Source organism: Oryctolagus cuniculus, chromosome 21 (assembly GCF_051225735.1).
Source record: "Oryctolagus cuniculus isolate XC-2025 breed Fujian yellow rabbit chromosome 21, ASM5122573v1, whole genome shotgun sequence".
Classification (NCBI taxonomy): Eukaryota; Metazoa; Chordata; class Mammalia; order Lagomorpha; family Leporidae; genus Oryctolagus; species Oryctolagus cuniculus.
The window spans coordinates 5619602-5863394 of NC_142887.1; the positions used below are offsets into that span (position 1 = coordinate 5619602).

A 243793-nucleotide genomic window follows, 5' to 3' on the forward strand; every position below is an offset into this window, starting at 1 on the left:
TCCCTGTGTCTCCCGCGGCACGCACTTAAGCGTGGTGAGCACAGATCCCCGAGCCGTCACTCAGCCGTGCACAATGACTAACTCTTCTCTGGCTAAATATAGTCTCTCTGGAGCCGCGCTCTGCCTAATGGCAGGAGACAATAGGCGCCTCCCAGCTGAGTTGGTTCAATGCGGAGGGCCAGACAACCCCCAGACCATTAAGGAGTCCTCCCTCCCTGAGGTCAGCCGCATATTACACCCCCACTCAGGGTCTGGTCCACTCCCTGCCTGGCGCCAGCTCTCCCAACCCAGGGTGGCTCGCTGGCTGCCACGTGCCCCGTGGGACTTGGGCTCACCACGGCCCTGCACGCAGTGGGAGGTGAGACCAAGAGTCTGTCCAGCAGCCCACCCCTGCCCTGCCCTCGCTCTGGCAGTGTGGGGTCTGCTCAGGGCTGCTGCCTCCAGGCCCCCGGGTGGGGTGGACCCGCATCCCACTCACAGTCAGCTGGCCTTTTGCAGTTGAGGGTTGAACTGGGGAGGGGTTGGGTGAAGGCCCTTCCGTAGACCCTCCCACGTCTGTCTCTTCTCAGATGGTTTCCTCTCCCCAACCCAGAGGTGACTCTTGGCTGCCCTGGGACTTGGGGAGCCTCGCTCAGGAAGCGTTCCCCCGAGTCTTCCCGCCCCGGGGTGCAGGGGTGTTCTGGAGACGAACAAGCACACATTCTGCGTGGAGCGAGGGGCCGGGGCAGAGACACGCTGTCCTGCTGTGCTGGCCACGGCTTTCCCCTGCAGGGGTCACCACCCCACCCTGCACCGCACTGCAGGCGGCTTGGCTCGATGAGGGGCGGAGCTGCCCTCTGTGCTCCCCAGCCCTGCTCAGGGTGTCCCCGAGTTCCCTGGGCTTCTGCCAGCCTGGGTTCCAGAGCAGACCCCGGAAGCACAGGGGTCAGGCCCTCCGTGGCTGACAGTGCACTGGTCAGGGCCTCGGCCAGTCTCCCACACATCGCCCAAGTGATGTGGGGGCTTTCACCATCTCTTAGCCGCTCGGACAAGTCAGAGACCACCCAGTCCCTGAGAACCTGCACACGAGGGGCGATCACGAGACCACCCGGGAGCCGTGGCTGAGCGCTCCGGGGCAGAGACCAGCGGCTGTTCTAGGGGACGCGATGGAAAAGAAGCAAACGCTGGACAGAGGCCCTCACCAGGTCTCTCTGCGTGACAGGCGCAGCGACAGGACAGCCCAGCTCGCAGCTGCCCCCTGCTCTCGGAGCCTTGGCTGCCACCGGGACTGCGGCTACCTCCCAGGCCCACCGCGAAGACCAGCGAGGCTGCTCCGGTGACGCGGCAGAGTGGCGCCTGCCTGGTCTCGCGGCGTGCTCTAGAGGCGCCCAGCGTGACTACCCGGTGAGTCACCTGGCACGGGAAAGAGGGAGAAGCTGGAAGAGAGGCAGGGGACCCCTTCTGTGACTACAGACACAAGGGCCAGGCCTCGCCAGCACCTCGGGTCGTCCCTGGGCCTTCCCTCTGCACCAGGGAGCAAACGGAACCTGTTCCCTGAGGACACAGGAGTCTACGCTGAGGACGCAGGGACAGGAAGGCTGTGCCTCACGGCGTGAGGGTTCAGCTGCACCAACAGGGACCTCCCGCAAGAGCAGCCTAGGTGAGGGGGGATTCCCTGTGTCGTCAGCAGTCCAGGGACACGGGTGGCCCCAGCCTCTCAGCATCACCACTCTAAGTCACTTCCTCTTGCAGCAGTGGCCAGAAGTCGGTCACGTGACCACACCCTCAGCAATGGAAGCCGGGAACTGTACTCTTTGTTCTGGGAAACCACGTGTTCCGCCAGCCAGGGGGCTCCAGTGCTCCAGCTCCACAGGAGGGGACGGACTCGGGGGGCAGCACTCACAGCCCCACGGGCAGGCCCAGGGGCTGCCCCTGCAGCTTTGATAGCCCTTCCTGCTTACTGCCGTAAACCAGCCGACAGGAGCCAGGCGGAGCTGGAGAGACTGATTTCAGCTGGGCGGACGTCACGGACAAGCCCGGGAAGGAAGCACACAGGAGGTGCCACCCAGGCTGGAGTTCAAGTGCACGAGAACTGCTGTCTGAGAAGGAGCTGGATTATACAGACTGAAACTTAAAGCTAAGACCATGAAGAGGAGACGCAGACACTGCTCCTGAATGCATTCCAGCCACGGCAGCCAGAGGAGCCCACAGGGGCCGCCTGATGCCATTTAGAAGTCGCTGTGTGCTGCCAGCGACATAGCAGGTGGGCAGCAAGCCTGAACCATGGGGCTGGAGCAGGCCTGGCCGCGTGGTGTGCGGCTCCTCACTCTGGATTCGGGCACACGCACCTGTGTGCACCTGGGCTTCCTGGGCCTCGGCAGACAGCCCCGGGGGCCTGGCTGTGCAGTCACGTGTGTGCAGAAGGCTGAGGAGGCCCCCGGGGGCTCACTTCCCAGGGCTGCGTCTATGGAAGGTTCTGTCTTTATCTGACGCTCGGGGGCAGGATTGGCCCCAGGAGTGAAAGGCAAGTTAGAGACCACCGTGTAGGAAAATCCCACTCAGGAGAGAGAGGCTGGCCCCCCACAGCTCAGACGTGGGCTTGGTGCCTCAGCCTGGGCTGTGTGTTCCAGTTCCCTCCTGAGGGTGATTTCCCGCATGGCGCCGGGACTGGTGTGCACGCACACAGAGAAGAGCCTGGCTCGCGCCTGGCTGGGGGGGGTCTCCCTGGGCAGAGGGAGGAGCTCCCCAGGAGCATCAGAGCCATGCAGGGGGAGGGCTGTTGCAGAGAAGGGTGGCTTTGGATTCCCGTGGCACAGGAAGAACAGCTGACACGTGGATCTTACGAAATGCATAAGTGGCTTGTCACGCTGATGACTGCTGGAGAGGCTGGCGGCCACTCCCCTGACCCAAGAAAAGCCCCCTGGAGGCCTTGCCTGGGGTGTTTCGGTGGAGCTGACATGAAGCCAGCAGGAAGAAGATGCCTCATGCTCTCTGCCACCTGGAGACGGCTGCTCTCCCTTGACGAGGACTCGAGCCAGTGCCTCACTGAGCAGAGGGGTGGGTTGGACCTCCCAGGTCCTGCTTCTCTGAGGGCCCCGGGTCCCTGGGTGCACAGCTGTGTCAGGGCTCCGCACAGGGCTACCTGGAGAGAGGCGGCGGCAGGGGCCAGCAGAGCAGACAAGGTGCAGCACCGCAGAGTGGAGCCACAGGGAGACCCGTGACCCCCTCAAGCCCTGCGGCAGGGCAGGGCCTTGTTATCAGAACGCAGGGGGACGGTCACCTGCCAGGTCACCCCTGGCAGGACCCACCACTCGGGAAGAACCACCACTGTCAAACTTGAGGCAAGAGGAGGCTGTCCTTCCTCCAGCCTCTCCGTCCTCCCACTGTTGAGCCTTCTGCTGGCGACCATCCCTGGCCAAGTCCGACCGAGTCCCGAGGTCGGAGCCCATGGTGCAGTGCGGGGGCCCAGCCCAGGCAGAGGTGGGTGCGGTCAGGGCAGGAGGGCAGGCGGAGAACAGCTCGGGCAGAAACAACTGTTCCTGCATTCCTCGACCCCATAAAACTCCCAACGTCCCTCGCAGTTTTTCCCGCTTGACTCCTCACGCCCTGGTTCCACAGCGGACTCCCCAGAGGGTAAGTTTCTCAAGCCAGTTACTAAATCAAGCCCAGGGACCAGTGAAGCTCGGTAGTGCTCGCTGATGACCGTGAAAAGCGAGAGAGCAGGCAGGACCGTCAGCACGCCAGACACACCGGCCCGCCCTGGCCGCCGGTCGCCCACCCTCAGGCGGCGTCCTCAGGGCACCTTGTGACGTCAGGGACCTAGCTGCAGCTGGAGGTGCTTGGCAGCTCTGTTGTCACGAGGGGTTAGGACTCTGCTGCCTAGTGCTGCCGCAGACTTAGTGGCCATCCAGCTCATGTAAGCAGGGATGGGTGGTGGGTGGTGGGTGGGGGGTGGGTGGGGGTACCGATGGATGTGGCTCCTTCCCTGTGAACCGGCCGAGCTTTCAGGAGGGCAGCCCCCTACAGCTCAGCCCCCACCCACCAGTACCTTGAGCCCAGGGATCTCGTTGGGACAAGCCCCGGACTGTCCATGGAGAGCTTCAGTTTGGGTAAATGCGCCCGAGTTTCCCAAACAGCCTCTGAGCTGAGCTGCTCCATAGGCTTTGGTCCGATTCCCTTTCGCTACCGGAACCCCTGCCGGCCTCCCCTGCTCACGCGCAGGTGTCTGTGGGGCGCCAGAGCTTGCTAACCGCGCAGTTAACCCCCGAGGAGGTGCACCGTTGGGTGTGTGCTATGCTGAGAGTGACCTGTGGGGTCACAGGGCCTGGGGCCTCCGTGTCCCTTAGCTCAGGTTCTGGTCTCCTTATTCGGACCCGTAGACCCCCGCCCAGGGCTCTCCTTGGGGACCTGAGGACCCCCGCCCGGGGCTCTCCTCGGGGACCTGTAGACCCCCGCCCGGGGCTCTCCTCGGGGACCTGTGGACCCCCGCCTGGGGCTCTCCTGGGGGACCTGTAGACCCCCGCCCGGGGCTCTCCTCATGGACCTGTAGACCCTGCCCGGGGCTCTCCTCGGGGACCTGTAGACCCCCGCCCGGGGCTCTCCTCGGGGACCTGTAGACCCCCGCCCGGGGCTCTCCTCGGGGACCTGTAGACCCCGCCCGGGGCTCTCCTCATGGACCTGTAGACCCCCCCGGGGCTCTCCTCGGGGACCTGTGGACCCCCGCCCGGGGCTCTCCTCGGGGACCTGTAGACTCCCGCCCAGGGTTTTCCGAGTCCTGCCTGCCCATGCTGTTCCCCTTCCTGTCCCCTGACTTCCGGCTTGTTCCCAGTCAGGTGTTGGCGATGGCCGGTGTCCTGGGAGCCTGGAGGGAGAGGAGGTGTGAAATGGCCATGGGCGCCTCCCCAGGGCGCTGCCAGGCCACAGCAGCATGGTGGCAGGGGCAGGCCCCGGGCTCTCGTGGCCCCGCTGTCCCCGCTGACTCCTCCCCTGGTTCCCGGACATGCGGGACTGTGTGAGGTGGGGGACGGGATTAGGACTGAGGCTGATGGTTGTCCACCCAGAGCGCTTTCTCCAAGTTGCCGGACTGTCCTGGAAAAGAGGGCACAGAGGCCACCGGTGTCCCCAGCACCTGCGGTGTTTGCTTGAGGGGCCCCTCCAGGTGGCTCGTATGGAGACAGCGGCCCCACTCCCTCCTGCTCCCTCCTGCTCCCTCCTGCTCCCGACGTCTCAGAGCTGCGTGGTCCCCACAAGACCCCTTCTCGGAATACTGGAACTGCCTAGGCGCGGGTTTTGTTTCCAGCAAAGAGTCTGGGCTTGGAACACCCAGACCTGAGCCCCATTTCTTGTGGTTCCTTCCCTGAGATTGCTGGGGACTGAGGGGACAAGGCAGTGGCGTCACTGGCTCTTCGGGCCGCACTTGCACTTCAAGGCGCGGTGAGTTCTCCACTCGGGCCTCTCATGGCAGCAGCTGGCATGAGCTTAGCCCGTTCCTGGAAGAGCAGCGTCTGCAGCATGTAACAGTCCGTCCTCCCACTGTTGGGCCTTCTGCTGGCGACCGTCCCTGGCCAAGTGCGACCGAGTCCCGAGGCAGGAGCCCATGGTGCAGTGCATGGAGGCCCAGCCCAGGCAGAGTTAGTGAGAGAGAGAAAGGGCTTCCTTCTGTGGGTTCACCCTCCAAATCGCTTCGTTGCTGCTGTTTGAGAAGAAATTGGTTTTCACAATTTAATTCCAAATGCTTCCCCCAAAAAACTATCCAGAAATAAATGGTGCATCAGAAACGAACGCCAGGACACTCTGTGGCTTTGCCTCTCGCATCACCTGGAGCTTGTTAGGAATTCCAGCGCCCAGGCCCCCCCAGGCCTAGCCAATCAGAACCCACGCTTTAACAAGCCCCGCCGGAGCGCCGTGCTCATTAAGCCTCAGAATCGCTGCTCTGCGGAAACACTTCTCACACCTGCTGCACACCAGGGCCTCCAGGGGACTTTAAAGAGTCTAGGCTGCCAGCCGCCGGAAATTCTGAGCTAATTGGCCTGGAGTGGGGGAGCAGGTGAAGTGCAGGCGGTCCTAACGCCCAGCAGAGTCTCAGAATCGCAGGATGGGGGACCAGGGGGACAGGAACCCAGAGAGCGGTCACTGCAGTAGCCCAGAAGGGCTGTGCCTGTGCTGTGAAACCGACAGGTGGCTGTGTTTCTCGTCACAGAACCATCTGGGCCGGGAAGAGAGCAGCCCGAGCCCAGAGCCTGGCTGGGGCTGGCCAGAGCCCACGTACTCTCGGCTGACTTTGTTTTGCCCTTCCTGATCACTTTTTGTTCCCAGGTAGCAAGAACGCGCTGGGAGTACACAGACAGCAGACCCTCGCCAGCGCCCCAGCGTGGGGGCAGACTTCTGTGCTCAACCCCAGCCCAGGGTATGGGCGCTGATGAGGGCCGTCCACAGTCTCCCTGAGAAAGGACCTGAACGGCTTCCCCAGCCCCATTTGCTGTGAGTGATCCTGTACTCCAGCACGCAGCCATCAGAAGGGCCTAGAATAGCAAGTGTGGTTAATGAGCCCGCGAATTAGAGTTTGTTTTGGCAGAAGAGTATTTCAAAGCAATGGTAGCATTAAAAAAATCCATTTGGGAGAACGTTACGGCAGGAAAACAAAATCAGCGTTGCTTCCTCTGCTAAATTCTCTGGAACGTCCCTGAGCTGCCCTTCTTGAAGATGTCCAAGTGGGGCATGGAGGCCGGTGGCCACTTCTCAGTCACTACCATCACCAATGATGCCTGCGGTGTCTAATGAGTGCTGGTGTATAACAAGTGCTATGCAATGTGTGATACTGCACCGAGAGGAGGTGCTGCATGTGTTTACTCAGTGCTACATCAACAGCTGCTTCCACTGCAGCTCCTCTCATCAAATCACCATCCTCATCACCACCACCACCACTACCATCACCACCATCACCACCACCATCACCACTACCACCACCATCACCACCATCACCACCATTGCCATCACCATTGCCATCACCACCGCCATCACCACCACCACCATCACCACCACCATCACCACAACCACCATCACCACCACCACCACCACCACCACCACCATCACCACCATCACCACCACCATCACCACCACCACTACCACCACCATCACCACCATCACCACCACTACCACCACCACCACCACCATCACCATCACCACCACCATCACCACCACCACTACCACCACCATCACCACCACCACCACCACCATCACCACAACCACCATCACCACAACCACCACAACCACCATCACCACCACCACCACCACTGTCGCTCCCCCTCTTCATGGAGGAACGACACTAAGCCCTGCCTAGGCTTCATATCCGAGTCACGGCACCATTATGTCGCTCCCCGTCTTTGTGGAGGAACGACACAGGACCCTGAGCTGTTCTTTTGTCTGCTCGGCCTTCCCCGGGTTTGCTGCTGGTTCTTCCCGGGTTGGCTACCGACCCTTCCACCTCCGTGGAAGGGCGGTTCCCCCTAGCCACTTTCCCCACTTCCGCGGGGGAGCGGCACACTGCCGGCCGGCTCTCTCAGGGGCTGCACAGGTGTTCCTTCAGATAGATGTTCCCCTTAGATGTTCCTGGTGCATGTTGTCTCTCTCCTCCTTTATAGTCCTCTTCCGCCAATCCCAACTCGGCTGCCCACACGCCGAGTACGCTGCTCTCCTCCAATCAGGAGCAGGATCAGCTCCTGGAGGTCATCACTCAAGTTGGCAAGAGGCAGCTGCGTAGAAGCTGTTTTCTCCTCTCCCAGCGCCATATTGTGGGAGAGCAGATGCATAGAATAAGTCTTAATTCCAGTAACTTAGTCTAGTCCGAGTTGCTCCCAGTTGCTCCCCACAACCACCATCACCGCAACCACCATCACCATCACCATCACCACCACCATCACCATAACCATCACCATCACCATCACCACCATCACCATCACCACCATAACCACCATCACCACCACCATCACCATAACCATCACCATCACCATCACCACCATCACCATCACCACCACCACCACCATAACCACCATCACCACCACCATCACCATAACCATCACCACACCACCACCATCACCATCACCACCACCAACACCACCACCACCACCACCATCACCACCATCACCACCATCACCACCATCACCACCATCACCACCATCACCACCCCTGCCTCCCAAACTGTCACATCACAGATTAGAAACTCAGAGTGAGCAGGGATCTGAACTCCCTCCTCTGGGCCAGCGTGCAGACCCGTGCGTGGCCCGTGCTGTGTGGACCATTACTTGCTGAGTGAGGGTAGGAATTGATTTTTTTTAAAGATGTATTTATTTATTTCAAAGTCAGAGTAATACAGAGAGAGAAGGAGAGGCAGAGAGAGAGAGTTTTCCATCCAATGGTTCACTTCCCAATTAGCTGCAACAACCGGAGCTGCGCCAATCCGAAGCCAGGAGCTTCCCCCAGGTCTCCCATGCAGGAGCAGAGGCCCAAGGCCCTGGGCCATCAGCCATCCTCCACTGCCCTCCCAGGCCATAGCAGAGAGCTGGATCAGAAGAGGAGCAGCTGGGCCTCGAACTGGCGCCCCCATGGGATGCCAGCACTTCAGGCCGGGGCATTAACCGGCTGTGCCACAGCGCTGGCCCTGAGGGTAGCACTTGTTATTCAGGGATACCCGGGCCACAGCTCTGGCTGCAGTGGAATCGGCTGCAGCGCCCACCTCACGTGGAGCTGGCTGCTCCTTGCTGGGGCCCAGGGGTGCAGGATCAACCATGAAAACCACCGTCTCCCTCCTCTGGCCGCTCGTCCAGCCTCAGCTCCACTCCCACACCCTCGGGGTCACACGGGGCCCACGCTGCCTCATTGACTGAGCGCCCAGGCCCGCTAAGTGATGGATTCTGCATCAATACCCACGTGCCCCGGGGGCAGGCTGGGCAGGAAAGCTCTCTAAATAAAGACGTCTACTGATGGGGGTGTGACCCGGGCAGGGAGGCGGGGAGGGAGCGTCCACTTCCTCAGCTGAGGCCAGGCAGGGCCAAGTGGGAGGAGGGGGCAGAGCTGGCTGCCTGGCTGAGTGGGAGGGGCCTGCTGGGTGTGTGGGGAGGGGTGTGGGAGCCGCCCGGGGGAGGGGAGCCCAAGGCACCCAGCTCCCAGGAGGCTGTGCAGCTCAGCGCTTGCCCTTCCCGCCCGCCTCCCTGGAGCTCACCCTGGGAAGGGGTGGCAGTAGATGGGGGCCAGGGACCGAGCCCGGCAGAGACACCGGGTGGTTTGGTGACGCGGCTGAGCAGGCTGGGCCGCCACAGGGGTTTCAGCTATGCAGCGGAGGACTGGTCTGCTGATCCCGATGGAGAAAATGCAAGAAGTGTCCACGGCGCCCACTGCTTAGTCACTTCTACATGTTTATTTGCTAAATTGTTACCTACAGACGCTCACCATACACACAAGCACCCAGCGTGAGCCTGGCTCCCTGCTGCTAAGGCACTGTGTGGGTCTTGCTCCTGGTGACTTCTCGGCCCTGGGGGCAGCACTGGAATGGAGTGATTGACAGGCTGAGCCTTCCTGGGCCCTGGGCATCAGCAGAGTTTGTGGTGCCCTCTCCCAAGGGAACCCAGCAAACACCGAGTCCCAGTCCCAGTCGTGCCTTGTCCCTGTCCCGCCTCACTGCAGCCAGCAGCATCCCAGGGCAGAGAGGGGAGGGGTTGCGGAGCCACCGGTCAGTCCCTGCAGCTCCAGGACTCCTGTCACTGCCCCGCCCCGCTGCAGCCACCCTTCCCTTCAGCTGCCCAGGGGTCTTGCAGAGCTGTCAGAAGTGAGGCCCATGAAGACGCTGGAATGAATGCCACCGCCTCCCTCCCCCTCAGCTCAGGAGTTCCATCAGTGCTGTCCATCCTGACCTGCCTAGGGGACAGCTGGATCCTGGGAATAATTGAGTCATGGATTTTGCCTCTGGCCTTGAGGGGTCCACATGACTGATGTGGGCGACTACTTGATTCTGCAAGCAGGTTGTAGCATCACCACAGTGGGTGACATTGGCCAGTCCGGGCCGTGGGAAGAGCAGTCTCCCAGCACAGAATCCCGGAGACAGAGCTGGAGCCTTAGGGTTCAGTCCCAAGTGGCCCAGCCCGCCAGGAGCCAAGTCGCCCTGAGAGGGAGCTGCAGGAGGAGCAGCCCCGAGCCGCTGGTCCCCACCAGGGAGTCTGCCCCGGCCAGAGGTTCCCAGACGCAGGAGGACACGGGGGCCCCGTGGAGACGGGAGCACCTGCACATGCTCTGCACCATAGCTGGACGAGGATCGAGGGCGAAGTTTGGGGAGCACAGCTCTGCCCGCCAAGCCCTCTCCTCCTCCCGCCCCTGCCTGTGCCAAGCTGTGTCTAACCCAGCACCCGCAAACTACGCGAGGTGGAGCATGTCTTGGTCTACGTCGCCCAGCCTGGACAGGTCCTGGGCCTCTCCTTCCTGGGACACAGGCGAGATCACAGGGCGGGCCCAGGGGAGGGCTCCCAGCCAGAGCCCTAGTCCCTGGGGGCATCCGAGCAGGAGGCGTCTCCTTGGTGATCTTTGTGTGGGGACGCCCAGAGACTGGGATGACCGCTGGTCCTGCACGCCTGCTGTCGCATCAGCTCCGCGCGTTGAAGCCTTGTAAAAGTCCCAGCTGTCCCCAGGGAGGACCACGTCCTGGCGCAAGGTGAGCGCGGCAGTCCAGCAGCGCTGGCTCCGGCCGAGGCGGCCTGTGCTCCCATGGCTCCCCAGTGTCCTGGCCTGACCCCGAGTCCAGGGCCGCCTCTAAATCCTGGCCGCGCTGGCCGCATGTAGTGGCCCTGCTGCTAAGCCGGTGTGGGCACTGACGTCACCGGGAGTTTGTGCAGAGCTGAGGGGAACAGCCCAGGGCCTCAGCCGATGCTGCAGGAGGCGGCGGGAGGACGTGTGGGCAGTGTGGAGCAGGGAGGCCCGAGGGCTCCTGGGCTCTTCCCAGCTCAGTTCCCTTCTTTCTGGGCTGAAGACGACAAGAGCAGCTGGCCACGGCGGAGGGGACAGCCGGCGTCCCCGCTGACTTACCAGGCTGGCTGCACCCGCGCTGCAGTCCTTGTCATCTTGCCGCCGCCCCAGGGTGTGGACAGGGAGCTTTTGACCTCTGACCTCCAGGCCCAGGTGGGGCCCTGCCCAGTGTCTGGCCCCCCAAGCCCGAGTGCTCCCTGCAGTTGAAGCTGGCAGGAGCGCCCCCAGGGCTGACTTGTGCCTCTTCTCAGCAGGACCGCGGAGCCCGAGCTTCCCGTCTCAGCTCGGACGCTGCGATATCGCGCTCCCTAGCAGGGGATCAGGAAGTGGCAAGCCCAGCCCGCCCAGCCCGCCTCCCTGCTGCCCACCTCCCTGGGCAGCCCGGTGACCCAGCCACCTGGGACCTCTAGCCCGGGTCCTGAAGTCAAGGAGCCTCTTCAGGGAGAAGCCTCCGCCTTCCTCCCGTCCTGCCTCCTCCCCCACAGCAGCCCCGCCCTCAGCCCACAGTATCTCCTCCCTCTCCCACAGCGGGCTTCAGGATAGTTTGGGTGTCTCTAGAGGCCCACCTATTGAAAGCACGGCCCAAAGTCTTAAGTTAGTACCCAACAGCTCAACGACTGACGTGGAGACTAGCCCTAACCTTGCGACTGGGAGGTGAGCCACGGGCAGTTGGCTCTCCCAAGAGGGTTGGCTGGGAAGTCGGGGTGGCCTCCTGTCTCCCTCTGCTTCCTGGCTCACCATGTGGTCCTCTGTCCCCGCGTGTCCACCACTACACCGGACTTCAGACCGGTGGGGGCCCGGCCTTGGACTGTGAACCTCCAGACTGTGAAACGAAGCAAAGCTTCCTCCTCCCAGGTGGCCCCTGGCTGACTTCAGCCTTGTGGGGCAGGCTTTGCTGGTCCCTCTTGGGCACTTGCTTGTCTGAGAGAGAGAGCGGGTGGACGTCAGAAGCCTTGGCCACTGAGCACCTGATCCCAGGGCTGTGTCCATGCATTTGTAGAGCTGAAAAGTGAGTGATGTTTGAAAACAAATAGAAGAATCTGTTAGCAAAGACGGTCGTGCAGAGTGTGGTCTGACCTCGAGGACGGCGCCGCCCGTCCCGTCCCGTGCCTCCCGTGCGCACGCATCCCGACCAGCTGCACGCCCGCCTCGCAGGCTGCCCCTCCTCCCAGCACCGCTGGCTGCACACCAGGGTGCCACTGCCTTCCTTGTCCTCCTCCTCCCCAACTCTGCAGTAGGAGAGGGGGTGTGTACTTTCATTCCAGGCTCTCGTCATGCACGGACAGGAATTCTTAGTGCTGATGCACAGAAGGCAAGTTTTAAAATCAGGTGAGAAAGTGAACATGTGAGCACGCGGGGTTACCGCACACAGAGAGATACCCACTGTGGGCCCAGGAGGAGGGAGAGGTGGGGGAGGGGAAGCAGAGAAAGCACCCAGCACCCCCTCAGTCATGGTCTGCAGTGGGGGAGAGCGAGAGCGAGCCTTCCAGTGTTGGTCTCTTCTATGAGGTGTGCGAGCGATGCCTCTACAGGCGTGAAGCCACCTGGGAGTTTTGTGATACCTCCATGGTGGAGTTATACATATGTTCACGGCCTCTCACCCCCAGGTCCCAGATGAAGCAGGTGCACCCTGGGAAAGCTGGTGTTTCGATTGGCAAGTAGGAGGTAGAGTCACACATGGGGCAGTGGCCTGCAGTACTTCCAGCTCAGTGCATCCCAGCCCTTGGGCGTGGGAGTCACCCACCTTCCCACCAAAGAGGGGTCTGGGGGAACAGGAGAGGCGGGGAGGGGGAGCCGTGGCCGCAGCCGCCCCCGGCACTGCACCCTTGTGTGGGGCAGGGTGGGGCGTGACCGGCCCTCCCCTGGGACCACACAACCCCTCCTGCAGGGTGTCAGGATGACCCGAGTTTCAGCCTTTAATGGAAGTTCAGTTTCTGAGTGGTTTCCACAGTGAGGACTCATGCCCCTCCCACGACGACCCCCTCCTCTGAGATCCAGAGGTGGCATGTGTCCCCGCAGAGACACGAGGATATGCGGGGGACTCCCAGGGGGCTTCCAGTCTCACAACCCACCCCCAACTCCACCCCGCCCCCCGGCCCGGCCGGCCCTCCTCTGCCTGAGGTTGTTTTCGGTTTTGGCTTTATTTGCTTCGTTTTCTGTCCCCTTCCTTTATTCATGAGAAACCCATCCACTGGAAAAACCAATTAGAAACACAAAAAGGGATTAGCGAGGGCTCTCCTGACGGCAGCCCTGTTGCCATGCGAACATTTTAAGCAGCGCTGGGAACACACAGCTGCGCATCCACTCGCCTTAAAATTAAGCACATATTTCCCATCCGGCCTCCTTTCCTGGGTCAGGCTTTGTGTGGTTCCTATGGAAACGCGCGCCGACCCTGCTGGTGCGAGGGTCTTCATGCCGGGGGCTTCCTCAGGGAGGCTCGGCCCGGGCTGTGGCCCGGGGGCTGTGCGCCGTGTCTCCGAGCGCTGGTCCCTGATTCCTTCTGGCGCTGTGTGGTCGTCCCAGAGAACGAGGGAATCAGGGCTGCATCCCAGCGAGATGCCGGATTCCAGGGACAGTGAGAGGAGGACAGAGAAGTCGGTCATCAGAGACTGGAAGGGAAAACCCAAATGCCATTTCCGTGCAGGTTAGCCGGGTGAACCCCTCTGAACGCTGTCACCTGAAATGAGCGTGGCAGATGTGAGGAGAGGCAGATGTGAGGAGAAGGGCTCTAGCAGGGGTCCCCCAGAGGGTGTGCAGATGGCCCCGAGCTGCTATGGTCTTGAGGGAGGCAGACAGTGGCCTCCAGAGCTCCCCCGGGGGGCTGTGGCCACGGAGCCCCATCCTACATCTGTCATGCTGGGTGTGAGTGCACTGGGAGTGGGGGCTGCCTCCTGTGGCCCCGGCCCCTCTGCTGGCCGTGGCAGACACTGGTGGCTGGTCCGTGGAATTGCCACGTGGCATGGACTCCACCGCACCGGGGCCCCTGAGCCTCACCGCGGATCCTGGTGAGCTCTGCCACTCACAGTAACAACAAGGGCAGAAACGGGCACATACGAAGACAGCGGGCATGTGACTCTGCTGCCCAGAGGCCTCGCAGGCACACAGGAAGTGAATCCTGTCCCTGTCCTCTCGTGTCCCTGAGAAATTCACTCCTCTGCTCCCCAGTGCCCGGGGTCCAGGCAGCTCCAGCCAGCGGGACCCTCAGCCGGCCTCGGGCAGCCCCGCCTGTCTCCTGGCTGCCCCTCCAGCCTGGCTGCCCTGGGAGCTGTCAGGATGAGGGAGGGGAGATGGATTCCTGCTGCCATGCAACTGGGGGCCTCTGGGCCCTTGCCCACATGGTCACGTGGCTTCTGTGTTCTTCCGCCACCGTGCGCTGTGGTGGCTGTCCTCCATGTGACGTCTGGAGTCGGTCGGTCATTTCATGGACACCATGTGAAATATGGCTTGTGCTGAGCTACGTGGTGCGTCCGGGAGACGCACACGTGAGTGGTTTTACCTGAGCCTGGTCAGCATGCGGCCAGCCCCTGGGCCTGCAGGCATCAGCGGAACCCCCTCAGCACCCCGTGGGGCGCGGCCACGACTGTACTCACTCTGACAGAGACACTGGACAAAGAGCAAAGGGTTTGAAAAGCTCTCAGCGCCCGAGGGACCCTCTGCCGTCCCGGGGAGCGGAGGCTCCAGCCCAGCCACTGGGAGCGGCCCGTCATAAAGGAGACGTGACTGTCTCCACGGGTGAAGGACGAATCTGTGGCGATGAAGGCGGCCGACGCACAGCACATCCGGTGCGGTCCTGCTGAGTCTGCAGAGGCCGGCCCGGGATCCCTCCCCCCGCAGTGAAGCCTGCCCAGACCAGAGCCCCCACTGCAAGGGTAAGGGTCTCTGCAGGACCCCCTTGTCCGGGAAGCGGGCTCCTTTGTGAGGGTCCCTGCACTTGCGTCTACTGTGGGACCCCAGGTTGGCTGAGGTGCAGGGGCTCTGTGGATGTCAGTGCTGGTTTTGTGGGATGAGCCAGGCAGCAGGGGAGGCCTGGGCTGGAGAGGGTTCCAGCATCCCTGCCTGCCCCACACAGACCTGGAGACCCAGCCACACCTGTGTCCACACCGGGAATGAGATTGACAAGGCCGGTGATAACCCAGGGGTGTTGGGTGCACGCTGGCCTCACCGTGGCCTGGGCTGGTTGCCTGACATCCCCGCGTGCACTCAGGTTCAAGGGAGGCAGGGGCTGAAGAGGCCGCAATTTGCATTTCTCCAAATCGACTCATTAGCCTGATGACCTCGGATGCTGATTAAATTAAAACACGCTGTGGCGCGGATGATAGGAAATCTGTGCGATGTGCTGGGCCTGCTGGGTGCAAGCCCTGTTCGGGCGTCTGCAGACTCTCTAAATTAGAGTGCAGCCTGTGGTTGCATCTGGCCCAGCACTCGGCCCGGGAGAGCACCGGGAGTGGGCGTCCGGCCACTTCGCCCGTCAGGCCTGGGGGAAGGTGGGGGCAAACATTCAGGAGTGGCCGCGCTGGCTTCATCCGGGCATCAAGTGACCCTGTGGGCCTGTTTGTCACTTTTGTGTGTCTGACCTGGGGTGTGTGCACTGAGGAGATGGGGACAGTGCAGCCAGCGAGCAATCTGGGGGTCCCTGGCCGGTGCCGGCTGAGCTGGGATTCGGGGTCTGCTAGGTTCTGCCTCTGGGCCCTGATCCTTCTAGAAGCTCAGGCCGTCCAGGGGAAAGGCCAAGACAGGTGCTTGCCTCTCACAGAGACATGGGGGCAGGAGGGAGGGCAGCCACAGCACAGCCATGCAGGGACCCTGCCCAGGGTGGGCACAGGACACAGGAGCCGGCTCTGGACCCCAGCTCCCCCTGCCCACCCGCCCCTCTGGACTGTGTACCTCAGGCTCCCGAGACGACCACGGCTCGCCGCCCCCTCCCCAGTGGGGTCCACTTGCAGAGGCCACTCCTGACGGCCTCCTCCTCATCCCTGGAGAACTTCTGTGTCCCAGGATCTGTGTCCGAGCCTGGGCCGTTGGAGGAAGAGTGGCGCTGTCTGGCCTGGGAAGAGTGCGAGAGGAGAGGATGGGCTGGCAGCAGTGGGCGGCAGGACCCTGGCTGACCCTGGCTGAGTGTGGGAGGGGCCCTTTCCTGGCCGTTGTGGGGAGGGGCGGCTTTCCCACCTCAGCAGGCCTGGGGACACCTTCTCCACCAGGTCCCACTGTGCCGTCTGGTCAGTGACCGCGTCCTGTTGTCAGTGCTGCACATGGACTCTGGGTTTTTGTCCAGCTCCTGAGCCATGACAGGGTCCCCTGGATTATGGGGGTCCTCCCTGACCACCCCCTGTTGGGGGCCAGACCCCCACCCCCAGCCCTGGGGAGCGGCCAGACCCCAGACTGGAGACTTTTCAAAATGGAGTTCCTCTCGCCGGCCAGCAGTTCCTGCAATGGTTCATTTTGGGGTTGGCGTGTCCCTGCCAGGAGCCCGTGGGTGCAGCGTGCGCAGAGCAGGAGCGACACTGGTGTTTCCGTGCGCCTTTGCCGAAGGCGCCGAGCGCTGCTTCTTCTTAGTTTTCTCCGGCAGATTTATTTTCACTTTGCACCGTGTTAGTGGGCTCAGCGGGGGCAGGGCCGTAGGAGGGGAGAGTGGCCCTGAGTTCCCTCTGAGCTGTGCCCTCCCTCAGCGTTGTGCAAACAGCTGGGGCCCGGCTGACAGCTGCAGGCGAGGGAGCCCAGGTGGGGCTGCGGGGCTGGAGCTGGGATCCGGCTGACCCCGGCCACGCGGGTGGGACGTTGCCGGTGCTGTGCAGGGGCGTCGTCCAGTCCTGAAGAGAGGCGCAGTCTCTGTGCTGGCCGCTGCTGCCCTCCGGCCCACCCCCACGTCCCCAGGGTGACCACACAGGGCCCCTGCTTCACCCCGGCTGTGCGGAACACCCCTGGGTGGGAACACACTTCCTGCCAGATGCTGGCGGGCACAGTGTTGGACTGAAGTGGACAGGAAATAAAGGCGTGCGGACCCCTCCCCCCCCTCCCCATCCATGTGCAAGAGCTCACCCTCCTCCAGCACTGCCCTGGCCCCCGCGGGAGCTGTGCTCAGGGGAGGCGGCCCCACCTCTCAGCCCAGCACTTACCCAGCACAGTGGGGGTGTAGGGGCGAGGACCTGAGGGGGATGGACACGCCCTGGAGGCCCCAGCCGCCTCCCTCTCCCCGTTTGCTTCTAGGCCCTGGAGAGGGCAGAAGCAGCCGCTTGGTGAGAGGCCAGGCGGCTGCGGGGATGCTTGGCTTGTGGTGCCCCTGTGGAGGGCAGGGCTGGGGGCCGCGGGAGCCCCAGGCGCACAGCACGTCTGCCCCAAGGTACCTGGCATGCGCCGATTCCTGCCCTGGCCTAGGAGAAAGGCCGGCGGTCAGCAGGGGCCAGGGCTTGTTGCTCGCACACAGAACCAGCCCCGCATGGCTGCCGGGGGCAGTGGCCTGTGCTTCTCGTCAGAGAGGACTGAAGACGCCAAGGCACACGGCACAGACGGGCGTGCTGCCTCCGCGTCTGTTCTTGGTGTTTGCACACACTGATGTGTGCGTGGGTTTCAAAACGAAATTGAGTCACAATGCACAAGAAGTCCTGTTTGAATGATTGAGTGTTACACCATGGGCGTTTTCCTGATGAACGCAGGCCTGTCCATCCTTGAATTGGGGGCACAGAGTTTTGTGGGGTGCACACTCCCTCTTTGTGACCCCGGGGGGTCTCTTACTTGGCCTGACCATGCCCTGCGAACTTGTACCCGAGCGACTTCATCCACGGGGCAGCGTCAGTGAGGCTGGACCCACTGCCCCCAGGACGGCCGTGCCCCCTCCCGGGCTGTGAGGAGACCCCCTGCCCCTCGCCCCAGGCGTGGGCGGTTAGTTTTAGTCTTCGCCAACCAAGCAACCCATAAAGCCTTCTTCTCTCCTTATTTGCGCCTCTCTGCTGGCCGGAGGCGCCGGCTCTGCGGGAATTTCGTGTTCACGCCATCTTCCTCCTCACGAGCCGAGCGTGCTGTTAGCATATTCAGGATGCCACGTACCATCACACTTTCTCAAAATGCTTTCTCCAGCTCACTGGGCTCGGGTTCCGCAGCATGTAACTTCAGCATCTGCGACTTAAAACTTGCATTAAATCAAACTCTCTTGGTACCGTTTTCCGTTGACAATGCTTAAAAACAATCCCTCTTGACCCTCAAGATTTCAGCTTGTTTTCCTTGAAAGTGTGCCAAGCTGCCAGATTTATTTCAAGTTGCAAATTCATCCTCGTCGAATTTCCAGAGCGCTGGCGAAGCCCACAGTTTTGAGGATCTGCTGTGTTCCGGGCCCTGCGCTTAGCGCTGGGGACGGCGTGGACAATTCTGCTTGCCTGGGGCTCACGTCTGGAACACCTTCCTCCCAGAGTGAGTCCCACAGGTGACCGTGGGGAGAGTGACCCAGGACAGGTCAGCCGGGAGCCTGAAGGACATTAGGGCTAAGTGTCCTCGTCAAGGAAGCCCCTGTGCCCCTTCCCCGGGGAGGGGCTGAGCAGCTGTGAGCCGGGAGGGTGCGTCAGCCCCGCGCCCCGGTCCCTGGGGCTTTTCTGTGGCAGCAGGACAGGACAGAGACGCCCTGTCCCACTGCAGTCCCCTATTTGTCTGAAAATGGGATTTCCGCACGTGGTTCCTTTGCATCGGATTCCAGTGGCTGCTGCCGTCGGCGCCCCCAAAACCTCCTCCAGCCTGGCGTCTCCTGGCCCCCGTCCCGAGCTTCCCGGCTCCTCCAGCCTGGCGTCTCCTGGCCCCCGTCCCGAGCTTCCCGGCTCCTCCAGCCTGGCGTCTCCTGGCCCCCGTCCCGAGCTTCCCGGCTCCTCCAGCCTGGCGTCTCCTGGCCCCCGTCCCGAGCTTCCCGGCTCCTCCAGCCTGGCGTCTCCTGGTCCCCGTCCCGAGCTTCCCGGCTCCCACTGGCTCTGGCCACGTGGTTTCAGCAGAGGCTTTGGTGGCTGCTGTCCAACAGCTCCCTGTTTCTGACCGCGCTGCCGCAGGCTTGCCGGTCAAGCCCAAGGCCGAGGAGACCCAGGTCTGCTGGTGAGGCTGCTGCTTTGCTGTCCATATGTCCAGAGGCTCATGTGGCTGACACATGTGACTGGCAGTTCGGAGGGTGGCAGTCTGATGCTGGCAGGGTGACCTCCCCCTTCAGCTCCGTCTGGGAAGACGCCATGGCCACGTGAGTGCTCCTGAGGAGGTGGGGACGCCCCTCCTCCTCCCGCTCCTGTGGAGGGACCCTGGACTCACGTGAAACACAGAACGTTCCAGAAGGCAGGACCTCACCGAGCCTCCTCTCTTCATCGGCTCCGGGAACGCCCAGGGCTTCTCACATGGTCTGTTTCTTTCTTTCTTTCTTTTTTTATTTTTATTTTTTTTGACAGGCAGAGTTAGACAGTGAGAGAGAGAGAGAGAGAGAGAGAGAGAAAGGTCTTCCTTTTTGTGTTGGTTCACCCCCTAAATGGCCACTGTGGCCAGTGCACTGCGCTGATCCGAAGGCAGGAGCCAGGTGCTTCTCCTGGTCTCCCATGGGGTGCAGGGCCCAAGCACTTGGGCCATCCTCCACTGCACTCCCAGGCCACAGCAGAGAGCTGGCCTGGAAGAGGGGCAACTGGGACAGGATCCAGCGCCCCAACTGGGACTAGAACCTGGTGTGCCGGCACCACAGGCGGAGGATTTGCAAAGTGAGCCGCGGCGCCGGCCTCACATGGTCTGTTTGTTCACACCCCTCACACATTTACTTTACTCATCTTCTTTTTACTGAGGTGGATTTCACGTAACATTGACTTCTCCGTTTGAAAGGGGACATCCACTCCGTCTTCCAGTCCCCAGACATTTCACCGCCCCCACCTCCCCAGCGCAGCCCAGGACAGCTCTGCGCCTGCCTTCTGTCTCAAGGGTTTGCCAGTCTTGGTATTCAGTGCAGGGGGCGTCGTGCAATATCTGGTTTTTGTTTGTTCTCTTACTGGCAACGTGCTGGAAGCTCACCGCAGAGACAGCACACGCCACTGCCTCAGGCCTTTGTCTGGGTGAAGACCGCCCCCCGGTGGGCTCGGCACCCGGCACCTGTGCTGCCAACGCTTGGCTGTGAAGAACAGCGCTGCCTTCCCAGGTAGGGAACTGAGTCGGAAGTGTGGCAGCCGGGACTTGAATTGGCGCGCACGCGGGATGCCAGTGTTGCAGGCAGCAGCTTTGCCTGCTGGGCCACGGTGTGGGCTCTGTGTGGGTCCCTCCTGGTGCCTGCTGGGCCACAGGGCGGGCTCTGCGTGGTCTCTCCTGGTGTCTGGTGCCTGCTGGGCCACAGGGCGGGCTCTGCGTGGTCTCTCCTGGTGTCTGGTGCCTGCTGGGCCACGGTGCGGGCTCTGCGTGGTCCCTCCTGGTGCCTGCTGGGCCACGGGGCGGGCTCTGAGTGGGTCCCTCCTGGTGCCTGCTGGGCCACGGTGCGGGCTCTGTGTGGGTCTTCTGGTGCCTGCTGGGCCACGGTGCGGGCTCTGCGTGGTCCCTCCTGGTGTCTGGTGCCTGCTGGGCCATGGGGCGGGCTCTGCGTGGTCCCTCCTGGTGCCTGCTGGGCCACGGGGCGGGCTCTGCGTGGGTCCCTCCTGGTGCCTGCTGGGCCATGGGGCGGGCTCTGCGTGGTCTCTCCTGGTGCCTGCTGGGCCACGGGGCGGGCTCTGCGTGGGTCCCTCCTGGTGCCTGCTGGGCTATGGGGCGGGCTCTGCGTGGTCTCTCCTGGTGCCTGCTGGGCCACGGGGCGGGCTCTGCGTGGTCTCTCCTGGTGCCTGGTGCCTGCTGGGCCACGGGGCGGGCTCTGCGTGGGTCCCTCCTGGTGCCTGGTGCCTGCTGGGCCACGGGGCGGGCTCTGCGTGGGTCCCTCCTGGTGCCTGGTGCCTGCTGGGCCACGGGGCGGGCTCTGCGTGGGTCCCTCCTGGTGCCTGGTGCCTGCTGGGCCACGGGGCAGGCTCTGCGTGGGTCCCTCCTGGTGCCTGCTGGGCCACGGGGCGGGCTCTGTGTGGGTCCCTCCTGGTGCCTGCACCGCACGGTTTGGACGCCCGCTTCCTGAGGTGTCACAGAGCTGCAGGCCCAGCGGCAGTGTTTCCTCCCCCGAACCTGGAATCCGAGAGCTCGGCTCGAGTCTCCCACACAGTGGCAGGAACCCAGGTGCTGAAGTCATGGGCTGCTGCCCCCCAGGGTGCCTGCTAGCAAGAAGCTTCAGGACCCGCCAGGCCTGGACCCTGTGTGCTGCCAGTCCCTCTGAGCCCGTCTTGGTCCAGGTCACACTTCCTCTTCAGGTCTCCCAGGAGACGCCACCTCCTTGGTGGCACTTCAGGGTCTGAGCCGCCGATGAGGATGGTCCGGGCTTGGGGCTCTCGGGGGAGGGGGAGTGCCGCGTGGAGCCTCACCAGGCAGGGCTGCGGCAGGCGGGGCCGTGGGCTGGCGTGTGGGGTTCCAGGCGCCAGGCCTTGTCAGTGACACAAGCCAAAGAACCAATGGTAGAACAGCTTTCGCTTCAGCTGGCAAAACTAAAAACAGGTTTTCGTCCCTGGCAACCCAAAGTCCTAACATCAAGTATCTTCTCCAAATGTTTAGAATTTGATCCCTTCCACCGTTGCCATGACAACCCACCCCCGTATCGCCCTGAGCTGGTTTCGTGAGCACGGAGGTGGGGGGGGGGGGGTTGGGAGTGGTGTGGGCCTCCTGACTTCGTCTTCCCTCGTGTTTCCAGGGAATTCCCACCCTGCCCAGCAAGGGGTTGCAACCCTCCCCACTCCCACCCCGTCCAAACCACAAGTCCGCCGGCCCGGTCCCTGTGAGCGGGTACTGATGCTTTGTTCCTACTTCCAGGCAGGGATGCAGCAGTGGCCTGATGGGTTAGGCGGTGCGCAGGGTGCGAGACGGGCAGTGAGCGCCACGGTGTCCCCCACAGACGCCGGCTCAGAAGGAGGAACGTGCGTTCCATCCGGGCGCCTGGTGTCCCCTACTCTCCCCTGCGCTTCTGCAAATTCAAAAGGAAGGTTCGTTTCTTTGCTGAAGGAAGAGATACCGAGCGAGGGCTCTTCACAGGACCCTGTGGACGTCCACAGACTTGACAGCGGGCCCCACCGCCCTGCCCGAGGGACCCAGCGAGGCTGCTGCTCCACGGCCTCCGCATCCTGAAAGCCCCAGGCCTCCTCCCCACCCGGTGGTGCTGGAGAGCAAACCTCGGCCAGGAAGAGGCTCTGGGCGGCTCCCGGGCGAGGCCGCTGCTCTCTGCGAGCCAGTCACTGGCCTCCAGACCTGGCTGTGTGGACCCCAGAAAGTGGATGCTGGATCTGCACCCCGCTTGGCCCCCACTCGGCTCCGCTGTGGCCCCCGCTGTGGCCCAGGGAGGAGATGGGGGGTTCCTGGCATGGGAGGAGCCGAGGGCAGGGAGGAAGCAGTCAGCTCGGTGAGCAGGTGCCCTTGGCTGGGGGTGCTGAGGGTGTGGGAAGGGGACACCTGGCCTGCTCTGCCTGGGGCCCGAGGGGTCGCACAGACCAACTTAACGTTACAAGTACACGCACACACCCGTGTGCAGTCACACATGCGCACACACACACAAGCAAATTGGGAAGGAGGTGCCCACCCGGGCTTCTCCACCTGCCCCAGCTGCTGGCTGCCGTGGTCCTCTGGCTGTCGCCTCTGGCCCCTCCACAGGGGGCTCCCGTCAAACACCTGGACAGCTGTGGAGGTCACCTTCTGGGCTCCCCTGCTCCGTGGACGACTGGACCTTGTGAAATCGTGTCTCCGAGACAGCAGGAGCCCGTTTCCCACACTGGAAGGTTTGTAGCCACAGCCAGCGGCCCGTCTGGTCGGAAACCCAGGTCCCTGCCCGGGCAACAGCTCAGGACGTAGAGGGAGGAGCTGATGGGGAGTGAATCAGTGGAAGGGGCGGGCGTGAGAGGAATGACCTCTGGGGACACGGGCCGAGCTCACAGCACTTCTGCGTGTGTCCCTTCTCAGCAGCCGTGCCGACGGCTCATGCAGCCCCTCCCTGTTCACAGTCTCAGTGCAACACCGCCAGCAATGAGCAGTGGTCCCCTCAGCCAGCTGGGAGGAGGCGGGGCCGGGCCCTCTGCAGCCTCTGGTGCTCCTGCACACCTGGCCACCATAGCCCTGGGCAGGGCGGGCGCGTGGACAGTGGTGGACTCCTGCAGGGCCTTCCCACTGGTCTCCTCCACCCTAGGGTCCCTGGGCCAGGCCGGCCCCTCCCCACTTGGAGCTCAGGCCCTTGTGTCAGGGAGGGGCTACTCTGGGCTCTGCCTCTCCCCCCGCCGGCTGTCTGCTCCCCTTCCTGCCTGACCCGAGGTGCAGGGCCCAGGGACGGGGCGGGGGAGGCAGGGCCGCAGCTGGGCCGTCTGGGGAGGGTGGGCGCTTGTGAGAGGGCTGGGAGAGCACACAGGGCGGCCTTGTCTGGGGAGCAGGAAGGGGCGGGGCCTCGGTCAGCGGCTGTGCCCTGTGCAGGGCAGGGGTCACTAAGGCTCTATTTCTAGCTCAGCCTCGGCCCGCAGGCTCCAGGGGGCACTGAGAGAGGCTGCAGTGCCAGGCTCTGCCCCTGGCCCTTCCTGCAGCTGTGGCCTCCCTCAGGGCAAAGGTCAGAGTTCCCAGGGCAGGAGGGGGCTGAGGGCCCAGCACCAGCCAGGAGGCTCCCTGGGGACAGAGCGAGCTGCTCTGCACCCCTCCATGGCTCCCCACTGCTGCGGGGGAGCGTCCACGCCCCTCTTTCACGGGGCCACCCTGACCTCTGACCTCTCCCCACTCCAGGCTTCAGCCTCTCCCACCCACTGTGTCCTGGATGAGACCAGCAGCCCCACCCGGGCCCAGGAAAAGCAGTGGAGGGTGGCCCAAGTCCTCGGGCCACTGCCTGGCTCAGCCCCAGCCATTGTGGCCATCAGTGGATGAAAGAATTCGCGCACACACTCTCTCTCCCTCACACTGACTTTCAAATAAATAAATAAATCAGCTCTCTCTGCACACACACATACTGGAAACTTAGCTAACAAAAGAATTCTCCTGAAAGGGCTCCAGGTGCTAGAATGTTCTGGATTCAGTTCTAATCCCATCACTGGGGCAGACAATTTCTCAGTGTAACTTCTAAATATAGATATGACGTATACATAAATATGCTGGGTGCCGTATTGGGTGCTATATCTTTCATAGAATATACTTTGCAGAATGTAAATTATATCTTAATATCTGGCATCTTAAATATTTAAATTTCTAAATTCATAAAGAAAATGCAGCCTTAAGGAAGTGGATTGGGGGGAACTCCTGAAACCCCCATTGGAGGAATCGCCTGCCGCCTTGTGGTGAGCTGGGGTCTTTGTTACCACGCGGGACAAAGGCCCGGGGTTTCAGGGTGCGGAGGGGTCCCGACGTCCTGGGGAGGAAACAGGGAGTGGCCCCAGGCTCTGCCCAGGCAGACTCCCTTCCTGCAAGTGCTGACCCCTCCCGCTGGTCGCAGCCAGGGTGAGGAGCGCATCTGCCTGGCGGGACCCCGCCCAGACGCTCCGGGCCACCCCAGGGGTTTCCCTGCCCGGCTTCCCATCAGGGCAGGGCTGACGGGACACAGGTGTCTTACCCACTCGGCCAAACGCCTGGAAGTGGCTTGTCTATGTGGTACCCCGGGGTGTGGCCAGGTGGTGCTGAGAAGGACTTGAGGGAAAGACAGCGACTCATGCCCGCCTGTCTCCTACGGGAGTGGCAGCGACTGAACTGCTTGAGCCATAACCAGTGCCTGCCAGGAAGCTGGAGTCAGGAGCGGAGCCAGGATTCGAACCCAGGTACTGGCAGGAGGGACGCGGGCATCTGCACCGCTGGGCCAACGCCTGCCACGGGAGATGCTGTCTGCCCCAGTCACCCACGGGACCTGCTCGCTTCCCCCTGCTCCCGGCTGTGTGGGATCGTGGTCCACAGCCCGTGTGGACACTGCGTGGGGCCCACACTGCTGGCCCAGGCGGGCACAGGACCCGGCTGGCTCGTGCTGGGATGCATGTGCCCCGTCCGCTGGGGTCGATCCACGCCAGTGGCTCAGCGGGGACGTGTGCGGCTGCCGGAACACCCGAGGTCCCTGGGAACTGGACCGGCCCAGGAGTGTAAGGCAAATTGCCATTTATGTGAGTGGCCGTCTGTCTCCGAGGACAGCTGTCTGGGAGCCAGCCGTGACACTGGGTCACTGCTCCTGGCAAACAGACACCGCGCTCTGCAGCCTCAGTGAAACAGGCACAGGCGGCAATGGCAGGCGCCACCCGGGAGCTGCGCCTGCGCCAAGCCCAGGCCCGCCCCTGAGGGCAGGCAGGAAGGACGGCTGGGTGCACGCCACACCTGCCCTCGGGGCTGGAGCCATCATCGGCCACAGGAGGCAAGGGACTCGATGCAAGGGCACTCGGCAGGGCAGGGCACGGTCACCCGGGCAGGCTCCGCCCTCGGGTCACTGCACGCTGCGGCCTCCACCACAGCAACGGGAGTTACTCACAGGGCTCCTCACCTGTCAGGTGCACCTGCGAGGGGCCGGCGCCTCTGTGAGGGGCAGGGGGTGGACAGGCGGCACAGCGAGGGTGTGACCCCAGAGGGAGAGGGGAGGGATGCGGGCTCCCCGTCCCCGGGGCCCCTCCCCTGACAGCCACGCCGCCTCCACAGGACCCCTGACTCAGGACTCCCCGTCCCCGGGGCCCCTCCCCTGACAGCCACGCTTCTCCATCAGGACCCCTGACTCAGGACTCCCCATCCCTGGGGCCCCTCCCCTGACAGCCACACCGCCTCCACAGGACCCCTGACTCAGGACTCCCCGTCCCCGGGGCCCCTCCCCTGACAGCCACGCTTCTCCATCAGGACCCCTGACTCAGGACTCCCCATCCCTGGGGCCCCTCCCCTGACAGCCACACCGCCTCCACAGGACCCCTGACTCAGGACTCCCCGTCCCTGGGGGGCCCCTCCCCTGACAGCCGCACCGCCTCCACAGGACCCCTGACTCAGGACTCCCCATCCCTGGGGCCCCTCCCCTGACAGCCACACCGCCTCCACAGGACCCCTGACTCAGGACTCCCCGTCCCCGGGGCCCCTCCCCTGACAGCCACGCTGCCTCCACAGGACCCCTGACTCAGGACTCCCCGTCCCCGGGGCCCCTCCCCTGACAGCCACGCTGCCTCCACAGGACCCCTGACTCAGGACGAGGGGTGGACTGGGAGAGGCCATCTCACTTCTGGAGAGCCACCAAGGACCAAAGCAGGCAGGGCTGTCCTGGGCTGGGGGAGGAGCAGTTGTCCACGGAGCAGTGACAGCCACGGAACAAGGCGGAGCTCTGGAGACTAAAACCCACAACAACCAGTTTTCTCAATGGCTGGGCAGAGCCCTCACGCCTCACCAGGGCCCGGGGCTCCCAGCTTGTCCACGGGTGGGTCTGCTCTGCCACCAGTCCTGGTGCACGGGCTGTGAGCTGTGGGGACGGGAGGGGCTCCTTGGGCTGGGTCAGGCACTGTCTCTCCGTGATATCCCCACACGTGGAGGCGGACACAGCCCCAGTTCCAGTTCCGGCGTCCCGCGGCACAGGTCTCGGGGGCCCCCATCTCTCTCCACTCAGCAGAACTGACCAGGAAGTGGACAGAGAGGCAGCCACAGCCCCAGTCCCGCTTAATTGGATTTCGGCTCTGGATCCCGGTCCGTGTCCTCAGGGCTTCCTGGTGAATTGGATGTGAGGAGCTCCTGATAACAGCAGAGAGGGTGGTGCGAGGCGGTGGCTCAGGTGCAGGGCTGCTGCCTGTGTTCCCCGAGATAAGGGCGGAGGGCAGAGGAGGATGGGAGCAGGGGCTGGGGAGGACGGGAGCAGGAGCCGGGGAGGATGGGCGCAGGGGCTGGGGAGGACAGGCGCAGGGGCCGGGGAGGACGGGCGGAGGGACAGAGGAGGACGGGCGCAGGGGCCGGGGAGGACGGGAGCAGGGGCCGGGAACGACAGGCCGAGGGACAGAGGAGGACGGGAGCACGGGCCGGGGAGGATGGGAGTAGGAATCGGGGAGGACGGCCGTGGGCTGGGGGACGGGCGCTGGGCCGAGAGAGGCGGCACTGTCACTGCAGCAGGGCTGCGCCCGAGGGCGGTCAGGTGGCAGGTGCAGCCCAGGCGGCCTGGAGTGAAGGGAAGGAGGCCGGGCAGCTGAGGGGCTGCAGGAGGGTCCCCAAAGCAGAGCACACAGGACAGGAAGTAGAACCACCTCTCGGGAAGGCATCGCGGGGCTGTGGTGGGGCCACCCTGCTCCCTCCCCTCTGCCCCCGGCTGTTCCTTCCAGACTCAGGACCTGGGTGGACCTGCAGATCCTCGGCCCCCACCCTGGGGTGGGAGGGAGCTGCCCCAGACTGACGGCTCCCGGGGCCCAAGGGAAGGGCTGGCATCATCCCAAGGACCTGCGGGGTGGGGGAGAGGCCGTACTCCTGTGTCCTCAGCAGCAGCTGCCCAGGCAACTGACCAGGCCCTGGACCTTGCTGACCGGCACGTTCAGGTGGTGGGTCAGACCCGCTTCTCAAAGCTCCCCGGGAAGGGGCCGGCCCCCGCCAGGCCTGGATCAGGAGTGTCCCAGGTCTGAATCCCAGCTGCGGGTGAGAGAGCCCAGTGAGCTGCAGGACCTTGTGAGGTGCCGCCCCCTGCAGGTCGCCCCCACGCCGCCCCAGCGGAGGACCCCGCTGCCTCCCCACACCGGGAGCCTGCCCTTGTGTGGCCGCCTTCCCCCATTCTAACCCACACACAGTGCAGCACCCACCAAAGTCTCCGCACAGGGTTAGGGACCTTGACGAATGGATTCTACATTCACCGTGAAGAGGAAGTGCAAGAATACCGCGGAGAAGATTAAGAAGAAAGGGAGGAGGAGGGGGAGAAAGTGGGGATTCTCTCCCCGTTTTCAGCGCCAACAGGTGTGCAGGGCGCGGGGCAGAGTGGAGCAGGCAGAGGGGCGGAGCAGGATGGAACGCGCAGAAGTGGCGCGTGTGGACCCCGGGGCAACGCAGCACTTCCCCTCTGCAGGAGCTGGGGGTGAGACGCGGTGTGGGACACTGCCTGTTCTCCTACAGGAAGGAAGGAAACTAACCTCCCACCTCCCACCATTCCCTCAGAGGATTTCAGATGGACCTGAAACCTGACTGTGGAACCAAACCATGAGAAGCTTCGGACGAAAATGGGAGACGCTCTAACCTGGAGAGACAGACCCCTTCACAAGAGGAAAATATGCAGAAAGTAAGGAACACGCAGGTCTGACTGCGCCGGAATTTAGTTTTCTGAAGCCTGGAGAGCCCGCGAGGGAGGAGATGAGCACGAGGTGGAGAAGACGCGTCTGCCTCCCTCCCTGTCAGGTTGTCTTTAAAGGGGCACAGGGAGATCAACAACTCGAGCCAAGTTGTAAACAACCAATTCGCAGGAAATAAATTACAAGCAGCCGGCAAACCCAAGCGAAATGCTCGGCGTGGTAGGACGGAGGAGAGGCGAGCTCCGGCGAGCAGGGACGTATTCCTGTCTGGGGGCGGCGGCGAGGAGCCCCGGCGATGCCAGGTCACCGGCGCGGTGCAGACAGGAGCCCTGAGCTGTGCTTGGGGGACGTGCACTTGAATGTCCTCGCGCAGACCACAGCAGGCGTATGTGTGAGGACAAAATGTGGCTCCCAATCCTGTTCTCAGACCCCACCCCAGGGACGGAGTCACGCGGGCAGAGCAGGGATGAGATCCCGGTGCCGTGGGCGGGCCGGCGGGACCGGAGGTGAGGGCGCGGGCGGTGGCTTCCCGGGGAGCCTGGGCGCCAGAATCGTTGTGAACGGAAGCACTTACGTCCCCCTGTTCTTCCTGCCCCAGGGTGCGGCTCCCAAACCTGGGTGCTCCCGAATCCTCGCTCCCCCTCCAGTCTCACCTTCCCGGTGGGGGAAGTCAGCACCATGCCCAGGGCAGACTTCCATTCTCCTGACGTCGGGGGTGCCTCCCTCCCTGTGAGAGGGTCCTTGGGGTCTCCACCTTCTCTGCTCCTTTGGGTACCCGCTCATTTCTGTGGGGTCCCCCTCAGTAAAGATAAGGCTTCGTGTCTGCACTTCGGCCCCCGCCACTCTGTCTGGTTTAATTCACAGGCCTCAGTCCCTGAACTTAAGTGGGTAGAAGAAAGCTTTTCCTCCCCCACAGGTCCCAAAAGCAGTTTTCTCACCCGAGTCTCCACTCTGCCCTCCCCAGCGACCAAGGGCGTTCCCCACTCGCAGAGCCGCACCCGGGCAGAGCCCACGCACCCGGTTTTCTTGCAGGGTTGCCGTCTTCGTGCCTTTCCCGGGGAGGTGATTGTAGCTGGTGGCGTTTTCTGTTGGCCGGTGCCCAGGGGGTCCCCGCTGGGGTCCTTGGAGCCCTTCCCAGGGCAAGGCCGGGGACAGAGGTGACGTTTAGGGGGACGTCCAGAAGACCCCGCAGCTCCGAGAGGGGAGCCCATCGCCAGAGCCCTGCTCCAGGCGGGGATTACAGCTCTGAGCTTCCCCTCCGCTGAGCCCGCTGCGGCAGGTCCGGCTGTGCAGGGCAGCCCCACACCCGGGGCTGGAGGGGGGAGCTGGGCTGGGGGTTTTCTCTGCCCTCCTGCCCCGGGCAGCTGTGGGCCCTTGGAGGTGGAGGCGGGAGAGCCTTTGGAGCGCATGGAGGAGAGGGGGGGCTGTGGCCATGCCAGTCTAGGCGGCCGCCCACCGCCGCCCAGGGCCCAGGACTGCAGACTCGGGGCGGCTCTCTCCTGACCAGCTCGCCCAGGGGAGCCAGCGCGCCTCACCTTGTCATTTTGTTGCTTTCCCCTGGAAGGTCAATGCTTAACCTTCATGCTGATGAAAGTGTTAATATTATTCACCCAGAGTGACGGTAGCAACACAAACAGCAGGGCCTGGGGAGAGACGGGGAAGCGGGAGGAAGCTTCAGGTTCCGGGCTCTAACAGCAGCTGCCCTCTGCTTCCTGAGCTTGGGCGCAAGTTTCGCTCTACACTGGGCCCTGAGAGTCACACCTGGGTGCCCAGACGGTGGAGCTGGGCCCGGCCTGAGAGCCTCGCGCAGCCCCATCTGGATTCCCTCCCAGGGCCCAGCCTGTGCCCCTGCAGTTGTGTCCTGGAGACCCTGTGCTCTGGGCCCACTTCCACCGGGCAGGGCTCCTTCCCAGGGCTGGGGACACTCAGGGATGCCTGGGGCTGGGGACACTCAGGGATGCCTGGGGCTGGGGACACTCAGGGATGCCTGGGGCTGGGGACACTCAGGGCCCTCCAGCCCCCCTGAGGCTTCTGGGGGCCGCAGCGCGGCAAGGCCCTGGCAGGAAGTTCCTGCAGGAGGCTGCCCCTCCCACTGCTGCCCGAGGGCCAAGTTCCGTCTCCTTCCTGGGTGCCAGGTGAGCAGAGAATCGGCCCCCCAGCCCCTGCGGCCCCTTCCCTCCCTACGCCGGCCTGCAGGACAGGTGCCGGGACCATCCCGCACTTCGCTCTCAGGCAGTGAGCCTTCCCTTGCCAATTACACGCTCTGTGCGAACAAATTCACAAATTAAAACATTTTGGCAGGCTGAGGAGTGAGCACATGGTGCCTGATGAATTAAAGAAGAAACCTGAAAAATTGATGTCCATCCGGTTCCGTGTCCTGGAAATGAATGTGTTGAGCTTCGTCAATTTTTCAAAAGGAATCTTCTAAATAAATCGCAAACTTCAGGGGCCGGCGCCGTGGCTCACGTGGTTAATCCTCTGCCTGCAGCGCCGGCATCCCCTATGGGCGCCGGGTTCTAGTCCCGACTGCTCCTCTTCCAGGCCAGCTCTCTGCTGTGGCCCGGGAGGGCAGTGGAGGATGGCCCAAGTGCTTGGGCCCTACACCCGCATGGGAGACCAGGAGAAGCACCTGGCTCCTGGCTTCCGATGGGCACAGCGCTGGCCGTGGCGGCCACTTGGGGAGTGAACCAACGGAAGGAAGACCTTTCTCTCTCTCTCTCTCTCTCTCTCACTGTCCACTCTACCTGTCAAATAAATTAAATAAAAAAATCGCAAACTTCAGAAATGTTCCTGCTTCCACGGTGGGCAAACAAACCTCTGCCTCTCCCCAGGAGAAAGCTGAGCGCTGCGCCCCACCCCCTGGCCGGGGCCCCCCAGGCCAGCTGTCCCCGCACACTGCACGCTCAAGCAAAGATTCTGCCACAGTGCAGTCCAGCGAGCCCTCGGGAGCCCTGCCCCCTCGTGGCCTCCTCTGTGTGCATACGGTGTGACAGGACACGGAGACTGCCCTGGACTGTGGTGGTGCCGGGACCTGTGACCTGCACACGACTTTACCCCACCAGCGGCCCGCAGGCATTCCCTGTGTCTCCCGCTCACCCGGGACGACAATCGGTGACCATGGATTCGAGAGAGGGAGCAGAGAGAACATCATCGTGGCAGCTGATACGTGGCACTGACTGCGGGAGCCGTGCGCACCGCGGCACTGCTAGGGCTCCTGGCTGCCACCTGGAGAAGCGTTCCCGAAGTCCCACCGGCCGTCCCGGCCCATTGACCGTGCGCTCCGGCCTGCTGCACAGGAGGCCCCTGGCTCCAGCGGCTCTGCCCCACGACTCGCCGCCCCTGTCTCCCAGTTACCTGCTGAGTCTCCTGCCTTGGGGGGGATTCTGACAAGGGTGCTAGCAGGCCCTGCCCCCCCCCCGCACCGTGCTGGCTCCATGGCAGCTGTGGATGTCTGGACATGGAGGTCCGCCACTCTCCGCAGGACTGGCAGGCTTCCTCTTCCACCCCAGGTCTCCCTCTCCTGCCCAGCCCCCTCCCAGCTACCCTGGCTGCCTCCTGTCCCCGAGGGCACCAGGGCCCTGCCTCGGGACCTCTGCATGTGCAGGCCCCTTTCCGGGGGCTCTCCCTGCCTGTGGTGGGCAGTGCCTCTCAGAGCCCCTGGTGAGTGCCCCTTGGCACACTGCCCCGACCCTCTGGACTGACCCCCCTCCTCGCGGAGTCCTGCCCAGGACGAGCGCTCTGGTGGGTGGAGGCAGAGCCCAGAGCAGCGCCCTGCAGTGCCACGCTCGTCTGCGGGGGAGCTCACTGGAGACCCAACGCCGGGTTTATTGGTCACCTGAGCACCCCTGCCTGGCAGGGGCTCGTGGTCCAGACAGCCGGAAGGAGCAGGCACTGGGCGGGCGTCGGCCGCGTGGCTGTCACAGGCCCCTGGATGCAGCAGGCCCCTCGGTGCTGGAGGGAGCTTCCTTCAGAGCGGGGACCCGCGGCACCCTACTGCCAGACCCGGCCAGGGCGCCTGCGGCCGTGCTGCTGCTGTGTCCTGGACACCTCCTCGTGGGGGTCCCCGGGCGGGATGGCCCGAGGTGACCCTGGCTGCCCTAAGGTTCAGGGAAGAGAGCAGGAGGCCCCGGACCTCGCTCCCCGCAGCAACGCCGGCTCCAAGGAGCCTTTGTGAGGCAGCCGGCCAGGGCTGGGGGTGGCGGCGGAGTGCAGAGACTGTGCACCGGGAACCGGGGATTAGAGTGTCTGTGTGCCACTGCGGTCGCCTTGTTACGGCCACACAAGGTGTTACGTAATCCCCACAGCAGCCAGAGGAAACAGCTATCGAAGACGCACAAAAGAACACGAAAGAGCAATCTTTTTTTTTTTCAAGCAAAAAAATCATCAAAACAGCAGGAGAGGGGAAGTGGGGGCAGGGATGGCCGCGGGGCCGCAGGGCCCCCCTCAGGGACCGCAGACGCGCGGCGTTGATCTCCACGTATTTGCGACTTTTCCAGTTTTGCCTCTGTTGTTGATTTCTGGTTTTATTCCATCGCTGTCAGAAAAGACAGCTGGCGAGCGTCTTTGCCGTGAGGTTGTTCTCCCAGGGCTGTGAGTGCGCGCGGGGGCTGGGCTGGGGTGGTTCTCAGTCCACCACCAACTGGTGCAGCCCTGGGCTTGGCTTGAGGTGGCCTCACTTTCAGATGTTTATTGAAAGTCAGAGTTAGAGAGAGGGAGAGAGGGAGAGAGAGGGAGAGAGGGAGAGAGGGAGAGGGGGAGAGAGGGAGAGAGGGAGAGAGAGGGAGAGGGAGAGAGAGGGAGAGAGGGAGAGAGGGAGAGAGGGAGAGAGAGGGAGAGAGGGAGAGAGGGAGAGAGGGAGAGAGGGAGAGAGGGAGAGAGGGAGAGAGAGGGAGAGAGGGAGAGAGGGGGGAGGGAGGGAGAGGGGGAGAGAGAGAGGGTGAGAGAGGGAGGGAGAGAGAGGGAGGGAGAGGGAGGGAGAGAGAGATAAAGGGAGGGAGGGAGAGGGAGAGAGAGAAGAGAGGGAGAGAGCGAAAGGGAGAGGGAGGGAGAGGGAGGGAGGGAGAGGGAGAGAGAGAGGGAGGGAGGGGAGAGAGAGAGGGAGGGGGAGGGAGGGAGAGAGAGAGGGAGGGGGAGGGTGAGGGAGGGAGGGAGAAAGAGAGGGAGGGAGGAGAGGGAGAGAGAGGGAGAGAGAGGGAGGGAGGGAGAGGGAGGGAGAGGGAGGGAGAGGGAGAGGGAGGGAGAGGGAGAGGGAGGGAGAGAGAGAGAGGGAGGGAGGGAGAGGGAGGGAGAGGGAGGGAGAGGGAGAGGGAGGGAGATAGAGGGACTTTGGAGCCCTTCCTCCTCCCTGTAGCCAGGGGTGGCCGCACGCCACGTCCTGGGCAGTGAGCCGTGAGGGGGAGATTCTTCATGGCAGAGCAAGGTCTTGGGGAAGCGACTTAACCTGGGACGTTAACCAGGGGGCCTCGTCTCCTCCTCTGGCCTGCTGGTACCGCAGGAATGTAGCAGCCGCCCTCAGCGACAGCGACAGGGTAGCCCAGGCTGGGGGTGGGGCCTTCCGCTCCCCTTAGCCGTGTCTATTTCTGATGCTCCCCGCTGGGACAGTCTTGTAGGAAATCAGCATTCCCGTCGACAGGCAGGTGATGTAACACTTTCTGATGAACCCGTGGGGGCAATCTGTTCTGGAACCGACTTTCTGCCCCACCACACCTGCCTTCGGAGAACACGGCAATAATAAGGAATGAGACGCAGACGTGAGAAGAAGATTCAACGATAAAAGGAGAGCGGAAATCGGGAGCTGGGAGAGGGGGTGGATAGAGGGGGCTTCAAACGCTTCATGGAAGTTGGAATTAAGAGTCAAGTTTAGGGTGTGTTTCCCCAAATCGAAACGCACGCATGGGGCCGGCGCTGTGGCGTAGCGGGTAAAGCCGCTGCCTGCAGAGCCAGCATCCCATATGGGCACCAGTTCGAGTCCCAGCTGCTCCACTTCCGGTCCAGCTCTCTGCTGTGGCCTGGGAAAGCAGTGGAGGATGGCCCAGGTCCTTGGGCCCCTGCACCCACATGGGAGACCCGGAAGAAGCTCTGGCCTCAGATTGGTGCAGCTCTGGCCGTTGTGGCCAATTGGGGAGTGAACCAGTGCATGGAAGACCTTTCTTTCTTTCTCTCCTCTCTGTTTGTAACTCTTTCAAATAAATAAATAAAAAAAAACCTTAAAAAAATTGCATGCATATGAGGGATCTTCAAAAAGTTTGTGAAAGATTCATACTAGAAACTCACCTTGCGTAGATTTCAATTGCTTTGCATCAAAAGACACTTACTTTTTAATTTTATTTTCCATGAATTTGTGAAGTCCCATTGTCAAACCACAGGGTTGCAGGCCGCAAGCCCTCCTCTGAAATGTCAGTGTGTGTGTGTGTGTGTGTGTGTGTGGAGGGGGGACACTGTCCCCACGTGGCCTCCAGATTTGCAGGAAGTCTGTGTCCCTGTCCCTGAAGCCACACGTGATACACGGGCTTCTCCTGGGGGCGGGGCTGACCCAATGACAGAAGGGCCCAGGAGCCGGAAGGGGAGGCTGAGAGCTGACTTCTGTGCCCTGCAAGACCAGCGGTGGCCCTGTGCGAGCCGGCGTGCAGTGCTCCTGGGTGTGCGCGTGAGAGCGCCTTTGCCCCTGCCACAGCCCCTTCCTCCCGGCCTTGCATTAGGAAATCACAGCAACCGTGTGCTTCGCTTCAGAAGTAAATATTCATTAAAACCACTCAGTGCGGATTTGTGGCTGCATTTGAGGGGAAATTAAAGGAATAAATAACCTGCAAGTCTCTGAAAGCGTTGTCCTCAGGCAGAAACGTCTTCCGATTTATTCTGTGGCCACCTACTGAATTATTTAAATTAGGTAAGCTCGGGTGATAAGAAATAGTCAAAGCGGTTCCAGGCCCGGCATCCTTTTCTTTTTCTTTCTTTCTTTCTTTTTTTTTTTTTTTTTTTTTTTTTTTTTTTTTTTTTTTTAACCAGGACCAGATGCTCAAGCAAAGCACGAGGGTTTCCTGCGTTGGGGAGGGCCCCGCAGACGCTGGGTGGAGAACTCGGGAGAGTCAGGTCTCCACCATCGCTCGGCTCTCAGATGCCTGTGCCCATTTCCCCGCTGCCCACGGCTGGCATCTCAGGACCCAGCCCAGGACAACGCGGCCTCTGGCTGCTGCCTGTGGGGACCTCGCTCACAGGCTGGCAGGAGGGGTGGGGACAGTCTGGCTGGAGTGGAGACCTGCCTTCAGCACGGCCCCTTGTCAGCTCCCAAAAGACAGAGTCAGCCATAGAGCCCTAAGGCCATTGCTCAGCTGCCGAGACAGCCCTCACCGCCCAGGGCACCAGGCAAGGCCCAGGGGTAGATTCTAGCAAAGGGCCTCGGATCGGGGGATGCACCCCTAGGCCACTCACATCCTCGGGGCCTTGGGGAGGGCCAGGGTGACCCTGACCACTGCCTGTCAGGCTAAACACAGTGCCCTGTGCTACCCCGGCCTCAGGGTGTGCGGAGGCAGGGGCAGCTCTGCCTTCTGGAAACCTGGGAGCTGCTGTGCGCGGGGAGCCTGGTCATCCCCGCCTCATGGCCACTGCTCCTCCCTCCCCCCTCTCCAAGCCCCACAAGCAGAGGCAGGGCCTGGACACAGGGGCTGAAGGGCACCTGGGGTGGGAGCGGGGCACTCACAGCCACACTTGGGGCCCGGACCTGTGTGGGTACAAAGCTGACACCCACCTGCAGCTCCTGAGTCCCTGGGCACAGAGGACTTGGGGGGCCGTGGGGACACAGGCATCTCTCTGTGCTCTGGACACAGGCAGGCAGAGCAGGCGGCCTGAGAGCAAGCAGGGACAGATCCGCCTCCCTCGCAGACACCTGAGACTGTCTTGTGCCCCACACAGGTGCTGCCCACTGTCCCCCGGACCCTCCTCTGCACTGTGCTGTGTGGGAAGCATGGCCTCGTCTCCTCTGCTGATGCTTCACCTCTGTCCACCCACACACCTCCCCTGTGTGCAGCCCTCCGCCCGCCTCCTCTGCCTTTAGTCCTCGGAGCCCTGATGATGGACAGAGGGAGGACATTTACCTCCCCATCTCCAGCAGGGTCCTGGGGTAGGACCAAACTCTGCATATTCTCTCTCGATCTTGTCCTGTCCCCATGGACATACTCAGCCCTGCCTGTGGCCCGGGGCTGCATGGAGGTCTCCTGTCACCTGCGCTCCATGCTGAGCGCCCGCCTCTGCCTGCACCTTGCTGATGGCTCGTCTGTGACACTGCCCCTCCCTGTGTCCTGTGGCCATCTGGTCCTGACTGGATGGGACAGCTGCCATCTCTCCCAGGCCTGCTCCCAGCCCTCCCTGGGGGTTCATCTCTCATCACGCTGGGTGTGCATCTGCATGAACACGTGTATGCATGGGTTGGAGTCCTGCATGTGTGCGAATGCACTGATCGTGTGTAGCATGTGCACGTGTGTGCTGTGTGCATGATGTGTAGTGTCTGAATACGGATGTGGTGTGTGTTTTGTGCATGCAATCTGTGTGATTGTGGTATGTGTGACTATGCCCATGTGTGAGCATATCCATGCTGTGTGTGCATGTGTGACAGTTGTGTGCATGCGTGTAGTGTGGCATATGTGTGTAAATGTATGAGAGTGGGTGATACTAGCGTGTGCACGTGTATGAGGTTCACACACATTTTCTTTGAGTCTTCATCGTTCCTTTTTTATTTTTTTTTTATTTGAGAGGCAGAGTTATAGGCAGTGAGAGAGACAGAGAGAAAGGTCTTCCTTCCATTGGTTCATCCCCCAAATGGCCGCCACGGCCGCACTGCGCTGATCCGAAGTCAGGAGCCAGGTGCTTCTCCTGGTCTCCCATGGGGTGCAGGGCCCAAGCACTTGGGCCATCCTCCACTGCACTCCTGGGCCACAGCAGAGAGCTGGTCTGGAAGAGGGGCAACCGGGACAGAATCCAGCACCCACATGGGATGCCGGCGCTGGCCCTCGCATTGTTCCTTCACTCCAGCCCAGCATCCTGGGCTCCCTGGGGAGCAGAGGCAGGGGTCTCAGTCATCTGCAGCCACACAGGGCAGCAGGAGCTCCTCCCAGGCTGTGTTCACAGGACAGAGCTGGCCGGCCCTGCCCTGGGATTCTCAGGACCTGCAGAGCTTCAAGACCGCTGGGGGCTGGAGGAAGGCCAGGATGTTGGGGTGTCACTGGGCGGACACCTGCTTTTCCCATTGCTGTGGGAAACTGCCCCTAGCCATCTTCAGCCCAGAAAGAAGGGAACTGGGCTGGGAAGAGCCCTGAAGCCCTCGGGCCTCCCTGCTCCACACTGCCCACACGTCCTCCCACCGCCTCCTGCAGCATCGGCTGAGGCCCTGGGCTGTTCCCCTCAGCTCTGCACAAACTCCCCGTGACGTCAGTGCCCACACCGGCTTAGCAGCAGGGCCACTGCATGCGGCCAGCGCGGCCAGGATTCAGAGGCGGCCCTGGACGCGGGGTCAGGCCAGGACACTGGGGAGCCATGGGAGCACAGGCCGCCTCGGCCGGAGCCAGCGCTGCCGGACTGCCGCGCTCACCTGTGCGCCAGGACGTGGTCCTCCCTGGGGACAGCTGGGACTTTTACAAGGCTTCAACGCACGGAGCTGATGCGACAGCAGGCGTGCAGGACCAGCGGTCATCGCAGTCTCTGGGCGTCCCCACACAAAGATCACCAAGGAGACTCCTCCTGCTCGGATGCCCCCAGGGACAAGGGCTCTGGCTGGGAGCCCTCCCCTGGGCCCACCCTGCGATCTCGCCTCTGTCCCAGGAAGGAGAGGCCCAGCACCTGTCCAGGCTGGGCAGCGAGAACAAGACACGCTCTGCCTCGCGTAGTTTGCGGGTGCTGGGTTAGACACAGCTTGGCAGAGGCAGGGGCGGGAGGAGGAGAGGGCTTGGCGGGCAGAGCTGTGCTCCCCAAACTTCGCCCTCGATCCTCGTCCAGCTGTGGTGCAGAGCATGTGCAGGTGCTCCCGTCTCCACGGGGCCCCCGTGTCCTCCTGCGTCTGGGGACCTCTGGCCGGGGCAGACTCCCTGGTGGGGACCAGTGGCTCGGGGCTGCTCCTCCTGCAGCTCCCTCTCAGGGCGACTTGGCTCCTGGCGGGCTGGGCCACTTGGGACTGAACCCTAAGGCTCCAGCTCTGTCTCCGGGAATCTGTGCTGGGAGACTGCTCTTCCCACGGCCCGGACTGGCCAATGTCACCCACTGTGGTGATGCTATAACCTGCTTGCAGAATCAAGTAGTCGCCCTCATCAGTCATGTGGACCCCTCAAGGCCAGAGGCAAAATCCATGACTCAATTATTCCCAGGATCCAGCTGTCCCCTAGGCAGGTCTGGATCGACAGCACTGATGGAACTCCTGAGCTGAGGGGGAGGGAGGCGGTGGCATTCATTCCAGCGTCTTCACGGGCCTCACTTCTGACAGCTCTGCAAGGCCACCGGGCAGCTGAAGGGAAGGGTGGCTGGGGCGGGGCGGTGACAGGAGTCCTGGAGCTGCAGGGACTGACCGGTGGCCCCGCAACCCCTCCCCTCTCTGCCCTGGGATGCTGCTGGCTGCAGTGAGGCGGGACAGGGACAAGGCACGACTGGGACTGGGACTCGGTGTTTGCTGGGTTCCCTTGGGAGAGGGCACCACAAACTCTGCTGATGCCCAGGGCCCAGGAAGGCTCAGCCTGTCAATCACTCCATTCCAGTGCTGCCCCCAGGGCCGAGAAGTCACCAGGAGCAAGACCCACACAGTGCCTTAGCAGCAGGGAGCCAGGCTCACGCTGGGTGCTTGTGTGTATGGTGAGCGTCTGTAGGTAACGATTTAGCAAATAAACATGTAGAAGTGACTAAGCAGTGGGCGCCGTGGACACTTCTTGCATTTTCTCCATCGGGATCAGCAGACCAGTCCTCCGCTGCATAGCTGAAACCCCTGTGGCGGCCCAGCCTGCTCAGCCGCGTCACGAAACCACCCGGTGTCTCTGCCGGGCTCTCCCTGGCCCCCATCTACTGCCACCCCTTCCCAGGGTGAGCTCCAGGGAGGCGGGCAGGAAGGGCAAGCGCTGAGCTGCACAGCCTCCTGGGAGCTGGGTGCCTTGGGCTCCCCTCCCCGGGGCGGCTCCCACACCCCTCCCCACACACCCAGCAGGCCCCTCCCACTCGGCCGGGCAGCCAGCTCTGCCCCCTCCTCCCACTTGGCCCTGCCTGGCCTCAGCTGAGGCAATGGACGCTCCCTCCCCGCCTCCCTGCCCGGGTCACACTCCCATCAGTAGACGTCTTTATTTAGAGAGCTTTCCTGCCCAGCCTGCCCCTGGGGCACGTGGGTATTGATGCAGAATCCATCACTTAGCGGGCCTGGGCGCTCAGTCAATGAGGCAGCGTGGGCCCCGTGTGACCCCGAGGGTGTGGGAGTGGAGCTGAGGCTGGACGAGCGGCCAGAGGAGGGAGACGGTGGTTTTCATGGTTGATCCTGCATCCCTGGGCCCCAGCAAGGAGCAGCCAGCTCCACGTGAGGTGGGCGCTGCAGCCGATTCCACTGCAGCCAGAGCTGTGGCCCGGGTATCCCTGAATAACAAGTGCTGCCCTCGGGGCCAGTAATGGTCCACAGAGCACGGGCCACGCACGGGCCTGCAAGCTGGCCCAGGGAGGGAGTTCAGATCTGCTAAGAGTTGCAGTCTGTGGTGTGACGGTTGGAAGGCAGGGGTGGTGATGCCGATGCTGATGGTGGTGGTGGTGGTGATGGTGGTCATGACGGTGATGGTTACCGTCAGAGCTTTACCCGCTATGCCTCAGCACCGGCCCCGCTAGATCTTTTTCAAGAAGAGTTCAAGGTTGGGCATTTCTAATATTTCATTTTGCTTGAACAAGTTTGACCCAGTTGATTTTTCTCATAAAAGTGACTTTGTTGTTGTTCTTGCCTGCAACGTTTTCTTTCTCTTTGAAGTCTGGTGAAATCAGGACACATCGTGGGGTTGACAAAGCCATATTGATTTCACCTGCTGTCCTGCACCCTTTGAAGTCAGCCCGTCTTTGATTTCTGGAAAGCTCACTTAATTGCGTCTCCGGATATTCTACTTCGCTGTTTCTTTTTGTCTCCTCAGACACACCTGTGCATCCGCAGCATCTCAGGCTCCTGTAACCGTCACTCTCCGGGGCTCAACGTCCGTTCACTCTGTCTCTCCCTGACGTGTCCTCCCTTGGCTGCTCCCACTGCACCCGTGGCTTCTCTCCGCTGTCACTACCAGGACGTGTTTCTGGAAGGCGTTTTTCTTCCTCTTCTTTCTGAGCACATCAAACTCACCTCTCATCTGTCGCCGGCTGAGTCTGTGCTTGGGTTTCGCGTGTCCGCCGCGAGACGCCGGGCCACGCACGGGGGCGGCCGGCTCTCCAGAGCGGGAGCCCAGACGCACGCGCGGTTTCCACAGCAGCTTCCCTGCCACGTGCTTGCCGCTGGCCTCGGCTGGTCCTGCGTCCTCCCCGCGTGTCGCACTCGTTCACGCTCCGAGCCACGTGGACAGCGCCCACGGGTCCGTTCCCAGCCCCACTGCCCCGTGCTGCGGCTGAGACGTGAACCCACTAATTCCACGCAGGGGCCCCGGCCGGCGCTAGGGCCACGATGCTCCCGACACACAGCCTCGCTCATCCTCCGTCCTTCCCTCCCGTCGCCTCCTGATCCGCGCACTCCACGTCCACCATCAGGTCCCCGCTTCTGATGTCGTGGGCGTCCTGCGTCATCTCTCACCCCTCACTCCCCTCACGTTAGCGCCTCACTTCCGTTACCGTCAGGCCTCCTGCCGGCGGCGTCCCGTGCGCCCACCTCTACGTCCTGGCCGGGATCCCAACCAGGCGGGTTCTGTGGGTCTGCCCCTCCCCTGCGGGTCTCGGCGATTCTCCTCGGGGACCTGTAGACCCCCGCCCGGGGCTCTCCTCGGGGACCTGTAGACCCCTGCCCGGGGCTCTCCTCGGGGACCTGCAGACCCCCCCGGGGCTCTCCTCGGGGACCTGCGGACCCCCGCCCGGGGCTCTCCTCGGGGACCTGTAGACCCCTGCCCGGGGCTCTCCTCGGGGACCTGCAGACCCCCCCGGGGCTCTCCTCGGGGACCTGCGGACCCCCGCCCGGGGCTCTCCCCGGGGACCTGCGGACCCCCGCCCGGGGTTCTCCTCGGGGACCTGTAGACCCCGCCCGGGGCTCTCCTCGGGGACCCGCGGACCCCCGCCCGGGGCTCTCCTCGGGGACACGTGGACCCCCGCCCGGGGCTCTCCTCGGGGACCTGTAGACCCCCGCCCGGGGCTCTCCTCACGGACCTGTAGACCCCCGCCCGGGGCTCTCCTCGGGGACTTGTAGACCCCCGCCCGGGGCTCTCCTCGGGGACCTGCAGACCCCCGCCCGGGGCTCTCCTCGGGGACTTGTAGACTCCCGCCCGGGGCTCTCCTCGGGGACCTGAGACTTCCCGCCCGGGGCTCTCCTCGGGGACCTGTACACCCCCGCCCGGGGCTCTCCTCGGGGACCTGTACACCCCCGCCCGGGGCTCTCCTCGGGGACTTGTAGACTCCCGCCCGGGGCTCTCCTCGGGGACCTGTAGACCCCCGCCCGGGGCTCTCCTCGGGGACCCGTGGACCCCCGCCCGGGGTTTTCCGAGTCCTGCCTGCCCATGCTGTTCCCCTTCCTGTCCCCTGACTTCCGGCTTGTTCCCAGTCAGGTGTTGTGATGGCCGGCGTCCTGGGAGCCTGGAGGGAGAGGAGGTGTGACGTAGCCATGGGCGCCTCCCCAGGGCGCTGCCAGGCCACAGCAGCATGGTGGCAGGGGCAGGCCCCGGGCTCTCGTGGCTCCGCTGTCCCCGCTGACTCCTCCCCTGGTTCCAGGACATGCGGGACTGTGTGAGGTGGGGGACGGGATTAGGACTGAGGCTTATGGTTGTCCACCCAGAGCGCTTTCTCCAAGCTGCCGGACTGTCCTGGAAAAGGGCACAGAGGCCACCAGTGTCCCCAGCACCTGCGGTGTTTTCTTGAGGGCCCCTCCAGGTGGCTCGTATGGAGGCAGCGGCCCCACTCCCTCCTGCTCCCTCCTGCTCCCTCCTGCTCCCGACGTCTCAGAGCTGCGTGTCCCCACAGGACCCCTCTCCTGGGAAGAGCTCTCCAGGGATGAGGGAGCCACGGAAAGTTCTACGTGTTGTCTCCAGTAAGCAGCCTGCGTTTCCTTCCTGGATGAGCCCCTGTGGTCGCCTGCGTTCCACTCGGTGTGGTCCTGGGCTCCCCTGCGCTGTGCACAGGCAGCTCGTGGGGAAGGCTCTGTGAGCCCAGCCTGCCTTAAGGGGAGGCGGAAGATTCCTCTGATGACTATGCTCCCGGGAGTCTCTGACTTCAGCGCCTGGACTCAGGCCTGTCCACTCGGAGGAGATTCTGAAAGGAACGTGTGTGCCGTGTCGGGAAGCTTGGGGACAACGGGGTTCTCAGGAGGTTACAAGTGATGAGCCCAGAGACTATGGATCTTTGTAGAACCCTCCCCATTGCAGAGACACTGGGAGACCTCTCCCTCAACTAATCTGCCCCACCTTTGTGGTCCCAGGACCCTTACCGGAGCTCTAGGCCTTGGACAGCTGAGGGGGTCTGTGGCTCCCCCATTCGTGGAGGAACGACACAGGACCCTGCGCTGTTCTTTTGTCTGCTCGGCCCTCCCCGGGTTTGCTGCTGGTTCTTCCCGGGTTGGCTGCCGATCCTCCACCTCCGTGGAAGGGCGGTTCCCCCTGCCACTTTCCCCACTTCCACGGGGGAGCGGCACACCGCTGGCCGGCTCTCTCGGGGGCTGCTCAGGTGTTCCTTCAGATAGATGTTCCTGGTGCATGGTGTCTCTCTCCTCCTTTATAGTCCTCTTCCGCCAATCCCAACTCTGCTACCCACACGCCGAGTACGCTGCTCTCCTCCAATCAGGAGCAGGATCAGCTCCTGCAGGTCATCACTCAAGTTGGCGAGAGGCAGCTGTGTAGAAGTTGTTTACTCCCTTCTCAGCGCCATATTGTGGGAGAGCAGATGCATAGAATAAGTCTTAATTCCAGTAACTTAGTCTAGTCCGAGTTGCTCCCCACAGGGGTCCAGCCGGAAGCGCCTCCACCCCTGCCTCGGGTATCTCTGTGTGCCTGTTGCAGCCTCTCCTGTTAGCGGAGATGAGTGCCGTAGGTTCCTGTCTTTGTGCGAGAGACATGAGACAGCAGTGGTAAGCTCGCTGGCAAGGTTTAATGGGGTCAGGCATCTCCAGACGGAATCTCCATTCTTAGGAGAGCAGAGGAAGAGCCACCACGCTGGTCCTTCCAGGCTCCCGCTGACAATGTGAGAGCAGCCAGAACAGAAATGTCCCTGTCAGGACGATGTGAAACACCGACAAATCAGAAAATCTCATTTGTGCATGCGGCACAGTTCCTCCTGAACCTCTGTTGCCACCCCAGGCTCAAATTAAATTGCTAACCAGATGTCTTTTTAAGAGTGTTTTAGAAGAGTCTTGGCTGGAAACCACTCATCAGGGGAGATGAGACAGGACAGGTGAGCGTGTCGGCTGCTGCGCGAGGTGGTGAGCCCTCAGCCAGTCCCCACCTGCCGTGCCGGAGGTGCTGCCCTTGTACAGGCATCCTGTCCAGCCAGAGTCTTGGGAAATGTGAGGGATGACCCCCGGCGGGCCAGGCGGTGGAGGCGCTCCACTGAGGATTAGTGGCCACACTTACGAGTGGCCCCGAGAGGTTCTTGATGGATGCTCTGTTCTCACCCAGGGGCCTTCTGGCCCGTGCCTGAGCTCCGGCACACTGGAGGCGTGTGACCGGGTCCCGGTGCCATCCTCACTGTGGCAGTGTTATCAACCGTCACATCTCCCCTGGTCTGAGACATTTAGGGGATCCCAGTGTAAACCAGAGTCCAGCACTCTCTTTAGTGTATGTGGCCAATTTCTGACCAGTGGTCTCACCTGTACACTCGACACACAACCAAGGAAAGAGTCAGTCATCGTGAGTGTAGGTCAGTGGACACTGAACTGGGACAGGAGGAGGGAAGCAGAAGTTTAAAAGTGCTCTTTTTTTCCCAAGGTGGGGCTCAGCAAACTCCAGATTGATAGCAGGAGTTTTCTGTGATTTTGTTGTGCTGTGTGGCATAGAACAGAGCGCTGAATTTAAAATAATTAGGGGGGCCGGCACCGTGGTGCAGTTCTATGGGCGCCTGTCCATATGGGCGCCGGTTCTAGTTCTGACTGCTCCTCTTCCAATCTGGCTCTCTGCTGTGGCCTGGGAAAGCAGTGTAAGATGGCCCAAACGCTTGGGGCCTTGCACCCGCGTGGGAGACGGGGAAGAAGCTCCTGGCTCCTGGCTTCGGATCGGCGCAGCTCCGGCCATTGCGGCTGTTTGGGGAGTGAACCAGTGGAGGGAAGACCTTTTTCTCTTCTCTTCCTCTCACTGTCTATAACTCTACCTGTCAACTAAATAAAATCTTTAAAAAATAAATAAAATAATTAGGGGTGAAGTAGGCAGGAAGGTAGAGCAAGGACTTCAGAGGTGGCCCATTTCTGATACAAAGCTGCCCCCGGTCACTTAGTAGCTGTGGGCCCAGTGGCTCACAGAAGCTCTCCGACCTGTGTTTACTGTATCTGTGAAATAGAGACAGCCTCAGGGGTGCTGGGAGAATCGAGTGGCAGCACGGTTGTACCTGGCCCAGTGTTGGGTGCACAGCAGGGCCTGAGATGCGGGGACGGTTACTTTTCTGCAGGCATCCCTCCCGTACCACCCTCTTTGTCTCTGCTCTGACTCGACTTTGTGATTGTAGCTGCTGTGGAAACCTTCCAGAGGAACTCTCCCGGGGAACACATGAATGTCTGGACAGTTTAGCAATTACAATGATGGCAAAGGTAGCTGAAATTCACCGCTACTCACCAATCTCCAGCCAGGCTCGGTGCTAAATTTTGTACACGTATTGGTTCATCCCATCTGCTGTGTGTGAAATGTCCCACAGTCATTCCAGGCTCGCAGAGAAGGAATGAGAACACGTGGCAGGGGAGGGTGGGGACGGACCCCAACCCCACTGTCTGACTCGGGCTCTGCAAAGCCAGCTGGGACACGGCCTTCCCTCCTGGGGAAGCACGGGGCAGTCGAGGAGCCGTGAGGCAGGCTGGCGTGGGGGCACGTGGGGAGCACGGGGGACTGAAATCCACGAGAAATTTGAGGGCTCGCGGGAGGCTGAAATGGAAGGAAACAGCTCCAGTCCTGATGACGATACGGCCACTTGAACCTGGCTCATCTCGACATCAGCCTCCCTGCAAGATCAAATTTCCCTGTAGAAAATCATCAAAAGAGGATTAAAGCGACTGGGGACGAGGCTGCATTCTGACATTTCTCAAGCGGCAAGCTTCGGGGAAGTTGAGGCAGCAATATATTAGGATTATACACAGGCAGCGGATGGACGCCCGTGCCCATCAGAATCCCCACAAATGCCATGATTTAAATGCAGCGACTCACTGTGTGGGTGTTTGTAAACAGCCTGGAATCAGGAGCCTGCTGAGCAGAGTGCGGTTGGAGATGAAATTGTTTTTACCAGCTGCCTTTAGGGATTCCGACCCGTGCTGAGCTGTGCTTGACCTAGTCGGCAAGCAGCACTCAAGCGAACAGTCTACAGCTCACTGTGTTCCTGGGGCACGTCCAGGGTCCCGTGTTCCCAAAGCCTGCCGAGGGCTGGGGCTGGGGTGGAAGCAATCTCACGGGCAGTGAGTGGACCAGCTGCGGTCATCACTCCCTTCCTGGGACTCTTGGGAGTTCGTGTCTCACTGCTGCTCTTCCACTGTGAGTTCCGCTTTTCCAGCACTTGGACAAACAACAGCATAAATTCACTCTTTTGCAGGCACTGAGGGGTAGCAGGCAAGTCTGCTAGGGGTGGAAATGTGCATGGACACACTCACTCTGGGCAGATGTCTGTGAGCTGCTGCAGCTGGCGACGGTGGGCTGTGCCTGGGGCCCCGTGACCAGGCTGGGAGCCACCTGCCCCCGGGTGCCTGCTGCAGCAAGTCTCACACCGACACCCACACCCGTCAGGCACAGACGTGCAGGTGTAGATGGCTAGACATCCCGGCCAGTGCCAGTGCTGATGCCGTGGGGATGCTCCTGCGTTCTGCGAGGAAACCGGGGGCGCTGGCTGGGAGGGAGATGGAACAGGAGTGGTCAGACAGGGTGGGTCACTGAGGGTGGGTGCTCACCATAGCACTGACGTCCCGAGTTGGGCCACAGGTCGCAGGTCACACAACCACAACTGTGGGGCCATCCATGGCCCCTCAGGCTGCTTCCTGGGATGGGAGCCATCAAGCCCTTTGCACAGCCCCCTCCTGCTGCTCCACTGCTGCCCGGGCCTTTGTGAGGCCTCTGAGGCCACTGGCCAGGCCGGGCGGCATCTGCAGAGCCGGGCAGGGAGCCTGTGGCTCAGGCAGATGACCAGCAACGCTTGCTTGGGCGTGAGGATGTGGGCACACACCTGCCCCTAACGTACACCTGAGAGAGACATGGCACGAGGGCTGGCGGCCTTCTGTCCTGCAGCCCATGTGGAAGTTTAAACCTTAGGCAATGGCAGCTTTCTGGTTCCTGTCACCTGCCCCCACAGTGTCCAGCACGGTGGCTGGAGGGCTATGTGCACAGGCTGACTGCTGTGACTGTGGGAGTGTCATTTCCCCCACACTCCCCTCCCCACGTTCTCCAGGGGAACAGAGGGGCCTGCCTGGCTTAGCCCTGCATAGAACGCTTGGGTCCGGAGGAATTAATGGCAAAGGTGTTGGAGGCCAAAGGAGGGAGGTTGTGGTTGCCCAAAGCAAAATCAGGTTTGTTTGTGCAGGTAGAGGGGAGGAGGGGCAGGAGGCCACAACAGGCCCCCAGTGGCCGCCCTGTGACCCAGGCTTCACACTGGCCTTGTCCCTGGTGTCCATGAACACGCCCCTGGGAATCCGCTCTGCTCACTGTCCCACCAGGGCCTTGGCTGGGGCCACTCCCTCGTGCACCTGCCATCACCGTCTTCAGCACCATGGAAAGCGCCCAGGCTAAGCCACCTGCAAGGTCTCAACCACGGAGACTTTTATCTCCAGGAGCCTGATTCAAAGGAACATGGCTGTCACACGTGGTCACAAGAGGGTCAGGTGACCAGCGCCCAGGACTGCACTGTCCTCGGGGGCCTGTTCCTGGCTGAGACTTGGCCGCCTCACACTGGGAGGAAGATGACGTCGCTCGTTCACAGAGGGCAGGGCAGGGCAGGCGGGCGTCAGCGCTGCCCTGCGGCCGCCGCGAGTGCAGATCCCGTCCTCAGCAGTGGGACACGGGAGGTGGCCACCGTGGGGAGAAGGCGGTGGAGACTCGCGCTGTGCGCTCAGAGCCCGCACCGGGGCCCAGCGCGAGGAAGGGCGCAGTGCGCGGTGCAGAGCCGGCGCCTGGGCTGAGGAACCCAGCGCGCAGAGGCGGCGGGGCACTCAGCGAAACAGGCGCTCCCGCAGGTTGCGGCGGGAATCACGCAGCGGAGCCAGGTCCACTCCAAGCGCAACAACAAACCAACAACGCGGTGCGGGCTCCCCACGTGCGGTACCCCCCCCCCCCGGGCGGACCCCGGCGCAGGGGGCGGCGCATCCCATCCCGGGCGTTCCCGGTGCAGCCTCGGCCGCGCCCCACTCCCGCCAGGGCCGCGGGACAGGCAGGGGCCGCGCGGGGTCTCAGGACTGGGGGAGCAGGGACTGCGAGGAGCCCACCGGCCCGGCCCACCTGGCACCTGCCTGGCTCCCTGCCCTGCCCGCCCTGCCCGCGAGCCCGCAGGCTGCTCCGAAGCAGAAAGGGCTGAGCGACGTCCCCGGGGGGGGATCATTTGTCCACAGCCTCCTCCTGTGGGGCCGCTGCGGTCAGGAGAGCCGAGTCCTTCACCCCACCCACCCCGCGGACTCCCCAGCGCGGAGCGCAGCGGCTGACTGGACTTTCCTCCCGCAGGGGCATGCCTCCGCAGTGCTGTTGGTGACGCCTGGCCTCTGCGGGAGGCAGCAGCCTAATGAGATGGCAGTGGTCAGGAGCCCAGGACCCTCCCCCTCTCCTCTCCTCTGCAGGAACCCGCACTGAGGCTGGGTGTCACCGCGGGGTCCTCGCTGCCAGGCCTTGGGCTCTGCTGGGAGCCCAGTGAGCCAGGAGGAGGGGCCGCCCCTGCCTGGGGGGTCTCACAGAGCTAGAGGCCAGAGGCTTCCAACCTCAGAGGAGGGGGAGCCTGGACAGGGCTTGGGGCAGGGCAGGGCAGGTGGACGGGGAGGGTGTGAGGGGCAGCAGCTCAGGCTCCCTGGAGCAGATGGGAGGGTCTGGGGGCTCCACGTGGGGAGGGGGCGGGCAGGGGTCCCAGGAGGCTGCTGAGGGCTTCAGTGGACTGGCATTTCCAGACCATCAGCCCTGCGCTGGAGGAGGGGCCTCCCAGCCTGGCTCCTCCCACCCCTCATGCTCCTCCCAAGTTCCCAGGCTCAGAAGTCGGGGTGGGAGGGACAGAGAAGGTCCCCAGCAGGATTGTGCTTGTCAGTGTGGGGAGCAACTCAGACTAGACTGTTACTGGAATTAAGACTTATTCTATGCATCTGCTCTCCCACAATATGGCGCTGGGAGAGGAGGAAACAGCTTCTACAAAGCTGCCTCCAGTTCAACCAATAAACTGCAGGACCTGCTCCTGATTGGAGGAGAGCAGCGTACTTGGCGTGTGGGTAGCAGAGTTGGGATTGGTGGAAGAGGACTATAAAGGAGGAGAGAGACACCATGCACCAGGAACATCTATCTGAAGGAACACCTGAGCAGCCCCCGAGAGAGCTGGCCGGCAGTGTGCCACTCCCCCGTGGAAGTGGGGAATGTGGCAGGGGGAACCGCCCTTCCACAGAGGTGGAAGGGCTGGTAGCCAACCCAGGAAGAACCAGCAGCCAACCCGGGGAGGGCCGAGCAGACGAAAGAACAGCGCAGGGTCCTGTGTCGTTCCTCCACGAAGACGGGGAGCGACATAATGGTGCCGTGACTCGGATAGGAAACCTAGGAGGGAAGAAACGGGAAGAAGTGGGAAAATACTGGAGAGAGAGACTAGCAAAGAGCTTAGGGGAAAGCCGGACGGAAAAGGTGCCGGAAGAAGCTATCGAAAGCCTAGGCATAGACTCGGATACGGACTGTGGGAAAGAAGTTAGGATTGGACGTTAGGATTGAAAGCGAAAGTGAAAGCTGGAGGAAACATAGACTCGGATGCGGACTATGGTGGGGAAGCTAGGAGATTAAAAGCGAAAGTGAAAGCTAGAACAAACAGTTGGATACGGACTGTGGGGAGAAGCCAGGAGAAATGAGAGGGGAATATTGTTGGAAGAAAAGTTAGGAAACATACCGGGTAGAGAAAAATGTTAGGGAAAATGAAGCCGCGGGGGCAGGCTGAGGCGGAGACGTAAGCTAGGTTTCGTCAAGTCAGCCCAGGGAGCAAAAGGCGAAAATCTAAAACCAGAGGTGGAGACGTAAGCCAGGTTGGAATCCGTCAGATTAGCCCGGGGAGCAAAAGACGGGAAGCCAAACCGTAAGGCGGAAACGTAGGCTAGGTTGGATTTCGCCAGGTTAGCCCGGGGAACTTAGACTGAAAACCAAGAAGCAGAAACGTGAGCTAGGCTGTGTGATTCGTGGAAGCCGCTGCGCGCAGAGAGAGTGTGCGGGGCATGAGTGGGGAGAGCGCACGGGGCACGAGTAGGAAACGCGGGGCTAGCGCGAAGGCCGTGGTGCAGGTGCAAAGGGCGCGGAGACCGTGGAGCGCGCGAAGCCGGGAAGCCGCGCAGAGCCGGGAAGCCGCCGCAGGGCGAGGCGCCGAGAAGCAGCCTCGGGGCGGGCGCCAGGAAGCCGCGGGGATAAGAGAAACAGAAGTATAGAAGTAAAATGAGAGAAATAGGAATGCTGGCAGATAGAAGTAAAATAGGAGAAATAGGAATGCCCGGAGGTAGAGTGTCGCTCCCCCTCTTCGTGGAGGAACGACACTGAATCCTGCCTAGGCTTCATATCCAAGTCACGGCACCATTATGTTGCTCCCCGTCTTCGTGGAGGAATGACACAGGACCCTGCACTGTTCTTTCGTCTGCTCGGCCCTCCCCGGGTTTGCTGCTGGTTCTTCCCGGGTTGGCTACCGACCCTTCCACCTCCGTGGAAGGGCGGTTCCCCCTGCCACCTTCCCCACTTCCGCGGGGGAGCGGCACACCGCCGGCTGGCTCTCTCGGGGGCTGCTCAGGTGTTCCTTTAGATGTTCCCCTTAGATGTTCCTGGTGCATGTTGTCTCTCTCCTCCTTTATAGTCCTCTTCCACCAATCCCAACTCGGCTGCCCACACGCCAAGTATGCTGCTCTCCTCCAATCAGGAGCAGGTCCTACAGTTTATTGGTTGAACTGGAGGCAGCTGTGTAGAAGCTGTTTTCTACTCTCCCAGCGCCATATTGTGGGAGAGCAGATGCATAGAATAAGTCTTAATTCCAGTAACTTAGTCTAGTCCGAGTTGCTCCCCACAGTAGAGAAATAGAGAAAAATAAGGGCTCCCCACAACACGGCAATGAGAGAGCTTGGATTTGGTCTGCCTGATTAGGCGATAAGCACCAGCAGGCAGCTCGACCAGAGTATGAGCTGCAGGTCACCGAAGAAAGGCACGTTATCAACACCAATAAGTCTCCCCACAATACGGCAATGAGAAGGCTTGGATTCGGTTTGCCTGATTGCTGGGGCTTGTAAGCACCTGCAGGCAGTTCTAGCAGAGCAGAGCATGTGCTGCAGGGCACCGAACACAGGCACGCATCAGCGCCTAAAAACCTCCTCACAACATGGCGAAGAGAGGACCCGGATTCGGTTTGCCTGATTGGTAGGGCTTGTAAGCACCTGTGGGCAACTCCAGCAAGCAGAGCAGAGTGTGTGCCGTGGGGCACCGAAGACAGGCGCGTATCAATGCCAAAAATAAAAAGAAAGGGGGGAATTGTGGGGAGCAACTCGGACTAGACTGTTACTGGAATTAAGACTTATTCTATGCATCTGCTCTCCCACAATATGGCGCTGTGAGAGGAGGAAACAGCTTCTACACAGCTGCTTCCAGTTCAACCAATAAACTGTAGGACCTGCTCCTGATTGGAGGAGAGCAGCATGCTCGGCGTGTGGGTAGCAGAGTTGGGATTGGTGGAAGAGGACTATAAAGGAGGAGAGAGACAACATGCACCAGGAACATCTATCTGAAGGAACACCTGTGCAGCCCCCGAGAGAGCCAGCCGGCGGTGTGCCGCTCCCCTGTGGAAGTGGGGAATGTGGCAGGGGGGAACCGCCCTTCCATGGAGGTGGAAGGGCCGGTAGCCAACCCGGGAAGAACCAGCAGCAAACCCGGGAAGGGCCGAGCAGACGAAAGAACAGCGCAGGGTCCTGTGTCATTCCTCCACGAAGACGGGGAGCGACAGCCAGGGACAGGACCAACTCCAACCCCACTCAGACAATGTGGGGGGTGGGGGGGAGGGGCTGGATCCAGGGGCTCCGGGGGCAGTGGGCAGCGTCTGCCTGCTCTGAGCTCTGCTTTCCTCCGTGTGCCTGCCTGGTCACCTGGCCTGGGCTCTAGGGGCTCCCCAAGCAGGGACAGGCGGCACTGGGGAGGGAGGCGAGCTTGGGCAGGAGCACAGTGCCCATCGTGGAGAGCTGGAGCGTGCCTAGGATGCAGCCAGCTGCATGGCGGACATAGGGTGCCACATGCAGACCACAGTCCCACCCCCTGTGGCTGTGAGGACCCCTGTCCCCTCACAATGTCTGTAGCAGGGACCTCCCCATCAGCTCCCTGGCAATGAGCCTAGCAGGCAACGCATGATGGCCAAGTACGTGGAACCTACTGCCCACGTGGGAGGCTGCAATGGAGCTTCTGGCTCCTGGCTGTGGCCTGGCTCAGGTCCAGCTATGGTGGGGACTTTGGAGTGAACCAGTGCCTGGAAGATCTCTCTTTCTCTCCCTCCCTCTTTCACTCTTCCATTTAAATATTAATACATGCATACATACTCTAAAAATCCCTGGGTCACGTGTTTCTCTGTGGCTGACTTAAAGGAGCCCCTGATTCTGGTGCCACCTGCAACACATCCTTCTCCACCACCACTGCCTGGTGAGTCAGGTGCCCCGCGCCTTCACCATCCTCATGTGTGTTTATTTTGAAAGGCAGAGAAATGGAGATAGAGAGAGGGAGAGGGACAGACAGGCAGGCGCTCCATCTGCTGGTTCAGTCTCCAAATGCCTGTAAAAGCCAGAGCTGACGCGGGCCAAGAACTCCTCTACCTGATGCGTCACTCTGCCTCCCAGGATGACTGAACTGGGAGCCAAGCTGAGACTTGAACCAGGGTGCGGAGGCCCCAGGCAGCATCTTAACCGCCCTGCAAAACACCCACCCCTTGTTTCGCCAGCGGTGGAAAATCAGTGGAACAGTTGTGTGGGTTTGTGGGTCTTTGTGCCACTGCCACGTGGTTTTGATTAAGTAGCTTTGTGGTTAGCTTGAAACTCAGAAATGCTCCAATTTCTTTCTTCCTTTTCAAGTGTTTTTGGGGCTGTTCTGGTCCCTTGAATTCCCGGAAGAATTTCAGACCATCCATATCTGCAAAAGAGGCAGCCAGAATTTTTGACGGGGATTTTACTTAATCTGTAGATATTTGGGGATGTCGCAGTACTGGCATTTTAGCAATATTGAGTGATCCAAAACAGGAGCCCGGATGTCTTTGCACTTATTTAGGTATCATTTAATTTCTTTCAAAAATGTTTTGTGGCTTTCAGTGTATAAAACTTAAATTTGTTTGCTTTAATTTGTTCCTGGATTCATTCTTTCTGATGCTGCAATACATGGAGTTGATTTCTAAATGTCAGTTTCAAAAATTTCAGGGCCAGTGTATGTAAATATTGCCGATTTTACATATTGATAATCCATGATAATATATCCTAAATCCTTGTTTAACTCATTTATTAACTGCAACATTTTGTGGGTTCTTTAGGATTTTTCTATGCATAATGCCATGTCACCACAAATAGAGCCGATGTTGCCTCTTCTTTAATTCCTTTGTTTAATTTTCTTTCCTGATTGCCCTTGGTGGGACCTCTACTGCAGTGCTGGGTGGAGGTGACAAATGCAGAATCCTGTGCTGGCCCCAGGAGATTCTTGTGTCTGCCATCTTTGCATCCAGGGTTAGCTATGGGGGTGTCTTGTGTCCTCTGTCTTTGCATCCAGGGTTAGCTATGGGGGGGTCTTGTGTCTGCCATCTTTGCGTCCAGGGTTAGCTATGGGGGTGTCTTGCGTCTTCCATCTTTATGTCCAGAGTTAGCTATGGGGGTGTCTTGCCTTTGCCATCTTTGAGTCTAGGATTAGCTACGGGGGGTCTTGTGTCTGCCATCTTTGTGTCCGACTTAGCTAGGGGGTGTCATGGGTGTCTGTTCTCAGGCTGATGAACCCCTCTTCCAACCCTAGTTTGTTGAGTGCTTTGGTTATGAAAGGTGTTGGATTCAACACATTCTCTTACTGCATCTAAGATAATGACCTTGCTGTTTTCTGTTCTAATCACGTGGTACGTACATTATACCGATTTTCATCTGTTGTGTCAGCTGTGCTTCTCTGGGAGACATCCCACTTGGCCATGGCCTGGGATTTTATTTTTTATATGCTCCTGAATTCAGCCTGCTAGTATTTTCCTGGGGAATCTTTTATCTGTGTCCACCCACGTTGTAGGTCGGCAGTTGTCCTTTCCTGGAATGTCTTTGTCTGGCTTTGGCCCTGAGTTGAGAAATGTTCCCTACTCGTAGACATTTTAGGAGCATTTGTGAAGAGTTGGTGGTCACCTGTGGTCACCTGGCTAACCTGTTGTTAACTCAGCTTCCTTACCTGCAAGCCTGCTCACATCCTCCCGTCTTGGCTTGGAGAGCTTCCATCTTTCTGGAACAGTGAGGTTTTCTAACCTGTAGGTTCACGTTGTTCACGTTTTGTGATCTTTTGAATTTTTCCCAGATCTGTGCAATGTCCGCTCGTCCATTTCTGAGTTTACTGATTTGGGGCTGTTGTTTCTTGCGTTTGCCTACACTAGGGTTTGCCAGTTCTGTACATCTTCCACCAACTGGAGTTTCGTTCGCTTCTGACCTCGTTCCCTGTTTACTTTTCGCTTGCCCCACCCGTGCGGTGCTCTTCTCCCAGTGTTGCTGCTGGGAATCAGGGAACTCGTCCGAGGTGTCCTTCTCTTACTGTGTGGACCTGTCAGCTATCAGTTTCCCCTGAGCACTGTTTTGGCTGCATCCTTTGTTATATATATATATTTTTGACAGAGTTAGTGAAAGAGACAGAGAGAAAGATCTTCCTTCTGTTGGTTCACCCCCAGATGGCTGCTATGGCCGGAGCTACACTGGTCCGCAGCCAGGAGCCAGGTGCTTCCTCCTGGTCTCCCATGCAGGTGCAGGGGCCCAAGCACTTGGGCCATCCTCCACTGCCCTCCTGGGCCACAGCAGAGAGCTGGCCTGGAAGAGGAGCAGTCAGGACTAGAACCCAGCGCCCATATGGGATGCCGGCGCTGCAGGCAGAGGATTAACCAAGTGAGCCACGGCGCCGGCTCTGTTGTGGTCTCAAAATATTCCCTAATCCCCATTATGATTTCTTCTTGACTCATTTAGTTGATAGGAATGTGTTGATTAATTTATACATATTGGGTCAATTGGCCAAATTTCCTTCCGTTATTAATGTCTAACTTCATTCCATTTCTGTTGGAGAAGATACTTTGCAGGATTTCGTTCCTTTTACGTTTCTGGGCACTTGCTCTGTGGCCTGACATGTGGTGCATCCCCGGCACTGTGCCACGTGCACTGGGCATGTGTGTTGTTGGCTGGAATGTTCTGTCCAGGCCCCGCCCCCACAGGAGAGCCAGCAGTGTGGCAGGGAGTGTGTGGCACCCTGTGTCCTGTGATCAGCGATCCCCTCAGTGTGGTGCGACGGTGACAGTGAGACAGAGACGCGGGCTTCTTCCCCAGAGTCAGGCCAGAGCTCCCTCCACCCGCACTGGGAAGAAGCAGGTTTCAGTGGCGAGCAAACCCTGCATCTCAGACCCCAGTGCAGCAGACGGCAGCTCTGTCCCAGCCCCACGCACACTTTCCGTCACTGGTTTCCAGCTGGGGTCGTTTTATGAAAAGACAAGGAAGTAGAGTGAGCTCCGTACACGCAAGCTTTGTGCTGTTATAGCAAAGTGAGCCAGTACAGAGCGAATGGAACACTCCTAGAACAATGCTCGTGTTAACGCAAACGCCTGCTGGTTCACACTTCAGTCACCTTTGAGAGACAAGCTATTGTCAAGATTGTTTTTTAAAGATTTATTTATTTATTTGAAAGATGGGGTAATAGAATGGCAGAGGCAGAGGCAGAGGCAGAGAAAGAAGTCTTCCATCGCTAATTCACTCCCCAGATGGCCACAGCAGCCGGAGCTGGGCCAGTCTGAAGCCAGGAGCCAGGAGCTTCCTCTAGGTCTCCCATGTGGGTGCAGGGGCCCAAGAACTTGAGCCATCTCCTGCTGTTTCAAAGCACATTGTCAGGGAGCTGGATTGGAAGTGGAGCAGTCGGGACTCTACCCGATGCCCACATGGGATGCTGGCACTGCAGATGGAGACTTTACCTGCTACACCACAGCGCCAGCCCCTCAAGCTTGTGAATGTATGTTTGTACCATGGTTTGCTGGTCAGGAAATGTTATACCTAAGAACAAATAATTCAGAAATCAAAGGAACCAGTAAATAGGAGGGAGGGAGAGAGGGAAAGAGGCCTTGTATTTGAAATTCTTGCTGAGGTCGGCGCCGCGGCTCACTAGACTAATCCTCCACCTTGCGGCACTGGCACACAGGGTTCTAGTCCCCGTCGGGCGCCGGATTCTGTCCCGGTTGCCCCTCTTCCAGGCCAGCTCTCTGCTGTGGCCAGGGAGTGCAGTGGAGGATGGCCCAAGTACTTGGGCCCTGCACCTGCATGGGAGACCAGGAGAAGCACCTGGCTCCTGCCATCAGATCAGCATGGTGCGCTGGCCGCAGCGCGCCGGCTGCGGCGGCCATTGGAGGGTGAACCAACGGCAAACGAAGACCTTTCTCTCTGTCTCTCTCTCACTGTCCACTCTGCCTGTAAAAAAAAAGAAAGAAAGAAATTCTTGCTGAAACAGAATGACGGGATGACTCTAGCTGGAAAGGAAAAGAAAGGACAGACTGCTGGAGCGTAAGGACGCTGTGGAAGGCTGGTGGGAGCCGAGTGCTGTGTGGTGGGGCATGCTGAGTTCAGAAGGAATCCGAGGTCCTGGGCGTGGGTTCCCGAGTCCCCAGGTGCAGAACATGGATCCTGGATCCCCTCTTGCTCTAGCCACTCCTCTAACATCGCTCGTCCCCGTCCTAACTCTCGGGCCTGCTCGTTCGAAGAAACTAATTCAGCTCAGCTCCTCCGGAACAGAGCAAGTCCATTTCCAGACGGTAAGGAGCCAGGATACCAGCACCCTCGGCTCCGAATTCCTCCAGATGAGGCCGTCCGATTCCCCTGGAGAATGGGGCAGATATTTCCTGGGGCTCCACCACCTGCCAGATTCCTGAGCCAGGACCCCACGGCACCCGGCACTCCTGGAGGACCAACAGCCTTAGGCAGGGCTGACTACACAGGCTCTCCAGCTCACAGCAGGTGTGGAGGATGGAAAAACGTCATGGAAACATCAACCGTTAGCCACTGTGGCTCCATCAGTGGGGCACGCGCAGGCTTGCCCCGGGCTCTTGGCAGAGTTCCCAAGCTAAGGGCTGTGCACACTCTCCAGCTCTACCGAGAAAGGCAGATAACCCGGCCGGCAACACCTGCTGGGTCCCTGGGGCGCTCACCCTAACGGGAAGGGACTGCTCTGAAGTGGACAGTCCACGCTGCAGCAGCCTCGCTGCCCTGCCTGCTCTCTGCTCCCTTGCAGGGCATCCAATAAATCTAACTCTGCTCACAACACATGCACGTCTTCGGAAGTGCAAGAAAACAGAGAAAACTATGGAGAGAACTTGCAAATTCACGGTGCGCGTGCTGGTTGATAAGAGAGGACATTCACTTAAAGTCGCGGCATTTTCATCCCAGTAAAAGGAGATTAAATTTAATTTTATGGCCATAAAGTTGTGAAACATTTAGCTACGAATTGGAGGAGAAATAAAGGACACGAGTGGAGAGAAAGCTGCTTGGGGAGTTTGAAGACGGGGACTTCGTGTGCGTACTTACAAGAGCTGGGCAGGAGACAGGAGCAGGGACTCCAGAGCCACAGAGGGCGGCGGGGGCGGTGGGAGAGACGGGACACAGGCCTGCGCCTGCTCTCAGTTGCTGCTCCCCAGACTGCTTTCTGTGCACCGCCGACAGCTCCCTGGCCCAGTGTCCCGGTCGTGAGAAAGGGAAGAGACTCCGAGGGTCAGCTTGCCCAGGCAGTAAAGGAGGTGCGGTCAGGTGAACGTCCCCACCTGGGGCCGAGCCGAGGCCAGGGCTGGAGGAGCCGGCGGAGCTGGGCCCTCGGCGTCTCACCTGTGAGGTCGGGGGGGCCGCGGGTGCAGCCGCCACGGCACTGCTGTGGTTTGCACCTGGTCTCGCCCTCGCCCACCGGAGCCGGCTCCTGCTACTGGCTGCGGAGGGGCAAAACTGCTTCATAAAATGAGCAGGCACCCAGCACACAGCTGGGGGACCCGAGGCCGTCCTCTCCAGGGTCGGCACCTGCCGAGTGTTGTTTGTCGAGTTTCTCCTGATGCCCAGGGCGATTTCTAACGCAGAAGAAATGAGCAGCAACTCCACGGAAACCAACTGGGAAAAGGTTGTGACAGGATGATTTATAGTGAGTTAATTTCAACAAGCAGAGACTCCAGGCTGCAGAGCCATTCAGAACCTCGTCCTCCAGGCCAGATGGCGCCACTTGTCACCTCGCGTCCTCCAGGCCAGCCACCTCCCAGATGCCTGCCCAGTCTACCTCCCTCCTGAAGGCTCAGCATCCCCAGGGCGAGCCCTGACGGTCAAGGGCAGACCATGATGTTGGAAGCTACAGCCATCTTGGAGCTGTGAAGAGGGAGCCTATCTAAGAATGGACCCGAGCCAGAAGAAGAAATGAGACGGAGACATGGACAGAGAGGGAACGTGGGCCCTGTGACACTGTCCAGCCTGGGTCCAGCCTGGGGAAGCCGGCTCCAGCCCTCAGCCTCCTTGAATCTGAAAACCACCATTTTGCCAAAAGCTGATTAGAGTTGGGTTTTCTGCCACTTGCGAGCAAATGAGTCCCAGCTGCCCAGAGCGCGCCGGGCGCCGCCTGGCTTCCCCAGAACACAGTCCCAGGTCACGGCCCCTGGCTCAGTTCTGGACGCAGACAGCCTGGGGTGAAATCCGGCTCCCGCCCCCTGTGCGGCCTCTTTCCCATTTCCTTTCCGTCTAACAGGACGGAGCAGAAAGTGCCTCCCAGGGCTGCGGTCGGCTGAGGGAATCGGAGCTCTGGTGCCTGCTGTGGTGAGTGCTCCAGGGACGCCCGCTGGGGCTGACCCAGTCCCCAGGGCCCAGCTCGGGGTGGGGGGGTCCTCAGAGACGGTGTGGGCAGGGTGATTCAGAGGCCGGAACCACAGGAGGGGAGCAGCTCAGGGGGCGGGGGCGGGAGGGGCCCTGGAGGATGTGGGTCAGAAGCCGGAGACCAGGAGACCGTGAGGTCTGGGTAGTGAGAGGGAGACTGGGGGTCCGCGGTGAGGACAGGTGGGGGCGCCCGGGGGCGTGCAGTGCTGTGACTTCCAGTGAGGATGCCGCTGTGGGACGCTGTGTGCTGCCTTCTGCTGTGTTTGGTGAAGAAATATTTGCATATCTTTGCATAAACATAATACTGGGAGGCGTGCTGTCAAAATACTGCTGGGGAAAATAAATAACCACTCCTCTCCTCTTGTTCCACAGTCATTTATTTTCAATTTCATGATACCTAAGTACATGCTCTTTGTATTTGAATAGTAATAGGTATTTTGAAAAGGTTTTTATGGAGAAACAAATTAAGCAAAATCTTGATGAAAAATGACCTCCCTTTCTCAAAGAAATCAATGGCATGTAAAAAGAAAGACACGCCTTGGAAAAAGGGAGAAACCGGGAATTACAATGATGATGACAATAGTGATGATTATGGAGAAGATAATGACAAGTATGATGACAACCCTAGTCCTTCACTCACTGTGTTGTGCTTTGGACAGGTGGATGAACCACTCCGTGCCTCAGTTTCCCCATCTGCAAAAGGAGCGTGAGATACCCCCCCACCTTAGGGTGAGGGCTGAGTGAGCAGTCCTGCGACTAAAGCGCGATGGATGTGGCCAGCACGGAGCAAGCACTGTGAAGAACAGGTCTTCTCCCTGAACATCAGCCCGGGGAGGTCTGGGGTCCACATCCTTGGGCTGGGATCCCTAAGGACCAGACAGAGTCCGCTCCTGCCAGAGTGCCCACGGAGGGGTCAGGCTTCCCAGGAGGCCGGCTCTGCCCCTTTCAGCTCTCGCTGGGAAGCACGGGCTGAGGCTTTAGTTTAAAAATATTGGGGCCAGCACTGTGGCATAGTGGGTAAAGCTGGCGCTAGCAGTGCCGACATCCCTTATAGGTGTTGGTTCAAGTCCCGGCTGCTCCGCTTGCAATCCAGCTTTCTGCTATGGCCTGGGAAGGCCATAGAAGATGGACCAAGTGCTTGGGCCCCTGCACCCACGTGGGAGACCTGGAAGAAGCTCCTGGCTTTGGATAAGTGCAGCTCTGGCCATTGCGGTCATCTGGAGAGTGAACCAGTATATGGAAGACCTCTCTCTCTTCTCTGCCTCTCAAAAACAATCAAAATATTTTAAAAATTTAAAAATTAAAGATATTTATTTATTCATTTGAAGTGCAGAGCTATAGAGACAGAATCCAAGACAGAGATCATCCCTTCCTTGGTTTACTCCCCAAATGGCTGCAACAGCCAGGGCTGGGCCAGGATGAAGTCAGGAGCCAGGAACTTCATCTGGGCCTCCCACATGGGTGTAGTAGCCAAGACTTGGGCCATCTCCCACTGCTTTCCCAGGTGCATTAGCAGGGAGCTGGATTGGAAGTGGAGCAGCCGGGACTGGACCCAGCGCTCACGTGGGATCCGGCATCACAGTGCAGGGCCTCAAGCTGAGTGTGTTAAATCAGCAGCTCTGAGAACATGTCCTGATCTTGCTGCAGCTGGAAAGCTCTCTTTTAGCTAGACAGATTTTCTGGGAGGAAAGATGAAGCTGTCGCCAGCAGACAGATCAAATCAAGGATGAGTTTCCTTTGTAAGAGCTGTCAACCTCGTTGTAGGCTCTCTCTGCTTCAGTCTTTTTTTTTTTTTTTTTTTTTACATTTCAAAACTCAGTATTATCACAACAGCTAAGCCATGTATAGTCTTTTCTTTTTTTTTTTTTAAACTTTTATTTAGTAGATATAAATTTCCAAAGTACAGTTTATGGGTTATAATGACTTTTTCCCCCCATAACTTCCCTCCCACCCGCAACCCTCCCATCTCCTGCTCCCTCTCCCATTCCATTCACATCAAGATTTATTTTCAATTATCTTTATATACAGAAGATCAATGTAGTATATATTAAGTAAAGATTTCATCAGTTTGCCCCCACACAGAACACAAAGTGCAAAATACTGTTTGAGCACTAGTCATAGCATTAATTCACATTGAACTACACATTAAGGACAGAGATCCTACATGAGGAGTGGGTACACAGTGTCTCCTGTTGTTGACTTAACAAATTGACACTCTTGTTTAAAGCGTCAGCAATCTCCCAGGCTCTAGTCATGAGTTGACAAGGCCATGGAAGCCCCCTGAGCTCGCTGACTCTGATCATATTTAGACAAGGTCATAGTCAAAGTGGAAGTTCTCTCCTCCCTTCAGAGAAAGGTAGCTCCTTCTCCTTCTTTGATGATTCTTTCCACTGGGATCTTACTCACAGAGATCTTTCATTTAGGTGTTTTTTTGTTTTTGTTTTTTTTTTTTTGCCAGAGTGTCTTGGCTTTCCATGCCTGAAATACTCTCATGGGCTCTTCAGCCAGATCCGCATGCCTTAACGGCTGATTCTGAGGCCAGAGTGCTGTTTAGGACATCTGCCATTCTATAAGTCTGCTGTGTATCCCACTTCCCATGTTGGATCATTCTCTCCCTTTTTTTATTCTATCAGTTAGTATTAGCAGACACTATTCTTGTTTATGTGATCCCTTTGGCTCTTAGTCCTATCATTATGATCAATTGTGACTTGAAATTGATCACTTGGACTAGTGAGATGGCATTGGTACATGCAACCTTGATGGGATTGAATTGGAGTCCCCTGGTATGTTTCTAACTCCACCACTTGGGGCAAGTCAGCTTGAGCATGTCCCAAACTGTACACCTCCTCCCTCTCTTATTCCCACTCTTATATTTAACAGGGATCACTTTTCAGTTAAGTTTCAACACTTAAGACTGTGTATTAATTACAGAATTCAACCAATAGTATTAAGTAGAACAACCAAAAAAAATACTAAAAGGGATAAAGTATTAAGTTGTTCATCAACAGTCAGGGCAAGGGCTGATCAAGTCACTGTTTCTCATAGTGTCCATTTCACTTCAACAGGTTTCCCTTTTGGTGCTCAGTTAGTTGTCGCCGATCAGGGAGACCATATGATATTTTTCCCTCTGGGATTGGCTTATTACACTCAGCATGATGTTTTCCAGATTCCTCCATTTTGTTGCAAATGATCACATTTCATTGTTTTTTACTGCTGTATAGTATTCTATAGAGTACATGTCCCATAATTTCTTTATCCAGTCTACTGTTGATGGGCATTTGGGTTGATTCCAGGTCTTAGCTATTGTGAATTGAGCTGCAATAAACATTAAGGTGCAGACCGCTTTTTTGTTTGCCAATTTAATTTCCTTTGGGTAAATTCCAAGGAGTGGGATGGCTGGGTCGAACGGTAGGGTTATATTCAGGTTTCTGAGGAATCTCCAGACTGACTTCCATAATGGCTTTACCAGTTTGCATTCCCACCAACAGTGGGTTAGTGTCCTTTTTCCCCACATCCTCTCCAGCATCTGTTTTTGGTAGATTTCTGAATGTGAGCCATTCTAACTGGGGTGAGGTGAAACCTCATTGTGGTTTTGATTTGCATTTCCCTGAGTGCTAGTGATCTTGAACATTTTTTCATGTGTCTGTTGGCCATTTGGATTTCCTCTTTTGAAAAATGTCTATTTCAGTCTGTTTTTTCTTAAGATTTATCTATTTTGAAAGAGAGAGAGAGGTGGGGGGAAGGAAGAGACACAGAGCTCTTCCGTCCACTGGTTCAATCCTCAAATGGCTTCAGTGAACAGGACTGGTCCATGCTGGAGCCAGGAGCCAGGAGCTTCATCCAGGTCCCCTACATGCATGACAGGGGCCTAAACACTTGAGACCTCTTCTGCCTTTCTCAGGCCGTTAGCAGGGAGCTGGATCAGAAGTGGAGCTGCTGGGACACTAACTGGTGCCATATGGGATGCCGGCTTCACAGGCAGCATTTAACCTGCTACCGCACATGACAATCCCTGGCTTCAGTCTTGTTTCACTCAAAGTCAGTATCCCTCTGTAGCCCACATCCCGTTCACAGCAGAGCCAGGGGCTCCCAAACAGGCAGGAGCGGCAGATGCATGTCCAAGCCGGCAGCTGTGCAGCTGTGAGGGTGTGAGGGGCCAGGTATTTCAGGTGACAGGCTCCTCCTCCTCCTCCCCTTCCTCCCCCCACCCCACCGGCCCTGGAGTCCACCATTACGGCCACTGCTGGACAACAACAAAGCTGTCTCTGGACCATCCTGGGAAGATGCCTGGGGCACTAGGCTGGGTGGTCTGCCCGATGGGAGGACAGCCTCCCGCACCCCTCAGGATGGTGCTGCGGTAGTGGGTGGCAGTGGGGAGCAGCAGCAGCGTGTGTGCCCCTGGAGCTGGGGAGATGGTTCCTGGGACAGGAGGGCTCAGTGAAGAGGGGGCTTCCACTGGGCCTGCCGCATGGGCATGTCTGATGCAGCCCTGGGGCACGTGGTGCATCTTCTGGGACAGCTGGGTGAGGTCAGGATCCCAGGGGTGGGGAGCAAAGCCTGTCCGTGCTGTCCCTAGAGCTGGGGCATTTGTGCAATGTAGTGGGTGTCTGCTGCATGGACGTGGGCCAGACTGGGCAGTCAGAGGAAGGCTGTGCCACTCGCCACCTGGACAAAGTCAGCTGAGTCTCTTGGCTGCCACGCTCAGTTTCTTCACCATTACAATGGGGATGGAGATGGCACCTGTATTCTAGGTTTGTGACGCCAACAGAGGAGACCAGATGGGACATGTTGAGAGCAGCTACGGGGACATGTTGAGAACTGCATTTAGTGATGGCTGTCCTGGTGGTGGTGGTGGTGATGGTATGAAGGTGACATTGATGGTGACGAAGGTCATGATGATGGTGGGATTACTTGATGATTTTGATACAGATTGTGGTGATGCTAATGAGGAATATGATTATAGAGAAGGTGATGACAGTGATATACGGTGATGGAGACGACAGTGATGATGGTGGTGATGGAGATGACAGTGATGGTGATGATGGTGATGACAGTGATGATGATGATGATGGAGACGACAGTGATGATGATGGAGACGACAGTGATGATAATGATGGAGATGACAGTGATGGTGATGGTGGAGATGACAGTGATGGTGATGGAGATGACAGTGATGATGATGGAGACGACAGTGATGATGGTGGAGATGACAGTGATGGTGATGATGGAGATGACAGTGATGATGATGGAGATGACAGTGATGGTGATGGAGACGACAGTGATGGTGATGGAGACGACAGTGATGATGGTGGTGATGGAGATGACAGTGATGGTGATGGAGATGACAGTGATGGTGATGGAGATGACAGTGATGATGGTGGTGATGGAGATGACAGTGATGGTGATGGAGACGACAGTGATGGTGATGATGGAGATGACAGTGATAATGATGGAGATGACAGTGATGGTGATGGAGATGACAGTGATGATGATGGAGACGACAGTGATGATGGTGGAGATGACAGTGATGGTGATGATGGAGATGACAGTGATGATGATGGAGATGACAGTGATGGTGATGGAGATGACAGTGATGGTGATGATGGAGATGACAGTGATGGTGATGGAGATGACAGTGATGGTGATGGAGATGACAGTGATGATGATGATGGAGACGACAGTGATGATGGTGGTGATGGAGACGACAGTGATGATGGTGATGGAGATGACAGTGATGATGATGATGGAGACGACAGTGATGATGATGGTGATGGAGATGACAGTGATGATGATGGAGACGACAGTAATGATGATGGTGGAGACGACAGTGATGATGATGGTGATGGTGATGACAGTGATGATGATGGAGACGACAGTAATGATGATGGTGGAGACGACAGTGATGGTGATGGAGACGACAGTAATGATGATGGTGGAGACGACAGTGATGATGATGATGGAGATGACAGTGATGGTGATGGAGATGACAGTGATGATGATGGAGATGACAGTGATGATGATGATGGAGATGACAGTGATGATGATGATGGAGATGACAGTGATGGTGATGGAGACGACAGTGATGATGGTGATGGAGACGACAGTGATGATGGTGATGGAGATGACAGTGATGGTGATGATGGAGACAACAGTGATGATGATGATGGAGATGACAGTGATGATGATGGAGACGACAGTGATGATGATGGAGACGACAGTGATGATGATGATGGAGATGACAGTGATGATGATGGAGACGACAGTGATGATGATGGAGACGATAGTGATGATGGTGGAGACGACAGTGATGATGATGGAGACGACAGTGATGGTGATGGAGATGATGATCCCAGCAGTTGAAATGGTATGATAATGAAGAAGTTGAGTACAATAATGACAATGATGGCGATGAGGATGATGATGGTGATGATAATGATGCTGAAGGTGATTAAGGTGATGATAATGAAGAAGGTTATGTTTTATTAAAGATTCATTCATTTATTTGTTTGAGAGGTGGAGTTATAGACAGAGGGAGAAAGAGAGAGGGAGAGGTCTTCCACCTGCTGGTTCACTCCCCAGTGGCAGCAATGGCTGGAGCTGGGTCAATGCAACGCCAGGAGCCAGGAGCTCCTTTCAGGTCTCCCAAACACGTGCAGGGGCCCAAGCACTTGGGCCATCTTCTGCTGCTTTTCCAGGCCATCGGCAGGGAGCTGGATCAGAAATGGAGCAGCTAGGACTCCAACGGGTGCCCATATGGGAGTCAGGCGCTGCAGGCAGAGGCTTCACCTACTACACCACAGTGCCGGCCCCAATGCAGAGGACTGATGCCATAGTGACGACGACAATGATAAGGATTGTGAGGAGCAACTTGGACTAGACTGTTACTGAATTAAGACTTATTCTATACATCTGCTCTCCCACAATATGGCGCTGGGAGAGGAGGAAACAGCTTCTACACAGCTGCCTCCAGTTCAACCAATAAGCTGCAGGAGCTGCTCCTGATTGGAGGAGAGCAGCATACTCGGCGTGTGGGTAGCAGAGTTGGGATTGGTGGAAGAGGACTATAAAGGAGGAGAGAGACAACATGCACCAGGAACATCTATCTGAAGGAACACCTGAGCAGCCCCCGAGAGAGCCGGCCGGCGGTGTGCCGTTCCCCTGCGGAAGTGGGGAAAGTGGCAGGGGGAACCGCCCTTCCACGGAGGTGGAATTGATGGTAGCCAACCTGGGAAGAACCAGCAGCAAACCCGGGGAGGGCCGAGCAGACGAAAGAACAACGCAGGGTTTAGTGTCGTTCCTCCGTGAAGAGGGGGAGCGACATAATGGTGCCGTGACTTGGATAGGAAACCTAGGAGGGAAGAAGTGGGAAGAAGTGGGAAAATATTGGAGAGAGATTAGAGAGAGCCTAGGGGAAAGCCGGATGGAAAAGGTGCCGGAAGAAGCTATCGAAAGTCTAGGCATAGACTCGGATACGGACTACGGGGGGAAGTTGGGAGAAATCTCTAAGGTTGAAAACGAAAGTGAAAGCTAGAACAAACAGACTTGGATACGGACTGTGGGGAGAAGCCAGGAGAAATGAGAGGGGAATATTGTTGGAAGAAAAGTTAGGAAACATACCGGGTAGAGAAAAATGTTAGGGAAAATGAAGCTGCGGGGGCAGGCTGAGGCGGAGATGTAAGCTAGCTTGGGATTCGTCAAGTCAGCCCGGGGAGCAAAAGGCGAAAAGCTAAAACCAGAGGCGGAGACGCATAAGCTAGGTTGGAATCCATCAGATTAGCCCGGGGAGCAAAAGACGGGAAGCCAAACCGAAGCGGAGACGTGAGCTAGGTTGAATTTGCCAGGTTAGCCTGGGGAACTTAGACTGAATACCGGTGGCGGAAACGTGAGCTAGGCTGTGTGACTCGCGGAAGCTGCCGCGCGCAGAGAGAGTGTGCGGGGCACGAATAGATAGGGAATGCAGGGCTAGCGCAGGGCTGTGGTGTGGGCATGAAGGGGCGCGGAGACCGCGGAGCATGCGCGAAGCCGGGGAAGCAGCGCAGATGAGAAGCACGGGCTGAAGTGGCACAGAGCCGGGAAGCCGCCGCGGGGCGAGGCGCCGAGAAGCAGCCTCCGGGCGGGCGCCGGGAAGCCGCGGGGATAAGAGAAACAGAAGTTTAGAAGTAAAATGAGAGAAGCTGGCGCCGCGGCTCACTAGGCTAATCCTCCGCCTAGCGGCGCCGGCACACCGGGTTCTAGTCCCGGTTGGGGCGCCGGATTCTGTCCCGGTTGCCCCTCTTCCAGGCCAGCCCTCTGCTGTGGCCAGGGAGTGCAGTGGAGGATGGCCCAGGTGCTTGGGCCCTGCACCCCATGGGAGACCAGGAAAAGCACCTGGCTCCTGGCTCCTGCCATCGGATCAGCGCGGTGCGCCGGCCGCGGCGGCCATTGGAGGGTGAACCAACAGCAAAGGAGGACCTTTCTCTCTGTCTCTCTCTCTCTCTCACTGTCCACTCTGCCTGTCAAAAAAAAAAAAAAAAAAAAAAAAAAAAAAAAAAGAAGTAAAATGAGAGAAATAGGAATGCTGGCAGATAGAAGTAAAATAGGAGAAATAGGAATGCCCGGAGATAGAGAAATAGAGAAAAATAAGGCCTCCCCACAACACGGCAATGAGAGAGCTTGGATTCAGTCTGCCTGATTAGTAAGACGATAAGCACCTGTGGGCGGCTGCAGGTCACCGAAGACAGGCACGTTATCAACACCAATAAGTCTCCCCACAAGACGGCAATGAGAGGGCTTGGATTCGGTTTGCCTGATTGCTAGGGCTTGTAAGCACCTGCAGGCAGTTCTAACAGAGCAGAGCATGCGCTGCAGGGCACCAAACACAGGCACACATCAGCGCCTAAAAACCTCCTCACAATATGGCGAAGAGAGGACCCGGATTCAGTTTGCCTGATTGATAGGGCTTGTAAGCACCTGTGGGCAACTCTAGCAAGCAGAGCAGAGTGTATGCTGTGGGGCACCGAAGACAAGTGCGTATCAACGCCAAAAATAAAAAGAAAGGGGGAATTGTGGGGAGCAACTCGGACTAGACTGTTACTGGAATTAAGACTTATTCTATGCATCTGCTCTCCCACAATATGGCCCTGGGAGAGGAGGAAACAGCTTCTACACAGCTGCCTCCAGTTCAACCAATAAACTGTAGGACCTGCTCCTGTTTGGAGGAGAGCAGCGTACTCAGCGTGTGGGTAGCAGAGTTGGGATTGGTGGAAGAGGACTATAAAGGAGGAGAGAGACAACATGCACCAGGAACATCTAAGGGGAACATCCAGATAACATCTGAGCAGCCCTCGAGAGAGCCGGCCGGCGGTGTGCCGCTCCCCCGTGGAAGTGGGGAAAGTGGCTAGGGGGAACCGCCCTTCCACGGAGGTGGAAGGGACGGTAGCCAACCCGGGAAGAACCAGCAGCTAACCCGGGAAGGGCCGAGCAGACGAAAAAACAGCGCAGGGTCCTGTGTCGTTCCTCCGCGAAGACAGGGAGCGACAAAGGATGGTGATGGTGGTGGTGGCGGCGCAGAGATGAGCTTGGTTTGTCCCCCCCAGCAGCTCGTTGGGCTCCTTCCTCCACTCTGTTCCCACGTACACAGACTTTCCTGTCCTTTCATTTTCCTGAGAAAGAAAATCGGGGCCTCGGCTTGCTAACCCCTACGCACTCAGGCAAACTGCTCAGTGGTAGAAACCAGTGAGGCCTGGGGGCCGTGCAGGGCTATTGTGCGGGACGCAGGCTTGGGTCAAACCAGTGCCCCTCAGCTGCTGGACTGCGTTCCCGCAGGGTGAGTATCATGTCTGGGCCACGGGGTTGCGAATAGCACATCCGCTGATGCATGAAACACTCAGCGTGGGGCAGTAGGGAGCACTAGAGGATGGAGCATGCCTGGCTGTCCTTCCCCCTGCCCGTGGCTCTTCCACTGTGGACGTGTCCCCGGGGAGCCAGCATGCGCCCTGGAGCAGGATCTGTGCCTGGAGCGTGTGTACAATGATTCCCTCTTGACTGGCTTGGTTTGAAAGTACTTTCAATTGGTCTCTGCTGGGACAGCACCTGCTGCCTCCATGACCACACCCTGGAGGAATGACCACTCCCTGAGGACAGCTCCTCCCTTCGGAGGCAGGGACCCTCCCCAGCCACCACAGGAAGCATCCCCTGTAGTCTGGAGCCTGAGAGCAACACGCAGCCCTCTGCCCCCAGTAGAACGCGCAGTCACCCACAGCCACGCCGGGTGCCCACCTCGCTGTGCTGGCCTGGGAGGGGCACGAGGGTGCAGGCTCTCTGCCAGTGACGTCCCGAGGTCTGCAGTAGCTGAGAGGCACTCTGCCTGCAGACAAATGGAGACTATTTCATTTTATTTCCATTTTAAAAATTAATGTTAATTACACAATGATTCACCAACACATTAAAAGGCAACATCCTTGGAAATTAATCTTTAGTTAGGCAGCCTGCGTGCACACACTGTCCTTGCAAAGCCAAAGCATAGCCAGCAAGGCTCTGAGAACCTCCCCCACCCACCCACCCACACCCTGCCGCCTGGGGCCCCTGTGCTGGGGCTTAGCCACTCTGTGCTGGCTTCTGGTGAACAGGCCAAGGCACACACAGAGACATCTGGCACGTGGTGGTGCACGGTGGAGGCCCATCTGCTGGACGTTTTGGCCAGGGCGGCCACTTTTTCCTCCTGGCAAGACCTCAGCGTTGGTTCTCCAGCTGTGATATCAGACCATGGTTTTGCCAGGTGTCAGTGTTGGGGAGCGAGGGGGAAGGGAGTGTGTGACCCCTGTGTACCTCCCCACACCAGCACATGAATCTACAATCACCTCTACATCAAATTTAGTTTTACCTACATCAGATCTACCTACGTGTAGCAGGTGCATGTACAGTCTTTCTTGTTCATACACATGTGTTTGACTTTGTTCAAACAGCGCCTTGGCTCCCAGGGCCCGTGTCTCCGGCACAGGCAACCAGCCTGCCACATCCTGCTGGCCACAATTGCAAGAGCATCAATGAGTGCGACCAGGACCATGGAGACAAGGAGACTAGATGTTGGTAATTTTGTTAGCACTACCAGAAAGGTGAAGTACCTCTGAGCCAGCAGAGCTCCTGGAGGCGAAGACACAAGTGTCACAATTTCTAGAAGATCTGTGGATGTCGCAATACATAAGAGCCCGGTGGGAAGGGAAGAGAGAATTCTGATCTGGTCGAGCCTTGCCTGCAGCCAGCGTGCCTACAGCTGCCACACTGAGGTGTAGATGCTTCCTTCCCACTCAGGCCAGTGTGCGCTGAGATGTCCGTCCCCTCCAAGTGAGTAGGCCCTGACCGCACAGCTTCTACCACGAGAACCGTCACACCAGGTGGCATCAGTGAACTCTGGTGCAAGACGTGCGAGAGAAAGGTGGACAACCTCTCATGCACTCCTCCCGTGCACCCAGGGGAGGACGGCCAGGGCTTGGGAAGACCCGGTAGATCCTGGCAGCAGGAGCCGAGGCCCTGGGCCTGACCTGGGGGAGGGGGGTGAGGGCAGAGAGCCGCGCACACGCGGGCGTCCTGGTGGGAAGCGTGGCTGTAACAGGTGCCACCCAAAACAGAACTCGCTGTGCTGCTGCTTCCCGGGGGGAGGGGCACTGCGGGGACCCACGTGGAGCAAAGACAAACCTGAACACAACCTGCCGCTGACCCCGGAGCCGATGGACGCGCAGGGAGGAGGGAAGTCCCTCAGCTGGGCCCAGAGAGGCCGTGGGCAGACACAGTGGCCGCCGAGGTGGCCAGGAAGAGAAGTGGTTCTCCTTTCTCCTCCCTGCTCCACTGTCTCCCGGGGCTAATCCAGCCAGGACCAGCCCAGTCAGGTCCTGGGACTTGCAGCCCACAGGGGTGGCCCTGCACGCAGGGGAAGGAATGCAGGGGTCGGGGCAGCACCGCATCCTTGAGACCAACCCTGAGGGTCCCAGACTCCAGGAGCCCTCCCACACTGCTCTTCCAGCTCCAGTCTCACGGAATAGGCGGTCGGCCACTGGAAAAGCAGCTCCCCACGGGCGACAGGAAGTGTGGTTAAATAAGCAAACCTCAGTGTCTTTCAGTCTAGACATCAATGAGGTTTCATGGAGCTGTAATTTCAAGTAGAAGGCACCAGGCGATTACTGTCTCTCAAATGGGATTTTCTTCCTTTGAAACGGATCAGTCGGACAGACTTGGCACGATTGTAAGCCAGTGTTGACAGTGGAATCATGGGCAGGAGCCGATGTCCCCGCGGCGTCTGTGACAAGTCCCTTGCTGCTACACAGATGACACACGCCATGTGGTTCCAGCCTGAGGTCTTGGCACGCGGCTTGCCTGCTCTGTCTGCCCTGTGGAGGACGAAGGAGCCCTTGATCAGCAAACGCGCTGCCCAGGGTCCTGGCGGTCACTCGCAGCCCAGCTGGAAGCCATCACATGTCAGCCGTACTGCGTGCAGCGTGAGGAGCTGAGCCCAGCCCCCTTCCCGGCAGAGGCGGCACCCTGGCGTTCCTTCTGGCCTGGAGCTGGGACTGCTCGGTGTGGGGTCCGTCTTCCTGCCCTCGGCTGCCGGGGGCCTGCGCTGTGGCTGTTCAGCGGCCGCTGCGAGGTCCAGTGCAGGGTGAGAGGCCACAGTCGGGCAGGCTTAGCTCCTGCCTGCAGTTTTAGGGACAGAAAGGAGACCTCTGGGCCAAGTCATCTCGCTTTGCACCTGACACTGTTCTCTGTGCTCAGTCCTCCTGTGTGTGTGGCAGTGACGCTGTTCTCTGTGTCCTGTGTGTGACAGTGACACTGTTCTCTGTGCCCCTGTGTGTGACAGTGACACTGTTCTCTGTGCTCTGTGTGACAGTGACGCTGTTCTCTGTGCTCCTGTGTGTGTGACAGTGACACTGTTCTCTGTGCTCTGTGTGTGTGACAGTGACACTGTTCTCTGTGCCCCTGTGTGTGTGACAGGGACACTGTTCTCTGTGCTCTGAGTGTGTGGCAGTGACACTGTTCTCTGTGCTCTGTGTGTGTGGCAGTGATGCTGTTCTCTGTGCCCCTGTGTGTGACAGTGACACTGTTCTCTGTGCTCTGTGTGTGTGACAATGACACTGTTCTCTGTGCTCTGAGTGTGTGGCAGTGACACTGTTCTCTGTGCTCTGTGTGTGTGGCAGTGACGCTGTTCTCTGTGCCCCTGTGTGTGACAGTGACGCTGTTCTCTGTGCCCCTGTGTGTGTGACAGTGACGCTGTTCTCTGTGCTCTGTGTGTGTGACAGTGACACTGTTCTCTGTGCTCTGTGTGTGTGACAGTGACGCTGTTCTCTGTGTGTGACAGTGACACTGTTCTCTGTGCTCTGTGTGTGTGACAGTGACACTGTTCTCTGTGCTCTGAGTGTGTGGCAGTGACACTGTTCTCTGTGCCCCTGTGTGTGTGGCAGTGACGCTGTTCTCTGTGCCCCTGTGTGTGACAGTGACGCTGTTCTCTGTGCTCTGTGTGTGTGGCAGTGACGCTGTTCTCTGTGCCCCTGTGTGTGTGACAGTGACGCTGTTCTCTGTGCTCTGTGTGTGACAGTGACACTGTTCTCTGTGCACTGTGTGTGTGACAGTGACACTGTTCTCTGTGCTCTGTGTGTGTGACAGTGACGCTGTTCTCTGTGCTCTGTGTGTGTGACAGTGACTGTTCTCTGTGCTCTGTGTGTGTGACAGTGACACTGTTCTCTGTGCCCCTGTGTGTGTGACAGTGACGCTGTTCTCTGTGCTCTGTGTGTGTGACAGTGACTGTTCTCTGTGCTCTGTATGTGTGACAGTGACACTGTTCTCTGTGCCCCTGTGTGTGTGACAGTGACGCTGTTCTCTGTGCTCTGTGTGTGTGACAGTGACGCTGTTCTCTGTGCTCTGTGTGTGTGGCAGTGACGCTGTTCTCTGTGCCCCTGTGTGTGACAGTGATGCTGTTCTCTGTGCCCCTGTGTGTGTGACAGTGACGCTGTTCTCTGTGCTCTGTGTGTGTGGCAGTGACGCTGTTCTCTGTGCCCCTGTGTGACAGTGACGCTGTTCTCTGTGCCCCTGTGTGTGTGGCAGTGACACTGTTCTCTGTGCTCTGTGTGTGTGACAGTGACGCTGTTCTCTGTGCTCTGTGTGTGTGGCAGTGACGCTGTTCTCTGTGTCCCTGTGTGTGTGACAGTGACACTGTTCTCTGTGCCCCTGTGTGTGTGACAGTGACACTGTTCTCTGTGCTCTGTGTGTGTGACAGTGACGCTGTTCTCTGTGCTCTGTGTGTGTGACAGTGACGCTGTTCTCTGTGCCCCTGTGTGTGACAGTAACACTGTTCTCTGTGCCCCTGTGTGTGTGACAGTGACGCTGTTCTCTGTGCCCGTGTGTGTGACAGTGACACTGTTCTCTGTGCTCTGTGTGTATGGCAGTGACGCTGTTCTCTGTGCCCCTGTGTGTGACAGTGACGTTGTTCTCTGTGTCCCTGTGTGTGTGGCAGTGACGCTGTTCTCTGTGCCCCTGTGTGTGACAGTGACGCTGTTCTCTGTGCCCCTGTGTGTGTGACAGTGACGCTGTTCTCTGTGTCCCTGTGTGTGTGGCAGTGACACTGTTCTCTGTGCTCTGAGTGTGTGGCAGTGACACTGTTCTCTGTGCTCTGTGTGTGTGACAGTGACACTGTTCTCTGTGCCCCTGTGTGTGACAGTGACGCTGTTCTCTGTGCTGTGTGTGTGACAGTGACACTGTTCTCTGTGTCCCTGTGTGTGTGACAGTGACGCTGTTCTCTGTGTCCCTGTGTGTGTGACAGTGACACTGTTCTCTGTGCCCCTGTGTGTGACAGTGACGCTGTTCTCTGTGCTCTGTGTGTGACAGTGACGCTGTTCTCTGTGTCCCTGTGTGTGTGACAGTGACACTGTTCTCTGTGCTCTGTGTGTGTGACAGTGACACTGTTCTCTGTGCTCTGTGTGTGTGACAGTGACTGTTCTCTGTGCTCTGTATGTGTGACAGTGACTGTTCTCTGTGCTCTGTGTGTGTGACAGTGACGCTGTTCTCTGTGCCCCTGTGTGTGTGACAGTGACGCTGTTCTCTGTGCTCTGTGTGTGTGACAGTGACTGTTCTCTGTGTCCCTGTGTGTGTGACGGTGACACTATTCTCTGTGCTCTGTGTGTGACAGTGACGCTGTTCTCTGTGCTGTGTGTGTGACAGTGACTGTTCTCTGTGTCCCTGTGTGTGTGACAGTGACGCTGTTCTCTGTGCCCCTGTGTGTGACAGTGACGCTGTTCTCTGTGCTCTTTGTGTGTGACAGTGACGCTGTTCTCTGTGCGCTGTGTGTGTGACAGTGACGCTGTTCTCTGTGCCCCTGTGTGTGACAGTGACACTGTTCTCTGTGCTCTGTGTGTGTGACAGTGACGCTGTTCTCTGTGCTATGTGTGTGTGACAGTGACGCTGTTCTCTGTGCTCTTTGTGTGTGACAGTGACGCTGTTCTCTGTGCGCTGTGTGTGTGACAGTGACGCTGTTCTCTGTGCCCCTGTGTGTGACAGTGACGCTGTTCTCTGTGCTCTGTGTGTGTGACAGTGACGCTGTTCTCTGTGTGTGACAGTGACACTGTTCTCTGTGCCCCTGTGTGTGTGACAGTGATGCTGTTTCTGTGCCCGTGTGTGTGTGGCAGAGTTCTCTGGATTTTCTTGTATACGTAAGTGCCCAAGTTTCTTCCCTGGTGTGTGCTTGGGACTTTTCTCAGGGCCCAAGTGTGTCTGTATGTTGTGTACAAAGTATATTTCCGCTGGACTATGCTGGCCTCCTGTCCTGGCCTCCAGCAGCGAGATCATCTGGAAGGATAAACCAGATCATCCCACTCCCTGGACAAATTCTTCTTAGGGTTCTGCATAGTCAGGTTCTTTCTTTCTTTTATCTGAAAGGCAGAGATACAGAGAGAGACAGAGAGGGGGAGACAGAGAGGGGGAGACAGAGAGAGAAAGGTCTTCTATCTGCGGGTTCACTTCCCAAGTGGCCACAGCTGGGGCTGGGGTAGGCAGAAGTCAGAAGCTTCCTCCGGGTCTCCCACGTGGGTGCAGGGGCCCAAGCACTTGGGCCGTCCTCTGCTGCTTTCCCAGGCCACAGCAGAGAGCTGGATCAGAAGTGAAGCCGGGACTTGAACAGGAGTCTGCGTGGGATGCTCACGTCGCAGGCTACAGCTTTACCACCTCTCAGGTTCTTAACTAGCAGAGAAACCTACTCCTCCAGCTCGATTAGGTAGAAAGCAGAGCCAGTACGGCCATGGCTCCCACACCCCAGTGTGCACATCACCGGCGTCTTGTGAAAGAAAACACAGGGCTGACCCTGCAGGTCTGGGTGGGGCCTGGGCCTGCATTTCCATCGCACCCGATGGAGCCGGTTCCCCAGGCGGCCAGTGTGGCCAGCAGGAAGCCCCTAGACCCTTCCTGGGTGCTGAGAACCTGGGGAACAAATGCCCGGACCACGCCAGTGCCTCCTGACAGAGGCTGGGGGCGGTGCTCATCGGGACCGCCGCTCGGACCCCGGTCCTGGGAGCTGGGCCTGAGTGCTCTTTCAAGGCTCCCCTGCAGCAGGCCTCTGGACCTCAGAGCTCACAAATGGATCCTACCCAGCTCCATCCTCCTCCTGGAGTGGGGGCTCAGGAGGGTTCTGATTGGTGAGCCAGGGTCACATGACAGCCTGGCTGCAAGTGATGCTGGGAAAGGCCGGATTTGGTTTCCGAGATGGCAGATGCCCAGGAGGGGACCCAGGGACGGGCAGAGGCTGCGGAAATCCTGGTCAGCTTCTCCCAGAGCCTGCACAGCTCACGAGAACAAGGTGCTTCCTGCTTCAGCAACAGTCACCCTTCGAACCTGCACACCGGGCGCACCCCTCCTGGGTTCCGGAACGTTCTCCCTCTTCCCTCCCCCTCGGAGAGGCTCTGACCGCCCCCGCCAGCCCAGAACACAGCCCCAGGCCAGGGCCTCACGTGAGCTCCTCGAACTCCGCTGCCCCGGCCCCGACTGCGGGAGCAGTGTGGCTGCTGGGCCTACGGTGCCGTCCGGGAAGGTGCTGGTGCGGCTGCGCGGGCGGGGCTGCTCTTCTGCGTGCGGGGTCTGTCCCTCCACCACCTCGGGTTGGGGTGATGCGGACACCGAGTGTGGGGAGGGGGCCCAGCACTGGGGTCTGCCCTGTCTGCGCAGTGGAGGGAAACGCCCCTCGCGTTCTCCCAGCAGCTCGGTCCCCATGCTGGGGAGGTGAGCCCAGCGGCTCAGGGAAGGCAGATGCGCGAGGCCCTGGGGCCACTCTCGGGAACGGCGCTGCTGCCTCTCACGTCCCCTGCGTGACCCCGGGGTATTCAGCCGATTGGTCCCCAGGAAGGACACGCGGCTGTGGCAGGTGGCGTCCGGTGCTTTGGAGACTGGGCAGAGTGGGCCCTGTGGATACCTGGGGATGCCTGAAGCCAAGGGGCGCCCCTCTGCTGAGTGCTTGCTCAGGCTGGGGACTGTTGATGCGGGCTGGGTCTGCGCTGAGCTGAGGGACGAAGTGGGAGTCCTTCACCCACACCTGTCACCTGCCCAGGAACGAGGGGCTGAGCCTGTGACAGGGAGTGTGTTTCAGGGTGGGGAGAGCGCAGAGAATGAACTTGAACTGGAGGCGTCGCAGCCCAGCTGTGTGGCCGACGTGAGCAGTGTCAGCAGAGCCTGAGAGAGAGAACCCGTGGCCCTCATCAGGCAGGTGTCTCCTGGTTCCCTGACCCAGGATGAACGAGGTGGGCAGTCGGGGAAACGCACCCATGCCTGGTGGAAACTGCAACACACAGGAAGGCAGTGGGCAATTCCCGCTGAGACTCCGAGGACAGCTTCGACATCTGGGGGTCTGTTCACTGTCGCTCACATGACCTACACTGATGTTATGTTCAAGAATTAGCGTAATATTTTACTTTTAATTTTTAAAGATTTTTATTTACCTGAAATGTAGAGTTACACAGAGAGATAAGGGGAGGCAGACAGAGAGAGAGAGAGAGAGAGAGAGAGAGAGGTCTTCCATCCTATGGTTCACTCCCCAATTGGCCGCAATGGCCAGAGCTGTGCTGATCCAAAGCCAGGAGCCAGGAGCCTCCTCCAGGTCTCCCACGCGGGTGCAGGGCCCAAGGACTTGGGCCATCTTCTACTGCTTTCCCAGGCCACAGCAGGGAGCTGGATCGGAAGTGGAGCAGCTAGGACTCGAACCGGTGCCCACATGGGACGCCGGCACTGCAGGCAGCGGCTTTACCTGCTACGCCACAGCACTGGCCTCTTACTTTTTGTTAAGAAAGAACCTGAAAATTTGAGTGCAAAACCTTCCAGGTTTGTACCGAATACGTTGACTGACCAACAATTAACTAATTCCATTTTTAACAACTCTGTTCAGTGATTGTAAAGCTTAGGTTTAGTTTTCACGCCAGGAACCTTCCCTGCCCTCCCATGGCCTGGGTACGAGGTTTGCCCAGAGCCCCTCCATTCAGAAACAGATGCAGCCGACGTAGGAAGGTTGCTAAGCAGTGGGCGCTTGCGGCCGTGGGAGCAGACCCGGCCAAGGACAGGAGAAGGCTGCCCAGCACTGGTCAGCGCCCGCTGGGCTGTGGTCCGCTTGTGCTCAGAGAACAGGAGGTCAGCGTGAGGGCGATAAGCCAGAGAACTAAGTCAGGGCGCAGAGTACAGCGGGATCCTCTCACACTCGCCTCGCTACTGCAGTCGATCTACACTCAGCGGCAGAGACCGCAGGGTTGTTGTTTTCATAAATATTTGTTTATTTACTTGAAATGCAGAGTTACACACACACATACACACACACACAGATCTTCCATTCTCTGGTTCACACCCGAAAGGGCCATAACGGCCAGGGCTGGGCCAGGTCGTAGTCAGGGTCTCTCTCCTGAGTGTCTGGGGCCCAAGCACTCAGGCCATCTTCTGGTGTCTTCCCAAATGCATTAGCAGGGAGCTGGATTGAGAGCGGAGCAGCCAGGACTTGAACCAGCATCCATATGGGATGCCAGTGCTGCAGGCCAGGGCTTTAACCCGCTGTGCCACAATGCTGGCCCCAAAGAGCAGTTTTTAAATCGCTTGAGGGGCCAGTGCTCTGGCATAGCAGGTTAACGCCCTGGCCTGCAGTGCCAGCTTCCCACATAGGTGCCAGTTTGAGACCCAGCTGCTCTACTTTCTATCCAGCTCTCTTCTATGGCCTGGGAAGGCAGTAGAAGGTGGCCCAAGTCCTTGGGCCCCTGCACCCACGTGGGAGACCCAGAAGAAGCTCCTGGCTCCTGGCTTCGGATCAGCATGGCTCTGGCCCTTGCAGCCATTTGGGGAGTGAACCAGCAGATGAAAGACCTTTCTCTCTTTCTCTATCTCACTTCTCTCTTATAACTCTGCCTTTCAAATAAATAAAATAAATCTTTTTAAAAAAATAATCACTTGGGTGATGTAAGTCAAAAGCCCAAACTCTGAGGAGCTGAGCGCATGGGGCTCTGAGTATCTTGCCCGCTGTGGATGAGCCCTGTGTATAAGATTTTATTTCTCATTCAATGAGATGCGCATTTCATCTGGTGCTCAATGGAAAACAAACCAAACCAAGCCCGACCCGATCCAGTCCTGGGCGGTGTCAGTGATTTTCTGAGCTGGACCTGAGCTGAAGCCTGCGCCCTGGTGCTGGTGTCTATCCCGGCTGGCGCCGTGCTTCAGCACACCGTGCCATGCCATGGCTGCCGAGGGCTGGGGCCGGAGTGGAGAGGGCGCTGGCTGGGTGCATGGCGGCTGTGCACCGTCTCGGAGCCCCAGCCTCCCATCAGCAGAGTGCTGGTGACAGTCCAGATCGGTGCCGCCTCACCCGGGGCACCGGAACAGAAGAGAAAGGGCGCAGAAGAGAGAGGAGACGGAACACGGACTCGCAGCCAGATGGAGTTATTCAGAGAAAATAGAGTCACAGAGGTTGAGGCAGAGGCCCCGAGCCCAGGGGCTGGGCAGGGGGGTGGTGGGGTCCCTGGCGGCCATGAGCTTCTCCACGCTGCTTCACACGTTTGGCCCCCCAAACCCGAGGAAGAATGCAGGGTGTGAGACGAACTGGCGTCTTGAGAGAAGCCAGGGGCGGCAAGAACCTAAAATGCCTGAGGCTTTTGTCCTTGTCCCATCAGTAGTGAGCACCTGCCTCCCCCGGGCCCTCAGGCCAAGGCCCGTGCCGCAGTAGGAGCTGTGGCGCTCATGTCACACGCACAAGCCGGCCTCAGCGTTAAGGGTGCAGGGGAGAGGGAAACCCGTCCGGCCCTGTTTGGGGCGCCGGCTGCTGGCGCCCGGGTTGGAAGGCTCTCATCAGGCACTTCCCCGCCCCTCCCCAGGAGGGCCCTGGGCTGAAATAACTCCGTCACTGTCCTTTTTCGTTCCTGAGGCCGTATTTCTTACCACTTCAGTCCTGATGTTTCAGCCTGCATTGTGGAAGATGAACAGGAACTGGAGCTGCTATTTATTATTTTTAAAGATTGAAATTGATTTTCGCGTTTCATAAATCTCGTCTTTCACACAGGCAACGGGTTATTAACGTCCGGTTGGCACACTCATCGCTCGCTCTTCACGTCTCATTTCTCCCGCTCACTGTCGGTGAGCAGCGTCTCCTTGAGGTTTGAGTTAACTCAGTGCAATTTACACCTGACAGAGAACAAAGTGTTCAGACTCACGGTGGTTTCCCATTTCCGCGGTCGCCTGTGCCAGCAGCTGCGATTTTTTCCCTGTGCTTTTTAAAGGTAAATGCATCACCTTAAGGCGAAGGGCTCAGTGGCATCAAGCATTCACGGTGTTGTGCCAGCACCACCTCCATCTAGTGCCGACATGTTTTCATCACCCCAAGAGGACAGCCTGGATCTGTCACTCACTCCACGGTACCTCTCCCTGCGTTGGCCACTGGCCATCTGCATTCTGTCCCCGTAGTTCTCCCTGTCCTGAACATCACATGTAAGTGGACCCATACACTAGGAAGCCTTCTATTTCCAGTTTATTTCACTTAGCAAAGCATTCTTTTTTTTTTTTAACAGGCAGAGTGGACAGTGAGAGAGAGAGACAGAGAGAAAGGTCTTCCTTTGCCGTTGGTTCACCCTCCAATGGCCGCCGCGGCCGGCGCACCGCGCTGATCCGATGGCAGGAGCCAGGAGCCAGGTGCTTCTCCTGGTCTCCCATGGGGTGCAGGGCCCAAGCACCTGGGCCATCCTCCACTGCACTCCCTGGCCACAGCAGAGGGCTGGCCTGGAAGAGGGGCAACCGGGACAGAATCCGGTGCCCCAACTGGGACTAGAACCCGGTGTGCCGGCGCCGCTAGGCGGAGGATTAGCCTAGTGAGCCGCGGCGCCGGCCGGCATTCTTGACTTTTGTCTCTGTAGTTTCGTCAGCACTCGGTTCCGTTCTGTGGATGAACGATATTCAACTGTGTGTGTTTATATGCTCATTCCTCCATGAGCGTTTGCCGCCTTTCCACATTCAGCTGTTGGAACACTCGTGCACACGTATTTCTTTAATACCTGTCTTGTTATTGGGGTAAGTACTGGCATGGAATTGCTGTGTTTAACTTTATTTTTTAGAGCAGATTTATTTTATTTAGTTGGAAGGCAGAATTATAGGTCAAGAGGAGATCTTTCATCCCCTGGTTCACTCCCCAAATGGCCACAGCAGCCAGGGCTGTGCCAGGCTGAAGCCAGAAGCCAGGAGCTTCTTCTGGTTCTCCCACATGGGTGCAGGGGCCCAAAGACTTGGGCCATCTTCTTGCTGCTTTCCCAGGTGCATTAGCAGGGAGCTGGACTGGAAGTGGGGCAGTCGGGACTTGAACTGGTGCCTGTATGAATGCCGGCATTGTAGGCTGTAGCTTAACTTGCAACGGCACAGCGCCAGCCCCTGTGTTTAACTCTGTGAGGAAGCCCCAGGCTTCTCCACGGTGGCCACATCCTTGTACATTCTCACCAGCATGGTACAACTATGCCGATTTCTCCACATCCTTGACCATATTTTTGTTTTTCGTTGTTATTTTTTGCTTATAGCCATCCTTGTGGATATGAACTGTAGTTTTGATATCCATTTCCCTAATGCTACTGTTCATTTTTCTTATGCTTGTCCTTTTATATATATTCTTTTGAGAAAATGTATTTGAGTCTCTGCCCATTTTAGAACTTGGGTTGTCTATTAGTCGTTGAGTTATAAGAGGTCTTTATACGTTCTGGGTTCTTGACCTTTCTTTATGAGATAAATGATTGGAAAATGCTTTCTCACTCGCAGGTTTCTTTTTACTTTAGTGCACTTTATGCACAAAAGATTTTATTTTTGAAGTATAATTCATCCCTTTGCAGTGTGTGCAAATACATACACCTAAGAATCCTCTCTCAAGTGCAGAGTCATGACAATTAATCACTGTTTTCTTCTAAGAATTTCATGTTTTTCACTCCTGTGTTTAGGCTGTGGACCTGTTTTGAGCTGATTATTTCACACGGTGTGGGTGGAAGTGGAACTTCGTAATTTCGCGTGGGGTGGTCTACTTTTCCCAACACTGCTGACGAGGCTGTTCTTCCCCAGTGAATGGTCTCGGCACATCTTTCAGACTGACCAAATTCAACTTGACCGTAAATGCAAGGGTTTCTTTAGGCGCTCTCTACTCCATCGGTCTAGGTCTGTCTTTATGCTAGTATTGTGCCATTTTGCTTACTATAACTTCGTCATAATTTTTGAAATCAGTAAGAATAGAAACTCCATCTTTGTTCTTTTCCAAGACTGTCTTGGCCATTCAGTTTCCTTGAGGTGCCACATGAATATGAGAAGGGATTCTTCTATATCTGAAAAACATACTCACTGGATTGTGGTAGGCATTGCATTGCATCTGTGGGCAGTTTGAGCAGCACTGCCACTTTAGCAATGCGAACTTCCAGTCTCATGAGGATGGATGTCTTTCTACTATTTGGAGATTCTGTATCTTTTCTCAGTAATATTTTACAGTTTTCAGTGTACAGGTCTCTCACTTCCTTGGTTAAATTTATTCCTTTATATGCTATGATGAACGTAATTATTACGTTCATTTCTTTTCCAGAGTGTTCTCTGCTATTGTATACAAACACAGCCTTTTTTATGTGTTGATCTTACACCTTGCAACTTCGCTTAATTCACTTAATTGTGTGTGTGTGTGTGTGTATTCTTTGCGATTTTTTAAATATATAGAATCATGTCTACATCTATGAATGGAGATAGCTGACTTCTTCCTTTCCAATTTGGATGCCTTTTGTCTTTTTCTTTGTATGTATCGCTCTGGCAAGAACTGCCCATGTAATGTTGAACAGCAGTGGTGTCAGTTAGCTTACCTGTTTTGTTCCTGATCTTAGAAGAGAGTTTCAGTTTCTCACTATCGAGTCTATTATTTGCTGTGATTTTTCATGAGTGTTTTATTATTATTCTAATATTATTCGTAATTTTTGATTCCTAGCGTCTGAGTGCTTCTGTCACGAGAAGCTGCTGGACTTTTGTCTGATGATTTTTCTGCATCAGTTGAGATGGTCCTGCGGCTCCCCCTCCCCTACTCCAGTGAAAGACATGTGGCACCCCTGTTTTCCTGTGTCCAACCACCGTTGCACACTTGGGACAAGCTGTTTGGCCGTAGTGTATAATATTCCTACTGTGCTTCTGTTCGCTAGGATTTTCATCTATGTTTGTGAGAGAAACTGTTGTGTAGTTTTCTTCTGGTGTGGTTTGTCTAGATTTGGTATCGCCACGATGCCGGTCTCCTAGAGTAAATCTGAAAGTGTTCCCTCTTCTATTTTGAAAGAAGCCTTAAAAGAATCAGTTAAATCTTTCCATGTTCGCTGCGCTTCACCGGCGAGGCTCTCTGGCCCTGGCGGTCCTTTGCTGGGAGTCTGCGTGGCTGACTGTCTCCCGGCTGCACGTGTGCTTAGATGTTCTATTCTCCCCTTCAGTTTGGTCATTTGTGTGTTTCTAGGATATTGCTCATTTCATCTTCTGCTATCTAAATTTTTGACAAAGTTGTTCATAGTAATCTCTTATAGTGATTTCCATTTCTGTAACAACAGTAGTAATACATATACAGTATTAAATACATATACAGTAGTAAAATACATATAATTTATATGTATTTTCTCTTATTTAATAAAATTTTGTCAAGGGGGTTGATTTTTTTTTAAAAATAGCTTTTCATTGATTCTATGAAGACCCTTAAAAAGTTGATGAAAAATGCATGTTATGAAAACATCTATGCATGGATTTTATTTTTTTGTACCAAGTTTTCCTTCCATTTTCTCACTCGCTTTCCCTGTAGATGTCCTGTGCGTCATGGAAGTAGGTTCCCCTCTCTTACCTTGTCTTTTTCATATGCACTCGTGGAAAGACACTTGGGTACCCGCATACAGTGGGACATCCTTTTGAAACTCTGTTTTTCAAAAAGATTGATTGATTTATTTGAAAGGCAGAGATGTGGGGTGGTGGGGGGCAGGTTTCTTCCATCTGCTGATTCACTTCCCAAATGACCACTCTGGCTGGAGCTGGGCCTGGCCGAAGCCAGGAGCCAGGAGCTTCTTCTGGGTCTCCCACATGGGTGCAGGGGCCCAGGCACTTAGGACATCTTCTGCCGCCTTCCTAGGTGCATCAGCAAGGAGCTGGATGGGAAGTGGAATAGCTGGGACTCAACTGGTGTCCATATGGGAAGCCGGCACTGCAGATGGTGGCTTTGACCACCAGGCCACAATCCACCCCCCCCCCCCCCCCGGCTTTGAAACTCTTGCGACAGCCTTACAGCTGGACATGTTCCCCGCCTCCATTCCCACCCGTACTTCCTGCTCCTGTCCCACCTGCCCCCACTCCCGGGCCTACTTCCTGCTCCTGTCCCACCTGCCCCCACTCCCGGGCCTACTTCCTGCTCCTGTCCCACCTGCCCCCACTCCCGGGCCTACTTCCTGCTCCTGTCCCACCTGCCCCCACTCCCGGGCCTACTTCCTGCTCCTGTCCCACCTGCCCCCATTCCCGCCCATACTTCCTGCTCCTGTCCCACCTGCCCCCACTCCTGGTCCTACTTCCTGCTCCTGTCCCACCTGCCCCGTCCCGCCCACCTGTGCTGTGCAACCACAGAGCTTGCAGGAGGGCCCGCCTTCTCCAGCCACAGGATGCTACTGGGGCTCTAGGCTGACGCCTCCTATACCCAAGGTGTAAGGCCACCACAGAACACACCAGACACTCGAGTCAGGGAGGGTTTATTGATAGGGGGAAACCTGACAGACCGGAGGGAAGGGGCGGAGAAGGAAAAGAGGGAGAGGAAAGCGCAAGAGAGAGATTGAGAGAGAGAACGAGAGACAGAGACAGAGATCAGGAGACTGGGAGAGAGCACACGTGTTCAGGAGCAGGTCCTTTTAAAACTTTGCAGGGGGGGGCGGGCAGGGAAGCAGAAGCAGCGAATCCCATTAGGGTGGGGGCGGAGCTTGACACTGGTGGTTGGGCCATGTGGCCACCTGGCTTCTAGCAATGGTGGGGAGGCTGGAGCCTAGGACGGTGTCTGGGGTGTAGACTGCACCATAGGTAAGACTGTGCCGTTTCACCAGCACAGGGATGCCAGGGTTGGCCCTGTCCCTGTGGTGCATCGTGGGCTTGCCTCGTTGGTAAGAATGCAGTGATTTTCTAGGATCTGATTCAAAATCAGGAAGTCAGAAAAGCTCCCTGCTGGGACTGAGGCTGTGCCAGCTTCTTTACCCTCCCCTCAGTGTCTCTGGGCCCCTGGGTGTCTGACCCAAGTGGGTGTGCAGGATTTGATCTTTGCTGAGCTGCTCAGCGCCTGGCCCACAACACAGTCAGCACAGAGGAGGTGGAGGAGTGAGCCCCGGGGAACTTGGGAGGCTAACAGCTCTGGTTCATTCAGCCAGGTCCTTGTCATGGACGTAAACTTGGACTTGGGCTTGAGTTCATCGTGACAACTCAATGTGGGCTCTTTTCAAAAAGATGTATTTTATTTATTTGAAAGGCAGAGTGACAGGGTAGGGGGGATCTTCCATTCTCTGGTTCACTCTCCAAATGCCCACAACGGGCCAGGCTGAGACCAGGAGCTTGGAACTCTATCTAGGCCCTCTACACAGTGGCGGGGCCCAAGTATTCGGGTCACCCTAGACTGCTGTCCCAGGTCCATTGACAGGGAGCTGCATGAGAAGCAGAGCAGCCGGGACTGGAACTGGCCCTCTGGTGTGGGCTGGCATTGCACGTGCTGGCTTAACCGCTGTGCCAGTGTGTGCTCCAGACCAATCTGCACCTGCACGGATCACAGACAAGGTTTTGGGGCCCACGCCTGAGCTGGCACACACCTGGTGGTTTCGAGAGAAGCTGAGAGAATTCCCCAGCTACTGCAGAGCTAAAGGTGTGCAGTTCCGACCTCCCTGGGAACGAGACCCCTCCCCGGGAGCCTGTAGGAAGCGTGGAAGCCCAGCCCCTGGGAGCACTGTTCCTCCCAGGGTCGCTGCACCGCGTCCGCCGCTAGGACACAAAGGCACAGACGCGGCAGCCTTGATGGACAGAATAAACACCGGGGCTCACATGTGTTCTCCCCCAGCCGTGAGGACGCCGGCCGCGGCTGCTCCGCAGGTCTGCTACGCAGATGCCAGCGGGGGCTCCGGGGCGGGCAGGGAACTCGCAGGGTCCCGGTTCCGGCGGTGGCGGTGCTTGGGGCCGACCCACCTCTCCCCGCCAGGACGCCGGAGTCACTGCTGACTCACCTGCTGCCACTCCTGTTCTCTGTCCCAAGGTCAGCCCTGCCCCCCCCCCCAACCTCGTTCACACACCTGGCCGCAGGTGGGTGGCCACTGCTGCCCTCACAAGTGACCGCAAACCCGGTGGCTTAGAAAACCCAAGACCGAGCCGGCGCCGCGGCTCACTAGGCTAATCCTCCGCCTGCGGCGCCGGCACACCAGGTTCTAGTCCCCGTTGGGGCGCCGGATTCTGTCCCGGTTGCCCCTCTTCCAGGCCAGCTCTCTGCTGTGGCCAGGGAGTGCAGTGGAGGATGGCCCAAGTGCTTGGGCCCTGCACCCCATGGGAGACCAGGTTAAGTACCTGGCTCCTGGCTCCTGCCATCGGATCAGTGCAGTGTGCCGGTTGCAGTGCGCCGGCCGCTGCGGCCATTGGAGGGTGAACCAATGGCAAAGGAAGACCTTCCTCTCTGTTTCTCTCTCACACTGTCCACTCTGCCTGTCAAAAAATTAAAAAAAAAAAAGAAAGAAAGAAAAAGAAAACCCAAGAGCGTTTTCTCAGAGCCAGCAGGTCAGAGGTCAGGCACGGATGTCACCGGGCTTCCCGGACATCTGCTCTAAATTAGAAAGTGTGGAACACGCACGCCTTTCCTTATTTACACACTCATACCCACAGACGTGCACTCACACACGGGCACACACACAGACACACCCTGCCCCAGAGACTCGTCACCTCTGAGTCACCACGTCCATGGTGGTGCCTGTGTCCTGCGGTGTCTTCCACCACAGCATCTGCTCTGTAGGGCAGCAGTCTTGCCGGACTGCTCAGTGTTCCATGCAGTTTCCAGAACTTTCTCTGCTTGTGGAGAAACCAGGAGTCAACCAGGTCTGGGGTCTGCAGCTGTGGCCCCACACCTTGGTGATGCGTCACACCCTTCAGCAGCATGCTCACTGTCCCCACCGTGGGGACCCCACCCCTTCTCCAGCTCTGTGCACCTGCAAGTGTCCTTGTGATGTGCATTAGTGGAGTCTCAGCCTGTCTCCCCCAAGGGCAAGACCATGGCCAGCTGAGGGACTCGGCTGCCATCTGCACACGGTCACCGTCACAGCTGCCCACAGGCTGGGGCGAGGACTCACAGAGCCCGGGCGGGCGAGCACCTGCTGCGCCCCACACGCATCTCACCGACGCTGCTCATCCCCACACATCGGCCGAGGCCGGCTCCCGGGGCCCTGTGGGGCAGCTTCTCACGTGGGCCTCCAGGCGGGGAGCGTCTCCAGCCCCGTGACCGATGGAAACCAACAGTTCATGTAAAACGTGGACGCTGACCAGCGGTCCTCTGTAAAGTCCGAATGTGACTCCAAATGTTTATTTGATCCTGAATGTTTCTGCATGTGTCCTCTTTGAATGTCCTCTTTTATAAAATATTTATGTATTTGATAGAGAGAGAGAGAGAGAGAGAGAGAGAGAGAAATCTTCCATCTGCTGGTTACTTCCCAAATGGCTGCAATGGCTGGGGCTGGGCCAGGCAGTGCCAGGAGCTTCTTCCAGGTCTCCCACGTGGGTGCAGGGGCCCAAGCCTGGGTCCTTCCTTTGCTGCTTTCCCAGGTGCATTGGCAGGGAGCTGGATTGGAAGTGGAGCAGCAGGACACAAACTGGTGCCCAAAAGGGATGCCTGTGTTGCAGGTGGCGGCCTTACCTGCTGTGCCTCAATGCTGGCCCCCAACGAATGTTTCAACATTTGTTTTCCTGAGCAATTAGTTTAATCAGTAGTTGTGTAGCCCAACACCCAGTCTTGCTAACCTAGGCACCAGCAGTGTTGACTATCACGAGCTGAGTCCTAGACTCTGTGTGTAAACTGTGAACTCTGCCCCACACCCCACCAGAGGCCACGGCACTCAGCAGAAACGCTCAAAGCCTTGTTCCTGAGTCTTGCAAACCATCCCATAGCCCGCGGGAGATCACTTCAACAAAAGTGGGATGAAATACCAGTCTTATGACATAAAGAGGGGACACGGGAGCAAGAGTTGAAGATGTGGTTTCTAGATAAGGGTATTCACATTAGGACTCGCGAAACAGATGTGGACACAAATAAACAAACTTAACCCTTGCAGGAAATGAAGGTTACAGCACCGGGCCCAGAATGCAGACAGCAACTGTGTGGCCAATCTGGTTCTGCCTGCTGCCCCCGCCCCCCCTCACGACACGAGCTGCCTGCGGTCAGCACAGGCCAAGCGAAGATTCGCAGCGATCGCATCTTGGAACCTCCAGGGCTTAAAAAGCCACCGTGTGGGCTTTGTGCGGCAAGCGAAGCCGCCGCTTACGAGGCCGGCTTTGAGCGCCGGCTGCTCTGCTTCCGCTCCAGCTCCTGCTGATGCACCTGGGGGAGCAGTGGTGATGGCCCAAGTGCTTGGGCCCTGCACCCGCATGGGGGACCTGGATGGAGTTCCAGGTTCCTGGCTTCACCTGGCCCAGCCCCGGCCATTGTGGCCACGTGGCTGGTGAACCAGTGAATGGAAGACCCGTCTCTCCACTGTTAAAATAAGGAATCTTTCCTAAAAGCCACAGTTCGCTTCCCACGCATGCCATGTGCCCAGCACTGCTGTCTGCAGAGCGCAGGCTGCTGGCGGCTCAGCACTCCCGGAGCAGGGGCTTCTGCAGGTGCCCTCCTGGGATGAGGGACCCCTGCTGCCTCCACTCAGCAAGCCCGTGTTTCCAGGTGCAGAAGGGAACGCCGTAATACCGGGATGAAATCATGCCTGTGGGCCACGGATGGGGGGTGGGCTCGGGGCGAGGACCCCGAAGGTGAGGAGCAGCTCCGGGGGGGCCCAGCCGCAGGCGTCTCTGCCTGTCAGCGCCAGCCACTGGGCACCGTCCCCAGCACTGAGAGTGGACGCCAGGGCCGTTGGCCTTCCGCCCTGAGGACAGGCCTATCAGCACAGGCGCCGCTGCCCTGGACACGGGCCTGCGGGGCCTCGCTCCTTGGAGCCGAAAGCTCCCAGCAATCCCCCCAGGGGCGTGCAGGCTGCAGTTCCCAGGGCTGGAACTCCCGGGCACACACGGCGTCGGCAGCGCGCTCAAAGCTGGGCCGTCGGCGTATCAGGACCTGTCCAGGGCCAGTGGGGAAGGCGCTAGGCTTTCCGTAGCCTGCGTCCTGGCTTCATGACGGGCACAAAGTGGTCACCTGGTCACAATCAGTCCAATCAGCATCAAGACTCGGTCCAGAGCCAATGGGAAAGGCTGTTACACTTCCCACTGGCTTTGTCCTGGTTCTGGCGATTGGGGCAGGAGTGATCACGTGGCCTCAGCCAGTCCAATCAGAGCGAGTGTCAGCACCTGGCAACAGGGCCGATGGGCGCTCCTTGGATTTGAGGAGTGCGGGCGCTGCCGCCATTTTCTCCATGTGCGGGGTTGGGACTCGGGGTCCGTGAGCGACGCCACAGCGGCGGAAGTGAGAGACTGGACGTGGAAGAAAACAGCCTCCGTTCTCGTGACCTCCCCGGAGCCCCGCCAGCGGCACCCGGGTTCCTCGCCCAGCCGCGTCCCGCCCGCTCTCCCGGGCAGCTCCGAGGTGGGTGGCGCGGCTCGGCGTGGGCGTCCTCGTGGTTCAGAAGCGGGTCCGGGGAGGCCGTGGGCTCGCCCCCTTCGCCTCGCTGCCTCCGGGCCTCCGGGACGTGGGGAGGATGGGGCGCTGAGCGGAGGCGCCCCGGGCTGGGCTCCGTCCGCGCCTCTGCATCTGCCCGTGGGACCGAGGGCGTGGGGTCAGCGGGGCGCACCCGGGCCTGGCCCCCAGCTGGCCCCTGACGCGGGGTGCGCTGAGGCGCAGGCTGCGCCCACGTGGGGGTGGGGGTGGGCGGTCAGCGGGGCTCGGTGAAGCCGGCGCAGCTCAGGCTGGACCAGGCCCCGCATCCCATCCAGACGTTGAAGTCGGATGACCTTCCTGCGCAGTCGCTTTTCTCTGGCCTCACGGGTGCAATAAATACTTTGCGGCGAGACCTTTATTTCTTAGATTAAAAGGAAAAAAAGCGGACACAGTCTTCCCTCATTGACTGGCTTCGCGCATCTTGCTGGGTTATGGCCTGCTGCCACAGCCTGCCCAGGCGCCGCTCGTATATATTTATATTTAAAGGTTTTGTTTATTTCGGAGCCAGGGTTAACACACACAGATCTTTATCGGTGGTTCACTCCCCACATGGCCTCAAGGCTGGAGCTGGGTGGATCTGGAGCCAGGAGCTTCTTCCAGGTCTCCCACGTGGGTGCGGGGGCCCAGGCACTGGGGCCGTCCTCCACGGCTTTCCCAGGTGCATCGGCAGGGGCTGCGCTGGAAGTGCGGTAGCCAGGGCTTGAGCTGGTGCCCACGTGGGGTGCTAGGCGGCAGCTCTGCTCTGCCACCTGCCGCTGCATGAACCGGGGCATTGCGGAGCTGGGAGGGGCGAGCCTCGGACTGGGAGGGGCGAGCCTCGGACTGCGAGGGGCTGCGGGAACCTCACAGGGAAGCTGGTGGGAGGTGACGGACGTGGCGTCTCCAGGGTATTGCGGAGCTGGGAGGGGCGAGCCTTGGACTGCGAGGGGCTGCAGGAACCTCACAGTGGAGCTGGTGGGAGGTGAGGGACGTGGCGTCTCCAGGGTATTGCGGAGCTGGGAGGGGCGAGCCTTGGACTGCGAGGGGCTGCAGGAACCTCCCAGTGGAGCTGGTGGGAGGTGATGGACGTGGCGTCTCCAGGGTATTGCGGAGCTGGGAGGGGCGAGCCTCGGACTGCTAGGGGCTGCGGGAACCTCACAGTGGAGCTGGTGGGAGGTGAGGGACGTGGCGTCTCCAGGGTATTGCGGAGCTGGGAGGGGCGAGCCTTGGACTGCGAGGGGCTGCAGGAACCTCCCAGTGGAGCTGGTGGGAGGTGACGGACGTGGGGCCTCCACAGCCACCCTGAGGCTCAGGGGCTGACGGGTGCTGCCCTGGTCTTCCCGTCCAGGGAGCCGTCGCAGACTCTACCTGCAGTGAGACCTGTCCTCTCACAGCGCCCAGGAAGCTGCACACTCACAAGTCCTTGAGCAGGCGCCCGGGGCGCTGAGGGAGGCCGCCGCCCTGGAAGGTGGTCCTGGGTCCAGGAGGGGCACTCGTGCCGGGGTGGGGTGCGGGTGCTGTTCCACAGAGGTGTGCCGTGAGGCTGCTCCTGCTCTGGGCCCCTCCTCCCTCCTGCGTGTGGTGTGCCGGAAGGCTCTCGGGGTCAGGCGGGAGTGCGTTGAATTGTAGGTGCTTACAAGCTGCTGTTGGGCTCCGTGCAGATAAGCACAGAGTCTCTGATCTGCTGCGCGTGCAGTCGCTTTTAATTGAAACTAAGGCGGCTCCTCAGAACCAGCTCCTTAAAGCTCAGGCCACGTGTCTTATCTACAAGATGGGAGCTGTCATCTCTGCCGCCTCCTGTTGCTCCGAGCTGGCCGGCGTCCCTGCTGGGACCGCAGCCGGTGGGCACAGCACAGCCCTAGACTTGTGCTCCTGCGGAAGTGAAAAGCCCTTTGAACTTACCTACAGTCATGGCTCAGCCGCTGCAGCGCCGGCACCCCTCACCCTTTGCACACAGACTCCAGAGGTCCCCTGCCAGCCCACCTGACAGCTCTGTCCAGGCTCAGCCTCCGACTGCTGCGCCCAGTGCTCTTGGTAGAGCGTAAAGAAAAGAGGCTCTGTGTGAACGAAAAATGCTTGAAGACTCTCCAAAGACATCAAAGTTAATTTCAGTTTTCAAGATCAAAACGCGTTTCCTTTCGAAAGGCATTGCAATTACCTTGCGTTACAGCCACCCAGCCTTTCAGCATCGTCTCCGTCCCTCATTTGTCATGCATGATCTCCGTGCAGAATGACTCCCGCCTTGGTCTAATTAAAGGCTCATTATGTACAAATGTATTTAGAAGGGAAGAGGACACCGATCCTCTTGGAGGATAATTCTGTGGTTGTTCCAGCTCATTTCTTGTGTCATGGTGTGTACAGCTCACCCTGGGTGCCCAGGAGGGACCTTGCTGGAGCTTGGTCACATGTCACTCAGCATGCAGTGTCTGAGTTCCCACCACGAGCCAGCCCTGGGTTACTGAGGGTATAGAGCCAGCCATGGCCCCCAAGGAGCTTCCCACCTGAGGAGGAGTGCAGAGGACTGAGACTCAGCAATGTAGAGCCTGGACTACTGGTGTCAGAGGAGACTCACTGTGTGTGAGGACGTAGAGCCTGGACTAGTGATGTCACAGGAGACGCACCGTGTGTGAGGACGTAGAGCCTGGACTAGTGGTGTCACAGGAGACGCACCGTGTGTGAGGACGTAGAGCCTGGACTAGTGGTGTCACAGGAGACGCACCGTGTGTGAGGACGTAGAGCCTGGACTAGTGATGTCACAGGAGACGCACCGTGTGTGAGGACGTAGAGCCTGGACTAGTGATGTCACAGGAGACGCACCGTGTGTGAGGACGTAGAGCCTGGACTAGTGGTGTCACAGGAGATGCACCGTGTGTGAGGACGTAGAGCCTGGACTAGTGGTGTCACAGGAGACGCACCGTGTGTGAGGACGTAGAGCTGGACTAGTGATGTCACAGGAGACGCACCGTGTCTGAGGTCGTAGAGCCTGGACTAGTGGTGTCACAGGAGACGCACCGTGTGTGAGGACGTAGAGCCTGGACTAGTGATGTCACAGGAGACGCACCGTGTGTGAGGACGTAGAGCCTGGACTAGTGGTGTCACAGGAGACGCACCGTGTGTGAGGACGTAGAGCCTGGACTAGTGGTGTCACAGGAGACGCACAGTGTGTGAGGACGTAGAGCCTGGACTAGAGGTGTCACAGGAGACGCACCGTGTGTGAGGACGTAGAGCCTGGACTAGTGGTGTCACAGGAGACGCACCGTGTGTGAGGACGTAGAGCCTGGACTAGTGGTGTCACAGGAGACGCACCGTGTGTGAGGACGTAGAGCTGGACTAGTGGTGTCACAGGAGACGTACCGTGTGTGAGGACGTAGAGCTGGACTAGTGGTGTCACAGGAGACGCACCGTGTGTGAGGACGTAGAGCTGGACTAGTGATGTCACAGGAGACGCACCGTGTGTGAGGACGTAGAGCCTGGACTAGTGGTGTCACAGGAGACGCACCGTGTGTGAGGACGTAGAGCCTGGACTAGTGGTGTCACAGGAGACGCACCGTGTGTGAGGACGTAGAGCCTGGACTAGTGGTGTCACAGGAGACGCACCGTGTGTGAGGACGTAGAGCCTGGACTAGTGATGTCACAGGAGACGCACCGTGTGTGAGGACGTAGAGCTGAGAGGCTCCAGAGGAGGTCCCACGCAGGGGCTGTTGGAGCTGAGCTGTCTGAACCAGGCAGGTGCATGGCTGAGCCGGGTGTCTGCCCTGAGGTCACCCAGCTCGCCAGTGGTGGACATGGTGTCCCCAAGCATTCGCCCCGGTCGTCTGTCTCCAGAGACTGATCCATCCCACCTGAGTAGCTCATGGGCTCCTGGGCCTGTGGGAGGGAGAAGAGTTGGGTCCTTACTTTGTGGGGCACCCAGCAGTCCCTGCGGCTGTGATCAGATGCCACAGTGTTCTCGACGGGAGCCTGCGGGGGACACAGCTTTGGTTGAGAAAGGCCACGAGGGTCTGTGAGGATGCTTTGTCGGGAGGTTTTGAAGACAAAGTGCAGGGCTGTGAAAGGGCCCCCGATGGCTTTCTGCCACTCCCAGATGGACCCCTGCCCCCGTCTCTACGTAAGGAAGCTGAGTGCAGCTAGGACTTGGCCTCAGACCTCTGTTCTGCCTGCCTGGGGACCCCCCTGACCCACCACTGTTGTCACAGAGAGCATCTGCGAGCAAGTCCTGGGAGCCCCATAGCCTCAGGGTAGGGCTGCAGCTCAGACCTCGCCCTGTGGAGGACAGGTGGCTGACTTGGGCTGTCACCAGCCCCCAGGTGGACTCGTGTAGGAACCTGCCTCAATCCATTTGTGCTGCTGTCGCAGGTTACCACAGACTGGGCAATCAGTAAACAGTAGAAATGTGTTTTGTCAAGTTCTGGAACCTGGGAGAGTGCCAGACAAGGGCTGCATCAGAACCACAGGGGGAAGGGGGAAGAGACGGTGAGACAGGAGAAGGGGGCCAGCCCAGACCATGATGACAGCATTCGTCCATTCACTTCACCCACAAGGCCTCTTCGCCTCCCATTACCCGCACCCCCAGCAGTGTTAATTCAATGTTCAGCACGTGCTTGGCGGGGGGCACATTCAAATCAGAGCAGGGACAGCCTGCCCTCGTCCCCCGTGCAGGAGCTTCTGTGTCTTTAGGTTGAGTGTGACAGGAGTCCCATGCCCAGCTAGAAATGTCTGAAGAGTAGTTATTTATTTAACCTTTGACCGTCGTAGTGCTGAGTGTGTCCCTGCAGTGGAAGGCACAGAACCCGCAGTTCCTGACCGCCAGTCCTAGACTGGAGCCATGGCGCTCTGCCTCGGCTCCCTGCAGTGGCATCGGCTGGGTAGGCCAGGAAAATACCAAGTTCTGTAGGTCGACTCTCACAGGAAAATGGATCTTGGCAGCAGATTGACAGAGAACCGGGAAGGGGCCTGGTGGGTGTGTAGCTCCCTCCTTCATGAGGCCCCGCGTGCCCCCACGTGCTTCAGGGAAGTACACACAGAGTCCCTGGGTTGGAGGTCCCCAAGGCACCCTCAGATACGATGGTTTACTCGGGCTCACAGGACTCATTGTTAGGATTTATGACTGTGAACGCCTGCAGATTAAAATCACAGAGAGAACTGCATGGGTCAGTCTAGAAGAAAGTTCTTTCAAGCTTTTGGGTTTGGTTAGTGAAATCACACGGACAGACTGGATTCTCCCAGCAGCACTGTGTGGCAGACGAACATGGACTCTCCCAACCAGGGAAGTCCCCAAGGCTTGTGGCAGGGTTTTGTTGGGATTAGACATGTGCACTCCGATACAGTTGACCTGAGCTTCTTGGACCCCGGTCCCTCAAAGTTCTGCTGGTTGAGGATGGCCTGAGTGTGCAGGCCTGCATCAGTAACGCAAGGTAGACCGTACCCTTGGTGTTGGCTCTGGGTGGCCTAGGGCCTGGGCGTTGTCAGGCAGGGCACACGCTTGCTCAAGAGGGCATCTCTCAGATCCTGGGAAACTGCAGGGTGTAGACAGCCCAGGCCTAGTAAGCGAGTCCCGCTCTCCAGGCTGTTCAAACTGGTTTCTGTTCCTTGTACCCAAAATCCCTCATACGGAAATGGTCACATACTTTCAGTGCAAGGTGAAAATGCAGAGCCCCTTCATTTATTTATGTATTTATTTTTAAATATTTATTTGAAAGAGTTAGAGAAGGAGAGGTCTTCATCCGCTGATTCACTCCCCAGTTGGCTGCAATGGCCAGAGCTGCGCCAATCCGAGGCCAGGTGCTTCTTCTGGGTCCCCCACGTGGGTGTAGGGGCCCAAGGACTTGAGCCATCCTCTACTGCTTTCTCAGGCCATAGCAGAGAGCTGGATCAGAAGTGGAGCAGCTGGGACTTGAACCAGTGCCCATATGGGATGCTGGCACTGCAGGTGGAGGCTTTACCTGCTACGCCACAGTGCTGAGGCCCCCTTCATTTAATACTGAAAGGCTGTAGAGCATTCGACCAAGTGTGACTCCCCTCTGAGTGCTGGCATCTACATGGGTGTGTGGGCTGCAGGCCAGCAAGCAGGCCCTGGCCGTGTGCACATGGCAGTGCTGGCCCTTGTGTGGTGCGGCGAATGTGGGAATAGACAGCTCTTGGAGATCCGGATTCCATTTCTTTGGGGCTGTAGAATCAGAAATGAGATTGCTGGGGCGTGTGGTAGTGGTTTCCCCATTTTCTAGACACCTCCCTAGTGACTTCAGTTAACAATCCTGTATTGTGCACTTGAGGCTTGCGAAGAGGGTGGATCTTAGGTGTTGTTATCAAAAGAAAGGGAAGAGAATGGTACCTGCCGTAGGTGAGGGATCTGTTAACTGCCTTGGTTTTGGGGATCATCTCACAGCACAGAATATTGAGTCATGCACCTTGTGTACATGCAGCGCCTGGTTTCACTTACACCTCAGTGCTGGGGGAAAGTCAGTCACCAGTGAGGTGTAGCCTGAGCATATTTTAATGAAGACAGATCGCCTGTCGCAGACGCGTAATCCGACAGGCCATGAGAGTTCCCACCGTTCTCAGCAGTCACAGGTGACTTTCCCTCACACTCTGCTTTATGTAATGAACATACTTTCCTCCATGAGTATGTAGTTTTATTACAAAAAAAAATTGCATCTAATCTTTCCAACAGTTGTTAATACTTGGGTACTTGGGAATGCATATACTAATAATGATACTGCCTCAACTCATAGGAGCGACTTCATAGATTGAGGGAAACTGTTGCTAATTAGAAGGGAATATTAATAAATTGGATAGTTCAAGCTGGTGCCGCGGCTCACTAGGCTAATCCTCTGCCTTGCGGCGCCGGCACACCAGGTTCTAGTCCCGGTTGGGGTGCTGGATTCTGTCCCGGTTGCCCCTCTTCCAGGCCAGCTCTCTGCTGTGGCCAGGGAGTGCAGTGGAGGATGGCCCAAGTGCTTGGGCCCTGCACCCCATGGGAGACCAGGAGAAGCACCTGGCTCCTGCCATCGGATCAGCATGGTGCGGCGGCCATTGGAGGGTGAACCAACGGCAAAGGAAGACCTTTCTCTCTGTCTCTCTCTCTCACTGTCCACTCTGCCTGTCAAAAAAAAAAAATTGGATAGTTCAGTCCAACATTCACTGGCTAATTTTTTTTTTTCTGGTAAAGTTGCTCAAGAAACTGTTTTTGAAAAATTAAATGCAGACTTAAATAGATTAGTTCCTGGAATCAAGGCTAACACTTGATTCATTGTTCAAAAAAATGCTGAGTAGAGCTGTTTGTGGTGGAGCCAGGAAAACTTCACAGGAGCAGGGAAGGCCTGGCATCCGCCACAGGGACCCGTGATGTCCCGGCCACTTGAGGACTGTCGGCCAAGGGGCCCCAGAGAGAGACCTGGCTGACAGGCTTTCCCGGCTGGCCTGGGTGTGCGCCTTCATCACCCCCGCTGGCAGAGTGTGTAGGAGTCAGGAGGACACCACGCAAGGTGGAGAGGGGCCTGATTTCACTCAGGTCCGAGGTCTGGAAGGAAGTTACCTGCCTTAGGTAAAACTGGGATTCCTGGTCACCAGCGTCCAACTCATCAACTTTCAGAAGAGAGCACATCTTTTTTAAGGTTTATTGAGTTTTTAAAAAGTTTCTCATTTATTTGAGAGAGATACAGAGGAGGAGACAGAAATCTTCTGTCTGCTGGGTCACTGCCCAGATGGCTACAATAGCCAGGGCTGGGCTGGGCTGGGCTGGGCTGGGCCGGGCCGGGCCGGGCCGAAGCCAGAGATTCTTCTGGGTCTCTCAGGTGGGTGCAGGGGCCCAAGCGTTTGGGCCATCTTCTACTGCTTTCCCAGCACATTAGCAGGGAGCTGGAGCGAAAGTGGAGCAGCCGGGACCCAAACCAGTGCCTGTATGGGATGCTGATGTTGCAGGCGGAGGCTTAACCTCTACACCACAGCACCAGCCCCAAGAGCTAATATTGAAACCCAACAAGTGGCTCATAAAACACACTTCATAGATTAATGAGAGCATGAACAGAAAGCATTCACTTATGCTTGCATCCACTCTGGGCCTCTGCATATTGCAGTGCCCCACTTCCTGCTGTGGAACGAAGCTCACGGGGCTGGGTGGGGGAGGGGGAGTCAGGTGAGGACAGGAGAAACAGACCCTGTCGCTCAGGCCTGAAGAGCGTCCCTGTGAAATTCTGTTGGCTGCTTTGCTTTCCTCGGAGGCCGCTCCTGCGGGCAGGGGCGGGGCAGGGTGAGAAAACCTGGGCGTGACCTCACAGGGCAGGTGAGTTCCGAGATCTCACTGCCCAGTGAAAGCTGCGCCCTGCAGCACAGGCGTCCTGAGGGAGTGGCTCAGAACTGCAGGAGTGGAGGCCCCAGTCCAGGCCTGGGAATCCACATCCCAGTTCAGCTAGCAGCTTACTTGTGTCCTGAAGGGTGTGGGGCTGGTTACTGCTAGGAGGAAAGCTGCTTGGCTCCAGACAGCACCAAGCAGGTGGGTTAGGAAACACTCCTGGTGGGGCCACATGGGTTAGTGTGGGAGTCAGCCAAGAGCGACTGGAAACCACGAACCACAGTCCCTTAGACAGACAGAAGCTTTTCCCCTCCCAGAAACAGCGCAGAGAGGCGGAGTCCAGGGCTGTGGTCATTGTTCACTGCTCTTCCACCCTGTTTCCAGGATGTCCTGTTTGTGATTCTTTGGGGTGCTCCAAGATGGCTGCTTGAGCTGCAGTCCCTGTGTCTGCATTTCTTATCTTGGACAGGAGCGCCACTGTCCTCTGATCAGCTTTCTGCTTCTCTGGCCATCTCCAGGCTTGGAGACCAACTTCATAGAAGATGGTGGCAGGTGCAGCCTGAACCCCCCCAAGGTGAGCACCAGGAAAGACCCTGTGATTCTCCCAGCAGGGCCAGGCAGGAGGGTTCCATGTGCCTAGTGTCCCCGCCCCTTGTAGGGAGGGTCTGACCCGTGTCCAGCAATGGGGCTCACCAAACAGAGGACAGTGTCTCTCTAGTGAGGAAAAGTCTTGAAGCCCAGGAGACTGGTGAAGCCAGGGTCAGAGCAGAGGGAGGGCACCATTCACCACGGCCCCGACAGACGTGGCTTGTTAGCCTAATAAAAGCAGAGGGGCCCCCAGACTATGCAGTTATGGGAACAGGCTGAGCTGCGCAGGAGCCGGGCCATTATCTCATTTCTCTGGACAGACTCCATTAGGCCCATCACTCTCCTGTCTGCCAGCAAGCATGAGGGCGCCAGTGGTGAGCCCCAGGCCACGCCCTCATAGCTCGCCCTCTCCCTCAGGCAGGCAGTACAGGGGAGCCCTCCCTTCCCTGTTGGGCATTTGGGCCCCAGCTGGACCAACAGGAGACGCTGCTTGCCTGGAGGGAACGAGGAAGCTCTCTTCTCCCAGGGGCCCTAGGGCATAAGGTAGCTCCATGCACTCTCAGAGTCCCTGGCTTTCTGAACCTCATTGCAGCCGTCCTTTGCGTGGTCAGCTTAGCCTGGCCAAATCCTGTGTCACGTGATGGTTCCCAGCTTCTGGAGTGAACATCACCATGCACAGGCGAGGGGCACAGGGCTCCTCCCCCAATGTCAAGGGCTCCTCCCCCAACATGTCTTTGTCTAAACCAGTCCTTGGAAAGGACTTGGGGCTGGGGTGAGTCCCAGGTGGGGCATCTAGAACACTTGGCACGAGGGGCCAGGGCTGGTGAATGGTGACACCAGTGTCAGCTGCGTGAGCTCTTCACTGCCATGTGCAGAATATGGCTGCCCTGCATCTTATGGACCAAGACTTCAGATATCGATTCCCCAGGGATAGGAGGTAGCATTTAACTGTGAATGACTTGGGGGTTCTGCACCCCCATTGTCATCCTTTTTCTACAGCTAGGTCAATGTTCTGGGGTACTTATGTACCAGAGTCTGGAGGAGCGGGTCAGATCTCTGGGTTCTGCCCCCTGCTGGGTTCCTCCCTCGACTCGTTCTCAAGTCCCCAGAGGCAGGAGTGGGGAAGAGAAACCCTTTTCGGTGTAGCTGGAGTGCACCAAGGTGACATGGCAGGAGAGCTGGGAGCCACAGCTTTTGTCCCCCTACCGTGTTAGCAGCAACCACCTACGCTCAGGTGAAGGGTTGTACCAAAGCCTGCCCCGTCTCTTCCTGCCTGTGGCCTGGATCTTCAGTCTCCCCTAAGAAGGCAAAATTCTTTGTCACTGGAGAACCTCTGGTGAAGGTCACCATCCTGGACTCAGACCCAGGGTGTGCAACACATCCCCTGTCCCACACCTGACCATGACAAGGGCACAGCGGAACAGTGCATGGGCACAGCTGAGAGCACTGCAGGTGGACACTGAGGCGTACAGAAGGTCTTCAGGTGATTCATGGAAAAAGCATACTAAAAAGTTTGTGCACCAAAATAAACATCTTTTAATTCCATTCTTCAAATTTTGTGAAGCATTTTTGTAGATCGGCAAAGTCCAATATGAAGACTACAGATAAAAAGAAGTCTCTGGCCATTGGAGGGTGAACCAACGGCAAAGGAAGACCTTTCTCTCTCTCTCTCTCTCTCTCTCTCACTCTCTCACTTTCTCACTCTCTCACTGTCCACTCTGCCTGTCAAAAAAAAAAAAAAAAAGAAGTCTCTGTCACCTACAGTCAAAGCAGACATTAAACATACAGCCCGCATTCTAACCAAGTTAGTACCAGTCTTCACCCTAAACCCTCATTTACTTCAGTTCCTGATACTCAGTACAAAAATGTTTACTAGCTTTTAACAAAAACAGTTTTTTAAAAAAGCAAACCAAAAGGCAAGAAGAAATCTAACAAACATCAAAACCATATTTACATATGACACAGATGTTGCAATTGGGAAATTTAAAATGATGACTAATATGCTAAGAGCTATAATGGACAAAGTACACAATATGCCAGACAGATGGGTAATGTAAGTAGAGAGATGGGAAATCAGAGAATCAAAATGAGATGCTAGAAACCAAAACCCTTCAACAGAAATGGAAAATGCCCTGACAGGCTGGTCAGTGGAGTAAACAGAGTGGAAGGAATATTCAGTGAGCTTGAGGATAGGTTGATAGGAGCTTCCCAAAAATAAATGCAAAGCGGAAGAAAAGGGAAAAAGAAAAAAGGACATAAAGACCCGCGAGACAACTATGAAAGATGCTGTGTGCGTGTGATTGGGATATCAGAAAAAGAATAAAGGTAGAAGAAATACTTGAAATAATCATGACTGAGAATTTTCCAAATTAAGACACCAAACTGCAGACCCAGGAACTCGGAGAATGCTGTGCAGGATGCCCTATGTTAAAATGGTGATTCTGAAATGAGGAAAAAAATAACATCTTGCCTATAGACGAGCAAAAATAGGAATTAAAATGGACTTTGAGCCAGAAGCTGTGCAAGCAAAAAGGAGTGAAATGTTAAAATTTTTGAAAGAAAAAAAATGCACAAGGTATGACAGCAAGATTCTCCTTTAAAAGGGACGGGGAATTCAGACTGTCTCAAACCAAACCTGAGGGAAGTCGTCGGCCAGCAGACCCTGCTTTCCAGGAAAGTGGTGCAGTCGGGACATGGATTGACATGACATGAAGGATGGAGGAGGATCAGAGGAGAAATGGAAGTGCAACCTTTTTAAATTCTTGGTCCAAAAATAACTTTATAATAGCGGTGCACTGTGTGATCAAACCAGATAGGCAAGTGAAATGAGGGACAGCAAGGTCGTAGGGTCAGAAGGGAGGACGGAGGGGGCAGTGTTACAGGTCCCTGCAGAATCTCTGGTAAATTCTACCTGGAGCGGGGTTTAGAGTCTTTAAAATCTATATTGCAAACCCTAGGGCAATCACTGAAGATGAGTTAAAGATTTTACATTGGGATCTGAATGTCAGTCTGAAATCTACCAAATATTTAAAGAAGAAATCATTCTAATTCTAACATCCAAACAGATGGAGGACCACTGCATATTCATGGATTGAAAGACTCAATATTATTAAGAAATCAACTAGATAAGATTGGCCTACAGATTCATTTCAGTCCCAGTCAACATTCCAGCAAGATCTTTTATAGATATTGACAAACTGGTGTGGAAGGCACCAGACCTAGGGAATGTAGTCTGGGAACTCAAACCTCCTTATTTCAAGAATAACTAGGAAGTGATGATAATGAAGACTGTGGTTGTTGGAAGGAAGAAACAGACCCAAAGATCTGTAGGACCACTCTTTGACAACGGAGCCGAGACAATTCAAGAGTGGAGAGACCTCTGAACAGAGGAGGCTGCTGTTGTTGGATGTTCATCAGGGAGTCTACACGCAATGAGTCTTGACCTAAACCCCGCACCTTATACAAAACTTAATTTTTAAAAATTTTAAGAAGATTTTTATTTACTGGGGCCACTGCTGTGGTGTAGCAGGTAAAGCCTTTGCCTGCAGTGCTGGCCTCCCCTGTGGGCGCTGGGTCAAGACCTGGCTGTTCCACTTCTGATCCAGCTCTCTGCTATGGCCTAGGAACGCAGTGGAAAATACCCCAAGTCCTTGGACCCCTGTACCTGTGTGAGAGACCCGGAAGGTGCTCCCAGCTTCGGATCGGCATAGCTCCAGCCATTTGGGAAGTGAACCAGTGGATGGAAAACCTTTCTCTCTGCCTCTAACTCTGCCCTTCAAATAAATATTTTTAAAAATTTATTTATTTGAGAGGTAGAGTTACAGAGAGAGAGAGAGAGAAAGGTCTTCCACCCACTGGTTCACTCCTCAAGTGGCCACAGTGGCAGGAGATGAGCTGATCTGAAGCCAGGAGGTTCTTCCAGGCCTCCCACACAGGTGCAGGGGCCCAAGCACTTGGGCCTTTGACTGCTGCTTTCCCAGGCTATAGTAGTGAACTGGAAAGGAAGAAGATCAGCTGCAACACGAACCAGTGCCCATGTAGGATGCTGGTGCTGCAGGTGGAGGCTTACCCTACTACACCATAGCACTGGCCCCCAAAACTCAATTTTAAAAGGATTATATCTAGATTCAAGCTAAAACTATAACATGGTTAGAAGAAAACATAGGAGGGGCCAGTGCTGTGGCACAGTGGGTTAAAGCGCCAGCCTGCAGCACTGGCATCCCATATGGGCGTCAGTTTGAGTCCCAACTGCTGCTCTTCTGATCCAGCTCTCTGCTGTGGCCTGAAAAAGCAGAAGATGATGGCTCAACTCCTTGGGCCCCTGCACCTGCGTAGGAGACCTGGAAGAAGCTCCTGGCTTTGGATCAGCAAAGCTCTGGCCGTTGTGGTCGTTTGGGGAGTGAACCAACAGAATGGAAGACCGACCTCTCTCTCTGCCTCTCCTCTCTCTCTCTGTAACTCTGACTTTCAAATAAATAAAATAATTCTTAAAAAAAAAAAAACATAGAAAATCTTGGGTCAAGGGTGTGTTGAAGAATCCTTGGACAAGATGCCAAAAGTAATAGTCAACAAAAGATAAGACCAATCAATTGAAATTCACCAAAATAAAACTTTCTCTGTGAAGGATTATGTAAAGAGAATGAAAAGCCAAGTCACACACTGGGGTGCAATATTTGCCAAACATGTGTCTATTAAAGGAAGTGCTCAGAGCACCCACACACATGCTGACAAAACAGGGGTGCTTTAAGAGCTTCATGGAAAGATGTAATTCAGAGATGTTTGGTTTGGTTTTTGTAACATATTCTGGTCTTCATTCTATGTCCACAAATTTGTTGAAGTCTCCTTGCATGGCAAAGGGACACAGAGGCAACAAAAGCTCCCAGTGGCCAGTGCTGGAGTCACGGGTGACAAACTATATTGGTGGTGCCCAGCAAACAAGCATCCACGAGCCCATGCTGGTGCAGGGGAGTGGCTGCATCTGGGGAGGACCGCCTGCTCCCGTGTCATAACAGGTGGCTCCTCCTCCCTCTGACTGCCCACTCCTTAGTGGCTTCCTTGCAGAGTGTGATATGGCGTGGAGAGGGTGGCCCCACAGGGACGAATCCTGGCACACAGCAGCTCAGCCTTGCTCAGGGACACCGCCTTACTCCTCAGAGTGGAGGAAGCTGGGAGTGAGTTACAGGGAGACTTTGTGTACTTTCTAAGTGGTTTTCTAAAATTGAAAGCTTATTTTACAAAAATGAGACAAGAATTGAGCAGAGGGTTCAGATTCTGGGTTCTGTGTAGAGACAACGAGCTGTCAGGTCAGTAATGGAACCAGCATGCAGCCGGCCTCAGCTCTGTCTTCATATCAGACTGGCTCTGACTGCTCCTGTGAGAGGGTCCCAACTTCTGCTTGCAAAAATACTGGCACAGCCCGCCCGCCCCTCCGCCCTCCCTCCCGCACACTGCATGTTTGATATTCATCCGTTGAAAATGCCCAAGGTCAGTCTGCAGCTGTGGGATGCTTTTCAAGTGAGCTCATTAGTGGCTGCAGGGCCCACATTCAGGAAGACGAGAGGTGGGAGATGCATTTTTTGCAGTCTAAAGACTGATTGGATGCATGTTGCTTGGTAGAGAACTTAATTAACACTTTGTGGTCCACCATAACCTGGAAATAACGATTACTCTCTGGCGGTCAGAGCCACACCCTAGCCATGGGAAAAGCATTTAGGATTTGGAAAATAATCCTGATCTCCAAAATAAACTCACAAATGAGGAAAAAGACACCAGTATATCTGGCACTGTGAAAGATTTGCAACACACGCAACACCATAAAGAGAGGAAAATGTTCCTCCTGGAGAAGACTTGCAGTCGAAGGAAGTAGAATTCACAGTGCGGCTGTTTGCTTTTTCCAGTGAGATAAAAGGACACATGGCAAAGCATAAAGAAGAGCCCATATGGGTAGAATGTGCTGTGCAATAAAATGAAATCCACAGCTGACTAAATAAAACCTTTGTTGAAAACAGGAAATAGAGAACTGACCCCGAAAAAATGTAACTTTGGTAAGTGCCAGTCCCTTTGTAAAATGTATCCACAACATTGAAGAGCTGCACTGAGAAGTAACAGGACATAAAAGAAAGCATAAGTAGGATTGCAAATGTTCAGAAGTTATAAATGTCACATGAGTACAAAGATCCCAGTTCCCCATCAAAAGCAGAAAGCCTCAGACTCAATTTGCAGATGTGTCTAATAACATGCCTTTCAGAAGTAAAGAACTCTAGCACACACTGACAAAGGCTAAAAATAGAGGACGGCTGAAGACAAACCAAACCTGATTAAGAAAGCAGGAATTGGCCACAGTGCAAACTGTCCACATCTTTGTCCCACTCAAACCATCTGAACATGGGGAAAATAGTTTTACAGTCCAGTCTGCATGGGAAGCAGAAGCCTCTGTGTGCGAGGCTTGGGAAGCTCCGTGGAGGTCACCCCTGCCCCTTCCACGCCCACTCAGGCTTGGGGGTCCTTAAGGAGGAGGCATCATCCCCAGGCTGGGACATGGGTGGGTTGTGGGCATGGGAGGGCAGGATCGGGGCAGCCCCAGTGTTGGGGGAGGACAGGGCTTGCTACCTGAGTGCATGGCCACTCCTCCAGTGGCACAGGACGCAGTGGACAGAGAAATGCCCAAGACTGAGCAGAGCCCAGACCCACTCACTGAGGAGATGGAAGTAGCCGAAGTCATCATAGGCTGGGCTGAGAATCTGGGAGCGGAGGCCATTGGTTCCCCATCTTGGTGCAGGTCACCTAGGACGTTGTCCCAGTGCTCATCAAAATCCATTCACATCAGCATGGGAGAGACCAGACAGACTGGAAGCACTGTGAGAAAACACAGTGGATGAGACGTCGCCTCAGCACGGGTGGGATTTCAGCCACCACAGTGAAGACGTGGGGAACTGTTCACCCTCACAGTAACCAAATCAGTGCAAACTAGGGAGTCACACAGGCCAAACCAGAGGAAATGCCGCTGCCACCCGTGCCGGGAAGACTGAGCTGATCCAGTGTCCGTTTTGGCAAGCGATTTGGCAACAGACCTCAAGAGCCACAGGAATACTGGCTCCTTTTGTTGCAGAAGCGCAGTTTTACCCCGGGAAGTAATCCGTGTAGGGGAAATACAAGAAAAGCTGCCATATGAGCAAGGACATCACTATCCATCCACCTGTCGTATGTGTAAAATAAATACAGATAAAATACAACAAATACATACACTATTATGAAACGTAAGCTGATACTAGCATGGCAAAGTCTTCAGTAAAATATCTATAGTTGAATGTGTTCCATACATTACACTTACAATTATGAAAAAAGTATATGAAAAGTACTTCAGAAAGTTACTGGAAATGGAAAAGGTTATTTGGGTGAAAAATTTTTGAAATCCATGAAGAGAAGGAATCTTCGTAACATTTATGAAAAATGGGTATTAGGAAAAAACGTTGGATTTCCAAATCTTTTGCTCCCAAATAAGCATCTTTTAATAACATTTTTTCCACAAATTGAAGTGCCTCCTACAGTAACATGTAAAATGGTTCATGTGAGCAGTTTTATTTCTTTCTTTTTTTTTAAGATTGATTTATTTTAAAGTCAGAGCTCCATGGAGGGAGGAGAGGTAGAGGAAGAGAGGGAAAGAGAAGTCTTTGATCTGCTGGTTCACTCCCCAGATGGCCACAACGGCTGGGGCTGTGCTGATTGGGAGCCAGGAGATTCTTCTGGGTCTCCCAGTGGGTGCAGGAGCCCAACGACTTGGGCCATCTTCCACTGCTTTCCCAGACCACAGTAGAGAGCTGGATCAGAAGTGGAGCAGCCGGGACTTAGAACGGTGTCCATATGGGATGCCGGTACTGCAGGAGGCAGCCTTACATGCTACGCCACAATGCCGGCCCATGAGCAGTTCTGTTTCTTATATTTATTATTATTTATTTGAAAGGGAAAGCAACAGAGCACACAAGTACACTGCCATCCACTGGTTCACTCCCCAAATGCCCACTGAAGCCTGGGACCAGGAACTACATCCAGGCCTCCTGTGTGGGTGGTGGGGACCCAAGGATTGGGCCATCTCGTGCTACCGTCCAGGGGCATCAGCAGGAAGCTGGGTCAGCAGCAGAGGTGCCAGGACGCAGTCCTAGGCACCACGGTGTGGGATGTGGACTCCCAAGCAGCAGTGCCACACGGCCTGCCCCAGCATGGTGAGTTTAAAAGTAGAGGTTGAGGCAGGGCCATGGGAGTCACGTCTGCTAACAGGGCGGAGACCCCCAAGCTGAAGCAGATGGAGTGTCCCTGAGACTGGTGGCCCCACTCGTTGCCCATGAGAAGCAGCAGGAGGGTGCTTTGCAGAGATGTGGGGGTAAAAAGGGGCTGTGGGGCCAGCACTGTGGCAGAGCAGGTAACGCTGCCACCTGCTACGCTGGGTTCAGTTCAACACTCGGCTGCTCTGCTCCCAGTCCAGCTCTGCTGTGGCCTGGGAAAGATGGCCCAAGTGCTTGGGCCCCTGCACCTGCATGGGAGACCTGGAAGAAGCTCCTGGCTTCAGATCGGCCCAGCTCCAGCCATTGTGGCCATTTGGGGAATGAGCCAGCGGATGGAAGACCTGTCCCTCTGTGTCTCTAATTCTGCCTTTCAAATCTTTAAGGGGGGGGTGCACACGTTCCTCTCTTCGTCCCCCCTTCCCCATCCCCCTGCCCGCTGGCTGGCTCTGGTGTGTGCACCTCTAGGACCAGCTGAAGTGCATGCACAGGCCAGAGGTGCTGAGTGAATCCCGACGGGCTCTTCCTCCCGTTTTCCTCTGTCCCTGTTAGAAGGCTCAGTCCGCCTCACATTCCACCAGCAACATTTCACAGCACACTTTATTTAAGGACATTAAGGTTTTATTTCATAAAAATCACAACATATTTTCACTACTTAGTGGCATTCATCATCATTCCTGTGCTATAAACTACCTCGAACACACGATTCTCTCCAATTTCATATCTTTGGCCAAATTATGTGTAGATAAAGTATGAGCAGAAGCTGAAATATGTAGCCTATAAATAAAGTGCACTACTTTCACTCATTGGAAATAAAAAGTTTAGACAGGTTTTTGTTACTTCTCTTGATATATTAAAACTATATAGTGTCTATGCCAAGTTAGAATAATTCCACCCCAAACAGAAGACAGTTGCTTACTGGATATGCTTCCCCAGAAACCACGTAAGGAAAAAGCAAAAACCCAAGTGTCAAGCTTAGGAAGACAGCATCCTCAGTGGCACCACGGGGCTCTAACCCACGTGGCCAGTGGTCGCATTTCGGGAGTGACAGCGAGGCTGGGGTCGTGCCTCTGCAGGCTATTCACTAAGCACAGGGCGACTGTGCGGTCTGGGCCTGTCAGCCAGGTCTGCCGCAGCTGGCCACAGGGACGCCAGGAAGGCAGATGACTTCGCCCAGATGTGGAAGAACAAAGGTTGCCTGCCCCACCCCCACCCCCACCCCCTGGGCAGGCTGCTCCCCTTGGCAGAGAAGCCTGTTAAGTGATGGATGCGCTCCAGTGGTGGGGGACAGGGAGGGATCAATGCTGTCATGGTCACAGTGTTAAAGGAAGATTTTCCAGTATCAGAAACAGGCCTGTCTCAGCACACACGTAGTGAGCTTGTGCCCACTCTGCAGGATCTCACAGCCTGGTGCCAAGTGTCCCACAGGTGTTTGGATTCACATGTGTGATCCCAGACTTGGGTCCCACAGATATCTCGCTCATGGAGTCGTCACAGTTACTACATTTCCTGCAGGGCTGAGCCCAAGTCCAGAAATTAATGTCCACGTGGAAGGCCCAGCTACGGTCAGCTCTGTGCCAGGGAGGGCAGTCAGGTTCGGCTGGGGTCTGCCACGTGGAAAGCAGGCGGCCTGGGCGGTGGTGGGCTCTGCCGGTGCAGGAATGTGGAACAGTGTGCTGTGCTCTGCTCAGGAGCAGGGAGGGGAAGCCTAAGTGATGAGGAATCTCGGGTGGGGTCAGGTCTGAAACGGAGGGATCCAGACCCAGGAGAGTGCAGGAGGCAGGCAGCTCTGGGGGCCCGTGAGCAAAACGTGGCTCTCGTGCGAGGGAAGGGGCTGTTCTAAGGCTGGCCTTGGGTCCAGGGACTCGCACAGAACAGTCTGAGAAGCTCCCCTGGGCAGGGCACGGTCAGGCTGGGAGGCTGGGACTCTGCCAGGCTCCGGACAAGGGCAGAGGCATCCGCTCTGCGGACAGAACCAGAGTGGGACAGCCAGGACCTACAGCCCAAAGCCCTTCATGTGGACAGAGGGACCAGGATCGACCACTCATAAACACGAGCCGGGTCCCTCTGGCATCACATCCAGAAAGAAGCATGTGTCGGTCAGTACTGGCTTCAGGGAGCTCATGGGATCGACTCAGCAGGTTAGACACGCTCCCTACCTGACCCTCAGCCACCACATAGGACCCACCTGTCAGGTGCCATGTCCCCGTCAAAGCAGAGGACACACTTCCCCTTGCGCTGCTGCAGCCTTCCTGGGCCCAGTGCTCTGTGCACTCCAAGTGGGGAGGGGAGGCTCACATGCAGCAGCAGCCACTGCCTGTCCTGGGTACCTGCAGAGGGCAGCTGGTGCACAGACCAGGAGCCCCTGCCGTCACCAAGCACGCCCTCCGGGGCACCATGCCGCTGTGGTGACCACAGGACTCAGTCGCAGGAGGGCTGTGACTCCCATGTCCAGACAGCAGTGAGGAGAGGGACCCACAGGTGAGGGCTGGGTGCTTGTTTTGTCATGCTTGGAGGGTGGCACATGTTCCTGGTGGCAGACTGGCCTGGACAGCAGCTTCTCCCATCACACGGCGGACAGGTCCACACGGGGAGCAGAATGGCTACTCTTGTCCCAAGGGCTGAGTTTGGTGGAGGCTGTGCCTGGCCGGGTTCCGTTCATCTGGAAAACAGGAGCGAGGCATGCACACCACTCTCTGGGGAACACCCAAAGCCCGGGTATTGCTGAGAGGAAGTTGGCAGCCCAGAAGAGGGACGAGGGCCCTCCTGGGCATGGGGCAGTGAGGAGGCCTCTGCTCCCCTGGGAAGGGAGGGGCTGAATGCTTGCAGGGGCTGGCTGAGCGTTCTCCCCCCGACCCTCTCCCCCGCCACCACCACCACCACCCTTCCCCAGCTTCGGGTGCACATCCATCCATCCATGCAAACATCTGCTCACACCGGGCCTTTGCTAAGCATAGGGTCTGGGGCTCCTGTAGAGTGTGGGGTTAGAGCGGTCACCAGCCAGTGGGGTCCTCGCTGCAATGGGGGAGGCCGGCTGGGACCAGGCAGTGATGATTGGGGTGGGGGGCACTTTCGTGTAGTGCCATTCAGGAAGGTGACAGTGAGGGCTACGTGACAGGAGGAGCATACTGGCTGCTCCGACTGCCTGGGAGTGTGGAGCACAGGAAGTGGTCACTTCCTACAGGAGGGGACCAGGCCCGTGCTGGACAATGAGATGCGTGGTGGGAGCACTGAGCACCAGACCTGGGGGGATCCAAGGCAGGGAACAGCTCCTGAGGCGGGGCTGTGCTAGACTGCCTCCATCAGACATGGTCGGCCTTGTCCAGCGGCTGCCCCGGCTCAGCTCCTCTTTGCATTTCCCTAAGCACAGGGAGAATTGACACTGGGAAGTGGGGCAGGGGAAAGGCTGTGGTGGACGCTGCAGGACCCAGGATCTGTGGGGGGGACACGAGCCTAGAGCAGGTGCCGCCCACAGGCTTGTCAGATGGGGGAGTGAGAACATCCGGCACCCCAGGCCTTGGGCACTGCTGAGGACGGAGCAGAGGTGCAGGGGGTGGGTGGCTGTGGATGCAGAGACGGGGCCTGTAGCGCATGTGGCTCAATGAGCCCAGAGAGCAGCCTGTGCTGCCAGGCCACTGACAGACTGCTGGGGTCCATGCAGGCCGGGGGTGGGAGGCATCACACAGGGTCAGCCCAAACAGGGGTGCTCCAGATGAGTCTGTGCCCCCCTGCCCCGCACTCACGATGTCAGAACTGAAGGGCTTGGCGTGGCCGCTGCGGCCGGAGCTTCCTGTCAGGGACCAGACCTTGGTTTTATGCTTGAAGGCAGCTCTCACCTTCAAAAGCAGGAGGAAGGGTTCGTTAGGTGCCATTTCAGGTTGGAACAGCAACACTCAGGGCGCTCTAAGCAGTCTCTAGGAATTTGTTCTGATGGGAGGCCTCAGGGCACCAAATACAACGTGGAGGGCACGGTTAGTCAATGTGAGATTGAAATGGAGTTGGCCATGGAAGCTGGGCTCATCACCAGCAACAGGGCCGACTCGGGATGCGACCCCAGACTGCAGTCTTGGAAGGAACACCGTTCCTGTGCTCTGTGCCCTCAGAAGGAGAAGCCGCAGGTGCTGGGAGGAGAGGGGCTTACCTCTGAGTTCAGGAGGCAGTGAAAGAGGAAGATGAACAGTCCCTGGGGAGAAAGGAGGGAAGTGCAGAGTTAGAGCCATTGAGTTCTGTTACAAGCACTGCTGAGATTCAGAGTCTCAGGATGGCATTGGCACAGCGCGCTGTCCAGGGCTTACGGCCACTGGACCCCCTGAAGTCCGTGAGGAGGGAGGGGCAGCCTGGATTCACCCCTGTAGTCTCCCCTTGATTCAGGTGGTTGTCCTGCAGAAGTGCAGGCAGGAGGATGAGGGAGAGGCAGGTACTGGGGGCGTGGCCATCGGCCTGACACTGAGCTGTGATGTGTGTGCTTGCAGGCCTGTAGTGTCACCAAGCATCTGAGGACTGCTGTGGTGGGTCAGGCACCAGGAAACACTTCACAGGCGTCAGCTCATCCCCCCCGCCCTGGAGGAGGAGACAGGAGAGGATACAGAGGACAGGCAGGCCTGGCCTGTGGATGGGCTACAGGTGGAAGCACCTGTCCACATTTCTACATCCAAGGCAGGAAAACCACACGTGGAAGCTTATCCCAGAGCAGCAGCCAGCACCACAGCAAGGTACCTTCCTTAAACACGAGGTGCAGTGAGGACAGCCTGGTGAGGCCTGAGGTGTGTTGTGGGGGCGGTAGACACCCGCTCCCCTTCCTTTGGGGCTGGGGGCTCAGAATCTGGTTCCCAGGCTGCCCCTTCCTACAGAGGAACAGAGCCTAAGCTACCTCCCGCCCTTCCACTCCACGCCTGGCTTCCTTCCAGGCACTGCTGCAGACTCTCCGGCCTGGAGGTGCCTCGCAGATACTGGCCAAGGCCCAAGGCGGCCTGAGGGGGTCTTGGTCCTGCAGGCCGTGTCTTCCCAAGGCCCCTGGTGTGCTCCACTGCTGCCTCTGTCCATGGGGACATGGCACACCACGGACTCGTGCGGAGGGTGGAGGATCAGCTTCCCTCCTGCCCTTTGTAGCAACTTTGTCCCACACATCTGCTGGTAAAAAGCCCAACACGGTCTCCGCAGCTCTTACCTGCAAGGAATTGAGTATGGCAAACATGTACTGGAAGACCACAGCCCGGTCATTGACAGCAAGCACTCCGAAGACCCAGGAGGTTCCCAGGATGGGCATCAGCACAGCCACAGCTTTTGCTGTCAGCCTGCAAGAGGAGCAGAGCTGGGCAGTGGGCAGTGGGCAGGCAGGAGCAGGCTGTGAGAGCCGGTATCGAGACGCGAGCCACCCACCTCTGCTGGGAGCAAGCCCTGGTCCTCTCCTGGGTAGCCTCAGGTGAGGCACTCACCTGTGTCAGGGCTGGGGAGCAGGTGGGAAGGCATGCAGACCCACACAGCACCGAGCCCCCCAGAGTTGCCCAGAACAGTGAGGGGAGGTCTGGCCAGGCCCAGGGGTTACGTTTGAGCTGTTTGCAAAGACAGAAAGAGGAACCAGGCAGAGGAGGTGATCCTGGGGAACCCAGTAGCAGAGAGCCTGTTTGCATTCACAGCCAGCACTTCCGGGAGCAGGGAAGGGGGTGCCCAGGGCCCAGGAACGAAGCTCTGCACCCAGACCACGAAAGCTGCTGTCCGGGGAGTCACAGCCCCTGGTGCATTTGCACACACCACCCCCGACAGCCAGCCCCGGGGCCATGGCAGCGCACCTGGCGCTGACCGGCCTTGCCCTGCCTCTGCCGCACCACACACGCCAGCCCGCCTGGCTGTTCCTTGGAGTGCCACAGGCCTGCCAGACACAGATGAGATGACCCCGTTTTATGGATATGGAAACAAAGTCCCCAGCGGTGGCCAGTGGCAGAACCTGCTGGGGTGCAGATTTGCCCACGGAAGGCCCGTGTTAGTGCCTGCTCTAACCCAGGAGTGAGCCTCCCCAGCTGTGGCACTGTGAATTCTGCCCTGCCTGGTGAGGTTAGGACGTGTGCGCTTCCCCTGCCTGCCCTGACGCCTTCCTCGCTCAGCTGTGTCCCGGGATGCTCTGGGGCTGCTCTCACTGGCTGCAGTCTCCCTACGACAGCGGGTCAGGTTGCTTCCTGGTCCCTGTGCCTGCAAAGTGACATGTGACTCAGGCTGCCCCATCAGAGCCAGCCTCGGGGTGCTGGGTTGGTCAGTGTCCCACAAGACTGCCGGCCATTTCCTCCCTCCGGGGCCTCCCCAGCTGCCCTGCTGGGACTTGGCTGGTGATTCTGTGAGCTCTTCTCTCCCTCCCAACCTCCCAAGACAGGTTTTCTGCTACAGCAGGGGATGTGGGAGCTGTGTGGGGGCCAGAGAACAGCCCTGGAGGGAGGCCCTGAGTGGGAAGGGGCCGGGCAGCCCGCCTGGGTCATAGGAGGCAGCTCTCCAGGCTGGCTGTGGCTGCCACATGGCGCTGTTTCTGGTCCCTGCCGCTTTCCTTGGGTGCTAGGAGCCGGCACACGCAGGGCTCACTGGGCTGACCACCAAGTCCAATCCATGGTAATGCCGGGTGGAAGTCCAGGCGGGTGCTACCGGGGACAGAACCAATGAGCCCAGCAGCCTGGGGACAACTTGAATCAGAAGTTCAGGGAACCAAGGGTCCACAGAGCCCTGGGGACAACTTGAATCAGAAGTTCAGGGAACCAAGGGTCCACAGAGCCCTGGGCACGACTTGAATCAGAAGTTCAGGGTCCACAGAGCCCTGGCAGAGCTGGCCCAGAAGCAACTCCAGAACACTGGCTGCGAAGACGAGCCAGGCCAGGCTGCTGAGTTCAAACCACTTACAACGCACTCTGTCCAGCTGACTTCTGAAATAAGCTGGGCTTTCCATGGTGTGGCCTTCTACACTGAGCTTCAGAGAAAGGTGTAGAGACAAATGGGGGCCTTGGTGCCCAGCTCAGCAACTGCCTCATGGCTCAGTTCACCCCCTCGTGTACAGTGGTGGCTGCACATTCTAAGGCCAGGACTCAATCCCATCATCTCTGCATCCAGCGCCAGGACCCGCTCTGAGGAGGGATCACCAAGGGAGCGGATGTGCACAGGAACAAAGGGATGAATGTGGGAAATGCTGCTCACAGGGCCCGGCGCCTCCTGGAAGGAGCTGGGACCCGGCCAGAGGAGCCTCCCTGACAGACACCCAGGACCAGGCGCCGGCAGCTCCTGGCAGCGAATCCTGGTGAAAGCCAGGCCAGTTCCAGCGCCTCAGCCCCCAGGAGGCCCTGGCCAGCACGCTCCGCAGTGTTCCTAAGTGAGGATAAACACCTGTCTCCCAGAAACGCAATCCTGTGCATTAGTAACCACAGCCTTAGATCCTGGAGAGACAGGATGTGGAAGGAATGGTCTCTGAGCCACAGGTATCCCACGTGCTACAGCTCCCATTCTGCCGCCAGGCCCGGGCAGGTGTCACGTGGCAGATTGGGGGAAAGTGTCCACAGGATTGGACATGGCCACTGAGAGGAAGGTGAGGACCCGCAGCATACACAGCAGAGAGCCTCCCCGGGAGGGCAGTGGTGCCTGGCTGTCACCTGCAGACTCGGCCCCTAGCAGCTGCAGAGACGGTGCCCTGGGCTTTGGCGGGGGCAGCAGGAGGAGCAGCGGGTTGGCCTGTCAGTGGTAGGCCTGGGACTGCACAGCTGTGCCCCGGGGGCAGGGGCTCAGGAGGGAGAGCCTGCACTAGGGACCATGGCTGGCCTTGCGTGCCAGGGCTGAGTGCGGAGGGGCGGGACCCCTGGTGGCCGGGCAGCCTCACAGGGTGGCACTTCTCCACTGATCCCTGAAGCACATTCTCTGCATGGACGCGGTCCCTAAGGACTCCAGAGGCTGAGAACGCCCTGGAGGGCCGGAGGGCCTGTCAAGTTAATCTACAGTGTTTGGAAATCGTTGTGGGATAATTATCTCATCGATTTGCTGCTGGCATATTTACTGTTTTTGCTTTCAGATTAGGACAGATAGACTGTAGCTCAAGTAACTTAGAGACGGCGAGTGCTGTCGCTCTCCGAGCCCCTGCATCCCTGAGCGGAGACCCCACCCCACCTCCGAGGATAGGGGGTGTGCACTGCACCCAGAGCCAGGTGGACTCGGAGACTCTGGTCCCGAGTCCTCACAGGCAAAGCCCTCTGCACCTTGACTGGTTTGGGCAGGAAGCCCCCAGGGCAGCAGGTGCTAGGGGTGGGGGTCCTGCAGACACACGGCACTGGGTCGGGGTGGGGTCCTCCCAGAGCGCCATCCCCGACCGTGGAGCGCACTGAGCCCGTCGGGCAGCTCTGGAGAAGCCGCCTTCACATGGCAGCCCTGTGGGGTGGGTCCCTTGTTCGTGCGCGTTCTGCAGGGGAGGGAAGCGTGGCACTGAGACTTAGGTCACTGGTGAGGGCCCAGTGGCTGTTGGGACAGGAGCAGGACTGGCCCAGGCTGTTGGGCTCGAGAATCTTCACCTTGGCCCCTGCCCGCTGCCTCCCAGGAGAACATCTGGCAACCTTGGTCCTTTGGGTGCGCAGCCCTGAGGTGACGTGAGGCCTTGTCCTGGGACAGTGGGACTGAAATGGGGTTAAGTGGGGAGGAGAAGCCAGGGCTGCCTCCAGAGGTCGTGAGGACACTGAGAGAGTCGGGATTTTGGTGACGCCATGGGAGGCGCATGTCCCCCCACCCCTGCAGCCCTCTGGCGAAGGCCGCAGCAGTGCTGACAGCGGGTATTAGCTTACTTGAAGGCACTGGGGTCTCCGTGTATCTTGTAGTTGTCGGCGCTGATCTGCGAGATGACCCTGGTCACCGCGATGAGGATGCCGATGTTGACCTGCACACGGGGGACAGCAGCAGAGGAGTGAGGGGGCGGGGCTGCCCTGCCCAACATTGCAGGTCACCCGGCTGCTGCCCAAGCCCACCTCTGCCCACCCCCTGGCCAGGACTCCTAGGCAAGCAGGTGACGCCACTGGGACAAGTCTGACCCAAGTCCACAAACCACGTGCCAGGCTTGCCCTGAGAGTAGAAGCCAACAGGGAGCACCTGGTCCTCTGAGCATGCCGAGGCAAGAGGGAGACAGACTCAGCATCGCCCACTGTGCACGGCCCTGGGCCCAAGCCCTCAGACCTCAGCCCCTGTGTGAGGATCAGAGAACAGTGGCAGCCACAGAGAAGACTGGTTGTTGGTGGAGGTGGAGTCGTGCTCGTGTGGCCCAGCACATTGCTGGCTCTCAGTTCCTACCCTCGCCCCGGCCCATGGCTGTGATCCAGAAACCATAGCAGCAGGGACTCTGGGACCTTGCTGGAAGGCTCCCCTTGGAACCCGTGGGGCTGAGAGGGCCTGGGGGGGCTCCTGGCCAACACTGCGATAGCACCTGACCCCTTTCCAGCATCCTGAATAGGAGCGGGTCAGGCAGGCACAGCGAGGTTAACAGCCCTCCCACCCCCATTTCCTTCTGTTGTGGAGTCCACTGCTGGTCACGTCTGTGCCTGGAGGTGCCCCGCTCAGTCACGTGCAGCCAGTGAGGAGTCAGGCACCAGCACATGCTCTCCCTCCGGGCCTGCTGGCGAGGCTGCCGTCCCCACATCAGCCTTGGTGCCCAGCCAGCCTGGCTGCAGTGAAGGCCCTGCCCCTGCCACTCAGAGATCTGTATTCAAGGGCTTTCCAAAGAGCCTCCATGGAGACTGTCTGCTGGGGTCCTTGAGGCCCCCTCTGTACCCGACCTGGCCAGCACTTCCTCTCCTCCCCAGCTCCTAACTTTGCTAATCCATCAGACACAAACAGGATAATGGATGCCTCAGGCACTGCTCCTTGTCCCGAGTGGCCCACTGCAGCAGCGAAGGCTTGGCTGGGGTTTTCCTTTCCGGGCCTCGCTTTGCCTGCCTTAAGCAGCCCAGCACCTGCCAGCTCAGATGGCCGCATCTGCCCCCACCTTGTTATCCTCATTTCCTCACCTGTCAGACAAGGTCAAGGGAAGAGCAAAGAGAGACCAGACACTGCCTCTACCTTCTGCCACCACTGGCGCGTGGCTACAGTGACAGGAAAGCCTCCATCAGCCATGGCAGGGGGAGCCCAGGGGACGGGGCCTGGCCCTCCCATGAGGGTCCAAGCCCTCCAACCTGGGCAGTGCTGACAGCAGGGTCACTAACTCAGCTGTGGCTTCCAGGAGTGCAGATTCTGGTTCCAGTTGATTGTAGGCGTCCACCTGCAGGGGGCGCTTCTCCCGTGGCAGCTGCTGTGTCAGTGGAGGGGAGGGGCGAGTCAAAGTGCCATGGCCCTTGCAGGTCTGAAGTTCAGGAGTGTCGAGGGGGCATGGAGCACCGTTCGGGCTGTGTGCTTTGCTTCCCTGCTGGTTCTGAACTGCTTCTGGGAACAATTCCCCCGCGGCTCCCTCGTTTAGGCGGCTTCCCAGGCCCTGCTGCACCGCGCGTCGGTGCCTGTCTGCGTCACGGCGGGAGCTCGTAGCCTCTCTTCCTCCCTGGCAGAAGCTGGAGTCTCGTTTGCAAGGACGGACCGAGGATGCAGCAGGCTGGAGAGCCGGCAGCAGACGGCAGGCGTGGGGCTGCCGCCCTGTCCATCCTGCCGAACGCTGTGTGCGTGGAGCACAGACAGGAACTGCTCCTGTGCCAAGACCAGCAAAGGCGGCCCACGCGCGGGCTCACACGCAGCCTCCATCTGTTGAAAGCCTGGGCCCGCAGGAAACGGCTGGATGATGCCATTGGAGGGAGTTGGAACAGGAAGTTGAGAAATAGATAGGGCAATCCCATTTCACATACGCACGCACACATGCACACATACATGCAGGTGTACACACATGCGTGTTTATATCGAGAAATACATATGGATATATACTAACATATCTTTAAGCTCAAGTTTTTGAACCGTGAGCATTAGTGATTCAAAAATGAAATTTTAAAGTTATAAATTAAAGGGAAGTAGCAAGCTGACTTCCTAGAACATGTCAGCAGGGCCTTGGGATCAGGAGGAAGGGAAATGTCACTCAAGGGTTCCAGTGGTCAGGGAGGGGCCCGGACCGGGAGGCAGCCCTGGTCCCCCAGGAGTGGGCAGGCGTCCCCGGGGAGCTCGTCCCTCCCACGCAGTAGTCCAGATGAGCCCAGGGGCCCTGGCACTCAGCAGCCCGGGCGTGCTCAGCTTCTCACGGCTGTTAATGGTCCTTTCCCGACCTCTCAGCTGCCAAGCCCCACAAGCTGCCTTCCCAGACTTCTCCAGTGGAGCCACGTGCAAAGCCTTTGGGGTCCTTTGTTCTTTCTTGGCCGCCGGATCAAAGAGCCGTGTGAAGTGTTTCCATAGCAGTCAAGCCGGTCATGTTGTTAGTGTTAGGATTCATCCCCACTCCTGTGTCTGTACCGGTTTTCCCGGGTCTTGGATCTTCCCCCTCCCTCCTCCAGCCATGGTCTGTGTGCTTTCATCCCCTTCTGATCAGGATAATCACATCTGCTGTGTCCTCCAGAGAGGCACTGTGCTCACCGTGACCTTGATCCCGCACCAGTGCAAGGACGGAGCAGCAGCTGCCAGTGCAGGAGCAAAACAAGCAGGCCTGGCCCCTCGCGCCGCTCCACGCATCCCCATTCCTGGCTGGCCGTGGGGCGCGATGTCTTCCTACAAAGTAGCGTGGTCCTGGGGGGTGAGGCGTGTCTCGCAAGTGTCACGGGGATTTCGTCAACAGCACCTCCTTGTTAGACATGAACAAGCCACTGGTGGCAGACTGCAGACAACGCACAGGCTGCACTTCAGAAGGAAAAATAATTGCAGTGCCCAGGACAGGCAGTGAAATGGCGAAGAAAGTCAAAGTGACGACCCTGGGGGCGAGATCACGGTGCCCTGTGCCGGGCAGGAGGGAGGGACGCTGGCTGTGGGGCTCCAGCGTTCCAGCTGCACTCCGCTCCCCCACACATCAGGGTCACCTGGGTGTTCAGCAGAAGTTACTGGGGGTGGGGGTGGGGGTGGCGCTACGGTGCAGTGGGCACAGCGCTTCACCACTCTCATGGGGTGTGAGATGCCCCCCACAACAGCCCAGGACAGTCTTGGCTGAAAGGCCCTCCTGGTACTAGGGAGAAACATCACCAACTGTGCTCACGACGGGGACGCCGAGGACAGGAGCCCCTCTGCCCCTCGGCCACTCAGCCCTGGGTGAATTCCTCCGTGGTGCTGACACGAGCAGAGACGATCACACAATGGAAGCACTGCTGGCCCGGGCTCACCATCCTCCACTTCCTGCCAAGCACATAGCCCCTCACTTGCTGCCAACTTCTAGTGAGCCCCTCCTCCCCACTCCCAGTCCACGTGGTTTGGGGGAGAGAGATCTTTAACTCTGGACCCAGGGTGAAAGCCACCCAAGCTGGCCAATCAGAGCATTCCTTCTCTCTGGCCATGTGAGGACTAGCCAATCAGAGAATTTCTCTCCTCTGGCCACCTGGAGGCTGGCCAGTCAGAGCACTCCTCCCCGAGACAGGTCCATGGTGGGCAGAAATCTAGGTCTGCTCTGCCCATCAGAAATGAGACTCGATTCCAAGGCTCATGGGAAATGTTAGAACCCAACGAGCCAAGGCACGTTCCTGACCCAGGAGCCTGGGGACCACCTTCACGGGGTCTCCTGTCACCACAGGAGTCCTGGCCATTGCGTGTAGGAAACCCAGGACCCCTCCTGGGCATTAAGAAAACGAGGCTGGGAGTCCCCCGCAGTACGGGACAGGAGACCCCTAGGTCATGGGGAGCCCTGTGTCATCACACAGCCCCTCTGCCCTCTCCCCACCCTGCCGCCCAGCTTGGTGCCCGTGGGCAGGGAACCTACCACAATGACCAGCAGGGCAGGAGCCACGAAGGCCCAGATGGCACCACTCCCCAGCGACAGCCAGCAGCTGTGGATAGAGGCAGAGCCATTACTGTATAGCCGGTCCTCCTGCCCCGGCTGCTGGCCCCGTGCCAGCCACGGCGTCACCCGGGGAACACGCCTGACCACATCCTCAAGCTCGGCACAAATCCCTCATCCACGGTCATCTCCGTCTCCCTGTCGGCGAGGATTCTCCAGGATTGCCCACGGTCTGCCACCTGTGGGGATTCTGGCCCAAATCTCAGGCTGGTTCCATTTCGTTATGGAAAACAACTCCGCCTTTACACGTCCGACCCTTTCAGAACATCTCAAAACACTGGCCTGGCCGGCAGTTCTCAGGGATCTGAGTCCCGAGCTCCCCGCCCCACCACGAGGCAGCCGACCACACCATGCCACAGCCAGCACTCACCACTCCCACCCTGCCGTGCCTGAACCCGGGGACGAGGCCCCAGCAGATCCCGGTGACAGCTCTGAAGCCCAGTAAGCAGGGTGCAGCCTGAAGATGCGAAATGCCTTTGGCCTCCGACTGTGACCCCCGCATCTCAGGAGAGCCAGCACCTTCGCCGACTGTGCTTCCTGGAGCAGGTGGCACCGGCAAGAGCCCAGAGTTCCCCAGGATGTGCCACTGCCGTCGCCTTTGCCTGGGCACCGGGCAAGTAGAGTCGGGTGTGGCCAGGCACATGGCACAGTCCTCACTGCCGCGGGACACAGATGCTTACATGGGGCTCCCTTGGAGCGTGTCTGCCCCAGGCCGCATCAGCCCCCGCAGCAGGTGCATCGTCTCTTCATCCCATGCTGCCCCCTGAACGAGGTGCGGTGTGCCCGCCTCTGGTCCCACGGATGAGGAACCGAAACACGCAAGGTCAGGAAAGCTGCATGACCGTGCACAGGCGCCTTGCCTCTGTGCCTCCAGTCCTACCCTGAGACCTCTTGGACCTGGAGACACACGACGCCCCAGACAGGCGCCAGCGCCTCAGGAGGCTCCTGCACCTGTGGTGCCCAGGGCAGGCCGAGGAGCGGCCTCCCGAGTGCAGAGGCCCCGTGGGGAGGGCGAGCGCCCCAGGGGTCTGAACGGTCCCTGCAAAGCTGCCACAGCCCCCTCGAGAGGGCACGGCTGCGTGGAGGAGTGGGTGAGGGGCTCCCCAGCCTGTCCTGCCCAGAAACCAGGAGCGCTTCCCGACCTCGGCTGGGTGGCCTGGCGCTCGGCAGAGGCTTCCTGAGGCGGAGATGCGGCCCGCAGGCGGCCGGCACCCGCAGGCTCCAGCTGGCTCCGACACAATGCACAGCGCTGAATCGCTGCTGAGAGGAGCACTCTGCCTTCATCAAGGCCGACTTCCAGAAGCCGGGCAGACGATGGGCTGCGCAGTCGTCCTGGGGCAGCACAGGTCCGCGGGGAAGCACCCTCAGCGAGGGCCCCCCTCCTGTCCCCTCCCGGCTGCCCCAGCCTGGCTGACGACGGTCCCAGCTTCCCCAGGACAGCGGAGCGAAAGCCCCTGTCCTTGAGAGGGCGGGCAAGCCTGTTCCCGAGCCACGGTGCCGGCCCAGCTGCGGCCCCACCAGCTGCGCGTTCAGTGTGGCGGCTCGGGCCTCGGGCGCTACGAGTTCCGGTCTTCTGGCGCTCAAGCAGCGGAGACTTCGGCCCGCCTTCCTGGGATACGCCTGACCGTGCTTCCTCCCACCTTCTACACCCACTCGCCTACCGGGTGCTGCCCTTGTGCTGCCTGCCCCGAGGAAAGGCTAGGGTCACAAATCGGGGCTCCGTGGGTGACAAGGACTCCGTGTCTGGGAGTATCACGTCGGTGAAGACTTCTAACAAGAAACATGTGCTGGCTGCTGCACCCTTCCTGGGGTTCCCGGCTCCGAGGGTGGAGGACGCCCAGAGCAAGGCTGGCGTCGGCTCCCGCTCTCCCTACCCCAGGCTTTTCCTTCTGCCAGCGCCTAGGGAAAGCCGGCCCTGCACGGCACCCTCACCCCTGGGCAACGAGAACAAAAGATCCAAGGCCATGGGGTCCCTCACTGTGAGCGTTTCCCACAGGAGGCCCGCCAATCGCCGGGGATGCCCAGAGCGCACGTGTCACTCACTTGTTACTCGTCCCATAACCGTCCATGGCAGACGACACGGAGATGACACAGATCAGAAGAGGAAACCCTGTGGAAGGCCAGAGAGCACTGGATTACTTCCTTTCAAATGTGAATTCATTTCATACCGGGTAGATGGACGGATGAACAGACGGGCGGAGAGCTGTGTGTGAAGTGCTGGTGGCAGGGGACAGCCACTGTCCCCGAGGAACTAGGGAGCAGATATGCCCGTGTGCACCCGCATGCACACACATTCTAGACCCGGAGGTACGGAATCCTTGTTGGAAAGGAACACTGGCAGGGCACGTGGCCCTGCAGGAACGGAGTGAAGCTGAGCTCCGTCTGTCTGGACCAGCAGTTCCCAGCCAGGGCTCAGCTGGCCCCACAGAAGGCGTGGCAATGGCTGAAGGCGATTTTGCTGTCATAACAATGGCGTGTGCCATTGGCAGGAGTAGTAGAGGCCAGAGATCTGTGCCCGGCCCGAGAGTCGGCTGTGTCGGTTGAGAAACCCCACCTGAGCGCTGTAGGGGAAGGCAGGAGGGAGCTGGAATGGGGGAGGGGTGCCGGGCAGGCCTGGGTGACTGTCCTGTGCTGGGTCCACAGGACCTGGTGTGTGAGCCCTTGACGCCTTGGGGGAGCCGAGGTGCCCTCACAGCCGGAAGGGGCACCAGCGTTCACGGACCTGTCCTGTGGGCCTGGGTGGCACTGGAGGTGCCCTGAGGGGTGGATTTCCCCTGTGGCCATGGAGGCCACAGCTGTGAGCCGGGGGCTGTATCCTGCTTCCCCCATCCTGGCCAAGGCAGAGGTTGGTGGGATTATTGCCCAAGGTCCAAAGGGAGCTGGGGGTTCTCCATCTGCTTTCAAACCCACAGTTTCTCACAGGACTCCGTACAGAAGGCTGGCACCCACATCACCCCGTGTCCAGCAGAGGCTGAGCCAGGGCAGTGCACTGTCTGCCTTCTCGGAGACGGGCAGCAGGCGTCATGGAGACTGGTGAGCAGGTGGGAGAGCGGGGGTGTGGGCAGCACTACCTGGCCTGCCCGAATGCCCGCCTCCCTGAAGCAAACGTGCAGCCCAGACGAAGGCGGGGCCCGCACGCACTGCAGTCCGACCCCGCGAGAGTGGGAGCTCACAGCCGAAGTGCAGCTGCAATGGAGAAAGACGCTGCACTTTGACGGCTGCACCTTCCGAGTCTGCGCTGGGGGACGCCTGTCTGCAGGGCTGACGACAAACTCAAGCGCTCATGGTGGAGCCCTTGCGAGGACTCCGTGGGCGTGAGGCGACAGCACCCAGCCCTTCCTCCGCACCTGCTCCCTGGTGGGTGTGGGTGCGGCAGCCAACGCACATCAAGGAGAGCTGCTGAGTTCCCCCCACAGCACAGTTCCTGCATCTCCGAAACACAAGTGCTGGGGCTGGAGCCGGGCCAGGGTGCAGCCCGCAGGGACTCTCCCCGCGGTGTGGCCTCGCCTCCAGCAACGCTAATTAACAGCTGGGGCAGAGTGCGCCCGCTGCCTGCACGCTGTCTCTACTTAGGCTCATGGCCAACTCCAGCGCCGTCAGAACGAAGGACACAGCCCACGGGCGGCTGGCGAAACTAATTAGGAAGAGCTGACAGGAAGACGGATGGAGGCTGCCCAGCACTCTGGGGCAGGGAGCTCCTAGAAGGGGCTGTGTTGGCGCCAGACACCATGCAGTTTCAGCCGACCTTGTCCATCAGGAAGACGGACTCAGGGTGCCCAAGCCACCGCAGTTTTCAAAGGAGCTTAGTAAGCTCATGTAAGAACCCAATTTAAAAATACTGGCAAATTCATTTTCTCCTACAACATTGTGCAGATCAAATAAGACGTCCTCTGGGCTAGACTGGAATGGATCATGACATGCACACATGCATACACGCTCACACACACATGCCCACACACATGTTCATGCTGACACACATGCACTTGCATGTTCACACACCTTCATACACACATGTACTCACATGCTCACGCACCCTGTCATACACATGTGCTCACACAATGCTCACATACATACATGCCTTCATACACATGTGCTCACACACATGCTCACATACATGCCTTCATACACACGTGCTCACACATGTTCACACACATACATGCATTCGTGCACGTGCTCACACACATGCTCACATGCATGCATGCCTTCATATGCACACGTGTTCACACTGACCTGCACTCGCCTGTTTATACCCATGCATACACACATGCTGACACACATGCACTCATACACACATGCTGACACATATGTATATACACATGCTGACATGAGCACTCATGCTCATACACACATGCCTTCATACACACACAAACACACATGCCCTCAGTCACATGCACACACATGCATGCCTTCCCACACACATGCTCACACATGTGCACTCATACATCATCCCCTGCCCCGGGCAGTCCCACTGGCCAGGCTCCCCTCACTCTGGGGACGGCCTCCACACTTATCACCCATTCCCGTGTGTGCTGTAAACTGCATGGCCCTGTCCAGAGGAAACTGGATCCTGTGTCATCCTCCGAGTCCCTTAAGTGACGTTGGAAATCACAGGGAGGAGACGCCGTCTTCTCCAGGGGGCAGGCAGGAGGGAAGGACCCTGCACTGGAGTCAGGTGCGCTGTGGGGTGGGCGCCAGGGATCCCAGCCCAGGGCTGTGAGGGCAGGAGGTGGAGGCCCTCGTGGAGAGCTGGCATGCCGGGGACACAGGTCATCTGTGGCAAGCACAGGGGTTCCCGGCACGGCTGGCAGCCATGCAGTGAGGGCTGCCCACATCCCCTCCATTCCCCTCTGGGGGTTGTGAGGGCACCTGATTTACTTCCACTTCATCCTCCAGTAAATTGTATTTGCAGAGATAAACATGCTTATACGCCCCATGCGTCATGAGGGCTGCAGAAACCAAACCCTAATGCCTGCTAGTGTGTTACACAGTTGTGAACTTGGCCCTGCACCAGGACGCAGGGTCTCCTCACCAGAATGAGCCCCACGGCATGGCACGTCAGTGGGAGGGGCCTGGGGGAGTAGTGGCATGAGCTGCTCCAGACTCACACCCTAGTGAGACAACAAGTGTGAAAAATTAATTTGGGAAACATTTTTTAATCTGCAAGTGTTCTTGAGGGAATACAGAAAAAATTCAGTAAAACTCAAGAAAGCCTACTAAATCTCGGTCAGATCTGTGTCACCTGAGCCAAACCTACTTCCCTGCACCTGCTGCCAGGCAGCGTGGAGGACACAGGGCTCCTGTGCCCCAGCTCCTGGTCCAGGGCACCGTGTCTCCCCGCGTCTCTCAGCCCCTTTACTCTACTTGTGGAGATTCCATTCCAGGGAAAAGCAGCTGAAATCGCCCTTCCTCCACCCAGCTGCGTCTCCCAGGTGTGCAGGGTCCGCCCACGTGTGGCAGGCCTTGCTGCCAGGCCTCACTGCCCTCCCTGCGGGTGACTCAAGGGGCAGAATCCACTGGGCGAGGTGAGCTCTGGAGACGCAGTGCCCTCTCCTGGGCACGGTGCCTGGTGGGGGAGGTGGCTTGTCCTTCCACAAGAGTGCCCCGTGCCCGGCTCTGCAGCCGCATCTCTGGGACTCTTCCCAGGGGAAATGTTATGGAATATAAAATGGTAAGTCTTCAGCAATATGAGAAACACAAAGAAACCAGAAAGCGTAACCTACACGGGTGAGAAGGCAGACAACAGAAACTGCCTGTGACAAGGCCCAGATGTCGGGTGAAACGGGAGGAGACTTCAAAGCAGCCGTTATCAATATCTTCAAAAAATGCAGCTGTCCTTCAGGAAGCACAGGATCGCAGAGACAGTGTCTCTTCACATAGAGAATGGCAACAAGGAGATAGAAATTTCAAAAAAGAAAAAAGAACCAAATAGAAATTCTAGAGTTGAAAAGCACAATAACTGGCATGAAAAATTCACTAGAAGGATTCAACAACACGGCCAAGCTGGCAGAATGTGGATCACTGAACTTGAAGGCAGATGAATAGAGATTACGGGATTCGGAGAGTAGAAAAAGGAGTGAGGAAAAATCATTAGAGCCTCAGAGAAATCCGGAACGCCGTCTAACCCACCAGTGTGTGTGTGAGAGTGTAAGAATGAGAGGAGAGAAAGGAAAGAGATTAAAAATATTTGAGGGGCTGATGCTGTGGCACAGCGGGTTAAAGCCCTGGCATCCCATATGGGCTCTGGTTCTAGTCCTGGCTGCTCCTCTCCCAATCCATCTCTCTGCTGTGGCCTGGGAAAGCAGTAGAGGATGGCCCAAGTCCTTGGGCCCCTGTACCTGCGTGGGAGACCTGGAAGAAGCTCCTGGCTCCTGGCTTCAGATCGGCACAGCACCAGGTGTTGCAGCCGATTGGGGAGTGAACCAGCAGATGGAAGACCTCTCTCTCTGTCTGCCTCTACCTCTCTCTGTAACTCTGTCTTTCAAATAAATAAAATAAATCTTTAAAAGATTTTTAAGAAATAATGGCTGAAAATTCCCGACATGTGGTGAAAAGCCCCATGAGTTCCATATAGGATGAATGTGAAGAGACACCACCCAGACACAGCAGAGTGAAAATACCGAAAGAGACAAGGAAAATCTTGAAAGAATCAAGAGGAAAACTCTTCAAGTACAAGGGACAGAGTCAGAGCCGATTCACCACTAGAAGCAAAGGAACCGCAAGTCTGTGAGCTGACGGAGGCAGCGCCGGGACAGGAAGCCCCGAGGAGACGCCTGTGCACGCAGCACCAGGCCCCCGACGGCCTGACCAAGGGAAGCACTTTCACTGGTGCTGGCCCTCATACCTCGCTTCCCGGAACAGAAGAGCCGGGCAAGGTCAACACGGACACAGAAGACTTGAACACTGTGGGCCACCGTAGGCCACCGCGGCTTAAAAGGTCCCTGAGGAACACAGCACCATAAAACACCACCAACATATTTAAAATGGACAGAAATTACACAAAATATGTTATCTTCACACAATGGAATGAAATCAGAAAAAAAAAATCTTTACACAATGGAATGAAATCAGAACTCAGTAATGAGGGGCCGGCACTGAGGCGCAGCAGGTGACGCCTCTGCCCACAGCGCTGCTGTCCCATATGGGTGCTGGCTGGAGTCCCGGCTGCTCCAGTGCCCATCCAGCTCCCTACTAATGCACCCGGGAAAGCAGTGGGAAAGGCCCAAGTGCTTGGACCCTGCACCTCATGGGAGACCTGGAAGAAGCTCCTGGTTGCTGGCCCAGCCCCAGGCATGTGGCCATTTGGGGAGTGAACCAGTGGATGGGAGATTTTCTCTCTCCCCGCCCCCCTTCTTTCTCTCTGTTTCTCTGACTTTCAAATAAATATGTAAATCTTTAAAAGAAGAAATCAGTAATGAAAACAATGTGAGAAATTCACAAATATGTGAAATCAGAACACAATGGGTCAAAAAATTATACAATACTTTGAGATGAATGAAAATGAAAATACAAAACAGGAAACATGGCTAAAACAGTACGTAGAAGAAACATGTCCTTACATGCCTCTATTTAAAAAGAGGAAAGATCTGGACCAGAAATACTCTCACCTTAAGATCCTGGAGCAAGGAGGGCAAACCAGAGCGAAAGCAAGCACGGGGGAAATACGACAGCTACAGCAGAAACCAGCGAGATGGGTTTATCAAAACTAAGAGAAAATCGATTAAATTGGCTCTTTGAAAAACAATCACCAAATTGACAAATCAGGCCTGGAGTGTTGGAATCGTTTCCAGATGATGTGAAACTGTGGCCGGGGGTGGTGGTGATGGTGGTGGTGGATGCTCCCCATCTTGGCCTCTAGGAGCCACCAAAGACAATACGAAGATGGAAACAGCCCTGGCCGCCTTCCCCAGCCCAGCCCCACCCAGCATCATCCACCCCCCCCATCACGTCCCCACCTGCCCCACCCTGTCCTGCCCCCACCCCACATCACCCACCCCACCCCAGCCCCGTCACACCCCCACCCCAGCCCCGTCGCGTCCACACCCCAGCCCTGTCTCATCCACACCCCACCCTGTCCTGCCCCCACCCCAGCCCCGTCGCGTCCACACCCCAGCCCCGTCGAGTCCCCACCCCAGCCCCGTCGAGTCCCCACCCCAGCCCCGTCGCGTCCACACCCCAGCCCCGTCGCGTCCACACCCCAGCCCCGTCGAGTCCCCACCCCAGCCCCGTCGAGTCCCCACCCCAGCCCCATCACGTCCCCACCCCAGCCCCGTCGCGTCCCCACCCCAGCCCCGTCACGTCCCCACCCCAGCCCCGTCGCGTCCGCACCCCAGCCCCGTCACGTCCGCACCTACCCCACCCTGTCCCGTAGTAGTAGAGGTGCTTGCTGTCCTCTGACCCGAAGACGGTGACCACCATGCTGTAGAGATGCAGCCCCTCCACCAGCATCCACGCGAAGACGCTCAGGAAGAAGTAGTGCAGGAGCACGGCCAGCACCCGGCAGGGGACCTGCGTCCACGCGGGCAGGGGCTGAGACTCGCAGCCATGGCACCCGAGCCGTTGCAGCAGTCTCACCCCTGCCTTCTGCAAGGTCTAAGACTTCTTTGGTCCCCAGAGACACCTCCCCCGGAGCAAAGGGCAGGAGAACACCAGCAGGTGGGGGAGGGGCAGGTGACATCAGAGGAGATGGGGAGGGGCAGGGTGACATCAGAGGAGATAGGGAGGGGCAGGGTGGCATCAGAGATGGGGGAGGGGCAGGGTGACAGCAGAGGAGGTGGGGAAGGGGCAGGTGACATCAGAGGAGATAGGAAGGGGCAGGGTGGCATCAGGTGGGGGAAGGGCAGGGTGACAGCAGAAGAGGTGGGGGAGGTGCAGGGTGGCATCAGAGGAGATGGGGAGGGGCAGGTGACATCAGAGGAGATGTGGGAGGGGCAGGTGACATCAGAGGAGATGTGGGAGGGGCAGGGTGGCGTCAGAGGACACAGGGGAGGGGCAGGGTGGCATCAGAGGAGATGGGGAGGTGCAGGGTGGCATCAGAGGAGATGGGGAGGGGCAGGTGACATCAGAGGAGATGTGGGAGGGGCAGGGTGGCGTCAGAGGACACAGGGGAGGGGCAGGGTGGCATCAGAGGAGATAGGGAGGGGCAGGGTGGCATCAGAGATGGGGGAGGGGCAGGGTGACAGCAGAGGAGGTGGGGAAGGGGCAGGGTGACATCAGAGGAGATAGGGAGGGGCAGGGTGGCATCAGAGATGGGGGAGGGGCAGGGTGACATCAGAGGAGATGGGGAGGGGCAGGGTGGCATCAGAGGACATGGGGGAGGGGCAGGGTGACATCAGAGATGGGGGAGGGGCAGGGTGACAGCAGAGGAGGTGGGGAAGGGGCAGGGTGACATCAGAGGAGATAGGAAGGGGCAGGGTGGCATCAGGTGGGGGAGGGGCAGGGTGACAGCAGAAGAGGTGGGGGAGGTGCAGGGTGGCATCAGAGGAGATGGGGAGGGGCAGGTGACATCAGAGGAGATGTGGGAGGGGCAGGTGACATCAGAGGAGATGTGGGAGGGGCAGGGTGGCGTCAGAGGACACAGGGGAGGGGCAGGGTGGCATCAGAGGAGATAGGGAGGGGCAGGGTGGCATCAGAGATGGGGGAGGGGCAGGGTGACAGCAGAGGAGGTGGGGAAGGGGCAGGGTGACATCAGAGGAGATAGGGAGGGGCAGGGTGGCATCAGAGGAGATAGGGAGGGGCAGGGTGACAGCAGAGGACACGGGGGAGGTGCAGGGTGACAGCAGAGGACACGGGGGAGGTGCAGGGTGGCATCAGAGGACACAGGGGAGGGGCAGGTGACATCAGAGGACACGGGGGAGGGGCAGGGTGGCGTCAGAGAGGGGGAGGGAGCCCCACATGGCCTCGGGTGCCGGTGCCTACTCACAGTGCCCGGCTCGAGGCGGAAGCTGACGAGCAGCAGGACCTGGGCCACCAGGACAGCAAAGGACAGGTTGGCGTGGATGTGGTAGCGCTGGTTCCAGATGGTGCTGACGGAGCTGAGCAGGGAGAGGCGGTGTGAGGCCTGGTGTGGCTCAGCCTCTGCTAGTTGGCCCCAGGCTGAGCTGCCCGTCCCCACCGGAGCCCATATTCCTCCCTCCATGAACGGCCAGGGGGAGCTTGAGAAAGCAAAGCAGCTGTGGAATTCCCCGCTGCTTCCGGATGCACCCCTGGCTCCCCCCCGTCTCTTCGAGAGGTCATTCCTTCCCTCTGGTCACTACGTCCTCCTCTGTTTCTCACCTGGACCTGAGCCAGTTCCACTCTCAGGGCCTGTGTGCCAGCAGCTCCCTGTGGCCACCTCCCCCTCTGCTCTGGCCCCAAGTCTCAGCATGCAATTCCTGGGCCTCCCCGGGGCAGGTGTCCCTGCCCACCTGCAAGAAGTGGCCAGTGCCCGCCTCTGGAGCCAGGCTGCCTGGGAGACCAGTGTGAGGACGCGGGCTCGTGCTGCCGGTCACTCGCTATCAGCCAGCCCCCAGCTGTCCCGGGCACAGTCGGGTGCCCGAAGCTGACTGTGCACCTGGGCACAGCAGGCCTGCGAGGGGCGGGGGAGCCAGAGACACTGTCCCAGCACCTGGCGGGGGCCCCTCCGGCACACGTTGTGCTCTTGCCTGAGACCCCCCCCTTAGAATCCCCCAGGGGGCCGGGCTGGGGGACTTTCCAGACCTTTCCAGGTTGGCTGAATCCCAGTGCCCCGACCCCACCGTCGTCCCGTTGTTCCTAAGCCACCAGCAACTTGTGGCCTGTCCCTGCTGTCCCGCTGTAGGGCAGGCAGTTGCCCCGTGGGGCTGAGGCCAGAGCCAGAGGGAGGTCGAGCTGGGGCAGGGGACACTGAGAGTTAACGCAGGATGGCCAGACCTCCCAGGACACGGGCAGAGGGTGACTCACGACAGCACGGCAAAGGTGACCAGCGTGGCGGCCAGGCAGAGCACGGACAGCGAGCAGCCCACGTAGCTGATGGACGACAGCGCCACCTGGTGTCCGTGCGCGAGCTGTGGGCGCAGAGAGAGGAGTGGGTGCTGCGTCGACCCCAGCCTGGGACTACGAAGGTCCCTGGTGGACGCACAGCAGAGACCCGCTGTGAGGTGGGGGCCCTCCCCAGACGGGTTGCTGCCACCAGCAGGGCCAGTGCCATGGCTGCGACCTGTGCCTCATGCATTTCAGGTGCCTCAGAACCCTGCTGCTGTCGCCCTGCCATCGCCTAGCCTGTTCCATCCGCACTGCAACACACAGCGCAGAGCTGGCAGCCGGAGTCTGATGAACAGCCTGGTCCTGCAGCCAGACCGCCCGGGTTCAAGGCCCGGCACGATCATGTCCTCGTGGGTGACCTGGGACCGGTGTCTCCATCAGCCGCGTGCTCGGTCACAGGTCGCCTCGGGACTCCAGGAGTGAGGCGCTCGGCGCTGGGGCCCTGCGTGCACTGGGGAGACTGCTGTGTCCCCTGCGGGGGCTGGCGCCCACTCCAGTCACAGGGAAGCCCTGTCGTGTGTACGCCAGCACTCGCGGCTCCAGGGCAGGCTCTCGGCGCTGATCCTGAAGTGTGTGTACTGACTACTGCCTGCTCCGATGTCTGCTACTATAAAAAATAATAGTTGAAAGGCAGAGCAACAGAGAGAGAAAGATCTTCCATCTGCTGGTTCACTCGCCAAATGCCCTCTGCAGCCTGCAGGCCAGACTGAAGCCAGGGGCTTGGAGCTCTGTCCGGGTCTCCCACGGGAATGGCAGGGGCCCAAAGCCTCGGGCCGTCTTCTGCTGTCTCCCAGGCATGTTAGGAGGACAGAGCAGCAGGGACCCGAACCAGGCACTCTGCTGCGCAACCCCCACCCCGCCTGTCAACTGAGCTGCACAGATACAAAGACAACAGCTGTGACGGGTGCTGCGGCTCTCCCCACTGCACCGCCCGGTCAGTGCTCCAACAGGCTCCAGGCCTGAATTCCCAGCTTCCTGGGCTGCTCCCACGGTCTGTGCCATGGCCCTGTGGCCCAGCGTGGCACCTGCACTGTTGACGTCCACACACAGAGACCACAGACCGAGGTCCATTCACCCACAGCCAGGACGCTGGGACTCTGCCCGTGACATGGGGGGAGGGGTTCAGACTCCTGTCCCCTGGTCCCTGGGACGGGGTCAGGAGAGGAGGAGGTGCCCTGAGCAGGTGAAGTTGTGGTGGCAGTGGTGCAGGCCCACTCCAGGTGGGGGCAGGCACGGGGCATGGGTCCCAGGGAGCACGTGGGGGCCAGGGCAACAGAGCTGGGGGGGCCTGTCAGCCCACTCCCCAGGGCTCGCACAACACTTGAGTCCCTGAGTTGGGGCAGCCGAGGCCCAGCTGCCCCCAACGCCCTCTCTCGGCCGAGGGCATCTCCAGCCAGCAGGGCCCCCGTGTGTGAGGCTGGGCAGGGACCCGGCTTGCGGAGCCCAGCACCTTGCTGCCCAGGGGGCTCCCGGTGTAGGGACACAGTGGATGCGTCCTGGGAGGCCCCGGGCGAGCAGAGCCAGTGTGCCACTCACTCGGGCAGCGGTGGGCACTGCACGGCCAGGCCAGGGGCTCGCAGGATTCCCTGCACCCGGCTCACCACAGGCAGAGGCGAGGGACAGCCGCAGGGTCCCACGGTGTCCCCGAGAACAGGGCCGGGCCGTGCCCTACTGTCCACCCCAGAAACGCCTTTCCTCCCCCACAGCCCAGCCCTTCCTCTCTTCCCCAAGAACACTTTTCGGGCTATCCCAGGGCAGTGACCGCTGCCCCCTGAAAGCCCTGGCACATCTCACGGGGGCGTCTCCTGAGGGCACGACGTTGCCGCCCAGAGCTCCTGGGCTCAGGGACCACCCTGGGTCGGTGCCCAGACTCCAGAGCCCGGCTCCGTGCACAGAGCACCCTGTCCCTCTCCAAGGTGAGGGCAGAGCTGCGACACCCACGCTCCCCCCGCCCCTGCCCCCCGCCCAGCAGGCAGCTCCGTCAGGGCAGGTGTTCATGGGCCACCTCCCGAGCCTGCTTAGAGACAAGCCCCTTACACGGTGGGGGCTGGGCTCTCAGCAGCACCCAGGCCCTCGCCCCAGACTCCTGCCCCTGCACCCTGCTCCCTGGGCTGTGTGCCGCGGCTGTTGGCAGGTCATGTGGGAAGCCGCCAGGACTCTGAGCTCGGGCACATGGTGGGGAAGTGCTGTCTTCTCTGTGGCCCTTGGAGACGTCTGGGGAACCCAAGCTGTTTAAGAGCTTGGAAAAAGCAGAGAGGCTGTGTGAGCACTGAACTCGACACCTACAGCCCCGGGAGGCAGCAAGCAGGCTACTGGCCACCACAGGAGGGTTTTAGGAGGGCGTGGTCGCTTCCTTACACTGCAGAGGGGCTGGGGCACACGGATGCAGGAACCCTGCCCTCAGTGCGCAGCCGCTCGTCTCAGGAGTTCACGGGGGGTGGGGGAGGGCATCCGACAGAGGTTAAGACACCTGCGCCCCGTATCTGAACACCGGATTCCATCGCCAGCTCGGCACCATGCCAGCTTCCTGCCAGCGCAGGGCTCGGAGGCCCAGGCAGCGGTGACGGCTCAAGCAGCGGGGTCCCTGCCTCCGTGAGGGAGACCTGGGTTGTGTCCCTGGCTTCCGGCTCTGGCCACAGTCCTCGTGGTCATTTAGGAAGTGACCCAGTGAGTGGGAGCATGCCCGATGTGTGTCTTTCTGCCTCTTAAATAAATTTTTTTAAAAATGGCTAAAAATACACAAATACAAGCGTTTGGGGACCTGGCATAGTATACTGTTCTTGGAAACCAAGGCCCAGTTCTGCAGCAGCCACTGAGCTGAAGTTAGCCCACAGAACTGATGGACAGGCCGCACGCGTGGCCCTGAGCCCCTGCACCCTCACGGTGCCCTGCCCACCCCCGTCCTCACTGCCCACGTCACCTCACGTTCCCCCACCCCGCCACGCAGTGGAGCCCCTCACTGAGCTGTTTCTGTCCCGTCCCCACAGCTGTGAGGGCAATGGTGGCACTGCTGGGGACGAAGCATGCAGAGGAAAGAGCCCTCGGTCTGCTCCCCTGACCGCCACCACGCAGACTCAGCCCGCGACACTGGTCCCGCGTCTCTGCGTGGTGACAGCGCCTCGCCTCCCCGCCTCGAGACTGCAGGAAGCACGGTGGGATAAGGCGAGAGGCCGCCGCACACAGCACACCTGCTCCTCAGAATGCTCGCTGCGACGTCGCCGCTTCCCTGCATCTCTGCTTGCTGACAGATGGGGACCTGGCCCTACCCTGAGGTCCAGGCCGACCCCGATCACCACCAACCTTCCCATCACCCAGCAGCATCGTTACCCGAACTTACCCTCAGCCAGTGCCCCCAGAGGCAAGCCTGCCGTCAACCGGCTATCGTGAATCACACCTCTCTGGAGCCAGCCTCAGCGTCGATCGCATTACTGTCAGTCCGTCTCCCCATGAACAAGCATCCTCAACCAACCCCACCCACCAACTTTATAACCAGTTCACCATCAGCAGCCCACACTGCACCAAATACAACCCATGTCACCATCAGCGGTCCTTCGTTGGTCATCAAAGGACCGTCAACCGACTCTGCGTCCGCCAGCTGTTCCTCACGTATTTTCCCAAGGCTGGCCTCACATGAGGCACGGGGGAGGATCCGGCCCTCCGCTGAGCAGGGCTGACAGCTGGCCGGGTAGCTTTGAAACGGTCGTGGTGACACAGGGCGAGACCAGGTGAGCCCGCGAAGTGAAGCCGACGGGCGATCAAAATGGCCTTGAAACCCAAGCCGCCTCCCGTCGACTGGGGTCTGTGATTTGCGCGGGAGTTTGGGTGACACCAAGGGGGACTTTGGGAGGGGCCGAGAGGAACCACATCAGGAGTCGGGGTCCTCAGCCTTCAGGACCTGAAAGCCCAGGACCTGGAGCCCCGCTCTCCTGGGGGGGGTTCGTTGCTTCCTCTCTTAGCACCCCTGCCCCGAGTGTCGAGGGAGCCTGCACCCCATGTTCCACACCCCTCCCCTGTAACTTGCAAAGCACCTCAGGATGTCGGCAGAGGGGAGACGAGTGCGGGGGCAGGGGCAAAGGCATACAAGAGGCGTCCTCGGGTCCTCGGGAGGCGGTGGGCTCTGCCCGGGCTCCAGCACTCGGGCAGGGGCTGACCGAGGACAGGGCAGGGCCACTCAGCGGCAGGCCCCGGGAGCACAGGATGGGGCTGGGGGATGGGGTCTGTTTTGCCTCTGAGTCTCCTGCCAGACGGGGACCCAGCAAACCCTAGGTGCTCAGTGAGGGGACCCAGCAAACCCTAGGTGCTCAGTAAGGGGACCCAGCAAACCCTAGGTGCTCAGTGAGGGAACCAGAGGTCGGGTGTGTGCGTGCGGGGAACGGGGCACCTGCAGGAGTGGACGGTGAAGACGGGCAGTAGCCATGGCCTTCCTGGTGCCTGCTGCACACAGGCACTGGTCCTGGGAGCCACCCTGCAGGGGAGTGGGCACCTGGCTGCCGTCCATGGGCCCCGCCCAGCAGAACCCCCCACTCAACACCCTGGGTCACTCTGGGCCCTGCTCAGCACCCCGGCTCACTCCAGGGCCCCCCACTTAGCACCCCTGACCAGGGCCCCTGCTCAGCACCCCGGCTCACTCCAGGGCCCCCCACTCAGCACCCCTGACCAGGGCCCCTGCTCAGCACCCCGGCTCACCCTGGGCCCCTGCTCAGCACCCCGGCTCACTCTGGGCCCCCTGCTCAGCACCCCTGACCAGAGCCCCCCGCTCAGCACCCCGGCTCACTCCAGGGCCCCCCACTCAGCACCCCGGCTCACTCTGGGCCCCTGCTCAGCACCCCAGCTCACTCCAGGGCCCCCCACTCAGCACCCCGGCTCACTCTGGGCCCCACTCAGCACCCCGGCTCACCCTGGGCCCCGCTTAGCACCCCGGCTCACCCTGGGCCCCGCTCAGCACCCCGGCTCACCCTGGGCCCCCTGTGCTTACAGGAGAGCCACGTCTCCCAGCCTCTGCCCCTCTGGGCTCCTGCTGTTCCCCACGTGCCTGCACCATCTTTACGGAGCAGCTGAAGGAATGCTCAGGTCCCGCGCACCCGGGGCGGGCCCTCAGCTCCGTGGGCCCCCACTTCCGGCCCCGGGCAGGGGCTCCCACGGGCCGACTCCCACGCCGGGGGCAAAGCATGAGGAGCTTGCAGGCGAGGGAGCCCCCGCCCCCGACCTCGGCGCTCCAGGCTGTGTGCCGGGGCCCACACCAGCCCTCGGCCTCGCTGCCCTGCAGGAGCCTGGAGCCGTGCCTCAGTCTCTGGGCCCTTGGGGATGGAGGTGTCCCTGCCCAGCCCGGCTCATCACCCTGTGACCCTGGTCCTGGCCCCACAGAGCCAGACCCCTCCTGAGAGAGGAGCCTCTGAGGTGGGGACGCCTCCCCGGGGCAGCTGACAGCTCCCCTCTGCAGAGTGGTTCACAGTCACAGAGCAGACCCTACTTCCCGAACATTCTAGAACAAATGACAGCTTGTCGGCCTTTCCTCCCACAGCAGAGCCCAGGACCAGCTCAGACTGCGGGGCTGGGCCGGGGTCAGGCTGGCAGCAGTACCAGGCTTGCCCTCCAGGGTGCGTCTCACACCAACACCTGCTCTCCCCACATGGGCCCACTTCGGATGTCCCAGAGAGCCTGGGGGACTCCAGGCAGGGGTGGGTGGCAGTGGGGCCCTACTGAGGGGGCTTGGTCAACAGCCCACCCCAGAGAGGTGGCCAGAGGGAGGCAGGGTGGGAGGGGAGAGGAAGGGGGCAGCAGCGGTGGGGGGGTGGGGTGGGGTGGGGGGCCTCTCCCCACAGGCTCTAGACACGAGCCAGACCACCCTGCCTGCCCCAGACCTGTGGCCACAGGACTCTCACCCCCACAAGTGCTCGGAGCTGGGTGCTCGGGGCTAAGTGCGTGGGGTCGGGTGCTCAGGGCAGTACCCTCCCTCCTCTGGCCCCCTCTGCAGCCCACGAGGAGAGGGACCTCACCCATGTTGCAGACGGGGAAACTGAGGTTCTTTATGCCCCTGCTGAAGCCCCCAGTGCACCAGAGCCCTGCTGGGGAGTGAGAGGGGGTGCTGCTGACCCCACCCCCAGACAGGCTGAATGCACAGGCAGGCACCTGCTGGAGGTCGTGTGGCTGAGGCTGAGACCCCATGGGGAGGGGCCGCTGTGACACGAGTCATGTGTGCCCTGGCACGGCAGGTGCGGCTCCCAGCAGCCTCCCTGGCCTAGCATGGCCACCCTGCCCTTCCTGCAGCCATGTGTTGGAACTGGGCCTCGCTCCACCTCCGTCGGTCCAGGGTGGAGACAGGCCCAGGTCATGGACGCCCTCCACCCACCGTGCCGCGGCCCTGGGAAGGTGTGGCGCACCCCGGCTGCGTCCTCCCCTTCACCCCGGGGCCAGATTTAGAAACGCCAAGAAAAGCCCGGACTTTGGGGACGTGGGTGCCTGACTCACAGACCACAAACTCTGAGGCCCCTGGGCAGGCCCTGGGGGAAGTGCACGAGGCCGCCTGGGGCTTGGCGTGGAATAAGCCAGGCAACCATCTGCCAAGGAGACCCAGAAACGCCACCGCCCGCCTCGGTGGAAGGAGGAGCAGCTCACTGCTTCCTGCCCTGCTGAGTGGCAGCTGTCACCCGCGTGCTCATCAGCAGGGCCCTGGGGTCAGCGCGGAGCCGGAGCCCAGGCCCCACCGTGCGGGCGGTGGCTGCTCAGTGCGGCCTGGTCTTCTGAGAAAGCAAAACCCAGGCATGTAAAATTTAAAATGACATTTCTATTTTTGGGTTTTGAAGTATTGACAACTATTTTTGTCTTGTTTTAATTCAAAGCCCTGCGAGCTAAATGCAGTCTGCTCTCTGGCCGCCAATGGCCTCGGCCCGCGGTTCTGGCGGTTGGGGAAGCGCTTGGCCCCGCCCAGGGGCACCTGCCCTGCATGGACTCCCTGCCCACCAGGTGCAGGGCAGGAGCCGCTCTCCCACCTGGGACAGGCACACCAGCCCCCTGCACCGAGCACCAGGGTGGGGAGCACAGCACCAGAGTCGGGCGTGGCCCAGGGGCTGCCAGTGTCCACCCCACCCCCGCACCCTCAGACACGGCCCGTCCCGTTCTGCCTCACGGCCATCCTGACACGGAGGCGCCCTGAGTGGCTGTGGCTGGTCAAGCCTGAGCCCCTCCTGTGGCCCTGGCCAGGTGGCCCCCGGCTGGGGTCTGGCTCCCTTGCACCCCCTGCCGATCGTCCTCACAGAGGACACAAGCCCCGCCCCTCTGAGGGGCCCTGGCCTGGGCTCAGCTGAAAAGGCTGACGGATCCAGCAGGCACCGGCTTCCAGCCCGGCTCCCAGGGAGGAGGCACTTCTACCCCCGCTGGCACGGACAGCTCATCCACGCTGCGAGGGGAACAGGACCTTGAGGGCTCTGCTGATTTTGTTTGTCCAATCCCCTCGTGGAACCCATGCCCTCGCGTGCACAGTATTCTCACAGGTCCTCTCTCTGCACGGCCTGGCATGGTCTTCTATACCTGCCTAACAGTCACAAACCAAGGCGGGAGCCGCCCGTGTGTACACGCGTGCACGAGCGCGTACTCATGTGTACACACACACACACTCACACACGGGACCGGCCTCACCCGGGGTTGTTCCCCCCGACCGGAGCCCAGATCCGCCCGTCTATCTAAGCTGCTGCTCAGGTAGATACCACTGTCTGCCAGGATGCTCGCCTGGAGGGAGGGGGTCTCCAGCCACAGCCCCCCGGGAGGAAGCTGGGTGCGGAGAGGCCGGGAGAGAGCTCAGAGAGGGGAGGGCCCGCTGGGACCCAGCGGGCAGCAGGTGCACCCAGCACCGCGTGAGGTGCGAGCTCCCTGTCCCGGAGCAGAGTCCTCACTGCCGAGGACTCTGCCTGTGCCGGCCCTGCCCTGGGTTGCGATCTGCCCGTGGGGGCCGCCTTCACGTCCCTGGTGCTCATGAGGTGTTCATTTTTAGCACGGATAATGTTAAGCCATTTTTAGATGAACCTTTTATGGCGATGAGTAGATGTGATTTGCTCCCACAGAGACGCCCACCACAGTCTAAATCGGTGTCACCTGTGCTGGTCGCGGGGACAGACTGCAGTGAGTTTCTGTGGTTCCAGTGCTCGTGTGGCTCTCTTTCTGCAAACCTACTGGATGGAGCTGCTTCCCCGCCCCCACACCACTGATGCCCGGTGCACGTCTGGCCGCCCCAGACCCCCGGGGGCACAGACAGGACAGGACCGCCCCTCTGCTCTCAGCATGCAGGGGCCCTGAGGAGGAGGCTCTGCCCACCGGCCAGCCCGACTCCTTCCTGTGCCCCAAGGCGACCGGGGATGGACCTGCTGCCTCCACCCCCCAGCCCAGCCCTTTCCTGCCCGCGGCCCCCGCACTTGCCAGGTGCTGGCCCAGGTACTCTCCGCCCTTCAGAGGCCGCTTCTCAGACACAGCTGTCCCGAGACAGGATGGAGAGACCACCCCTCCTGTCATCCTCGGCCACTCGCTCTCTGCACCTCCCTCCCGGCGCCCAGCTCTCTTGGAAATGGAGGATGCTTTGCTGGTGTCTTTGTTATCTCTGCCTTCCCCACTAGAACACGCTCCCCAGAGCAGCAATGTGCCGTTTGCCTCGTTCACAGCTGAGCCCCGGGGCCTGCACACATGGCATCAGTGTTTGCCAAATGCACCGTGGATGGAGGCCGGATCAGCCCTCGGGCAGCTCCCTGTGCATGCTGGGGCAGCTGTGCAGCCATGGACTCAGCAATGCCCTTGAAGCTGCCCAGTCAGTTCAGGGCTCTGGACCACAGGGCCGAGAGGGTGGGATCCACCGGGAAGACCACCCCCGTGGAGCCTGTGCGCCCGGAGCCTGCAGGCACCCACAGCCCCTCCTGCGGGCGCGGAGCCCCAAGGCCAGCTCTTACCTGCAGCGGGACCACCTGCATGAGGATGGCGAAGTTGGTGAGGTGCGTGCAGTGGCAGACAGAGTAGGTGAGGTTGCCCGCCGTGCGGGCGCAGCCCTGGTTGGACCAGACCCCTTCTCCGGAGCTGGGGACAGAGGAGATGCAGTCAGGGGAGGCGGCACTGTGCCCTTGGTTGGGGACCGGCATGCAGCTGTCCCCAGCTGCCCTGCAGGGTGGGGCTCCCCCTGCCCGCACCCCAGGGGAGGGCTCAGCAGAACACACCCGGGGCAGGAAGGGTCTGGGGCTGGCCAGGCCCGAGGAGGCCGGGGGAGGGGCTTCGGCACGGCCACCGTGGGAGACTGGGACAGCACCCGTACAGATGAAACTTGTGCGGCCATGAGCCCACCTCCGGCACAGCCGCTCAGCCAGGGCGTCCACAGGAGTCCGCGTGCGGCCAGAAAGCGTTTACACATGGGGCAACGCGAGCACGACACGGGGCGGGTGAAGGTGACTGAGCACCACCCCCACCCGCGACCCGCGTCTGTCGCGTGCAGAGAACACGGGAGCAGGCACAGCCTGCGGCAAGCAGCCCCCACGAAGCCTCCACGCGCTTCCTCCACACAGTGGAGGCGTCGGGATGACGTAGGCCGGGGCACGTTTGCTTTAATTTCAGTGTTTTATGGCTTAAATGAACTCCGTGTGGATATTCCACTCGCATAATTTCTTAGAGTATAGAACTAGACCCAGGGCCAGCGCTGTGGTGTAGCAGGCTAAGCCTCTACCTGCGGTGCCGGTTTGAGTCCCGGCTGCTCCATTTCCACCCTGCTCCCTGCTGATGCCCCTGGGAAAGCAGTGGAGGACGGCCCAAGTGCTTAGGTCCCTGCACCTGCGTGGGAGACCCAGAGGCTCCACAGCCCGGGGCTTTACTCACTATGCCACAGCACTGGCCCCTAAAATAAATCTTTAAAAAAAAATACATAGATGGGGCCAGTGCTGTGGCGTAGCGGGTAAAGCCGCTGCCTACAGTGCCCGCATCCCATATGGGCATCGGTTTGAGTCCCAGCCGCTCCACTTCCGATCCGGCTCTCTGCTATGGGAAAAGCAGCAGAAGGTGGCCCAAGTCCCTGGGCTCCTGTGCCCACTTCTTCTGGTGGGAGACAGGGAAGAAGTTCCTGGCTCTTGGCCTCGACCTATTCCCACCCCGAGCCCGAGAGATTGTGTGTGACCATTTGATTTGGGGAATGGACTGGTGGACAGAAGAGTTCTGTCTCCTCTACCCCCTGCTTTCAAGTTAAAAAAAAAATAATAAATCTTTTAAAAAGAGGGTGGTGGAGAGATGTGGCAGCCAGCCCCGCGGGCCTCCGGACAGGCCGGAACAGCGCCCGGACAGGAGGCAGCGCGTCGTGCCGGAGGGGCTGGGTTTCCTGACACAGCAACCTCGCTGTACGCACACCTAACCACAGAGCCTCCAAGCAGGCTAGAGGAAAACTCCTGGGCACAAGGAGAGAGACAGAGCCGCTGTGGTCAGCAGAGTGGACTCCGCTCTCTTCACACCCCCGGTCTCTGGGGGAGTCGGTTCCGGGACCCCTGTGGGCAGCTCAGATCCCGCATATAAAATGGCAGGGCGTTTGCACAGAACGAGTGCCAGGGTGGCAGCCGACGTGTCAGCCAAGAGCGAGCTGCTTCCCCAGCCCTCCCAGGGCTTGGCCAAGATGTCAGGACCCCGCCTCCCCTGCACATCCCCCCTGCCTGCCCCATGGCCGTCGGCTCTAAGAGGCTGTCCCCACCACGCGGGCGACAGCAGGTCATCTCTAACAGGTCCTGTCCCGCCTGGAGCCGTCCCAGCATTTACACGATGCAGCTGCCGGCTCCCAAGCCCCAGACAGAGACCCCAGGCACCGCCCTCCCTCGCAGGCCGTACCTGAAGTCCAGGAAGGCGCAGTACAGGAAGACATGGTTGCTCCCGTTGGTGGCCGCGCTGTACTGCTTACGAGTCTGAAACACAAGAAAACGGGCTTTGTGACGTGTGCAGAAGCCCACGCACGGCACAGATGTGGGAGTGGACCCCTCAGAGCCCGGGAGCCACGTCACAGCGGCCCACACACCCAGGTGCCCCCAGGGCCCAGGCACACGACGACCACCTGGCTCCCTCCCTCACCTGGCTCCGCCCCTTCTCGCTCAGTTCCCCGAGGGACGGTCAGTGCTCAGCTCCCTTCCTCCCTGTGCGCCCAGCAGCCCAGTGGACCTCAGCGGGCAGCCTGGCTCACAGCAGGCGCTCACTAGATGCCGGATGCCAGCTCAGGGTGCTCTGGCGTCGCAGCTCTGGCCTACAGAGGGGCACGGCCACCCCAGGAACCACGGCCCCAGGCTCAGGGAGTCAGCGACTCTGCTGGGAAACCATGGCGGCCCCGCAGCAGCGTGGGGCCTGGGATGAATGGCGGCTGACAGATTCCCAATCAACCTCGTCCGGCACCTCCTTCTCCACTGCCCAGCACTCGCTGTGCTCTGACCGTAGACGCCGCGGCTGGGAGCCTCGCTGCTGGGGAGGCCCTTCCCTCCCCCTGGGCTGACGGCCATCAGTCCAGTCGGCAGCACGGTTGGCATCTCCCTGCTTCTCCGGCCTGCTCTAAGCTCCCCAGCGCCTCCCGCGGGCGTCAGGCGGGGCCCCGGCAGGTGCCTCTGAACCCCGGCAGAGGCCTGGGCTCGCCGTGTCTGCCCTCATGCTCCCCTGTGCCTGGCAGCTCCTGTGAGCGCTCCAGTCACTGGTGTGTCTACAAACACGAGGCAGAACGCAAGGTGGGCGGGCAGATCGCTGATTTCCAAGGGGCACTTCCGGCGCTCAGCTTTAAACGCTGCCGTGCACCGCGCCATGGAGACACAGGGCTCAGAAGCAGGTGTGCCAGCCTCCGCTGGCACGCCTGGCCCTCGGGGAAGCCTCCTCCACCCTCCGTTTCTGCCGAGAAGCTGAGGGCCCAGAACAGGGTCCCTGGGTCCTGGCTGCACTTTGTAGGGGGCTGTGTCTGAGGCGCCCGCCTCACAGAGCAGCCCCCAGCACATGGCACAGCAGACCCAGGGCCCAGGGCAGGAGCAGAAGTCCGGGGCATGGAGCCAGCCGCCTGGGCTCCCCCCAGCCCCCGATGGCCCCCTCCCTACTTCCCAATGCAGAGCCACTGTGGAATCATGGCCACAGCACGACCGTGTCTACCTGCCGGCTCGTGCCAGAGGAGCAGGGGCTGCAGACCTGCAGCACCGAGCTCACATAACAGAAAACAGCCCAGCGTCTGCGAGGGGCGGCCTTGATGCTTCCTCACCCCAGGAGGCCTTGGGCCCAAACCCTCAGCCCACACAGCGTCCTGGGTCGTTTCTAGCAAGGAGGTGTGTCTGTGTTACTTGTGTCGTTTACAGGAAAATGCTACACATGCAGTGAGCCGAGGAGCCGGGACCAGGAGCCGGGACCAGGTTCTCACACGTCCGCCCCCAGTGCCGGCCTCCCGGGATGCAGAGCCAAGGCTGGGCTGGGGGCCTCTGCAGAGGGAGTTTGAAAACCAGCCAGCCTGGGACAAGCCCATGGTGTAGTCAGAAAGAGGTTGCTGGGCCCAGCCAAGGTCGCCCCAAGGACGTCAGTGGTTCCATCGCAGGTCCAGCTCCTGGGCTGGAAAGCAAAACCCTGCTCCGGAGTCAGCAGCGGCCGAGGGAATGCTCTCCACACGTCTGCAGAGGCGAGGCCCTGGGGTTCCGCAGCAGGACGGGGCAGGCGTGGTTTTAACACTTGGGGAGCAGGCAAGAGGGGGCGCTGGAGGAAGACAACTCCCACCGGGGCCTCTGAGACCCTGTGCGCAGGAACCCTGCTGGCCTTGCATGGGCAGAAGTGAAAGGCCCTGGGGGCAGGGGGCGTGCTGGGTTCTTGGGACAGCTGCACCCCACACGGTGCTGGGTTCGAGTCCCACCTCCACCCTCCACCCCAGTTTCCTGCTCATGCGCACCCTGGGTGGCTGCAGTGAGGGTTCCAGTACTTGGGTCTCTGCTGCGTTTGTGGGAAACCCGGGTGGAGCTCCTGGGGCCCAGCTTCTGCCTGGCCCAGCCCTGACTACTGAGAGCCTTGGGGGAGTGACCAGCAGGTGGGAGATCACTCCGTCTCGCTATCGGATTTGCTCTCTTTCAATAACTACAATTAAAATACACCTTTAAAAGAAAGGCAAAAAGCACCAGCAGAGGTGAAACCCCAGGGCTGTTCCAGTTTCCAGTGCCCCCTGCGCCTCCTCCAGGGGGACGCCCCACCCGTGAGCCTGAGGGGACCTCTGTGGGGACTGCGCACAGTGTCTGCACCCAGAGAGAAGCAGGCGGGGTTCCCCGTGGTCCCTAAGCACCCCCATGCACCCCACAGTCAGCTCACAGGAGCAAGGCGGAAGCGCACTCAGACCAGGGAGTCGTCCCCGTCGGGAGGGACAGGTGAGAACAGAGCAGCCTGCGTGTGCCATTGTGTCACAGTGTGCAGCCAGGCGGTCACGGCCACGTCGGGAAGGCCACTACAGCGTGACAGGGCTGGCCAGAGCAGCCGCCCCAGAACATCTGAGGTCCCGTTCTGAGCAAGGTCAGCCAAACAGGCCCACGGCGGGGAAGCAAGTCCAGGGCCTGCAGCGGGCAGTTAGGACTCCGACCACTGAGACCGCAGTGCTGGCCTCGGGCACTGGACACAGCACACACAGCAGACAAACCTGTCACCATCCGCTCCCATCTGTCCCAGCCCCGAGTTTCCACAGGGCTCTGGAACCAGCCCAGGATTGGTGATTGGGCTGTGGCTCCAGGAACGTGGCCTGGGCTGGAGGGCTTGGCAAGGCCTCCTGAGATGTCCCCTAGGTGCCAGCACACAGTGCCCAGGAGCGGGGACGAGGACTCTGCAGCCTCTGCTCAGACGCTGGACCTTGTGCCCAGAGGGGCCCCAGGGGGCCAGGCCACCTGCTCGGGGCCCCGACGATGCCCGGGCGTCACTCACTGTCCTGTTCTTTCTCACAGTGCAGCCACTTTCACTCCGGGTGGCAGCGTGCCCGGCAGAGACGTCCCCAGATCTGCACCTGGAGCTGGGCACGCTCCTGTGCACCGGGGCTCACGGGCCTGCCCCGGCTCCCCACAGGCCTGCCCCGGCTCCCCACCGGCACCACCATGGGCCTGCCCCGGCTCCCCATGGGCCTGCCCCGGCTCCCCACCTGCACCACCATGGGCCTCCCTACCTGTCAGTGGTCCTGGTCCTTCCATTTCCTGAATCCCAGTCCCGGCAACGCCCCACACAGCACCCATCACAAATCCGAGCACACGGCCAGAGCCCGGCCCCGCAGCCCACTGCCCCTGACGCCCGCCTCCTCACTGGCAGCCCCATCCACGCTGGTTCATCCCAGTCCAGCGGCACCAGGGCTGCTGACCCTCAGGGCCACTTTGCCCCTCGCTCAGACCCCCTGGAAGCTCCTCTCTCTCAGGACAGAGAGCACATGGCCTCCGGTCCCTGGGCCTCTCCGCCTCCTCGGCCTCCTGGCCACTCCTCGAGCCACAGGCAGGGGTCCCGAGGTGTGTGCTGCTTCTTCCGACATCCTTGGGACTTGTCCTTCATGCGTGCCCTGGCAGCAGAGGCCCGAGTCCCCAGGGAGCTGTTTCTGCCACTGTCACAGGGGCTACTGACTCAGGTGTGCCATGAGAAACGAAACTGCTGGGCCTGCACGGCCTGAGCTTCCTCTCCAACAGGTTTGCTTTCAATTTTCACTCTGTGGTTGGAAAAGTCAAACCCAGCACCCACAGCACCGAATCCAATCACTCCCCAAGCCACCCTGTGCTGATGTGTTTTCTCACCTCTGCTGAGCCACCCCGCCTGCACAGAATAGAAATCACCCCCAAATCCTGACACCGTTTAGGAACAGCAAGATCACAAAGTGGGTTGTTTACGGCATCAGCGTGGGCCGTGGGACATCCGCCTGGCTTCTCTAACAGCCGAGCGGAGAACGGCGTAGAAAAAGACCCCTGAGAGTGGAGGAGGCAGAAGTAAGTGCACAGAGACGGGCAGAGACACACGGAGGGAGGGAGGGACAGACATGGACGGACACACAGAGGAACAGGTATGGGTACATAGATAGTAGATGCACAGATGTGATGGACGGACAGGTGATGATAAATACACAGCAGGTGGATAGATGATGGAGATGACAGATACAGCTAGACAGATAACAGATGATGTATGGACGCATAGACAGGAGCAGATGATAAATAGGTGATGGTAACAAGCCAATAAGATGGATGATGTACGGATCGATAGACGATAGATGAAGGAACAGGTAGATGACGGAGGGAGGGGGTGGGCGGGCAGATAAACGCTGTGAGGAGGAACCAGCGCTGAGACGGCAGCCAGCCTAGCACTGCTCGTCCTGCCGGGAGGCCGGCTCGGCGGCTCCAGAGCTGGCTGTTGGGCGGAACTCACGATGTGCGTATGCGGGGAAACCCCTCCAGGCTGACGTGTCTGACAGGAGGCGTCTCAATCCCCGGTGCCCAGAAACTCCTGGCTGACCTTTGCCCTGACGTCAGGGCGGAGACGGCTCAAGTGGCAAATGTGTCCCTGAGTTCCTCAAGTCCCCTGCCGTGGGCACCGCACAAGCGAGCAGCTTGCAGTGGGGGAAGGAGACGCTCACAAACACGAGGCCGCCGGCCCGTCACGCTGGGCTACGGCTAACAGGAGGTGTGGAAGGGCCACTGTGATTCACCCTCCTATCAGGCAAAAGAAAACCTCATCACCCAACCAATCGATGCAGAAAACTCGCCAACAAAACCCAACATGTTTGTGACTGTCAGCCTAAAGAACCTGGAAACAGAAGAAAAAGTCTTCAGCGGCACCCGGAGCGCGCGTGGACGGCCACGGCCAGCTCCACGTCTACCCGGGAAGGACGCCTGCTCTCACCACAGTTACTCAAATGTGTGCACTCACAACCCCTCTGTGCAGGTCACATAATCCTCCATGTGGCTGACGTGGGTTCGGCCCGATCTCGGAGTCCAGGATCAAGCCACAGAAATCAGTTGTATTTCTACATACCAGCAATGAACACGTGGACATGGACGCTGAAATGTAATAACGTGAACACTCACTCAAAAGCCAAAATACCTCGTGTCAATTTCGCATAACGCGCACGGGCTCCTCTGTACACTGAGAAGCACAGAATGCGAGCGGAGGGATCAGAGGAGAACGAGTAAATGCAGAGACGGTCCCGGGGGGTAGAGCACCCGGCCCGGGGGTGTCAGGTCTCCCCAAACAGCGTGCGGGTTAACGTCACCCCTGATCACCCCAGGAGCTCTGGTAGACATAGGGCGTGTGAGGACAAAGGGACCACAGCTGACGACTGTGAAACACGAGCAGTGTGTCGAGAAACAACCCCCCCGCCCTGATTTCAGACTTGCTACAGTGACAGCGATCTGCCCGGCACAGCCCAGTGGCGCAAAGGTCAAATGCCGCCCAAGTAGCCGACGCCAGAGCTGCCGCTCGGTGACACTGGCTGATGTTTAAAAAACGTATTTTATTTACTTGAAGGCAGAGTTCCACAGAGAGAGGGAGAGACAGACACAGACATAAATGGAGATCTTCCAACCGCTGGTTCACTCCCCCGATGGCCGCAGCAGCCAGGGCTGGGCCAGGCTGAGGCCGGGAGCCGGGAGGCAGGGCATCCTCCGGGGCTCCTCCATGGGTGCAGGGGCCCACGGCTTTCCCAGGCGTTGGGGAACCCCATCGCAAGTGGAGCCGCCGGGACTCCGCCTGTGGGAGGCCAGCACTGCAGGTGGCGGCTTTGCCTGCTGCTCCACAGCGCTGGCCCCGGCCCTGACTTCTGACAGAGAGCAGCAGCAGCCCACAGAGGGAGGAGCGTTTGTCCCACAAGCAGCGAACACCACACAGCACACCCGAACCTCAAAGCGGAGCAGAGGTCAGATGGGAAACGAAGCCACGACTTCTACATGGACACACAGCAGAGGCTCTCGGGCCCGGCGCTCGCTGAAGCGCTCGCAAGGGTGACCTCAAAGGGACAGCCATGACATCAAAGGTCAGGAAGTCACACTTCCCCGGCAGTTATGTCCAGCTCTGTGAAAGACTCTGTCAGGAGGATAAAGAGGCAAGGGACAGACTGGGAGAAAAAATCTGCAAAACGCACAGTCGGGCCTGAGGGTGAAGCCACTGCCTGCGGGGCCAGCATCCCACGTGGGCACCAGTTTGAGTCCCGGCTGCTCCACTTCTGATCCAGCTCCCTGCTAACGGCCTGGGAAAGCAGTGGAAGATGGCCCAAGTGCCTGGGCCTTGCACCCACGTGGGAGACCTGGAAGAAGCTCCTGGCTCTTGGCTTTGGCCTGGCCCAGCCCTGGCCATTGTGGTCATTTGGGGAGTGAACCAGCAGATAGAAGACCTCTCTGAGGACAGTGCTGTGGCATAGTGGGCTAAGCCTCCGCCTGCAGCACCAGCATCCCATATGGGCGCCAGTTTGTGTCCCAGCTGCTCCTTTTCCATTCCAGCTGTCTGCTGATGGCGTGGGAGAGCAGTGGAAGATGGCCCAAGTGCCTGGGCCCTGCACCCGCACGGGAGACCTGGAAGAAGCTCCATGCTTCAGCCCGGCTGTTGCAGCCATTTGGGGAGTGAACCAGCAGACAGAAGTCTCTCTCTGCATGTGTCTCTGTAACTCTGACTTTCAGGCAAATCAATAAATCTTGGGGGGAAAAATCCACACTGCTGACAGAGAATTTGTTTCTGCAATAAATTATCAATTCTCAAAATACAATGGTTAAAAAAAACAAAAAACAAAAAAACAAAGAATCCAATTAGAACCCGGGCAAACCATGTGAAGAGACACTTCCCTGGAGAGGAAATGCAGACTGCAAATTAAGCATAAATTTTCAGAATCGCTAACCAAGTTATGACCTGATGAGAATGTCTGAAATAGAAGACCAAGCACAGCAAATGCCGGCACATGGGCCAGGACACGGCTCCCACGTCGCGGTGGGGCACGCGTCGGCACAGCCTCCGGGAAGACAGTGGGGACGCTCTGGGAGCATTCAGCACTCTTGCCCTGCGACCTGCGACACGCCCACAGCATGGAGCCCAGAGGAGGGCACATGTGCACCCGGGCTCGCGGCAGCTGCATTTTTAGTAGCCATAAAGACTGAAAGCAACCAGAATGCCCTTCGGTAGGCAAAGGTTCAACAGTGGTTTATCCGTGCCACGGGGGGCGGCTCAGTAATGAAGAGGAAGAACAAGGGACAGACAGAACGGCCTGGGAGACCCCAGTGATGTGACACTGAGGACAAAGAGCCCGCCACGCACGGCTGCCTGTTGTCGGACGCCCTCACATACGCTCTCGGAAGAGAACAGGATCTCCGAAAGGCGTACGAGACGGCATCTGGTTGCCGGGAACCAGGGATGCTGGGGAGGAGAAGCGGCGGGACAGAGACCTTGGGGTGCTCGCCGGCTCCGTGTCCTGACTTCAGCGGTTTCCATGGGCTGCGCCTGTGTGGAGGGGGCGCAGAGCCCCCCACGCTCGTGGGACCCCGTTGACTCCCTGGTCTGAGAGGGACAGAGCCGGGATTCTGCCGCCTTTAGCCGCTGGAAAGCCGCGTGTAACTCCCTTCGCGACCTCCTGTGAACCCACGGTGTGAGCTGAGTCAGCATCAGAGCGGGGTTCTCTCTGGAAGACGCAGTCTTGGGCAGCAGAGGAAAGGCCCTTGATTCGGCCAGAGATCTGAGTAGTTCCGCCCGGTTGCCGCCACTGAACTCCGGCCGGGAGCAGGGAGCTGGCAGGCGAGGGAGGCGACGGCAGGCAGCAGATCACGCCTACCGGGGCACACGGGGCAAGCGCTCTGAGTCCAGGCTGGACGCTGCCCGCCTTCCCTGCCTCCTGTTGGACCTCAGCCCAGCCTGAGTCACCAGGGGAGGGCAAGAGGAGGGTCCCGGGGGTGCTTGGGAGGTCACTGCCGTCGCCCTGGGAGCCGGGAGCGTCCCTGACCACAGGTCCTAACCCCATGAGCCCCACTGCGCTAGACGAGCGACCTGCAAGAGTCTGCAACAGGAGGAGGGGGAGCACGACACCCCCAGCAGACAACGCCGGGCACGCCACCGGGAACTCCCTGGGGGCCTCGCCAGCTCCCACAACCAAAGCAGCGTGTGGGGAGCCGCGATGCACAGAAGGCACTGGGAGGAGGGGAAGCCACGGCCAGCGGTCCTCAGGACTCGGGCCTGCTCTGCCCTCTGTCCGGTGAACGAGGCTCAGAGAGGCCAGGCTATGGGCCTGGCCCGGGGTCAAGGGGAAGGTCACGGGCAGGAGGTGGGGTCTGACGTGACCTTACGTGCAAAGCGGCCCAGGGCTGCTGCTCACGAGGCCAGCACCAGGGAGGCGGGAGCTGACCTCTTTGGGGAGCGCCACGTTTCTCCACCTCCTCGGCGGGGGCCCAGATCCAACCCCTCACGGCCAGCGGCCACAGCTGCTGGTGTGTCCAAGCGGCCACTGGCTCCAGCGAGCCTCTCTGACTGGCAGGCCCTGTCCTCGCGGCTGACCGAGGCCAATCTTCACAATCAACAGAGGCAGCCGCTCCGACCGAGCAGGCGCCACGCTCCGTCAGCTGCTAGCCGGTGTGCATACCCGCCCTGCTGCCACGGCCTGCCTGCAGTATCTCTCCTGGGCCACCTGACCTTCGAGGCCAGGGCCAGGAAAGGGGCAACGCAGACGGACAGAGGCGCCCACCCCAACGCCATGGGGAGAACCATAGGCCCACCTCCCCGGGCACCAGCGGAGGTTGAGGGTCTCTGGGCTGAGGCAGGGTGGTGTCCCAGAAGCCCAAGCGCTGAGTCACAGAGAGAAGTGACCGGGGAGCAGGCAGAGCTGGGGGACCCACAGCCTCCCACTCACCCCCTCCCGCTGTGGACCTCGGGCCCCTCCCCACCACCCCCACACCATGTCTCCTAACCAAGTGCCCAGACGGCTAAGGGCCTCTTGTACTGAGAACCAGGGAATGTCGACTTGGATGAGAAAGGTGACAGACACCAATGGGGAGCGACACAGGAAGTGGACACCCGACAGGATTTCCAAGGCAGCCACTGGGAAGACGCTTCCAGGAGCCCTCAGAGACACGCTTGAGACCAACACCAAACAGGAAGTCTCAGTGAAGACGCGGGAGACAGGCGATCAAACGGAAGTTAACCGTGAAAAGCACGATAACAAGATAAAAATGCCAGCGAACGGGCTCCAGGACAAAGACGGCCACCAGGAGGAAGAGCCATCAAGGGAGGACAGAAATCACCCAGCCTGGACCACAGCGGGACGACAGGAAGGGCAGAGGATCCGAATCCTGCTCACTGGGGCCGGGAAGAAGTGGAGGGAGCGGGGCGGAGAAAGCATTTCAAGAGACGACCGTGGATTCCCGGACCCTGGGGAAGACACGCCCAGAGACAAACAGCTGAGCGAGCTCCAGCCTGGGAAACGCAAGCAGGCCCGTGCCAGGCGCACTGCGATCGGACTGAGGACCGAAGAAGGGAAAAACCAGCCTGAGAGCCGGGGGGAACGGCATTTCACGTGGCGGTCACACACCAGCACGGAGGGCTGTCCTCAGGGAGCCGGGGGGCAACAAAGCGGCACTGCAGGGGCCGGAGGGAGAGCACCGTCCACCCTGGCTGCAGGGCGGGTGAAGGAGGAAGAGGGGCTTTCTTAGACCAAGGCGAGTGGGAAGAACCTGACCCCAGCAGGTCAGCCACAGACGACGCTGAAGTGCGCCTCTCGAGACAGAAAGGGAATGACTCTGCAGACGCCCGGGACCCAGCTCCGCACACCCCAGCCCTTCCTTCTTCCGGGGGCGGGCGCTGGGCTCCACACAGACCCCTGGAAGCCCAGGCAAGACCTGAGCCAGGACTGAGCCCCTCGGGGAGCCCCATGGCACCAGGACCTCCATGCCTCAGGTTCGAGAATGTACCGGGCGGTGCCAGGACCTCAGCACTCAGAAGCGAGGTCTGAAACTTTTTTCTGCTGTCCTTTATTTCTTGATAAAGTCACAAAGGTTAACATAATAGAAGCTCATTCCTGATGGTGCCCACAGTTGGAAACAGGTGAACAGGAACAAGGAGAGGCGGGCAGGGAGGGAGTCAGGGAACGGAGGTGTTCAGAGGACACTTGGGGCCACGGCTGGGGGTGGTGATGAGCTTGGGGCAGAGTGGACCCGTTTCTCTGCCTCATCCCAGCTCCTCCAGAGCCGTGGGTTCAGTCCCCGCAAAACTCACAGCACCCAGAACGCGAGCAAACTCGGAAGCAGGTTCCTTGCAGCCAGGACTAGGGGAAGGACCGAGGGCGCATCCTCCTGGGTTAGGGTGAGCCCTGCAGCTAGTCTGAGTGTCCTGCAGGGAAGGGCACAGCCACAAAGCTGGACTGTGCCGCCGCAGCCACGAGACCACCCAGGGCCACCAGGCTCTGGAGACGGGCAGGAGGCAGGGTCCCCGGAGCCTCCAGGAGGAAGCACCCCCGCTTCCTTGTGTTTGGGGTCATTTGCTGCGGCAGCCCTCAGATGCCCTTGCAACAGCAGGGAACTGGCCTCAGTGGCCGTCTGGCTGTCTGGCCCCTTCTCCACAGCACTGGCCCACAGGTGGCCAGCCCGCCCCAGTTTTCCGTGGTCCACAGCACTTCTCATCCACAGGAAAGCGATGGTGCCACCCAATCCAGCTTCAGCGGATGCAGCACTAAGTTCCTCTGAGACACCAGCAGCGCCCAGCCTGAGGGCACCGTCTGCAGGTCTTCAAACCCGGTCACTGTGGCAGGCCACGGCCACGGCCACCACCCCGACAACCTCACTCCCGTGTTGTCGGCACAGCTGTCTCTGTTCGGTTTATCTGGTTCAACATGGTGGACAACGTGACTGCGAGGAGCTGTGACCCTTCCCTACCTCCCAGCCTCTAAGGTGCAGCTCCCTGCCCGGGACTGCATGGGGGAGTCCCGAGCTCCCAGCCCAGCCGAAGCCCCCACCACCAGCTGCACTGCCGTCTGCAGTCCCCAGGGAGTGTGACTTCCTTCCGTGGCCTGGCCCTGGAGCTGCAGTAACATCTGCATTTGCATCCTGAGGTGTGTGTTGTTTTCAAGTTCAAGTGAAAGGATCTCTTGTGTGGTCTGGGCCTGGAACCAAGGAAGCGATCTTCCCGTGGCCTTCCGCTGTGCCGGGTCCCCCCGCCCACATCAAAGAGGTCAGCCTCGGCCAATGGGCCGCCTTTCAAATTCTCTTTTCTCCCCCAGATGCCTCTGGCCCATGGAATGTTTGTGTTGTATTTTTTCCCTGGACACCTGGTTAGTATGTTCCACAAAGTCCAATGTAACGCTACCTGTGCTGCGATGGAAGCAGCCGCTAGACTGAACGTCTGCCCCGTCTCTTCCCAGGAAAAGACTCTAATGCCTGCCTTCCTTCCTTCCTTCCTTCCTTCCTTCCTTCCTTCCTTCCCTAACGCCTGCCGCTGGGCAGAGCCAGGCTCCCGTGTGGCTGGGCCTCCGCTTCATCTAGCCAAAGCAGCGCACAGCGGCCCCTGGGCTGGCCGTCCCACCTACCCCCCGCTCCTGTGTCACTCCACAGTTCTGCTCCCTTGGCCAGCAAACCCTGATCCTGGGTTACGAACAAAGCAAAACTCCTACTGCGTGTAAGGGCACGGTTCACACCGCGATCCCAGCAGCAGACGCTGCCTCCGTGGGTTCCAGCAGCCCCCACTGACAGGGAAACCCGTCCTCACAATGCAGTCCACAAAACAGAGCTGTCCCCAACGTCTTCTAGGCTGGACAACCTGCAGGTGGTCAGGACATTTCAGCACGGCCCAGGGGCCCCATCAGAATCTCCCGGGAAGAGTGATGTTTTCACTGTGGAAATGTGACGGATTTAAAAGGCTGTGGAATTCTGACCCATCTGATAGCCTGGTTCTGTGGATAACAGAGCAGGTTGGTGGTCTCGAACCCTCTGCGGTCCCACAGTGGAAACGGTGAGGCCTTCCATGACAGTTGAAAAGCATTACTCAACAGGAAGGCGGGAATTGGGCTGCCCCCGGTTTGCGTTCTAGAACTGTCTGAGGGGAGGCTGGGCTGGCCGCAGAGGCTCTCCCGGCCCACAGAGGCACGGGTCTCCATTCGCCCATGTTTGCAGCTCTGGTTCACAAGTTTGTAAATAAAACCACGTAACCCGATTCTCCTGGGCCTTAAAGGCTCACACACACAAACGCGCTCTCCTCAAGTCAGGACCGAGCCTTCGCCTCGAGCCCCTGCTCCCTCCATCACAGGGGAGTCGCGGCTCCCGCGGGGCTGAAACAAACGCGCATCCATGAACACACCAGACTGGGAAGACGCCGGGGGAGACTCACTGAGAGAGGCCACCAGGAGCAAGCCTGCCCCGGCCACCCGAGGGGCTCCAGGGGGCCGCCAGCAGGGTCCCTGGGCACACGTCTGTCTCAGCAGATGGACTCACTGTCCGTGTCCCGTGGCTGCACAGCGCGACGCAGCTCACGGCTCCAGAAGCAGACCTGAGCCGCAGAATCAGACAGAGGGCACGATGCTTGGCTTCCCACTGACCGTGCAGCCGCCCTCGGGCCTATCCCAAGTCTTTTTCTATTTCTCCCTCTGAAGAGTAATGTAACAAAAGCAAAGCCTCACTTCCCAAACAGAAAGAGACACGGCCAAGAAGTCCAAAAATTATGTGGAATTTTCATGCACCAGAGTGGCAGAGAAACAAAGTAATGAGGGCTGCCAAGACTCGCGTCTGGAGCAGAGCAGGAGAGGCCGATGCGCTCCCCAGCCAGGACCCACTGAAACGCATGGGACACGGACTTCCGCGGGGAAGGGGAGCCGCACGGGAGAGATAAGAAACCAGCTCTGGGGGCTCCCAACCGCCCCAGATTCTGCCCTCGAGAGAATGCCCAGGCAGAGGTGCAGGGCGGGCATCTCGGCAGACCCCAGCTCGGGCCCTGGGGCCCAGGCTTCGAAGGCAAGGACCAGAGAGGTGCGGTGCACACAGGGCTCCCTGAGCTCAGTGATGCGCCTGCAGGCAACAGGAGACCACCCACGCTGGGGAGGACCCCCGAGGGGGTACCAGGAACTGCACCTGGAGCTTAGGCAGGGCCCGGCAGAGCCGGAGTCCACAGAAGCCATGCTGGAAAACCTCAGAATTCCTGTGCGGAGGCCTGGTCTTGGTAGGTGAGCCAAACCTTGCCTGGCTGGACCCCAGATCAACAAAACAGCAATGCTGAGTGAGAAACCCAGAGACGAGCGAGCAGGGGCTGGGCCATTCTGTTTACATAAAGTTCTAGAAAAGGTAAACTGGGGCCAGTGCTGTGGCGTAGCTGGTAAAGCCACCACCTGCAGTGCCAGCATCCCATATAGGTGCTGGTTCGAGTCCTGGCTGCTCCACTTCCAATCCAGCTCTCTGCTATGGCCTGGGAAAAGTAGCAGAAGATGGCCCAAGCCCTTGGGCCCCCACAGCCATGTGGGAGACCCAGAAGAAGCTCCTGGCTCCTGGCTTTGGGGAGTGAACCAAGAGATGGAAGATCTCTTCCCCCCCCCCCTGTATCTCTGCCTTTCAAATAAATAAATAAATAAATCTTAAAGAAACATAGAAAATGCAAATTAATCTGCAGCCACCAAGCAGACGCTGGGGAGAAGGGGAGAGGGCCCAGGATGCCTTGTGGGCAGCATCATTTCCACAGCGGCCGGGTTTGGGGTGCACACATTTAAGGATGCACAGGTTATGACTGGAGGCACATACATCCCACATGCTAAGGACACGCGGGTTATTTTTTGCTGATTATACCTCCATGAACCTGTCTCTGTGGCTTTGCTTTGGTTTTGAGGAGCGCCTCGGAGCAGCCCTGGCCCCGAAGGCCTGGTCACAGACGGCGCTGTCCTGGGAGCTGCAGTGGGAACCCAGAGCTGCGGGGACACAGCCATCTGGAATGGACCCCAGCACCCAAAATGCTCAGACTCCCAGGGATCAGGGACCCAGCCCCGGCTTGGCAGGAAGACTTCATTTCCCACAGGTTAGGTGGGCAAAGTGGCAACACCAACAAGTGGCCAGTGGTGCTCAGGAAAGCACTTTGGCAAATATCTGGCCACCAGGTAGCCGAGCTCCCCACTCCCCAGGCCACGGATAAGCAGAGGACGCCATCACCGGGACAACACGCACACAGCACCCTCCTGTGCTGTGCTCTCCGTGTCGGCCAGTACTTGGCAGACTAACCCTCGGTGACGGGTGACACCCCAGCTTACTGCTACAGCCGTTGTTAAAGGATCTAATACTCAGGGGGTGGGGAGCCCTACTCACGGAGTTACCACGGGGTTAGGGCTTCTAAGACGAGTGCTTGTCCTCCACCCGCTGTTCCCAGCCACAGAAACCTCAGGTTCCTCCTGCAGGAAAAGCCTCCACTGAGGAGGTTCACGTTCCCTTGTTGGGCAGAGCCCCTCGGCAGGAGGAGGCAGCCGCTAGCACACACGCAGACAGGTTTCCAAGAACATGGTAAATGTGTGCACTGTACCACGGCCCGGCAGTGCCAAGAGTGTTGCTCTCTCCCGGCAGGGGAGAGAGCCAGAGAGCAGTGGGGAGCGTGTGCAGCCCCTGCCGCCCCGGCGCCGTCCCCACAGTGGCAGTGCCCACACCCAAAGGCTTGTCAGAAGAGAATCGGGAAGAGTGGAAATGACTGCGAGGAAAGCAGCCCATGACGGGGATGGCCAGGATCCCGTGCCCCCTGCCACCGGGTACAAGGAAGACAAGGTGTCTGGGGCCGGGGGACCCTGATGAGCATCAAGCCACACACTCGGTGGGGGCCTTGGGACCAGCCCCTGCATGTGACCTCTGCAAGGCAGGACGCAGCTGGACTGTGTTGACCCGGTCACTGTGGCTGACACTGCTCCCTCCCTGCAGCCTCCCCCTCCCCCAGACCCTCACCCCTTCAGAGGAGCCCAGGGAGCCCAGAGCAGCACTCATGGGACCACAAAGCTCTTCGTGGATCAATTCCATGAGGCACCAGGAGGCTGGTGTCCTGGCTGTCAATCACCTGGCAGAATCTGCTCTGCACTGTCCAGTTTGCCCTCAGTGACCTCATGCCCCGCCCTGAGGTCAGTGCCACTCAGTGGACTTTACCTGCTGACTGGGCCTTAGGGAGGGAGGCCTGGCTCAGAAAACTCTTGCCACCTGGCGCCCCCCCCCCCCGTGAGTCCTAGACAAAGGAGAAATGAGAGGAGGAGAGGGCCCCCGCCCAGAGCTGAACCCATGCCCAGCACAGAGCTGCTCACCGTGGGGGCCGAGGTCGGGACCCAGAAGATGAGAGAAACACACCCGAGTGACCGTGGAGGTGAGACAGCAGGAAGCCAGCAGGTGCCACCCGCACGGGCCTCAGGACACAGGCTCTGCCCAGGACTGGACTGGGAGCCCCTGCTGCTCAGCCTGACCCCGCCCTCAGCACGTCAGGGCCCACGGGGTCCTGAGCAACAGCTGGGAAGGCGGCCGCTGACGTCAGGGGCAGAAAGGAGCTCCTGGCCCGGGGCCGACACCTGAGCTGGACACTGCGGCGTGTGTGCTGCACACACTCAGGCCCTGCGGGGCCTCTCTGCTGGGCTACTGGTCCTTCCTGGCCTGGTGGGCGCACATGCCTTGGGTCAGGGCGGGGGAGGATGAGGTGTCCATGGTGTCCAAGAGGACACCTGGCCGGACACCTGACTGCACAAAGTGGCTCGGACGCGCCCTCTGCTCCAGTGACGCATTTTCTGCTGAGCGTTTTCTGCCTTCAGATTCTCACCGACGGTCAAGAGCGGCGGGAATCAGGGCCCCGGCTGCCCCGGCTGCCCCGGCTGCCCCTGCTCCAGGACATCCTGTGACTGCTGATTCCCCAGTGTGTCTGCACAGAGGAGTTCTGACCGAAATTTTCCATTTAAATACAAACACCCCATTTCTGTTTCCAATCAAATAGCAGAAGATGAAATGAAGAATGCCATTGGGTACTGCTGTTGTCAGTCAAAGGGAATAAGGGAGTCTCGTTGCTCTCAGGGCACATCAGCTTCATCCTAACTTGACAGAAGGGCGAGCAGCCCTGAATCAGGACCAAGAGCCTGGCGCCACTGGGAGACGCGGTGGACGCTGCAGCAAGGCCACAGAGAGCTCGTGCTCTGTGAACCCGGGCAGAAAAAGTCAACCCTGAGTGCCAGCAGCTCCGAACACTGGGCCTGCCCTGCTGCCCCGGGATCGCAATGTCAGTGACCGTGACAACAGCAGTGTGATAGGCGCTTCCACAGGAGAGACAAGGAAGCTTGGCGCAGAACAGGCCTCCGGTGGGCAACCAGGGCGGCGCCGCCCCAGCCGGGCCATGCTGGAGCCCTGGCTTCCTGCACAAATTCCTGGGACTTGAGACTCCAGTTGATGCTCCAAACACTTGGCAAATGACGCATTACCCCTGGCTCCACAGGCACGGTACCAGGCCGCAGCGGGGAAAGACAGCTTCCCGGCCCACCCAGGGCAGCATCTGCAAGCCCCAAACAAAGGTCCTCATTGTCCAAGCTCGAAGCACCTGCTCTAGAGCCTCCCCAGCTGCCGCCCGCCCGCGACCTCCACTGTGGGTGGATTTGGGTCTCGCAGCAGCCCCAGAGGCACATCATCACTGTTCTCTTTCTGCAAAGCAGGCACTGGACTCACATCTCCAGCTCTACAGCTGCCCCGCTACCCCTGGCCTTGCACCCAAGCTAGCAGCACCCGTCAGTGGCTCCCAACCGTGTTACGTGGGCCTTCTGGGAGGTCCCTAACTCATTCCACAGTGCCTGCCAGCAGACGGGGGAAGTAGGTTTCAGGGAAAATAGGATAGAGACAACATAACAAGAATCTCACTCCTAGGTTAGGGATGTTAGGTTGTTAGCACAGGTTAGAGACAATGTAACAAGAACCTCACTCCTAGGTTAGGGATGTCAGGTTGTTAGCACAGGTTAGAGACAACGTAACAAGAACCTCACTCCTAGGTTAGGGATGTCAGGTTGTTAGCACAGGTTAGAGACAATGTAACAAGAACCTCACTCCTAGGTTAGGGATGTTAGGTTGTTAGCACAGGTTAGAGACAATGTAACAAGAACCTCACTCCTAGGTTAGGGATGTTAGGTTGTTAGCACAGGTTAGAGACAATGTAACAAGAACCTCACTCCTAGGTTAGGGATGTTAGGTTGTTAGCACAGGTTAGAGACAATGTAACAAGAACCTCATTCCTAGGTTAGGGATGTCAGGTTGTTAGCACAGGTTAGAGACAATGTAACAAGAAGCTCTCTCCTAGGTTAGGGATGTCAGGTTGTTAGCACAGGTTAGAGACAACGTAACAAGAACCTCACTCCTAGGTTAGGGATGTCAGGTTGTTAGCACAGGTTAGAGACAATGTAACAAGAATCTCACTCCTAGGTTAGGGATGTCAGGTTATTAGCACAGGTTAGAGACAATGTAACAAGAACCTCACTCCTAGGTTAGGGATGTCAGGTTGTTAGCACAGGTTAGAGACAACGTAACAAGAAGCTCTCTCCTAGGTTAGGGATGTCAGGTTGTTAGCACAGGTTAGAGACAATGTAACAAGAATCTCACTCCTAGGTTAGGGATGTCAGGTTGTTAGCACAGGTTAGAGACAATGTAACAAGAAGCTCTCTCCTAGGTTAGGGATGTCAGGTTGTTAGCACAGGTTAGAGACAATGTAACAAGAACCTCACTCCTAGGTTAGGGATGTTAGGTTGTTAGCACAGGTTAGAGACAATGTAACAAGAATCTCTCTCCTAGGTTAGGGATGTCAGGTTGTTAGCACAGGTTAGAGACAATGTAACAAGAATCTCTCTCCCAGAATTGCTGACAGAGACAGTAAACCAGGCATTTCTGTGGAAAGGAATGCATGGGTGTGCGTGGGTGTGCAGAGCCCCGTGGGGGACACGCACGAGTGGAGCTGAGGCGACCCTGAGGGTTCTGCCTGATGGGGCAGTGCTACGGGACCTGCTGCGCCCACTTCCCGTGGCTCTTGGCCACCCCTGGGCTCAGACAGGCCCCCAGGCCCCCAGCGTCCTGGCTGCAGCCACACAGCTGATGGGGCAGGCACTTGAGCCTGGCTCCACGGTGCGCAGGAAGTACGGCTGCTTCTCTGTCCTCACGCCTCACCCTTTCCCTCCCTGCAGCCCCACACCATCCCTTAAAGTTCTTCCTTTTCCTTGGACCCACTCTTCATTTTCTTCCTCACCTCCCCTGTCCCAACCGTCCCCAGTGCTGGGGACAGCCAGCAGGAGGAGCAGGCTGCAGGAGAGATTGTGGACACACAGTGCCAGCGGGGAGGGGCCTGGGGATTGCGGTCAGCCCGGGGTGCATGGCAGGGCCACGCCCACCTCTGAAACTGAGGAGGGCGATTTCTCAGAAGACAAGTCTTTTATGTGAACTATAAAAAGTCGCTGGACACACAACCCATGATCATCGTGGAATAAATTACTGATCTGAACGTCAGCTGGAAGGGCTCCCGGCTGGGCCCCCGCCCTACAGATCCAAGAGCCCCAAATCGCTGAGAACTCCCTCTATGGCCACACCCCAGATGTCGCCCATCCATCTCAATGCTTCCCAGAGCTGTGCGTTCAGTACAAGGTCATCAGCACGTTGGGGCTGCAGCCCAGCTGCTGAGGGCACAGGAGGACCCCAGGGTGGACACAGGTGCAACCCCAGCCAGACACAGCACGGACTGAGAGGACACACGCTCCCTGGCTCCCTGGGGAGGGGCACGCAGAGACGACCCAGGACTCCATCTGCTGTCCCATTCCCAGCTGGGGAAAGGCCGCTGGCTTCGCCCCATCCTGTCCTCGGCCTCCCACCCAGCCATCTGGGGCAGTGGCCTTTGCAGGCTGGGGAAGGGCCAGGCAGACGGACGCTGTTCTCCCACGCTGCAGGGTAGGAGAGCCTTGGCCTGACCACCAACAGAGAGCGCATTTCCTGAGTCACAGCTGGACGCTGCCTTGTGAGCACAGATCCCAGGAGCCTCCTACGGGGAGCCGATGCTGACGGGCGACGCTGATGCCGCACCCACTCCCTTCTGCAACGCAGGACGTGGAGGGATAGTGGAGCTGAACCCAGGCTCGCAAGACAAAGACTGACGGCAGAAAGCACTGGTCATCCTGCAAGCCCCAGGCTTGTTCAACTCCAGACTCTGACCTAAGAGGCCACTGGGGATGCCGCTCTTTTGGGGTGGCTGATGATGGGGTCGAACCTCTCCCCAAATCACGGGCTCTCCAGAAGCAGAGAGGCAAGCACGTGGCACAGTGGTTAAGTGGCAGCTTGGGCTGCTCATATCTCATATGGGAGTGCCTAGTTCAAGTCCCGGCTCTGGTTCTGATCCAGCTTCCTGTTTATGTGCACCCTGGGAGCTGGGTGACGGCTCCAAGTACTTGGGCCTCTGCCACCCACATGGGAGACCTGGACAAAGATCCTGCCTTTGGCCCCAGCCCAACCCTGGCTGTTGTGAGCATTTGGGGAGTGAACCAGCAGATGGAAGATTCCCCCATATATATATATATCTCCCTGCCTCTTTCAGATAAACACAAATTAAACAATTTTACAAAGGAGCACCGGGCTGGATATTTGTGGCCGAGCCGCAGAGGAGGCCCAGTGGCCCCTGAGCTGACCCTGCCCATCTAACGCCCATCTGGAAAGGCTCAGCTCGAGGCGAGAGGCCATCCGGGCGGCACCTGCTCAGGCGGCTGTTGCTGCATCCACGTCTCACTCCTGACCACTTCCGCCCCTCCTCATGTCGATGCTGACCGGGCCCCACAGCCTCTGGGAACCGGAGCAGCCGTGTGCCCCTGTGGAGCAGGAAGCTCCGGGCGCTACGGCCGCTGCTGGTGCTGCAGCCTTGTGACCGTGGCTCCTTCCCAGAGCCTCCCGGAGTCCAGCTGTGTAAGTGCCTGTGCGGACTGTGGTGGGCCAAGCAGGGACCCCACTGGGGGCCCCGGGGGCCTCGGGCTCAGAGCGACGGCTGAGAAGCAGCCTCCGCCTCTCATGCCCTCCTCTGCCCCAGGCCCCTCTGCTGTGGGTTTGGCAAGCACCCTGGCTGCTGCACGGGCACGTTGGGCCTCACAGCTGGCCATGGGTCTGGAACCTCCGCTGGGAAGGAGACGCATTTGTCTTTGGTTTGTATTCAGCTTCTGTCCCCGGTGCAGCCTGCGACAACAAGGACCCTGAGTCCCCTCCTCTGCCTGGCCTGGGAAAGGCCAAAGCCTGTTTAGCTTCCTGAGAGGGTCCTGGTGGGAGTGAGTGCTGGGGGGTCTGCAGCAGGGATATGGGGGGAGCGGGCAGGAGAGGGAGGAGAGCCCTGGGCTCAGGCCCCCTGCACACAGCCCTGGCCTCGCCTTGCTGTCTCCTGGAGCTCCAGGTGCAGAGGGGGCCACTCAAGAAACACATCGGTTCCTTGAGCTCCCGGACCCTCTCCCTCAGGGACCCAACGTGGGAAGAAGGTTCTGGCCCTGACCCAGGAGACCCAGATGGCCCCCTGTTCACGGGAAGATCCTTATGAGCTTGGTCTTTAGGGTCCCTGAGAGGTTCACAGGCTGCCTCCTCCCAGGCTCGTCCCTGCCCCTGCATCGCATGAGGGCAGCACTCACGCCTCACCCCCCTGCCTGTCCCGCGAGCTCCCTGCGGCCACACCAGCCCCATCCTTCCCCTATTCTCTGTGTCTCAAAGCCAGGAAGTCACACAAAAGCAGCTTCTGGCCGGCGCCGCGGCTCACTAGGCTAATCCTCCGTCTGCGACACCGGCACCCTGGGTTCTAGTCCTGGTTGGGGCGCCGGATTCTGTCCCGGTTGCCCCTCTTCTAGGCCAGCTCTCTGCTGTGGCCCGGAAGGCAGTGGAGGATGGCCCAAGTACTTGGGCTCCTGCACCCCATGGGAGACCAGGAGGAAGCACCTGGCTCCTGGCTTCGGATCGGATTGGCGCAGTGCCAGCCGTAGCGGCCATTTGGAGGGTGAACCAACAGCAAAAGGAAGACCTTTCTCTCTGTCTCTCTATCTCACTGTCTAACTCTGCCTATTAAAAAAATTTAAAAATTAAATAAAAAAAAAAAGCAGCTTCTGTGGGGAGATCAGAGGTGGGGCGGTGGGAGTGGCCCCACGGCTGTCCAGCCAATGCCACTGACCTGAGGACAGAAGCTGTCAATCACACAGGGGCTGCCCACACTGCCCCAGAATCTCAGTGGCTGCTGCCACGTTGTCGGGGTCCAGTGGAAGGAGAGGGATGCTCGCATGGCAGGTTGTGTGGGAGATGGGAAGGGTGGGGGAGGCTGGGCAGGAGGGCTGAGGGGAGGCGGGAGCAGACTGGCGGCCAGGATGCCCCCGGATGAGGCTGCCCAGAGCCACACCGCCGGCATGGAGCCCACGGCCCCGAGCCTGCCTGCCGCACGACGACACTGGTCCACGTGGAGAGAGAACACGGGGCTGTCCAGCCTGCCAGCCCTCTGAGCAAAACCCCACCACGAGGGACGGGACAAGCCCTCCAGGCGGGCCTGTGGCCGTGAGTGCTGCCAGCCACGAACCTCACACAGAGGGGCGGGGAACATGGCAGCTCCACGCTTCACCGAAGTCTTTCATTTTCAAAGCCCAACCCTGCTTTGCTTGCTGAGAGGAAGACCGGAAGGAGCACAAGGGTTCTTAAGGGTGCAGGACTTAATTCCGTGTGGCCTCGATGTGAGTGAATCTCTACATGGTGATCCTGCCTGTTGCGGATCTACTGAGCATGACTGACTGCGAGAACACTCAACACCCTCCATTCCCACTGCGCGCAGGGCACGGATGTGTGCTCTCCCGGGAAAAGGGCGAATTTCCCTTCTCCTCTCCACTTCCAGCGACACCGTCACAACAGGGCTTAACAACGGCCACATCACCAGAGTTGAGTGGCTGGCTGCCGTGGCCTCTCCACCACCCACCCTGAGTCAGGCAACGCCACGCCACATCTGGGGCAGCCTTAGCATTGTGCCGTCAGCCAAGAGCAAGGCCGCCGTCAGCCAAGGGCAGGGCCACCGTCAACCAAGGGCAGGCCGCCATCCTGGCTCAGCGCTCTTGCTCCTTGAGGTGGTGCACAGAGTGAGGCAGAAGACAAAGGCAGCCGGCCGCGCCCAGAGTGGGGAAGCGATGACCCCTGTGCTCGAATTTGAGCTCTGGCATCTCACCGGGCTGGCCCGCGACCCCCTTTTCCAAGCTCAGTCTCCTCATCATCGGGGGGTCCCACAGGGCCTACTGTGTGCCACGCGCGCCACCCCCGTCAGAGCAGCAGAAGGCACGCAGAGGACCACACAGGCCAAGGTCGAACTCCACATCCAAGCGTCTGCTCGGAAAGCCTCCAGGGTTCTACCACGAGGCCCCCTGTTGGCAACTTAATCCGAGGGTTGCAGCTTCTGACTCCACAATTCGATGCAGCCTCAACCCCTAGTTCATTAGCAATTAAGATTTATCCACTAAGCACTGAGTCTGCAGGAACCAAGCCCCTATCAGGTGGGCCTTTGGGAGACCCCCAGACCATTGTTCAAGCCACAGCACCAGGAGTGAGCAGGAAGGAGAGCAGGGGCACATGCAAAGGCCCTGTGGCCTGAGCAGGGATGGACCGAGAGTGGCACAGGGTGAGGTAGCCAGGCTGTGGCCAGAGGGAGGGGTCTGTCTTCATCCTCAGGGTGATGGGAGCCACAGGGTTTGCAGCAGAGGAGAGGGGACCGGAGTGCCATGGGGAGGGGACGGGACCGGAGAAGGAGCAGGCAGGCGTCCGTCATGGCCGCCAGGCAAGGAACCTCCTGTGCTCCAGGAGACGTGGAGAAGGGGCGGGGCAGCGGCTCAGGGGCATCGTGGGGGACGTGAGCAGGCTGGTGAGGGACAGCCTTGAGTGGGGTCACCTCGCCCAGCCCAGGGAGGGCCAGCCCTGGCCAGGGGGGCAGTGGCCGTGTCTGAGGAGACCTGAGCTCCGACGTGCTGCATTCATTCATTCAATCATTCATTCAGCAGACACTTCTCTGGAGACTGCACACGCCAGGTTCCATTCTGGGCGCTGTGGCTACATCCGTGCACAAGGAGGCCGCCCTCTGTCTCTCTCTCTGCTTCCTTCTCTTTCTGGGTGCATCTGTCTCTCTGCCCTCTCCTGTCTGCATTTCTCTCGCTCCCTTCTCTTGGAGGAAACAACAATAGAGAATCAGCGAACGTATCCCAAGCTCGTGCCAACTTCTGCAAGGGAAACGAAATGGAGGGTGCCCAGCTGGCTCACGGGGATGGCCCGGTGCACAGGGGAGTATCTGGGAAGGGTTAGCCCTGACGGGAGCCGGAGGAGCAGCGGGAAGCGCTCGTGCACAGACCCCGTCGTGTCTGGGGAGCGGGAAGCAGGCACAGCTGGAGCGAGGGCAGTGGGCGGAGTGATGGTCAGGCTGGGAGGTCTCCCGGGAGACACGGAGCGAGCTGTGGAGGGTGACGTGGTTCGGGAGGAATTTATCCCTGTGGATGCTGGAGGGGCGAGCCTGGAAGAGGGGGTGCTGGGAGGCTGTCACCTTCCTGGGGGACACAGCAGAGGCCAGGGTAAAGAAGCAAAGAGGAGAAACTTCTGGGCCTCAGGGAGGCATACCACGCGGTGGGGCTGGCAGAGGGCGGGGCTCCATCTGGCCAGGAACTCGGCGAAGTGCAGGGACACCAATGCCAGGGCCTCTGCAGGCTGGGTGGGCGCCACGTGTCCCCAGCCTTCCCCACTTCGCCACGGCCACGGCCCCACATCTCAGCTGCTTCCCCGGCAGGTGGGGCAGTCATGGGAACACAGAGGGAAGGATGGGGCTGTGCACGCCCTGGCTGGATGCCCCAGCCTGCAGGGCCCCTTCCTGCCTGTGCTGAGGCAGCCCACTGCCCTGGACCCTGTCCCCGCCTACTACTTCCGGCCCAGCCCGGCTATCTCCAGCCAGAAGAAATGGGAGTAACCCAGTACTGCAGCCCCTCCGCACGGGGGACAGAGGCCACATGTGGACAGGCTGCATCTGAGAGCTGCGACTACACGGAGCAGAGGCAGCACCTGTCCAGTGCACGGTGGGCATCTCCCACACCAGCTGGCAAGGACGCACACCCAGGACGAAGTCCGCCGGAGGAGCAGAGCCCGGCTTGGGGCACCTCTGCGTCCTCAGTCCTCAGACTCCTTCCTGCCCGCCCACCCCTCCCCTACCACACAGAAACAAAATCAGTCCCATCTGGACGCAGCTCAGGGACCCGCCCAGCAGCCCCACCAACGCGAGGCAGGGAACTCCCAGCAGCCAGGAACAAGGGCGAGAAGCCCACCACGGACCCCAGACCCCGCACTCTCACACACAGAGTGACAGGGCGTGAGTGACCGGGGACTGGTCCGAGTGACAGTGGGCTGGTGGGGCTCTGTGACCAGCTCCGTGTCTCAGGCTGAGGAGGGAGCACGGAGGCTGCTTCAGAGCCCGAGTGTGTTGGCTCCGTGTCCCTGGCGTCACCATGGGCTCCAGGCCATCGCGCAGTGGCCACTGTGAGTCACCCACTGCAGTGCCTAGGAAGGGATGGATGGGGGTGGACGCTCCCCCCAGGCCTGGGATGCTTGTCCAGGGGCCAACTTGTCTGTGAGACCCCCACCAGGCTGAATTCCTGGCACCACTTATGGCAAAAATCTGAAGTAACTTAGGGGAGTAACCCTAGGCCCCGGGGACTGACACAAACATGAGGCGGCGACGGGCAGGGGCGGTGATAGGCAGACACACACGCCACAGTGACTGCGGCCACGTCTCCTATTGTGCAAATAGGTGTCCCCGCCCATTCTGCCCTGCCCGCACCGTCTTCAGGGACCCTGAAGCCACGGAACGTGCCCAGGAGCGCCGGGCCCAGACCCTGCAGACTGAAGGCAGGCCTGAGAGGATGCACCCACAGGATACCGGGCAGAAACAGGGCTCCCAGGGCCCAGCCTCTCCCGAGCCAACACGGCCCCCTGCCCACTGCTGCGCACTCGGCCCGGCCCCCAGCCTCGGCCGCTGCCTGCCCCAGCGCCACCTTCTTGGAGAGATGGCAACGTCTGCAGCGTGCCGTGTGCGAGGGGTGTAACAGCACCTGGGCAGAACAGGTGCAAATCAAGGCTCCGTGTGCCCAGGGGGAGGCCTGGCACCAAGCTGCATCCGCATGGAAGTGCCCGTGCGGAGGGGGTGCCACCCCGCCTACACCCCCAGAAAAAGCCCCCTCCAGCTCCCCTCGCTGGGCCACCAGCAGACCCTCTTCCCTCCTGGCCACCACCCTCGTCCTTGAGCACGAGACCCCGGTAACCCGTCTGGGCCACACAGGGGCCTCCTGTGATCCCCACCGTGAGGCTGGAGTTTTGGGGCAGGGTCTCCGCGCAGGGAGGGAAGGGACTGGGGCACCCGCCCCAGGGTGGGGGTTAGGGTCAGGGTCAGGGTCAGTGCTGGCCCCATGGAGAAGCTACAAGTTAAAGGGCAGAGGCTCCAGGCGGGAAGAGGCCCCGGCTCCCTCGGCCTTGGGGAGGGCAGGCTTGGTGCTCGTGACCCCGGGATGGACGCTCCTCTCTGGGCAGGTCTGCTCGCTGTGCGCCGAGCGGAGGCCTCCTGCTGGAAGGCAGTGCGGCGGCTGCACGGGCGCCAGGTGGGAGGAGCCAGGCATGATCTGCCTGCTGCATCCGGTTCTCGCACAGCAGGCGTCCGGACCCTGCACACCACAGCTCCTTCGAGTGATGAGCTTTCCACTGAGTGTGAAATTACCTGTGTGTTCTCTGTCTTCCCATTGTACCTGTGACCGCCCCAGGGCCACAGCTAAGTCATGTGTATCCCAGCTGTGCACGCAAAAGGCCATGGAAAACTGAAGCAGGCACAGCACCTCCCTTGTCCACGAAGGTGGACATCGCCGACCTGGCCTGGGGCCCAGAGGAGGGGAGAGGACTGAGCAAGCATTTGTCCAACCCCTCGGCCATCACGTCAGCCGGAGGACGAAGGAAGAAACCTCATGACTGAAGCGGGAAAAAGTGACCGTTCAGTCTCCACCCCCCAGATTCACAATCTCCACCCACTGGTGGACCACGCAGGGGCACCGTGCCACAGGACCTGAGAATGTCTGTGTGGCAAAGGAGCTTTCCTGGGTGATTGCATTAGGGTCTTGAGATGGGGCGGTGGTCCTGGATTATCTGGGGTGTGGGGAGAGGCAGGGGAGTCACTGGGTCCTTCTAAAAAGGTGTGGCAGACGTGGAACCAGCGGGGGAGGGAGAAGGCAGAGGTCAGAGGGTGGGGCGATGGACCGAGACTGGCTGGCTGGCAGATGCCCCTCCACAGCTGAGGAGCCCACAGGTGGGCCCTGTGTGCACTCAGTCTGGAGTTTGTTCTTGCAGCCACAGAGAGCAGGTGCACCTTGCTGCTAGAGAAAACAGCCGCTATGTCTGACGACGTAAACATTTACACTTAACTGGAGGAAAAAATCACCAAAGTAAGGTGGTAGACGGCAGCTACTGGCAATGAGGAGAGGATGCTCAAAGCCAGCAGCAGAGCGGACACCCCACCTGGGAACGCAGGGAAGAAAGGCACACGCAACACAAGGGAGAGACAATGCAGGCAGCCGCTTCACGCGGGAAAGATGTCGGCCTCACCAACAGTCAAAGGAACGCAAAGCCAGATGACCCCGGAGAGGGCTTCCCGCCCATCAGTCTGCGGAGGCGTGCGAGCCCGCGGGAGGGAGCAGACACAGTCGCCACATTTCGGAAGGCAGGTTGTGCCAGGGTACCAGGCACAGGGTGTGAATCACCAAAGTCAGCCACGCCCCCTGCAGGGCTCCTTCCCCAGCAGATCCCAGGGTGGCAGTGCTGACGCCAAGGTCCTGGCTGGGACGCAGCCTTGGGGACGGGGCAGAGCCCAGACACGAGCACATCGGCGGCTACCTGACTGGCTTCGGAGGTGACCTGCACCGCGAGGCCAAACCCTCTTCACCTGTGGACATCATAGGCAGGAAAACAGCAAAACCAAGCAAGGAAATCTGCGAGCCATGAATGCAAGCGGCTCGCATCCAAGATCTACAAAGAACCCCTAGACACTCGGTCTACAGGAAGCATAAAACCAGCAAGGAAACGGGCAGAAGACACGCACAGGGCAGATTCTGTAAGATGGACATCAGAACGTCCAGCGAGCATGACAAGGTCATCAAAGTCACGAGGGAAAAACAAATCAAACCCTGCACGGCCAAAATGGACAGAGTGGCGACCCCAGCCACTGGTGCCCGGACAACGGAACCGAAAGGCAGCATGGCGTTGTCTACCACCGCTGAACAGATGCACACCCCATGACCCAGCAAGTCCACTCCTAGGTGTCCACCAAACATAAAGGCATGCACATTGGAGAGCTTGGGTTCAATTCCCAGCTCGGGTTCCTGCTAATGGCAGACCCTGGGAGGCTGCAGGTGATGGTTCAAGTAATTGAGCTCCTGCCACTCATATGGGAGACCTGGATTGCGTTCCCAGCTCTTGAATTTGACCTGGCTCAGCTTGGGCTATCATAAGTATGGGGGAGCCAGCGCCACAGCTCACTAAGTTAATCCTCCGCCTGCGGCGCTGGCACCCCGGGTTCTACTCCCGGTCAGGGTGCTGGATTCTGTCCCGGTTGCTCCTCTTCCAGGCCAGCTCTCTGCTGTGGCCCGGGAAGGCAGTGGAGGATGGCCCAGGTCCTTGGGCCCTGCACCCGCATGGGAGACCAGGAGGAAGCACCTGGCTCCTGGCTTCGGATTGGCGCAGTGTGCCGGACATAGCAGACATTTGGGGGGTGAACCAACGGAAGGAAGACCTTTCTCTCTGTCTCTCTCTCTCACTGTCTAACTCTGCCTGTCAAAAAAAAAATAATAATAAGTATGGGGGAACTCTGTGTGTGTGTGTGTGTGTGCCTGCCTCTAAACTAAAATTTTTTTAAAAAGAAATGCATACACACATTCACCAAAAGTCCCAGCAGAACTATGCATAGCAGTGTGTGGGACGGGTGTTCTGGGGTGCCGGGCATTTTCTGTCGCTTGGTCATGGGGAGTCCAGGGGTCTGGCCACTGTGTCACACTGCACATACACGTGTGTTCCCTTCTGGGAGCATGTGACAGTCACACGCCACATCGTGATGTTTTGTCAACCACAGCCACGTCTGCACAGAGGCTGCTGCGTGCAGCCCAGGTGTGCAGGTCCCACCACCCACGTCTGTGCGAGTAGACGACGATGAAGTCAGCCAACGGCACCTCCCCCAGAGCGTGGCTCAGCCAGGGTGCCGCGTTTCCCAGTGAGGCATTGGTCTGAATGAACCGACGGATGGAAAAGCGCTCTAACTCTGCCTTTCAAATAAATAAATAAATCTTAAAAAATGAAAAGTGCCCCCGGGCACCCTCGTCTACATGTACGCTAAGGCGCCCACGCATGTGGTTGGTAAATAGCGTATCTGAGTGCTTCTGTCTACATACGTCCTACACACGTGCCCACGTGTGTTTGCTAATTAGCCATGTCTAGGGACCTCCACCTGCCGAGGGCACCACACAGTGACCACAGGACGAAAACGCTCTCGTTTCAGGTAAAACTCCTGGTTCACATTCACAGCAAACCCCAGAGAAACACAGTTGCCAGCCTCGGCCCCGCCTCCCAGAGTCAGGCCCTGCACGCCTACCCTGAGGTCCCCTTCTCAATGCTGCACTCTCAGGGGCACAGCAAAGGGGACGTGACCCGAGAGGGCCAGCGTGGGAATCCAGGCTCTCAGACAGTGGCACGTTCACACGGACACAGGACACACAGGACACACAGGACAGGGCAACCAGGTGCCGCGGGACAGCTCGCGACTCAGGGTTGCATCCTTGGGGGGAGACGTTGGCGAGGTCTGACCCGGAACAGGCAGAAGCCGGGGAACTGCTCAGCACCTGACGGTGCCAGGCTGACCCCAGCACAGGGCCTGGCATCGGGGTCTTGCCACCGCCATCCCGGGCCTGAGAAGCCAGGACTATGGCCGGTGGGAGGGAGGCACCTGAAAGACAGCAGACTGCAGAGGGCCTGAGCCGGATTCACCCCATCCAAGGCTCGTCTCCGTCTGTTCTGTGCACACAATCCTACCCGGGAGCCCAAGCAGAAGTGTCTGGAACCCACTCCCCAGACGCCTATCTGGGAGACGGGACACAGGCTTGCTGACCTCGGTGACGACCCAGTGAGGCCCCACGACAGGCACTTTGGGAGGAGGTGGATTCTGTCGGCTCAGAAGGGAATGCACAGCAAAACCGCAACCTCGCAGGGCCCTGGGAAAGCCGGACACAGCAACCGCGCCCTGTGACAGCTGCATCGGAGACACACACACACACACACACACACACCCCGTCTGCACGAGGGCTGGGCTCACGGCCTGCAGGCCCTGCTTCTGCTCTGTAGCCTGAGGTCCAGAGTCACTGCTGGGGTTGACCGTATTTGGAAAGGGGCCCAGATCCAGTGGGTTTGCAGGCATTCAGTCCAGGGAAGCGGCAGGGCGTGGGGGTGCAGAGTGCACCCCTGTCCCTCAAGGCTCTGCCAAACTCACACCCCCCTCCAGGCCTCAGCCCTGATCTCGGGACTGGGCCCCGTCACCAGGTTGGAAGATGGGCGGTGGCCTCTGTGCCCCCTTCCCTGATGGAGTCGAGGGGGCCGCCGTGGGCTCCCCGCCCTCCGGGCCCCTCGGGGACTTCCATGGAAAATGCTCCCAGCAGGCGACTCGCCCCAGGCCGGCAGAGCCTGCTTCTAAAACGGCCCCAGAACTCCAAACGCGCCCTTCAAAAGGAAGCCCAGAACCCCAGAGAGCGCTTGGCGGAGACCGGCTCTGATTACCAGCCCCGCCCGCAGCGCAGAACGCCTCCCTTCCAGACAGGACTCCGGACTCAAACACTTTCTTTTTTAAAAATAACTGCAGCAGCTGGCCACGGAAACAGGAACTGCATTTTCACCCTCTCTTTTTCTCTGGTTTGCAAACCGGCACCCTCCTTACTTCACGGAAGACAAAAAATAAAAATAGAAATACACCGTTTGCTCCCAAGCCCCCATCAACAGTGCCATGGCTGGCACGGCCAGGAACCCCCTGCAGCTAAGCGGGCGCCCACTCTGTCCTCCGGCAAGCCGCCCACAGCCAGCGAGAGAAAGGTCCCGGCGAATCCAGCCAGGGCCTTCTTCACCAGATTGCCTTTGGGGACGCTCGCCTTAGCCTCCTGCAACTGGAAGGCCACATGGTGACCTTAAGGGGGCACAAGACAGGCTCCCAAGATGCACAGTGGCTTCGGCAGTCCCCGCAGCCCCGCTGGCTTCAAGTCCCACCAGAAGCCACCAGTGACCCCCATCGGCCAGGACCCAGCATACTAAGGGGTCAACAGTCCATTGGTCCCCCCGCCGGGGGCTGCCCGCTTGTCCCTGAGCCACCTGCACCTGCTTCCTGCACCAACGCCTCCTCAGGCCGAACTGTGGTGGGGCAGGAATGTCCGTCCTGTCATCCGGGGCAGCTAATCCAGGCTGGCCACTCCCCAAACCCCTACGCAGATGGCGCCGGTGCTAACTGGGGGAGTTGGTTCATCTTTCCCATGGACTCCATGTCAGTCCGTGACCTTGTACCTCCAGGAATGAGTCAAACACACAGGTACCAGGATCGTGAGAGGGCAGAGGAGGGCATCTGGCTGGACATGCCCTGGAAGGGACCACAGCTGTCTTCCCCTACTCTCTGTCCACTGTCACTCACTGCTGGGGGAGGGGGCCCACTCCAGGCAGACGCCAACCCCCCACAGTATCTGGGAGATGGGCTGCACTTCCAAGCAGGAAACAGACACCCTCGGCCGTTCACAGAACTACCAGCTCACTGCCAAGAGCTGGAAGGGACGTAGGGGCCCCTAAGTGGCAGAGGGGACGAAAGACCCCCCATGGTGCGTGACGGGCGAGGACTGCTCGGTGAACGGTCTGGGCGACTTCCAGGACATACAGTGAGGGCGAAGGGGCCCGACGTACAAGATGCGAGCATGTGAGGACCTGGGCTAAGAGAGGCACATGCCACATCCCCAGACAAACCAGCCCCCACTTTCCAAATCCCAAGGCTCACACCAGCCTAGCCCAACAAGGAAGGGGTGTGTGTGCTGCGTGTGTTCATGGTGTGCAGGGGCTGGGTTTGTGCACACACGTGTGTATTCATGGGTGCGTGTATATGTGTACTGGGTGTGTGTGGACACTGGGTTGTGTGTGTACATGTATGCTGTGTGTGTTGGGTCTGGCACTTGCATGCATGCGTGCACACACGTGTACAAGTTGAGTATCGCATGTGTATCCTGGGCGTGTGTGTGTGTTGAGGGCATGTACATGCGTGGATGTGCACCTGCGACCCCACTCGGCGTTTGGCCACCACCAGGCGCTGGCTGTCCACCCCGAAGCTGCCCTGCCCTGCTCTGCTGCCTCATTCAGGGTCTGGTCCTGACTCGCTGCCCACGTCCCCCGAGCCCCACGTCCAGAACACCTGCTGTGGCGCACCGGCTCCTCCTCCACGGGGGCAAATACGTCCTCCAACCAAGGCTTCTGCCGCCTGCAGACCTGCACTCCCTCGGCGTGGATGGCAGCAGACGAGGGCTGCACCAGCACCAGCGCCCAGGAGAGCACCTGCTTGGGAGGGGCTCTGTGCGACTCCAGGAGGGCGGCACGCCTGTGCCTGTGCCTGTGCCGGTGTCTCTGCCATTCTCATCCACAACAGAGACAGACTAACCGCAGAGCCGCACGCACAGCTCATCACGCAAAAGCTGAAGTGTGCCGACGGCTTCTCTCGGGCCCCGAGCACGTGTCTCTCGGACACAACAGAGCTCTTCATCTTGCCGAGGGCTGTGACGTGCGGCCACTGAGAATGGCCCAGTTTACCCCGCGGCGCCTGCGGGGCTCCTGCTATCAACCAAACACCCATGACCGCTGCTGCGCAAGAGCCACCTCCGGCCTCGGGGGCCTCGGCACCCAGGTCGCCACCTGCCACCCCCCTCCCCTCCATGGTCCCACTGCAGACCACCCACGAAGTTAATCGGACAGGAACTCGGAGGAGGGGGAGGAACCAGCTTCAGCCAGCCCCCAAAGCCGCCTGTGACTCCTCCCAGCCCCACAGACGGCCGGGCGTCCCTCCGTGACTCACCAGTCTGTGCCTGAGGTGGATGGCGATGAGGGGAGAGCCGGACAGGTTTTGGGCGAGAGTTGGCGGTGGGGAGACCTCCAGGGAGATGAGGTAGCTGGTGGCAGACAGCAAGCAGTCTCTGTACACCACGGCCTCGGAGATCCTGGGGAATCAACGGAAAATCACTGAACCCGGGAATGAGGGGGGAGGGGCAGGCAGGGCTCTGTGTGGTCTCTGTGTGGGCTGTGCGTGTTCTGCGTGGCCTCTGTGTGGGCTGAGTGTTCTGTGTGGCCTCTGTGTGGGCTGTGCATGTTCTACGTGGCCTCTGTGTGGGCTGAGTGTTCTGCGTGGCCTCTGTGTGGGCTGTGCGTGTTCTGTGTGGGCTGTGCGTGTTCTGCGTGTTCTGTGTGGGCTGTGCATGTTCTGCGTGGCCTCTGTGTGGGCTGTGCGTGTTCTGCGTGGCCTCTGTGTGGGCTGAGTGTTCTGTGTGGCCTCTGTGTGGGCTGAATGTTCTGCGTGGCCTCTGTGTGGGCTGTGCGTGTTCTGTGTGGCCTCTGTGTGGGCTGTGCGTGTTCTGCGTGGCCTCTGTGTGGGCTGTGCGTGTTCTGCGTGGCCTCTGTGTGGGCTCTGTGTGGCCCGTTCAGCCCAAGGCTGCCCGGACCCAGATCTCTGGGTGTAACTTTCCGTCCGTGGGCACCTGCTGCTCTCCAAGGCTCGGTGCCGGGGCCTGGCGTCGGCCTCGCCTGCTCGGCACTCCAGTGCTGTGATGTGAATTCCACCCTCCGTGTCTGCACTCGCTAGGGCCTGCTGCTGGCACCAGGGCATGCAAGTGGCCTCCCTGTGACCAAGGAGGCCCGAGAGAGCTGAAGCGAATGGGGCTCGACCCCACGGACAGCCACGTGACCCTGGCAGGCCACCCACCCTGCCGGGACTTCAACGACCCTGCTGATAACGCAGCGTGATAAACACTGCTTGCAGGACCTCTGCAGGGCCCGCTCCCTGCCCCCCAACACACACACAGGCGCCCAGCTGCAGCCTTGCACTGTCGGCCCCGCGGCTGGCTCGGGAGCAAGCCCTGGTGTCCAGCTCTGAGCGCGTGCACTCCTCGCTCATGGTGGCTGCTCCGGGTGGGCACACCAGCCGGTGACATCCAGAGAGCCACATGCTTCCGGCAGAGAACGCAGGGTCAGAGACGTGTCTGCCAGACAGCAGCCCCGAGAGATGAGTTCCCAGGAGAGACTTATGATGGCGAGGCGAGCCCACCCTGAGGAAGAGCCGAGAGATGGGCCCGTGGGACGTCAGCCGGGGGCTGGATTGAGCTGCCCCTGGAGCCGGTGCCCATGGGCGTCCAGGTTACAGGACCCAGTGAATCCGTTTGCTGAAAGCCATTTTTAAGCTCGGTGTCCTGTCACCACCCAGCTGAGGAAGCCGAACCGACTGTGTCTAGGGAGTTAGTGAAACGCTGTTCAGGGCCAGGGCCGGCGCCAGGGTCGGGACGGGACAGGATTATCCCAGCACCTGGGTGCCAGACTGAAGGCAGGGCTCATGCTCAGGGTCTGGAGAATACCCGCAGCTTCTAGGGCTGTGCCCTGGGCTGCTGGCTACAGCCCCACCCAGCACCCAGCTGTTGGCGAGCGACGGGACTTGGAGGCAGCTGTGCGGCGCACCCGCAGTCACCCGGCCGTCTGCTGCGTCTTGCTCGTCCGCACCCCGTGCACCGCCCGGTGTTTGTGAACTACACGCTGGCTGAGCGTGCACAGTCCCATGTGCTTGTGCCCACAGAGCCATCTCGGAACGCTTGTGCCCACGGAGCCATCTTGGATGCTTGTGCCCACAGAGCCATCTCGGAACGCTTGTGCCCACAGAGCCATCTCGGAACGCTTGTGCCCACAGAGCCATCTCGGATGCTTGTGCCCACAGAGCCATCTCGGAACACTTGGCAGGGCCTTGGGAGCACTGCTTTCCCTCGCCCAATCGGCTTTTCCCAACCCTGTTCTGTCGGCCCCCAGCACGTGCCCTGCCCCAACCTCTGCAGACTCTGCCTGTGTCCCCGAGAAGAGGCAGGCCTCCCAAGCGCGTGCGTGTCTGGGGGTGGCGGCACCCAGCCGATGAAGGCGTCTCTCCCTGAAGAGGACACTTCCTGCCGGACCCCCGGAGGCCGAGCCTGGAGCAGGGCGCGGGCGTCTCCGTGCCAGGACCAGGGGATGGACAAGGACGCCGGGCGAGGACGCTGACAGCTGACAGCTCTACGGACTGTGCCTCCAGGGAGGCTGCCGCTGCCCAGCTGCAAATCCAGATGGCACACGAGGAGTAAAACACGGATTTCAAAACCGGAAACTCGAAGGTGGGCAGCATGGTGCAGCTGGTTAGGACACGCTCGGTGCCCGCACCCGCACTGCAGTACCTTGTGGAGTCCCAGCTGACTCCAGGCTTCCAAGTCAGATTCCTGCCGACGCTCAGGAGCTTGGGTCCCTGCCACCCACAGGGGAGACCCGGATGGAGTTCCAGGCTCCTGGCTTCAGCCTGGCCCAGTCCTGGGGAGTAAACCAGGGGATGGAAGATCTCTCTTTCTGTCTCTCCCTCTATGTCACTCTTTGAAATAAATAATAAATCAATTTTTGGCCGGCGCCACAGCTCACTAGGTTAATCCTCCGCCTTGCAGCGCCGGCACACCAGGTTCTAGTCCCGGTCGGGGGGCCGGGTTCTGTCCCAGTTGCCCCTCTTCCAGGCCAGCTCTCTGCTGTGGCCAGGGAGTGCAGTGGAGGATGACCCAAGTGCTTGGGCCCTGCATCCCATGGGAGACCAGGAGAAGCACCTGGCTCCTGCCATCAGATCAGCGCAGTGCGCCGGCCGCAGCGCGCCGGCTGTGGCGGCCATTGGAGGGTGAACCAATGGCAAAGGAAGACCTTTCTCTCTGTCTCTCTCTCTCACTGTCCACTCTGCCTGTCAAAAATTTTTTAAAAAATCAATTTTTAAAAAAATTAAAAAGGAAACTGAACAGAGACCATCACTCCAGCCCACGCTGTTTGACCACTTTCGTTTCCATTGTAGCCCTGGAAGAGCCGTTTCCACTGCGTTTTTCTGATCAGCTCCCTGCCCCCGTGAGATGCAGCCCTGAGAGATCAGGTGCGCTACGAGCCATGGCCCTCTCTGCAGTCACTGGACGTAGCAACCCCCAGCTTAAACCACACGGGCTCACGGCAGTGGGAACCTGATTGGGTCCAGACACACAGAGCTGGCCCCAGTGACACCAGGTCCCAGGTGTCGCTGTGTCTGTGTGTGACATCACCGGCTGGGAACCTGACCAGGTCCAGACACACAGAGCTGGCCCCAGTGACTCCCAGGTGTCGCTGTGTCTGTGTGTGACATCATTGGCTGGGAACCTGATCAGGTCCACAGACACAGAGCTGGCCCCAGTGACTCCCAGGTGTCGCTGTGTCTGTGTGTGCCATCGTCAGCGTCGCCCGTGAAGCCAGGCCAGGCCTCTTTCCCTCCCTGTGGCAATCCCACGTGGATGGAGATCACAGTGCGGAAGACCAAAGCTGACTGAAGCCCCCTGCAGGCCAGCAGAGCCCTGAAATGCAGCAAACCTACCCCAAGCCATGCTTGGAATGTGAGCGCTTTCTTAGATGCAAAACGGCACACACACCCATTTGTCTTAGGAAATCCCAAAGCAAGCTCCTGCGCTTGGTGTTGGAGCGCCACGCGTTATTTCAACAATCAACCGACCTCTCGGTGGCCCCGGTGCTATTGCAACTCCCAATTCAGAGAGGACAGCGCAGGTGCAGAGCCCAAGTCTGTGCCCAAGGAGAGGCAGAGCCAGGGCTGCGCCCAGCCCCGGGCGTCACCACAGCACCCCCGCCAGGGACAGTCCTCACAGCCCAGGGGCTCTGCCCGCTCAGCAATCTGGGTGACTGTCCCGAGACCAGCCGTGACCACAAGCTGTCTCTGCGTTAGCTGCTGGCTTGAGCGCGTCACCCACGCCAGAGCCAGCCTCGCTGAACGGGGGCAGAGTGAAGAGCGCGCTCTCAGCGCCGCACAGCTGCTCTCTCCTGGCTTCGGCACGCTGAGCTGCCGGCGGCAGGATCCGCACTGTGCAGGAGAGCTGACGCTAACGAGCGCCGAGACTGGACTCAGTCATTGTGCGGTCTGGGTCTCTGGGCCTCGATTTGCAGGGACAGTGGACCACAGCAGCCTGGGTCCCGAGCCAGGGGCCCTCTGTGCAGAGGCTGAGCCCCTGTGGACAGCAAAAACTGCACCACGTGGCGAGCTTCGAGCGAGGCCTGGGATTCCCCAAAGCTGGGCGCGCCAGCCTCCCCTCCCCCCAGTCAAGCTCACACTGGCACGGCAGGCTGCCTGGCTTTGTCAATAAAGCTTTATCGGAACAGTCACACTACTGCTCACACACGGCACAAGCAGAGCTTCGCAAAGCCAACCGGGTTGACGACCTGCCCGTGGACAGCAGAGCTCCGAGGGCCCGTGCTGTGCCTGCACACCCTGGCGTCTGATGACTCCCCTGCCTCTCCTCTTGCGGGGGAGGGGAGCGGAGTGGGAGGGTGCTGCAGACACCCACACTGGGCCTCAGGCTCATCTCCCCAGAAAGCTAAAGGTCACGCCCACGGCTTCAGAAACAGGATTCTTCACTCGTGAGCCCAAAACACTCGAGATGATGTCTTTTTGAGAACAGACTGCATTTTCCTCCAACCACTTCCTGAAGAGTGTTGGAAGTCACAGACCAAGAGTAGCACACCCTCCCTGTCCGAGGTCGGTCCTTACGAGGGACCCCGCCGAACCCGGGCTTTCCCTGGAACCAGGCCCAGGAGACCCATGGCAAGACGCGGACTGCCCTGCACAGATGGGCAGGGCTTGGGTGTGCGGTCCTAGTGCAGGGGCTTCGCGTTTTCTGCAGGCGGCCCAGCCTCTGCCGGACGTCCACTGCCGAGGAGAGCGGACGCCTGGCCGCGAGGCCGGCCCGGGGTGCCTTCCCATCAGCAGGAGCCGCAGGACACGGCGTGCCCTGCCGCAGGCCTCTGCTCTCCTGGGCTCAGCCCTGCAGGGGAGGGGCCGTTGTCCTCCCTGGGTTCCCTCCTCCTGGGAGCTCAGGATCCAAGGCTATGGGAACTTGAAGCTGTAGGGGACAGCTCCGCCCCACAGGTCCTGCCCAGAGGTGAGCCTCACGGGGCCAGATGGCATTGTCTGGCTCCTGAGTCCAGCCGTGGCTGAAGCCGACCTGCTCCCGCCCGTCCTGGTCCCACAGGCCCCCGGCACCCGGGCCTTCTGCCTACGCTGATGTGAGCTGGCTTCTCCCGCAGGATCCACGTCCAAGTTAACGTGGCCAGATCTGCTGACCTCCCGCTCTTCAGAAGTGGAAACTGAGGCCCGTCATAGAGACGCAGGCAGGGTCCATGGGGGCTCCCGGCCTGTGCTCCTGACACTGCACTGTCTGCCTGCCAAGCCCCGTTGCGGGAGCCCCCATGTCTTCCTCGGGGGCTGTGACTCAACCTCGCTCTGAGGGCATTGGCGCCGAGGCTCGGACAAAGTTGGGGCGTGTGTATGATGGTGTGGGGGTGTCGCCCAGCACACACGTGCACCCCCACCGAGACTCACCTGGTGCTGGCCGGAGGGATGTCGTTCAGGTAGTGGTGCATGGTGTGGTACAGCAGGCCCACGATGGTGGTCCAGGCTGGGGGCAGAGCAGACGGGCAGGGGCAGCTGTCAGTGTCGCCAGAGGCAGGCGGGCAGGAGAAGCACAGCACCCCTCGCCCAGCCACGCGTGGCACAGCCCTCACACCCAGGAACCAGGGAGCTCCCATGCGAGGAAAACGCAAGGTGCCCGGGCAGGGGCACTGGCTCTGGGCTTGCAGGGCCCACCCAGACCTGCAGGTGCGGCTGCCCCGAGCCTCCAGGGCCTGCCAGGGCACAGTGGCCCCGCCTGAGCTGTCCAGGGCGGCACGTCCTACTCTCCATCTGGAGACCGAGCACCGACGGCCACAGGCACACTCACATCTGAGATGGGAGTTGCACACACGTGAGCGTAACGGGGCGCTGGGAGGAGCAAGACGCTTGCTGGCTTCCCGCGTCCTCTGGGGGTTCCTCTCTAAGTATGCTAAGGTCTCCCCACATTTTTACCAACTCGGCTGCCACTGTGTGCCGGGCTCTGTCACCGTGCTCTGCTCAGTTCATCCTTGCGGGAACACCGTGGCCAGGCACAAAGTATGCCCCGGCTTTTAGGCAGGAATCCGAGGCACAGGCGGGTTCCATGACTTGGCCAAGGCCACACAGCAGGAAGCGGCAGAACCAGAGTTCTGGTCACGGCGTGGGAGCTCCTGGCTGCTGAGCAGGGGCACTTTCTTTCTTTCTTTCTTTTTTTTTTTTTTTTTTTTTTTTGACAGGCAGAGTTAGACAGTGAGAGAGAGAGAGAGAGAGAAAGGTCTTCCTTCTGTTGGTTCACTCCCCAAATGGCTGCTACGGCTGGCGCTGCACCGATCTGAAGCCAGGAGCCAGGTGCTTCTCCTGGTCTCCCATGGGGTGCAGGGCCCAAGCACCTGGGCCATCCTCCACTGCCCTCCCGGGCCACAGCAGAGAGCTGGCCTGGAAGAGGAGCAACTGGGACTAGAACCCGGCGCCATATGGAATGCCGGCACTGCAGGCGGAGGATTAACCAAGTGAGCCACGGTGCCAGCCCAAGCAGGAGCAGTTTCTATGAGTCGAGAACACGAGGCCGTGACTCAGCCATTTTGAAAGCCTGAGACCCTCTCTCTGCTCCCACAGCTGGGCAGTGAGGGTCACTTGTGAGGCTGCTGGGCGGTGCCTACCCCTGGGAGCAGCCGAGGCCAGGTGAGCAGCCCAGGTACCCTTCCCATGGGCAGATGGAAAGGTGGAGGAGCACAGGTGGCTTTTTGCTGGGAGACAGCAACGTTGGACACAGGCTGGCCTGGTCCCCACGCCGAGGTCAGAGCCCTGGGTGTTAGTGTGGCCTCTGGCCAGGGAATCTGGTGAGATCCACACCTCCTGGGGTGGGGGGTGGGGTGGGGGGAACACCTGCAGAGCCAGAGAGGACCATGGTCACCACAGCAAAAAGAGCCAGGGCCGCTGGGGCCTGACAGTGCCCCTGGAGCCCTGCAAAGCATACACCCCTCCCCCCACTACCTCACCAGCTGCCACCCTGAACAGCCCATCAGTCACATCTGGCTGGCCAGGGGTGCTGCAGATCTGGGAGGACACGTGCGGGCCCTCAGGGTGGGCCACGCTCAGCAGGGGCGCACACTAACATGCAGGTTCCCGGGCATTCATTCCACGTCAGCTGGTCTGCAGTGGCCCCGAAGGAGGAAGGGCCATCCGGGGGTTTCCACAAGGACGCACTCTGAGAACCACTGCACAGTCAGTGACCAGGGCCCGGTCAGGAGGCGTCCGCTGGTCAGCGGCACGTGGGTATCCCACTGAGCACTCTCAGACACTTCCGGAAGTCCTGGTCTGGGCCTTCCGGGGGGAGGCAGGTGCAGGGGCCGCACAGCCACACTCACCTTGGCTGTGCAGGGCCTCGTGGGGGATTTCGATGTAGCTCAGTCCTTGCGCGGGGAAGCGGTAGTGGGAGATGTTCATGGTCCTGGGCAGGACTTTAGCCACGGAGAAGTCTGCAGGGTGGACAAACCGAGGACCGCGGTGCAGTCAGCCAGCCCTCCGGCCGCAGGAAGTGGGCTGTGAAGCCCCAGCTGCTGCTTCTCGGTGCAACGGAGCAAGCTCCCCTAGGGCACCATCGCCTTCAGGAAGAAAGGGCTCCGCCGGGCGTGACAGCTGCTGGCGGCGGGGCTCCCGGCCCCTGGGGACGCACTCTTTCCCTGAGATGACCCCGGCCCCACCACAGCCCTGCACACTCAGTGGACTGTGTGTGGCTGGGAGGACGACCCCGCGTGCTGAGTGCAGTTGCCCCCTCCAAGCTCGGGGGAACCACACAGACACAGGAGAAGGCAAACAGGAGACCTGTCTGGTAGAAGTTAGCAAATGCACCACGGCTGGGGGCAGAAGTCATGGCCAAGAAACTGCCCCTAAACTCACCTATGTACCCCTTCCCCCGCCAAGCGACCGCCCACGACCTGGCTCTCATGGTCAACACCAGCGACACGACCAGGCTCTGTGGGCATGCGTCCATCACAGAGCAACAGACCTGTACCTGTGAACCGTGAGGCCCTACCCTCCACCCTCGGACTGGGAGACCTCCACCTTTGGACTGTGTGACAGCTGCCCCAGAAAGGCCACCTCCAGCTGGCTGGGAGGTCTGATTCTGCCCCCACACTGGAGGGGCAGCTCCGTCCAGCTCCTGCTTGGACCAGGACAACTGGCACGCAGAAAGCACGTGGCTCCCGTGCCATCATGAACGGCCAATGTGGTCTTCTGTGCTCCTGTGACCAAACACACCTGTCCCAGCTCCAACCACACATTGTCCTTCAAAACAGGGCTGCTCTCGGCCACCACAAGCACCCCCACACATCTCATTGACCCCTGCTCAGGACAGACAGCTACCTGCCACCGGGGACGAGCCGGCGATGGTGACCTGGGACTCGCTGACCGGCAGGTTGGAGGAGATGTGGTCCAGGACAGTGTCGATGGTATTCATCAAGCCCAGCACCACGGTGTTGCTCTGCCAACGACACAGACACCAGCGCCATGACAGCCAGCCTGGCCGGCCCCAGCAGCGTGCCCGAAGGTTGACCCGTCACTGGCCCTTGTCTCCTTAGCACCAAGGGACCGCGACACCTGGACCTAGCTCCCTCTGTCCTGCCCAGGGACTTCCTGCAGGTCTCAGCCCTGCCCCTGTGCCTGCTGCCCCAGGTGTCCACATGGCATGGCAACACCAGCTGTTCTGTCCCAGGCTCTGAGAGAGACTCCAGCACCCAGACTGTCCCTGGCCTCCTCAAGTTCTCCCTCTTCCATGGGTCTGCTTAACCCCTTCTCGAGCCCCCGAGGTCGAGGGCCCCCCAGGGACACTGCTCCCAGGAAGGCAGGTGCCCCTGCTAGTGGCTCAGAGCCAGGCACACCCCCCTGCTCGGGCTGACTGCCCTCCCCCGACACTCGTGCCGCCCCAGGTCCAGGCACTGGGCTCGGCCTTCCCCGCCCCTCTTCTTCCCGCCTTCCTGGAAGCATCTCCTGCTGCTGACCCCGGCACGCTCTCCCAAACACGCGCTCCGAGGCTGAGGAGAGCTGACGAGCTGGAAGGAGAAGGAGAGGCCAGCTTTAGGAAGTCCCTGGGTGCAGAGCAGAGCCGGGAGCCGCGCGCTCCCCTGCCTGTGCGCACCGTCTGCCCGGGCCCAAACACCTTCATGATTGTTCACACTCTGCAGCATATTTGGCATAAAAAACTCAGTTTAAAAGGATGCAGAAAATGCATCTGCCTGGCCCCTCCGCCAGCCGCCCTATTTCCCTGGCTGCAGCCTCACGCACCGAGCCCCTGGAGACCCAGGTGAGGGTTAGTCTCACTCCTGGCCTTTCCTCCCCCCTTAGCCACTGCTGCCCACGCTCTCATCCACCCGGAGCTGTTCACTGGAGCAGCTCGCCACAGGACACCCCTGCGCACTCCCCGGCTAATGAGAGACGGCGGCGTCACTTCCCCTCCGCTGGCAAAGCTCCCAGGAGTTTAAACAGTCAGGGTTCCGCGGAACAAGCCCTTCTCCGCTACCCTGGGGGGGCTGAGTGTCCCCGGCTGCCCCCTCCGAGGGGCCTGTGGAGAAGGCAGCGTGGGTGGACGTCCGAAGCCAGGCTCTCCCAGCTCGGCCGGCAGTGTGACTGGTAAGTTCCTACTGCCCCAGGCCAGAAGACGCGGGGGCCTGTCCTGCCTGCCTGACGGACGTGGGGCGTCAGGAGGGCCCTGGGAGAAGGTTCGTGCCGTGACTGTAGAACGCACATGGAAATCCTCGGCTCGCAAGGGCTACGGGCAGCCGTTACCTTCCAGGAGATTCTTACTTTACTGCCTGCATTTCTAGCTTCTCTACACGTATTGCCTTGTTTTTTTAAATAAGTAAGAACATCAGGAAGTTGGATTTTAGAAACAGAATAAGAATTCTTCCATCCTCTCTTCTAATTATTCCTGGCACAGAGAATGAGAGACGAAGTTTAATCACGAAGAGTGCATTCGCGGGTGTTCCTTTCCTGCACCTGAGCCCGCGATCTTTAAACATCAAATACCACCCGGGAACAACGTGATGGTGAAACAAGAAAGAACCATGTTATGTAAGACGACAAGAAGATAGTGCTTCCCCCGGGAAAACGCCAGCTGGGCTTCCTCGGAGCACAGGACACCCGCGCACCGCGCCCGCCTGCGGCCGAGCCCAGGGCCAGGACCCGGGGTCCAGCCACGCCGCGCCCTGCCGTCCGGGCCACCCCCTCTGCGGCTGTGACCCCGAGGAGGGTGAGCAGCGGTGCCTGGTGCAGACATCGCCTCCTCTTCCGTTACCTCTGACACCGCGGTCCAGCTGGGCAGTCCAAGAACCTGGTCCACGGCTTTCAGGAAGGTCTAGGCGAACAAAAAAACGTGGCTTAGCACACATCCGAGGACCTCCGGCCGCCCCGACGCCGCCCGACGCCGCCCAGCACGAGCTTGGGAGCATCCGGCCGCTTCTCCCAAAGCCCTCCTGGTCGGCATCCCACACGCTCCGCACGATGATCCTACAGTCAGGGCCAGCGGAGCCACCGGACGCCTGGTGCCGGGAGCCCCCCGCAGAGCCTGGGGGCACCGTGCCCTCGGCGGCTGCCTGGGGAACGCTTCGAGGCTGCCAGGGTGCTTTGCTTGGGGCGAGAAGCCGCGCTGTGTGAAGCCACTTGTGTGGGACGGCTGTCACCTCTGCACAAAGCAGAAGCTGCTGGGAGCCCTGGTCGGAGGACATGGGGGAGGCAGGGGTGAGGTTACGGCTGCTGAGCTGGAGCCACTGCCCGCCCCTGCCTGCCAGCCACAGCGCCCCCTTCCTGGGCCGCACCTGCTGCCTGCAGTGCCCAAGGGGAACTCCAGGAGAACACGGGCTCTGCGCTCCAGTGGGACGCGTGCCTCGCACCTGTGGGCACCGCCCTACCTCGGAAAGGGCCAGTGCCTCAGTGGAGCTCTCTCCCCACACACCCCCAGCCCCCACCCACCTCCCCCATCCCTCCTCCACTCAGGCAATCTGGCCCAGGGCCCACTCCCGACAGGAGTCCTGTGTGCGGCGACCCTGGCTCACACACGTGCGTGTGTTCCCTTCCTCCCCTTTTGAATAACGTTTGTCACTTTGCACCTTACGCAGGAATGCACAAGGAATGCTGGGCTTGGCACACGACCAGAGCCCGGAGTGCGATAAACACAGCCCCAGCCCACATCAAAACCTCCTTGAAGTCGTGTGTGGCTTGGCAGAAGGCAGGTTCCAAGTCTCAACTCGGGAAATGAGGGGAAAATTGATGGATTTCTTCTGAAACCAGCAGAAGCTTGGGCAACCCCTGGCCACACTCCCACACCACCTCAGCCCACCAAACTGCGCAGAGCTGAGCCCGCTGGGCCGCCCGGCGGCTGCAGGCACCGCCTGCGGCTGCCTCACCCCCATGTGGCCCAGGTGGGCTTCTGACCACAGCCCCTTGTGCAGGCTCCAGACTGAGCCTTAGAACACAGGGCCTGGTCCACACCTCCCGAGACCCCCGCAAACAGCTCCAGACAGACTTAGAACACAGGGCCTGGTCCACACCTCCCGAGACCCCCGCAAACAGCTCCAGACAGACTTAGAACACAGGGCCTGGTCCACACCTCCGGAGACCCCGGCAAATGGCTCCAGACAGACTTAGAATGCAGGGCCGGGGCTACACCTCCTGAGACCCCCGCAAATGGCAGTGTGCAGACACCGTTTTCTGCCTCACGCGTTCAGATACCGGTTAGAGAGGATAGCAGCGAAGTCCCTGGCTCCTCTGCTCATCCTCACCGTACAAACCTCAGGCAAGACCCTGCCGGGCCGCCCTGGAGCAGCCAGACACAGAACAGTGGCCCTGGCCCCTGCTGCCCTCGCTGGGTCAGCAGCCTTCTCAGAGTCCCGGCTCTTTGGGCCAGGCACCTGATGCCTGGAGGTGCAGGCAGCCACAGACGAGCCACGCATGGCCAAGCCTCCCTGATGTCGCTCATCTGGTCCGCACGTAATTTCTTTTCCAAGAAATCAGCGGCCCACTTTTTAAATCTGGAAGATTTCCCATTTGAAAAATCCATTTGAAAAATGAGCCTCTCCTGACAAACCAGCAGAGGCAACCCTGAAGGCTACAGCCAACGTTTGAGTAGCGGCTGCGACTGCTCTCTGCAGAGGAGCCGTGAGCGGTGGTCTGCGCCTGTCGCTTATGTCTGGCCCACTGCACACATCTGTGCTGTTTGTCTGGCCCCGAGGGCACCTGCATTTGTAGTTTCTGACTGTGTCAGGTTAATGCAGAGGAAAGAGAGCATCAGGGAACGAGGAATTCACCAAGCGAATCCCGCATGGACCTGCCCTGAGCCATCTGCTGCAAAATACAGTCCCAGAGAGGGTGTGGAGCAGCCGTGGCCTCAGCGCCCCTCACCTCACTCTCCCTGCTACCCCCAACCACCCCAACCACACCTGGGCCCTGCAGAGCAGGCTGCTCGGGCCTCGACCGAGCTCTGACCTGCGTGCCTGGCCCGGCTCCTGCCGGCTCTGCTGTTCCCTGGCCCACAGCTTGGCAGCGCGAGAGTTTGTACCTGTCCATCTCGTGTCTACGTGCCACCTCCACACACCACATACAAGACAGGCCCGTCCAATCAGCAACAGGATCAGAGCCGGGCGGTGGTGCTGTGTCCTCACAGTGTGTCCCAGGCCCGCCTGACACAGAATTCTGGGAGATTCTGGGGAGTGACCCTCAGGCCCAGCACCCCGCTGACGGCCACAAGCCCAGAGAGGGCAGGAGCGGAGCTGGGCTCCCAGCGCCCCACCCAGCACCGGGCCAGAACTTAGCAACCAGCTGTGGCACGGCAGACTGCCCACTCCAAGGCCGCTAAGCAGCCACCCTCAGGCGCGTGCCGAGTCACCGTCTCTTAGTGCTGAGTCAGGAGCCCGTGCCAGCCAGCTTCTTCCCCAGACACAGGAAACACGGATGGGCCCCGTGAGTGCCCTGCACACCTTGTAAGGAGGTTTCACGGTCACCACTGTGCTCAGAGGGGGCCTCGGGCTAGAGTGAACGTGTGTGTTTAGCGTCAGCTGTCATGGCAACCCCCTGAAGCTGGCTCAGTACTCACAAGGAGGGAGCCAGCACTGTGGCGTAGCAGGTAAAGCCATTGCCTGTGACGACGGCATCCCACATGGGCACCAGTTTGAGTCGCCACTGACCCACTTCCAAACCAGCTCCCTGCTGATGGCCTGGGAAAGGTGTCTGGGCCCCTGCCACTCACGTGAGAGACCGGATGTGCACGATGACATGAGACTGTCCCAGTTCAGTCCTTCTCCACCCAACACTGCCCACGGCCCACCCTGGGGGCACCAGGAAGACTCTCACAGGAGCAGCCTCAGCCCCACCCAGGAGCTCCCGTGTGACTGTCTGAGCAACCAGGCCAACCTTGCGCCCCTTGGGAAGTCACGTGACCCAGCTCTGGCCAATGAGATACGGTAGTTTGGGCAAGGAGCGTCAACAAGCCTTGCCTTCCTACACACGGGCAGGAGGAGTCGGGCTGGGAGCAGGGCCTTGGAACGGCAGGGCGCCGTCTGCCTGGCTGCCACGGTTCCAGGAAGTGGCACTTGCCATGCTGACGCCTGACTGGTGCAGACCAGCAAGCCCTGGAGTGTGTGTGGCACAGGTAGAGCCAGAGCTGAGGCCGGCGTCCACGTGGAGCAGGTGCCCTCGTGGCCAGGCTGGTTTTGCTCATGGTCACAACCGAGAGACCCCTGGGGGACCTAAATCTCCCCACGTCACAGACGGGTAAACTGAGGCTTGTGGGGTTAGGGTTGGGGTTAAACTGAGACAGGGGTGTCTGTGCACAGCCGAGACAGGGGCGTCTGTGCACAGCACCCTCCACCCAGCCCTGCAGGGACCTGGAGAACGGCTCTGCCTGCAGCACCACGCGTGTCGCATTCACTAAGCACGTTCAAGAACCTCGGAGACTCCTGTGGCGCACACTGTGGTCTGGGGCCCCTGATGGCATCCGCCAACCACCTGGCTCCACCTCCTGCCTGTTGCGGCAGAGCTCAGAGCCGGAGCTGCAAACCCAGGGCCTCTGGCGGGGAAGGCACTAGAGACCAGGCACTAGCGAGGGAGGCCCCTGCGCAGTGTCTCGCCCCCCGGCTATGCGTGAGCGGCACAGGCTTCCTGGGAGAGCGCCCGGTTTCTTAGAACTCCGTGTCGTCCCAGCAGAACACGCGCGAGGGCCGTGGCTGGCAGCGGGGCAGAGCCTCACCTGGGTGAGGTTCAGGGCCGTCTCCTCCGACAGGGCCTGGTGGGGCAGGCTGAGGGACACGTTCTGCAGGTAGGGCAGGACCACAGCAGGGTGCTGGAAGCACTTCCTCTCCTCTGTCAGGTTGGTTATGACGGGCAGGTAGGCATCGGTGGGCACCTGCAGGATGCGGCCCGTGAGTTCCTGCCCGGTGCAGAGCCAGAGGCGCACAGAAGTGCCTCCTGCCGGCTGCCGACTCCGTGCTGCCAGGCCACCAGTCACGGCACAGCACCTGCTCAGCCCAGCGCTTCCGTGAGCGCTGTGTGTGTAGACACGCAGCCTCACCACACCTCCACACACAACACACACCCTCACCACACCTCCACACACAACACACACCCTCACCACACATACGGACACAACACGCACCCTCACCACACATACGGACACAACACACACCCTCACCACACCTATACACACAACATACACCCTCACCACACCTACAGACACAACACTCTCACCACACCTATGGACACAACACGTACCCTCACCACACCTACACACACAACACGCACCCTCACCACACCTACACACACAACACACACCCTCACCACACCTACACACACAACACACACCCTCACCACACCTACACACACAACACCCTCACCACACCTATACACACAACACACACCCTCAACACACCTACAGACACAACACGCACCCTCACCACACCTCCACACACAACATACACCCTCACCACACCTCCACACACAACACGCACCCTCACCACACCTACACACACAACACCCTCACCACACCTATACACACAACACACACCCTCAACACACCTACAGACACAACACGCACCCTCACCACACCTCCACACACAACACACACCCTCACCACACCTCCACACACAACACACACCCTCACCACACCTACACACACAACACCCTCACCACACCTATACACACAACACACACCCTCAACACACCTACAGACACAACACGCACCCTCACCACACCTCCACACACAACATGCACCCTCACCACACCTCCACACACAACATGAACTCTCACCACACCTCCACACACAACACCCTCACCACACCTACGGACACACACAACACGCACTCTCACAACACCTCCACACACACACGCACCCTCACCACACCTACAGACACAACACGCACCCTCACCACACATACGGACACACACAACATGCACCCTCACCACACCTCCACACACAACATGCACCCTCACCACACCTCCACACACAACACGCACCCTCACCACACCTCTACACACAACACACACCCTCACTACACCTACAGACACAACACCCTCACCACACCTATACACACAACACCCTCACCACACCTCCACACACAACACACACCCTCACCACACCTCCACACACAACACACACCCTCACCACACCTCCACACACAACACCCTCACCACACCTACAGACACAACACACACCCTCACCACAATCTACACACATACACAACATGTACCCTCACCACAACCTGCAGAGCGCAGATGTTAACACGCACCCTCACCACACACTGCTGCTGGGTGCCCTCTGACAGATGGAGGGCACACACAGATGAGACACACTCACAAATAAGATGCACACACAGATGAGACGCACACACAGATGAGACGCACACACAGATGAGACACACAGATGAGACGCACACGCAGATGAGACGCACACGCAGATGAGACGCACACACAGATGAGTGGGGACCTGGGGTTGGACCCAGCCGCGGCCCATGTTCTCCCTGGTCCCTTAAGGGCCTCAGAGAGGAGGGCTCTGCACTGACCACACCTAATTCCAGCAGGACACCTGTCGCAGCTGCTTCTGTCCTCCAGGAGCCAACGACACGGATGTGGGGTGAAGCTGCGCGTTGGGCCCGGCTCCTTGGTGCCCCCCCGCGAGCTGACCTCAGCGCCCCTCACACCGAGAGCCCTCTGCCCCCACGCACTGTGCCCGTGCTGCCCCAGTCCCTGGGGTGGACCTCAGCGCCCCTCATGCCGAGAGCCCTCTGCCCCCACGCGCTGTGCCCGTGCTGCCCCAGTCCCCAGGGTGGACCTCAGCGCCCCTCAGCCCAGCAGCCTCCTTCCCCCTCGACGCGCCCGAGGCCGCCATCCCCAAGAACCAAGGGTTTCTCTCCCAGCACCTGGATGCGGCCTGAAGCTCCCTCCCCCCACCTCCTCTCCCAGACACGCCACGGCCAGGGGAGTGCAGCCCACCTGCCCGGCGGCCTTCACTCTCAGGGCATGGGCTCGAGGCAGAAGGGACCCGCGAGGGGCTGCTCACCATGGCGTTTGCCGCAGGAGTCGTGAAGTAGCTGGGCAGGGTTGAAGACGGCGAAACATGCTTTCCTGGGGAGAAGAAAAACAACGGATGCTTGACTAGGCAAGGGATGCGACGGTCGCTCAGGAAGGCCTGTCCTCGTCGACGCAGCCGCGAGAGCAGGCAGGGTCCCAGCAGGTAAGCGAAGGGTTCTGGACAGGCCGCGGCTAAGACATCAGCCGAGGGGCGGGCACGAGCCGCACCTGTGTCCCAGGGCAGATCTGTCCCTTTACATTCTAGCTGGAAGTCATCAGGTGAAAAAGCGATTTTATATAAAGCCCAACCAATTCCAAAGAAGGAACCAGCAGAGGCCTGAGCTGCGTCCAAGCCACTTAGTCGAGAGGCAGCCTGGCTTCAGGTTGGGTCGGGGAGGCAGGGCCTGGGAGCCCCTTCCAACAGGAGGGCCTAGCAGAGTGGGGGGCCCAGGGAGGCGGTGGCGGTGGCCCCGAGCCCTCACCTGCGCCGAGGACCCTGGCTGCTTTGCTCCCAGACTCCACACGGAGAGCTGTGAAGTCCCCGACAGGGAAGCCATCGAGACCCAGGCTCCAACACGGCCTCAGCGTTCTCCCCGCTCACCCCACGTTTCCCGGTGAGAACGCAGACGCAGCGAGCGTTCTGCTTCAGCTGGGCTCTCTCTCTGGGTCAGCCTGGGTGACCTGAGGAATTGGTGGCAGCAGCCCTTGCTGGCCGCAGCCGTGACAGATCCCTGAGCTCGGGCGGGGCTGGGTGCCCAGGGAGTGCGGGAGGTGTGACGCTGATGGAACAGCCGGGCCCCAGGACTGCTTTGTCCTCCGCCTGAGAGTGACGTTCATTCCGCGGGCACCAAGGAGTGACCGGGGAATCACATCACACTCACGGACCTCGTGTGAATCCACGCGCAAGCGCAGAGAATGAAAATCAGCTGGCCACCGTGCCCACACCTGCAGCCTGGCTCAGCTCCCGTGGCCTGCTGGGTGGCCTGTGCTCTCAGTATCTGCAGACACCGGCTCGCCAGCCACACGGCCCGCTGCGGAGCCGTCCACTGGCCCCTGCTTCTCGGCAGAGGGAGCCCCTACGCATTCCAGCCGGGGACAGGGACCTGGCCAGGAAGACAGGCGGTGGCCTGTGTATGAGTGGACAGTCTGATCTGCTCGGGCTAACAGGACCGGCGAGGCCTCTCAGGGGAACTCTCCTCTGCGGCCAAGCTCAGCGCAGCTGCAAGGTCTCCCGGGTCCTGCGGCCACGGCGCCCTGGGCAGGGCCCGGCAAGAGCAGCCTGGGTTCCTGTTCTGGATGGGTCTGCACAGCTGCTCGGGCCCACTCTGTTGGACACACCAGGCCCCACACAGAGGCCCCAAGGGTGCTTTTTCCCACACATCCATCACCCCCCTCTCGAAAACCAAATCACCATGGCGTGTGGGATTTGTTCAGGGACTGTGCAGGGCCTGAACTTCTGGGGCTACAGGTGTTCATGGAACATTCCTCTAGAGTCCCCCCAAGAATGGGATGTCACCTCCACCAACGGCAGGGGTCAGAGAGGCCTGAGCTGAGCTCCCCCTGTGCTAGCTCCAAGAACCAGAAACAGCGGCTCCCCTTCCCCACGTCACGAAATCAGTGAGCCATGAGGAAGGTATATTTAGAAACCTGGCCTTCCCACGGAACACAAGTGCATCCTGGTGTCAAAGGGACAGCTCTGAGTCCTCGGCGATTTAAAACAGTCGAGGGGCCGGCACTGTGGTGCAGCAGGTAAGGCCGCCGCCTGCAGTGCCGGCATCCCACATGGGCGCCAGTTCGAGACCCAGCTGTTCCACTTCCGATCCAGCTCTCTGCTGTGGCCTGGGAAAGCAGTAGAAGATGCCCAAGTCCTTGGGCCCCTGCACCTGCGTGGGAGACCTGGAAGAAGCTCCTGGCTCCGGACCAGCTAAGCTCCAGCTGTTGCAGCCATCTGGGGAGTGAGCCAGTGGATGGAAGACCTCTCTCTGTGCCTCTGCCTCTCTGTAACTCTGCCTTTCAAATAAATAAATATTTAAAAAGAAAAGAAAAGCAGTGGAGTGAGTTCTCATCCTGAAGCACATAGTATTTGTTACGTCACTGCTGTGAAAGGAAGGGTAAGAGTTCTGTCTTTCCAGGCGCAGGTGGGAGGAGGGGTCGCCCAAGGCTGCAGAGGACACGGCGCTTCTGCCTGCCCGGCATCGGCCCCCTCTCCGACACCAGCGCCAACGACTGCCCGGCATCGGCCCCCTCTCCGACACCAGCGCCTGCCCGGCATCGGCCCCCTCTCCGACACCAGCGCCTGCCTGGCATCGGCCCCCTCCCTGCCACATCTGGGCGACTCTGGCCCAGGAACATCCAGTCAGCATTTCACAGCCCCAGGCACAACAGTCGATGCCGAGAAGACCCAGGGATGGGGTGGTGATGCGGGGCAGCAGGGGAAGCCTGCGCCTACAATGCTGGCAATCCATATGGGTGCTGGTTCAAGTCCCAGCTGCTCCACTTCCGATCCAGCTCCCTGCTAATGCACCTGGGAAAGCACTGGATGATGGCCCGAGTGCTTGGACCACCCACATGGGAGACCTAGATGAAGCTCCTGGCCCAGCCTCGGCCGCTGCAGTCATTGGGGAGTGAACCAGCAAATGCAAGATCTCTTGCTCTTGTTCTCCCTGTAACTCTGCCTTTCAAATAAAAATAAATAAACCTTTACTTTCAAAAGCGAGGCACAGCTCCATTTGGGCCAACAAGACATGCCTGGCCCTGGTGTGGGAAACCAGAGGAAAGAGAAGCTCCCGTTCTCTCTGCGGAGGCTGCTGAGGGTGAGGATGTGACCCTGGGGGGCCACAGATGCTAACAGGAAGGCAGGCAGGGCCAAAACTGGAGACGCCTGGTGCCACCCCGTGAGCGCCCACATGGCACCAGTCCTGAGCCAACCCCGCCCAGTGCAAGACGGCTGAAGCCTCAGGGGCTGAGTTTTCTCTCGCACAATCAGCAGAATCCTAACAAATAAAGAACTCGACTTGGGAAGCTGAGGGGGCCTTCCCCTGCCTGCCCTGAGCGGCCCACCGCCCTGCAGGGCATGCAGCCCGCAGGCGTCTGAGACACCTGTGTGCCATCCCTGTTCTCCTTGGAGGAACAGAAACAGGGCATTCACTTGTGGGAAAAACGAAAATACAGTTGAACAGGGGAGTCAATATGAATTTCTGCATTTTATTTATTTGAAAAGCAGAGAGATAGACAGAGGTGTTCCACCTATCTCCTGGTTCACTCCCCAGATGGCCGCAACAGCTGGGGCTGGGCCAGGCCTAAGCCAGGAGCCTGGTCCACAACACAGGTCTTCCACATGGGTGGCAGGGACCCCAGGGTGAGCTGCCTCCTAGGGTGAGCATTAGCGGGCAGCTGGACCAGGCACTCTGACAGGGGATGGGGGCATCCCACGTGGTGGTACGACTGTGGGGAAAGGCCTGCCCTGGGTATTCATTTTAAAAGAAGCAAAGACCTGCTGGACGTACAGCCTGAGTCGGGCATTGCGCCCGGGCCTCCCACACCCCCTCACCAGTTATCTGCACGGCACTGCCCAGAGGAGGCTCATCCATCCGTGCAGGAAAAATCCGTGATGTGAGACGGAGGCCAAAGCCGTGCATTCCATGACTCTGTTTGGATGCAGCATCCATAAGAAGCAAATCCTGGCCGGCGCCGCGGCTCACTAGGCTAATCCTCCGCCTGCAGTGCCGGCACACCGGGTTCTAGTCCCGGTAGGGGCGCCGGAGTCTGTCCCGGTTGCCCCTCTTCCAGGCCAGCTCTCTGCTGTGGCCTGGGAGTGCAGTGGAGGATGGCCCAAGTGCTTGGGCCCTGCACCCCATGTGAGACCAGGAGAAGCACCTGGCTCCTGGCTTCGGATCTGCTCAATGCACCAGCCGCAACGCACCAGCCGCGGCGGCTATTGGAGGGTGAACCAACGGAAAAGAAAGACCTTTCTCTCTGTCTCTCTGTCCACTCTGCCTGTCAAAAAAAAAAAAAAAAAAAAAAAGAAGAAGAAGAAGAAGAAGAAGAAGAAGAAGAAGAAGAAGAAGTAAACCCCAGGGTGGAGAGCAGACCCATGCTGGCAGGGCCAGCCAGGGGTGCACGGAGGACTGCTTGACAGGTGTGGGCTTCCCTCGATGGTGAGCTACACCACACCACGAACTTACTGCAGGCTGCCCGATGGCTGCCTTTCAAACGCCCGAGTGGACGCTGTGTGGCCCTCTCCCCGACTCAAAGAAAATGGCTTCCCGAAGTCTCATGGTTCCTCCTGACACAGTGAAGATTTGAACCCAGGCCCTGCTCTGAGTAGCCGCTCTGTGCTGAGCAGGAAGAGGCATCCCTGGGGCTCTCCCAGGACCCGTCAGAGAGTCTGGCACTCGGGAGTCCCAGGGAAATACGTGTGGATCAGATGCGTTGAGGACCTGGGCTGCCTGCTCTCCAGCGCCCTCTGCAGGCATTGACTGTGTGCATCTGGACACCGTGATGGGGAGCAGGACAAAACTCGTTCCCTCTGTGTTAGGGCACAGGTGCTGACGGGGGTCCCTTGGGGCCCACCCCACGCCTGCGGGGCTGTAACAGGTGCGTGGGAGAAGACGCTGGCAAGGGGGAGGGAAACGGGTGCCCCCAGGAACCGGCGCTGGCCCTGCCCACAGCCCTCCCCGCTCACTGACCAATGGCGGCTGTGAAGTACATGGCGACCTCGTGCGGAGTCAGGGCCCGTTCCCAGATGATGAACTCGTCGAAAGCGCCGTTCTCGTAACGCTTGGTCTGGTCCTGCTCGGACCCGATCACGAGGTTGACGCTGGGCTCCCCGTAGGCATAGGACACTTTTCCGCTTGGATCCGAGGTACTCAGGGTCCCGTTGACGTACACTTTCAGACCCTCCTTGGACTTCCACGTGAACAGGATGTGAGTCCAGTAGGGCCCTGGAAGAGAGGGAAGGAACCAGTCTGAGTGCGCCGCGGTCGCGCTCCTGGGCCCGTGTCTCCCCAGGACTTTGAGGTCTCTCCTCTTCCTGAAGGTGACAGCTCACAGGGAACTCTGGGAGCCCGGATATGGGCCTGACTTCCCTCAGCTCCTTGGAGCACAAGAAGGAAAGCTGCAAGGGCCGTTCCAGAAGTCCCTTGCTTGAATACAGGAGTCACAAATGCAATGCCTGCGAGGAAAGGAGAGAAAATGCTTCAGGGAAGAGCAGAGCATCAACCAGACCATCACCCGGCTGCAAAGACCAGCGTGGTCAGAGACACGGTGGGGTTGTCCCTTCACCACACAGAAGTCCTCACTGAAGGACACAGATTGGAAAGAACGCAAGACAGCTGCCCTGACCACAGAGGAAGTGCAGGCCTACGTAGAAAACCAGGAGGGATCACCAACAACCAAACATCCTACCGAAACGTGTACATGTGCTGTATATATGCATATCCTCTATACACAATAAACGAGCATAGCAAGATTGCAGGATACAAAGATAACGTGCGAAAGTCGACTCCTGGGGCTGGCACTGAGGCGTAGTGGGCTAAGCCTCCGCCTGTGGCACCAGCGTCCCATATGGCTCCAGTTGGCATCCCAGCTGCTCCTCTTCTGATCCAGCTCCCTGCTGTGGCCTGGGAAAGCAGTGGAGGATGGCCCAAGTGCTTGGGCCCCTGCACCCGCATGGGAGACCTGGAAGAAGCTCCTGGCTCCTGGCTTCTTATTGGCGCAGCTCCAGCCGTTGCAGCCAATTGGGGAGTGAACCAATGGATGGAAGACCTCTCTCTCTCTCTCCCCCTCTCTCTCTCCTCTCTCTGTGTAACTCTGACTTTCAAATAAACAAATAAATCTTTAAAAAATTGAATTGCTAAGGTGCAATAATCAAAACGGCGTGGTAGAGGCACACACAGGTGCAAAGGCCAACGGGAGAGACAGGAGCCCTGGGAGAGCAGCCGAGCGCCGCGCACCTCCAGCCAGCCAGCCTCCGACAAAGCCGTGGATCGCACGCACTGCAAAGGGAACGGGGTTTTTGATAAATGGTGCTGGGATATCCACACGCAGAAGAAGGAAGCTAGCCCACGAGCTCACCTTGCCCAGAATCCAACTGAAAATGGGTCACAGACCTACCTGTGAGACCTGAAGATTTAAAACTGCGACAAGAAACCAGAGGAGAGCACTTCAGGAAATGGGATGGGCACGGATTTCCTAAGTCAGCCCCAAAGCACAGGAAATGAATGCAAAATGAGATTTCATCAAACTCAAGAGCTTCTGCACAGCAAAACAGTCAACCAACAGAGCTAGGAAAAATGACGAGACGACAAGACGGGAGGAGATAGTTCTGAGACAGACGTCTGACAAGTGGTTGGTATTTAGAATATTTAAGGAACTCAACTGCAAGAACAATGCTCCAATTTTAAAATGGGCAGTAGACCTAAACAGACATTTTTCAAAGGAATACAAACAAGTAGCCAAAGGTAGATAAACACTCACTAGAACTAGTCATCAGGGAACCGCTGATCCCAAACCACAGTGAGACGGACATCACCTCATCCGAGCAGGATCAGCAATTATCAAAAACACAAAGACAACAAGCACTGGTGAGGATGGGAGCGAAGGAAGCACGTGCAGCCCCGTCGGCAGTGCTGCAAGTCAGCGCAGCCATCGTGAAGACAGTGTGGAGCTTCCTCGGGAAACTGAAGGCGGGATCACCACATGACCCAGCGTCCACCTCTGGGCACACATCTGGGGGAGATGAAACCCATCCACTCTGTGTTTACTGCGGCACTATTCACAATAACTGATAACTGGAGGCAACCCAAGTGTCCATCTGTCAATGAGCAGATAAAGAAAATGTGGTACATTCACACAATGGAATATTACTCAGCTGTAAAAAAAAGCATGAACTCTTGTTCCAACATGAATGGAACTGGAGGTCATGTGTTAAGTTAAATAAACCAAGCAGAGAAAGACAAATACCACACGATCTCACTCATATGTGGAATCTAAAAAAAAAAAAGTGATTTCACATAAGTTAAAAATACAATGGTGGCTATCAGAGGCTGGAGAGAGAAGTGGGGAGGAAGGGGTGGGGGAAGGCTGGTGGACAGGTGGACAGGTGGACAGGTGGATGGACAACTGTTATAGTTAGACAGCAGTAAGAAGCTCTGGGGTTCTGTGACACAGGAGGGTGAGTATAGTATATTTCTCTATTTTAAAAAAGGAAAAAAGTAAAGTTAACTAGAAGGGAAAATGTGCATAAGTAGCCAAACCTTATTTTTTAAATTGTTATTTACTTGAGTACCAAAAAAAAAGAAAGAAATAATTAGGTATAAATCTAACAAAACATACATAAGAACTATCCTAGGAAAACTATAAAACTCTGATGAAAGATTTTTAAAAGAGGCAAATAAATAGAGAGATGGCCCATGTTCATGGATAGGAAGATTCCATACTGTCAGGATGCTGATTCTTCCCAAACTGATCCATCTGTTCAGTGCAATCGCAATCAAAATCCCAGGGAGTGACTTTATGGATATCAGCAAACGGAATCTAAAGCTTATGTGGAGGCTGACACCCAGAACAGCACACACTGCTGAAGACAGAGGACTGGCACCCCTGGCTTCAAGACTTCCTGTTCTACTACAGTAATCAGTGCAATAGGGGACACAGGCCAATAGATCAATGGAACAGAATAAACAGCCCAGAGAGAGGCTAACAAAAATACAGCCAACTGATGTTTTTAAGATTATTTGAAAGGCAGAGTCACAGAGGGAGGGAGGTTTTCCATCCACTGGTTCACTCCCCAAACAGCTGCAACAGCTGGGACTGGACCAGGCCAAAGCCAGGAGTCAGACAGTCCACCCAGGTCTCCCACGTGGGTGACAGGTGCCCCAGGACTTCAGCTATCTTCCGTTGCCTTTCCAGGAGCAGTATTGGAAGCTGGATCACAAGCAGAATAGCTGGGACTTGAACTGGCGCTCTATACGGGACGCAGGTGTCCCAAGCGGCAGCTCGAGCCGCTGTGCCACACGCCCACCCCCATCACCTGACCTTTGGCAGAGGAACAAAGGCAATGCGGTGGGACAACGGTAACCTTCAACTAGTGGTACAGGAACAATTGAACATTCAAATGCAACTACAACAGAAGAATCTACATTCAGACCTCACATCCACCTCACCAAGAAACTCAAAATGGTCACAGACCTAAACCTAAAATGCAAAAACAATTAAGACCCCTAAAAGATAACAGGAGCACACCTAAACGCACACGGGCTTGGTGAGGGCTTTTTAGATACAGCCCCAAAGGCACAACCCATGGAAGAGACAAGCTGGACAGCGTTAAAGCTGTACACTTCCGCTCTGTGAGAGACACAGAAGAGTGTGTGGGTAAGTCTCGGACTAGCAGGAAACGCAGCAAAAGACATGCGAAGAAGGACTCTTATCAGAAATATACCCAGCGAGGAGAAGACAGCCCACCCAGCTACCGCCAGCAGAGGTCCCAGGAAGACCCCTCACCACCTACAGAATGCACAACTCAAGGGTGAGCGCTGACGGACGCTGGGGACTGAGGGGACAAAGACCTGCCCACGTGGGGAGGATGCTGATGGCGTGCGTAGGGAAAGGGGCTGCGTGGGGACACTGCCCTCGGTCTTGCCGTGAGTCTAGAGCTGTGGTAAGGGGCGGGCGCTGAGGCTCAGCAGGCCACCTCCACCCGGATGCCACCTCCCATTTTGGAGTGCGAGGGTTCAAACCCGCCTCCGCCTCTGCTCCAGCCTCCTGCTTTGTGACGGTTTCTGGCACTCATGTGGGACACCAGGAGGGAGGCCCTGGCTCAGCCCTGGCTGCTCTGGAGTTCTGCTGCTGCGTCTCTCCCTCTCTGTTGCTCTGCCTTTCAAATAAATAGATATTAAATCTGCGCTAAGAAATAAAGTCGACTAAGACAATAGTAACAGACCCGCAAGCCCCGCCTACAGGGGCGGGGTGAAGGTGAGCACAGGAACTCCCTGCGAGGAGGACCCGGTGCTGCGCCACCGAGGGAGGGCAGCTGCCCCCGCCCAGGGCAGGCAGCCCCTCCCCTGTCCCTAACCCAAAACACAAGGCCTCCACGTCACTACTCTCCTCAACCTCCAAGAGAAACCAGAGACTGCTGGTTTGCAGATAAAATCACGGCTAATAGAGCTCATTCAAGACAGGTTTTAAATATCACCTAAGCAATCGCGTGCAGGACCCTAAAACCCACCCAGGGGCCGCACCCAGCCCCCGGCCACCGGTGTTGAGCTCAGCGTGTGTGTATGTGTGTGCGCATGTGTGCATGGTTGTTCATGCGTGTGTACATGTGTGCATGTGTGTGTGCATGTGTGTGCGCATGTGTGCATGTGTGTGTGTGTGCACTGCACGTGCGTGTGTGATGCTAACCAACGTGGTGGACACCTGGCAGGTGAGGCCACCCTCCGGGCTCATTCAGGAAACACCGTTGATGGGCCTTTGTTCTCTCCTGTGCCGGCACAAGAACCATGCTCGTCAGCAAGTGTGCCCGGCAGACTCTGAAGGCAGCTGTCCCCACGAGGGGCCCCTCTGTCCTGCACACGTTTGTGTCCAGATGTCCTCATGGGCTGCGGCCGCCCTTTGAGAGCACGTGTGTCACCCGCACCCAGCAGTCACGTTGCTCACCCACCAGCCACGTCAGGGCCTCTGCCACGACCGCGCAACTCCAATAATTGTGAGTCTCTGGAGAACAGCTGGACCCCAGAGAGGCCCCGGGGGTCACTGCGCTTGAGTCTGAAACAACAATAGCGAACCCCTTCCATGTCCCAGTAAAGAGCGAGGACAGGCAAAGACGCTGACAAAGCTCCCGGCTTCCCCCGGGGGGAACAGGCAGCGCTCAGCTGGCTGCACCTTGAAACGCACTCAAGTTCTGTGGACTCCTGGGTCCGGATACTGGCCCCGTCCCACCAGCCCGAGGAGCAGAGAGAGAAGACGCTTACTGAAGAAACCCCGGTGTCAAGAAGGCCACAGGCCCACACACGGGAGCAGGTGCTTGGCCTGGCAGCGAAGGCCCCTGCCTCCCACACCAGAGTACTTGGGTTTGACTCCCAGCCCCGACCCCTAACACCAGCTTCCCGCTAAAGTGCACTGTGGGTTCCTGCCACCCTCGGGGGAGACCTGGACTGACCCCCCAGCCCCAGCTGCGGTGGGCATTCAGAGGATGAAGCAGATGGGAGATCTCACTCTGTTTCACAAATGAATAAAAATATTTTTAAAAATATCATGGATGAGGCCGGCACTGTGGCATAGTGGGCTAAGCCTCTGCCTGCAGCACCAGAATCCCATAAAGACAGCGGTTCAAGTCCCAGCTGCTCCACTTTCGATCCAGCTCTCTGCTATGGCCTGGGAAAGCAGCAGGGGATCGCCAAGTGCTTGGGGCCCTGCACCTGCATGGGAGACCTGGAAGAAGCTCCTGGCTTTGGATCAGCTCAGGTCTGGCCATTTGGGGAGTGAACCAGCAGATGGAAGACCTCTCTCTCTCTCTCTCTCTCTCTGTAACTCTGCCTCTCAAATGAATAAAATCTCTTAAATATATATATATATATATATATATATATATATATAATGGACAATGGGCCAGTGCCGTGGGGCAGTAGGTTAATCCTCCGCCTGAGGTGCCAGCATCCCATATGGATGCCAGTTCTAGTCCTGGCTGCTCCTCTTCCCATCCAGCTTTCTGCTATGGCCTGGGAAAGCAGTAGAAGATGGCCGAGTCCTTGGGCCCCTGCACCTGCATGGGAGACCTGGAAGAAGCACCTGGCTCCTGGCTTTGGATCGGCGCAGCTCCGGCCATTTCAGCCATTTGGGGAATAAACCAGTGGTCGGTAGCTCTTTCTCTCTGTCTCTCCCTCTCACTGTCTGTCACTCTAACTCCCAAATAAATAAATCTTAAAAAAATATCATGGACAAGATTCAGGTAGTTCTGTGTCGAGGGTGCGTGGGGACAGAGGTTTTGTCTGGGGATCAGGGAGGACACACCCAAGTGCAAGTTCATGGACTTCCCACTTGCACAAGCTGGGTCTGCGCACAGGCAGCACTGACAGGGCACAGCAGGCACGTGCAGGACCCGCAGCAGGCCGGAGCTCTGGGCCCACTTGACTGACAGCCACCCTGGAGGCACGCCTGTCACCCTCGTGGGGACACCGAGGCACCCGGAGCTGAGGGAGGCGCTCACGCTCACGCAGGCTCCTGGAGCAGAGGTGCGGCCACTTGTTCTGCGGCCGCCCTCAGGACAAGGAGCTGCCCTGAAGTCTTCCTGAGCTGTCCTTGCAGCTGGAGGAGGCCAGCACAGGCCTCCCTGCTGCTCCCCACCCCTGCGCCCCCGAGGCTCCTCCCAGTCCTGCTCACCCCTCCCTTCTCCCATCTGCACCCCAGACCTCCTCCAGCCTCCCCACACCTCTCACCTCCTGCCCGGAAGAACGAGAGATCAGCCAACCAGACCAACAGCCGCCTGTGCCCCGGCCCGCACGCCTCCGGTCCTCCGCCCGCTCGCCATCCACCCCACCCCCACTCTGCGCTCCGCTCTGCAGCCCCTCCCTCCCCAAGGCTTGCTCTCAACAGGGTTTCAACACCTTCAGGAATGAACCAGAGAGGAGGAGGAGCTGACGACCACTCACACGTCTTACACCTTGCTCAGTACTCCGCTGAATCTCCCCACACCTCGAGGTGGGGACTGTTACAGTTATCTCCACTGCACAGATGTGAAAACTGAGGCAGGGTCCAGTCACATGACCACAGGGTGACAGCTTCGTAACAGGTCACACGGGGCCCAGGCGCAACTGAGCAACTCTTGAAAAGACAGGAGCCTGCGCACACCAGGGACCCCAAGCCCGGGCTCCCAGCCGGGGTGGTCCCTGGGCTGACGTCACTCACCTGGTGGACTGAAGGTAGCCTCCCACGTCATGGAGTTCTCACGCGTGTACAACTCCACGGAGCCTTTGCCACCGCTAGAGCAGACCCTGAAGCCATCAGACACGACCTGTCCCCCGTAGGCGGGCGGCGCGGGTCTGGACTGCTCTCCTCGCGTCTTCCAGAAGAAGGAGAAGGTGACCCCTGGGAAGAAGGTGCAGGTCAGCCCTCTACTGGGCATAAACTGTGTCTCGCTTGTCCTAAAGAAGACGCCCGCGGTAACACCAGCTAAGGCTAGCGAGGGCTCCCCGAGTCCCAAAACCCCCATGCTCCCGGTCCTGCAATGAAGCCACTGGGGGTGCTGGGCCCCAGGTCGCCCCGCACACCCCGTGCTGGGAGCCAGAGCACCGAGCCACCCTCCCCACGCCTCCGGCTGTCCGGACACGCACGGCCCGGGGGCCGCTCCCCCCGAAATCCTTCTCCAAACACACCTGGCAGAGGAAGCAGCCCCCCGGAGCACGCCCGTGTATAAACGGTTCCCTGGAGATGCACAGCCGGCACGGCTCCCCAGTGTCCCTGGTCACATGTGGTCTGGCCCGGAGGCTGTGTGAGCAGCCCCTGGCACGGGGCTGAAGGTTCTCTTCAGGATTTTACAGGAATTTTCTAGAACTTGAAGCTGAATTTCTCTGCACGTCTCAGAGGATGCGCCTCCAGGGCCCACTCGAGGGGGACACACACGCTGGGGGATCTTAACAGCTGGGGCCGGTGCTGCCCATGCCATGGAAAAGGTGCCACTCCCAGTGCACCATGGGAATTGGAACGAGGGACCGCTTCTCGCGGCTTGCCCGTGCCCCACCGGGCGCAGGTGGAGCGGGCTGGGGCCGCTGTGTGCAGAAGGCGCCTGTGGCTTGGAGGCTGCGGGCCCCTCCCTGCACTCGCCTCTGCTCTGCTGCGCCGTCTCCAGCAGCAGTGCCCCCTGCCCTCTCTCGGTCTGCAAGCAGATTGCGTGTGCACGCATGCCCACGTGGGTATGCAGCCACGTCTGGACTGCGTGCACAAGAGTGGGAGACACGTTCCAACCCTTGCTGGCTCAGGGCCTGGCCCCACGGGGAGAGAGCCTCGGGTGCAGAGGGGCAGCCCTGCCCTGCCTGAGGGGTAGGGCAGAGAGGAGAGGTGGAGACATGTCTGCCCTGGGCCTCAGGGGGGCAAACGGCGCCCCTTTCCTGAGAGCGAGGTTGCAGACGCAGCCACAGCCGCTGAGTCAGAATGACACCTTCGCCGCTGTGTGCACGGCCGTGAACGGGCAGGTGGCTCCCAGGCACGGCTCACACCGAGCACGACCAGCAGCACCTGTCCGAGCACAGGAGGAAGCTCAAAGCCCTGGAAGAGGCCTGGGCCTTTCTAGACCGTGAGAGAGCGGCCCCCACCAAAGGGTGTGCCCAGGGGCGAGGCCGGGGGCCTGGGGGCCCAGCCCACTTCCTCCACGCCTGACCGCCTCCAGCGGGTTGCTCAGGGCAGAGCTGCCCCACGCCTTCCTGCCTGTCTCTCCCGACCTCCCGGGAAGCGAGCAAAGCACTGTTGTGAAACTGGTTATGAAACGACTTCCCAGTGGGACTCATGGATGTCGATTTTTTCCAGAAAACTTAGCTGCATTTAGAAATTCCTCTTGCTCGGTTCAAAATGACCCAGCCTTGGCCAGAGGTCTTTCTGTCCAGGAAGAAAAGAGAACGCGCAATCCCCAGCGTGGCTTTAGGTAAGTGCAGACGGAGGGCAAGCGTGGGCCGCCAAGCCCACCCCAAGACGACTGCTTTGGGGGAGCGCTCATCCTCAGACGCCGACTGGGGTCTGTGGAGTCTTTTATTTTATTTTATTTATTTTTGACAGGCAGAGTGGACAGTGTGAGAGAGAGAGAAAGGTCTTCCTTTGCCGTTGGTTCACCCTCCAATGGCCGCTGCAGCCGGCGCACCGCACTGATGTGATGGCAGGAGCCAGGTGCTTCTCCTGGTCTCCCATGGGGTGCAGGGCCCAAGCACTTGGGCCATCCTCCACTGCACTCCCTGGCCACAGCAGACAGCTGGCCTGGAAGAGGGGCAACCAGGACAGAATCCGGCGCCCTGACTGGGACTAGAACCTGGGGTGCCGACACAGCAGGCGGAGGATTAGCCTAGTGAGCCATGGCGCTGGCTGTCTTTGGAGTCTTAAAGGATTCATGAGGCGCCTTCAGTATTGGCGTTCTGAGGAGCTTCCTTTCATGAACTCGGCTCATGACTACAAAGAAGGAAAAACATGAAGGAAAAAGAAACGTGGAGCTGGTGAGTGGTGTAGCAGGTGAAGCCGCCGCCTGCAGCACCGGCATCCCAGATGGGTACTGGTTTGAGTCCTGGCTGCTCCACTTCCAATCCAGCTCCCTGCTGACAAGCAGCAAAAGATGACCCAAGTGCTGGGGCCCCTGCGTCCACGTGGGAGACCTGGGAAGTCTTGGCTCCTGGCTTCAGTCTGGCCCAGCACTGGCTGTTGCAGCCATCTGGGGAGTGAACCAGCAGATGGAACATCTCCCTCTTCCTTCCCTCTTCCTCTCCCTCTCCCTCTCCCTCTCCCTCTCCCTCTCCCTCTCCGTAACTCTGCCTTTCAAATAAAGTAAATCTTTTAAAAAAAGAGAGAGAAAAATAAGCAAGTACAATATGCACAAATTAATTCTCTCCTTTTTCCTTTAGAAGCATTAACTCCTGATCTAGACAAAACTAAAGTGACAGAACATTTCCCTCAAGATTAAAAAAAGAAAGAAAGAAATACAGGGGCCAGCAGTCTGGCGCAGGTTAAAGCTTTGGCCTGGGGGCCGGCGCTGTGGCGCAGCGGGTTAATGCCCTGGCCTGAGGCACCAGCATCCCATATGGGCACCGGTTCTAGTCCCAGCTGCTCAACTTCCAATCGAGCTCTCTGGTGTGGCCTGGGAAAGCAGTAGAGGATGGCCCAAGTCCTTGGGCCCCTGCACTCGCGTGGGAGACCCGGAGGAAGCTCCTGGCTCCTGGCTTAGGATCGGCACAGCTCCATCCGTTGCGGCCAATTGGGGAGTGAGCCAACGGATGGAAGACCTCTCCTTCTCTACCTCTCCTCTCTCTGTGTAACTCTGACTTTCAAATAAATAAATAAATCTTTAAAAAAAAAAAAAAAGCTTCAGCCTGTAGCACATATGGGTGCCGGTTCAAGTCCCAACTGCTCTAGTTCCAATCCAGCTCCCTGCTGATGCACCTGGGGTAGCAGTAGAAGATGGCCCAAGTGCTTGGGCCCCTGCACCCACGTGAGAGACCCAGAAGAAGCTCCTGGCTCCTGGCTTCAGATCAGCACAGCTCTGGCTGTTGTGGCCAACTGGGGAGTGAACCAGAGGATGGAAGATCTCCCTCTCTACTTCTCTCTGTAACACTTTCAAATAAACAAAATAAATCTTTTTTAAAAAGACAAAAACCGCTGGCACTGTGGCTCACTAGGCTAATCCTCTGCCTGCAGCGCCAGCACCCTGGGTTCTAGTCCCGGTTGGGGCGCCAGATTCTGTCCAGGTTGCTCCTCTTCCAGGTCAGCTCTCTGCTGTGGCCCAGGAGTGCAGTGGAGGATGGCCCAGGTGCTTGGGCCCTGCACCCCATGGGAGACCAGGAGAAGCACCTGGCTCCTGGCTTCAGATCAGCGAGGTGCACCGGCTGCAGCAGCCATTGGAGGGTGAACCAACAGAAAAGGAAGACCTTTCTCTCTGTCTCTCTTTCTCTCACTGTCCACTCTGCCTCTCAAAAAAAAACAAAACAAACAAACAAACAAAAAAGAATGCTCTAAAAGCCAGAGGAGCCCCGAGAGGGAACAGGCTGCCTCTTCCTGAGCCACCACGACCCGAGGTTTTATTTCGGCAAGAAAAGTCGTCCCAGGAATTTGTATGTCAGCCCCAGGAGTGACCTCTTTCGGTTTCCTTTCATTGAACTGTGTTTTACTGTGTGCGGACCCCCTCACGGCAGCTCTGCCTCCTAGCAAGTCCCAGGTACAGGTGGACAGACAGGTGGACCTCGCGGACAGCTCTGCCTCGGCGCGAGGCGCTCCGCGTGCAGCAGTCACAGCTACGCCCCTCGTGAGCAGGGAGCAGCCATAGGAGATCGATGATTCTACGCCCTCCAGCACCCCTCGGGGTCAAGGGCTGGACTCTGAGGGGGCACGATGCAGGCAGGTAGGATAAACCCGGTTAGGTCTGTGAGCTGGAACACCACGCCTTCACCGTGCTCCTGTGCGATCCCTCGCCCCTGCCTGACCCCGCCTGTTCGCCCACCTGCCAATCAGGCTACATAACCACTCCCCCTCGGAAGCGGATGAAAGGCCTGGAGCACGAGCCCCACTTTGGTTGCCCTTGTTGCCCAGAGCTTTCAGGCCGCGTTGCCTTCGGGCGGCCCACTCCCTGCTTTCCCGTATGCATGCCTGCGGCATGCGGCTCGCCCCCAGGCCACTCTCTGCCTGGTGTGGACCGAACTTAGCCTCTGGACTTCCCCGGCCTGCTCTCTGCCTGCTGTGGACCCACCTTAGCCTCTGGACTTCCCTTTCTCCCCTAAATAAAGCCCTCACTCTCCTGCACATTTCTCCCATGGGAAAAAAAATCGCAAAAACCTAGAGTCCCACGCAGGCCTGCGTACTCAGGAGTTGAGACCAGGAAGGCAGCTGGACCGGACGCGTCCGTCCACCAATCAGCGGACATCTGCGACATGCTAAGTGCTGGTTATGCCCTGGGAATTCAGTGCTGGCCAAGACTGGACCAGTCCTGGCCCTCACAGAGCCACAGGCCAAGCATGAGGGACAGGCGGGCAGACCATTCTCCTCCACGGAGCCACGAGAACACGGGGCGGAGGGGTTCACCTGGCCCACAGTGCATCCCCACGACCTGACGGGAGCAGCCAGTGACCACGGAAAGACTTCCTCACAGGACACCCTCGGTGCAAGACAGGACCCACCGTCGGCTCGGGACTGCAAGGCACAGACTGAGAGGCTGGGGCGATGGTGGACAGTGGCACACGAGCCACAGAGAGGGACGTCCGCCCGCTGGGTGAGGGGTCGGGGGCGCCCAGCTGCTGGGCTGCCCAGGCCTCAAGTCTGTTCTTTCCAAAAAGCTCAAACCTCCACTGAGCACATCTTCCACACACCAGAACGGAGACCACACGGGACCCGGACGAGCCGTGGACCTGGGGCGGGGCTCGTGCTGCCCTCCCGTGACAGGAATCCTGGAGCTGTCGGTTTGTGCCCTCACCAGAAAGAGCGGAGGAGGCTCGTGGCACGTTCCCGCCGTAACCGCCCACGAGTCCCAGCCCCTCCGAACACCGCCTGCTGCGCAGCGGCCAGGAGGTCGGCGGGAGTCTCGCTGTGCGCGATACCCACGGACGCCGTGTCCACAGAGCCAGTCGTGTGAGGGTGAGGTCGCAGTCGCCCCACAGCACGGGCCCCCCATGGGCTGCAGGTTGGAAAATGATGGGAGCTCCTCCCTGCTCACGCCTGACCTGCTGCGACCCAGCGACACGAGTCATCCCGAACCCGAGACGTCCACCTGGGCAGAGAACTGGAAACGCACGCAGACTGCCGGCCAAGCGGGAGCCGGATCTGGAAGGCAGGCCGGGATGGGGCCCGGCGCTCCCTTGCGCTGGGGGCTGGATCGCCCCCGTCACTGGAATCCCGGAACCCAGGCCCGCCCCATCCCCGAACGAGATAACTTCAGTGTAGCAGCGCCGCTACCCCAACGAGAAGCCACTCCCCAGAAACCCAGCGAGGGCAGGGGCACAGTGCCCACCCACCTGATGCAGGAGGGGTGGGGGCAGGGAGGGGCCGTGGGACCTGGCTGCCCTGTCCTCACCACTCTCACCTGCAAAAATAAACCAGCCGGGTGCATTTCCAGGGTGCTCAGAGCCACGCCGCAAGACCCCGGGTTCTGCGGAGGCCAGAGGCAGCCTCCCGCGGTTCACCCCGCTAAGCTGTGGCCTGCTTCTACAGAGCCAGGGTCACGGCAACCAGCTCATCCCAGAGGCCGTCTGCTGCCCAAAACCCTGCGCTCGCACCGAACTTTTTCTTCCTCGGAATTTAACATCTCATCCTGCAGGAGAGACTGGGGCTCGCAGGCATGGTTTGAGGACACTGAAGTCCCGGACCGCGTCCACAGCGGCCCACACACCTCCCAGCCTGGAGGGCAGGTGGCTCCTCACAGGGACCTAGAGGACGACGCAGTTCCCTGTGTCCCCTGCACGTGTGCTTTGTCCATGGCGTCGCTGCCGCCCCAGGCTGGGACGCCTCCTTCCACCGTCACGCCACTCTGCCCATGAGCACCGGAAGCAAACCGGTGCGGGGGCTAACGGGCATGCCCTCCCTGCCCCTCAATCATCTCAGAGCCAGAGCTGATGGTCCGTGAGCCCCCCATCCGTTTCCTCCCCGTCCAGGGCCCACGTGACACCACGGGTCTGTGTTTGAAGGACGGCGTCTTCACTCTTGACCTCATTTATGTTTTCGTCTCGCGGTGCTGACTTTCAGGCCCCAGGACAAGCCCTCGCCCAGCTGTCTCCCCAGGCCTCCCCGCCCCAGGCACAGCCGTCATCGTGGTGCACCCTGCAATTAATGAGAACTTGCGGCCCCCATCCGCGCTGGGCGTGGGAACAGGCGCTGCCTGACGCCGATGCGCAGGGCGGAACCCCGGGTCACTCACTCACCGTCAGGGCCACACTGCGCCGGGTCGCTCAGGCACGAAGTCTTGTACCTGCCGTAGTAGAGCAGCGTCACGCCTTTCTCCTCTTTGAGGTAAATGCCTTTGTTGACCTTTCCTTCCACGATGTCTAAGCGAGAAAACGACATCGGACATGAACGACCCACGGGACGGGTGTCTGGAGGCGTGTCAGGCTCACAGCTCACACAGGAGCACACGGTGTTGTCTTTATAATCACATATGTCATCCTGCAACACTAACACTGATGGCTTGGACGGGCACTTGTTAATCATTAAACTGTAAGGAATTTATAGGCCTAATGTTGGGTAATAAATCACTCTTAGGTCCTATCGATTACCGCGCTATCACTATGCATCGTGTGTTCTCATGCCCTGGTGAGATGGCCACTGCCAACCGTGGACTTACCCAGTGGCCCGAGCTGCACCAAGAGCTGTCGGAGTCCTTCCCATGCCCTTCCTCTCCCGAGCTTCCCACAGCAGCCCTCTCGGCTCAGGGCGGGTGCGAGCCACAGGGGAACTCCTCCCCTCCCTCTGCTCCTCACTTCTGGTGGGAAGCTCCTGGGCCCAGGAACCATGGCCCAAGCGCCCACTCTCACTCCCCAGTCCCAGGAGAGCCTGCCCAGCACGAGACCAAATGGCCAGGGCCCGGTTCAGAGGCACCGCCTCGCCAGCCCTCGGGTTTGTCCTATTTCCAGGCAAATGCACCTGGCACTGAGCATGGAGGCCAGTGGTTCACAGGAGAGATGTGACGGCTGCACGCCGAGAACCACAGGCGCCAGGACTGCGCCCCAGAAAGCCTGCCCTGGGGCGTCAGCTCAGCCCAGGGCGTCAGGGAGAGCGGGGTCTGCTCACCACACCCACAGGGCCTCCCAGCACGGCTTGTGCCGCACACCTCTGGTGTCTGCTGACCCCACCCACTGTGGGGGAGACCTGCGTCTCAGAGGGAGGGGATAACGAGCAGACCGACACCTGACTCAGGCTGTGTAGACCCTAACTGAGCCAGGCTGACTGGCAGAATCACGCTGGGAAGCCCCGCGCCTCTCAGCCGAGACAGCCATCAGGATGCGTGCAGCAGAGATCCGCGACAGAACTGGCTTCCTGCCCCGATAGGACCCACCCAAGACGGCCACTACCACCCCCCGACTTTGAGCTGCACCCGAAAACAGAACCACTCTGCCAGCCGCTCAGCCACACGAGTTAGTCGTGGCTGCTGGGCGTGTCTCATACAGCAGATTCTAAGGATTTTTTTAAATCCTGCTGCAGGAGAAATGCTGATTTTAATGTTTGTAACAGATCAAATTTTTGATGAGGCATTTTAATTTTCCCTGGAAAGGGTATATTCTCCTCCCCAAAGACTGTAATCTGCTTAACGACCCGAGCCACTTCTATTTTTAGCAAAGACCTCATGGTGTGTCTGTTTTGTTCTGAAAACAAGCAGTTGACTTGGAAGCCCCTGGCAGCCTGGGAGAGCTGTGGCGCTCCCTGTGGCTGGGCCCCGTGTGGGTGTCTCAAACACCCCGGGGTCTCGCCGCTGCCCCAGGGCCTTAGTGCTTGTTCGTTTGCAGCCGAGACAGCACGAGTTCACCCAGGTCTTTCAGTTCATCGCAGACGCACAGTGGACGGAAGACAGGACACGGGACGTCAGTGCTCACCTACGGTCGCAGAGAAATTTGAGTAGGCAGACTCACTGGTGTAGACAAGGGTAGAGTTATGGGAAGCAAGCACAGTGTGGTTGTGGGTTCGCAACGCTGAGTGGAACAACAAAAGAGAAAGCACAACGGATGAGTGAGACAAAGCACATCAGACCAACATCTCTCAAGCCGGCCGGCGGCCGGGAGGGCTCCTGGCGCCCGGGGAGCCGCCTGCAGCTGTCTCTCCTGACCCTGCCTCCCGCCAGCCTCCACTGCCCCGTCGTGCGGTCAAGGCCAGCGGGCCGTCAGCTCCACGGCTGCCGGACTGGGTTGCCACGTAACGGTGGTGGTTCCGGCTGGCTGGCTCCAGCTCCCAGGCGGATACATAGTTGAGAGATAGGAAACTGAAGTTGGCCATCTATAACACAGCACAACAAAACAATGTTACGACGTCACGAGAACGGGGACAGAAACACAGCAAAAACAATGTCACGAGTGTATGACCAAGGACACACGGCTGACTCGGTGACACGACACAGCACACGTCCGCAGAGTGGTTGCCAGAGCCGCTCCACGGTCCCCGGCAGCAGAACGTGCTAATGGCCTCCGGGCTTTGCGTCTTCCCCTCGAGGAGCCCGAAATCAAATTGCAATCGGCCAGCGAGCTGCAGGGCACAGGAGTGAGGAGCCTGGCGGGGGTGCCACGGCCATTCGGCGAGCAGAGCTCCATGGCAAGGCCATGATTACAGCCCAAGGAGGAAACGTCCTCATCAGTAAACGTTTCCAAAACACCGAGGGCACCGACTTAGTCTACAACAAGGAGCACAGCTAGGGGCCAGCGCTGTGGCGCAGTGGGTTAATGCCCCAGCCTGAAGCACCGGCATCCCATATGGGCGCAGGTTGGAGTCCCGGCTGCTCCACTTCCAATCCAGCTCTCTGCTGTGGCCTGGGAAAGCAGTGAAAGATGGCCCAAGTCCTTGGGCTCTGCACCCACGTGGGAGACCTGGAAGAAGCACCTGGCTCCTGGCTTTGGATCGGTGCAGCTCCAGCCGTTGCGGCCAATTGGGGAGTGAACCATCGGATGGAAGACCTCTCTCTCTCTCTGCCTCTCCTCTCTCTGTAACTCTAACTTTCAAATAAATAAATAAATAAATCTTTAAAAAAAAAAAAAAAAGGAGCGCAGGTGAGGGGAGAGGGGATGCTGGTAGTCACTCGAGCTCCAGTTTCAAATAAATCCTGGAATTTCAGTCGCTGGGGCCTGAACAAAGAGCTGTTTCCACAACGCACTTCCACCTGTCAAGGGTTTTCCAATGAAGGCCTTGAGCAAGGAGAACTGGGTTAGAACGAGGGGAAGTGGCTTTCTGGAGCTTGCCCGGGGCGGTCGGCACCCGCAGTGCAGACGATGGACGGGTCGCTGCTGTGAACGGACAGCAAAGTCCCGGAAGGGGCGGCACCCTCAGAGGCCCCTGCCTGCACCTGCCAGCATGAGGATGTCAGCAGTGCCGACGCCAGATTTCCTGCAGCACGTGAGCCACAAGAAGGAGGGCACACGGCGTGCAGCTGTGGCAACCATGGCAAGAACACCAGTGAGCATGCGTGTACGTGTTTCCTTGCACAGCAAATCCATGATGCATGAACCAGCTGCTTATACAGTCAAGAGCAATGAATAAATAAAAATAAAATGCAAAACCTTCCCCAACATTCAAAACTTGTACTGCCAGAACGGCTCTGTGGGTGGGCGCTGTGCAGGAGGTGAGGCCGCCAGCTGCAGCGCCCGCGTTCCGTATCGGAGCGCCAGTTTGATTCCCAGCTGCCCTGCTGCCAGCCAGCTCTGGCTCACCCACCTGGGGAACAGCAGAGGCCCCAGCACTTGGGGCCCCGCCCCCAATGTGGGAGGCCTGGATGGAGTTCCTGGTCTGGTCCAGACCTGGATATTGTGGCCATTTGGAGAATGAACCAGCAGATGGAAGATCTTGCTCCCCCTCTATTGCTCTTCCTTCTAAATAAATAAATCCTTTTTAAAAATGGCTCCCCTTGGAATAGGAAAAAACGCCCCAGAGTATCATGTGTCTGCCCTACTCTAGATAAAAACATGAATTACATCACACAGGGCCCCCACTGGCCCATGCCAGCCCCACGGGAGACAGCTCAGACAATGCCAAGTTCTCAGAGGGAGCTGAGGGGTCTGGGAACGCTTGCTGGCAGCTGGGGGATGCCTTTGTGGGGTGACATGTGAGTGGTACTTAATCGGCACAAGCTTTGACCCCTCCCTAGACAGCCCCCATTTTGGGGGCCTGGGTGTCGTGCCGGTCTTGTGCAGTGGAGACACACCCCTGGCTCGTAGGAGATGGGTCCACTGTGGCACCGTCAGCCTTCAGGTTGTTGGGGAAACAGCACATTTTCATCAAACTTTGAATCGTAAGTTCTGTCCTGCGTACATAAGAAGTACACAGCTTGCAGTAAAATGCCTCCAACAGCTACTAACAGAACCTGCGTGCGCATCTGTTAGGCCCCGTCATCCTGGCTTCAAGGCAACTGTTCACGTCTGTTCCCCTGACTGCCCCGAAACAAGGACTAAGGAGAAAAGCACTTTCTGAAGAGGAGGGGACTCACGTGGCTTCCTCATTCCATCACGTGTGCATGCACAGGTGTGGACGGGTGGATTCACGGGGTGGGGGGGGAGGCAGATGGGTGGATACATGGATGGGTGGGTGGAGGGACAGAGACAGGACCTGTCAGAGACTGCACACTCGGCCTGTTTGCAAACAGAGTCAGATTCTTCTCCTTCTCAGTGTGGTGCTCACACCCAGGTGTACCCCCGGCTGCCCTGCCTTTCAGTCTAAGTGGCTCCCGCTGCGTCTTCAGCCCCGCCCCCTCACCCTCGATCTACCTCCAGCCGTGTCCTGAAGTTCATGGATCCCATCCACGCTCTCCAGTGGCCAGTAATGAGACGCAGACGCCAAGACCTCAAATCCTTGAGGGGAAAAAGAACACAAAAAATCCTGGTTAGGAAAGCACTGCAGATGAACTGTTTACCAAACGCCGTGTGGGCCAGGGGAGAGCGAGGTGTGCAGGGGCCACAGGAGACCTGAGAGACGTCCTTGGCTGTAGCAACTCTGCAGTGAGAGACCAGCGATCAGCTTCCTGACTGGGCGGAACGGCCGGTGCCTGTGACTGGCAACCACAGCCACGGGGCTCAGTGCCGGGGCCCTAGACGCATGCCCCTCAGTGCTGGGAACCAGACAAGATGTCCGTCACTCCGCCATCCAACACTATTTCAGAGTTAACAGCTGAGGCCATCAGACAGGAGGAGGCTGTACGGTTGAAACTCGTCTTAGGAGGGAGGCAACCCCCACATCGTGCCGGGCACCGTTCAAGGCGCTTTCAAGCGTTCCCCGGTTCCGTTCCAGCGACAACCTACATGGCTGTTCTCAGCTGTTTGTAAAGGGAGAATAAAAGTCTTGCTCAATCGGGCGGACAGACAGGTGGTTTCAGGTGCAAAGTCACACACAGGTCTGCTCCCCCGCCGTGCTTCCTCCACACTCAAAGCGCTTCCTTCCAAAATGCCCTACAGTCCCCTGCCCTGGGCAGACACGACGGCCCAGAGCTCTGTCTCCTGTTCCCTTTTCTCAACGCAACGTGACTTCCTGGTTTCCCCCCAGTCTAAGAGAGGCTGCTGTGTACCGTGACCAGCGCTCCCCCGACCCTGAACCACCAGCCGTGTCCTGTCCCTACTCCTGCAGGTGACTGGTGTGAGCAGCTCCATGCACGCAGCTTAGCCTCGTGGGAGAGCCCTCCTGCGCCCCCTTCCCAGAAGTGGGAGTAACGGTCCCGACGACTGAGTCACAGTCCACCGCCCAAAGTGCCTGCCAGGTCACAGAAAAGTGAAAATGAATAGGGCAGCCTCCGTGTTATTCCCTGTAACGTGCTTCGCAGAGATAATGTGATCATTATTGTCAGATGATGCAGCCTCCTACCCAGCGTGAAAACGATGACACACGGGAAGAGAATGTGCCGAGCGAGAGCTGTTCCAGCAAACAGCAGGGCCCGGCCAGGCGCTCGCACGGACGCCGCCGCCCACCGCGAGCCGGGGACGAGGCTTTAAGACGCAACGGAAGGAAAGCTCTCGTTCATACTGCGGCAAGAGGGAACATTCAAGAACGAGGCGCTGAGACTGTCCGAGACCCTCACAAAGAAACCACAGGAAAAACGGGAGCCACTGGATACATGGAGTTAGCCCCCTCTGGAAATGGCAGACTCAGGATCATAAAAATATCCAAATCCTTTAGTCCGTACCGGGAATTACCAGTCCCGAGGCAGTGGTGTGGGAGAGAAAGTGACCACGGAACCCACTCTTCTAGAACATACCTAAGCAGGAGCCGCCAAGCGGGCCTGGCGAGGGGAGGAGCAGGGTGGGAGCACTGCGGGAGACGATCGCCCACGACGCCAGCACAGGAGGCCGTGTGGCGCTGCTCGCGACCCGGGAGCCCAGAGGGCAAAGGATCACACACGCCCCGGGCGGCTCACCGTGAACGCCGTGTTCGCCAATCAGAGGGAACAGTTACTCAGCCGAAGGTGCTGCTAGCCATCTGGGAAAAACTAAGATCCCTACCTCACTCTTTACACTGGACGATTCCAGCTGGGGCACAATTGCCGAGCAGGGTGGTATTCGGCCTAGCGGTTAAGGGGTGTTCAGGGCGCCTGTGCCCCGCGTCGGGGTACCTGGTTTGTGTCCCAGCTCTGCTTCCTGCTAACGTGCACCCCGGGAGGCAGTGGAGGATGGCTCTCCACCCACGTGGGAGACCCAGACGGAGTCCCCAGCTCCCGGTCCCAGCCTGGCCCAGCCCTAGCTCCAGTGGGCATTTGGGGGTGAACCAGGGAATGGGAGATGTCTCTCTCTGCCTCGCAAATGAATGAAAATAATTTTAAAAGCTGTAAGTACAAAAGAAGCGATAGGCGTCTGAGGTGGGGTGGACGTGCCAGACCCCAGGTGTGGTCCTCACGGCGGCATGGCCATGCAGTCACGCTCTGCCCCAGACACAGGGACAGTCAGCACATGCCAGTGCAACACAAAGAGGAAAAACAAAACCTTCTGAGGTCACGTGTTTCACTGCATAAAATTTTAAAATTCCTGTACAAAAAATTCAAACCAAGGAATGTTATTTATATAATACATGACCAAAATGCGCAGATTTTTAGATGTGTTAAATTTACTGTATCAAGAAAACTACTGTTAAGGAAAAACAAATGATTAGAACATTGGGACAAAAGCCCAAAAGAAAAATAAATGCCACTTATTTTAAAATCTACAAAAAGATGCTCAACTTGGCTTGCAATTTTTAAAAGTTCAAACTACAACAAGATAGCCTATCGGAGTGTACCCGCAAGACAGGCAGGCACAGAGTTAGAGATATTACGGTGGCAGGTTCCACCACGTTCTTGGTGGGAGTTCAGATCAGTTACAGCCTTTGTGGAGAACGATTTGGCTACATCCATCCAAATTTCAAGCGCACAGTCCCTCTAAAAAATTATTTACTTACTAGGCAGAGTTACAGAGAGGAGGAGAGACGACAGAGACGTTTAGGCTGCTGGTTCACTCCCGAAATGACCCCAGCAGCGAGCCCAGAACCCCATCCAGGTCTCCACGTGGGTGGTGGGGCCCAAGCACTGTGGCCATCTTCTTCTGCTTTCCCAGACACATGAACAGGGAGCTGGATTGAAGGTGACGCAGCTGGGCCTCAATCCGTCGCTCCCACGGGGTGCCCACGTCACAGTGGCTTACCCCGCTGTGCCACAACACGAGTCCCGTGCAACCCCTTTGACCTGGTAACTTCCTTCCAGGAATTCCCTCGAGATACACACATGGCGCCGCAGGATTGCTTGTAGCAGCAAAGCCTGCACACAACCTCAGTGCTCCTTCCCAGAGGTCTGCGTCCCTCTGTGTGATGGACTCAGCGTGCAGCTGGTCGAATAACGAGGCCGCGTGGTCACACTGCTAGAGAATGTTCCGTCATCAACACTGTTTACTACATCCATCAAGGGAGGGGCAGGCCTGTGGCCTCGCAGTCAAGACCCTCACATCCCACACTGCAGGGCCTGGGTCTGGTGTCCACTCCCAGCTCTCGATGCCCGTGTCCTGCTGGTGTGCACCCTGGGCGGGGGGCAGTGATGGCTCCCGAATGCCAGACCCAGGCTGAGCTCCCAGCTCCCGACTGGACCGACCCAGTCCCAAGGAGTTTTGGGCTCCTGGCTGTTGTGGTCATTTAGGGAGTGAACCAGAGATTGCAACGCTGCAGGCATCTGAGGAGAGAAACAGCAGACGGGAACTCTGTCTCTGCCTCTCAACGTTTTTAAAGACAAAAAAAAACAAAACAAAACAAAAACCCTATGTGAATGATAGACAATTTGTATAAAATACAGGCGCACAGAGCATAAAGGAAAGAGGTTGAGCTGAGTGAACCCAAGGAACGGACTCTGGGTTTCGAGGATTTGAGGAAACTGGGGAGTGGGAGTTGGTCAGGTGTGGGGCGAGCCACTCGTTATCCTTTTATTCCATCGGAATTTTTGGAGCCGTGTTCCCTTTTGAAAATTCTGATGGGGCCGGCACTGTGGCGTGCAGTGCTGCCATCCCATATGGGCGCTGGTGCGAGTCCCAGCTGCTCCATTTCCAATGTAGCTCCCTGCCGATGTGCCTGGGAAAGCAGTGGAAGGAGGTCCAAATCCTTGGACTCCTGCACCCATGTGGGAACCCTAGAAGAAGCTCCTGGCTCCTGGCTTCGGATCAGTCCAGCTCCAGCCATTGTGGCCATCTGGGGAGTGAACCAGCAGATGGAAGGTCTCTCTCTCTCTCTCTGCCTCTAACTTTGCCATTCAAATAAATAAACCTTTAGCAAAAAAATCTTTTACAGGGGCCGGCGTTGTGGCATAGCGGGTAAAGCCAACACCTGTGATGCTGGCGTCCATCCCACATGGGCACAGGTTTGATTCCCGGCTGCTCCACTTCCGATCCAGCTCCCTGCTAATGCACCTGAGAAAGCAGCCGCAGGTGACCCAAGTGCTTGGGCTCCTGCACCCATGTGGGAGACCCGGAAGAAGCTCTTGGTTTCCGCCTGGCCCAGCTCTGGCCATTGTGGCCATTTGCAAAGTGAACCAGTGAATGAAAAACATCTCTGACTCTGCCTTTCGAAAAACAGGTCTTTAAGACCGGTGTTCACAATCAAGTCAGCCCAGGCGGTGTCCACACGGAACGTCCACACGGAAACTGCAGGACTCCAGTGTCTAAACTTTTGTCTCCCAGCGCCAAACATCTGCACACACCCAGCTCACCGGACCCGGGTTTCCATCTGCATCTGTCCCCTCAGTAGGACACACGGGCCCAACGTGTGAGCCCAGTGCAAAGCTGTTGTGTCAGCTCAAGGAAGCATCTAGACGATGACCTAGGTCCTGGGCACAGCCGAAAGTGACACCTGGCTTCGGCTGTTCCCACGGGAACAGTTATTGTAATGCGACATCAAAAACGTAAAACTCAGGCACACTCATTTTCAGCCCTGTCGTGCTTTTTCCCCAAAACTCGGATATTCACGGTGAAGACGGGAAATCCTCACCGACTTGTTATTCAGTTCGTCTGGAAAAGGATATGACGTCTCGTATACAAAGAACAGATGTCACTCCTCCGAACGGCCTTCGTGGCAGAGGGCTGAGAGTCAAGGGCGTCCCACACACCCTGCAAGCCCCACCCGGCACGAGCCAGCGTCTGCCCGCTGCCTCGTCTCCCTGTGCCCGCGTCTGGTCAGGTGCCCACCCCTGCATTGCCTCAGGCCTCCCACAGCTACCACACCGGCTTAGCCCCGGGGGCGAGATGAGTAACACCTCGGGGGCAGCAGGTCATGCGGTGCTGTTGAGTGGGACCAGGGAGGACACTCGTGACCGTCAGCTCCCGGAAGCCACAGGCGCAGACGCTGGGAGGAGACAGCAGCGCTGTCCGTGGGGACCACGGGTGCCTCCCAGGGCGGGCGGGCAGCCCGAGAGGAGCGGCTCCCCGACACCCAGCACCCGTCGCCCGGCGGTAAGCTGCACCGAGGACTGTCACGCCTCCCTCCCGCTCTTTAAAGAGAAGTTGGAAATCCAGATGTTTTTACTTGAAATCTCCCAAAATGGGAACGTGAGCAAGATTTTAATACCACGTGGTGCTAACCAGCTCAGGGGTCCAGGCTCAGCCCACAGGTTCTCTCTACGACCAAAGGAGTGAAACAGCCCGAAGTCGGGAGAACAAGGGGAACAGGACCCGTGCGGCTCCTCGCCCCTCAGGAAGGTGCCGCGAGGTCCTCCGGGCAGGCAGTGCCTCGGTTTCCCGCAGAGAGGCCCTCGTGCTACACACAGGCTCTCCCGCGCCCCTCCCACGGGCCCCAGCCCTAAAGGAAAGGGGCAGGGAGGGGAGCAGCAGAGAGGGGAAGGCCAGGTGCGAGCACGTCTCCCCGGGAGACAGGCGTGGGGGGAGGGAGACAGGCCGTGGTCAGAGCGAGTCAGTGCCTGGGGGGAGGGAAAGGGGGGGAGAAAAGGTGAGCGAGAGAGCGCGCCATGTTAATGCCCCAAAAAAGTTTTAGACGTCTTTGTTCCAGGACCGGCGCTGTGGTGTAACAGGTTAAACCATCGCCTGCCTCTGGCGCCCCATGTGGGCACCCGTGTGAGTCTCAGCCTCCATCCAACAGCAGATGGAAGATCTCTAACTCTACCTTCCAAATAGTCTTTTCCTTTTCAGGAAACTGAAATTTTCAGTATTCCACATTTCCCTACTCTTTTTTAAAAAAAGAGATTTATTTACTTGAAAATTAGAGGGAGGGAGGGAGGGAGGGAGAGAGGGGGGAGGTTCCTTTCACTGGTCCGTTCCCCTGGATGGCTGCAGCTGTCAGGGCTCGCTCAGACTGGAGCCAGGAACTTCATCCGGGTCTCCCATGTGGGTGCAGGGGCCCAAGTCTTGGGCCATCTTCTGCTGCTTTCCCGGGCCATTAGCAGGGAGCTGGATCAGAAGTGGAGCAGCCGGGACTCGAACCAGCACCCATATGGGATGCTGGTGCTGCAGACAGCAGCTTTACCCACTGTGCCACAGCGCTGGCCCCAGAGTTCCTACCCTTACCCTCTCCCTATCACTTGTTCTTCACATCCGTCACGGGAGGCCATACCGGGGTTTTGTTCAGGGGACTGCTCACACACGTGCGCCGACTGAGACGGCCGACTGCAGCAGGCCTCTCCTGTCCCCAACGCTGCGATGCCGTGCCCAGCGTCTCACAGGGCCGTGCCTGCCCTCAGCAGGCTGGCTGGACGCCTCTCGGCCACTGCCCGCACCACATGGCGCTTCCTCGTGTTATTTGCAATTCTGTGGCATGTTGGTGGTGGTGCTGGTGGCGCTGGGAGTGTGCTCTCTGCCCCACACATCAGACCCTGCTCTCTGACTGCGAGGACTTGGTCTGTTCTCTTCTACCACATTCCTCCGTGGGACAGGGGTGGGATGAGAAATTCTGACGTCTGCATTGGAAGTCTCCCCACTGTTAGAGCTCCAACAGTGCAACCAGTTAGGGCGTGGGATGTGTATGAAGGATCCAACATCAGCGAGGATCCAACATCAGCGATTTAAAGAGGAGGCCACATACAGACAGGACGGATGGGAAAACGCAAGGATGAAGAAACACACACCCAACACAGAGTGTAGTCACACCGCAGGTGCCCCGGAAGTTTCCACTCGTTCAGCAGGGCGCACGAGCGGCTGTGAGAACCGCGACAAGCACGTTATGACCAGGAATGAGGCTCGGTGACGACCTGCCGGCCTTGCCCGCGCCGTGTCAGGCAATCGCCGTCAGTACCTGCTCTGGCCTCCCGGACCCGCACGCAGGGCGGCGAAGTGAGCGGCCTCCGCCCCCTGGACAGGAACCCGGGGCCGGGAAACATCGGGATAATGGCAGGGTGCGGCCTTTTGCTTTTTTATGTTCCCTTTTGCTCAGTACAAACAAGCTCTCTATAAAAGGACCTGTTTGTGAATCTTAAAAAAGGACCTGCAATTTCACGGCTCACGCCCTGCGGATCGAATCTGCCACCGCAGCTCCGCGGTGCCGCCCGGCGCAGAGGCAGGCAGCGGGCAAAGGGCTCATGCGTGCCGCCTACGGGCCTCACCTTCCTCTCCATTCCGAGGTAACGGGAAGGGCGGGCTAAGTCCCTGGGGGCCCCGTCGACCTCACCTTCTGACCCGAGCTCCGAGATGAGGAACTGCAGTCACACGGGCATACAGACAGCACCTAGGCAAGGTGACGTCACCATGACTAACCCTAACCCTAACCCAACCCGACCCGACCCTGACCCTTACCCTGACTCTGACCCTGACCCTGACCCTGACCCTGACCCTAACCCTAAACCCTAAACCCTAACCCTAACCTCTGCAATCAGCTTCCAGTACACGAGATCTGCACTGGCAGATGTCCGATTACCTGGGCTCATGTACACAACCAAGTACCAGAAGCCCAGGCATCCCCTGAGACTATAAGTTATACAGGCTGGCTAGCCCCACAGCTCTGGTTTACCAGATGACCATCAGGTCTTCCACAGAGTTCACATGCACTACTTACTTCAAGAGTGGCACAGGGCGGGGGCCGGAAGGAGACAGGAAAAGCTCCTTGTCGTGTTGGAGTCTTGTAGAGAAATCGAGAAGCCCAGGGTGACTGTCCTACACTGGCGCCCCCTCCCCAGCAGTGTGCACCTCACACCCATCACTCAGCTAATGTTCTAACCAGCAGCTGTGTCCCCTTCCTCCTTACAAAGTGTGAACTCCCTAAGGGAAAGCCCATGTCTTTCCAGCCGTCTGTGTGCGAATCACTTACACCACAGATGAAAGTGTGTCTGTCGGACTAACAGCATCAATGCCACCAGAGTATTAATACTGCGGCACGAGAAGGCTAACACTGGAGTGCGGGAGTGCTGATGCTGTGGGACGAGCACTAATACTTGGGCCCAGAGGGCTAGCACTACGGGAGGAGAGCACTAACACTAGACGTAAGCGGCTTCTAGTTTGCCCTTCGTGCGTGGACAGTGTCCCCAGAGGGCTTTGTGGCCTTCGAGGTGGGAGCAGAAATGGGCAGGCAGCTGCTGGATTCTCCGGTGACCCCCCAGAGGCCGAGGGTCAGACTTTCAGCAGGAGCAGAGGAGTGGAGCAAAGGACAGCGCAAGCCTCAGGAAGAGAGAAGGGGAGGGAGGCAGGCAGGAGCCTCAAACGCCAGGGAAAGGAAGCAGGGTGACTTGACAGAGAGAGAGGGAGGGGGAGGGGGAGGGGGAGGGGAGAGGGAGGGAAGAGGAGAGGGAGGGGGAGGGAGGGGGAGAGGGAGGGAGAGGGAGGGAGAGAGAGAGAGGGAGGGAGGGGGGAGAGAGAGAGAGAGAGAGACTGCCTCCACGGAGAGCGTGGCGAGGACAGAGCAGGCAGCAGCAGGGCGTTGTCCTCGGAGAGACACCTGACGGTGATCCACCAGCCCTCATCACCCTTCCAGAGAGGAGAAGAGAAGCAAATAAGCGGATAGGGAAAGCAATGGGGGCGGGGGAAGTGCCAAGTCCCCAGAGCTGGAGCAGTTAGACAGGAGGGAGGACCCCCCACCCCGCCGACTCAGCGCCCGCGCCTGGGCACTCCTGCCGCTCCGCGCCGCTGTGACTTCTGGGGCGGCGGGCTCCTCAGGAAGCATTTTCTCTGCCTCCTTCAGGTCGTAGAGAGCAAATCTGTGTGGGGCCAAGACTGAGCTCACAGCTCCTGGAAGTTTAGGGTCAAGAATGCAAGTGCGTGTGCGTGTGCGTGGACCGCACAAATGTCCATGGGCATGTGTGGCTGCATAGACATGTGTGTGGACACCTGTGGGCTGTGTGGACATGTCTGTGCACAGGTGGATATGTGTGGACTGTGTGGATGTGAGTGCATGTAGATGTGTGTGGGTACATGTAGACATGTGTGGGCACATGTTGGACGTGTGAGTGCATGTGGGGTGTGTGGACTCTGAGGACATATGTGGATGCATATGAGTGGATGTGGATGGACTCCATGGACACATGTGTATGTGTGTGGACTGGGCACATGTGGACTGTGTGAACACATGTGGACGTGTGTGGGCACATGTTGGACATGTGTGTGCATGTGGGGGGTGTGGACTCTGAGGACATATGTGGACATGTATGGGTGGATGTGGATGGACTCCATGGACACATGTGTATGTGTGTGGACTGTGTGGGCACATGTGGACTGTGTGAACAAATGTAGACATGTGTGGGCACATGTTGGACGTGTGCGTGCATGTGGGGGGTGTGGACTCTGATGACATATGTGGACACGTATGGGGGATGTGGATGGACTCTGGACACATGTGGATGTATGTGGACTGTGTGGACACATGTGGATGTGTGTGGACGTGTGTGGACACATGTGGACGTGTGTGGACTGTGTGGGCACATGTGGACTGTGTGAACACATGTGGACATGTGTGGGCACATGTTGGACGTGTGTGGACACATGTGGATGTCTGTGGGCACATGTTGGATGTGTGAGTGCATGTGGGGGTTGTGGACTCTGAGGACATATGTGGACGCATATGGGTGGATGTGGCTGGACACCTGTGGGCTCTGAACTGTGTGGATGCATGAGAACACATGTAAATGCTGTCTCACAAGGCAAAGTCTGAGAAGAGCCCCAGCGCTCCTTTGCCACGCGTGGCTGCCCTTGTGAGCGGCTGGTTCTGTGGCTCCGGGACATGCCAGCTCTGCCTGAGCTCCCTGCTCTGCAACCGCTGCCCGAGGAGAGCCCCTGCTCCCCGTCTCCCGTCACTCCTCCAGCGGAACCAGCGTGAGCTGCAGGCGAGGCTGGGCGGGAGAACAGGAGTTGCGAGGCACGGGCAGCCTCTGCCTTTCTCAGCCCCAGGCCACGGACACCCTGCTTGCTTTCTTTGGATTTTCTGGCTGAAGAAAGGAGGACGCAGGGCCACCACAGCATCCACACCTTCAGACAAGGGACATCAGGAGCACAGCGGAAGTTCACATGGGGAGCAGAGGCCGCGTCCCAGCGCCGTGGCTGGCACACGGAGGCCGTGACAGTGACTGCTCCGTCCTGCGCCGCGACACTCAGCAGGGAGAGCAAAGCCGAGAGCCCCCTCCCCTCCCCCCCGCTGACACCCGTGTGTCACGGGCGCTTGCTCAGAGCAGGGCTTCCTGGGAGCTCAGGTCGCACCTGCACTGGGGCCCCCAGGGCTGGCCGGGCCTGGCGTGTCTGAAGGTGAGTCCTTGGAAAGGGGGGCAGGGCTGCTCGGAGGAGAGACAGCAGGTCACCAGCGGGCCAGCCGAGGCTTAGAGCCCGGCAGAGGTCTCACCACCACACATCCTCCAGCAGCAGACATGCGTGGCATTAGCCGGCAGCGGGTTCCTGCCACTCACTGGCACCTCCCCCCTTCCCACCAGATATGCACCCCACACACCCACCAAGGACACACCTGGCCCCGACACTACAACGCTGAGCAGCCACAGTGGCCAAGAGGCTCCGAGCCTGTGCCATTGTGCAACACGTAAAGCTGCCGCCTGCAACTCCGGCATCCCACAGGGGCACCAGTTCAAGTCCCAGCTGCTCCACTTCTTGTCCAGCTTCCTGCTAATGGCCTGGGAAAGCAGCGGAAGACAACCCTAGTACTTGGGCCCCTGCACCCACGTGGGGACCCAGATGGAGCTCCAGACTGCTGGTTTTGGCCTGGCCTAGCTCCAGCCGTTGTGGCCATTTGAGGAGTGAACCAGCAGATGGGAGGTCGCTCTCTGTCTCTATCTCTAACTGCCTTTTACATAAATAAGATCTTTAAAACAAAACAAAAGATAAGAGGCTCTGTCTGGAGTGAGGGTGCTCCCTCCGTGCCAGGTGCAGGCACGGAGGAGAAATCCCCCCCACCGAGGAGACATCAGGGACGGAGTGAACCAGCACCTGGTGGGGGAGGGGGGGGGAAGGGGGGCTGCAGCATTTGTCTGTCACTGAAGATGCGAGACGCGAGTCGAAGGAGACAGAAAATGTTCAACCCCAAAGGAGCGCATTTGCTTCATCGAAAGACTTTGTTCTCACGACCCAAGCAAGAGTCGGCTGGACAGGAGACCTGCTCCCCACCCACGGCTGTGGAGGGCCAGCGAGACGGGCAGCCCACCAAGGGCCTGCGCGGAGCCCCTCGAGAGAAACAGGGTGCCCACAGCAAGCAAGAGAGCACGGAGGAAACTCTCACCTGGATGGTCCTGGATCCTGGAGTCGGCGCCATGCACCTGCACGCAGAAGACCACAGCATGAGACACACCCGGGACACGCGGCAGCCGGCAGCGTCCCGGCCGATCCCAGGAGAGCCCCAGGACCTACCTGGAGGTTGCAGCAGAGCGGCAGCAGCCAGCAGCCCAGAGACAGCAGCCTCCTCATGGTTCCCTCGGCTCCGGGGGCCTGGGGGCGTCCCTGAGTTCCGGGCGGCTCCGGGGGCCTGGGGGCGTCCCTGAGTTCCGGGCGCCTGGGGGTGTCCCTGAGATCCGGGAGCGGCCCCTTCAGCTTTCACTTCCCTGGGAAAGGCGCCTTCTCACGGGTTCAGAAGCAGCAGGGTCGGAGTCTTCCTCAGTGTGTGCGTTGCAGCTGCCGAGAGTGCTAATGGGTGTTCCTTCCTGGTCTGCAAACTTGGAATTCCTCAGTGATCGATAAACACATGGCAGCTGGCAGGGCCCCCGCGGAACGCGATGCAGGGAGGAGAAACCCCAGTCGGCTCGCAGCCCCGGGCAGGCTGTCCCGAGCCAGCAGGCAGCCCCGGCCGTCAGCCTCTGCCGCGTATTTCAAGAGCTTCCTTGGCCCCTGTCCAGGTCTGCGACCGGACTTTCCTCTTGTGCTTGCAGTGCGGGAGAGAAGACGCCGCGCGCAGCCGTGCGCCCCGGAGCTCCTGCCCGCCCTGGGCTGGCCCTGGCTCCGGCTGAGCACGCACCGCGTCCCCTGCGGGTGGAGAGCAGTGAGTGATGTCAGAGGCTCTCCTCAAACTTCGGGCTCTCCGTTCACACCCGGCCTGTCGCTGCTGCGTCTTCCTGGGTCCTAACACCAGCCTGTTAGGAACAACCGGGAAGATCTGCAGGGTCAGAAGCAGACCAAACCGACGTGTGTGTATGTGTGTGTGTGTGTGTGGGAGAGAGGGGGGGGGGGAGAAAGACGCCTTCCAGTCGGCACCCTCAAAGTCAGCATAGATATGAAACACAAAGTGTAAATCAAACTGTGAACTCTGTTTCCACCCACGCCCCGGGCGCCCAGAGTGAGACACCAGGAGATCTATGGGCCAAAGTGGGAATAAACACAGCGCCACGGCTGCCACACCGAGCCTCAGCCTTAACCCTTTCAGAAGTCGGGTGTGTGATGGGCCGCTTTTACGGGATGTCCCGCGTGATCACGTACCCCCACCACAGCACCCAACGTGATAGCATCCGACCTCAGCCAGCTGGGCCTCCGTTTGCCCACGACGCACAGTTTATCCGAATGACTCCACATGCAGCCTGCCCCTCCCCAGCTGCGGGTGCTTCCCATGCTCCGCCGCACCCGGCTCTCAGCACCGACACCGACACCCTCCCCCCTGCACTGGGCTGCGGGGCAGAGCACCGCGCCTCTCTGTTTCCAGCCGGGCCTCTGACAGTGTGGGTGAGAAAGAAGTGGAGCTGGGAAAATATGTAGCACTCAATAAATGGTGCCATTTCTTACGAAGAGAAAACCTCACTGGGCGAGGATCATTATAAAGCAGAAAGTAAACGCCGGCTGATACTGTTATCTCCACTGTCCTGACTTTAAATGGGAACCAAGCGTCCCGAACCCACACGCTTCCTAAAGAGGACAAGAAAATGGCTTGCATCGCCCCGGGGGAGAGAGACGCTGATGTCAGAACACAAGGTGATTATTTTTAACTTGCGCCTGCCTCCGTGGGCCCTGCAGATTCTCCGATAGCCTGGGCTGCAGCAGGTTCCCGAGGTTTCTGTGAACTCTCCCCCCACCCCCGGCACTTGCAAACCCATGGACTCCACGACCTTTATCCCGTTGCCTGGGTGTGAGCACTGGGAGGACAGTTCATGCCTTTATCTTTGCCTCCCGTCCACCGCCCACCTGCCACCTCCCTCCGACTGCCCTGGGAGGAGGCAGGCACCACAGCGCTAACTTGAGATGAATTAAACAGGTGCTAAGTCCATGCCTCTCTCACTTCCAAGACTGAGCAAAGCAGACATGGCCGTCTTTCATTCCTTGCTTGCTTTGAGAGACAGAAGGGGAAAGCGAGCTCCCGTTGGCCCGTTCACTCCCCAGATGCCCACGGCTGGGGCAGGGCCAGGCCGAAGCTGGGAAGGTCTCCCGCATGGGTGGCAGGGACCCAGGGCTGCTATCATCGCCGCTGCTTCCTGGGGCGGAGCAGTCAGGCACCCCAGTGCCTGACCCACAGGCCAAACCAACCTCCCAACACACACACACATTTTTCTAATCAATAAATTGCTATCACATAATGAGAGGCTGCACTCAGACTAGAAACTGATGCAGAAGAATTCGGCAGCCCCTGCCCCAGGTGTCTACACGCTCCCTGGGCTGCAGGTTCGTGTGCTCAGTGAGAGAGCAGTCCTTCCTGAAGCGTGGGCGGGCCTGGGTCAGGGGACTTGGGATTGGCTGTGGGCCTCCCTCGACCTCCTTGCCCTGCCTCCAGCAGGCTTCCTCAGCCCTTGTGCTGTGCGATACCCCCTGTGCTCACTTTCCCAATCGGCTCGCCTCCTGCCGGTCTCTCCCCACTGACACGACGCGCAGGGAGGCCTCGGCCTTCGCCACTCGCTCACTGTGTGTCCAGCCCATGGCACGGCCCGGTGCCTGGCCGACAGCCCGCACGCCATCGCAAGCACGGCTCAGGGACGGGAAGCGTGGCTCTGCTCCAGAAGGCACGCGGGATCCGCACTGAGCCCGCGCTGATCCAATATCAAGATGGAGCCTTAACCGTGGTGAGGCTTCCTCTTCTCTCTCTTTTTTTCTTTTTTTTCTTTTTTTTTTTTTTTTTTTTGACAGGCAGAGTGGACAGTGAGAGAGAGAGAGAGACAGAGAGAAAGGTCTTCCTTTGCCGTTGGTTCACCCTCCAATGGCCGCCGCGGCCGGCGCGCTGCGGCCGGCGCACCGCGCTGATCCGATGGCAGGAGCCAGGAGCCAGGTGCCAGGTGCTTTTCCTGGTCTCCCGTGGGGTGCAGGGCCCAAGCACCTGGGCCATCCTCCACTGCACTCCCTGGCCACAGCAGAGAGCTGGCCTGGAAGAGGGGCAACCGGGACAGAATCCGGCGCCCCGAATGGGACTAGAACCCGGTGTGCCGGTGCCACTAGGCGGAGGATTAGCCTAGTGAGCCACGGCGCCGGCGAGGCTTCCTCTTCTCAATCACTGTTCACGGGCGCTGCTGAGCGGGAGGCCAGCTGCCCGCGGGCTGTAACTGAGGGCCTCACGCAGCCAGCAGCCCTCGCAGGTCGGAGGTGGCTCCTGGACGGCCTGGGCTGTGTGAAGAGCCCTGCGGAGCAGCCCAGGCTAAGGGAGTGGGGCGATGTGTTCCTACAGCCCCATCACACCACCCTCCCATGTCTCCTCCAGCCACACGGATTCCCACAGACCACGGAACCCCCTCTCGGTAGCAGCAGCAGAGCTGCATGTACCTGGCGCTTGCTTCCAGGTAGATGAACTCAGCAGAGCAGGGATTCCTGAGAACGGGCTCAGGTGCTCACAACTCACAGTGCTACAGAAAGCAGCTTATGCTGTGGCCTGGCGGGTTAAGCCTGCGCCTGCGACACCAGCATCCCTTATGGGCGCTGGTTCGAGTCCCAGCTGCTCCACTTCTGATCCCGCTCCCTGCTAACAGCCTGGGAAGGCAGCAGAGGATGGCCCAAGCCCTTGGGCCCCTGAACCCACGTGGGAGACCCGGAAGAAGCGCTGGGCTCCTGGCTTCAGATAGGCCCAGCCCTGGCCTTTGCAGGCATTTGGGGAGGGAACCAGCAAATGGAAGATCTCCGTCTGTCTGTAACTCTGCCTCTCAGATAAATAAATCTTTAAAAAAAATAGAAAGGAGCCCAGTTAGAAGATTTCGGGGTAAGTTCATTGAGGAGGTGACAGGAAGGGACTAGAGAATTCTCTTAATGGCTAAAGTAAGAGAGAACATTCTGGAAGGAAGCTATGGCCGGGGCTCAAGTTCGGGGTGCAGCATGGCGTGGCTGACAGTGGTTCCGCTGGCCCGCCCCTCGGCGTTCCCTTCGCAGAACTCCTCCTTCACCTTCGCCGACCCGGCCTGCGCTGGGACTGCCGGGTGCTGCGGCAGGCACCGGACTCAGCAGGGACTTCTAAGCCCCTCCACACTACAGGCACCGGACTCAGCAGGTCTGGGGTGGACAGTGACCCACCCCATGCCAACCAGCGTCTTCCCTGCTTTCCCTCCCCCGTGGGAAATTCGATCGTTGGAGTGGGCATTTGGTGTAGCGGTTAAGACGCCTACAGCCCACATCAGAGTGCCTGGGTTCAAGGCCTAGCTCCACTTCATTTTTTTTTTTTTTTTTTTTGACAAGCAGAGTTAGACAGTGAGAGAGAGAGTCAGAGAGAAAGGTCTTCCTTCTGTTGGTTCACTCCCCAAATGGCCGCTACGGCCAGAGCTATGCCGATCTGAAGCCAGGAGCCAGGTGCTTCTCCTGGTCTCCCATGCAGGTGCAGGGGCCAAGCACGTGGGCCATCCTCCATTGCACTCCCGGGCCATAGCAGAGAGCTGGCCTGGAAGAGGGGCAACCAGGACAGAATCCGGCACCCCGACCGGGACTAGAACCCGGGGTATCGGCACCGCAGGCGGAGGATTAGCCTAGTGAGCCGCGGCGCCAGCCCCAGCTCCACTTCTGATTCAGCCTGCTACTAAGGCAACTTGGAGGCAGCAGGTGATGGCCTACGTACATGCAGACCCAGCGGGAGTCCCAGGCTCCGGGCTTCATCCTGGCCCAGTTCTGTCAGTGCAGACGTGTGGGCAGTGAACCAGCAGATGGAAGATCTCAACCCTCCCTCTCTCTGCCTCTCAAATGTAAATATTTCAAATATGTGCCTAAGATGCTGGCATCCCAGCAGGAGAGCAGGGGTGAGAGCGAACGTGATGATGCCTCCTGTGCCCCTGGATCCTGCTCTACCTAAAGCCAGTTTCTAGAACAGACTCATGTTTTAGCTCAAACACATCTCAGGTTGATTTCTGCCCCTCGCAACCCAGGGCCCTGGTGAGTGCGAGCAATCTGGTGTTCATCGAGGCGTGAACACGATGGGCAGTGGCAGGAGGGAAGCTGGAGAGAAGCATGGACCCCGGCCACCGGTCCTGGGTCCCGCACCCCTCCGGGCACCACCTGAGACCTGCTCAGCCCACTCACTGCGCCTGTGCAGGGCAGGCAGCCGCACGCCGGCTTCCACCAGCTCTGCTCCCACCTCCATACTCCTGGGAGCCAGAGGCAGCCCCTGCCGCCTGCCGTGGCGTCTCTGTCCCCCGTCGGGGGCCCACTCAGCCTCCTGCAGGAGCCCAGACGCATCGGGAGCCCCGCCCCTGGAGGAGGTCCCGTGCCTTGCTGCATCGACGCCTGCCCGCTCCCCGCTGTCACTCCCCTGTCACCCGCCTTCCCCTGGAGTCGCCCTGCAGAGCACGGCTCCCACGCACGCGTCTGCCTCAGGCTCTGCCTTCAGAGGACGAGGGGAAGACGCGCGTGCGCCTCAGCCCCACGACCCCAGAGGCGTCCAGGAACCTGTCAGCGCCGCGAACCGCACGCACACGCGGTTCCAATGTGCCCCTGAGAAGTTTCCTGGGGGAGGACCCACAGCTTTTATCCGGTTTCAAAGAGAAGGACAAAAGTAGGAAACTGCTCGGTTGGTGATGAGCATTTCAAGCAAGAATACACGTGGTAGTCACTGCTAATCAACCCAAACCGTTCTCCCACTTCTGCCAAAATATTGTTATTTGAAAAGCAGAGTGACGGGGGGTGGGGGGAGACAGAGAGAGAGATCTTCCATTTGCAGCTTCAATCCCTAAATAGCTCCAACAGCCAGGTCTGGGCCAGGCCAAAGCCAGGAGCCAAAAGCTGCATCTGGGTCTTCCCCACGTGGGTGCAGGAGCCCAGGCACGCGGGCCATCCTCCGCTGCCTTCCCAGGTGCACGAGCAGGGAGCTGGATCAGAAGTGGAGCAGCCGGGACTCAATCCAGTGGCCGTGTGGGACGCCAGCCTCCCAAGAGGTGGCCGAACAGGCGACACCACAACATCTGCTCTCTCTGTCCCTAGGTAAACCCCAAGCATAGTAGGGTTTTAGCTCCAACGCGTTCAGTTAAAAAGGGTCACCTCCCTGTGGCCTGCGGCCGATGAGATGCAGGCAGCGGGAGGCCCCGGAAGAGGCTTCAGTGAGAACTCATGAAGGAGAGGCCCCTCTGACCGTGGCCGCTTCCCGGCTCCAGGGAGACGACGCGCGGGGGTGGAGCAGCTCGAGGGACGATAACAAAAACCAGACTCCGCCTGCTGACGGGCAGAGCTGGGAAGAGCTCCACTCCCGTCTGAGAAAAACCCACCACGTGTGAGGCACAGCTGTCCTGGGACCAGAGCACCGCGCTCAACGAAACGCCCAGGACAGAGGGAGGCAGACTGACCTGAGGACAGACGTGAGACAGACAGATGTGAGACAGACAGACGTGAGACAGACAGACGTGAGAGAGAGATGTGAGAGACATAGGACAGACAGACGTGAGAGAGAGACATGGGACAGACAGACGTGAGAGAGAGATGTGGGACAGACAGACGTGAGAGAGAGACATGGGACAGACAGACGTGAGAGAGACAGACGTGAGAGAGAGACGTGGGACAGACAGACGTGAGAGAGAGACGTGGGACAGACAGATGTGAGAGAGAGACGTGGGACAGACATGAGAGAGGCAGACGTGAGAGAGAGACGTGGGACAGACAGACGTGAGAGAGGCAGACAGGTGAGTGGCAGGCAGGTGAGAGGCGGGAGGAGAAGCAAACCGGCATGAGGCGAGACCGCAGGCCCCAGGAATGACTGACAGGGCTGGGCAAAGCCAAGTCTGCGGAGGCCTGGGGTGAGCGCCGGCAGCAGCCCCGTGCACGAGCGCCATCGGCGAAGGCTTTCAAGGCCTTGGAGACTGTGTGGGCTGAGAGCACAGTGCCCGGCACAGGGGGCTCCGTGCCCGCTCTCCCCCCGGGTCTGGCAGGGCTGCAGGGGACACTGGAGGCCAGCAGGAAATGGGGAAAGGGCCAGGGTAGCCAGGAAGTGCCGGCCACCACTGTGCGGAGCCAGGGAGCCCGCCCAGACCTTCCAAGTCCTGAGGTCACAGGGAAAGAACAGCCCTCCAGGGCCCCAAGCAGGGAGGAACCCAGCATTGGGGGAGGGGCCGGCGACATCCCAGCCCCGGGGGAGGGAGGGAAACTCCCTGAGAAAAGCCGCCGCGAGACCCAGGGACGCAGGGTCGCTGCACCAGGCAAGCAGGAGCCAGCCCCTGAAGACCAGGAAAGCCCACGGTGCAGCCATACAGGAGCAGCTGAGCTGAATGCACAGCAGGGCACGGCAGTGCCTCTGCCACGCCTCCCTCACCCCGCACCAGACCGTGTGTGGGGAGGTGGAGCCTGAGCCCCCACTGAGCGGAGCACGGCTGCTGCCCAGACACACACACACACACCACACACATGCAGACATGCGCATGCCACACGCATGTGTGTGCACCTGCACACCTGCACACACGTGCATTGCCCACTCACACACATGTATATATGTGATGGGACAAGGACATCAGCCTCAGCCATTCTCGCTCACGGCCCAAAGAGGTAAGCACTGGAAGGCGTTCCCTGCCCTTGACTCTCAACTGGGTCTCACACCCGTTGCCTCATACCCCACCCCCCACCCCTCACCTGAAAGACCAGTTCCAGGAATTCCCCTCCACCTGCTACCCCCCACCCCCGCCCCCATCCCAGACCTCCTACAATATAAGAAGGCCTGGCCCCTGGGGGTCGGGGCCTTCTGCCCGTGCTCTGTCAGTGTGGATGCCAGCAGTTGGTCGCCCACCTCTGCGGATTCATTTCTCTGAATAAATTCGGTCTGGCTGTAGATTCCTACACTGCCTCCTCTCTGTTCTGCGTCTCTTTTCCCAGCATTTTGGTGCCCTGTGTGAGGAGGCACCAATCTGCAACTCTTTTCCAACAATATACACATCACAGGTGTGCCCTGTTGCACCTGTATGTGTGTATGAAACACATGTACTGTCACACATGCATATATGATCTTGCATACATTACACTCAACACATATCATATATGTGTTCGTGCACACATTACATACATGCATATCTAGTCACATGTCATAAGACACATGCACGTGTGTGCGCATGCACAGCACGCAAATATTGCACGTATAGACCCAGGCACACTTTACATGTATACACACACATACACAGAGGTGCCTCTGCACCTACATATATGCACCTCACACGCATGCACACAGACACATGAAAGGCCCAGCAGAGAAGAGTTGGGCCCCTTCGCCAGCATAAATCCTGCTTACTGAATGTCCACTGTCTTCCTCGTAATGTCCACCACTCACCCCAGAATTATGGCACAACCCCCTGTCAGGAAACAAGGCAGCCAAGCCTCTAACATGCAAAATCTTGAGTACGTGTGGTTCACATGCTGAACACGGAGACCACACTCCTGGACAGCGGGGTCTCTGCGGGGACGGAGCTGGAGGAGGGGCCGCGCAGAAGCACCGTCCGTGCACACACACGGACACCACACTGCGTCTGCGGCTCCGCTGCAGAATCAGCCCAGGTGAGGGGCACCAGCCCGCTCCGTGCCAGGCCCGGGAAGTCAGCCAAACCGGAACGAAGAGCAGAGACACGGCATCACAGGCGCTAACATACGTGTGAAATTCCAGACGCACACGTGAGCGCGTGAGACAGAAAAAAAAAAACACTTGAAGACATAGTGAGCTAGAATTTTAAAAAAAGCAAAAGGAAAGCCACCCAGCCCCAGCCCAGCAGCTCAGACCGTCCCAAGCAAGAGATGCAGACACACACAGAGGCCCGCCGGGACGCGTCATAGCTGCTCCAGAATTGAGTATAAAGGGGAAGTCGCGGGGGCGACTGGAGGAAAAATGCACAGTGCACACAGAGGCGCAAAAGGACGCGCAGCGCAGAGGGAGCATTGAGCAGCCTGCTGGTCACAGACGGCGTGAGCAGGGGCAACACAGGGGACAGCTCAGGGCGGCAGGGCAGGGGAGGGTCAGCCCGAAATCCCACGTCCAGGGACCGAGTCCGTCAGAGACAGAGAGGGCTGAGGCCAGGGCTGCCCAGGGCTCTTCCGGGGCTGATGGGAAAGCTCTGGGCGCAGTGAGGGCTGCACACCCTGTGAACTCTGGGAAGTGAATTTTATTGCACGTGAATTGCACCTCAATAAGAATGGAAGAGGAATAAACATGTTTCAAGGGGCCGACGCTGTGGCGTAGCGGGTAAAGCTGCTGCCTGCGGTGCCGGCATCCCATATGGGCGCTGGTTCAAGTCCCGGCTGCTCTTCTTCCAATCCAGCTCTCTGCTGTGGCCTGGGAAAGCGGTAGAAGATGGCCCAAGTCCTTGGGCCCCTGCACCCACGTGGGAGACCTGGGAGAAGCTCCTGGCTCCTGACTTGGGATCAGTGCAGCTCCAGCTGTTGCAGCCAACTGGGGAGTGAACCAGCAGATGGAAGATTCTCTCTCTCTCTCTCTCTCTCTCTCTCTCTCTCTCTCTGCCTCTCCTTCTCTCTGTGTGTAACTCTGACTTTCAAATAAATAAATAAATAAATAAATAAATAAGTCATTTAAAAAAAACCTGTTTTGAACAGAGGAAATGTTCGCTAACAGCAGCCCAGACTGCAGGAGCCCTGTGAGCTCTCTCAGCAGAGCAGTGCAGCTCCAGAAACCTGGACCTCCACGGACGATGAAGGTGTCCAGAAGTGGTGAAAATCAAAGTAAATGGGAAAAACCTTATTCTTACTTTTAATCGCCATAAAAAGAAAGTTGGCTGTCTCAGAAAACATGCTGTGGGGTATTGGCGCTGTGGCATAGCAGGTAAAGCTACTGCCTGCAGCGCCGGCATCCCATATGGGCGCTGGTTCGAGTCCCGGCTACTCCACTTCTGATCCAGCTCCCTGCTAATGCACCTGGGAAAGCAGTGGAAGATGGCCAAGTCCTTGCGCCCTGCACCCACGTGGGAGACCTGGGAGAAGCTCAGGCTCCTGGCTTTAGCCTAGGCCAGTGCTGGCTGTTGTGGCCATCTGGAGAGTGAACCAGCAGATGGAAGACCACTCCTCTCTCCCTCTGCCTCTTCCTCTCTCTCTATAACTCTTACAAATGAATAAAATAAAATATTAAAAAATAAAGAAAGAAGTGTGCTGTGAGTTGACAGCATGTGTGAGAATTAACGGTGTAGCAAACGAACAACAGAACCAGAAGGAGTAGGCGGGGAGGGAGGGAGACTGAGTGAGGCGTTCGTGCTGCCGGCGGTGTGAGCTCACCGTGAGGTCACTGCCACTACGTAGAGACCGGTACACTTAGGACAAGCCCAGAAAGAAACGAGAGAGAGAGAGAGAGAGAGAGAGAGAGAGAGAGAGAGAGAAATAAGCCACAGTAGACATAAACAGGAAGCATAAACTCAGAACTGATCCAAAACCAGACCACACGGAGGGCGATGGAGCAGACAGGAAGTAACTGGCAGAGGCGGCGGTGTCGTTCCAGCCAGAACAGTCGTCCTCTGAGCGCACAGGCAGACGGAGACTCCCAGCCTGTGTACGGGGAAGGCCCGGCCGTATCCGTCTGCGAGAAACACACTTAACCACGGGTGGCGGCGTAGCCAGGGTAGAGACCAGCGTTGAGGGGGGAGACACAGCCTGCACACACAGAGAAGAGGAAGTCGGCACGTGTGCGGGACCAGACAGTGACATCTCATCTTACCCAGGTGCAGGGGTGGGTCCCCAACACGCAGCACAGCCCCAGACAGGTGGGCAGACACCTCCCAGCCTGAAACAGGTGGGCACCTCCCAGCGCAGACAGTGGGCACCTCCCAGCCCAGACAGTGGGCACCTCCCAGCCCAGACAGTGGGCACTGACAGCCCAGGCAGTGGGCACCTCCCAGCCCAGACAGTGGGCACTGACAGCCCAGGCAGTGGGTACCTCCCAGCCCAGGCAGTGGGCACCTCCCAGCCTGAAACAGGCGGGCACCTCCCAGCCCAGGCAGTGGGCACTGACAGCCCAGACAGTGGGCACCTCCCAGCCCAGGCAGTGGGTACCTCCCAGCCCAGGCAGTGGGCACCTCACCTTCAGGACACAGTATGACGACATCCCTGAATACACCAAAACAAAGCCCAAAAACATCAACCCAGGGGTCCCACGAGAACATCAGCACCCGCCCAGGGATCCCACGGGAACACCACCACCCGCCCAGGGGTCCCACGGGAACACCACCACCCGCCCAGGGGTCCCACGGGAACACCACCACCCGCCCAGGGGTCCCACGGGGACATCACCACCCGCCCAGGGGTCCCACGGGAACATCACCACCCGCCCAGGGGTCCCACGGGAACATCACCACCCGCCCAGGGGTCCCACGAGAACACCACCACCCGCCCAGGGGTCCCACGAGAACATCACCACCCGCCCAGGGGTCCCATGGGAACATCAGCACCCAACAAACCGACCTAGAAGCAGGATGAGGGCAGGTATCTGGGTCTGGGAAAGAAAGTGCTCTAACGTGTCAGGGTGGCTCAGCGTGACTGTCGGGGCCGTGCTGTAGTGCAGCAGGCTAAGCTCCCCCAGGACACCTGCATCCCATATGGTTCAAGACCCGGCTGCTCCTCTTCCGATACAGCTCTCTGCTGTGGCCTGGGAAAGCAGCAGAGGATGGCCCAAGTCCTTGGGCCCCTGCACCCACGTGGGAGACCGGGAAGCTCATGGCTGCAGGTTTTGGCCTGGCCCAGCTGCAGCCATTGTGGCCATCTGGGGAGGGAACCAGCAGATGGAACATCCCTCTCTCTGTAACTCTGCCTTCCGGTAAACAAAAAATAAATCCAAAAAAAAAAAAAAGTGACTGTCAATGCCCTAAAACACGTTGAATGGCTTCCTTCAAGTGGGTGAGCGTAGCACACTAACGACTAGAGCGCTAGCAAGAGTCTGGCAGGAGCACATGAAAAACATTGTTGATATTCTAGCAAAGAATGATTGAAAATTAAAATAGAAAATATAATTTATAACAGCACCAAAAAGTTACGTATTTTCCTTTTAGGGAAGCTGGGGGGGGGGGCACTGGGCCTGCTCTGGGTCTCGCTATGGTGTTGGCTACACAGCCCCTTGTGCTCCCCAAAACCCAGGAAACGGTACTCTAAAAGGGGCGGGATTTCCTGTATAGGAATTGTACCCAATCCGGGGGGGAGGGGACCTCTGTCCTGCCAAGGGCGATTGGGTAGTTATAGCATCATTCATGGGCCATACAAAATTGTCAACTTAAAGATTAGCCTGCGTCAGGTGTCTCACCTAGGGTGCCAGGGCGGGGCCAGACCAGGTGGCTTTGCAGGCCTGGCACAGCCTGCAGGCGGGACACTCCCACCCCTGCCACCAGACCCCAGATAGCACAAGCAAAGAATTGCAGAGCCAGCGGCTGCAGGACGGGGGGGGGGGGGGGGGGGGGCAGTGGCACTGTGGGACTGACACTCCCGCCCCTCTGGCTGGCTGATCCTCTGGATCAGTTTCGGCTGCATGGTCCCGACAACCGCCCTGACTGGCTCAGTGCGGCAGCTGGCGGGCTTCATCGCGATCGCTCACCCCGACGGCGCCTTGGTTCACGGTGGCTCCTCCTGCCTCTGGACTCAGCCCCTGAGCGGTCAGGGACGCCTGCCTACACGCCTGGCTTCACTTCACCTGCCAAGACGGAGGAGGAAACAGCTCTGAACGTGAGAAGATGGGGCTTGGCCGGGCATTTGGCACAGCAGGGAAGACACCGCCCGGACGCCCACCTTGCACATCCGAGGGCTGGGGTGCAGGACCCGGCCCTGCTCCTGGTCCCAGCTTCCTGACAACACACACCCAGGGAGGCGGCAGTGACGGTGCGGTGCTTGGATCCCTGGCACCCATGTGGGAGACCTGGACGGAGTTCCCAGGCCCAGCTTCAGCCTGGCCAGGCCCTGTTCTTGCAGGCATCTGGGGAGTGAACCAAGGGGCGGGGCTTTCTCCCCCCTCCTCCCCTCTCCCCCCTCTCTCCCCTTTCTCTCCCTTCCTCCCTCTCTCCCCCCCTCCCCCTCTCTCCCCTCTCTCCCCCTCCCTCCCCCCTCCCCCACTCCCCCCTTCCCTCTCTCTCTTCCTCCCTCCCTCTCTCTCCCTCTCTCCCTTCCTCCCTCTCTCCCCCTCCCTCCCCCCTCCCCCACTCCCCCTTCCCTCTCTCTCTTCCTCCCTCCCTCTCTCTCCCTCCCTCCCTCTCCCCCCCTCCCCCTCTCTCCCTTCCTCCCTCTCTCCCCCTCCCTCCCCCCTCCCCCACTCCCCCTTCCCTCTCTCTCTTCCTCCCTCCCTCTCTCTCCCTCCCTCCCTCTCCCCCCCTCCCCCTCTCTCCCTTCCTCCCTCTCTCCCCCTCCCTCCCCCCTCCCCCACTCCCCCTTCCCTCTCTCTCTTCCTCCCTCCCTCTCTCTCCCTCTCTCCCTCCCTCCCTCTCTCTCTCTCTCTCCCTCCCTCCCTCCCTCTCTCTCTCCCTCTCTCCCCCCTCCCTCCCTCTCTCTGTCTCTCTCCTCTCCCCCTCCACCTCTCTCCCTTTCAAATAAAATAAACAATTTTTCAATGTATGATCTTCAGCCCTGGCTATTGCTGTCATCTGGAGAGTGAACCAGTGGATGGACGATCTCCTTCTCTCTATTTCTCCCCCCGCCTCTGCTTTTCAAATAAATTAAAACATTTTTTTTTAAAAAAGAGAAGGTGGGATCTTGAGAGCAAGGCACTGGTTAGTCATCACCTGTCATCACCACCAGCATGGTCACATCAGTAATCGACACCCATCCAGCAACTGATGGGGTTTGCCGTTTGGAAGTGCAGTGAGCGGCAGGGAAGACGGTCAATCACCCTGCACCTTCCGGCAAATCCGGCCGAGCCCCTGCAGCACGACCAGCAATTGGTGGTGATGGTGATGGTGGTGATGGTGATGGTGGTGGTGGTGGTGATGGTGGTGGTGGTGATGGTGGTGGTGATATCAATGGTGGTAGTAATGGTGAGGGTGACAAGGATGATGACCTACTCCCCATCTGTTTTCTCTTGTATACTCACAGACTCCTTATCTTGGAGGATTCCTGTTCCTCCATCACTCTCAACTAGTCATTCAGAAAACATGCACAGGGCACCTACTATGCGACAGGCACTATTCTGAACACCACCTGGTCCCATGTGTGTGCCCGAGAGGAAGAGACCCCTGTCTGTCAGGAGCTTAGATTCTTAAAGGTGAACAGACAGTAAGAAAAGTAAATAAACACATCAGCAGGGACTACAGAATACAGGATGACAGAAGGTGACAGTGCTGTGCACAAAAGAAAGGGTAGGGCGTGCTGAGGAGGGAGGGAGCAGTGGCGGTGGTGGAGGTGGCAGCATCTGGAGAAAATCAGACGCTTCATGGGAGGTTCCAGCTCCTGGTCACTACCAGTCACAGAGATGTGCGTGCAAGCCAACAGCATCCTCCCCAGAGCCCTAGCGGATAAAGGTGCTCCCACTCTGCTGGAGTTGATACCCTGGTAGGATGTGATGCTCCCGGGGTAGGATGTGATGCTCCCGGGGTAGGATGTGATGCTCCCGGGGTAGGATGTGATGCTCCCGGGGTAGGATGTGATGCTCCCGGGGTAGGATGTAACACTCTTGTGGTAGGATGTAGTACTCTTGTGGTAGGATGTGGTACTCTTGTGGTAGGATATAACACTTCCATGGTAGGATGTGACACTCCTGTGGTAGGATGTGATGCTCCCGTGGTAGGATGTAATACTCCTGTGGTAGGATGTAGTACTCTTGTAGTAGGATGTAATACTCCTGTGGTAGGATGTGACGCTCCTGTGGTAGGATGTGACGCTCCTGTGGTAGGAGGTAGTACTCTTGTGGTAGGATATAACACTCCCATGGTAGGATGTGACACTCCTGTGGTGGGATGTGTTACTCCTGTAGTAGGAGGTAACACTCCCATGGTAGGATGTAGTGCTCCTGTGGTAGGATGTAGTGCTCCTGTGGTAGGATGTGTTACTCTTGTGATAGGAGGTAATATTCCCATAGTAGGAGGTAATACTCCCGTGGCAGGAGTAACACTCCCATGGTAGGATGTGTTACTCCTGTGGTAGGATGTGTTTCTCCTGTGGTAGGATGTAGTACTCCTGTGGTAGGATGTGTTACTCTTGTGGTAGGAGGTAATACTCCCATAGTAGGAGGTAATACTCCCGTGGTAGGAGTAACACTCCCATGGTAGGATGTGTTACTCCTGTGGTAGGATGTGACACTCCCGTGGTAGGATGTAGTGCTCCTGTGGTAGGATGTGTTACTCCCGTGATAGAATGTGACACTTCTATAGTAGGAGGTAATACTCCCATGGTAGGATGTGACACTCCTGTGGTAGGATGTGTTACTCCCGTGATAGAATGTGACACTTCTGTAGTAGGAGGTAATACTCCATAGTAGGATGTAGTACTCCCATGGTAGGATGTGATACTCCTGAGGTAGGATGTGATACTCCTGTGATAGAATGTGACACTTCTGTAGTAGGAGGTAATACTCCCATAGTAGGATGTGTTACTCCTGTAGTAGGATGTGATACTCCTGAGGTAGGATGTGATACTCCTGTGGTAGGAGGTAATACTCCTGTACTTTGCCACAGCACAGCCCCTGTTTTCCTGCTTTCAATCCATCCTCCACACAGCTGCCCTCCCTGGGCACACACTCTATCCAAACCTGAGCCTCTTTTATAGAGATTCTGGGAACAGATTTCCGGGGGGAAATTTCTGAAGATAAGTGACCTGGCTGGTTTCTCTGGGCTCTATCTAAAGACTCAGCCTGCTGCCTTCTGTATGGAAAGCTCCACTCCACATCAAGTTTGCCTTATTTAGTGGTGTTTGGGGCAGCATTTGTAAATATAACTGCAAATTAGGCCCTTAAAAGTTAATAATCGCCGGTTTCCAAGTCCACTGCCAACATCCTCATCCAAACCAGCACAATCTTTCATCTGGAGGACGCGTGACTGGCTCTGCCACTTTCTGTCCCGCGCCCAGCAACGCACAACCCGATCATCTTGTAAGAAGGATCTTACAAAGCCTCAATCAGGTCACGTCACTCACGCTTTCCAACCCTCCGGGAGCTTCTCACCCCATCTTCAGTCAAGTCCGCACTTCTCACTGTGGCTCATGGAGAGCGCACACTCTGGCTGCCCTCTTTGGTCTGACCTGTCCTCACGTCTTACTATCTCCAGCTGCTCATTGCTATGGACTGAGTGTGCCTGGCCCCCTAAAAACTGCCTGTGGAGGCCCTGGTCCCTGGTGTGATGGTGTTAGAACGCGGGGCCCAAGGAGATGACCGGGACACAACAGTGCAGCCCTCGTGAGTGTGACTTTAAGAAGAGTTCTAGTGGCTGGCGCCGCGGCTCACTAGGCTAATCCTCCACCTGCGGCGCTGGCACTCCAGGTTCTAGTCCCGGTCAGGGCGCCAGTTCTGTCCAGGTTGCCCCTCTTCCAGGCCAGCTCTCTGCTGTGGCCTGGGAAGGCAGTGGAGGATGGCCCAAGTGCTTGGGCCCTGCACCCCATGGGAGACCAGGAGAAGCACCTGGCTCCTGCCTTCGGATCAGCGGGCTGTAGCAGCCATTTGGGGGGGGGTGAACCAACGGAAGGAAGACCTTTCTCTCTGTCTCTCTCTCACTGTCTAACTCTGCCTGTCAAAAAAAAAAAAAAAAAAAAAAGTGTTCCAGTAAGAGGAGTAAGAGGTGATCTGCCCCTTCCCTGTGAAGACTCAGCAGGAAAGCACCCGTCTGGAACTCGGCAGAGAGCGCGCGTCAGAGCCTGACCGTGCTGACACCCTGACGGGGGCTTGCCAGCTTCCAGAACTACGAGGACTACACCTCTGTTGTCCAAGCTGTCCACCCTGCGGGGCTGTGCTGCAGCACCCCAAGCCCACCGAGACACTCCCCGTACCCAGCCTGTACCCCGAGCCCACGGAGACACTCCCCACACGCAGCCTGTACCCCGAGCCCACCGAGACACTCCCCACACCCAGCCTGTACCCTGAGCCCACAGAGACACTCCCCGTACCCAGCCTGTACCCCGAGCCCACCGAGACACTCCATCCCTTCCCTCACTCACCACGGCCACACCCCCGTCGAGGGATGAACCTTTTCCCTCGTTCTCTATCAACAGTGTCAGGTTCCGCTTGTTTCGTCAAGTGGGCACTTCAGAGAGAACTTTCCCAGACGAATCAAGAAACCTGGACAGAAGGATGACAGAAACGTCAAAATCACTGAACACAGTCCAGCTACTAGGAAAGTGTTAGACCAGCACTTGAAACAAAGTAGACGAGCACTTGAAACAAAGTCAAAGCAGGAAACAGACAAGAAAAGATGCCCAGGCCTGGGACCCGCCGCTGTCCGTCCCATTGGTTTCCACAACGGCATCAGCTGTGCGCCTGAACCACAGTGAGCTCTCTCCTTCTCTCTGGGTGTAAGCTGATTCTATGAATTAGCTATAAACACGCCACTAGTTGAAACAAAGAATCCAACGGAAATTACAGAGCTGAAAACCAGACAAGGGAAATGGAAACCCGACTGTCAGACCTGAGATGGAGCAGTAGGGATTCAGAGCAGAACAAGAGGGCAAAACTGTCACACCAGGGAGAGAGCAGTGCCGGGGGTTTGCGGTGCAGCCACCGAACAGTCTGTCACCAGTGCCCCAGAGAAGAGGAGGAGACTGGGCGCTTGGTGAAGAAATAACGCCCGGAACCTTCAAAGACCAGCATGTGAGCCTACAGGCTGCGCAGGGGAGAGCTGCCCTCCCAGCGTGGGTGGCGTCTCCAGCCCACCCCGGGCCTGAGGAAGGCAAACCGGCTCTCGCCTTCAGCTGGGACGTCCTCCTCCTGCCGTTCTGGGACCTGGGAGCCCGGATCTGAGCCTGCAGGCCCCAGGACTCACACCAGCGGCCCCCGAGGTGTCGGGTTTGGGCGCGGGCTGGGAGTCACCCCAGCAGCTCCCCTGGACCCCGGGCCGCCAGGCTGGACATGCCAGCAGCTTTCCCGGCTCTCCAACTTGCCAGAGCACAGCACGGGCCCCATCGGGCTCCGTAATCACGTAAGTCAACTCCCACATCAACCTCAGACGGACGGACGGACGGACGGACAGACACCCTGTTGGCTCCGTTTCTCTGGAGAACCCTGACGGATACAGAACCAGAAACAGGAGACCGAAAGCTAACAGGCACTCTGGGCGAGCAGTGCCATCAACCATCTGGATCCAGCTGACGTTTACGGGACGCTCCCGCCCAGCCGCTGCACGACACACACTCCTCTTAAGGGCACAGGAGGCACGCCCAGAACAGGCCACATCCCAAGCCGCATGATACAGTTTAATGGATAGGGAAGCAGTGAAACTGTGCAAAAAAATCTATGAAATTGATCTAGAAATCGACAACAGGTACACACACACACACACACACACCCCGATGACTTGACAATTGAAACACAGACTCCAGATTGCCCCGTGGGTAAGACACCCACTCTGGACGAACCCGCGGGCCACAGGGGGATTCTGGAGGAAAACTGGAGACTGTTCTGAACTGAGTGAGAATAGAACACAGCATCTCAAAGCTGGTGGGGCACAGCTAACGCAGGGCTCCCAGGGAAATTTACGGTACCGAGTGCTTACACTAGGAAAGCTTCAATGGGTCAGCTAAGCTTCCACGTTAAGAAGAGGAGGATACAAACAAAACAAACCTAAAGCAAACGAAAATGAAGAAACGCACTTGTTGTTAACAGTTTCTGAGCAGGGAACCTGCTGTGAAAATTAGGGCGTAGCAACAACCCGCCCCCTAGGAGACGTCTGGTTCTCACAGGACGGGAAGAGCTGCCCACTGTCCCTTCCAGCCGTGGGCCCTCTCCTTCCCGTTTCTCCAAGCAAATCGAGTTTCGGCCACTGCCACCGCGCCCTCCTGCCGCTCTCCCGGGGCTCCTCTCGGGGTTTTCCTGCCCAGCTTCATCTTGAACCCAAATCCTCCCCAGCGCAGGACAAAACGCCTGTGTCCCAAACCCTACACGTTGGACGCCGAGACGCCGAGACGCCGAGACGCCGTGTCACATGGCTGGCGTGCTCCCTCTTAGCTAACACTTCTGGTGAGTCTGTGCAGCAGGTACCACTAACAGCTGCTGTATTCTGAGAAAGTGAGGAAACCAAGGCAGAGAACCGTTCAGTAACTTGTCGGAGAGCACACAGTGAC

At 58.9% G+C, this 243793-nt stretch overlaps 1 protein-coding gene and 3 long non-coding RNA genes across 6 annotated transcripts; 3 read left to right on the top strand and 1 right to left on the bottom strand.

Moving 5' to 3' along the window:
• The first annotated feature begins 74857 nt into the window (after positions 1–74857).
• On the top strand, positions 74858–82896 carry LOC149119811 (uncharacterized). The gene is made up of 4 exons (XR_016227041.1): positions 74858–75652; positions 79370–79586; positions 80217–80370; positions 82295–82896. It is a non-coding gene; the product is annotated as an uncharacterized LOC149119811 (long non-coding RNA).
• Positions 82897–88970: 6074 nt separating this feature from the next.
• Positions 88971–102445, top strand: LOC127488408 (uncharacterized). Of its 2 annotated transcripts, none has more exons than XR_016227174.1 (3): positions 88971–89110; positions 97921–98025; positions 102308–102445. It is a non-coding gene; the product is annotated as an uncharacterized LOC127488408 (long non-coding RNA). The 2 variants fall into 2 exon arrangements; XR_016227175.1 differs by lacking the exon at positions 102308–102445 and adding an exon at positions 99604–99734.
• A 4469-nt stretch (positions 102446–106914) lies between these two features.
• ADGRD1 (adhesion G protein-coupled receptor D1) lies at positions 106915–225218 on the bottom strand. Of its 2 annotated transcripts, XM_070066275.2 has the most exons (26): positions 224639–225211; positions 224511–224547; positions 213137–213220; positions 210269–210364; positions 208604–208726; positions 201918–202097; positions 194702–194956; positions 190003–190067; positions 187699–187854; positions 183754–183813; positions 181827–181944; positions 180830–180940; positions 178914–178989; positions 173328–173469; positions 141084–141157; positions 139184–139307; positions 130173–130276; positions 129175–129286; positions 127607–127760; positions 121299–121365; positions 119178–119244; positions 115108–115199; positions 111483–111609; positions 110457–110498; positions 110059–110151; positions 106915–108977 (listed from the first exon to the last, which is right to left on the bottom strand). In XM_070066275.2, exons 1-26 carry the CDS (start codon positions 224693–224695, stop codon positions 108882–108884), a joined length of 2712 nt encoding a protein of 903 aa, XP_069922376.2. In that variant the 5' UTR covers positions 224696–225211; the 3' UTR covers positions 106915–108881. The 2 variants fall into 2 exon arrangements, with proteins under 2 accessions (XP_069922376.2, XP_069922377.2); XM_070066276.2 differs by lacking the exon at positions 210269–210364 and having other exon boundaries at positions 224639–225218.
• Positions 203530–205355, top strand: LOC149119812 (uncharacterized). Its single transcript, XR_016227146.1, has 2 exons — positions 203530–203646; positions 205127–205355. It is a non-coding gene; the product is annotated as an uncharacterized LOC149119812 (long non-coding RNA).
• Positions 225219–243793: the final 18575 nt, after the last annotated feature.

Coding starts and splice junctions, on each gene's coding strand:
- ADGRD1 (XM_070066275.2), bottom strand. CDS start 224,695: ATGAGGAGGCTGCTGTCTCTGGGCTGCTGGCTGCTGCCGCTCTGCTGC. Junction 208,727..210,268: donor AAATTTCTCTGCGACCGTAG/GTGAGCACTGAC, acceptor TTTCTCGCTTAG/ACATCGTGGAAGGAAAGGTC. Junction 173,470..178,913: donor ATCCCTCCGGCCAGCACCAG/GTGAGTCTCGGT, acceptor TTGATTCCCCAG/GATCTCCGAGGCCGTGGTGT.